General features: G+C 37.5%; 10 protein-coding genes across 18 annotated transcripts; 4 read left to right on the top strand and 6 right to left on the bottom strand.

The window, feature by feature from the left end:
- Positions 1-6215: 6215 nt before the first annotated feature.
- On the bottom strand, positions 6216-14205 carry LOC306858346 (uncharacterized protein). The gene is made up of 2 exons (XM_079398845.1): positions 13988-14205; positions 6216-12047 (listed from the first exon to the last, which is right to left on the bottom strand). Exon 2 carries the CDS (start codon positions 11984-11986, stop codon positions 6911-6913), a length of 5076 nt encoding a protein of 1691 aa, XP_079254971.1. The 5' UTR covers positions 11987-12047; positions 13988-14205; the 3' UTR covers positions 6216-6910.
- Positions 14206-18531: 4326 nt separating this feature from the next.
- Positions 18532-68769, bottom strand: LOC306858345 (tubulin--tyrosine ligase-like protein 12). Of its 2 annotated transcripts, none has more exons than XM_079398843.1 (14): positions 68596-68769; positions 68230-68375; positions 66530-66728; positions 65770-65929; positions 40402-40535; positions 40151-40227; positions 38840-38956; positions 38557-38751; positions 34819-34930; positions 28452-28603; positions 27814-27895; positions 27666-27734; positions 19389-19527; positions 18532-18739 (listed from the first exon to the last, which is right to left on the bottom strand). In XM_079398843.1, exons 1-14 carry the CDS (start codon positions 68728-68730, stop codon positions 18594-18596), a joined length of 1863 nt encoding a protein of 620 aa, XP_079254969.1. In that variant the 5' UTR covers positions 68731-68769; the 3' UTR covers positions 18532-18593. The 2 variants fall into 2 exon arrangements, with proteins under 2 accessions (XP_079254969.1, XP_079254970.1); XM_079398844.1 differs by having other exon boundaries at positions 40402-40499.
- Positions 68770-69068: 299 nt separating this feature from the next.
- LOC306858237 (patatin-like phospholipase domain-containing protein 2) lies at positions 69069-80679 on the bottom strand. Of its 2 annotated transcripts, XM_079398668.1 has the most exons (9): positions 80321-80679; positions 78541-78773; positions 77532-77597; positions 74198-74407; positions 72370-72430; positions 72076-72276; positions 70941-71073; positions 70532-70639; positions 69286-69913 (listed from the first exon to the last, which is right to left on the bottom strand). In XM_079398668.1, exons 1-9 carry the CDS (start codon positions 80505-80507, stop codon positions 69652-69654), a joined length of 1461 nt encoding a protein of 486 aa, XP_079254794.1. In that variant the 5' UTR covers positions 80508-80679; the 3' UTR covers positions 69286-69651. The 2 variants fall into 2 exon arrangements, with proteins under 2 accessions (XP_079254795.1, XP_079254794.1); XM_079398669.1 differs by lacking the exon at positions 77532-77597 and having other exon boundaries at positions 69069-69913; positions 80321-80640.
- A 330-nt stretch (positions 80680-81009) lies between these two features.
- Positions 81010-93031, top strand: LOC306858271 (sulfotransferase 4A1; the record flags this gene model as incomplete). Of its 2 annotated transcripts, none has more annotated exons than XR_013783203.1 (7): positions 81010-81377; positions 84848-84978; positions 85092-85172; positions 85757-85883; positions 85980-86074; positions 89450-90316; positions 90731-93031. XR_013783203.1 is itself a non-coding variant. In XM_079398714.1 (7 exons), the coding sequence occupies exons 1-7, from the start codon at positions 81209-81211 to the stop codon at positions 90841-90843; spliced, it is 855 nt and encodes a 284-aa protein (XP_079254840.1). In that variant the 5' UTR covers positions 81010-81208. The 2 variants fall into 2 exon arrangements, 1 of the variants encoding a protein (XP_079254840.1); XM_079398714.1 differs by having other exon boundaries at positions 89450-89588; positions 90731-90843.
- Positions 93032-118328: 25297 nt separating this feature from the next.
- Positions 118329-153363, bottom strand: LOC306858270 (metallophosphoesterase domain-containing protein 1-like). The gene is made up of 7 exons (XM_079398713.1): positions 152843-153363; positions 151444-151805; positions 150332-150513; positions 139811-140036; positions 122711-122826; positions 121402-121515; positions 118329-120012 (listed from the first exon to the last, which is right to left on the bottom strand). The coding sequence occupies exons 2-7, from the start codon at positions 151608-151610 to the stop codon at positions 119894-119896; spliced, it is 924 nt and encodes a 307-aa protein (XP_079254839.1). The 5' UTR covers positions 151611-151805; positions 152843-153363; the 3' UTR covers positions 118329-119893.
- Positions 153364-153900: 537 nt separating this feature from the next.
- Positions 153901-229387, bottom strand: LOC306858759 (signal peptide, CUB and EGF-like domain-containing protein 1). 4 transcript variants are annotated; one of them, XM_079399467.1, is made up of 23 exons: positions 229233-229364; positions 227494-227616; positions 219100-219225; positions 207875-208009; positions 188540-188665; positions 187507-187623; positions 181465-181554; positions 177093-177209; positions 167472-167594; positions 165377-165493; positions 165159-165281; positions 164962-165081; positions 162973-163083; positions 160905-161021; positions 159744-159902; positions 159442-159645; positions 159175-159336; positions 157894-158061; positions 157647-157808; positions 157367-157564; positions 157131-157283; positions 156415-156494; positions 153901-156327 (listed from the first exon to the last, which is right to left on the bottom strand). In XM_079399467.1, exons 1-23 carry the CDS (start codon positions 229318-229320, stop codon positions 156175-156177), a joined length of 3072 nt encoding a protein of 1023 aa, XP_079255593.1. In that variant the 5' UTR covers positions 229321-229364; the 3' UTR covers positions 153901-156174. The 4 variants fall into 4 exon arrangements, with proteins under 4 accessions (XP_079255593.1, XP_079255592.1, XP_079255595.1 ...); XM_079399466.1 differs by having other exon boundaries at positions 159744-159905; positions 229233-229357; XM_079399469.1 differs by lacking the exon at positions 181465-181554 and having other exon boundaries at positions 229233-229387.
- A 1410-nt stretch (positions 229388-230797) lies between these two features.
- LOC306858309 (sorting and assembly machinery component 50 homolog B-like) lies at positions 230798-239314 on the top strand. The gene is made up of 15 exons (XM_079398764.1): positions 230798-230942; positions 231117-231227; positions 231567-231668; positions 232041-232128; positions 232492-232598; positions 233250-233380; positions 233527-233614; positions 235224-235352; positions 235445-235516; positions 235674-235760; positions 235927-235997; positions 236827-236894; positions 237024-237170; positions 237673-237814; positions 238068-239314. The coding sequence occupies exons 1-15, from the start codon at positions 230922-230924 to the stop codon at positions 238111-238113; spliced, it is 1410 nt and encodes a 469-aa protein (XP_079254890.1). The 5' UTR covers positions 230798-230921; the 3' UTR covers positions 238114-239314.
- Positions 239315-248661: 9347 nt separating this feature from the next.
- LOC306858767 (mitochondrial 10-formyltetrahydrofolate dehydrogenase) lies at positions 248662-264075 on the top strand. 3 transcript variants are annotated; one of them, XM_079399480.1, is made up of 22 exons: positions 248662-248919; positions 250963-251107; positions 252559-252793; positions 253558-253723; positions 253834-253935; positions 254055-254144; positions 254359-254493; positions 254596-254721; positions 254810-254901; positions 255545-255812; positions 255884-256011; positions 256222-256372; positions 256448-256518; positions 256601-256706; positions 257613-257700; positions 260513-260606; positions 260762-260861; positions 260948-261046; positions 261139-261304; positions 262080-262185; positions 262301-262500; positions 262579-264075. In XM_079399480.1, exons 3-22 carry the CDS (start codon positions 252678-252680, stop codon positions 262632-262634), a joined length of 2460 nt encoding a protein of 819 aa, XP_079255606.1. In that variant the 5' UTR covers positions 248662-248919; positions 250963-251107; positions 252559-252677; the 3' UTR covers positions 262635-264075. The 3 variants fall into 3 exon arrangements, with proteins under 3 accessions (XP_079255606.1, XP_079255605.1, XP_079255607.1); XM_079399479.1 differs by lacking the exon at positions 248662-248919 and adding an exon at positions 249356-249578; XM_079399481.1 differs by lacking the exons at positions 248662-248919; positions 250963-251107 and adding an exon at positions 251110-251259.
- LOC306858768 (NOP protein chaperone 1-like) lies at positions 263568-265761 on the bottom strand. Its single transcript, XM_079399482.1, has 4 exons — positions 265628-265761; positions 265208-265279; positions 264999-265132; positions 263568-264899 (listed from the first exon to the last, which is right to left on the bottom strand). Exons 1-4 carry the CDS (start codon positions 265695-265697, stop codon positions 264720-264722), a joined length of 456 nt encoding a protein of 151 aa, XP_079255608.1. The 5' UTR covers positions 265698-265761; the 3' UTR covers positions 263568-264719.
- Positions 265762-266202: 441 nt separating this feature from the next.
- LOC306858818 (solute carrier family 41 member 2-like) lies at positions 266203-285796 on the top strand. Its single transcript, XM_079399565.1, has 11 exons — positions 266203-266288; positions 267464-268083; positions 268715-268822; positions 270778-270849; positions 271623-271767; positions 271942-272088; positions 275496-275643; positions 275752-275831; positions 278840-278971; positions 281165-281313; positions 284536-285796. The coding sequence occupies exons 2-11, from the start codon at positions 267586-267588 to the stop codon at positions 284719-284721; spliced, it is 1665 nt and encodes a 554-aa protein (XP_079255691.1). The 5' UTR covers positions 266203-266288; positions 267464-267585; the 3' UTR covers positions 284722-285796.
- The last annotated feature ends 2440 nt before the right edge of the window (positions 285797-288236 follow it).

Below are 288236 nucleotides of genomic sequence, written 5' to 3'. Positions count from 1 at the left end.
ATTTAATATTGATATACCCATGGCATTCCAATGTCACATCTTGTAATCACATTATTCCTGATTCCACATAATTACACAGGGCATCACTATTCAAATGAACAATAACCTTCTAGGTATTCTAAATCTTACAAATACATACTAAAATACTCTCCAGCCGACGTAAGGAAGACCCTATCTAGGATTAACCCACGCAAGGCTGCGGGTCCTGACAACATCCTGGCCGTGTTCTGAGAGACTGTGCTGCACAGCTGACAGATGTCGTAACAGATATCTTCAACACCTCGCTGAGCCAGGCAGTCATCCCCACATGTTTAAAATCCACAACAATCATACCGGTACCAAAGAAATCACCTGTGTCCTGTCTCAATGACTACCGTCCCATAGCACTGACTCCAATCATGATAAAGTGCTTTGAGAGGCTAGTCATGCATAACATCAAAACCAGCCTCCCCAACACACTCGACCCGCTCCAGTTTGCATACCGTCCAAACCGCTCTACGGACGATGCAATTTCCTCCACCCGGCTCTTACCCACCTAGAAAATAAAGACTCCTATGTTAGAATGCTGTTCATTGACTTCAGCTCGGCATTCAACACAATAATCCCACAACAGCTCATAAATAAGCTAAACCTGCTGGGCCTTAACAATTCCCTGTAACTGGATCCTGGACTTTCTAACTGGAAGACCTCAGTCAGTCCGTGTCGGCAACAACACCTCGAGCACTACAACACTGAGCACAGGTGCCCCACAAGGCTGTGTGCTTAGCCCGCTGCTCTTCACACTGCTGACCCACGACTGCACTGCCAAGTTCAGCTCCAACCACATCATCAAGTTTGCTGATGACACAACAGTGGTAGGTCTCATCAGCAACAATGATTAAACGCACTACAGAGAGGAAGTGGCACAGCTGGCTGAATGGTGTGGCACAAACAATCTGTCCCTCAATGTGGAGAAGACAAAGGAGGTTGTGATGGACTTCAGAAGAAACTCCGTTGACCACCCCCCACTGACCATCGACAGCTAGACTGTGGAGAGAGTCAGCAGCACTAAATTCCTGGGGGTGCACATCACAGAGGATCTCACCTGGACCACCAACACCATGTCACTCTCCAAAAAGGCACAACAGAGCCTACACTTTCTCCGCCGGCTGAAAAGAGCAAGTCTCCCTCCACCCATCCTCACCACATTCTACAGAGGCACCATTGAGAGTGTGCTGACCAGCTGCATCACTGTCTGGTACGGGAACTGCAGTGCTGCTGACCGCAAGACCCTCCAGCGGGCAGTGAACACGGCTGCAAAGATCATCGGTGCCCCTCTCCCCTCCATCCTGGACATCTTCCTTACACGATGCTCCAGCAAAACCAACAGCATCGTGAAGGACTCCACCCATCCCTCCCACAGTCTCTTCCAGCTCCTACCATCAGGAAGACTGTACCGGAGCATCAGAGCCCGCTCCGCCAGACTGCTCAACAGCTTTTTCCCCCAGGCTGTGAGAGCCCTGAACTCAAACCACCCCGCCCCCCTCTGAAACCCCATGCAAACCCCTACCTCCTGAAACATGGACCACCCCCCACCCCAAACCTTACCACACCAAAGAAAAACTGTATGGAACTTTAAATTTATTTTTTTTTTTTTTTTGTGCAATTCAAAGTGTGCTACACACAGGTGAGTGGGCCTGTACAAACCACCTGTAGTAACACACTCTCCTCTATGTGCACTATGGACACTTACACTTTACACTATGTGCACTATGGACACTTACACACACTGCTGCGTGTGCACAATCTCACAAAAGACTCAGCAATATATGTATGTTTACATGCTCATGCAATACAAATAATCCTGCACTGTTCCCCAACCAGCTGCTGACTCAAATGTCTCTTTGCACATGTACAGTATTTGTGAAGCATTCGTATAGTTGTATTTTTTATCCTTTTAGTTTGTATAGGGTATATATATATATATATATATATATATATATATATATATATATATATATATATATATAGTATACTTATAGTTAGATCTGTCAGTAGGTTAGTAGTGTATAGGTTTATAGTGTTTTTTACTTCATTGTTGCATGTCTGTATTTATGTAGCACCGTGGTCCTGCGAGACACGACATTTCGTTCCACTGTATGTCCCCACATGTAGCGGAATGACAATAAAGCTCGATTTGACTTGACTATTTGGTCAATCTATTAAATGGCTTATAGTTGTCTTTCTCAGAACATTAAAATGGCATTTTAAAATCAAGAAAATGATATCAGTTATTAGATTTCAGTCATGGGATTCAAAGTGTTAACAGACCCTCTTGTCAGACACTCCAATTTGTTGAATCTCAGGTTGAGGTTGGTTCTCTTTACCTCTCTCTGGTGGTCTAAAAGACGAAGTGCACCTACTGCCCATGTTATAGCAGCTGCTTTTATGTCTGGTACAACAGGTACAGTCAAGTACTAAGGGCTTCATAAGAATGACGAAGATAATGTTAAGTAAAAATAATAAACATGCTTATTTGAACTAACTGGTTTTCGATAAAAGTCAGGTTGAAAACTATCACATGATTTAAAATAAATAAATTTCAGTTTCATTTGTGCCTCAATTATTTTGTCATTTAAGTGCAATAAGCAATACGTTAAAATTAAGTATCTCACAGTAGTGGCATTTGTTCCTGTTTTTGAACCAATCAGATGCTACTAACCAGGGGTCTGCAACAGGGTTTGAAATTAACTTTTTCACTCACTAGACAATTTTGCTAATAAATGTTGAAGTTACCGGCCATTCACAACTTCTACTAGCCAAACAACAACAACATATATAAAGGCCATATCTAAAGGGCAGTTTTTTTTTCTTAACCTTATTAAATGTCATCAACCTTCATTTCATAAGTTTTTTACATTTTATTAATTTCCAGTTAATATAATAAGACATGAATCAAATTAAATCGATCTTTCCACTGCAGAAAAAATGGAAGCAGCAGAAGTCATTTATTTGCATTTACACAGTTTAATGATACTGAAATGCAACATGAATGCTTTTTCCAAAATTACAACTGCATAAATAATGCTGTGCTTTAAAATTTGTTTTTTAATATACAAATATGAAATGTTGGGGAAAATACAGTAAGCTACTTTCAGTGGTGGAAAGAGTACTGAAAAAATACACAAGTAAAAGTACCATTACCTTCCAAAAAATGTAGTTTGAGTAGAGTAAAAGTACTTGTCCAAAAAAACTACTTGAATAAAAGTAAAAGAGTAGCCTATTTAAAAGTACTCATGAGTATTGAGTAGTGAGTACTGAGCTGTGGATTTTACCCCATCATAATAAACGCTGTACACTTAAATTTATACATTTGTGACCCTGGACCACAAAAGCAGTCTTAAGTCGCTGGGGTATATTTGTAGCAATAGCCAAAAATACATTGTATGGGTCAAAATGATTGATTTTTCTTTTATGCCAAAAATCATTAGGATATTAAGTAAAGATCATGTTCCATGAAGATATTTTGTAAATTTCCAACTGTAAATATATCAAAACTTCATTTTTGATTAGTAATATGCATTGCTAAGAACTTAATTTTTTTGCTCCCTCAGATTCCAGGTTTTCAAATAGTTGTATCTCGGCCAAATATTGTCCTATTATTTGCTCAGCTTTCAGATGATGTATAGATCTCAATTTTGAAAAATTGAGTTTTGTGGTCGCATTTGAAAAAACGTTGTACATTCTGTAATTCACATTATCTTGTTTGTCATAAAGAACGAACAATATCTATCATCCAACACTTTTAATTTTGACTGCCAACTCTTTAAAACGCATCAAAACAGCACAGAAACAGTATTCAGTTGAAGAAAAGATGAAAGTTATTCTCAGTACAATTATCCCCATTTAAATCATAAAGTTTGAAAAATAGATTTAAAATCATGTGTCATGTGCCACTGAGAGCATGCTGTTGTTGCACATAAAATATTCATGTTTAGAATAGTGCAAATACAAACACCATTAGAAACTCAGCATCACACAGCATGATATGGGTTAAAATGAGAGCCCATTTCTCTCCAAAACGGAGCCAGTTTTAGCATTTTGCAATAAAGAAATAAGAATAACTAAACTTGATCATTTATATTACAATTTAAACATAAATGCACATTGTTCTAGAAGGATGGCATCATGCCATACCTTTTACATATTTACTCGAATTGTTATGTTGAAAAAACTATTTGTAAGGAAAAATGCATTAAATAGCCAAGTATTTCTGGGGAAACTTTTTCAAAGGAAAACACAAACGCACGCGGTGGTCTCGGTGGATCAGCAGCATCCACAACTCAATGGAACAAAAAGTGTTGTACTTGAAAACAGTTTTATTACATCACGGGCTGTCACAGATGCAGTATTAACGCCACGGGTCATCAATAAGGTGCAAATTGGTCCTCAATTTGAGTACACTATTTCAAACCGTTTTACAGTGTTTCCAACACACTTTTTCACAGCGCGCATCATGCGCTCAAACTCATCAAAAGTCAACAAGTTCAACAAAGACTTATCCAAGTGACTGCAGAACGCAGGCGCGCGCGAGAGAGAGAGAGAGAGAGCGCGCGCAGATCGGGGATTTACCGAACGTGGCACTTGCAGGAGTTAACACTGCACGCAATAGCCGAAACCTCACACCACATTTCAGGTCGTGTAGATAGGCAAGCATATATACAAATCATTTAGTAAGCAGAAATCCGAAATTTACCTTAACATATTAGAGGAAGATGTGGCTGAATTGATGCTTGAAGAATGCACTTCCAGCAGCTGGTGGTTAAAGTTTTCTATGCACATTGATTTGACTAAAGTCACGAGACTGATTACTATCTCTCTATCCAATCACATTAATGGATAAAAATAAAAATAAAATTAAAATAAGCATGTAACGACCACACACGGAGGAATATAGAGGAGTAAAAGTACCGATACATCCCTTACTTGAGTACATTTTAAAAGTACACAATTTTTAAACTACTCAAAGTACAATTACTGATAAAAACTACTTAATTACTGTAACGTGAGTATTTGTAATTCATTAGGCTACTTCACACCCCTGGCTACTTTTAAGTATGAAAATAAACCGCCAGTAGGTCTTAATGAGTGAGCCATTGAGTTATTTATTCAGAAGACTAATTCTTTCAAGAACGAAGCAAGCGCCTTATGAATGGGTTACTGAATCAATAACTCAAATGATTAATTCAGTAACTCTGAGATGCACGACTGTTCTGCTGTGATTATCTTTCTTTGGAACTATTTTTTTGTTAGGCTAACCAAATCAAGCAGAAATGGTCAACATTGACAATATTGTGTCTAAATTATAGAGCACTACTCGTTTGAACTCTTGCATAAAATCAATGCCAAATTTGCAATTGCATTGGTTTTCAAGGGGGGAAAATGTGTTGCTTAACTAGGCATCATATGTTATACATATAAAAAATCGCTTTGTGTTTCTTTTTTGTGCATTTATGTTAATTTGTTTTGATTTCTCAACAATATTCTCTCATACCGGCTGCGCGAGCCTCACCTGGTGCGTTGTGTAAAGGCAGATTTTCTGTTTGAACGCATTCGTTTGACTTTCTCTGGTCGTTTACTGAATTATGGTGCACTGAAAGCGAACCCGAGGGGTTAAAATAAGTAGCCTTACATAAGTGCATAATTATGCAGCAAGAAGTGATTAATTGCACTATAGTGGATAAGGAAGAAACTGACTCCGGCCACTTTATCACCTTTAAATGTCTCTGGTTACATGCAATGCTTCAAGAAAAACCACCAGGAATAAATAAACAGGTCCAGGATAAGTTGTGCTTTCTCTATGAAACGTGAATGAGGTCTAAACATGTATGAGACAAATTAAAAACACCTGTGAACTAGACAGGCATGCCCATGCCTTGTAAGGTCGTATAATATTATGGCTTCTTTGAACACTAATTTTTCATTGAAAAGAAGAAAGATGTCTTTCTATACCTCATCACAGTTGAATCATTGAGCAGGAATTGTCTTCCACCAAGAGGCATACATAGAATCCTTTGAAAAGAATTGTAATTATCATTAACTGACTTCCACACGGAGATGTTCACCTTCGAACTCTCAATCAAACGAGTTACATCCTGATCCTAAATCAACGAATGTGATTGGCCTATCCCGATCACTGATTAAAAAAGGCACACCACATGACTTCCTGTGTGTTCATTCATAGAAGTCTTTAATGAGAATACCTTACAAATGAAAGAAATAACAATAGGTGTGAAATATTATTAAAATTAAAAATAGCCGTTTTTCTATTGTATTTCAATGACACCACTATATAAAACCACTTTTGCATGCATTTTTCTACACCAATCTGTACTGTAAAAAAATAAAAAAAATAATTATTAAGTGAATAATCTTACACATCATAATTGTGTGATAAAGTGATTAAAGGGACTTGAACTTGTGGTGAATGTTTTATGAAAGCTTGAAACACAATCAGAACAAGTTATTTACAAAATGTATCAAGTGACACAATGCCTTGCCAGTAAGCTTTCCAGTCGTGTATTTGTAAATACAATATATATATATTTATATTTTACATTATGCAACAACATTCAGAAGTAATTGAAATAGTAAAAAAAATAATAAAAAAAATGCAACAACATTCAGAAGCATAGTAAAAAAATCTATACAAAGTAACATTGCAAAATGACTGCACTCAAAGACATGATTCAGTCACACAGTGTAGCATACGTCAAACAATAATGCTCTAAAAATAAACTTTATTTAGCTCAATAATAAAAAAAACATTCATGTTTTCAGTCATCAACAGAACACTACAGCTACAGCTGTTATGTGTAAACATATTTAAGTAAACATAATAAAAGCAATAATTAAGCAAATTCGACACAGGTTAGCTGCTTAGTGTTTTCCTAAGGTTTTGATGAAAAAATGGTTTTCTGTCACTACTAAATAATAGCTTGGCTCTGTGAGTCAAATGGCTTTTTAATGCACTCATATTTGACTTTAAGAGGTCCTGAGGTTTCTGTGTTTTTTTCTTCTGTGGTGATCCCCCCTGTGGTGACCTGGGAGGACAAGTCTTCTTTGTTTGTGGTATAAAGGTGCTACTCCACTGGTTGAGAACTTTTTGTTTAGCAGAAACCACATCAGTATAGTCTTTGCAATCAGAGACAGTTAAGGTAGCAGGAGCGGAAAAACGCCGTTCTGGGGAATAGTCTTTTTCTGTTTTGGACCCATATAAGTCAAATCTCACTTTCTTTGGCTCGGTTCTTTTTATTTTATTCACAGACAAAATACCATGCAGCTCTGGCGTCGTTTCTGACCCCTGGGATGGTGTGTCATTTGATTGACCGGACACTTTCTGCAGGTTTTCTCTATGGTTCATTGAGGTTCTGTTAGGATTATTTCGTCTTTGTTGCCTGTGTTCTTTGAATTTTTTCACCTTACTGCAGTTCTGACTCTCACCACTACGGCGTTTGTTTGCAGATACACCAGGGAGTTTTTTCTTTTGTGGCCGGTTCATTTTAACCACAATATCTGGAGCGAAAAGCACAGAATCATCAGAACCAGTACTAGTGCTACCAGATTTGATCTTATGCTTAGAAAACGCAGTTTTCTTTGGAAATGCTTTTCTGCATTGCGTGAGAGATTGGGGCTTGGGTACTCTAATTTTCTCAATTTTTTCATTTTTCTTCTTATTTGGTTGAATCTTGGTTAGCTCCCTCTCAGCTGACCCTTGAATTTCAGACACTGTCTTAGTCACTGATTTGACCATACTGTCACTTTTTGGCCCTGTCAGTCCTTCATCTGCTATGCAGTCCTCTGCTGAAGCAACAGTTGGCTCCTTGACCTCTAGTTTAAGACATTGTGGGCTATGATTTTGTCCCAGTTCTGATTCTCCCATACAGTCACTTTTTTTACCTATCTGTCCTTCATCTGCAATGCATGTCTTTGGTAAAACAAAGTTTGCCTCCTTGACTTTCAGTTCAAAAGATGGTGAACTACGATTTTGTCCCATTTCTGATTTTGCCATACTGTTTCTTTTTGGGCTTCTCAGTCCTTCATCAGCAATGCATTTTTCTGGAGAAGAAATTTTTGGCATCTCGACTTGTAGTTTAATAGATGGCTGACTACAATTTTGTCTCAGTTCTGACTGTATCATACTGTCACTTTTTTGTCCTTGTCCTGCAATGCATTCCTTTGTTGAAGCAACAGTTGGCTCCTTGATTTCTAGTTTAAGAGATTTCAGTTCTTCTTCTGCAACGCATGTCTCCGGTAGAGCAACATTTGGCTTCTTGTCTTTTAGTTCAACAGATAGCAGACTACAATTGTGTCCCTGTTCTGATTTTACCAAAAAGGCACTCTTTTGTCCTGCCAGTCCGTCATACGCAATGCATTCAACATTTGATGCAACAGTTGACTCCTTGCCTTCTGTTTTATGAGATGGTGGACGACAATTTTCTTCCAGTTTTGATTTGACCAGACAATCACTTTTTTGTCCTTTCAGCCCTTCATACACAATGCATTCCTTTGTTGAAGCCAAATTTGGCTCATTGACTTCCAACTTAAGACATGGCAGACTATAATTTTGACCAAATTTTTGGGGTTTAGCAGCAGAGCCCGGAAGATTGGTCTCATTTGGCTCCTCTTCTAGCTCAAAAAGTGGTGCCTGTTCCCAACACTCTTGGCAAAAAAGATCAGTCTTTGTCACATTAGTGAAACTTGATTTTGCAATTTCTTTACCACAGAGAGAGCAAGTATTTGCTTTGTTGTACTTCTGGTTATGTGCATCAAAGCACACTATAAGATCTGGGTGCTCAAAGTTGGATTGAGATTTGGTTTTGATGTTACATTCAGGTTCCTTTTCAAACTGTTGGAAAAATGTTTTAGCATCTTCTGATGATAGCACCGTGATTCCCATAAACAAGGAATCGTTGCTTGAATTTTCATCTTCCACCACACATTTGTCTGAGGAGTTACTAGGAGTGTCCATATTGTCTGGATTCTCATTATCAGAAATTACTTCCACCTGCCAGATGTTTGAGGAATTAAGAAGAACCTCCTTATTTCCAGAATTTTCTTCAGCAGAAATATCCTCTACCAGCCAGGTTTCTGAGGAGTTATTCAGAGCTTCTTTACTGACTGGATTTTCATCATCGGAAATATCTTCTACCAGCCAAGTGTCTGAGGAGTTATTCAGAGCCTCTTTATTGCCTGGATTTTCATCATCAGAAATATCTTCTACCTGCCATGTATCTATGGAGGTACAATGAGTCTCAGTAGAGAAAGACACGTCAGAGTTTTTTACACCATCTGAAACACTGTCTCCAGGGCTGAGAGACGGTGAATTTGATACATTATCAGGTGTTTGCTCGTGATCTTGTCTGAATACTTCTTTTGCATTGCTGAGGTCTGCAAGTTTCTCTGGAGATCTTTCAGCTAAAGGTGACATGTCACAGGGTTCTGTGTTAAAATTTTGGTTTTGATTGATGTCCTCTTGCTTCTTGAATGTCTCTTTCTCTCTTTCTTTTCCGAGCACTACATATGAATGCCCATTGTTTTCCGCAGTCACTTCCTCACTGTCATTTCCTGCCTTTTCTATGGAAAGATCTGTTGGACTGCATGTGTGTGGATTCACACTTTTCTCCTCGGATGAAACCTCAGGCACGTCTGTGAGGGAATTCACACCTAAACTAACTGAAGCGACAACGGTGTTATCTGAAAAAGTCTGTGATGTTGCCTTGAACACAGTTGCATCATCTAATGGTGGCTCTGAAAGCACCTTTTCAATATCAGCTGGCTGTCCATCAACATTTAACCAAGAAGACCTGAACTCCTCTGACGATGAATACATTTCATTTTTGAGAATGTCACAATGAGCTAGCTTCTTCAGGTTTTCAGTTTCGATGCTTTTAAATACCACAGACCCGTAATCCTTTGCTTGTATTATGGATAAGTGCAGTACCTCTCCAAATGATTTCAAAGGCTCCAACATATTGGAAGCTGTCCCATTCCAGTAGAGTTTCAAGATCCTTTCTAAAACGCTCTCAGAATTCTCAGGATATCTGGCCGATGACTCTGTCATCTCTAAAGACTTTGCTAAGTCCATCAGTTTCTCCAGTGTGTGCTCAATCACTGGCACACTGGACAAGTCAAATGAAGGATCACTTAAATCACAGTCACTTTGCTGCACATCATTTTGACATTCAACTGGGCTAGCAGCAGAGCATGCATCGGGGTCTGCAATGTTGCTGTCAGTTGTGTTTTCAAGGCTTTTGTTGTCTGGTGGAGCCATTTGTGAGGAGGATTCAGACAGTTTGTCATTTTCAGTTGTTTGTTCATTAGACTCTTCAACAAGTGACCAAACGCAATCAATCTTTAACGGTGGGCTTTCAGCTTTTTTTGGGCTGGTATCAGCCGTTGGTGCAGCGTTTGAGATCTGCTGGGAAATGGGTGGAACGATGGCTATGGCCTTGTGACTTTGCTGAGCTGCTTTCTGTAGTGCAAAGACCACTTCAAAACAGTCTGCTGGGTCCATACTGTACTGTATGTTGTGTTGGTTCGTTCCTTCACGTCTGTTCTCATTGCTACTTGTTTGATGGGTTACAGTTTTGGCAGATTTCACCCCAAAATCACTTTTGTCTTTGGACACTATTGTTACTTTGTTCCAACAGTCTCTCTGAATCACAGCATACTTTATTCTTTTGCTGGGTGGTTCAACTGTACACTGTGCTCTTGGTTCAGAAAAAGGTTCCTTTGAGTGAGTGTCAGTCCTTTTGGATGCACAAACCTCCGAATGGTCTGGACGAGTGTTCTGATGTGCAGTTCTTTCATCTGATTGTTCATTATCTTTTGAACACAGTAATCTATATATTATTGAGTCAGCATAAGATGACAAGTTAAAAGTTTTAGAGTGGGGCTGAAGCTGGGGTTTACTGGTCTGTGTCGTTTGAGAGGTCTGATTAACGTTACATGTCCAATTGTTTGTGCCCTGAGACTGATGTCCAGCATTTTGATTATTCTGAGGTTGGGTCGCCGATACATCTGGACTTGCGTTTGACCCAAATTCTGGCCGGTTCTGGCCAACAGGACTTTGGTTTAAATTATTGGAAGGCAATGAAATGTTGCACTGTGCTCCAGAAGGTGGTGTCGTGAAGTTGCATGAGGCACGATTGGCCTCAGTTCTGATCTGAGCTTGACTGTTAGGAATTTTTTGGGAGGCCCGAGAAGAGGATTGTGTGTGGCATCTTTGTTTTTGGCCTGAATATTGTCTAGAGAACTCTTGTTGTTGTTGATGGTGTTGATGAGCAGCCATTCTAGGAGCTTGAAATTGTTGCTGATTGTTGATGGAACAAGAGCTGCCTTTGTTGGAAATGTGGGAACTCCAACCCTTGCTGTTACCTACAGAGCTGCCATGGCCTGACTGTGGAGACCAATACATTGGAGCTTGATTATAGCCTGTGTTTCTGTAGTTCTGTGGGGAGGAATCATGCCATTGCGCGAATTGGGCATACCTATATGCGTTGGGGTTGTCAGATGGGTAGTTTTGCTGTATGTGGGTGGCTGCAAATGGGTGCTGGGGATGGATCTGGTTTGTCCGTTTCAACCAATCATATCCATTTGATTCCATTTTTGCTAATCCATTTTTTTGTTGAAAAGTAGAAGAGTCCGCACTGCCTGAGCAAGCGTTCCACTGATTTGCAGCCTCTTGTCCATTGGAATATCTTGTCTGCAATGTGGTTTGCCGTTGTGGGATGAGCTGTACCTGGAACGCACTGGGTTGGTCATTCCTGACAGCATGGTAATTAGGTGGAGACCGTTCTTGGCACTGAGGTGGAGATCGTTCTTGGTACTGAGGTGGAGACCGTTCTTGGTACTGAGGTGGAGACCGTTTTTGGTATTGTGGTGGAGACCGATCTTGGTACCTTTGGGAAGGACGCTGATTTGAACTCCATGTGTATCCCTGCATGGTAAAGGCTCCTCAGTGGCTGCTGCTGTTGCTCTTATGCTGAGTTATTCAATAAAGAGTTCTAAAAAAAATAAAAAATACAGAAATTAGGTCATATAACACTTGAAAATCGAAGAAAGAACACTGAAGTCAAATCAAGTCACATTTATTTCTATAGTGCTTTATACAATACAGATTGTGTCAAAACAGCTTCATAGTGATAAACAAGAAAATAGCAGAATCAATTACTGAGTCTTAACTGAGGATGAAGTGTCCAAGAGTAATTTGCAGAGATGTATATGAATAAGAATGTCATTATTTTTGCGTAATGATGACATTATGGCGTATCCAAAATTCCAATGTTCATTGTTCATTTCCATACTTTTATTTTCCTTTATTAATATTACTGATTTGTTCATTTTTATTTTAAATTCATATTCAACATTTATATATTAAGTTATATAAATCATTTACGTTTACATTTTGTTCATGTTTTTACTTTGTCTAATCCTCTTTAATAGTTTAACTAATACTTCTGGGTTATTGCGTGAATTTATTAGTGTTAACTTCTGTGATGTTATATATTATATCTCTTCATAGGTTTTTGTGGCATGTTTTCTTATTTGATATTCTCCCTGAATGCATCATAACCACAACAATCTATCAGATGCAGCATTGATAGGTCAAGTTGACCCAGTCACGAGATGCATGACGATGCATGACCCTTATATTATCTGATTAGAACAAGGGTATAAACAGCGTTTAGTTATCATGAGTGCTACACTTTCTGCTCTGTATCAAGGGGTCCTTTCGTTCATTGCTTTGGTGCCAAGATTCTATACGCAGATCTTATTTTACTTATTTTTTCATGCATTTAATCTTATTGGTAATAAAATGGTTAAAATAACCTTGTTACTTTGTGCCCCTTTACAGCTGTTGTTCACAGTTATTCCTGTATTGAGCTGTCTATAGTTCAGTGTTCATTTTTAGTGCAATATGAGGCTTCTGTACTTATGTCATGTGGAAGTGAAAGCACATAAAAGAAACCTTTTTAATTCCATGATATATGCAGAGACTACAAACATTCTCATCTCAACTGCATTTTAGCAATTATTGCAAAACAGCCTGTTTTAACCTGTATTCCTTCATTTATTTGAATTAATAAAATAAGGACTTATTTTTTAATTACTACCAAGTATATGGTGACAAGTAACACCAAGTAGCCTATTAGAAGCTAATGAATAAGTAGCACCAATATTTTAGGGGGGCCTATTATGATGATAAAAAAACTAATTATGTTTGAATATATTTTAAAATGTAATTTATTGCTGTGATGGTAAAGCAGGATTTTTACCAGCCATTACTCCTTTCTTGAGTAGCCTATGCGTCCAAAATAGCATGGTACTGTCTTTACCTGCAGTAGCTACAAGATTCACATTAATAAGGAACTTTTTTCATCGCTTACTGATGTATTTGCAGGTTTGGTTTCAACAAACTGTAGGTGGTGCTCTTTACTTTCACTTTTCCCATCCCGTTACTCCTAAACAATTCGGAATGAGTTTGAGTGAATTATCATTGTTTCGTTTGTTCTAAATAGCAGATTAAAAATACGGAACACAAGAGACGGTTACAACATTGTCATATTTCTCAGCTCATTTAATTAATAAGTAATTAAATTTTACTGCGGTTCATTCATGCGACGGACAACGCTGACACAGGGCGCCACTTGGTTTTCTGGGCCCCCACAAAATCTTTGGCCGTTTGCATCTAATAAACACATAACCTACTACTTATAGAATAACTTACTGGTGATTAAAGTATGCGCTAGTAGCATTTAGTAGCATAGTATCAACGTGCAAAAGTGAAATGGATGGGCAATGTAAAAAATGCATGATCAACGATGCAATAAATTTGCGCAGCGCACTAAAAACAACACATACTAGGAATTATTTTGCGCATCCTCTCTAAGTCACAGTTAAGTTTTAATATTCTTAACTCCGTATAGTTCAGTAGGCTACTCACAATTTACAATGCATCTCCGCATCGTGTCCACTTTAGCTCTCTAAACTTCTCCTGTTCAAAACAAAGATTTAATCCGCATGAGAATCCCGGAAACTCTTGGTTTTAACGCATTAAACTTGCAAAACGCGCATCCATTACAGCCATTAAAGTTTAAGGAGCGCGGATGAGACTCGAGTCGCTTCGCAATCTTCTGAAGCTGCGAGACACGCACATGCTGTGAAATGCCAGGGCATGACAAAAGAAGGGGCTGTCTTAAGACACATCCTCCGCCCACCGCTTATCACCTACCTCTAAGCAATGTAAATATCCACATGAAAGGTATTAGCTTTCTTCTTGTTTTAAATTATGTTATCTGCTCTCAACATTGTTAATAAAGCAAAGAGCGATCAATATTCATTCACATTCACTTTACTTGCCCTATAACTGATATGCAGAGCATATTATTACATTTTGTTTTGATTTTGCATAATAATTACAAGCAATATAAACATATGCATTGTTATCCAAAGAAAAAAAACTCATGTTAATAACTTCCAGATGTCAAAATGTCCGTTTGTTGATCCAGACACCGAGCTGAGATGCCTGCAGAACATCTAACAATCACACTTTTTATACAGTACCAAAGATCTCATTGCAGGTGCTCCTCTGTTTCCGTCTTGCCGAATACTCCCACCACAGTTATTCCATTAATCTCCTGGCTTGCTTTTAATGGTTATTTTTTCATGCAAGAGAGTAAACACTGAGTGAATATGAACTTGTGTAACCTTACAATATCATAGTTTTGCTTAAAAAAACTAGGCTCTAAATGTTATATATGAATAATGATAAAAATATACTATAGCATCATTAATATTTTACCACCACAAAAGTATTGTTTTGAGAGAACTTAGCTGGCAAAAATATATATTTTAACACTGACAGCCACTTTGTTAGTGCTGTATAGCTGTCCTCTGCATTAAACATCCTGTCTGTATGCTTGATTCTTTGCTCTTGCTTCCTTTTTGCAAAAAAAGCAACTGAGGCATTGAAGCACAGGGGTGTGAAAGCCACAACATCCTGCTGAGGTGGTGTCCATTTACATCATCACAACCCAGACACCACCTAACCTGACAATACAACCCCTGACGACAACAATCTAAATGTAGACGCCAATGCTGTTCTTATTGTTGTTGCAATGGCAAAATGCATCACAAAGATTCCCAAATCAGTGAACAGCACAATCGCCTAAACATTTTAGAAGTTTTCTGAACAACTCCTATAACTCTCAGCCTCATAATGAATCATATGTTCTGTATCATGTGAGCCAACATGAACCTCTAGGCAAGCATGATGACGCTGTTCAGAGGGTGACAGGAAACTACTGAGCTTGCTTTAATTTGCATAAGATATAGCAAGGGCTTTGTTTCCAGCAAATTCTCTTTCAGACAGTGTTGAATGAAGTTTTGTTTCTGTTACACATTTACACATTGATAATGCATAATCAGCTGGTTTATATACTGCAATGACAATAAACTAATAATGAAACAATTAATGCTGTCCACATCATATGTTAATATTTTAAATAAAATTCACAATTTATTAAAGAGATCAGCATCAATAGTGTGATTTTGATGTATTCGGCTCATACTAAAGTTTTTATAATGCAACCCTCTGCATTATATAGTATATGGTTTTCAGTTTATGATCTACAGAATTTACTTTACTTTTGTCATTTAGCAGACGCTTTTGTCCAAAGCGACTTACAAATAAGAAAAAGTAACTAAACTAAAAGTTACAACTCTATAAATACTATATACCCACATATGTAAGAAAATAAAGAAATTAAATAAAATCGACACATGCATATAACAACATTTCAATAATAAACATATAAATGAAAAAACTAAAATAAAAAGCGATACTTCTATCCCTTGCTTGTCCCTGTCCGGTGGAGTCGCACGGTAGAGTTGATGGTCTTTACACTCTTTACTTTTGTCATTTAGCAATTTAATTTAAACCACTTGGAAACAATGTCCTACTCATGTCTACTGTCACTATTTAGCATATATTTTACTGCTTTCTCTTGAGCACTATGCACCAATGAGCTAAATTCAGATTTGCTGAGGCCTCTTGTGATTGATTTTGAAACAAGTGCTTCGTTCCTCTTAGACATGAATGCAATACATCTCTTATACTCACTGGTTTTACTGTAGAAAGTGTTCACTCTTTCCCCCGAAAAATCTCTAAAGACAAGAATATCCAGATAATTTCAAGAGTTAATTCATCCAGCCGAGATGCCATCTAACAATCACACTTGCAACTCACACTTTTATACAGTTCTTGGCCATAGATTTCATTCTAGGTGCTCCTCCTCCTTTTTGGAATCTCCCCAATATTCCCACCACAGTTATTCCATAAATCTTCTGGTTTTTTTTAATGGTGACATTCAATCTTATTGAGGAGGTGTAATATCTCCTTGCAGCATGAGTGCATAAACATGGAGTAAAAAGTGAACTTTACTAACCTCACAAAGTCCTTGAATTGCTTACAGTGTTTCTGAAATGTTGTCAGTCAGTCACCTTTATTTATATAGCGCTTTTAACAAATTACCCTATTTCAAATTCACCATATTGATGCATTTGCAGCAGACAAGTATGCATTTTCTTTTCAGCTATTAATAGTTTAATAGAAATGTAAATTTTTAAAAGAAAGTTTGCAAAAACAGCAATGGATTTGATACATTCTGAGATGTTTTGTGATGTGCATTTGATAGAATTTTCAAATGCATTTTTTAAGCTACAAATAGCAGTGCCTTTGTTATTCGGTCTATGGATGTGTCTCTTTTCTTGCAGGCATGTCCTATGGGTGTGAATGGGGGCTGGGAACTACATTCTCCAGCGATCTGGTGTCATCACTTAAACCATCTCAAGTGACAACGAGGGGCAATTCGCACCAGTACTGGCGCCCTTTTGCCTAGCAATTGCTCTTTAATATGTTTATGACTTGCAGGATCTGCATTATTTATCACCTCATTGACGGGTATTTTACACAATGCACAGATCTGCATGTGATTAATCGTATTCGCGATTCAACTGCAAACATCAAAAACACGCAGCTAGATGTAGATGTAGCCCAAATATGTTGTTTCTATATTTAGACTTTAGCTCTGTTTTGTATGGTGGCCGAGAAGTGCAAAACAAATCACGATTCTGAAAACAAAATAACAAATTGCAAACGCAAATGCAAATCTAAAAAACTAAATAATTCAGAAAACACAACAATTCCAAAAATATTATAACAATAAGAAAACACAATGACAAATCCGAAAACAAATTAACAAATCAGAAAACACAACGACAAATCCAAAAACAAATTAACAATTCAGAAAACAAATGAACAAATCAGACAAACCGGAAGAGGTAGGTATAGTTTGAGACAGCGCCGTTGGTTTGGGAATAGAGTACTCATCGCTGATTGGACGAGACATCTTGTCAATCAAGGTGTACAGGAAGAACCAAAAGAAGAACAGCAGAGTCAAATACTGAAAGTGTCAGCTCCAGTGGCGCAGATGATAGCGTGCGTATCATTGTGATTTGGAGACGATCGACCCGGGTTCGCCCTTTTCAAATCTTGTATCGCATCGGGAAGGCATTTATTTTCAATACAAATTAAGGAAATAATCCAAAAGTTGAAAATAAAGTATCGGGTAGGGTTAGGGTAGATGTAGGGAGAGCTTTATTGTACCAATAAGGTGGCATCAATTTGAATTAAAATTATAATTTACACTCAGTACGTTATTATTGCATACTGTTTTTTTTTTTATTACAATACTGAGGTTAGCTGCTATCGCCATTTGACAGAACTATGTCAAATTTACCGTCACTCCCATAAACACTGTATTAGAAACACCCTTGCATTAGCGTTAACAAGTTTTTTTTTTTTGTATTCTGATTCAAAGGTAATATAATAGAGAGTGTTGTAAATGTACATGCATGCATATTTCAGCTATTTGCACTGTGTAAATAGCGATAGAGACTATTTAACTAAGTGCAAATACGTATTTACACTGTTAAAATAGCAGGATTTTGTGTCATGTATACTACTTGTTGCAAATAGTGCCAATTATCTGCACCTTAGTATTGTAGTAAAAAAACCAGCACGTGTGTTCACGGTGTGTGTGTTCACTGCTGTGTGTGTGCACGTTGGATGGGTTAAATGCAGAGCACAAATTCCGAGTATGGGTTACCATACTTGGCAGTATGTCACTTCACTTCACTTCACTTATGATCATGTGTTTCCTGTATGTATGGAGGCCTGCAGAAGAGTAATGTGAAATGTGTTGAACACTCCTTGAGGAAAAACTGTATAAAAGAGTGTGCAGACACAGACTCAGGAGATTCTCTACAGAGATTCTCAGGTTCATTGTCTCCGATAATAACTAAGTATCTTCTGGCATCAAAACCTCAAGACTTTGAGAGTGATTTCTCACCGAAGCGGCAGAAGCCACCACAGTGTAAGCGACCGATCACAGCTGATTAGAAAAAAAAAAAAAGACAAAAACGGTTAAAGGGGCGTTAATCATCTTTATTTGTAGTAAACATGGAGATGGTCATTTAGCGCAAGTTGGTCATAAAATCTGAGTGACAGATTCTGTCTGATCCAGGAACAGTGTTTGAAACATGTGGTCGTAAAACTTGGGATGATAACGACAGGCCCGCTCACAGTCTGGGCTATAATTCACCTCCAGTATCTGAGGCTGCATCACACGTTCTCCTGAAGGAAGAAAAAGAAAAGAAAAAAGGATGGAAGTATTGGAGATTAATGCAGTGTAACTGATGTTATTCCTTTTTTTTTTTTTTACAGGTTTGTTATGGAAGTCTGTTTCTGCAACCGAATTAGAAAATTAAAAAAAAGGTAATTGTGAATTTCTCTCACAATTTTGAGATATAAAATTCTGAGAAAAAAAAGTTAAAATTGCAAGATATAAACTCAGAATTCTAACTTTTCTTCCCTCAATTCTGTTTGCATCTCGGAATTCTGACTTTTTTCTTACATCTCACAATTATAATTTTTTTTTATTCCACGGAATTGCTCTGAATGTTTTCAGTTGGGTCTGGGTCACCATGTTTTGTTTATGCCCATTATGTTGCCTCTACACAGCAAGGGTGATTGGGGAAGAGAGAAATTTCATTTTCTTATTCACTTTATCAGCTTTTTTAATTAAAATCGCACTGTCAATTTACTGTCTGCTGATTCCACATGACATGCATCAGAGGTTAATAACGAATAACACCCTTTTACCAAATGGCTTGTTTGTTAAACTTCTCTCCTAAACAAAAATCAAAAGTTAAAAGGTATTAAATCTGAATTCATGTAGCACGGCTATTAGAGAGAGTGTGACTTGACCAACTAGGATATATACCTTCGGTCATCTGGTCCCATTTAAGCATGAGGTCAATGGCGTATATGGCTCTGGAGGAGGGGTACGCACAGACCCCATATGGAGCAGGGCGGCAGGAAGCAGCTTGGAAGAGCTCTGAAAATGCTTTAAAGATATTTGCCTGCAACAAAAACATTTAAAAGGACAACAAATAGTGGAGCATTTAGATTAGAGTGAGAGTTCTACACAGAAGCTTCTCTGTTTGTATGTGTGCGAGAAAGCAAGAACCAAAAGTGACAACTATTGGGGTCTGGGATATGTGTTTAAGCAAATGGATACTAATGGGTACTATTACGGTGACATCTGACTCAAGCAGGATCAGTGGTGTACTGTACATGTTGAGATTTAGTTTAGTTTTGTTTAATCTTTAATATGTAAATAAATTGATTATGGTTATTACAAGATTAAAATATAAAGTAATGCTTATATATATATATATATATATATATATATATATATATATATATATATATATATATATATATATATATATATATATATAGTTACTTCTTGTACATACATAACACTGCATAGGTTTTCAGTGTATTTTAGGTGAGGAGGAGGGGGGTGAAGGGGAGATAGTGTGTGTGAAGTGTGAGCTGCACTGTGTGCTGCGTCTCTGAAGTTCCTTTTACATATGCAGGAGATAGTTCAAGTGTTAATTTTCAGGAGGGCCTTTTGTTTCATCGAGGGGTCGATCAGACATACTGGCACCAGCCTTACAAGTACATTTCCCAAAACCATTTATACCAACAGCACAACACAATAGATTACCTGCAAAAATCTGTAACTGGCTCAAAATCCTAAAATCAACTTTCAAAAGAAAGCGTTTTATCAATGAATATATCAGTGAATCAATGAATGATCTAATGCTTTACATTTCCTTTCATTAGTGAAACTCAAGATTCACCTGCGCAAGTCATCAATTCAGCACATATTTGCAAATAGTGTCTGGTGAAAATGAATAGAAAACATGTGTGACAGCTAGTTCAACCATTTTGCATTTAATGACTTATGCAAGGAACCGAAACCAGAATAATATATTTTGATCAACATGACAAAAGCAATTGTCAATGTAGTAAACAGTACATATTAGTGCATAATCATCTGCATGAACGTACCAAAGCATTTTCGTTTTGTTCAAAAGAATAAGAAAATGCTTTTATGCTTTTATGATGTGCACAAGTGACTGGATGATGTGGCTGCTCAACAACTAGTTTTGATGATCTGAGAAATGTCTAAAAAACTAACACTGCCATTCAAATGTTATTTTTATATAACATTTGATATATTTTAAATATATTTTTTAAAAATGTTAGATATTTGTATTCAAATTAATCAAAATCAGTTGATCATATATGATGACTAACATTTCCTTTTTTTCTGCAGGCCTAAAATTAAGTTTTAAAGAACAGAAATGTTCTAACCTTTAGTAGTGTTGGACAAAGCATGGACAAAGGTGAGACGGCTATACATCTGTCTAACAATAGTTATCTCATGATTTGGGGAACAAGCTGATTTGCCATATAAGTGAACCAATCATATTAGAGTAGAATGATGTAATGTGACAATGTTACCTTTGCTATGAACTTTTCCTATATAAACTGCTGTATCCTTGTTGCTTGGGGGTTTCTCAGTGATTGGAATGAGGTCCTATATATATATATATATATATTCAAGGGCACTGTTTGGAGTCTGTTTGGTTAGTGCTGCGCAGAAGGTATAGTGGAACACTAGAGATCTTAGTCCCAAGTGATAGTTTTCAAAAGGGGCGAGACTTCGCCCGACTCAGTAGTGTTACCAGTAGACGTGCCAGAGTTTAAACTTTGTGTCGCTAGTAGATGTCCCCAGTTAAACTTAAGAGGCATAGTTCACCCAAAAATGAAAATTCTGTCTTTAATTACTCGCCCTTATGCCATTTGCTTTGTCAGATAACCCAATAAATATGCAATTCCCTGATCAATTCTCAGTTGGGTACAGTAATGCAAAATCAGTAATCGCGGAATCCAGTCATAAAAACGGAATTTACAGTTAGGGTTAACTACACTGGTTGAACGCTTGAATCTGATTGGCTGATGAACGTTCTAAGGTGTGCGGTTATTTTCAGGGAAATGCACGACGAATGTAGTTCCAAGCACCGCATTACATGTCCATATCTCTTCGCCAAATGATTTGCTTTATTTCAAAAGGTCCTTACAGCCTAAAACAGCAAAAGAACCAAAACACACAACGACACTGGCCAAAAAAATAAATATAGTAAAAAAAAAAAAAGGATACAATCGACAGATTATATCCATGTTTTTGCCACAAAATTACGCTTTTATTATGTACGGAAAGCACATAGCCTATCTCTCCCGCTCTCCCGAGATAAAGTGGAATAAGGCACATGGCAGATAGAGTGCAAACCAGTTAAATAAACAAAACTGTGCAGATATACTGTATATATGTATAATGAGTGTAGTGCAAAAAGAGCTTATCAGTCTGTTAAAGTGATAAGAGCTCAGAGAACAGTCTTTAATCAGACTATCAGAAGAGGTAGTTTGCAGTCAATGCTGGATGAGTGATCAGTCCAATGCTGCACAAAGTGACTGGTGCGGGTCACAGTTTGTAAGTGGAGGGGGGGGGGGGGGGGGGGTCCTGGGGATGTGGGGAGCTGGGGGGGGGGGGGGGGGCTGGGGGGTTGGATGGTCAGCGTTCAATGGTGCATGTGGTAAAAGAAGGGAGGGGGGGCAAGTTCGGGAGGGAGTTCAGCCTGTGCTGGATGGTTTACTGCCGACCCATACTGCCTGAGGTCTCCCAGTCAGGAAGACCAACAGCTAGTTGCACAGAGGGGTGTTGAGCCCCAGCTGGACCAATTTGTGTGTGAGCTGTTGAGGGATGATTGTGTTGAATGCTGAACTGAAGTCTATGAACAGCATTCTCTGACATACAAGTCTTTTTGGTCCAGATGTGTGAGGGCTGGGTGGAGGGCAGTGGCGATGGCGTCATCAGTCGAGTGGTTGCAAACTGGAAGGGGTCCGGTGAGGGGGGGGGGGGGGGGGCAGACTTGATGAGGTGCATGACTAGTCGTTCAAAGCACTTCATGAGGATAAGAGTAAGCGCGACTGGACGGTAGTCATTGAAGCAGGATGGAGATGACTTTTTCGGGACTGGAATAATGGTGGTAGCCTTGAAGTATGTGGGGACAACAGCCTGACTTAGCGAGATGTTGAAAATGTCTGTGAAGACATCGGTGAGTTCCACTGCACAGTCTCTCAGTACACGCCCAGGAATGTTGTCAGGACCCTGGGCTTTGCATGCATTGATCCTGCTGAGGGATCTCCTCACGCTGTCCGGGGACAGTGTCATCACCTGGTTGCCAGGAGGAGGTGGACTCTTCTCTACAGTGGTGCTGTTTTGTGCCTCAAAGCGAGCGAAGAAGGCATTTAGCTCATTCAGCAGGGGGATGGTGCGGTCACAGGTCTGTGGCGGGGGCTTATAGTCCGTAATGGTCTGAATCCCCTGCCACAGGCTCCGAGTGTCTCTGCTGTCGCTGAAACGATGGGCTATCCTCCTGGAGTACTGTCTCTTAGCTTCTCTCATGCCACGTGATAGATTGGCCCTAGCTGTCCTCAGGCCCACCTCATCTCCAGCTCTAAAGGCATCGTTCCGAGCCTTCAGGAGTCTGTAGACCTCCCTCGTCAGCCACGGCTTCTGGTTGGCCCGGACAGTGATGGTCTTTGTGACTGTTACATCATCAATGCACTTGGTGATGTAGGCAGTGACAGTCTCTGAGAACTCTGAGTTGTTGTATGTGGCAGCCTGCTTAAACATATTCCAGTCAGTGGTCTTGAAGAGCCTCTGATGACCCTCTGATGGCCACACTTGAATCTCTTTGTGAACTGGTTTGGTGACTTTAACGATCGGTCTGTATGTAGGCATTAGCATGACAGTGATGTGGTCTGAGGTGCCAAGATGGGGGAGGGGTAGGACCTTGTAAGCTCCTTTCTGGGTGGTGTAAACAAAGTCCAGAGTGTTGTTTCCCCGTGTTGGAAAGTCAACATGTTGATGTTGTAGAATATCAGAGACCGAATCAGACAAATTTAAGATTCGATCAGAACATAGAAACATGAGGAGCTGAAATTCCACAGAGAGGCCCCAAGAAAACAGGACAACATCATAAATTAGATTCTGGTGCCACTAGTCTGAAGCAAGCGAACTAACCAACTCTTTCACAAAACAGCTTGCAACATTGAGACAAAAGAACACTTATTGATAATTCCAATTCAGGAAGGAGACCATCAAATTTGGGGGCAAGTATTCAAGGCTGATGGTCAAAGAGATGGCCATCACATGGGTTCCACGCTGGAAGTCACAAGCTTCCTTAGACTGACTTTTCCCCCACATAGAAGACAGACCAAACCGAAATTCCTTTGTCTAAAGAACATGCCTTTGTTCTCCATAGAACTACACAAGAGACTTTTTTTTCCATATGCACATATAATCATCCTAAAAGGACATTTCTATGCAGAACCCCATACTATGTTTGTAACTCACATATTAGACTATCATGTTTTAATCAAATATTATGTATGTCTTTTTAATCATTATTGAATAGCTGAAGGATTCATATGTGTGTTTGGTATGTATGAGCTTTAAATGTTTCTTCCAATCAATTCTCTGTCAAAAGTATCAGTCTTGTTATAGAAATCATGTTCGAAAGTATACTTTGCAAGAGTGTGTAAAATTCGGAACATGTGACTAATAACATGCTGATTTATGATGGAAGGAACACCCCTAGCTAAGATAATAGCCTATCTAGTTGGTCAAGACACCAGATGGGATGTGTCCAGAAGCCGAGTTTAAAAACTCAGGACACCAAACCCTCTCTTGCGTTTTTCTCTTTCTCTTTTCTCTCTTCTCTGTTTGCTTTTGCCCCCGCTTTTTGATGCTGCTCTTTGAGCATGTTCTGGCCTACGTGCCAGCTGCTACCACAATGAGAAGTAAACCCACCTAGTCTCTTTACATTCCTTTATTCTTTTCCTTTATTTTATTTTCCGTTGCGAGTTTCGTGTACTCAGTTTAAGTTTTGCCACCACGCCTCGTCTCAGAGTTCAACTCGAGTCTGTGACTGCCTCAAAACTTCTACCAGCCACAACTCCGCATCCTCAGCCAACGCCCAACCATTGGCTTCCCAAGACGTCACTTCACGACTACTGAACTCTCAGCCAATCAGCAACCCTTTCCTGCAACGACGACGACTAAAGGAATCCCTTAGCAAAGCAAGCAAGTAACCTCCAGGTTCTAACTGAATTGGTGCAGTTAATACAAATTTTTGCCTCATTGAGAAACTCAAAGTGAGGGTTAAATAGGTGATTGATGGTTGTTCAGGTCTATGCAATTGCACATATTGCTGTAAACTTGGGATTTCACATTTTCATTCTCTTAAACTCATCCTTTCATCACTTTCTCTCTTTCTGCAATGTGTGAACGCTTGTGTTCATGTGTTAGATTAGTTTATGTCTTAGGTTTATATAAATAAAATCTTATTTATATTGAAAAGAGAAGTGTCTTGTGCTTACATGTCTTAATCTGCCGATCTTGTTTCTGTGCTATTAAATAGTGTTTTCACTATATTTTGGATTTTAATATCCAGAGTTGATGTTACGGCTTGTCCACTGAATCGCTGCTGACTCGGTGATCAGCCGTAAAACAGTGATTCTGTTCAAATTCCCTATAAAATCATAAATGATTCCCTTTGAGCTTAATTAAACTGTTTCCCTTTAAATTACATATTACTTTTACGTTACAATGTATTTTTGGGAACACACTCTTTAGGTCTGCGTGATTGAAGTCTCCAGCCAAGATGAGAAAAGCATCTGGGTGGGCTGTCTGCTGCTCACTGATGTGCTGGTACAGTTCATTCAGTGCCTCACTCCTGTTGTTGTTGAAGTTGGGAGGGATGTATACAGCAGCGAGCATTATGGCTGTATATTCTCTCGGTAAATAGAACGGCCGGCACTTAATAATTATAAACTCCACCAGGGGTGACCAGTGTTTGCAGACCACAACAGCGTCGTGGCACCACGTGTCATTTATGCAAGCACAAAGCCCGCCGCCATGGGTCTTACCTCCCTCGCTGAGAACTCTGTCTGCTCGATAGCATGATAGCTGGCTGAGCCGAATGGCGCAGTCCAGCACGCTGTTGCTGAGCCACGTTTCTGTGAAAACACAACAGTCTCTTACGGTCCTCCGAGTTGAGCGTAGTAATCGGATGTAGTCCAGTTTATTGCCCAAAGAGCGTACGTTGGCCAGTACGATGGTGGGGATAGCTGGCTTGTGTGGGTTAGCCGCTAGCCTTGCCCGGAAACCTCCGAGCTTACTCCTCTCGCGCTGCTTGTGGCGCCTCCGCTGTGGGCGAGATGCAGTAGTGGGGGACGGTGATGTTGTAGACCTCCTGAGCAGACCGAGGTCCCGCAGCTCTTCGGCATGCACAAAGTTTGTCTAAAAATGTGGTTCTGCCGGCATCGAACAGAAACTCACGACTGTATGTGCGCTTTAAAACAAATAGATGCGACGAATACGTACAAAAACACTGTGACTCACAAGATAAGAAACAATAAAACACTGTTCTGTCGGGAGAGACAGAAGCCGCAGCGTGTGCATGCACCGCCATCTTAGTAAGACTAAGATGCGGAAGAAATAATCCTACTCACAATAGTGATTGAAGTAGAAAAACCGGACGAATGCCTTGAAATCATCATTATCATCTGATCAGTGTCTTGAGGTGTGGCAACCATAGTATAAGTGGAATAATTTACTTTGGACCATTGAATTATTAGAAAAATAATGCACACCCGAGGTAATACTATGTAATACTACTACTACTACTACTACTACTACTACTACTGAAAAATAATAAAATTATTTTTAAGAAATAATCACAAAATATTTAGATTTTAATAGTAAATCCCCTTTATTTGCCAAAAATTTTAATGTTTAATTTTCATTAATTAAAATATCAATTAAATCAATGTTTTATGCCTTCATCTGATAACCAGTAACATTTAAATACACAACACAGAATTTCTGAGGGGGAAAAAAACATTTCATAAGGCTACTGTAAGAATAAATAAAAACTGTTTGTATGCGTTCAAATAATCAGACATGCTAAAACACAGAATTTGGTAACAATAAAACATAAGGTGAGAAAAAAACATTTCATACGGTGGGTGGTGATTGCGCAGTGGATAAGACACATGCCTTTGGTGTGAGAGACCCGGGTTCAAATCCACTGTGAGACACCAATGTGTCCCTGAGCAAGACACTTAACCCCCTAGTTGCTCCAGAGGCGTGCGACCTCTGACATATATAGCAATTGTAAGTCGCTTTGGATAAAAGCGTCAGCTAAATGAATAAATGTAAATGTAAATACGGCCCTAAACATGATGTAATTTTTGTTACACTTTTAATAAATTGTATAAGTTTCATGATTTTAATTAGACATGCTTTTTGATTAATACAATTTAATTTGAAGAGACTCCGAAAAAAACTGAATCCAGAAAAATTTTAACGGAAAAAAACTGAATTTAGAAAATAATAGAATGGAATTTGGGAAAAAATAAAACTGATTTCATAGGGCCCTACGATGCGGTCTATGCAGGATCAGAAAGCTCTCGGATTTCATCAAAAATACCTTTACTTGTGTTCCGAAGATTAATTAATGACAGTGAGCTATCCCTTTAAGTCAGGTGGGTAGGGAAATTTCTATCACACATATTCATATTATTACAATTTTAAATAACTGTTTTCTATTTTATTATATTTAATGATGTCATTCCTGTAATGGTAAAGCTAAATCTTGAGCAGCCATTACTCCAGTCTTCAGTGTCACATGATTCTTCACAAATCACTCATATGATGATTTGGAGCTCATTAAATATTCTTATTATTATCAATATTGAAAACAGGTGTGCTGCTTAATATTTTTGTGGAAACAAGGATACATTTTTCTGTTATGTTTAATTTATTGCATCCTCGCTGAATAAAAGTATCAATTATTTCCCGGAATGGCTAAATGCATTGAGTTTTACTGTTTAAATAAACTAAAGAATAAAGACTTGAAACCTGAGGTGAGAAGCTTTTGGAAATGTGTGCATGAATACTGATGCTATACACAGCTGAATACTTCTTGGAAAAGAGGTGAACTTAACTTCACAACATAACCATTTGCATGTGGTGTAGATGGATAGATTGAAGCTAAAGTGCATAAAGCCATACCTCAACTTGTTTCCATGGATACTGCGGATACTGGCTCTCAAACATGGGGATGAATTCATCATAGTGAATCTGACGGGAAACAAAACCATCAGTCATCTGAGATCAACTCTACAGAGCCAAGCATACAGCCAAAGCAGAGTTTTAGTACCTGTTTGAGCTGCACATCAGCGGCGTAGTTCATCACAGTGTAGTGCTTCTGATAGTCATCAAAGTGATCCAGCGAGAAAGGTCTGGAAAGAAAGACAAGCATCTTAATGCATTTACATATGCAGATGCTTGATGTAAATGCATAGAAACAAATATGACGACAATTGCCAAGTGATGTTGTTAAGTGTTGGAGAATAAGTAACTAAGAGACAAATAATACCTCTATTCTTTCATTCCTTCTCATTCAAGCTAAATTCCTGTTAGCAATAAACTTGATTTATATAACAACACATGGGCTGCGTTCCAGTTCGTTTTTTTCATGCCCTTCCCTTGCTAACCCCCCCCCCCTCCCTCTCGGTGACTCGAGGGTCTGTTCATATAAACGTCAACGGGAATTCCACCGAGGTGAAGTGCTCAGGGAGGTTTGCAAGTGTGTGTCTAAAAAAGCAAAGTGGAACGCAGCTATGGTTAGGAATCAGGATATTCATTGCTGTTATCTCCCTAACTTTTAGCTGACCTGGATTCTCACTGTTTTTAAACTATGATTAAGTATATTATTGGATGACATTATTATGACTTGTTTTGGATGAAGGGTTTTCAGGTATGCCTGAAGGATGTGGATTGTGTTTTGAGGTTTACTTGTTAGCAAAACGCAGCCAGAAGACATCATATGCATAAAGACGCAGAGGTTCCACAGACCGCAGCAGCACCATGTAGCGGATGTCAAACTTCACCATGCCCACCTCCTCTCTGTGAAACAGCACAGGGTCCTCCAAGTACTTACTCGCCACCTGAGAGATACACATACAGGTTAAGTTCTGATGGGTGCGCTTTTGCAATTTTGCGCAGACATTATAGAAGGAAAACTCTCACATAGTATTCATATTTATAAGTTTATTCGTATTTACTGTGTATTCCACTGCAAAGTTTTGTCTTCTGATGTACTAAGCTAAAAGGTCTGCTATGAGAAAATGTCACAATGACCTTGCTGAGGAAAACAGGATATCATGAGAAAGCTGGGATGATGCTATGTGACAAATGAAACAAATTCGTTTCTCATTTTTTTAACCATATACGGCAATATTATGGAGACTTCTTGTGAAAACAACGGGTCAAAAGGGTATATAATCAGAGACGCATGCTCACTTGTCTTGGTTCAGCAGGACTCACTCTTGTACTGTTTGACCTTCTTGCAAGAATAAATATTTTAAAAAGGATCGGTCCCTGACCATGTAAAATCATTGAAAAAGTTTTTTTTCCCCCCACAACAATATATACAGCAAAAACACACTTTAGATACATATATTACTGGTCACAGTAATAATGTGAATTATCATTATTTCAAACTAACCGTTCTCTTTTGAAATATTTTAATATGCAGTTTATTCTTGTGATGTCAAAGCTGAATCATTACTCCAGTCTTCAGTGTCACACGAGTCGTCAGAAATCATTCTAATGTGCTGATTTGCTGCTCAGGAAACATGATCTGATCTCACCCTGACTTCGGTCTCTCTCTTTCTTTCTCTGTATTTAAACTCAATAACTCTGGAGAGCAGGAAAAGAATGGAGACTGGGTATTCGGTCCAAACACATCTGTTTTTATACATATTTTCTGCATGCATGTATTACTCTTGGAAATCAGCCTAGAAAAAAAATTATCGAGTCAAAGATTTCTGCTTCCAGACCACATCTGCTCTTATACCATATAAAGTCGATGATGTAATGTATAATCCTTATTGGTCAAGCTATACACCACCCCCTTGAAAATGTATAAAAGTTGATGCTTGGACATCTGGGGGACTGAGAAGTGTCTGACGGTACAGAGAAATTAAGAAATAATCTAATATTATCAATGTTAAAAACAGTGGGGCTGCTTTATAATTTTGTGGAAACTGTGACTTTTTTCAGCATAGACTTGAAAAAATAGAAAGTGTGGTGACTTCCGCCTTTTCTATGAATAATCTCTCTCAAATCTTGGGGTTTCGATGCCAGAAAATAGACTTTATTAAAACAAGAAAATAAAGCCGAGAAGCCTCCTGCAGGAAAGTTCTCTCGAATGTAATCGGCATCCTCTTTAAATAGTCTTTCCTCTAGGCGTGTTCAATACATTTCATATATGGTTTCACCTTTTTAGGCTGTGTTTTCCTTACATATATTTAGAAAGGGCTCCCTATATGGTAGGGGAAAGCAGCCCCTCTTGCATTTTTACAGCTGTTACCTATTTTGAGGGTCTGCACATTACAGTCATGCAGGCCTTCGACACACACACACACACACACACACACACACACACACACACACACATATGATTATAATGGAAAAATACCGTGATACATAAATAGCTAAATTCACATTAATTATACTTGATTAATTCATCTTTTGACTAATAAAAATCTTCCACAAAAGCTCAAAAGAACAGGCTTTATTTGAAACCGAAATCTTTTGTAACATTATAAATGTCATTACTGTCATTTTCATAAATCCTTGCTGAATAAAAGTATTAATGGTCAAGTTTTTAGCATTGTCTACATATCGGTCTGATGTTTTTAATATGCTGAAAGAAAAAACATTTGGAAACTGCAGTATACCATTATTATCTCCACTGGTCATTTGTTTCTATTTGTAATGCGTTTTTGCAGCATCGAGCATTGTAGCCAATCACAGATAGATTAGACAAAAGAAATAAAATTCAATACATATATACTAAGAGGAAACTTTAATAGGAAAACATGGAAACACTGAACAATAAGGTTCGATGTGAACAAAAGAAGAGCTTTAAAATGATATGAGGAAATAGTTTAAACATGTTGGAAGAAATATAGATAGACAAACGAGTATGAAACAAAGATTGAAAAAGGTCAAATGTTTCCATCTTAACAAATGTTAAAGGGCACAAGAAAGTACAGAGGTGAGAAAACCACAAGCAAAACAATGACGTCAAAGACTACAGAGGAACAAAAAAAATTAACACGAGAAGGTGGAAACAATGTAGTCGATAAAAGATGCAGTAGTTTCTTCCTTGAGTCTGTGTGAAGGGGTTGTTCTATCTCAATGTTTTGTTTCAGTGCCTTGGGGACAGGGGCATCATGCACTCATTATTTTTGTGGATAATTTTGTGGATTGTCATGTGACAGCAGCTACAATAGTACTTATGTTTTATTTATTTTTTCCTTTTTATTCGAAACATTCCCAAATGCATTAAATATCATGAAATATCTCAATTCTCACCTTTATAGATTATGTTAGTTGATCTATAGTGGGTGATTGTCAAAGTAGCCTAATAATGTAGTCTATTAACTATGCATAAAAACCTGTGTAAGTAACAGATATGGGCGTCATGCCATAACATAGTTTTAATACGACTGACTTTATATTTAATTTGAATTTAACATTGAAAATTAATGTGAATAAAAACATTGTAAGTTAGGCTACTTATAACGCTTTCATTGTACAGAAAGAGAGCAAAGAACATTTTCACTGACAGTCTAGAGATCAAGCACTCTCAAAAAGCGGTTTACACTGTAAGACCTGGTCGAAACCAGAACACACACACACACACCTAATTTCAACACATTCCTGAAGCAAGCTCGCCCCGAACCTTCTTATCTCCTGGGACCATAAAAACCAGGATATATTGGAGAAGAACATCTGGATGTCTTTAGAGAAGAGCAACTTTAAGTGCTTGGCTGGATTTATCATAAATAAAATCGAACAAGGGCAAAGACCTTGTCATCGGGGATAACTCTGAAACAACCCATCCCTGATTTTCCTTTCCATTAGCGCAGTAATTCAAAGACCTTTTACAGCTGACTCTGAATTCCCAGATCTCCACAAAAAGTGACATTATGACCTCGCGTTATCAGCACATCCCAGGAACGCACCTTGTTGCTCCCTAACAGACAAAGAGACGCCACGCTTTGCTCAAGTATCTAAAAGAGGACAAATTATACTACTTTCTGCTATTGAAGCAATATACTCGAAAAAACACTATATACAATATATTTACAACATATATTAAGGTTGTTTTCGTGTCATTTGAAAGGCTTGTGGAACGTATTATATTGTTGTAATCTTTTGATGCATAACTTTACCTGATGACTAGTGTTCAGTTCACATGCTCGATGTGATTATTTAGAATTAAAGATTGTTTCTTCTATGGCTTAACCGTGTAATGAATACAAATGATATATGTATTTTTGTGCATGTCAAATACGTGGTGTTTGGTTTCAGATGAAAGCTGATGCCATTAATAGTAAGCTGGTGTGATTACAATACGAATGCATGATTACAATACGAATAGAAAATCTGCTGTCAATAAGTTTTTCATGTGATAAATAACTGAACAGATAAGGTATGCGCACGGAAAGAAGCTGTGCAGGGCGGGGCTCTGCCCCACAGGAAGAATCCGATTGGGTCAGTCGCCCGGGGGGCAGATCCCAAATCGGCCCGTTAAAAACAGATACCCAACTGTGTCTCAGGGTTGGTTGTTGTTGGAAATTGAAAAGAAAAGCTTAAGCTCAGCTTGCTCCTTGCTCAATGCTCTCAGTCATTTAACATCATGATTGAGCAGTAAACTGAGATCAAGACTCAAGCTTCCAAAGAACTAACATCTAAAAGCCTCAGAAACTGAAACCAACTTCCTGGGAGCATCATCAAGTCAGAACGAGGCCAACCAACCACTGAAGAGTATTCTCGTGACAACAACCTACCAAGCCGCCAATCAGCGCACAATCTTTCCTGAGCCAGGAACAACTGAACTCAACTGAAAGCGAGAAAGTTGAAGTAGAGCATTCTTGAACCGGAAAAGACTGAACTCAACCGAAAGCAAAGAAAGTAAGACAAAATCTCCTAAATTTGCTGGAAACTGGTTGTATTCATCGCTAAGAGTAAAGACAGAAAAGTTCCATGTGTGTGTGATTTCCCTCAGGTTGAAAACGAGCATTAGAACCTAAAACTCTCTTCAGATCAAAACAATTCATTGCAACGAATGTGTGTGTTTGTTTACGTCTTTTGTGTTGTGTTGTGTTGTTTAGCTTAGTATTGTGTTAGAGTAGTGAAATAAACTTTGATTCTATTAAGAAATCTCATGTCTGTTGCTATGTGATTTTCTAAGTCTTGAAATTACTCAAGACTTTGTTTTATCGTTGGCCGCGAACAAGATAAACAAAACTGTTAAGAGATAACGTGCTGATTTTAATGCTTGCTGGACAAGTCGTTAATAAGGTATCGTTAACAAGATATAAATTGGACATTCTGATTAATCTCAATTAATCATATAAATATCGAATCTTAAGAGTGATTCCCTAAAAGCTAAAGTTAGAACAATGATTCTAAAGATTACTTACAACACTGTGAAATTAATATCTTACAGATTCATACACACATCTGCACTTTGTTTCTAACGAGAGAATTCGCCAGAAAGAGATATTCAGTCAGCCAGCGAGTGAAGAAAACGCTGGCAGTTTAGCGATGACTCATCTGAACACCTCTGATTGGTCAGAGGCGTACAACAGGCAAACTTTTTGTGCTTCTTCAATAAACTTTAGTCAGGGCAGCTGCAGATTTCATTTTTGACCGGAATGGAGTACAGTGCGTTCAATTGATTGTTTTGTTGTTTAAAAGAATAGTTCACCCAGAAATGAAAATTTGCCCTCAGGCCGTCCAAGATGCAGATCAGTTTGTTTGTTCATCTGAACAGATTTGGAAAAATTCAGCATTATATCACTTACTCACCAATGGATGCTCTGCAGCGAATGGGTGCCGTCAGTATGAGAGTCCAAACAGCTGATAAAAACATTGCAACAATACACAAGTAATCCACACAACTCCAGTTCAACAATTAATGTCTTGTACTTGTAAGAAACAAATCCATTTGTTTTAAGGTATTTTAACCTTTGTTTCTGGCCGAAATATCCTAATCCATCATAACCCTCCCTTTAGTGTTTAAAACAAATGCATCAAAATCTATGAACATATTTGTTTAGAACTGTTTTGGACTGTTTCTGCTTGTAAACGGTGCTTGATTTGTGAATATTTCTCTCCTGATTCAGACTGGACAACTTTTTCACTGGAGAAAGCAATATTATTAAGAGGAGCAACAATTTTAAGTTACAAATTTCTTAATGAAGGATTTGTTTTTTTACAAACACAGATTTTCACTCCACAAGATGTTAATTGACGAACTAGAGTCGTGTGGATTATTGTGATGTTTTTATCAGATGTTTGAACTCTTATTCTGATAGAATGTTAAACTTTTCCAAATCTTTTCTGATGCAGAAACAAACTCATCTACATCTTGAATGGCCTGAGGTTGAGTACATTTTCAGCAATTTTAAATTTTGGGGTGAACTGTTCCTTTAACAACATGGCAATTTTTTCAGCTGATGAAACATCTAATATATTTGCAAAAGATTTCTGAAGAAGATATTCATATTTATTAATCAAAATATTAATTATTCCGGTATAATCAATGTAAATATAGACATGTATCATGTTAGTCTACAATTATAATCATGCATTTGCCTGTGTGTATAGAGGCTTGCAAGAGAACTGAATGTGCAGTCTTACAAAAAGACAGTATAGGGTGAAACTGCACATCCTATTTTGACAGACAAAATATATAATGAGGCCTCCTTGTTCAACTTAACATAAATTGAGGCCTCCTGTCTTCTTCATAAAAAACAGAGCCAAAAAAGGTTAAAAAATGCATTAACAATGACAACAATGTATGAAATGTATTAAACAGGTCTTGTTTGAAGTGTGCAGAGACCGACTCAATGGATTCTTAGCAGAGTCTCTCGGCTTCATTATCTCTGATAATAAAGTCTATCTTCTGGAATCAAAACCTCAAGACTTCAGGAATGATTTCTCACAGAAGTGGCAGAAACCACCACTTTCAGCAGACTTCATAAAAGAGTAGATGTGTAGACCGGATGTTTGTGAGAATTCTAAGTTGTACTTTTCATGTAATTCTGTGGGCACAGACACAGTACAGAAAGTGGGATACCTTTGGGGTGCTCTCTCGCTGTCTGATTATGTAGTCGAGGTTGTCCGTGATGTGTGTGTCCAGACCACGGGCCAGGTTCCAAGGTTTGCAGATCCAGTGGTTATCCAGTCCTCTGAAATTATCATTGACAAATAAGGCTGTCAAGCAATTACATTTTTTATCTAATTAATTACATGATGTTCCAATTAATTAATCTAATTGATCAAGTCACTGTCTTAGGCCCCATTTACACCTGGTATTAAGATCCGATCACAGGTGGATAACGCTAAATATAGGTGTGAACAGGGTCTAAAATGTTTTAAGCTTGTCCACTTTTGACCACTTCCAGAGGTAGTTGAAAATGCATTTGACCGGACTGTGCTCATAGTGTGGATGCTCATGTGGTCGAATGCATTCAAACAGACACTAAAGTCCATCTAATTTCCACTGACTGAGCTAATTCATTACGATGTTCATTTCATATCCGTTAATCCACAAAATTACAATTACGCAGCACCTGAAAGTAGTCCCCAGCTAGGTAACTAGTTATGATATAGCTGGAGACTACTTTCAGGCGCTGCGTAGTATCATTGTGCCTGCTGCACCCATGGTACGGCAGCAAAGTTCCTTGATTATTACGCCGGAATGAGAGTATAGTTCCTAGCCATATCGGCCTAGAAAATCGCAACTTTTCGTTTTCCGTCAGTCTTCGTACACGATGTAACTACAGAAGTATCAAGTTTTAAATAGGAAAATTATCGAAACTCTTTGCTCATTTTTGAGCGAGACGCTAATGGTCTAATCCGATTCAATGATTTATGCTAAACTAAGCTAAAAGTTCTACCGCCAGACCCGGAGATCAGCTGAATGGATTCAAAAACGATAAAACTCAACTGTTTAATTCTATTTCCAAAAAAAGTGGAGTGTTCCTTTAAGGTAGAATTATTTTACTCAGAAATCTTTTAAGATGATTAACTGATGATGGTTATTAAAATTTAATCTTGTTTCATTTATAATCATTTTTGTTATTAATTTGCTTATTCAAATAAGTAATAAATTGATATTCCATCTGCATTGACTCGTCTGACTGGATCTCATTTCAATCAGTAAAAAAATAAAAAGGCCTAGACGAAATGTGTTTCAGTTAAATAATTAACAAAAGGGGAAAAAATTATGGCTGCACCACACGTTTAAGGAAACAGAAGGATGAGAGCACATTTGACAAGGGCATAGTTTGGTTCTTACTGTGACTATACATAAATAAAAGTAGTCCCTTTAAAATGTCTTACTCCTATCTTTATGATCAAAAATGACAGAATATTTTTGTTGTTTTGACGAATACCATTATAATTTGTTTTATTTTATAATTGTATATAAAACTGTGTACACATGTAAAATTTAAATAATTGCTGACAACTTATAGGTGACTAATGTTTACTACACTAACTAAACTAAACTACACTATTTGTGTCTGTGTCATTCTTGTTCCCGGGTACCCGCTTTCTGTGCTCCATTGCTCAACCAGATTAGATCTTCTCAAATACTTTAACATGTCTAAAATGTAACAATATACTCCTTGTTTGCTGAACTGTTGTATAAAATCAAAATTTGCAATCATGCAGATATTTGGGGAAAAAATGCATTCTTGCTTGTGTAATATTGATAAAATATATCATATGATATAAAAACCGATACTGGGGCATTTTTGCCCTTTTATTTTGAATTTTAGGGGCATATTAACTGCATTCTAAAAGGACACATCACGCAGTCAGTCGTCCTGCATCATGTTTGTCAGCAACTGCATACAATGTAAGATGACACAATCACACCAAATTTATGTCTTAAATCAACAACCCTATTGACAAACATTATACGTTCTCTTTAGGGTTAGTAGGACTTCTAAATTGCCCAAAATGTCCAGATTTATCAGAGTTATCTTATTGACGTGCTCCTTACAGTCCTCATATATTATATATTTGCATTGTTTTGACCATTCTCTGTAGATCCCATCTTCTTGCACACCATGACTGATTGACTATTTACTGTAAGAATAAAAATCTGCTTTCAGTTCTCAGTTAAATAGCAAAGTACTGGCTGTGTGTATTGTGCATAATCCCAACCCCCCAACCCTCCGCTCCTTATCTATGTCTGGAGACATAACATATCCCCTGGTACCCTGTATCTCAGAATTACCTAGAAGTAGTGGATTATTAGATCTCCAGTCGCATCCACTTATATCCTTTCAATATATAACTTCAATGCATATTTATTCAAGTTACTGATCAGTAAATAATTAAATTTAAATGATTAAAAGATGTTTGACTTGTTAGTTAAAATAACTTTAATTCACACTAGTATTCTAACACATGGTAAACACATTTGTACTTCCCAGGACCCTCTTAACAAGCTAAGGTACCAGGGGAAAAGAAGGGTCTCAAGTAAATGTGGCCAACTAATAATTAGGCTTTTACTTTTTCTTCCTTTCAAACATTAAAGAATAAAAGTTGAATATTGCCTAAACTTCTCTCTCTGCACCGGTATCAGTCTGTTTTGAGAATAGTACCTGATAGGAATAAGAGTCTAGCTACTCAACCTTGAAGTAGATAAGTGTTTTGTCTGTGTATGTGCATTTGTGAGAATATTTTCTTCAGTAAATTTTTCTTCAATTGATTGCATCTCTGGCATCTAGTGCATACCCTCACTGAGCAATAAACCTCTGAAGAAGCTTGAACAAAACTCGTGTCTGTGCTCATTTCTTCCCATGGCTATGTATTCCCGAGTGAGAGGCAACAGAGCACCAGGCCAAAAATGCTGAAAATTATGAGACAAGTAATGGCTGCATGCTGTTGATGAAACTAGTTTTCTATCATTACCTTGAGCAACTATGAAGACGATAGAAAAACCAAAGGCAAAAGCCAGATGTTTTAGGCAATTTAAAAATCTCAGTCCAGGAAAAAGAGGATGTAAGGTCACCTAAATTATACACTACAAATAATTTTAGGCATAATACTAAAGCTTAATATTTCAGACTTCACTTAAGAGCCATCTTTTATGAGAATGTCATATTAATCAGACTGTTTTGTGTATAATGTTGCTTTGCATTCACTGATGGGAATTCCTTAATGCAGTGAAATGTCTTCTATGCATAAAAATTTGCATAGAAATTGTTAGAAAACTCTTAAACCTACCTTAAATCAACACTAAAGGTATATTTAAAGATTCTGGAACTCATTTGTAAATAATAATATACTAAAATGTTACATTTACTATAGTTAATATTATACATAATATACTATACTATATTATAATATAATTAGTAGCTATAAGAAATGGGGCAGAAAGTGAATGCAACTACCACAGTTTACAATGTCAGAATATTAAACTAGAAAAGCAGAAATAAGCAGTAGGCTGGGTACAGAGTTTATTCCAAGTTTATGTTTTATGCTCATGTTGAAATCCAAAATGTTGACAAGTACTTTCCATGTTTAGGAAGGTCAAAAGCCCATCTAACAACAATGAAGGAAGTAGATGCTGTAACTAGATCTGTCTTATGATATGCCTAGTCTGTGCAATCATGACATTTTTAATTATAAATGTGTGTGCATCTTTTTGTTCACGGCTTCCATGACTCCTAGACATTTCCCCAATAAAGTATGTTTTAACCAAGCACCTTTAGTCTGGAAAAGTTTGTGAAAAATTGCTATTGCAGTCCCTCACATGTTAATTTTTTTCCAGCACTATGATCATACAGATGCTCACCTCTCCTGTCTCTGTAGGTAATGTCTGACGAACTGTGGGAGCTCCGTCTGTAGATTAAAGGTTTTAGGGAGCCACAGAGCCCCTTGACCTCCCCTGGCTCTCCGTGCCACAGATGCCAGGCAGTCTTTAGTGGTCAGCACCGTCTCACAGGGGAACTGGTTGAGCAGGACATGAGGCCGTTCCTCACTCAGTTTTCTAAGAGTAAATGAATCAGCTGAGCAAAACAAACAAACAAAAAAACACTGAAATAAAACAAGAAGTAGCCTAAGGTAAATGTGCTCACCGATAATCTCGGATATGTGAGAAGGCCCAGATTATGTCAGCTTCTTCCTCGTTTTCGGTGAACTGGAAACGTGGATGTTTCAGATGGTCTAAAACCTGCTTCATTTCAGTGTAAACCCTGATTTGTGTAGACAGGAAATGGCAACCAAGTGAATACACACACACACAATGAATAATTTTCCACACGTTTCAATCAAAGTTTTTACCTTTTCTATTTTATATGTGCAAGCATTTAAATACATGTACTATTCAAGCTGGAATCTAAACACTTTGACAGGAATATGCATGAGCGTAAGCATTTTCCATCTGCTCTGGGGCCTCTAAAATTTGCAGGACAGCTGGCTCTACCACAGATATTCTAGGCTCCAAATATTACATAAGTAGCAAGCATTAAGCCATGAATTGCATAAACCAGAATGTGATAGCGAAAGCAACCACAGAGCAAACGTGAGCAACCACAGAGCAAACACCACATAAAAGTGTGTGTTAAGCAGTAAAGTGATTGTTGTGGTTAGGGTAAAGTGATTATTTCATGCTTCTAAATTCTGTGCTTTAAATTTTTGGTGCCATCCAGTATACTTGCTTATTCATAAGTGGAAAATCTCTGTGTTTTATCTAAATACTTGACAGCTTTGATGTTTTTTTTTTTTTTTTTTAAACCTCTCCAGCCTTGAAGGAGGAAGAATGTTTATATCTAGAAGGAGAACACAAACTGCTGACTATGACCCATGATTTACAGATATTCATTAGGGGCTGTAAATTATTGCATGCACGGACATGTTCCAGACCTTCAATTACACCTCTAAACACACACACACACACACACACACACACACACACTTACTTACTAACCCTAAGTTACTAGCACTTACTAGCATTCTTAAAGTATGCAAAAATAAAATAAAAAAATATTGAATGTTTTTGTCCAGCTGAGGTTTTGAATGTTTTGTCCAACATCCCTAAATATCACCAGGGAAGTTTAGACAGGTTTATCTAATTTTAGGGGCAATTTTGTCCTCAACACACACAGACTTTTTTAACCTTTTATAAAGAGAACATATACATTTCTGGAAATTAAGACAAACTAACAAAATTATACAAAACATCCAAATTATACAAAAAACTTGAATTATGAATGATTAAAATTACTGAAATATGAATGATAAAGGATTAAAATGTGAATAAAAAGGGTTAGATATTTGAACTTTTGACAGAATGGAAACATCTTTTTTTTTTAAAAGGTTGACTTTAGGAAGAAAAACTTTAAAGTTGCAAAGAACACAATAACTCAAACTTTAACACAATGACTTACTTCAGCACTTTTCCATCTGGTACACGGTAAGGCTGGATGTCCATAGGAAGCTTCTCTTTGTTCTCCTGCAGAATTGTCTGGAAAAGTACAGAGATGTAGAGAGAAAATGGCACTTAATGACTTTACTGAATCAAAATGTTGTCCACAAAAAGCACCCAGGCATTTTAAAACATGCCGACAACCAATAAGATTCCACATAGACAAATATTTCCAAAGCAAACAATATTTTAAGAATAATTAAATTCACTCACTTCATAGTAAAGGTCAGATGGTTCTTGGATGTCATCGCTCACGGCCTCAAGCTCATCAGGTAGCCATGGTAACAGGCGGCATCTCCTCACCAAAGAGTCTGTCTCTCCATATGCAAAATCACGTGTCACCTCATCTGATAAATGTTAAAACTCTCATTAAAAATCAAAAACATCAATTTGAATATGTAAAGCATGGGTTGTTTTTTTTGTGCACTCAACGGATGAACAGTGGGGGAAGGGAATTTAAGGGGGATATCTTCAAGGTTGTGATGGATGCAACAACATCACTATCTCTTGGGAAGGTACAAGCGGGAGGCTACATTGACCTTCAAGATAAGGTTGGAAACTGTTGTCGTTTGATCATCTTCAGGTGCAGGATCCTGGCACCACATTGATTACGAAACCTCAGAGATATTGCCAAATAAGAACTCATCATTTTCAGTAATTAAAACATGCACCTAATTGGGAGGGGGCGCAAGCCTGGCCAGTTTGCTTTCTCTCACTTGGAGGGCTGTTCTTAAACCGCACCTAATTTTAAAGTATAAAAAAGGGGTTTCTTTCAAAAAACAGTGGAAGCTCAGCCGTGGGAAAAGCGAGCATCGCCCGGCATTCTCGGACAAGTGTTGGTCTTCTACTGTGACTGAAACGGACTCCCCAGTCTTTTGAAGAGTGAAGATGATGGCATGGTTCTGAGGTTGTATATTTGTTATGACACATGGCTTTGGGGTATTAGGTTTAGTGTATGCTCAAATTAGTGTATTATTCATTCATAATTATTATCTTTTATCCATTTATTCATGATCATTCCTATATTATGCACTGGCTTATGATTATCCTTCTTTAATGTGTTTATTTTTGATTATCACTATTCTTTTATGTATTTACCTATGATAATTAGGGGGCAAGCCCAAAGGGCTGTAGCCCCTATTGTAATTGTATGTTTTATTATTAGTATTATTTTTCCCCAATGGGAGTCTATGGCAGCCCTATGAACGGAACAGAGGAAAATTATGAAATTTGGCATACTTGTAGAATAGTGATCTGACCAACTTTGGGGTCTCTAGATCCAACTCTATAGCGCCACCACCAGTTCAAAAATTCAACATTGAATTGAAACTCCTGAACCCCTTGTTGTAGAAAAATAAAACTTAGTACACCTGATTACTCTCTTCATCACATTCAATAGCTTACTGTAAGACTCCACCCATTACAGTATTTTGAAAAGTACAGTATTCTGTCGTTTTGCTACTACTCCTTGAAAATGGATTCAATTCTTCCCAAAATTGGCTCAGATGATCTTTGGACTGAGCTGAACATAACTGAACCGAATTTGACTACTCGTGAAAACAAAAGTTATGATGTTGTGAACAAGGTCGACCCAAAATTGATTCAGAAGCTGTATCTCGGCCAAACTTTGATCAATCAAAACAAAACTTGGTATGCTTCATCAACAGCATGGTCTGAGGGTTCATGCCAAAGTTGGGAACAGCGCGATAACAACAGGTCGTGAGATACCAAAAATGCACATTTTCGCTTATAACGTTTGAACAGTCAATCAGAAAATTATGATCTTTGTGTCTATGGATTCCTTGCGTCATGCCGAATCAGAAGATGTCAATTTTGCCAGGATTGGCTGAACCACGTGTCCGCCATTTTGAAATTTGACATAAATTGCAATATCTTCTGAACCATTTGACATATCTGTTCAAAAATCGGTAGGGATCATGAACACCATGCCCCGGAGGTACCACAAAAGTTTGAAGACAGCGCCACCTAGTGCTCCAGAGATATAACTATTCTAACAAAAACACATAACTTTTGAAAATGTTGTCCAAAATGTGTAATTTTTATGTCGTTTCGTTCCCTGGGTTATGCCGATTCTGACAATGTTTCATTTGTCATTTTCCATCATGGTGTCTGTCCGCCATATTGACGCAAATGAAAAACAGTGTTTTTGCTACTCTTCCTACAAATTTTGTTAAATTTTGTTCAAAATCTGATCATATAATCTTTGGACCGAGTCGCACAGAAATGACTGAACAGATTTTTGATATTCACTACAGTTCCAGAGAAATACCTCTCGGAACTTGCCCATGTCTGTGTTTGTTGACTTATACTACTAATCTTACCATTCTTTTAAGTTACATGCTAAACAATTACCATTCTGTTTATTGTGACTCTTCAGCTATTGAATTAACCATAAGCTGCATTACAATTAACTTTACTTTATGTGTTACGCTGGTTAAAATGCTAAAGAACTTTTTTGTCAGTTCAATCTCACACCAAAACCTCTCCTCGGAAGCTGGTCAAACGTGCAGAGATTGAGTGGCACACTCTGCTAAGCCACTGGCCCTCAACTTTACAGGTCGAGGGTTTGAATCCCGGTTGGCATAAGCCCAGACCGTGAGAGGTCCTGTGGCCAGAAGCGGTGCAAACATTGCTTTTGTTCCAGACGTTGGATCTTCCGTGCGTGTTTGTCTCGAATCAGAAACGTGTGTTTGTTTGTTCTCATCCTAACTTCTGTTCAATTTTGAACTTCTGAACCATTCTATTTCTGCTGTTTTTGATCTTCTCGCTCTGCACCGCGCTACAGCCCATTCACAGGCTTGGCTTCGCTGCTTGCAGCTATATTATTTTTATTGATATTAGAGTGAGTTACCTGTTGGAATGGGAAATTATGGTAGGAAGAATAGTCTTAGCCGAAGTTCAAGTGGATAGAGAGAACGTTGCGGGATATGAACTTACAGTCTGGGGAATACAGAGAGGAAAAAGTAGAGAAATAGACAAGAATAACACGCATTTTTGGAAATGGTTAGATGATGTTAGTACAGATGAAATAAGGTATTATATGGAAAGGAAACCTAAAGTGAAGCTGAAAAGTACTTTTAGAATAAGACATTGGCATATGAACGGAATTGAAATATACGAAGAGAATAGCTTTATTGAAGAACCGAACGGGAACGAAACAGTTAAATATTTTATTGAGCCGACTTACAGAACCAGCATGAATGAAGAAGTCGGTGGATGTTGGATATTTCGAACACGGGAGAATTTTGATCCGTGGAAAATAGGCCAGTGCAAACGTAGAGGAACAGTAAAGAGGAGTAAGAGAAGTAAAGAAAAGGAAAAAATTATCTCAGCTGTCAAAATAAAAAAAGAATGTTAAAGATTGGATAAAAACCAGTAGAATTCTTAACCCCGAAGGTGAATTCATTTTACTAACAGCGGCGAGAGACAGACTGGTAGGTTCCCGAAAAATGGGTTATGCAGGAGTCTAGATCTGAGACATGGATCGACTTAGTTAAATAAAACATGTCCGTGAATTTGGAAGAAAAGAATGACACTTCCCAGAGTTAAGTTTAATTTTAAAATAGGATATTGGGAAATAGATAACATAAAATGGGAAACAGACGTGTATCTAACCAAAATTGAATTAAATAAAGGGTTGAAAATGGAAAAAGACATTAAGGAGCATTATGAGAATAAAAGTTAAACTGTTGGATGAATGCGTGAGAAAAGAGCTCAGCAGAAGAAGACATGGGAAGACATTTTTATACGCAAATTTTAGTGATAAGGATGGAGAGGTGATGGATTGTAGTGATTTACTTAATGGCACAGATCATTTCACAGGGAATCGAACAACAGAGGTTTTAAGTGTAAGAAGGAAGTTATATATGAAAAAAGTAAACATTTACAGGAGAAAGGATAAAGAAGGTGTTTTCAGACAAGGCCTAGTCTTCTTTGAAGATGCAGTGTATGGTATAACAGGGTTAGAATGCGGAGAAATATTAGGAGAGTGTGCTTCTGAACACAATTCTATAACAATCAACTAAATGGGAGCGGTTTTATGTTATAAGAAAAATGGAATCATGCCGTTACCGTGGACATTTAAAAGGAGCAAAATAGCTAACAGATACGAGATGAGTTTCGGAGCAGGAGGAGTTATCAGGATAGTAGATAGAAATCTGAAGTGAAAAGTATTACACGGTCCCGCGCAGATCGCAATAAATTGCATGATACGTTACAGGCTTCGTAAAGGGGGCAAAAATGTTCCACTAACGGGACTTGATGCTATAGCAATCGATGATTTCTCTCATTTAATTCAAAGAAAGGATTGGAAAGAGAAATGGTGTAAAGGCAAGGACGACACTTATTACCTAGGTTTGGATTGGATGAAAGATAGTCTTTTTAATACAAGTATAGAAATTATAGGGGAACGAGTCAAAGGCGGACCTAGGTGGCTCGAGGCCCATGGAGAATTTGTGAGAGAGGGCATACAAGGAATCAAATAAGCAGCAAATGCAGTATTAAGTGTCGTTACGAAAGATATGTGGGCAAATTTAGATAATTTCTTAGTCAACACGAGTTGGTACGTGTTATACATAGGGTTGACTTTATTAGCAGTAATATTATTGTTCATCATTGTGAAATGTTCATGCACTGCTTTAGGTTTGCGAATGTGCTCAAAGACAATAGAGAAGAGTGACGAGTTAGCAGTGCAAGAGAAGCTGATTGACTTCCAAGATAAGAAACAGAAACGGTTTAAAAAGCGGAGAAAGTATTTCAGAAGATCCTTTGTTGTATGACAACAGTTACAAAAAGGAAAGACACCTGTTAGGGCAAAAGTAACGTATAAGAAGTAGGAGGAGTCATGTGCATATAGAAAATATAGGGTATATGCAACAGACAAAAGGCCACTCACACATTCAAGGGGGTGACTACCAATACTACAACTCCAAATTTTAAGACAAAATATAATTGAACGGAATCAAACGTTTTTTTTGAAGAACCAATTGTTCATGTTAAGACCAACAGAGATTTAAATTTAATAGGTTTGAGAAATGGCATCCAACTGGACAGATAATCAGACTACCAACGGAACAGCTGAAGTGAACGGAGAAATTCCTCCAGCAGGTTCAGAAACTGTAATTCAGGTTTGTGAAAATGGGGTACATATTTTATGGGCTATAATCCAGTAAGCAGAAATCTCTGGTGGCACACATTCGTAATTTTAGAATAATTTTGATGAAAAGAATAAGTAAAATTATTTTGGTCTGTAATTTAATTGTGGTCTCCGAAGGATGGAGCAAGATGCTGTGAAATTGACTGAAATAAATTATTTTGTTATGTGGTGTGACATGACATTAATTTTAATTAATGCAATATACCTGATAGGAATATTGATAGTTAGAAATGGAAAAGTAAGTTTATGGGGATTTTTAGGATCTATAATTTTAAGTGCTTTTTTATTAGGATGCTATTTACATAATGATTAAATTTTATTGTTGGGGATATTGATTTTGATGAGTAGATGGGAAAAAAACGAATAAGAAAATCAAACAATGTATGGAATGTTGTAAACGGGTTGCAAACAAACTCAACCAATCCATCTCTTACCTAATTTGTGGTGCAACTCGCCATGCTGAAAGAAACAGGAAGAAGCATAGACAAAAGCAAATTTGTTACGAGTGTGGGAGCTCCACAAAAAGATTGTTTTGAATTGGTTAATTACCGACGTTATTGTTCTAAGTGCATTAAAAGACCAAAATGTAATGTAATGTAATTGGTTCCTTCTGGAGCACCAATGAATGTTTTAATTTTTTTTTAAATAGTTGTGTTTGAGTGCCTCAATTGTCCTCAGTGTGAAAAGGTGGATCTCATAATCATACAGTTACTGCTGGAAAGGGTTCAAATATGCAAAAGATGCTGGAAAACTGAAGATTCTGCAGAACTTGGAGGACTTTTCGGAAAGAACAGTGCTCAGTTTAACTCTTCAGAAAAATCAAGAGACTCATGAACAACCATCACAAAACAAAAAAACAGTTGTAGATCATCCAGGTAACCACACACACAGTATTAAGAACCAAGGGTTCCCAAACTTTTGAATGGGGTTATTTTAATCATTTCAGCTATTATTTTTGTCTTGTGGACTATATGTAAACATATTTTATGGAAAATATCTTACTCAGGACAGTACTAAATAAAAAATAACATGCATTTTTTTATGACCTCTCTTATTTTGTTAAAATTATTCACATTTTCACAAATTCTGAAAGGGGTTCCCAAACTTTCGCATGCAACTGTACTTACTGTTCATGTTAATTCATACAGTTAATGTTAAAAACTGAAACCTTATTGTAAAGTATTACTAAAGTTTTATATATTGTTCTGTGTGTGTGTTTCAGAGTTGGTGGTTTGGATTAACCCTTTAATTGCTGTATCCCTTAAAACCAGACTGCCAGAGTGTTACTGTAATGCATGTGCCCGCTGGGCACCGTTTTCCTGATGCTGCCGGGGTGGCGTTGGCACTGACGGCTTGGGCCCGCCATCGCTGCTTGCAGCTATATTTATCATTATTATTGATATCAGCTGTGTGTCAACAATAAACAGTTGACCAGGGGCCTGTTTCAATAAGGAGGTTCAACCAACTCTGAGTTAAAACTTGAACTCTGAGTTGACTTACCCTGAGATGGGAAACTCTGAGTTTTCGGTTACAGAACAGCTGAAATGAGTTAGTTCAATCAGCTCTGAGTTGACTGACTCCGAGTTAAGCTCGTGCACTGCTACTATAAAAAGCCATTATCAATGGAGCGCCGAAATTACGATTCACCATGGCAACAGCTCCCGCCAAAAAGACGTCAGCGCGCATACCTCCGTCAATGCGTAACATTAATTCTTAATAACTGTCTATAACTTAATAACGGTTATAATATCTGAGGTGAAAACTGTAAATTATTGAACTAATATTCATTTTAATGGTATCTCATGGCCACAAAAAAAAAAAAGACAGAAAAAGAAACAAGAACGTGGCAGCAGCTAAAAATGAAGTATAAAAACACAAATGAATCAAGGTAAAGCTTTAAACATGAAAGGTTCATGGGTGTGGGCTAAATGACTTTACAAACATTTGACATTAAATATCATTCAGTGTCTATTTCAATGCGCTGCAGCTTTTTCCACATCGTCTAACACTCTTTTCACATAATTAAATATTCTCTAATCCAACCGGATACATTTCTTAATTAGAGTAATAAAATTAATTACTGACAAGAAGGCAGAGGGAGAACCTGGACCAGCACCACTGACAGATGAAGAGGAGATGGTCAAGTATTGGAAGACTTCTAAAATCCAAAAGTAAAAATAATAACTTTTGCTTTTGTATTAGGAAATAAAGATGACCAAAAAATTTTAATAATTTGCTTATTTAACAGCTGTAGTGGTGGTTATGGCTCGTACTACCCATCCATCTGGCATCCTTCCATTTCATACAGTAATCATGCTTGTCATCAATGCATCCAACCACACTGGAAATCCTGAAGGAAATTCTGATTATTTCAGGTTACTTCCACAGGTCACAGAAAGATGTTATCAAGTGAACATCATTTATCAGATTAGCCTCATTTAAACCCATTGCTACACCATTGACCTACAGTCCTGTGATACTCCTCTTTGACGGATTTGTGCCCAGGAAAAAAAAAAAAAAAAAAAAAATTGCCCAGAAAGCGCGTGAGAGCGATGCACACTTTACTTAAAATCTGCATATCTTATAATGTGCTCTGCATCTCTGATGTTTAAAAGAAAACTACCATTTAAAAAGGTACCGCTCAAATAAATATGCACATGAATACGGTGTAAAAAAAACATATAATAACATAAATAATAGGCTATAAAGGTATTTAGTCTTGTTTCCATGAAGGAAAAGAAAATAAAAATATTATTTTATTTTCCAAATTATCTGGCAATGGGGTAAGAAATTAAAATTAGCCTATTCTTGTTTCCGTTTGCATTAAGATTATTTTTCTTACACTCTGTAGAACAATTTTATATTTTAACAAGACTAAATATCTAAAAAAATTATTTTCATGTATAGAAAATGCATCTTAACTTAAATTTTAAATGTTTGTACTTGAAATAAGACAAAAATACTCAGTAAGAAAAGCAATTTTGCGGCGTGAATGAACGAATGAGGTATTAAAACATCGCTTACACTTTAAAAAGGTGGAGGAGACCGAAAGAAACTCTGGGTTTACCAAAGAAAACCTGCTCCCGACCAGGTTAGGTTCACAGAGTAAGTTACCACGGTAACTGACTCCGAGTATAAGTTACCTCTCTTCCAGAAACGGGCTTGACTTACTCTGCTTTCTCAGGTTTAACATACCTCCCATTCTGAAACTGAAAACCCAGAGTTTCCCTCATTTCAGGGTTAACATACTCAGAGTTTTCACTTAACCTCCTTTCTGAAACGGGCCCCTGCTTGATTAGTATGGTGTACGGACCTTTTATTGACCCCTCCTCTTGCTGATTAGCACCACACTTGTCTCACATCAGTTTTGAGAACAGAAACCATACCAAAACAGAATAAAACCACTTTATACTAATATTTAGTACCAAACATTACTACACTATATAATGCTTAAAGAATCAATAGTTAATGTACTTTCAAACAGAAACATAACTTTTACTGACATTTTTTCATATACAGGTGCTGGTCATAAAATTAGAATATCATGAAAAAGTTGATTTCAGTAATACCATTCAAAATGTGAAACTTGGGGGGACAAGGGAAGGACAAGATGTGGTAGAAAAAAAGTGTACAAGCAATAAGGATAATCGCACCCTGGAGAGGATTGTGAAACAAAACCCATTCAAAAATGTGAGGGAGATTCACAAAGAGTGGACTACAGCTGGAGTCAGTGCTTCAAGAACCACCACGCACAGACGTATGCAAGACATGGGTTTCAGCTGTCGCATTCCTTGTGTCAAGCCACTCTTGAACAAGAGACAGCGTCAGAAGCGTCTTGACTGGACTGCTGCTGAGTGGTCCAAAGTTATGTTCTCTGATGAAAGTAAATTTTGCATTTCCTTTGGAAATCAAGGTCCCAGAGTCTGGAGGAAGAGAGGAGAGGCACATAATCCACGTTGCTTCAGGTCCAGTGTAAAGTTTCCACAGTCATTGATGGTTTGGGGTGCCATGTCATCTGCTGGTGTTGGTCCATTGTGTTTTCTGAGGTCCAAGGTCAACGCAGCCGTCTACCAGGAAGTTTTAGAGCACTTCATGCTTCCTGCTGCTGACCAACTTTATGGAGATGCAGATTTCATTTTCCAACAGGACTTGGCACCTGCACACACTGCCAAAGCTACCAGTACCTGGTTTAAGGACCATGGTATCCCTGTTCTTGATTGGCCAGCAAACTCGCCTGACCTTAACCCCATAGAAAACCTATGGGGTATTGTGAAGAGGAAGATGCAATACGCCAGACCCAACAATTCAGAAGAGCTGAAGGCCACTATCAGAGCAACATGGGCTCTCATAACACCTGAGCAGTGCCACAGACTGATCGACTCCATGCCACGCCGCATTGCTGCAGTAATCCAGGCCAAAGGAGCCCCAACTAAATATTGAGTGCTGTACATGCTCATACTTTTCATGTTCATACTTTTCAGTTGGCCAGAATTTCTAAAAATCGTTTTTTTTTGCATTGGTCTTAATTGATATTCTAATTTTCTGAGATACTGAATTTGGGACTTTCATTTGTTGTCAGTTATAATCATCAAAATTAAAGGAAATAAACATTTGAAATATATCAGTCTGTGTGTAATGAATGAATCTAATATACAAGTTTCACTTTTTGAATGGTATTACTGAAATAAATCCACTTTTTCATGATATTCTAATTTTATGACCAGCACCTGTATGTGTGATGAGCCTTACATAATACTTGTTAGCCCTATAAAGCTTACTGCTTCTTGTGGTTTTGACACCCTTGATATGAGATCATGCATTACCTCATGTCTGCAGAAACATGAGGTAATGCATGATCTGATATCAAGGGTGTCAAAACCACAAGAACCTACAGTATTTGCTCAGAAAATTATCACCTCCAACTGTTCACAAGGGAACCCATTTCTGCCATGGGATAAAAAAGGGTAACTGTGACACAATCCTGACTTTCTCAAAATTCAGTTTTTTTTTCTGCCAAAGAATAAAAATTAAGAGGCAATTGCGACCTTTTCTCTCATAATTCTAACTTTTGTTTTCTCACAATGGCAAGTTTTCTCAGAATTGTGAGATATTAAAATGATGACAGAGTGGTGAGCAAGTTCAAACATAGGTCAGAGGAGCACCAAAGAAACTTTCCCTCTCTATCTTGGGCTGTAACTGTAAATTCTTAATTAGAATTCAACATTCTGCAGTTCCCAGGGCCCTGCTGGTTACTTTCTCTTTTTAACTAAATACCATAACCAGAGCATTAACAATACATTGTTTTCGTAATTCAGAATTAGCTTTATTGCCAGGTATGTTTGCACAAACGAGGAATTTGTTTTAGTGACAGTAGCTCCACAGTGCGACAGAATGACAGCAACAGGACACAGATAGTAAAATAAAAATAAATAAAAAATAAAATAAATAATGTACAAATATACAAAAATGAACAATGTGCCAAATAGCACAAACACAATATACAATATTGATTTTTATCATCAATATTCTCAACTCACTTCTTATTTTACTAAAGTATGTTATTCCTTATACAATAAACTGATCTTTGATATTTTCTCATCTGGATGTATCTGCATCTAACTATCAGGATTTTGCGATACTATTATAAAGATCTCATTGATTTACTATTACAAACTATTATATCTTACTTTGCGGCCATTATCATATATGTCAGGCTTCAGAGAGTTAAGGACTTATCAGGATCAAATGACTAATTATCACTAACTGCTGCGTGATAATTAGCCAGGCGGTAAATGACTTGCGAGATGGTGTGAACGATAGCCTTTGTTTTCTGTGGGGTGTAAGGCTTAGAGCCCTAAAGACTGCAAATTGTCTTTCAAATGATAACGGTCCTGTTAACATCTGATATTAACACCTGTCTTGGGTTGCCACTTGAATATTTGACCACTAGACCTAATGGAGCATCTTTGATCTGTCTTTTATCATCATGCACAGACAAAAAAAAAGCTCATTTCCATGGGGGGTGCAGCCTGTGGTTTAATCCCCTTTGTTCCCTGTGGAGCATTAAGGGCAGATAGATAAAAATCTATTTGATCTTGTCATTCAAGGCATGAAAAGAATGAGGTGTAGTATCTGTTCTTTAAAGCATGCAGTGATTAAACAGTTATCTGCCTGTTGAAGACGTAAAAAAAAAAAAAAAAAGACTTGACAAAAGTGATCAAAAGGAGACTGTTTTCTTATTCATTGTATTGTTTAAAAACAACCCGATTTATCATTCCTGCATAAACTTATCACTGAAAGCCGGTAATGTAAACTAACCTTTAAAAGTGTGGGGTCATATTCTTTAAAAAATTAATTATTATTTTTTTAAATTGAGAATGCATTAAATTGATCAAAAACGTAAAATGCAAAGTTATTTATAATTAATAGAAAATTTCTATTTCAAACTAATTTCTAACATTCTATTCAAAGAATCCTGAAAAATATATCACTGCTTCCACAAAAATCATAGTTGTTTACACTGATAATAATGATAATATTTTAAAACATACAAGAAAACAGCTATTTTAAATGGTAATAACATTCCATAATATTTCGATTTTGATTGTATATTTTAAACAAATACATGCAGCCATGGTGATCACTAAGAAAAAAAATTAAATCAACTCCACACTTTTGAACAGTACTGTACAGGACCTTACATAAAATCATGAGGTGGTGAGATTTTCAGAACTATATCAAAGTAAAGCAAGTAGTACAATTTCACAAGAGGCCCAATTCCACCTTCCAGGACCATAAAATAAAAGATCCTGTCAATGTGGAACCAGCAAATCTGATTTAACTTGTTACTCCTTCATGGACTATTGTATGAGTTGTGAAAGCCCCATCCGGCACTGCCTTTAAGCAGTTAACCCAAGATAAATTGGCCAGATGATGTCACATTCCAGCTATCACATGAAGAATCATGACTGAAGACAAATGCGGGAGACTGCCCTCCCAAGACTTAAAACAGAGCTACAAAACAGACTCCCTTTTGACCTCTTCCTTAAACACAAGACTGAAATCCTCTTCAAACCACTTTTGAAATGGCACAGAGACTGCCTTTAAAAAACAGGATACATCAGATCATTCCAAAACGAAATATCACTCTGTTGCATAATTCAATATTATATCTGTAACCACCATGTTTGCCTATTATGAATCCTAACCAGTCTAGTCTCACTTCTTTTGTTTTCCATTTAGAGTTTCATATAAGTTTTCATTCCGATATGGAATATTATATTTATTCAGAATGTAATCACAATCACAAAATCAACATACACTGCCATGCGAAAGTATTCATACCCTTTCATTTTTTTCACTTTTCAATTATGTTATGTTGCTGCCTTATGTTAAACTGCTTTAAATTACTTTTTTTCCACATCAATCTACACTCCATACACCATACTGACAAAGCAAAAAACTATTTTCACAACTGGTCAAGGTCTGTCAGGTTGGATGGGGGCAGATGCACATTTTCAGGTTTCTCCAGAAATATTTAACTGGGTTTAATCCCAGGCTCTGGGAACACAGGCTGTGTTCTTAGGGTCATTGTCCTGTTGGAAGGTGAGCCTTCTGCCCAGTCTGAGGTTCTGAATGCTCTGGACTAGGTTTTCATTAAGGCTATCGCAATAGTTTGGTGCATTGAGCTTTTTTCTACTCTGAGGAGTCCCTCAGTCCCTGCCACTGAAAAACAGCCACACAGCATGAGGCTGCTACCAGCACACCTTACTTTTGAGATGGTACTCTGCAGGTGATAAGCAGAGCTGGTTTCCTTCAAACATAATGCTTAGAATTGAGGTTCATCAGACCAGAGAATCTTGTTTCTCAGAGTCTGAGGGTCCTTTAGGTGCTTTTTTCAAGCGTGTTTTGATGTGTCCTCACTGAGGAGAGGATTGAGTTTGCAGTGAGCTGTAGTGATGTTTGTCCTTCTGTAGGTTTTAAGAGTTTTATTAATCAAAATATAAATTAATCAAGTGTAACCAATGTGAACATAGCCATTTATGTATCAAGTTATTCTATTATAAAATTGTATTCGTAGAGGCCTGCAGAAGAATGGAATGTGCTGAGGTATGGTGTAAGATAAAGCTGCACATCTTGTTTTGACATGATAGGGTCTCCTCCTTTAATGTAATGTAAATTGGGGCCTATTATCTGCTCCAGGAAGCAGATGGAGGCACAGCCAAAAGAAGATAAACAATGACGTAGGAAATGTATGCAGGCCTCTGACACACACAGGCATATATACATACATAAATGGCTAAATTCACATTAATTATACTTGATTAATTCATATTTTGACTAATAAAAATCTTCTACACCATCAGCTTCTTGGTCACCACTATAACCAAAGGCCTTCTCCATCAGTTGCTCAGTTTGGCCAGGAGGCCAGCTTATTGTGTAATTCAGTAGTAAAATACAGACATGTTATTATCTTATTAATATTACTATTAATAATATTAAGTATTGAATAATGTGTTAAAGTAGCATAGATTGTGGGTTCATCGTGAGTTCACATGGTAGTTCATTGTGAGTTTACATGATGCCAGGTGCAGGGAAGGCCACCAGACATCAAAGAGGATAAAATGGCCTCCAGACAAGGGGAGGCCCTATATTTAAAAAGGGCCAATATTCCACCATTAGATAACGGATCAAAAGGCGTGCAAAATATTGGTGGCGAGCCAAAAAATTATATATGGCAAGTAAAAAAAATAGAAATAGAAAGAACCAAGGTCGATGACAGTGGATGTGGCGGCTTCTCTCTCGGCTTTGTTACTTTGTAATAAAGTCTTCCTTTGACACATGAAACTCTGCTGTTTGAGCCTTTCTGACTGCACTGACTGCGATCCAGACCAGCAACAACCGCGGCGGGCCACAACAAGCTCTAGAAGAGTCCTGGTTGTTTCAAACTTCCTCCATTAAGGGTAACAGAGACTACATGATTCTGTGAACCTTCAATGAAGCAGAATTTTTTATGAACTCTTCCCCAGATGTGTGGCTTGACGCAAACCTGTTTCTGAGCTCTACAGACTGTTCTTTTGACCTCAGGGCTTGGTTTTTGCTCTGATATGCATTATCAGCTCTTAGACCCTTTATTCAGATGTGTATGCCTTTCCAGATCATATCCATTCAATTGACTTTGCCACAGGTTAACTTCACTTGAAGTGTAGTAACGTACAAGCAATAGGAATGCTCCTGAGCTAAATTTCAACTGTGCCAGATAAGGGTATGAATACTTATGCAATGGAATCATTTTAGTTTTTTATTTTTAATAAATTTTGCAAAGATGTTAAAAACCTGTTTTTTGCTTTACAATTATGGTGTATGGAGTTTAGATTGTTCCCTAGAATATCATTATATGCTTAAACATTAAGATTTGTGTTCATAGAAATTGCTAAAGTAGATGCATATACACACACACACACACACACACACAAGTTTGTTGAGACAAATCTGACTGGTTGAGAACCGCAAGATATTGCACTGGTATCGCTACAGGAACGCCCTTTCACAATGTTGTATCACTCTGCTTGTTCTAGCCAGGTCTACGTTTTGTTGATATAGTGTCATGGCGGACGCCCAAATCTACTATAATTAAAAAATAATACTGTTTTGTGTCACGGAATGCAGTTTTAAGGATTTTTTAGGCAAGAATGTGCTTGCTTGGACTCAAAAGATGCGGTTTGTTAATAAAGATAAGGTCTATTTGAAAATTTGCTTCAACGTTTTCGGAAACAGGATCTCCAGCAGTTCAGTGCTCATTATACCTGCAGAGAGTGCCTCACCGCGGCCAGGTCTTCAGGAATTTACCACTGGCTATAAGATCTCTATACTGGTTAAACACGACATATAATTCATGTCGAGTAAATCTAACGGCCAGTCTTTGATCTCAAACTATTATTTGTTCCAGAGCAAATAGTTTTGGCAAAAGTTTATCATGTTTATGTAAATTCAATGCGGTATAATCGCAGTGCCTTTGCTTACGGTTGACTGAATTGCCTAGCAACTTTTATGATGGCTGTTGTTGTTTATTAAATATGATTATTCAATTATTAGTATTTTATATAAATAATAATAGTATTCAATAGTGTTTAGTACTGAGACATGGTGCGTGTGTTCGTGATTGTGATTTTAGTTACATTGTTCCCGACAACAGACTGTTTTTATGAGTCAGCACTGTAGTAAAGACTTTTACTTTGAAAAATAAACACTTGATGCAGCAAACAAATGCACTGAGGAGCGCTGTCATCAGAAAGCAATGAAAGGATATTGACATTAAGACAAAGATACCGCTTTCCTCAGTGGACATTTAAACTTAATTGTAAGTAACGTTAGGAGAATGAGATGCCTGTATCAGATGCAGGTATTCACAGTCACCCAGTCCATCTCTCTCTCATAATGCTTATTTTACATAATACAGCAAGCTTTTACTACAGTAATACAATAAGTTTTCAATGAAGCAACTCAAAGTTCCTTTGTTACTAGTTCTAAAGTGACGTTTTGGAATTAGTAACGGAGGTTTGGGCTCAGCTGTTAAACTGTTAACTTTAGATTAATATCCATGGAGGAAGAAAGTATTTCTGCACAAAAGAGGGCTTTTAAAGATACTCCGTTGTTGTTTCTAGATTATTTACACTCGTGCCATTGAACTGTTGTGTAAACGCAATATCACACTCATAGATGTGTGAAAAAAAGAAAGCAGAGTATGGAAAAATATTTGTGTTTCCAGACTTTTGCCCCCATTTGGTTTATTTAAAATAGAAAATTAAGAATTTAATGAAAATAAATTTATCGTACAAGAAGTGAGGTTTCATGGCAGCTGTTTAGTGATTCTTTAGTGATCATCAAATGAAGCAATGAATTCATTGTGCGCTCTCATTATGCAAAATGCAGGTTATAAGCATTTTGGGTTTAGCACCATATTAAATTTCCTCAAGAATCTTTGCAAGAATAAAAATAAAGAGACCTAAGGCCTTAAAAGATGGCATATTGCCCCCAATGAAAGCCAAATCTTAAACACTTTTTACAGTACCAGTCTTTTTTTTCCTTCAACTTGGCAAATTTTATGCCATCAGCCCATTTCGTGTCAAAGTTTCTCCACCACCACAGAGGATGAGTTAAATTGGACATTGATATTAGAAATAGGCCTTGATATTAGAGGTACTACCATAAGAAAAGCTAAGGAAATAGGTTATGTAAAACTAGAAATTGTAATGCGTTAGCATGCAAAACATTACCATGCACATGTGAATAGTTTCTTGAGGGCACACAAAAAAGTTTCTTGTGTGCATGTAAAAATCAGCATTTTTATTTATTTTAGGTTATTTTAAGAAAATCAATGAAAAACCCTGAGAATTTTTTTTATTTTACAGATAACTACTATATACCAAATATAAAGCTGAAAATAATGCTGTATGAACCATTTATGTTAAAGGGTTACTCCACCCCAAAATGAAAATTGTCATTAATCATCTTATCCCCATGTTGTTCCAAACCCGTAAAAGCTTTGTTTTGTCCTCGGAACACAATTTAAGATATTTCGGATGAAAACTGGGAGGCTTGTGACTGTCCCATTGACTGCATAGTAAATAACATTGTCAAGGCCCAGAAAAGTATGAAAAGCATCGTCAGAATAGTCCATCTGCCATCAGTGGTTCAATCTGAATTTAATGAAGCGACGAGAACACTTTTTCTGCGCAAAGAAAACAAAACAATGACTTTATTCAACAATTCGTCTCCTCTGGTTCCACATAGCACCATTTTGGAGAATATCCGCTGGACACAAGCAGCATACGCTCAGTCCTTGTGCAAGACTGCCCTTGTGTAACTTCATCTCACTATATGCACATCACTGATACACCTGGACACAACTGCACAAAAACGGAAACCAAAGACACACACACACTCACACATATACTCAAGCACACATCTTACTTGTCACTATTCCTCATAATATTTATATAGGCTAATGTTTGACCGCTGAAAACTTTGATTGGATGCCTAGGACATTCTGTATGTTATTGCATGAATCTGTGTTGTATAAACATGACCCATCTTCCTTATTAAATTTGACAATATTGTGGCCGTACGTTCGCTTTCTGCATCTGCTTAATCATTCTCCCAGGATCCCATGCTGCTGCTCTACATCAAAAGGGGTTGACTCCCTGGTTCACATCTGATAACTGATAGCACTGAGACTACAAATAGTCTGAAAATGAATCTAACACGGCCTTAATCATGAAATGCTAGTTCGCAATAATCTCTCATCACTCTGTGCACCTGGCACAAAGCAGACAGCTGAAGACGCAGTCTGCACTCCATTAAGAAAATAAGTATGTTAAAGCTTGTTATCAGAGTAGTCAAGGACAGGCCATATGCACTCTGGAAAAACATCATCTAGCTGAAAACACACAGGAAGTTTTGTAACGAGCTCTGGAGTTGGGACAAAAAACTTTTTCTTTTTTCTTTTCATGTAGCAGTTCAATGAGAGAATGAATCGATTGAGTGTGCATGAGAGTTGTCTGACCGATTCAGATGATTCTGACTCCATGTGTGATTCAGAATAATTCGACAAGTTTGACTCAAGTTTGATTCATTAAAAGAAAGAAAAAAAAAAAAAAAGTTGAATTGTGTGTTATACACACTATAGCCCCTTTCACACAGAGATCCCGGAAAATACACAGGTAATGTGTTCCGGGAATCATCCCGGGATCGTTTGATTTTGGTTCATTCACACTACCAGTGATTTTCCGGAACCTGTGCGTGCGTTCACACACAACCCGCAAAGATCCCGTAAAGACACGTGACGTGACGTATAATGCACCGCGCACCATTTCACTAAACTGGCGAACAATTTCAGCTTCAACGCAGATAGTGAGGAGCTCCCTGATCGCTGCTTCATTCCAGTTTACACATTTTTCATTGTGTGAACTTTGATCTGCCTTCAAAACACCCGGTAAAAGAGTCGCATGATAACGCGCGTCATCAGCCTTTTTGGCATTGGTTCTGGCTTTTGATCACACAGAGCTCGTTCCGGGACTGAACCCGGCAAAGTTACTAGGTCCCCAACTTGGGATCGATCCCGGAATTAATCCCCGGACGGATTTGCATTCACACAGAAGGCACTCCGGCAATTTTCCGGGACCAACGTGCAGTGTGAAAGGGGCTTGTGTGTCATAAATATAAAATGTATTTTGGAAAAGACATTTATATTGAAGGAGTGGAATCCCGGATCCACTATAGTCTTCATATATATATACACATACATATACATACATATATACACATATATACATACACACACACACACACATATACACACACACACACACACACACACATACACATATATACATATATATATATTTTTTTTTTAATTGACTGAATAAAGCTACGAGTTACCATATACTAGTAGTAGACAGACACTGAAATGTATCCTGTTACTGGAATGTGCTTTTTCCTTGTTCTTGAGAAGCAAGTCTCTCCATATGTTGAACTTCTGTTTTCTCCTCAGGTTCACGGTGATTGCCCAGGTCACTGAGGCCATCAGGGCCTCTCATCTACATGACCGATGTGTACTCAGAACATTATTGGTATTGAGAAATGTGCACAGTCCTATGTCACCAGACTATTTGCCTATTCTTCTCGGTACGAAGACCGCAATGGAAATACATACATAAAAAAAAAAAAAAAAAAAAAAAAAAAAAAAAAAAAAAAAAAAAAAAGTTCCTGGGTCAAATTTTTCCAGGTACTTTTGGTGGAAAATCAGCTTAGGTTGTTTTCTATGTCTGTATGTTAAAGAATAAGCTGAATATGGTACGAGTTTCTCTCCTTTTCTCTCTCTGAGAAGCTGCACTCATTGTCTGTGTGTTTTGGGAACACTATCTGATATGCTACTCAACTTTGAAATAAATAAGTGCTTGTTATCTGTCTGTGCAAAACCAGTCTCCAGGGAAATTCGTAAACGGCACACAGGAGGGAACACATATTTTCCATAACCCTGATGTCTGGGTGGCAGATATACAGCTGGGGAGAGACACGTTGTGTGCAATGTTCCCTCTAAGCTGTGCGTGTGTGCACCAATGGCGTAAAGAAATATTATACTGCAGCAGCTGCGCACAAGCAACGAGTTGGGAAAGCCATTTGATTGTTTTCTAGTAAATGCGAAATAATTGCAATTCTCGGCCAAACCACTATAGAGTAGGAGTTGCTATAGAGTTAGAACCAGTAAATGTGGTTTACAGGTTTCATAAGGGCTTTTCACACTTGAAATTGTTATAAATGGAAATCTGTAATCACATTTCACACTGCGCATACTATACCTGGGGTTAACTGTTAATCCTGGGTATTCATTAACAGTCGTTTCACACTGTACATTCCTAAACCTTGGGTTAACGTTTTTCTTTGCATACAGGCAACCCGTTTACACGGCTTTTTCCACGTCTTTCCGGTTATTAAAAAAACAAAAGTCGCCGTGTAGTTCTTTAGCCGTTTTTAGCCTCATGAGACGCACAAAGGAAAGAAAACAAAGACTAAAATACACAATAAAAAGAAAACACGGAGCAAAGTATGTTAATATTTCTTGGAATTTCTTTTAAGTGAATAATACAGTCTCCTCTTCACTCCAGTTCACACGCTTTCCATCTTTTGACATTTCTTACTTTTCTCTCACCGGCTGCTGTTTACACAACGCGTGTTTCCTGTTACTGACGTGCCACGAGCCTCGCTGCTCAATTTCTGATTGGCTGTCTGTTGCCAAGCGTCCAGCAGCAACGTGCAAACACCGCATCGTTTCACACTGAACAAACTTAGCTCCGGAGCAGGGTTTCATAACCCCGGGTAAAAAGCGGTACTAACACAGCTTTCAAATTACAGGTGTGTAACGTTTCTCTACCCGTGGTTAAAAGCGGTGTTTAGAATGACGATAACCCGGGGTTAAGCGCAGTGTGAAAAGCCCAATAGAAAGGGAATGACGTGCGCCAAACGAGGTGCTGTAGAAATCGAATACTTTCTTTAATGGTTGCAGATGAACTAGCTCAACACGAGAGCTAACGCAAACGCAATAACATGTGAAATAAAACGGCATCACATTTTAAAGAAGAGTGGCTTGATTAAGTGGTGGAAATATCGGATGATGGGCACAGAATGGTAACAAAACTGGTACAAAAACAATGAAAAAGGTATGCAAGTGTGGTGAATCGACCTTTGAGAATTTGCATATTCAGATACATCTTATGTATTTTGAAATGTTTTAATTATTTCTTATAAGTTATTTCAATATATTAACTATGATTAATAAAATTACTTTTTATAATTATGCATCTAATCCACTATTAGGATTCTCTGTTTTTGAAATATTAATGAGAGGATGTTTAACACACATTGAGCTTAAGGACTCTTGCTATCTGACAGGTTTTATATTTATCAGAAGAGCTGTCTGAGTTTAGCACATTGGCCTTTTGTACATTTAATTGCATATCTGATCTTGGAAGGGTATAAGAAGAGAATGTACTGCACCCCTTTTTACTTTTCCTTTCATTCTCCTCTCTACTTCTCTATCTTTTTGGCTTCACTGTTCGGGTGCACCTCAAACTTAAGATCTTTTATGAAGGTTTTTATTCTCTTCATAATGTTGTTATTCATTCCAGATGAGCTTTATTAATTCTAAAATCAATTCTAGATTTATTTTAATTTTTCAGACTGTTCTAGATATGTTCGGTTTGACTTATAATGGGTCTTAACTAAACTTGTAATAACAGTTAATTTGTAGGATGCTGTCATTGCATATGATTATTAAAAATGTAATGTTTCATTTTCAAGTTGTTTTATAGTTCTCCTTTTTGGAACTTTTAAATAAATTTGCATATTCCTTCAACCCAACCGTCTGACGTGAATTCGATTTTGCATCACAGTGTCATCAGCTAGCGGGGCAGACAATCACCATTAAAAACTGTAACAATAGTTTAGAAGAGAATATTGCAGTAGTATGCATTCATTATAGCCGTGTACTCTGTATGCATAATATGGCACTTTTCTTATATGATGTAAACACTTTCTGGGTAACTAGGCCTCTTTCATTTACAATTGTGCTTGCAGAGATCTTGTTTGGATATTATCTTTGGGGTCTGTATAGGGAGAAAAGCATGGAACATAAGGTTTATTCAATACCTATTTGAGTCAAATACAATAACCTAAGGATGGTAAAATGGTAATAAACAGTTGAAACAAGCTCAGCTGATACAACTTTCATTTCATGTTTAAATTCATGTTGGATGTCGAAAATCTGGATGGGGATGCACCTAAAGCATTAGACAAGCCTTTTAAAAAAAGGCATTAAACCATGGTACTGCTGCAAAAATATTGAATAAAATGTTGAATGAATGTAAAATATGTTTTCTTTGTTCGGTTAAGAAACTTGGATCCCTGTATTGCATGTTTGCACCATCTCAAGTTCTGACAAGATCCACTCGGATGATAACTCTGGGAAACTCATTTTAAATGTAGGTTTGTCAAAAAGAAAGAATAATCTACTTGATTTTGAGAAAAAGTTTGAAAACTAGCTTACATGTGTGTGCTGACCTTCCTGAATGGTGTCATAGTGTGTGTGTGTGTGTGTGTGTGTATCTGTTTGGAGTTTTGGAATATGGCCTTCTCTATTTTTGTGTAAAAAAACACAGCAACAAACATATGTCAACATGATTCTTTTGTAATTTCATGTTTTGTCCTTACATTTATTAGGAATGTAATTGAAATTGAATCTTTGTAGAAATAAGAAAAAAGTGAAATCATATAGATCTGAGGCATGTGAACCCTTAACTTAAAGAATTACCACAATTAATCAATTCTATAGTTTTAATACATATTGTATATTAGGTTAACAGTTGAGATATTTTCTAAAATTATTATTAAAAATGTATCCCTGAAGCTATTTTTAATGATTTGACCTGTTTGAGCATACATACCTAGTTCAATATGTCTAGTTTAGTTATATTTTTGTAACAATGTTTTTGTCATCGTACCTCATACTGACCAAGGTAAAAGGCTGGTTGAATCTTTGCAGAAAGAAGAAACTTTTAAAGAAATTGATTAATACAAATTATACTTAAGATCAGTCAGAATATTTCTACAATAGGATTGAAGTGGTAGGGAACACCGTTTATTTAAAATTTAAAGCAATATTGCACTAATACAATATTTCAATAAATGTAGCACATTCAAAATGTTCACTCAGGAAAAAAAGTGAATTGACTAGCATAACATCTGGTCTGTATCTCCTCCCTCACCCCTCCCATCTCTCTGTGAGGGTTTGAAGCAGTCAGACCTTCAGTTTCACAATGGACAAGCTAAGGGTCTGTGAGTTTTTGTTTGATTCAACTTCAACTAAATGCATTGTGTAAGGATCTACCTCTTAGTGCTCTGAAAAATGTAAGGCCTGTTTTTTCTTTCACATTTATTGTTACCTAAAACTATAGTAAATGTTTTGCTGTGTTTTAGAGTCATGTTTATTTTTATATTGTGTTATATATTATAGAACTTTGTCGAAACAAGAACACACACACACACACACACATCTATTAACAGGACAGCACATTCCGGAGAAATTTGCTCTTTTCACTATCTGTGGCCGTAAAATTAATTAACAACCAGCACCGCGCCCAAGCATCCTGCTCTGCTCTACTTAACGTCTCACGAGACCCCTAAAATAAAGGATGTATGTGTGGAAAAATCTGGAATGTATTTAAAACAGGACTTCCCGGTTGTTTCTTATCACTTAAGCATAATTCAACCAGAAACAGGACGAAGACCTTGGCATCTGGAAAGGCTCGAGCACAGACCCTCCCTGATATCTCCTGACCATTAACGCATAAATTCAATGATGTAATCGACCAGGAGAGATGGTTTTACAACCAACGTTCGAGCTAATGAAATCTCCAGATCTCCACAAACGTGATAACGTGGCCCAATACTTTTGGAAATACAGTGTGTGTGTAAAGGATGGGTTGTTTTTGTTTTTTTTATGTGCGCTCAACGGATGAAGAGTGTGGGAATGGAATTTAAGGGGGATAATAACATAATAACATCACTGTCTCTTGGGAAGGTACAGAGAGTCTATTGCATTGACCTTCAAGATAAGGTTGGATACTGTTGACGCTTGAGCAGGACTAGGTGCAGAATTCAGACACCACATTGATTACAAAATCTAAGAGATATTGTTAAATAATAACTCATCTTTTTCTGTAATTAAAACTAAGTGCACCCAATTGGGAGGGGGCGCAAGCCTGGCCAGTTTGCCTTCTCTCTCACTTGGAGGGTTGTTCTTAAACCGCACCTAATTTTAAAGTATACAAAAGGGGTTTCTTTCAGAAACAGTTCAGAAACACATCTCCCGGCATTCTCAAACAAGTGTTGGTCTTCTACTGTGACTGAAACGGGCTCCCCAGTCTTTTAAAGAGTGAAGATGATGGCACGGTTCTGAGGTTGTATATTGCTCTATTACTTGGCTTGGGGTTTAGTTTTAGTGTATGCTCGAATGTGTGCATTATTCATTCATGATTATTAACTTTTATCCATTTACTCATGATCATTCTTATATTATGCACTGGTTTATGATTATTCTTCTTTAATGCGTTTATTTTTGATTATCATTGTTCTTTTATGCATTTACCTATGATCATTATCATTATTATTGATATCAGCTGTGTGTCAACAATAAACAGTTGTACTGCTTGATTAGTATGGTGTACAGACCTTTTATTGGCACCTCCTCTTGCTGATTAGCACCACATTTGTCTGACATCAGTTTTGAAAACAGAAACCATACTAAAACAATGTATTAAGATATTGCTTGGTTTTCTACGTTTTGACCAATCAAAATCCTTTTAATGATGTATTTAGTGAGCTCTGTTAGAGTATAATTGAAGCTGACTCCTGCTGATGAAACTGCAACCTTTTTTTATTCAGTAATTTTTTCTTAATTTGATTGCATCTCTGACTCCTGGTCTTCCTTCATCAAATCAGGGGCCTCATGTATAAACGTTTTCCAAGCACATATCTGGATTTATAAAAAAATAAACGGCGTAAATATGTGCGCATCGTACGGATGCTCTTGACTGTGCGTATGCACTCTTTTTCCTGGAGTAATGAAGTAAACAATGATTTTAAGTTTGTTTTCATTTTGATATACACGTTTACATTAAATATTCCACTCTCATCAATGGAGATAAGCACTGAAATTACATAAAGTCATTACACAAAATTACAAAATTATATGAATTTAGATATATTTGTAGTTGATACACTTAATCACTTTTCCTGTGGCATGCAATGTTTTAATGACAGCGATGAGTGCCATAATAATTCATGTATTTAAACTAAACTGTGGATTTCATGTTATGAGAATTTTTTTAGCGAGAACAATGATCAATGATGCACACTTTCTTCGATGTTATGGCAGACACTGCTGGATTCGGTGGTCGAACTGTCCATTGTCCGGTTTGAATAATAGCCGGTAAAGGACGGTAAGATTTGCGTGTTTCCTTTTTAAAATACTTTGTCAGTGACGCGCGAGTCCGACAATTGTATTTACACTGCAATAAATGGCTTACCTGTTTCTACTAAAAATAGCTAAAAGATGTTCACCTTTTCAGCAAAACTACATCAATTTTATTTGATTCGAGTTGTTTAAAACAATTGAAATACTATTTGGAAAGTGTAAATAATGAGGTGAAGTAAATTCTAAAATAGGCTATTTATCTGATAACTAAACAGTTTTGATTTTATGGATATTTTGATATATTCTAAAACATTCTGGATGATTTTGGCAATAAAAATTAATGTGGCATTTAGTCCGTATCTCATATTTCCTTAACGTCTTGTACCTTTGACAGTGTTAAACATGGTGTCACATGGATGGAAATACGCATGGAAATGATATGCAGATGAGGTTATGCATCGTAAAACTAGGCGTTGTAAGCTCCATATATGGTGATTTCCGGGAGGAGACGGGGTGGAGATGCATGTACGCACAATCTTCCCCTGACTGGGGTTTATAAAGGGATTTTTGCTTATGTTTTGGCGTACGTGTGCTTTTATAAATTTGAAAACTTTTATGCGTATGCAAAAACTAGCTTTTGTGCGTACGTACACTTTTAGGATTAAATCTACGAAGAGTTTTATACATGAGGCCCCTGGTCCTTGGGTTTTAACTTTAAATTCTCCTACAATATATTCTGGGTAGTGTATTCAGGGTGTCCTTGTTTGATATCTGTCCTTTCACAACATTACATTTATATTAAAAAGTTCCTGAAAGTTGTGATGCACTGAAAATGACTTTTTGCTTTGTTACGCATATTTTTGTGTATGCATACCTCCATTCTCCAGGTCTTGTAGTGGCCACAGCACTGAGTAAGCGATCTGTTGTGGAGCGTAGAACAGAGGAGCCATACAGCAAGTCGGCTGGGAAGAATGCTGAACCCGAGATCCAAATTCATCCATGATGTACCACACAGGCACCTTTTCTTCTGCAGACTGCAACATCGTCATTATCAACAAATCAAGTCCAGCAGCAACATGATATCTCAGAATGCACACTGGCAGATTAAACAAACTCAAGGATGTTTACTTTTTTACAACTCAAGGATGGTTAAATTTACTGAAAATATACTCTTACCACAAGATGTAGATGAGTTTCTTCATCAGAACAGATTTGGAGAAATTTAACATTACATCACTTGCTTTGCTGTAAATATGGACTGCCATATTTCTGTCCTAGTATGGATGACTTTTTCACTGGAGAAAGCAATATTATGGATAAAAGACTCTGTATTTTAGACTGAAGCAATTTTAGACTTTCTCACTTCACAAGACATTAATTGATGGACTGAAGTTGTGTGGATTACATGTGAATTATTGTGATGTTTTATCAGCTGTTTGGACTCATTTTGACGGCACCCATTCACTGCAGAGGATCCATTGGTAAGCAAGTGATGTAATGCTAAAATTCTCCACACGTTCTGATGAAAAAACTAACTCATTTACATATCGGGTGGTCTGACAGTGAGTAAATTTTCAACAAATATCAATTTTGAGGTGAATTACTCATTTAATAGAATTTTCTCCTTCTCTTACCCCCTGGGAAAGCTGATAGGTTTGGTTATATTTCCACATGTTGTCCAGGACCAGATCCACGATGTCCGGATCAGGTGCCTCTCCGTGAAAAGGCAAACTCATCAGACCGGCCATTCGGATCAGCAGTCCAGGAATCTCCAGCAGCTGCTGCCGGGCGCATTCCACCCTATATGTCCAGGCGTGATCTACAAGAAACACACTACAAACCAAAAGAGAGAAAAATGCATTTTCAAAATCAACAAAACCAAAAGTTCCTGATGCTCAAACAGTTGAGCATGATGCTAGCAAATGCAAAGCCATGGGTTTTAGTAAACTGAATAGTAAATAAAATTATAAAAATAACAATAACAGCAATTTAAGATGTTTATTTCCAGAAAATAAAAAGTGTTGTCTAACACTCTGATTATGCGAAAAGTATCTTATCTTAACTATTAGGGAAAGTTAGAGCCTAGTTACAGTCTCCAGCCTTCAACCTTAAGGAAGAAATGAAGTAGTTATGTTGTCGTCTTTATTACAGGATAGGGCTAGGTGATCTAGCTAAAAAGTTTGACAACATTTTTCATTTGCTCTCAAAAAACTTAAAAAGGTTCTTTCTTGCACCCATGAGAACGACAGTAGTATCATTGTTAGGTACATACAAATTTTTTGCTGAATGAAAAAACATTTTACACAAATGGAACATTTATAAAGGTACCAACATAAAACTAAATTAAAATAGTATGAGAATTAGCCTATTTTTAATAAAGTGTAAAAAGTTTACTGATCTTACTTTTTTTTTTAAATGAATAGCTCACCCAAACGATGTCAGATGAGTTTCTATTACATTAATGAGAAAATCATCTGTTAACCACATACATTTATTTTAGTGCATATGTGTTTCCTCTTTATCTGCAGTCCCCAGGAAGGATCTTCAATGTACCTTGACCTTGATATATATATATAGTGACTCTGTATTTTTCTTCCCTCTCCCCTCTTTGTCTGTGCTCCCCTCCCTTTACCACTCTCTTTGTTCCCCCCTCCCGTACGTGTTTTTCCTCTTCACTTTATGTCTTACTCCCTCCTCCCATCGGTGCTCTCGTTCTCTCTTCTGTTTGACTGTATCTCTCTTATCCTCACATATATCAATTTTATAGGGAGTTCAAATGTTCAATTGAGGATGAGGGCCTTCTAGCTTGGAGGTGACTGAGTTTAGTCTGTACTATCGACACTCGTCCAAGTGTATCCCTAATATGTCCAAAACTTCCTGAATATATTTCCATTTTTTATAATGTATATTTCTTGGCTTGTGTACAACATATGTCATCTTTTATCTTATTGGTTAGAGGGTTATTGGTTATATTTCCTACCGTAAATATATCAAAATCGATAAGAATTGCTAAGAACTTCATTTACTTCATTTGGCCAACTTTAAAGGTGATTTTCTCAATATTTAGATTTTTTTGCACCCTCAGATTCCAGATTTTCAAATAGTTGCATCTCGGCCAAATATTGTCCTATCCTAACAAACCATACATCAATGAAAATATTATTCATTCAGCTTTCAGATGATGTATAAATCTCAATTTCGAATGACTGGTTTTGTGGTCCAGGGTCACATATACATCAGATATTTTTCCTTAAACCCTTTTATCACAAATCTCTTAACATGCTTCCAATAAGATCACTGGACTGCCTCTCTAATGGCTCACTGCTGCCCTCACCTGGTGGGATCAGCAGCCTCCAGGCCATTTTCTCTGGTCACAATCACTTGATAAATCAGCTCGTCTCCAGGATTGACTGTCCGTTCATTCTCCTCATCCTCTTCTTCCACCTGCATGATCCCAAACACCTCACCAGCATCAAATACCTAAAAGAGAAAAGAAGTGGATAAACGTATCTGTCCATACCAACAGTTCAATCAGCACTGGAGTACCTGGTTTTATACAAAGAACTCCAATTCTAGTATTTTGAAGACTTCTGGTTATTATTTAAGGAAAACAAATATATTAACGTTAATGAACATTTCAAATGTCACACAAGATTATTTCCAGACACTGTCAAACTAGGACTGCTGGCTGTGTATTTACCTCACTGGCAAGCTTTAAATGCAGACTCTTCCAGTAAAGCGGAGGGATTCTCGCAGCCTTTAAAGCAGGACTGTGCTGAGAGAGGAAGAGCTGATACTCTTCATCCTCTTCTCCGTTCACATTACCGTTCTGCATCTTTGCTAGTTTTCTTTCTGACAACTCACACGTGAACCGTGCAGCGGTGCATTATGGGAAACAAGTTTAAAGGGCCAGAGCGTATATAAATAAAATAGTTTGCAAAGCGATCAAAACAATGGGAGACAATGTATTACTCTTTCAAGTTACTCTGAATTATACTGTGAATGTAGCCTACTTAGAGCCATTATTCTAACGTAAGTAACTTTCTATATAAATTAGGTTACATAAATTAATTATCTAAAAATATTCAATACAATGTAGAAAACAAACAGCCTAGAAATAAGACCAAAACCACAATAATATTACTTTAGAAAGTGAAATAAAAAGTTGTAATTAACTATAATTGTGCACATTCTTAGTTTATTCCACAGCATATCAAAAGCTTTCCATGCAAACATATCATTACTGAATTATATTTGTCTTCTAACACTTTGTCTTCTCTTGTTATAGAAAATATAAAAACATTTTATCATGTACTACTGTGTTTTAGAATTTTCATTACCAAGAAAGATTTGGTATTTGCCAAGAAAGACCAGCAAGGGGCTGTTATATGAAAGCAAATGCAAGATGCATGGCCTCAGACTCTTTATTTGATTGTACACCTCTGTGGTATGGACTTGTATGGCTCGAGGTCTCAGAGAGAAGTATTAGCACCAACTGCAAAGTAAACTCTGACATACAAACAGCGTCAATTATCAGCAAAACACAAGGTAGCCTACAGGCTAACACAACAGATCAAACACATCTTTGGTTCTGAATGGAGAAGAAAGGCACTTTTGGATAATGTCCAAAATGTTACAGGAGGAGTGTTTGACATGTCATGTATATTTACTCTCGATGCTGGATTCCAGAGTCTCTCCCACTGCCCAAATTTGCAGCATGACACGACCATAGCAGTCAGGCTGAGCATATATTGTTCTAAGCTGAAAAGGTCCTGCATTGGTCCATTTGCTTCTCTGAGTCAACAAAAAAGCACATCTGCCTAGGGGAGGCGCTTGTGTCTTTGATGGGACTGTCCCGTGGGTCGACAGAGGAAGCTGTATTGAAGTCACCCGGAAAAGTCCAGTTGTAACTATCAAGGTTGCTAGCAGAATGAGGTATGTGTCCATTGTAGTTTGAGACAGACATTTGTAAATCTACCATTGGTGGTTCACTCACACATCTTCTCAAAGGGGCACCACTGCAAAATAAACAAGAAGACATTCATGACATTGTGGAAAAACATTGATCTGTTATTGCTTATTAGACTCTAGGTATGACTTACCTTTCACATATCTATGCCAATCAATAAATTAATGTACCTGGAATTATTCAAATTTGAGATTGCTGTGTTTTGAGGTGCCATCAGAATAGACATAAAAAAAAATCTGTGGATTATTGAGATGTTTTTATATAATATAATATATAATAAAAAAAACTTGATACATGTACTATGTTAGACTAATATAGTACTACTTGCACATTACTGTTCTTTGGTTGGTTTTGATTGCTTCTATTGTCATCATTTGTAAGTCACTTCGGGACTGCTGAATGACTAAATGTAAAAGTGTCTGCTAAATGACTAAATGTAAATGTTTTTATCAGCTGTTTGGACTCTTATTCTGACGGCACCCATTCACTGCAAAGGATCCAATGGTGAGCAAGTGACGTAATGCTAAACTTCCCCAAATCTGTTCTGATGAAGAAACAAACTCAACTTGGATGGCCTGAGTGAGAGTAGATTTTCAGCATATTTTAATTTTTAGTTTACTACTCCTTTAATAGTTGCCTTGAATAATAAATAAATGAGGGATCTTACCTGCTTGTCTCTGACACTGCACCTTTCCATGCCTGCCTATAAACACCGCCTGCTACCTCAGCAAGCCAGCGCACATCTGCAGGGACTTCTGGGATCCATTCCAAAAACCTTTCAAACACAGCCGAAATTAAAAACTTGCGTGGATCCAACATTTGTGACATTCACTCAAATATTTACAGCTGTGTTGCTTAATATTGCAAACGTAATTAATTTTTTGATATAATTTTTTGCTTGATAGAAAGTTCAAACGAACAGCATTTATTTGAAATATCACTATTTTTGTAACATTACAAATATCTTAACTGTCACTTTTGATCAATTTAATGCAACCTTGCTGAACAGAATGATTTAAAGTTACATTTAAAAATATTACTGACTTTTGAATGGTAGTGTATTAAAAAATATTGACCTCTGAGCTGCCGAGTACGCTGATTCCACTGGCAGCGTGTACGGCATCAGCATGTAGGACGCCACACGTAACGGTAGGAAACCAGTCACTTGTGCCAGCAGACCCTGCTTTTCTCTGCAGGCATCGCAAAAAACTGCAAACACATGCACATAATACAGTAAGAAGTAATGCTGTCAAACAATTAATCGCGATTAATCGCATCAAAAAGAAATGGTTTTGTTTACATAATATATGAGTGTGTACTGTGTATATTTATTATGTATATATAAATACAGACGCATGTATATATTTAAGAAAAATGTTTTTATATTAAATATATTTATATATAATATACATTATATGAATATAAATATATGTAAATATTTTCAAAATATATACTGTATGTGTGTGTATTTATATATATGTAATAAATATACACAGTACACACACATATATTATGTAAACAAAAACTTTCATTTTGGATGCGATTAATTGTGATTAATCTTTTGACAGCACTAGTATGAAGTTAACAGAGTCACATTATACAGTACATTCTTAAACTTTAAAAGTACATTTAAGTATAAAGGTCTTGCACTGAGTCCGAAATTTTCATATGAGTTTTTTTTAGTGCTGTCAAGCGATTAATCGCGATTAATCGCATCCAAAATGAAAGTTTTTATTTACAAAATATATCTGTGTGTACTTTGTATATTTATTATGTATATATAAATACACACACATACACTATATATATTGAAAATATTTACATGTTTTTACATTTATATTCATATAATTTATATTATATTTAATATATAAATGTAACACATTTTTCTTAAAATATAAAATGCATGGGTATATACTTATATATACATAATAAATATACAAAGCACACACACATATATTATGTACACAAAAACTTTTCTTTTGGATGTGATTAATTGCGATTAATCGCGTAACAGCATTAGTTTTTTTTCCGTATTTGTCATCCTTTCCTATCAAAATGCTTTTTACGGGTGCGAAAATGCTGAAAATCAAACCTGATCCAAAATTTTATGATGGATGAAAGTTTCGACACAACGTGAGGTTGTATTTATTTTTTTGATGTGCGAAAGTTTCAGACTCATTGTGCAAACACCCTCTACCTTTCTTACTCTACCTTTCTTAATGGGTGTTGGCAGGTTATTGACAAGCTGTTCATCCAACCACCAGTGGTGTTTTCTCAAGAGGCGGAGTCTCCGCAGCACCCACTCTTTTGTGGTTTCCGTCACGACTGGATTCCTATTGCCTGGGCAGCAGCAGGTGGGCGTGGTCTGAATCAATGCCACATCTGCTCTTGGACACGCCGCCTGTAGCAAATCTATAAAGAGACATCACTGTTATCTTCTAAACTGCAGCACATATCAAGTTTGGCATAACACATAAATGAACATTAGAGATAAAGAGCACTCACTGTTTTCCTGGAGAAATCGGAGGGAGTCTTTATACCCGCTTTGACACATTTCTGCCAGCACCTGCCAATCACATGCACAGACATTTCATTGTGTGATAGATATGATTTAATTAGATATGTCAATTTCTTATTATGCTATATTATCACCACATCTTAGATTCAATCTTTTTGTCAACTTGTTTTCTTTCAATTAGCACAGGTTTGTGTGTCTTTTTGGAACTGATTGCTCACAAGCCTCATTGATCTGAGCTTATGCACTTAGTTTAAGTAAAAAAAAAAAAAAGCAGTATTTGTGGATAATTTTGCCAGTGTTTACTCAAAAACTGAGGTGCAAGCTCTGATCAGTAAGACCTATTATTGTAACGTAACGTGCACCAGGGAAGGCAGGAAACGGGGAGTTCCGTGAAAATAAGCTTTAATAACTCAAAGGTTCCAATAAACAAAGTTCTCAACACCAACATAACGTTAACGAAACTTTACTTAACTTTACTAAGACTCGACGAAGGTTAGAACAAAACTGAATGCTTATAAAGGAACAGGAACAAAGGAGTAAACGAGATAATTAAGGTGAATAGGATTAACTAAACAATCATTAACTAAACAAGGACAGGAACTACCAAATAAGGGCAAAAGAGAACTGAAAGGAAACTGACACGTAACAATTATATGACTGGACAAAAAATTAAAACACATCATGAGGGTTAAATGAGGCTTAGATAATTATGAAAATGAGTGATTCCAATTAAATACTGTAGGTCAAACACTATAGGGATTTTCTTACTATACTTAACTCATTTAAAATCAAACAGAAATGAAAGAAATTATCACAAGTTAAAAGATGGAAGTTACTCTTTATGATTCTTTCATTGTTACTCCACATTATATTCATATTTCTGTTTTATTTTACTCATATACTCAAGTATTATTCATTTATTCTGTTTTATTACTGTTAATTTCATTTATACTCGTATTCAATTGACGTAGTATTTTCTTTTAAGATTTGACATATAAAGGTACATCTTGTTATGATTAAAAGATGTTTACAGGATGATGGAAAAGTATTCTCAGCATTTTTTTATGCAAGGATGTTTTGCTAAAGGTGTCTTCTCATTTTTCTTAGTACTAAGTGTTCTTTTTCAAGAGCTGGTATTTGCAAAGTGCAAAATGATATTTGAAGAATGCAAAGATCTGCTGTTTCTGCTCAAAAGGTGAAAAACCACAGCCCCGTCTTTATTTTTATCTGATCTTATCTATTGCCTATTGAAGTCATGTCAACATGACCAAGTTAATTTAGGAGGAGAAAAACATTTGGCAAGACATATGTAGTGACACAATGAATAAATTCCTTTGATCAAACATAAATTTCTTGTTTTGCTGTAACAGGATGTAAGTCTATATATATTTCCAACTGACTTTTCAGGCAGCAGCTTCTTTGCTTCTGCTCACATCACATGCTCAAAAGGCCTGTGTCTTTTGACTTCTGAAGATCATTACACTTAGATTGTATTGCTCTCTTAGAAATTTTAGCAGAATATACTCAGTTTGGATTTTATATTCATTTTTACACTTTTTCTTTAATTTTAATTTTTTCAGTATGATTATGATCTGTAATTGTTATCATTTATAATTTTGTCTTCAATAAATGTTTTCAATAAAATACAATTTTACCAAAAGACTTAATCTGCCTGGTTCTCTCCGTGCATCAGAGGGCTTAAGGACAGACCAGCATTTAACAGCATGTTTTTTAAAGGCTGAATACAGTGATTGTGTAACTGCGCTGCAGCGCATGCACACCATGTGAATGTGTGTGTGTGTTTGGTGTTCTTACTTTAGGCTCTGGGGGAAACAATGCTTTGCTCAGTCTGTACATGTTGTCTAGATTCACTTGTATGCTGGTGTTTGTGAAACGCAGTTCGTGGAAGCTGGTGGAACTGTCTTTTGGACAGATGTCACTCTCTCCTGAGAATGGAGAAACGGTGATGGTGTTCTTCAGCTCGGACTGGGGCAGATTATCACTGATCCCACCATCCACATAACGCTGATGAGAGATGTGTAAAAAAAAAAAAAATGTATATCAAAGAATATATGTATTCTTTTATACGGTGCCTTCCATAAGTATTGGAACAGTAAAGACAAAATTGCTCTGTTGGCTGTGGAGTCAAGACATTTGCAAATATGATTAAAAGATAAATGAGAGAAAACTACAGAATGTCACATTTTATTATTAGCCGTTTCAACACACGTTTTACCAAATAAAAAGAACAGCACTTTTAGAGTTCATCCCACTCATTGATGTGAGCATAAGTATTGGGACCGTTGAACATAAGTGTAACAGAAGTGGCTGGACACAGATGGTAAGTATAATTGACAAATGCTTTATTGCACAGACGAGTCAAATGGAGAGATAGGCAGGAGGATAAACGGGTGAGTATGACTGTCCTTAGAAATCTTCTTGAATAATGGAGCGGAGAATTAACTGATAGTCTTGTCTTACAGGAATGCGGGAGAACAGGAGACACGTTGACGAGGCACACTTCTCAGGGAGCAGAGACGAGGGAAAACCAGGAGAATTGGATGACTGTGGAGGAACACGCAATAAGTAACACAGGTGAGTATCTTCAAGATCTGTACAGAGTCCTCTTTGCATGTACAAGACCAGACGAATGTGCTGATTGAGGTGTGTGCCTTTGTACTGGTTGGTGATGAGGTGATTGGATGCGTGACAGGTGCCGGTAATCAGAACTCAGGTGATAGTGATCGTTGTGCTTGAGTGGCGGTGGAGCCTGACCGTTCTGTGACAATAAGGCAGATATAAAAGCTATTATTTAGTTGCAGATCCCTTGCGCACAATCACAGCAGTGAGTCTGTGACCCATAGACATCACCAGACTCTCATCCTTTGAAATACTTTTCCCAGCCTTTAATGCAGCCAATTCCAATTGTTGCTTGTTTTGGGGAGTTTCTGCCTTTACTCTCCTCTTCAGCTGGAGAAATTCATGTTCAATCGGATTTAAATCTGGAGATTGACTTGGGCAATCTAAGACTTTCCATTTCTTTGCCCTTATAAACTCCTTGACTGAACTGGCAGGGTGTTTTAGGTCATTGTCCTGATGCAATATGAAGCACTTCCCAATGAATCTGGTGGCATTTTCTTGAATATTGGTGGGCAAGATGGTTTTGTACCCTTCCAAATTCATTCTGCTACTGTCATCATACATTAAGTCATCAGTAAAGTTGAGAGGGCCTGTTCCAGAGACAGCCATGCATGCCCATGCCAGGACACCACCTCCACCATGCTTTACAGATGAGACTGTATGCTTAGGATTATTTGCAGTTCCCTTTATTTTCTCCACATTTTTGCTTTCCCATCACTTAGATAAAGGTTCATCTTAGATAAAGGTTCATCTTTGTCACATCGGTCCATGAACACAGTTCCAAAACTCTTCTGGCTCACCTTTGAGCTTTTTTGCAAACTCTAATCTTGCCTTTCTATTTTTGGTGCTGGGCAGAGGTTTGCATCTCGCTGTGTAGCATCTGTAATTCTGTGTCAAAGTCTCCTGAGGACAGAGCATCACCCCAGCTTTCTGGAAGTTGTTGGTGATTTTACAGACACGTCTTTTAGGGTTCATTTTCACAGCTTTTATGATTTGTCTGTCATCAACTACTGTTGTTTTCTCAGCTGATCACTTAGAAAGACCTGTGAGGCAACTGTTCCAATACTGATGCTCACATCAGATAGAGGGATGAAACTCTAAAAGTGCTGAACGTCTTAGCTGGTAAAACATGTATGTGTTGAATCACCCAATAATAAAATGTGACATTCTGTAGTTTTGTCTCATATTCATCTTTTAATCATATTTTTAAATGACTCCACAGCCAACAGAGCAATTTTGTCTTTACTGTTCCAATACTTTTGGAGGGCACATATAGGCTTTTTATATAGTTGTACACATTTTTTTCTAAATTACAAATAGAAATATTTATAATATTAAAATAAGAAATATCACATGCAGTCTCTATTAATGTCATAAACCGAATATATAATGTTTATTATAATATAATATATATAATATAATATTCATTTTATTTGCTTAAAAGTATTTTAGCATAGTATGTCAAGATTACCACAAACTTTTCTTTCACCTCTCTTTTACTGTTCTTTTCAAGTTTGACTAACAGAACAATAAAATAATAAATGTAAATTGTAGAACCACTATTTTTATTTTTAATAACAGAACTTTAAGACCCACCTTTTTCATTAGCAATATTTAAATATTAAATGTATAATATTTAAAAATATATAAAGACACATCCAGCCTTCCTAATGATTAAATGCTAGTTATCCAGATAGCAGTAGTTTCATGATCCCTGATGGGAAATGTGTTGTTTGTAATGAGCCAATTGGGATTTGCAGGCTATTGCAAGAGTCAATGGGGCTCAGTTGAGGGTGGGCTGATCAGGACTGACCAGCAGTAAGGTGGTGGTGTGATCAGACCAAAAGACTTGCATAACAGCCTTTATTTGTCCTTTTAATAGGTCAACTTCACAGCTAAACTTTACTCAATGAACCACTTTAGTCACAGCCTAACCTACTTAAAGTTTTGATAGATTCATTAATATGGGTTTAAATTTTCAATGCAAGTCATGATAAGTAACTGGCATGTGTATGAATAAAGTATCATCTGTATTACCTAATAAAGTTGAGGAATGTAATGAAACAATTATTCCCTATAGTAACCAAATAATGAACACTACTGGGCTGTAAGTGTTAATACAAACAGAGCTGAACCTATTGTTGGTTTGACCTCTCAACTATTTCTGTGCATTGAAGTCTCCTCCCCTTTCTAAAGAACAAGTACACAATGTACAGACTGTGGGGTTGAGGGTGGGTTCATTCAGACACACTGAGTAACAGCTCAACAAGAAAATCTTGATCAAAACAATAAGCGCATTTAATTCTCTTATTGAGGCCAGTGTTAGTTCACTTTGCCCCAGTAACTGAATTCTTTGAAGTAAGTGCAATGAACTCTTGTTGCAATGTCCTAATTTTCCCATGTGAAATGATACAACTTTCCTGCCGTGTCACCTCATACAGTGCCTCATGGATTGGCTCAAGTTAAAAAATGACGTCATACCATTAAAGTTATGAACTTTATTACTTACCACGCCACGGAAGGCAGGAGGAATTAAACCACAATATACAGGAATAAAACAGCTGCAAATAAGAGCCTAGGAATGAAAAGAAAACAGAAAGCGAAAATAGAGAGAGAAAGACAGAAGCAAAACAAAGATAAAGACACTGTGTTTGTCATGAATCTGGTCCATGCATTTCCGGTTAATCACCACCAGAGGTCACCCACTCACCGCATGGACTCTTGCACTTCACTACAATCCCCATCATTCATTGCACTGACCACACACACAGCTGTTTTCACTGATTACACAGCTGATCTCGTTACAGTGTTCTAGTATTATTTATATACTATTACAGTATTTATATTATTCTGAATTAGCTTTTTTTTTTTTATTGACTTTAATTTTAAATTTTAGTTGTGTATTTCTTTTGTATTTTTTCAGTTTTTTTTTTAAATATGTAGCTTTCATTTTTTTTTATTTTATAAATTTTTAGTTTAGCTTCTAATTTTCAGGATTTTAATTTGAGCTTTTCAAGGTTTTTTTTTTTTCTGCTTTATTTCAATTATTTTATTTTATTTATTTATATATATATATATATATATATATATATAATTATATTATTATTATTTTTTCAATTGATTATTTCTAATGTATATATTAGTTATAGCTATTTTAAATTCCAAACGTAAAAAAAATGCAATTTTGCACTGATTTTGAGGGAAACCTGATTCTGCGGATTTAAACATGGTAGAATGTGTTAAATAGAGCTCCTATTGATAGCTATAACTACAATATTTAATAATTTAAATGCAAGGGGATTCGGCTGATGATTCTTGGGAACTCCTTCAATAAAATGTTACAATCTCATTTTTATGGAGAATTTATCATAAGATTAAGTTAATTAGTGTGATGTCATGTTTATGGCCCCATTAAATAATTTTCATGTAGATAAAAGTATATAAACGTGGGTTATCAGAATAATATAAAGTGGTGACAGAAAATCAAATTCTGAGTTGTTCCAAGGTAAAGCTCTAACCTGGATGAGTTCATCTTTGGAGCTGAAGTCTGACACCAGAACGTTTTGGCCGTCCATGACGCGTGTGAGGGACACACACAGTCGACCAGAGGCCAGCGAGTGTGCATCAGATGGCAGGTCACGATACAGGCCTCCGCGTATCACCTTGACTATGTTGAATGTTGGGTGCAAAGGGCCCAGATTACGCTTCCGTGCCTCCTTGGCAACATTAATGACATCTTCACAACATTTCTCTGCATCAGTGGAAAGAAACAGACACAAACGATGAATTAAGCAATACACAGGCAAGATGAAAAGGAAGTCAACATAAGATGAACAAAAAATAACTGTAATGCAGATATATTGAAAATTATTTTTTCATCTTTAATCTTGACAATACACACAATCTCTGAACCTGTAATAAACCAAAGGTTGATTAGAGACTGAATCGGCTTTCTAGTTCAGATGTTACATGAAAGTGAAAGAATGAAGTCATGCAGATATCACACAGACATGCACAAACAGCGCAGTTTACAGTTCTTGGTTGGGTACTGCAACAAGAAAACCCATAGTTTGTCATTTAACTGACACTTTCGTACAAAGTGACCCACTCTACGCTTTCTACACTTTCCACTTGTCTTCCTCTGAGTCTTGCTTAAATACACAATTGAAACAGCTCTTGGAGTACAAACACAAAGGATCAGCTACACTGTAAAAAAAAAAAAAGAAGCTGAGCCAACTTAAAAGTTTAAGGCAACCAGCTTCAGCAGATTTTTGAGTTCTCAACTCATTTTTTAGGAAATTTCACAACTTTTTGTTGTATAAACTTAAAACAAGAAGTTGAGAAAACTCAAAAATCTGCTGAAGCTGGTTGCCTTAAACTTTTTTCCCCCTTTTTTTTTTACAGTGTATTAAATGAAATGCTGTAATAAAATTCAGATAGCAGTTCAAATATTTTGGGCTTGAAACAAAGTGACATGAGGTCATGAAATAAATAAGTAAAAATAAATGCTAAATCATACTAAAATGGCTAAAACTAAAAGAATATAAACAAACAATATAAACAAATAAACAAACAAACATGAAAAAAGCATGTAACAAAATTACTGAATCTTAAATTGAAACCAGAATGAAAACTAAAAATATAAACCTAAAAGCAGATTCAAATCAATAAATGAAAATTGATAAATAAAATAGATTATATTTGTTACACACCTTTCCTACTCATAATGAATAAATACTATAATAGCATAGAAATAATACTAAAATAATACCGCCTCAACAAAAACAATGGTGTTCACAGGCACATAAACTTGATCATTTGAGCGGTTTGCTTAAATTGTTAAATGAATATTTTACATTTTATTATAATTTTGTATGCTTTTTATCCGAATAATAAATAGTTGACTATGAAACAATAGTACAATTTTCTGTACGTAGGCTATTATACGTGTATATTTTACAAAGTAAATATTTATATGTGTGAATGTGTGTCTGTGTGCATTTTGTTATTAACCATCTTTTGAGTATCTGAGAAAAAAAATGCAAGAATAATAAAAATATCTGCAAGCTACACATAAAAATATTAGTCATAAAACACTGGTGAGTTTCTATTTAACCACCACCCTACATATACCGGCTGTAGTTACTTTCCAATATTAACTTGAAGCAGAATCCAGAAATCCCCTTATCAGCAGAAACTGCAGAAGACTCAAAAAACCTAGATGTCTACTCAAAACCAGCCTTACTGAGCACCATCTAATCAGGGGTTTGAAACACAACAGTGTTGTGATCTTCATACCTAAGCATGCCTCGGTAGTGAGCACGGATGCAGTGAGAGCCCCTGCGGAGGCTCCGTAGATCTTAGTGGCCCCGCGGATCAGATAAGACGCATGCTCCAGAAGACAGCTCGCGACACCGATGTGATAGACGCCTAAAAAGCCGCATCCAGCGAACGAGAGATTCCAGCCTCCCTTTAAATCAAACATGGCTGCGGCAAAGTCTCAGGCTGCTCCTGCTCGCGCTGTAACTAATGTCATATCTTCTGTAAAGGTGTTTGCATATCTTTGTGCAGAAGGAGTGGTTGTTACTGTTGTGTGGTGTTTTGCTCTTGGAGCCAATAGAAAACTTGCCCCAGCCCAGTAGAAATAGAAACTCTGTTAACAAATTCCTAAACAGGCGGGGCTTATATATGCTGTTATGTATACAGTTCAACCTTGTCACGTGCTTGGTGCTACTTTTCTCAAGATTCATCGGGACAGCCCAATCACAATCGTTTAATTTGACGACATTTACTTATCAATTAACATTTAAATGCCATATCATGGCTATGAGAAAGCAGACGAACGTGATAAACAGATTATAGCATTAATGCAAGACTGGATTCGTCTTCCTCCCTCAGCAACCACATTTTATAGTTTTACTTTTAGAAACGTGTTGTTTATTTACATAAGCGATGAACATCCGGCCTGCTCGAGGAACCGCCCAGAAGACTGGTGCTGATGCTGAGAGAATCCCATTACATCATCTCTCCTCCTTCTGATTGGCTGACGGTCAAGGCGCACGCAAAGCGGCACGTCTTCTTTGCCAAACAATCGGAGGCTGCTGGATATCAAATGCGTCCTCTTCTCCCCTAATCTTTTAAAAAATCAATCCCTTCAAGCCTTTCGTGTTGTTATCGTTTGAAAGGATGGCGGAAAGCGAGGTGGACACGCCGAGCACCCCGATTGAATACGAGAGCAAATACTTCGAATATCATGGAGTTCGACTCCCTCCTTTCTGCAGGGGCAAGATGGACGAAATCGCCAACTTTTCGTTAAGAAGTAGCGACATATGGATCGTTACATACCCCAAATCAGGTATCAAAACGCACACGTCAGAATACAGCTTACATGCATTTCTTTCATAGAGGATGCCGTTATTTAAGGCGTTTACCAAAATAAAGGGTCATCTGAGATCTTTAGCATCACTGCACGTCACTTTTGTTTTGCATATTTATTTGTATACAGTATGATTTAGAGTGTGCTAAAGCATGCTTTAGATTGCTTGTTAATATAATAAATAAAAAAACGAAATATATTAATGCATATTTATATTGTTTAGTAAAATAGCACTTTCTAAATTATAGACAAATAAATACATGTTTACCTTTATGGATGATTCATCAACAGCCTGGATGACATTGGCAATATTATTAATAAAAAAAGAGGCATTTTCAAAATATTATGAAACCAGCCTGGCCCACCTAATCATGTCCGGACCTTCCTGAGAGTCTTGTATCTGAGCCAGGCCTGCTGTATGAAATAGATGAGTTTGATGAAAATATTAAGGTGAAAAGTTGCTTATTTTAGAGATTGTGTGATCTTTGGATGATAAGAATGAAAAATCAGAACTATTGTGTGTTGATGTGAAATTAAAAACAAAGCAAGGTGAAATCTTTGCGGTGCCCACACATGTTCATTCACTGCAGGGGCGCTGTTTCCTATTAGGATGTATCACTCTCTCCCACGCATGCTTGTTGCTATGTCGATTTACTTGTGTAATAAGTCAGATGAAAACAAATGAATATTTACAGATTCCTGCAATGAAAAAAGCTAATTAGACTGGAAAGTTCAGATGTATTACAGAGTTGTCTTATTGCTTTCACATGAGAAGCCAAAAAGAAAACAGTAACACTTTATAATAAGGTTCCATTACTTTAGTGCATATTAACTAAAATGAACAAATAATGAGCAGTTCACTTTGTTAAAGGAATAGTTCACCCAAAATGAAAATTTGCTTTACTCACCCTAAGGCCATTCAACATGTAGATGTAGATTCCCAGATTTGGAGAAATTGAGCATTCCATCACTTATTGACCAATGATTCCTCTGCAGTGAATGGGTGCCGTCAGAATGAGAGTCCAAACAGCTAATAAAAACATCACAATAATCCACACGACTCCAGTCCACCAATTAACATCTTGTGAAGCGAAAAGCTGCATGTTTGTAAGAAACAAACTTCAAACTGTTGCTTCCAACTGAAATTCAAGTTCTTTATGCATAATATTGCTTTCTCCAGTACAAAAGTCAGAAATATGCACAGATCAGCAGTTCTAAACAAATATTTTGGGAGATGTGAGAGGGCAACAGGAGATAGACTTTTTCACTAGAGGAAGTGTTATTGTGGATTATGGATTTGTATTTTGGCCAGAAGCAATAGGCTAAAATTTAAACACCTTAATGATGGATTTGTACATTCTGACAACTCGCATTCTGACGGCACCCATTCACTGCAGAGGATCCATTGGTGAGCAATTAATGTAATGTTAAATTTCTCCAAATCTGTTCTGATGACGAAACAAACTCATCTACATCTTGAATAACAGCAAATTTTCATTTTTGGGTGATCTGACCTGTTCCTTTTAATGTACGTTAATAAAAATACAATTGTTAATTTTTGCTTCATTTCCGCTCAGGCCTTTAAATAATGAAAACAAACATTTTTAATTTTAGTAATGTATTAGTATATGTTGAAATAACATTGATTAAGCTTAATAAATGCTTTATAATTATTTCTCATTGTTAATGTTAACTAATGTTAACAAATGGAACCTTACTGTAAAGTTTTACTAAGAAAACCACCATAAGTCTAAACAACATTAGTACAGTCAAAGGATGGCTAAATGGATGCAGCTGTTATATAACATGATACAGATACCAGTGTGCAGTTATAAAGAGATGAACCGAGGGATCGACAGACAGCAGGATAGTAAGAATGATAGCGTGAGGGTCTGAAATTGCTTGGCTTTGCAGAGGATGTTGTGTCGCACCAGCATCTGTGTAATTGAGTTCGGAGCGCCGAGGGAAGGCCGAGCTCTGCTGAGTGTTACACACTGAAATGTGTGTCTCCAGCAGGCCGTGATGGATGACAGGTCAATAGAGTCACACGTTGCACTGCCAGTCGAATCTGCGGAGTAAACAGACATTGCCTTGTTGATAGTTGTGATGGGAATAGCAGAGTCAAACATGATATGCTTCTTGATATTTCTCAGGCTCCATTTTGTCCACATTAAATATTTTCATAATTTTAAACTGTCTGAACAAATGTATTTCAATCAATTTTGATATTCCCCAAATATAATGCTTGGAAATTTATAAATTAACAGTGTAAATAAAAACTATCAATCAGGGAAATTTTGCTAGTGCACAAATTGTGTTTGCAAGATAGCTTTTCACTTTATGTGGCTTTATTTTGTTTTGCAGTCCAGTAGTGGCCAGAGGGTCATGTGACCCTGATGGTGTTTTTTTCTTGAAAACTGATTTAAAATCAAACGTCATCATCGTACCGAAAGATAAAACCTCCTTGTATTTGTTGTTATGCCCTTAAGATTTTAATTTGTTCCAGATCTTTAAAGTAGCTAACACAAGACTGTTTCTGTGCAGCAAATTATTCAATCTTTAAGGTAGAGCCCTAGTTGGGTTGTTTTTGTATGGATATTTCTATGTATGTTGTTCATGTTAAAGTTAGCACGCGTGTTTAATTTCTGTTTATGTATGCTCCCAAGCTAGCCGAGAGTAAACAAAACTGCTGAATGAGAGTGAAAGAGGCCCTTTATGATCATTTCAAGGTCATTCTTGTAATTTTATATTTGTTTTGTACTCTTGAAATCTCCTTGAAATGGGCCAAAAATAAGAAGTGAAAGGGGACACTGATATGCCTCCAGAGTCATTACAAAAAAAAAAAATAAGAAAATAACATCAGTGTAATTGATATAAGCTTTTGTATTAATGTGAACAGTCTACAAACTTGCATTTTTCATACTTTACAGAGGATCCAAATAAGACTTGTTGGGGTTTAAAGGCTCCTTTGTCAAATGTTTAATGCTAGTCATGTGTTTAAACCAGCTGTGTCCCTTCCAGAATTACTTTTACAATTAATTTGTCAAGGCTAATCATTTAGCACATTTTTCTTGAAATGTGACAAAACATCATTTTATAAATGTCAGAACAAACTTTAGAAAAATCAGTTAAAACAAATCAATATTATTTGAAAGGAAAATCGATATGATTTCTGTGGGAGATCCTTTAGATGTTTTCAGTGCATTCCACCATTAATTCCTGCATGTAAGGATACTGTTGATGCCTTAGATTTACACGTGTCAGGGAACACTGTGAAGAAACTGAAAAAACAAACAGAAAACACTTCACCAAATAATGATTTGAAACCATTGAGGTTGCAGGTCAGGCTATATTCAGGTAAATGCAGTTAAGTGTAGCTGGCAAAGTCATAATTTTACCATCAATAATTCATCCAAAACAACTTAGCTTTCTTCCTCTCATGCACGTAGGTACGAGCTTGTTACAGGAGGTGGTGTATCTGGTGAGTCAGGGTGCGGACCCAGATGAGATCGGGCTCATGAATATTGATGAGCAGCTTCCTGTGTTGGAATATCCACAGCCGGGTTTGGAGATCATCCAGGTGTTTACTCTCTCACACGCACATATTTACTGAACCAATGGCCTTCAGCATGGGAATGACATTTATTTTTTTCCCCTAACCTCTTGGACTGATAAAGTTTTGTGTTTCTGTAGGAACTGACATCGCCTCGTCTGATCAAAAGCCACCTGCCGCATCGTTTCCTGCCCACAGCGATGCACAATGGAGAAGGGAAGGTCAAACACAATTAACATATTAATCATGACTTCCAATTGATGAAATTGATTTCCATTAAATTGATCAAAATTGACAGTAGAGACATTCATAATCTTACAAAAGATTTCCATTTCAAATAAATGCTGTTCTTTGAACTTTCTTTTCATCAAAGAAAAAACATGTATTACAGTTTCCACAAAAATATTGATAATAACAAGAACGATTTCTTGAGCACCATGAAGGATCATGTGACACTGAAGATTGGAGTAATGGCTGATGAAAATGTTTAAACATTTATTATATATATTTAAATATAATCTTGTTACTAGTTTTATCTACTTTTGGAGCTGTGGTGTGCCAACTTTGCTTTTCCTGCTTGAAATATATTAAAATAGAAAACATTTATTTTAAACAGTAGTAATATTTCACAATATTACTATTTTTGATCAAATAAATACAGCCTTAGTGAGCATAAGAATAGTTAATAATCAAAAATATTTAATTTTTTTTCCACTATGCTTAACATGTGAACAGATCTATGAAAAGAGTATAATTTGTGGTATGAATATGCCTTTACACAAACATATCAATCCATGTCCTCTAGGTGATCTATATGGCCAGGAACCCTAAAGACCTGGTGGTGTCCTACTACCAGTTTCATCGCTCTTTACGAACCATGAGCTACCGGGGAACGTTCCAGGAGTTCTGCAGGCGATTTATGAACGACAAGTGTGAGTGAGACACATTTGACACAAAACTGATATATTTGCTCCGTGTACTTCTTGTCTCATTCTTGTTTTTTGTGTCTTGTTTATGTGTCCTTGTAGTGGGATACGGCTCCTGGTTTGAGCATGTTCAGGAGTTCTGGGAGCATCGCATGGACTCTAATGTTCTCTTCTTGAAATATGAGGATATGTACAAGGTACTGACACACACACACTTTCTCCTCCTGCTTATTTTATGGCTATGTTTGAAATAGTATACTACATTATACACTACATATTATACATGCAGCGTCCATTGTTTCTATTATTCACAGTATGGAGTTTTACCCTTTTTGTTTTTTCAAAATCTAACTAAAATTGTGCTTTTTTCGAGCAATTGATTTGTAAGCATTTATTGCTTATATCAGTGTTAATTTATGAACATTTTAATTCATATTTTGAATGAGCATTATTTTTTATTTTTTTATTTATATTTTTAATCTTAGTTCATTTTAGTGATTCTGCTATGTTCTTTTGTCACTTTTATTGTTTTAAAAATATTTCCGTTATGCTTTTATTACATTTTATTTCATTTTTAGAACTTTTGGTACTTTAAAAAAATGTACTTATTTTAATTAGTTGCCAAGGCAATATTTCTAATATTTGTTTTTTATATTTTTAATCTAGTGCTGAGCAACGATTGATCGCGATTAATTGCATCCAAAATAAAACATTTTGTGTACATAATATATGTGTGTGTATTGTGTATATATAAAGACACACACCTACAGTATACACTCACCTAAAGGATTATTAGGAACACCTGTTCAATTTCTCATTAATGCAATTATCTAATCAACCAATCACATGGCAGTTGCTTCAATGCATTTAGGGGTGTGGTCCTGGTCAAGACAATCTCCTGAACTCCAAACTGAATGTCAGAATGGGAAAGAAAGGTGATTTAAGCAATTTTGAGCGTGGCATGGTTGTTGGTGCCAGACGGGCCAGTCTGAGTATTTCACAATCTGCTCAGTTACTGGGATTTTCACGCACAAACATTTCTAGGGTTTACAAAGAATGGTGTGAAAAGGGGAAAACATCCAGTATGCGGCAGTCCTGTGGGCGAAAATGCCTTGTTGATGCTAGAGGTCAGAGGAGAATGGGCCGACTGATTCAAGCTGATATAGAGCAACTTTGACTGAAATAACCACTCGTTACAACCGAGGTATGCAGCAAAGCATTTGTGAAGCCACAACACGCACAACCTTGAGGCGGATGGGCTACAACAGCAGAAGACCCCACCGGGTACCACTCATCTCCACTACAAATAGGAAAAAGAGGTTACAATTTGCACAAGCTCAACAAAATTGGACGGTTGAAGACTGGAAAAATGTTGCCTGGTCTGATGAGTCTCGATTTCTGTTGAGACATTCAGATGGTAGAGTCAGAATTTGGCGTAAACAGAATGAGAACATGGATCCATCATGCCTTGTTATGTGCAGGCTGGTGGTGGTGGTGTAATGGTGTGGGGGATGTTTTCTTGGCACACTTTAGGCCCCTTAGTGCCAATTGGGCATCGTTTAAATGCCACGGCCTACCTGAGCATTGTTTCTGACCATGTCCATCCCTTTATGTTCACCATGTACCCATCCTCTGATGGCTACTTCCAGCAGGATAATGCACCATGTCACAAAGCTCGAATCATTTCTAATTGGTTTCTTGAACATGACAATGAGTTCACTGTACTAAAATGGCCCCCACAGTCACCAGATCTCAACCCAATAGAGCATCTTTGGGATGTGGTGGAACGGGAGCTTCGTGCCCTGGATGTGCATCCCACAAATCTCCATCAACTGCAAGATGCTATCCTATCAATATGGGCCAACATTTCTAAAGAATGCTTTCAGCACCTTGTTGAATCAATGCCACGTAGAATTAAGGCAGTTCTGAAGGTGAAAGGGGGTCAAACACAGTATTAGTATGGTGTTCCTAATAATCCCTTAGGTGAGTGTATATTTTGAAAATATTTACATGTATATATTTGTATTTATATAATTTATATTATATATAAATATATTTAATATATAAACATAACATTTTTGTTAAATATATACATGCATGCATTAATCACGATCAATTGTTGCTCAGCACTATTTTAATCTAAAATTATATATAATATTTCAGCATTACTTTAAGTACTAAGAATATTTTTTTAGTTTTACATAAAAATGTCTCTTTTTAAACCTCCACACATCTACTATTTGACCATGTAGTATCAGTACAATCACCCATAATCACTCTTAGCACATTTCATTCTCACAAACAGCTGTATTCATGTCTTAAGGGCAACAGTTCCTAGAAATTGTGATAGCAGTGTTATGTATGCATAATAGAGGAGAATCACTGATTGTCAGTCTGCTTAAGCGTGTTGATTCCATATCTTTATGGAGTAATGTGATTAGTAGATCTCAGGGTCCAGCAGGAAAGCACAAATAGAGACATACTGCATGTGACAGAGGCATAACCTCTGATGTAATAGACTAATGTATAGAGAGAAAACATATAGATAGTACACCTTGTTCCAGTAGTCTGTAATTCATTAAACAGCCTGTCTATATGCTGGACATAAACAATATTATATATATATATATATATATATATATATATATATATATATATTTTTTTTTTTTTATATATATATATATATATATTTATTTTTTTTTAATATATATATATATATATATATATATATATTCTTTTTTTATATATCATATTTGATATAATATCCTTCATGTTCAGCATGTAGACAGGCTGTTTAATGAACTACAGTCTACTGGAACATATTAAAATGTAATAATATACTATATAGCTACTATACTATACTAGAATATAATATAACATAATATAATACATAAAAATAACAATTCTTATTCCTTTTTTTTTTTTTTTTTTTTTACAAAACTTTAATTCCTTAATTCTCAGTTTAAACAAAGTTAAATAAATATAAAGTAAACATTTGATTCTTAAATGTAAAAAAATTAAGCAATAATAACTCAATTGTTCCAATGTTCCAAACTTTAATTAGCAACACTTATTTATTTACTAAAATAAAAAAATAATAAAATGTGAATTTTCTTAATTTTGTTTGTATGAACTTATTTATATACAGTTATTACTTTAACTCAAAAATTGTCAAATCAAGTATTAAATATATTCAGCAATCTTATTAATTTATTTTTACTTTTATTAATTGAAATGATTAATTTAATGAAACTATTATTTAAACAGGGTATATCAGTGCAACTAATCTGACAATAAAATAAACAGATGCACATACTTGAATTGGTCGCTTTGCATAATGTACAGTTAGCAATTTCCATTATTTCTGGATACAGAGCATCTGGTAGAAGAAAGTCACCTGCACCTCAAGGTCCCTGAAATCATTTAAAAACTGAAGTTAATTACGTATGCTAATTATGTTTTCATGTATTCATCTATGTAAGACCAAGGCATGCGTCATGATTACATAACCAAAAGATTGTAATTCTCTCTCTCTCCACCTTTCCTGCCACCCGTAATTTCCCTCTCTGGAGGATCTGGGGACCCTGGTGGAGCAGCTGGCTCGCTTTCTGGGCATCTCGTGTGATAAAGCCCAGCTGGAGAGCATGGTGGAGAGCTGTAACCAACTCATCGAGCAGTGCTGCAACTCTGAGGCCTTGTCCATCTGTCGGGGTAAGAGAGAAGACCGGAAAAAAGGGGGAAAAAATCACTTTTAATATATCATAACTCAAAGTGCATTACAAAATAGCAAAAAAACACTTGAAACTAGGAAGAAAAATAATAGCGGTCTGTCATTGCATGTCCTGTTCTCTGAGCTAACATGACCCGAAGCACACTGACCCTATACCTTATGTAGCCTATCATTAGAGGAATTATAAAAAACGGATTCACAGAGATTTCTTCTTGGGCAAGGAAGGAAGGACACATGCAGTGATAAATGCAGGCCAAAAGTGAGAGTGAATTTTAATATATTTCACATGCATGTATAAAATCTAGCCCCTTGTATGACTGACGGCTCAACAATTAATCTTATGTGCTTTATCGGTCATACAAAGGAAGGATTGTTGGGCAGTGCCATCATGTGGTGAATATGTGTGGTGCATCTTTATTTCTATGGAAATTTATTTTGCTGTTTTATGTCTTTGTGTTGTTATTTGCTTTATTATTCAGTAAACATTATGAAAAAACTTTTTGCAATTTATTTTAGATTATTTTATCATTTGCACTTTAGTTCGGTTTTGTTGTTGTTTTCTTGTGTCTTGTTCATTTTTCTTTTAGTGCATGGATTCTTGGCTTGGCATGACGCTGAAAAAACTCACTACATACAGTAGGGATTTATTATACTATAAGTGTACATGAAGATATACTGTGAACATGAAGATGGAAAAAGTGTGAGAAAGGTGAGTCTGGGTGAGGTCAAGTCTTTAAGGAACGGTCTGGGTTTGATTGTCAAAAAATTGTATTAAAATAAAATAAAATTATACTGGGCTGGGCCACTGTTCTGGAGGGTATACACTTCAACTAAAACGTTATTAGGTAAAATTTTAGCTGTAAATATGTCTACATTTATATACATTTAATACTATTTGGATGTGTCATATTGATGTAATTCCTATAAGTGGTATCCTTGGTTGTATCATAAAATTAGCATTATGTGCATGATATTTTCAGGATGTTAAAAGACTGAATGACATTTTTCACACTCAGTGCTTTTTAAAAATACAACTAAGAGATGAATTCTTCTCTTTGCTAAAACAAATTATGCCACAAATGCTTTCAAAAGAGTTTAACTGGTCTGAAATCTTCTGCTTCAGGTCGTGTTGGGCTTTGGAAGGACATTTTCACTGTGTCCATGAATGAAAAGTTCGATGCTGTTTACCGACAGAAGATGGCAAAGTCTGACCTGACCTTTGACTTTATCCTGTGAGAGAGCGACACTGGACTATCTGTTAACTGCTCAAGAACAAACCAGCCAACCAATCAGTTCACCCGCTGTGCTTAATGTCACCTGATGGACATTCCCCATGCAGATTTGATCTCTCCATCCCCATCTCCATCTCTTGCTCATCAATGCTTTCATTATTTCCTCAAAAGTTACTTCTTAGTACAAATACGTGGTCAGTACTAAGAGGCCTTTTTTCATGTGTGTATTTGTATAAACAGTGCATCAGCAGTGCTAGTCCGAAGTGTAAGCACACTGCTTGTTGCGTTTGCACATTGTACAGAGCTATTCCATATCCCAAAGGCGCGTATGAAAAGTGTATTTATTAAAAATCAGAAATGAAAAATGATTTAAACTATATTCTATATGCTAAAACCCTTACGACAAACTCTCAGAGAAAATCATTGTCGTCTCTCAGGAGGATTCTTGAAATCATTGGCTAATACATGCACCAAATATGCAGTCATCCAATCACAGTTCAGGTCGGGAAAACCTGAGCCTCATGATGAATGCTGATTGGCTCCTGGCCAAAAGATCTTAAAGTGTGTGTGGAATGTCATTTCGCTTCTTCTAGTGGCTTCTAGATGCTTTGACTTACATTCCAGTAGAGCTATTCATTGATACCATAGATATGTAACTTTATTTTACATTTACTCACATGTGCATACATAAATTTTGAGTGTATCATGTCTACATATTTGCATAAGTGAGAAGTATTAGTCACATCTCTGTGTAAAGGAATGGGAAAGAGAGCATTTTATATCAGTAACATTCACATCATAATATAATGAATCATAAATATTAAGACCAGATATGAGTTTGTATTTCATCATTATCATGTCTTGGTAAAAAGCATAAAAGATGCATAAGGTGAAGTCAAATACCAGCACTTATACAAAGTGACTTATAACCTCACATATCCAGAAATTGCTGTGTTTAGAACGGAATACTAGCATATTACATAGTGTACTATGTTTAAAAATAGAATGTTCAGCATTGAATATGCATTATGCCACTAACTAAATTTGTAATAATCTACACTGTCACATGACCTCATTAGATGTGTGTTTAATTCAGAGAGTGGCAGTCGTGTCAGAAATTTAAATGGGTATTTTGAATTTTTGATCAAATTTTGTGTGGCAGTCTGATCAAATAATGAGACAATAAGATATTACATCTGGTTAATTTGTGAAACTGAGGATTAGTTGATTGCATTGCATTGTGGGATTGAGTTTTCTGTGCATTGCGCACTAATACAATGAAAAGGTACTCTGTAAAAAAAATTCAAGTAGTTATGTTTTACAAGAAAATACTATTTCAGTCTTTCTGCTTAAAAAGTTTTTTTAATTAAAAGTTACTTTTAAGTTACTTGCCAGTTCTTTGTAAATAATTGACAAATTTACTTGCAATTTCTGAGTAAAAAGTGATTCTACATCCATATTTTTCAGTGTAGTATGTAACCCAATAATTAATACAGAAAATGTACATACTGTGTACTGTAGAAATAATAAGTGTAGTATATAGGCTATGCTATTTATTAATCATTTTTCATAATTTTTTTTAATTATTGTGAAAATAGTATGAATACACTGAAAAAAAATTGATATAGAAATTATTTTCACTCAGAAGTTGCTAATAAATTTCATAACATTACAAAGAAAAGGCAAGTAACACATTGAATTAAATGTGAAATTTTGAATTAGTATTGTCTTGTAAAACATTTTTTTTTTTTTAACAGTGTAGTATGCTAGTATGCTATTCCGGATTAAGGCAATCACTTGATTCAGGAAGAGAACTTCTGTTCAGACATGTGAGAGAGGCTGTGATGACAAAGCTCTGAAACCTCACGTCCAATCAGGAGGCTGCGTCATCACAGTCACTTAATTCGTTCCTCTACACCATTTTCTCTTTCTTCACGCTCACTATCATGCCTCTTTTCAGTAACTGCTTCTTGTCTCTGGACACATTAGCCTGTTGCTCTGAATGTCTTTACTATGTGGGACTCACAGAAACTCACAGGCTACTACCAACATGTATTAGTACTGCTTACGTACATGGTCAGCCTGCACTGATTTAGTCCTGCTATGCTGTTTTATGTAACTCAACACACTGGTTTCTTTTCAGCCTTGCTTGCTGGTTTATTAATAAAGTGACATCTTTAGGCCTTGAGGTTCAGTTTGTCTACTGTGTGTTAATGCTATTTAGTTACTGGATGATGATAACGATGTTTATTAATTGATTCTTCTTCTTTCTTCTTGCCTTAGAGCGTAAATACAACGTATCAGAATTAAAACGGCGGCTAATACAGCGGCTTAAATCTAAGATGCTGGATTAAGAACAGTTGGAAACTGAAGCATGCTGAGTACAAAGAGGTTTCTGAACAATCACAGATGGCACCAAAGGACAAGCAAAGTTCCTATGGCAACAAATCAGTGCCTCTGATATACGTGTGTCCTTTAATCTGCCAGTCAAATATTAAAAATGAGATCAGTGTAATCAGTGCAACTTTGTATTTTAATGTTACAGTATAGCATGGTCTCGTGGAATTGTGTTGTTAAAGAAATAGTACACCCAAAAATGAAAATTTGCTGAAAATGTACTCACCCTCGGGCCATCCAAGATGAGATGATAAAGATAATGTTTTTATCAGCTGTTGGGACTCTCATTCTGACGGCATCCATTCACTGCAGAGGATCCATTGGCGAGAAAGTGATGTAATGCCACCAAATCTGTTCAGATAAAGAAACAAACTCATCTAAATCTTAGATGTCCAGAGAGCAAGTACACGTTCAGCAAATTTGCATGTTTGGTGAACTATTTCACCCCCAAATTAATGAATAAATCAAAAGTTGCAAGACAAAAGTTACAAAAGTAAAGAAAAACAGATAAAAAAGAGCATTTAATAATTGTGCATTTAATACTCAATCTTTAAAAAACAATGCTTAAATTGAATTCATTTTGTGAATTCTGTAATGAACTACTAACATGAGTTCAAATGATATACGTACAGGTGATATAAAGAAGGTTCTATCTTAAAACATATAAAGAAATCACAGCATATATTAGCAAAAGAGTGCAATGCTCTTCCACTAATCACTAATAATTAATGATCATAAGTGTCACATACTTTAGAGCCACTAGAGGGCAATGCAGTCCATGGGAGAGCCTGCTTTAAATCTTATCATTTATCCTTTGAGTCATTCTATTAAACAGGTGTTTGGTAAAGTTGTTGGTGACACCGTATCAGACAAATAATGTGTTTACTGTTAATAAACTGCATTGTACCATCTCAGGCTAAATTAATGTTGAGATAGGCCTACAGCAGAGATGAAAGAGAAGACAGTTTCACAGTTTCATTTGGCATTACAAGCCTCAAAATGCAAATTATGTCTTTGAAAGCTAAAATAATTCATTGTTATACAGTTATCACAGTTAACAGTTATAAGATACTTAAGATAACTTGTCCTGTGGGAGTACTTGAAATGTTGATTAAATCATTGTGACTTTTTACATTTATTTATTATATATGATCAGTTTAAATAAAATAAGATGATAAAATAAATGAATAAACCAATCACTGACATATGCAGACAATCACACAGCGAATTGCATGTTTCTGAAACCAAAATTTGCCCTACTCATTTTTACACTGCATTGTGATTGCTTTGTACTTCCCCTCAGTTTTTCCGGTTCTCCCATTGGAGTCATGTGGAATACCTGAGAACGTGTGGGATCCAGGACTTCTTTCCCAACAGAATCTGCACGTGTCTGTATAATTGTCAGTATGTAACTCTGGAATACATACTGGTTGTATGAATAACTCACAGGCACTGACAGCCCTGGGCTTTCGGGGTTAAAATTGTGAATATTCTTCTTTTTTTTTGTCCTGAAGGAGAAGCTTTACAGACTTTTCGACAAGTTCTACTGCAACTGAAAGTGCAACTAAGGAAGTCAGAGAGAGAGAGAGAGAGAGAGAGAGAGAGAGAGATGTAACACAGCTGTGATATTCTGTTTGCTGTGTCAGTCTGTATAAGCGCCCCTGGCTGCCCACTGCGGCTCTCTCCCCATCTCTTTCGTCAGTCATGAAACACTAGTTGAGTTATCACTGTCAGAAAGTTAGTTGCTGCAATATTGTTCTCTTGAGTCATGCTCTGAGAAAACTGCCTGTATTTACAGGGCTCAACAGCAAGGATGGTCCGATGACCCAGGGCTTGTGATGAAACCATCACTTGCTGTATCTTGCAAACATTTCCTGTGATATTTTGAACATTGTTATACTGTGAATTCTGCTGATATAAAAATATCATCTAACTGGATAAGGTTACATAAGGTTCCTGTAGCTATTATTGCAAAAATTGCAAATATAATGACCATTTGATGTAACAATGTTGCTTGTTTGATGCAAAGCAGCTCAAGTTGCTTTTTAACAATTTGGTAAGAATATGGTGAAATGATTTACAAGTGTATTGCAGTCAATGGACCTGAAACTACTGTACTACATTGTTGTGCAAATATATTTACTGACACCTTTGGAATGTGTCAGCCAATCAGAATCAAGAGTTCTACAATGATGTGAAATATTACATCTGCCTTCTTCCTGTCCCCAGAAACCATCACCACTCTAAACATACACACACACACACACACACACACACATTCCCCATGTCTCCACAGTGGCCTTATTTTTTTGTTGATTAATGTCCATTTATTTTTATTATTTTTTTATTGTTTTCTGTTATATAACATCCAGCTCTGGCTTCCTGGCTTATTCTGACTCAAAGTCCTTTTTAATCTCTGTATTGAAATGGGGCTACTAGCACACCTACACACGTATGCGTAATTGCTCCATTCATTCCTTATGAAAGATTTGGAAACACAAACAAGGCCACATACTGGGCTTCTCCCCAAGAGAAACTCTTGAGAACAAAGAGAACAATCAGACAGGGTCCAGAATTATACATATGCATGCAAACATTGCAATAAAACTTAATAGTACCCATGTAATATCTGCTGACATAGTTGCTGCTTAATTATATAAGTTTAAACATGCATTATTCTAGTAGCAATATAGGACATGAACATAATCTTCAATCACAACTGATGGCTCAGCTAGAAACCAGACTGAGCAACTATAAACACTATAAACTATTAAAAAAAAAACTATAAACACCCACTCGCCTTAATCCATTTAGTCATATCTGATAGTAAATCATGAATCTAATATTAAGCACAATATATGAGACAATGGCTCATGGCCTGTGCCATATGTAAGGAAAAGAAAGTTAACTAAAATGTGAAAGCAACACATTTTGGGCAATTAAATTCTAAAAAAAGATTATGCCAATAAACAGCTTTTTCTGAATATAGCTTTTCATCTTAAAAATATTACTGCAAGCCTTTATGGCCTTACATATAAAGCCACTTTACCTGCAGGCCAATTGATTAACTATTAAATCGTCCTCTACTTGAATTGGTCCTGCAAGATAAACAATTAATTTTTCCTCCCTAAATTGATCTTAAGCAAACCGTGGCAGACAGAATGAAGATTATAAGTTAATTGTTCATTTAAGAACAATCTGGACTGGTTATAAGCCCACTTATGTTGAACACATGCACAACAACATACCCATGTTTTCCTACTGAGAGTGACTTTTCCTTCCAATAAATTCCAACTGGGCTAAAGCGTATTGCAGAACATTGGTCCCCCCTAAGGTTTCAAAGACAGAGTAGAAATATTTCCAATTATGCAGGTTCAGGTGTGCAATAATTTCCCTTCTCCAACTGCACTAGGCAAAATGTAAGTGCGAGCACAGAGCGTGTTTATGCGAGATGCATCAGTGTCACGTCAAGTGTGCGTTTGTGTGATTCCGCCACGGCTCTGCTGCACGGTCATAATTGTCTTCCCGTTCATCTTTGTTCCGTCTGGCCGCCTCCATCTGACAGTTTGACTGCTCGCTTCAGTCTGCCTCTCCATACTGATATCCTCCATAATATCAGCCCTCCTCCCTCGTATGAGGGAAGTTGGGGAAAGTTTACTTTACGGGCCCGTATCCTCCTCGCTAACGTTAACAGCTGCTGCGCTCCTGACAATTTGATGCGTCTTATTGGAGGCGCTTTGCGCTTCGGGGAATGACATGCCAATGGCGTCTTGTTTCAGCCTTTATTATTGTTTCTTTTATTTTTATAGCTCTCTCACATGCTGTCGGGCACTCTATGAAGAGATTGAGAGCTGGGTGCACTTCTCCACTGATCAATTATTTAACATGCAAGTCATTGCTATAGATGAGAAAAGAACACGTACATGAATAATCGCAGGGAGAGATGGTGGAAGAAAAAGAGAGGGAGCCAGGGAGTTTATGGTACACAGAGAGAAAAAGACTGACTGCAGAGCAGTGGATCTCAAGCGGTGAATCACGACCCCAAAATATGTTCTGGGCTGCTGATAGCAAGGAAAAACAATGCTAAATAAAATTAATCAAAACCAACTTACAATGTAAGCATGCATGGTTAAGAGAGAAATATAAATAGGAGGAGAAAATGCTTCGCATTAGTCTTCATAGATTCGATTCCCTGTGAATGCATGAACAATTACGGCAAATGCATAAATGTAAATCTTTTGTTGTCAAAGATTGTTAACTTTACAGTAGTTTGGCACAAAGTATGTCAAAGCAATGTCAATGTCATGGGTTCAATTACCAGAGATTGCATGCACTGATAAAATGTAGACTTTGAGTGCAATATAAGTCATTTTAGATAAAACCATCTGCCAAATTCATAAATGGAAATACTACTGCACTTGAAAGAAGTTCATGGCAATATGGACAGGTTGCATGACAGATGGCAATATGGACAGGTTGCATGACATCTACATCCTTAAATAAAATAATCAAAACTACAAGGTAAAGAAAATATCACCCAATCTACAATACAGGTTCACCTGCAACAAGAATAAAGATGGTTTGTGCAATACAGTATAGACATGCATAGTTAAGAGAGCAATATAAACAGAAGAAAATGTTTTCCATTAGCCTGCTAGCACCACCAAGGTCATGAGTTCGATTCCCTGCATGAACTGATACAAATGTATGGCAACTGCATAGACCTAAATCTTATGTTGAGGTCACAAGTTGTGCAACTCTGCAATAGTTTGGCACAAAGTATTCCTGTAGCTCAAACAGTTAAGGAGTATGGTGCTAATAACACTAAAGTCACTAAAGTGTCGACATATAGTGCAACTGTGCTCACAGCGGCCCAAGTTAGAGTCCCGCCTCGAGGTCCTCTGCTGATCCTGCTCCCCTCTCTCAGCCACTTTCCTGTCATTTCTCCACTCGCAAAACAAAAGGCACAAAAACCAATAAACATAACTTTTAAATACGCGATGCCTACATTCTTAAATAAAATGATCAAAACTACAAGATAAAGAAAGTATCAACCATACTACAATATAGTTTCACTTGCAACAAGAAGGTTTGTGCAGATAAAAAGATAATTTTGTTTACTTTTGTACGATAAACAATTTTGGACCCGCTTTGGCTCGCCTCTTAACGTCCAATCTGGGTCCTGAAGCAAACCCTGTAGAGAAGTGGCGTACTATAGTAAAATGAGTGTTAATGTATTGTCTTGTCAGTCCTGGTGCATCATTGAATGGGAGAGAGGCTTCAGTCAGTGCCAGAACTGCCATCTGCCGAAGTCCTCTGTGAATGCGCTAGTGTTAAGAGCCCAGCCCGGGCTCCATTAGCCACACACACACACACACACACACACACAGAGGATACGTGTTAATGAAAAACTATGCGCTCTATTATAGGACCCACTCTGACTGACTCTTAAGGGACTTGCGGTGGATTAGAGCATTTTCAGGATGTAGGGCACTTCATGGGAGACTGTGCTTTGATTATGCATGACTGAAATAGGTGTCTGTGTGCGTGTGGCATGCTTTGCTTACTGTGCAGTGTGTGTTTTTGAGGTTGAAAGTCCTGTCCCTGGAGTGACCCTCCAACGTGAATTCCCATGTGAGGCTGCTTTTGGAGTTAACTTGACTTCCTTTCTACTTTTGTCAGCTCTAGGACTGCACAAAATACACAGCAAGAAATGCTTTTAAAAGAAGTCAGATAAGAAAGTGCACTCAGTCATCTTACATACAGACATCTTGCGACGTGGATGAAGCATCAGGCAAATGACAAATGACATTGTAGAAAAGTGCTGTTTGCAGTCAGCCATGACTTATTTATTCTGTGAGTGAAAGTGTCCTGTAATAAAGGTTATTGAGATGAAGTGATTATTTAGCTGGTCACGTGATCTCAACATTTATCCAATGAGGCGACTCGCTCCTTGTAAAATAAAAGAGTTCCTTTAGGCAACGATTTTTCAGAAGTACTATTTATTTTTATAAATATAACTTTTAAATGAGAAAAAAGTGTAGCTTTAAGTAAAAAAGGTTTTATGAGCAATATTAAATTAAAAAACATAATTACTTTATACTGACTGACCTGTTTCTGACCCCAGAACAGTTTATAAATATCATATAAATGTGTGACAATACAGTCTCATTTTGAACAATTTAATCTCCATGGAAAAGGTTCAATTGTACAATTGGGGAAATAATTTCCAGCAAATTATAAATTAATTTTGGAATAAAAGAGCGTGACTTGATTATCAAATGCCATTTTTGTGTCATGATATTTTTGTTCAAGGGCTAAATGTATTCATTTGCATCAGGCAGAGTGAGCCAGCAAGCGTAGGTGGTTTAAAATAATGCATTCCTACTTTTTTTTTCTTGCTTTGTTCATGTTCCCGATATTAAGTAGGTTGTTTGTTTTCCGCATAATGAAATTGAGGAATTTACTAAATTAAATCAGAGAAGGCAAATTAGACCTACAGAGACACCCATTCTCCCTTTCACCACCTTACACTCGTTCTGTATCTCTGTTTATCCATTTTGCACTTTTTTTCACAATCAGTCTTTGAACCCCTTGTTCATTCTCTTTCTTTGTTCTTTTTTCATTTCTTTCCAAACAGCCTCCTCCCTCTTCTTCAGAGTTTGTGTCTCTGTAACACCTCCCTCCTCTCCACCGCCATCACATTTGCAGTATGAGCAATAAAACAGACAATTGCACATATACATTTACCTAGATAACTAAATGGGGATATTCAGTAGACTTTTATTGTATTTATTGAAAGCTATTAGACTTTTATTGTATTATCTAAACATAGCTTTTGATTAAAAATCATGCTATAAATTTCAAAATCTATATTTGATCAAATCATGAATTATTAAAATGAAATATTATATTGTGCTTGTTTTTTTTATCCCCAAAGTCCATGTGCAAAAGTTACCTTTGCTGTCTACCAAAAACGGATCCAGTGTATGTGGTGATTATTGTTAGAAGAAGTGTTGTGATGCTTAGAACAGCTGTTCAGACTAATGACTGATGTGCTTAAACACATACACACACTCAAGTGATGAAGCACTTTGTCACAGATGCTTCCTCCTCCACGCTGGCATCAGTTATCAATATTCTATTAGGACTGCAGTCCTCCACCTCAGAGACAGAGTTACATCAGCACAGCACACTGTAGTTGTATGATATCCATACTGTGTGTCAAACACCCACTATAATTGTTCTCATTCTCTGATTTCCCTCCTCTGGCTCTTCTGGGCTTTTCACACTTCAAACTGTTCAAAGTCCAAATGAAAATGACCCCATTTACTTTCCTGTTGTGAACTATTTTTGCTTACAATGCTTCTGAAACAACTTTCATTCCTTTTCTTTCCTTTTTTCGTCACCAAATCTTTTTCAACCCCTACTCTTCATATGAAAACCACTTTTCACCATCCAATCAAATCAAGAGAGACATCAAGTCCCACCTTTTTTTCCTCACTGAATATCCCATTTTTCACTTGGGAAATTAGTAGCATAGCAGAAGAACAATTTGTGAATGCAGTTTAATTTTGACTTTTACCCAGGGTACACTGTCATTTACCTACATTTATTTTTCAAACTTTTCATACCCTAGGCAAGTAAAACATCAAGTTTAAAATACTGCCCAAAAGACATTAACATAACATACAGTTTTACAACAAAACATATCAACAACATAACACATAACACATAACACAACCCAACATTACATAACACACAGTTTAACAACAACAAAACATAAAAACAACATAAAAACATAACGTAACAACATGACATACAGCTTAACAACAACATAGCATACCATAACATACAGTTTAACAACAAAACATAACATAACAACATAAAACATAAAAAATAAAGCATAACAAGAACATACCATACCATACCATACCATAACATAACATAACATAACATAACATAACATAACATAACATAACATAACATAACATAACATAACATAACATAACATAACATAACATAACATAACATAACATATGTTTAGAAAAGAATAGACAAGGAAAAAGAAAGTGATGATCTATTAGAGGTGGTGCAGGCTGCAAATACGCACATTTTGTCACAGAGGCCATGTACCCTAGTTCCTGTTTAATTATGGATGTCTAATTGGCACATGGTGACACTGGCGATAACACTCATGAAAATGTTTTGATGTCTGGTGGTCCTCTGGCCATTCACATGCACGCGCGCACGCACACACACACACGCACACACGCACACACACACACACACACACACACACACACACACACGCACGCTGTAAGCATGGCCAGATGCCAGGCTCAAAATGAAGCCAGTCAGTGGACGACCACTTAATGGAAAGCTGGCTCTGACAAGAGGGAACGAGCGAGAGGGAGAAAGCTAAAGGGAACATGCAACGGGAACGACAAGAGGATAAAATAAGATAGATGAATAGAAATGAGATGAGATCTCTATCTTTCAGCTCATTAATTGTTCAAGATATCCGCTCCTTTCTCCTTTGTGATTTTAACACACTTCTAATTAGCTCTTAATTTGGGAAGTTTAAGCCTTGTGAACTATATATATATAGTAAAGAAATCCCACCTCATTTGATTTTTTCTTTTTTTTTATTATCTCTCTTTCTAAACTGGCTGCAGTCTCATGTTTCCTCACCCCAGACTGAATCATAAAGCTAACTTAATGTAATTGTACTTGTTCTGCTTGTCGGATATCAAAACAATTTTTATTACAAAAAAACAACAATTTTTTTCCCCCACTTTTCAAGCTGTTTTGCTTCTAATTACATAAGTTTGTATTCAAAAAGGTATAGTGAAAACAAAAGACATACAAGACAATAAAATAGATCTTCTTCCTCAGGCAAAGTCTGCGTAGATGTGAAACCGAGTGATAACGCAGTCATCCGATCGCACAATCTGAGAACGAATGAGACCTCATTTTGTCTCCTCTGAGCCGCTAACCAGGAGTTTGGGTGGCTAGTGGCAGCTGAAAGCACATCTGGGAGGTGACTCTCATTTTCAGAGCTTGATTTGGCAGCGGACCTAATAAGAGTTCAATTAAAGCAGAAGTTCTTTGGGCGACAGCAGGATGTGATTACCCAGGAGTCAGTGAGGTATATATAGTAGCTGTTCCTCTTTCCGTGAACGGCTGCCTTTCTCGTGCCAGGACCTGAGGGATGATGAGGGAGGTCCATTTGCACGAGGCATTATGACTGACTCCGTTCCCTCCGCTAAAAAGCTGCCAGGTTTCACAGTCCAACTGCAGGTGTCGAGCTAATGCACACCCCTGAAGCTGAAAAGTACCATCACACAGTCATTATCTCGGGGAATTCACTAAGAATGAACAGATAGCTTCTGTTAGCATCGCTTTATTTACTTGTTTTAGAATAGTTCACTAGTTAGGTTTTGCAAACTCTTTTTCTGTGACCTCCGGGGGGACAGAATGGGGTGATATGGGGTCTGCAAAAAGTATATTGTATTATTGTCTATTGTAATCGTTTTTAACACACACACACACACACACAGAGGGAGATACATAGATAGATAGATAGTTTATCTTCCCTGTATCCATCTCTCCACCCTAGTAAGTATTTCTGTGATAGAGTTATACTCATGTCCATGATTATCCTGCTCGTTCACAGTGCTTTGGGGAACAGACTCGACGCAGTAAGATCAAGGCGTACACATCAATTGCAGTGTATAGCTGTGAGATGAAAGGCAGGGTACGGGTGCAGAAGTTCAGCTGGCCTGAGGCAGTTTCACGAGCTCCCGCCCATGTGGCTTTTTAACTTTGCAGATTGGAGCTAACCTAAAGACAGTGACCGGGGCTCTCTGCCTGTTCACCTAGAACAAATACGGACACGTCCTTCAGCATGAGCTGCTGAGGAGAATAGGGAATCGCTGTTTAAAGAGAGCAGCGGCAGGTTTGAGAGGTAGATGGGAGGAAGAGAAAGAAATGGAGGGAGAAATAGTTTAATGAATCCAGCAGCTCTTATATTTCTGTTCTGCAGGTCCAGGCATTAGGAAGCGATCGCAACTTGATTGCGACCAATCAGAGATCAGGTACCAGGGTGATTATGACAGAAAATGGGAAGTGACAGAAAAATCCTCCTTTCTATCAAGGACTTTTTTCCCCCAAACTTTGTGCCTGGCAGTCAAATTTCCTCATCAGGTTTCTGATGAGACTCATGGGCATACGCACTGACAGGTTCATTTCTACAGCGTCTAATTGCTTTCAGCTTTCGCTCAGCCAGGTCCCTCATTAGTGTGCATTTAGCACACATACAGTAAACCCAAGCAGCCTGCTTCACACCTATACCCGACTTGTAAAAATGATACCACGCCACTCATATTTTCAACTCCTTTAGCTCAAATATTTAGTTTACCACAAAACACTATTTTGTATAAGAGTAGCTATGGATAAATATGTTAAAGCTATAATAGTACTTGTGATGTGGCAATCAACTAGTTGATTATGAGATGGTTTACACAAAAATGGCAATTCTGTCATCATTTAACCCTCATTTTATTACAATATCCATATGTAACATGAAAGGAGAAATTTTGAATGATTGTACTGGTCATTTATCCTGTGGAATTACAATGAATGGATTTTAAAACTTCAAATTCACTATTATTATACTGAACAAAATAGCAAATAAATGATAACTTATTTTGGGGTCATTTCAAGGATACAGATTTTACACTGAACATCAAAGAGTGAAAACACTTTTTTAAAAATAATGTATAAAATAAATGATAAATACAAATAAAACATTTAATATATGTTATATTTATTATAGATAAATATTATTTATTTATTGCATGGGTCTAACAATATGCAAATTAGCATGCTTTTTTTGTATAATATGCATGTTTTATTTATATACATTTGAATATATTTATTACTCACCTAAAAATAGGCTAAATTAACCATGCCAAAAATTAATGCCAAATATTGCACTAGCATCATTAGCCACATTGCCAAGTTATATCACAGATTTATTTGTGGCAAAACATCATAGTTTTATTGGACACACAGTCTTAAACAACAAAACATACAGGAAGAGCTGTTCTCTTTTAAAAGTTGATATGATTACTTATTTGTCCATTTAGCATTGTTTTCTCCCTGCTAGGTGACCCATTTTCTGCTTAATTATGTCCTCTTTGCAGTAGGTCTTCAGTGAGTATTCCGACCTGAACTGACTAAACCTTTAGACTGAACTATATTTGAGACAGTGGGAGGTTCTGCTGTGAAAGGCAGCAGTGAAATAAAAAGATATGTCAGTGATAAGAGCAAAAGAAGGCAGAGCTTCTGCTTGAGTGACGGGTGATATAATTCAGCGAGATGAACCTGAACATGACTAACGGAGAGGAAAGACTCCAAGATGGGAAGTCAGATAATGTCTTCACCCAGACTCTCTCTCTCTCTCTCTCACACACACACACACACACACAAAATAACTGACTGTGTGAGTTTCTTCATATAGACTTCAGTCATAAAAAATGGTGTCTTAGGAGTTTAAAAAAAAAAAAGACTGTCACAAAAATGAGTTTTTAACAATCATGGTGTAGTGAACAACGGTCAAGATGGGAAGACTCCTTTCCATACAACGTGTGGAAAGTTATATTCTGATGTTATCAGGCTCCGTGGAAAACAAAGGATGCCTTTTGTTTTAAGGACAAGGATGTCAGCATTTCATGGATCAAAGACTGGTCTTTCACTGATCGCAGTACTTCATTCTTGAGACCTAAGTGTGAACAATCACTCGCTACCTCAGACTGACCAAACCGGTTTTACCTTGTGGAAAGGGGGGTTAACAATATCATACTGTAACGCTCACCCAGGAAATGCTTTGTTCTCCCTTACTCTTATCAAAGTATGAACGATTACAAATTCCCCTCACAGTTTTGCCATGTGGCCAAAGCCACAAAAGGGAAAACAAATCTTTATATGCATTCACACAAAAGGGACACAAAATTGACTAAACCTTCCTCATATCAATTTACAGAACTTTATATACTTAATGAGTGCTGTGTGTGATACAACCAGGTATGCAACATTACCTGTCAATGTATATACTGTATATATGAATGTGGGGATCAGTGCTCAGCATTACCCATTGAAAGTGAAAGTGAAAGTGACATGACATACAGCCAAGTATGGTGATCCATACTCAGAATTCGTGCTCTGCATTTAACCCATCCAATGTGCACACACACAGCAGTGAACACACACACACCGTGAACACACACCCGGAGCAGTGGGCAGCCATTTATGCTGCGGCGCCCGGGGAGCAGTTGGGGCTTCGGTGCCTTGCTCAAGGGCACCTCAGTCGTGGTATTGAGGGTGGAGAGAGCGCTGGACATTCACTCCCCCCACCTACAATCCCTGCCGGCCCGAGACTCGAACCCGCAACCTTTGGATTACGAGTCCGACTCTCTAACCATTAGGCCACAACTTCCAAACACAAACACCAAACACCAGACCAAACGCAATTGGTGTTTGGTCTTCATATTTTCAGCACAATGTGTAGGTTAATCTGGAATTGGTTTGGATAGTGAATAATGCTTAGCAAAAACTTTTAAGACATTGTTGCAAATGTGGACTTTAAGCTATGCAAATAGACCTCATGCCAGACAGAGGCCATACCATGGCCACCTTTGAAAAATCAGCCAATCATGATGCTGGATCTGAAAGGTGCCAACTTGCAACTTCTTTTTTATTCAACAGTCTTCCAAGATTGTTCTTTATTGTCAAGGTGTAATTCCTTGGCTGGTGCCCCGTAAAATAGTATGACCAAGACTTAATATTAATATTAATGTTTAAGCCCAAAGCCATTACACTGGTGGTGCTAATTAAATCTAAAATCACTGAATTTAGTGGTGCCCCATGTTAGGCTATCTAACATCTGAATTATCACTACAATGGATCTGTGGCTTATGGCTTGTAGGCAAACTACATTTATACATTTAAACAATCATCATCATCTGTCTCTGCATATTGGAATCATTATGAAATCAAAATGGACCCTATTTTTTTTTTTTTTAATGGACACTCCTGGTCTTATAATGAATGGGTATTTGGTGCATATTATTCTAATCTGAAATAATTTTTTCAGTTAATGTTCTGTTTCTCCCTGGTTCTATTTTTTTCAGCCCCGATCACGTCTACTCCCAATGGATAAATAAAAATGTTCCCCATTGAATATCCAGTTTTGACTAGAAATATGTGCTATTTTGGAAATAAAATAGGTTGCAAATTGTTTTGTTTGCTTCTAAACAAGAGTCTGTTTTTGCACATGCACATTTTAACAGAAAAACACAAGGTAAACGTAATGACAGGTTTCCTTTTCTTGAAAGTGCTCAGAAACGTTTCAGAAAAATCACAATTTAACAAGAAATAAGTGACTTTTATGTGTACTAAGCTATCTAACACTTAAACTTGGCTTTGGGTACTAAGAATATTGATGGACCTTTTGATAAACAGCTTGTGATGTTCCTAATCTGTATAGATAAATGCATTTGCTGAATGATTAAATGTAAAATATTAATTATTTTAAATTGAATGCAATTCTTTATTCTGCCTTTCCATTTCCTCAACTACAGGATGTCATAAAGTCTAAATACAGTGTCTTCAGGTGTTCACTTAAACTCCACAAACACTGTTCAGGGGAGGCGTGTCAAACATCGCTTCAGGGAACTCAGAGCTGTCCGAGGGCAATTGAGTTGATTGTGTGGGCCACGAGAGAATCTCATTAGAACAAACACACTGTTTATTCAATTCCTTTTTTTTTACCCCACTCGATTACTCTGTTCCCGCCGTTAGCCACCATCTGGGGCCCCCCCTCACCGCGGTCCCTGCTTTTAGAGGACAGAGGGGTGGAAATTGGCACTAAGTGAAGAGATGGCATGCGCGCAACAGAGGGAACAATTTTAATTAAAATGTTTGCCCAGAAAATAATCTCCCGAGTAGCCTTGTTAATTATGACTAATGCCTGTAAAGGTAGCACACGCAAAATGCACGGCGTGTGGGGGTGTTCACCATGGAAACGCGCACGGACGTCGTTTTATCCCCCCTCAAACGGAAGTGGGGCATCTCTCCTCCTCCTTTTGTTCCTCACTGAAGCAGCTTGTTTGGCCACCCGGTGATGTGACTTTGTTGTTAATTGGGTCATTGCCTTTACTGCAGCGCACTGACTCTCCAACCCTGATGTGAAATCCCAGGTGGGCTGTAGCGCAACACAAACATACACTCATATACACACACTGTCCATATGTGTGCTTGCCTGTATACACACGTACACATCAGTGCATTATCAAAGGAGAAATTAATAGAGGAGAATTAGAGGAGGTAAATGCTGATTAGAAGCTGAAATATGAATTCACGCTCGCTGAACTCAGACGTCTGCTGGTGAATATGTTATGTGGTTTATGGAGCCTCGTGTCGCATCTCGCGATGACATGTGGAGAACACCGCTGGCCTTTGATGGTTTTATTTTATTTGGAAGGCACACAATCTAGTTAAACAATTTTTTTCCCATTAACCACCAGTGGACAGTTGACCCTGTGCTCTCTAATGCACCTTTTGAATATGTTTGGGGAATGTTTTTGATGTAATGGGCCAGCAATTTACAAGAAAGCAACCGAAATTCATTCATTATCAATTAGAGTTGGAGTCGCCTGATAGGAGTCGACCGGATGCTATAGTCGAATAAGAACATTTACCGGCACCCAAAAGAAGTGTGAACTGGCAACCTCTCACAAAGTAATTGCTGTCAGCATTAATGCCCTTTAATTCTGAGGTTGAGGTCACCTTATAAATTCACCACCACATAACATGTTAGTGCAGCTGTTAGTGAAGTTTGTGTGTGTTAAACTACAGTGCAATCCATCAAATGCACTTTACTGACTGACTAATTCAAATAAACTAAATCACAATCATGCAACTGAAACATTGAAAGTCACAATCTTTTCAAAATAATGTTTCAATTATGAGATAAGGACATTATGACACTGCAACTAATGGGAAAAGTCACCATGTAAAATAAAAATGCTGTAATTGTGGAAAAAAATGCAATTGTGATAACTAGTTACTAGAAACAGTCAAAATTACCATATGAGAGTAGATGAGAGATCTTACTAAATTTTTGTGACAAGAAAAAAAAGGCTAAAACATCAGATTTTCCTATTAGGGTGAACTATCTTTAATGTACCTTGTTTGGATGGGAGTGATAACAGGTAATTGTGGAACAGTTTAAAATAATAATTAAAGTTGCACTGCTAGACAGACTTCACAATTATAAGACATACTGTAAAGTTGCAAATGTAAAAAAAAAAAAAAAATCATAAGAGAGGAGGACACAACTGTGAGGTATAAAGTGACCATTAAAATAGTCACATTGAGTCATAATTGTGAGAAAAAAAGCTAAATTAGGAGAAATAGTTATGGCTAAGTCAAAATTATTTTTTTTTACTCACACACCACTTAGTACAGTGAGAATTTAATGAGAGATTTGATGAGGGTAGGTGAGAGATCTTATTCAATTCCTATGCCACACAAACAACATGAGACTTTCCATCTTCTTCTACATGAGTAACATTTAGAGGTCAAATTTGCTGCAAAACATAACTGGAAGCCATTTCACTGGAAATTAAAGCATCTAAAAAGATAAAATGATAAATCTACGACATTTGTTTGTCTGTTTTTGGCGGTACGTCGACTCAGAGTCTTTCTCCTAATCTTTTATCTCTGTCTCAAAATCACAAATCCTAACGGAAATCCACAACCCCTTCCTCCAAAGCACCTCAAATATTTATTCAGTGGTTTGATGTTTCCTCGCTTTTATGAAATAATCAAAAATGTTTTAAAAAGCATGCACCGCCTTTCTCAGAGACAGTCCTCTATCGCGGGCAGGCACTCCTTCTGTCTTTATGGTCTGTAAAGGAAAGAGGGGGGGAAAGTGTCTTGTCTTAATAATAAAGCCAGTGAGCTGCAGATCAAACAGCGGTTTGGTGTTACAGCAGATCGTAATGAACCTCGGCAGCAGGTCTGGAATCAGACAGAGCTGCATGCAAACACTGGGGAGAAGAGCGCAGGGCGCTAAGACGTGCTCTGATTCCTGATACTCCTGCCTCTGTGTGTGTGTGTGTGTGTGTGTGTGTAAAATTTACAAGCCGTTCCTAACAGTGGTGCACAAGAGATCTGCATAGTTATGAGTTAAAGACAGAGAGCTGTGCTTATTCATCATATAGATACAGACACGGGGGTCATCATTAGAGACAAAGAGAGAATTCAACACAGATGGTCTTAAGGACATTTAGTAGGCATCAGCCCATTTTTGGCATTATTTTTCTATATATAATATTATATAGATTGTGTTTAATATCACTTCCTTCACCAAGACCATCATATGCCAGCATGAAGTTCAAAATAAAGTCACAAGGTCACATATAATAGGTCACATTGCAAGATATAAAACCATTTTGAGAGCAATTCTGAAAAATAAAGCCTTAGAGATTAAAATGGTAATTGTCAACATGAAGTCATGCGATGTGCTTTATGCTGGTTTAGTAACGGTCAAGCAAGAAAATCAGCAAATATGTGCTGCTTGACCAGATTTTATGAATAGCTTGGGTTTGCTGGTTTACCAGCTTGACAAAAACTACCTATTGTGACTTCTTCAGAAGCTAGAAAACAGGTGAATCAGCATGTTTTTTGTCTTATTCAAAGGGACAGTTCGCCCAAAAATGAAAGTTCTGTCATCATTTACTCACCCTCAAGTTGCTCCTATCTTGTTTGAGTTTCCAACAGTTGATGGTCCCCATTGACTTCCATAGTGGAAGAAAACTGTAAAAAAAAAAGAGGTTTGTCCTCCAGACAATCACCACCTGAAAGTGTCTCTGAACCACGGTACATTAGGAAGGTACATTAATGGAACTTAAAATCTTCAAAGAGCTTTAAAGAGTGAGGCAAAGTGTATGCTTGGATTTATTGGCAGATTCTTTTCTTTTTAAGTGCATTAATACAGGACAGAAAAAGTCTGGATTTGGGCCCCGGTTATTAGCTTTTATAGGCTGTGTTCAGTGTCTCTGGGAAATCATAAACACATCTCCAAGGCTAATGGATCAGTTTGATTTCTGAAGTAGTACATTATTGGCTTAAGAAGCATTTCACCATTTGTGAAATTTCTGGACATCTCTGCACTGCAAAATAAATAAATAACTCATCTTTACTTTTTTTCAGTAGAAAAATCTAAATACCATTATGCATTTACATAAGAAGCAAAACTGCCAAACGGTATTAAAAAAAAAAAAATGTATTATGTCATCATTCACTCAACCACAAGTCAATCCAAACCAGTATGACTTTTTCTTCTGCGGAAAACAAAAACCTGATATAAAAAAAAAACTTCTTCATTCAAACTATCCCCAAAAATGTATTTTGTCTTGTTCTATCTTTTCATTTGAAGCATAAAATGCAGTAATTGCATTTCCTTTCCAGCCATTTTTTTAATACTTTTGCACATTTGTCAAAAGATAAATTTGGAAAGAGATGCTGACCAAAATCCAACAACAAATATGCCAAAGCAACTTTCACAGAAAAAGCAAACTTAATGCTGCATAATATGCAACACCCAATCAGATGCAGTTTGAATAAAAGTACACAATAGTATATTACACATACATAAGGTTAACTGCAGGATCAGGAGAGAAGGGTCTTGTGCACTGGGATTCAGAGGTTGCTAAGCCTCCCATTGCTATCTTCCTGCAGAGCTATGCAGGTGTGAATAGCCTAATATCAACATTCAGGGCACTCATTTTGCCTCTATAATGTGCGAGGCTCTCTGGAGAGCGCACACACATCCTGAAAAGCATCCCATTTCTTGCTTCATGAGTCATTGGAGAAATTATTCGCTGCACAAATATAGCTTACATGTTCTTCGTATCTCATTAGAGCAAACAAAAGAACAGAAACACTGAATAATTTTGATTTCTAGATGTTCCAGCTAATTATATTCTTTGGAGGCTGCCTGCAAGCAGCAGGACATCGTTTTAATTTGTATCCGCTAAAAACCCTATTAAAAGGAAGCCAGCCAAAAAGTTCTCTATGTTCACAGCACTTGTTTTTTTGTTTTCCAGATTGGAAAAGTGAAGCAAGGTAATTAAATGTAAAGTGGGCAGCAGTACTAGTTTTTATATCATCTGTTGTCTTCAAAAGCCAAACACAAACAAAACTCCCCTTTAGAAGTGCATCCTTAAATTTGCTGCTCTCGCTTTGTAAACAAACCAATTACAGCAATACGCAAAGTAAATATTGGTTATATTTTAAATGTAATATGTGAGATATTCAGAGATAATATATTCAGAGGAATCACTGTAGGCATTACTCTGCATGGGCTACAGTACTGACTAACAAACATGAATTCTTGGAGCGATTCATTAAAGGCCCTTTCAAGCTTTCAGTTAATAAAAATACTACAACGATGGGTCGTGATCCAAAAATGAGAGTCAGTTCTGTTCTGATATATTGATTCAGTTTTAGTATTTGATGTCCAATGTAAAATCTGGGTCCTGAAACAACACCAGATGATAACCAACGATCTAAATGAGGAAAATAATCTTAACATTTTTGGGATCATTCCAAGTTCTCATATCTAAAATGAATATTTCTTTCATCTTTTAAAACGGGACTTATCAGCCTTTTAAAATCACCACGGAATTTAGCGTAACATTCTTGACACAGAGCTGAAGATATCTTTGATATGCAGAGTTATAAAAACATGCAAAGAAATGTGTCTTCCACGCAAATATTCATATTAATGCTCATCTGTGCAACTGGAAGCTGTGTGTCTGGTGATGGTGGGAGATCAGATCTCTTATTCAAAGTAGAGGAGAACCAAACCAGACCAAAACTCAACGCACACACACGCACACAAATCAATCCAACCAGAACATGTTTAGAGTCATGCATTTTGTCAATCTCTCTGCATGCTAATCTGATGATGGATTACATGTTGGAGAATGTGATGGATTTTGGCAGACCATCTTCACTGCTTTCCACTTCACGGACAGAGAATCTGAACAAGACTTGTAAGACAGTTTGAAGTTTGTCACCAAGGCAACCAATGCACAGCACCTGCTGGAATTCAAACCTGGCACCAGTGCCAACATCTACACAATAACATTAGCCAGTCCTATGGAATGACAGGAATATATATTGCATCTAAAAAATGCATGTGTGTACATGTTTAGAAGAGCAACGGATGAAGTACGAAGATAAAGTGTAAATGTCAAATAGACTCATTCGGATTCGATACAATAAGTTTTCCCTGAGCGTGTATCAAACCTGTTACATCAATATCTCATTTCAGAATCTCAGAACAGATGGCTTGACATGGCCAAGATCTGTCTGCTTTCCTTCATATTCTGTCATCAGTGCGCCTGTAGTAGCACTTCTACATTAACGTCTCCATAACCGTACTTTCACTGCTATCAGATTCTCAGTCTCTCCACAGATTTATTACATCATGATCATAATAATGCAGATCGGTTTGATGTCATTGTGATGAATGACTTGAAAAACATGTTTTTCAACATGCACATCTACACAGTCAAACCAAAAATTATTCAGACACTAGATATAATTTTTGATATCTTTTTACTAGTGGGCGCAGGACACTATAGTTCATTTATGTAAGTGAGGACAGCAAAATAAAGTAAACTGTAACATATTATACCCAAAAAGTCTTTATACCAGTAAAACTGATAAGAATTCCTTCCAATTCTGTGATTCAGTCCATTTACCTGCACTTTAGAGAAACGGATAATGTTTTAGAAGGTAAATAATGAATGTGTAATGAAATCCTTACTAGGCAGTTCAAGTTCAAGATATTCATGAATTGTAAAATCAATGTTGGATAATGTCATACTAAATCATCATTACTATGACCTCGTCCTACGGGCATGATGTCATCGGTTTCTCTCTAACCAGAGGCATGCGATTCAGCAGTCCAGGGCACAGAATAAAATGAATCAATTATGAACAATTCATATTGTTACTTAGTAGATCAAGGACCCCGGTGCACCTGTAAAATGATTATAGTACTTCACATTTCAGAGTCATTTTTTGAATTGTTCAGATATATCTATTCATTCTTTTCATCCTAGACTATGAGACCTTGGAGGGAAAGCCAAATAACTGTCTCCCATTTTACAGACATTGTCAAATCTCTCAATAGCTTTATAAAGAGACAGCGAGAAAAAAACGTTTGAAGAGAGGAAAGAAAGCTGACTGACTTTCTCATCTTCTAGATCACTTCGTTCTTGCTAGACTGTAAAAAATGACTGTTTAAAAGTTGTAAAAAAAATAAAATAAAAGAGGATTTTTGGAGTATGTTTAAAGATGCTGTAATATGTTTTTACTCTGGTGCATAAAACATCAAAATACCATTACATTTTTGCAGATATTTAGGAAACATGTTTCTCTGAAAAACAATGCTACAGCCAGTTATTCTAGTGTGAAACGTGTTCCATGTCAGAATGTCTGTTTTTGTTTTGGTCTGTGTGATTCTGCCCACTGCCAGTTTGCCCAATAGTATTTTGACACCCCTGGTTGCCAGTTGGTGGAAAACACAGCGAATTGCAGCCATGGAAGCCAGCAAATGAACTGGGTCAGAGATCATAGATTCTACCCAGAACTAAAAAGCATTAATCCAAAAATCTCTATGACCAGAGACATATTACACCACGGATAAATCAACTCAGTAGCTTACAGTGTCAACTGAACTTGTTCCTCTTGTGTGTGCTAATCTGGCAACCCACTTGATCATTGAGTCAATTGAGCAACATTTTGAACTTGGACTGCAGTACCCATTTTTACCTTTAACAAGAAAACACTCTCAAAATTTCAAAGTTTAATGTGTTACTTGCCTTTTTTTTTTGTAATTATTTATGAAATTTACTAGCAATTTCTGGGTGAAAATTGTTTCTACAACATTTTTTTTTTCTTTGGAGACCAGATCAGCAAAAACTCAGTACGGGGTGCAGTGTAATCTAGCAAAAATTATACATTCATCTATCTATCTATCTTCATTATTCTCTGCTTTGTGTGATTGTGCCCACCTAATATAATGAAGAAAATATCATTCTAAAAATATGTAATGCCATAGACTCAAACAGAGGTCTTGATATGGGTAACATCCAACATCAAGAGGTGAAGAGATGGCTTTGGTACAGGACACTTTGGACATCATCAAAACAGCATTAGTTTAATGGTGTTTCTAGTCTGTTGATAATGGTGCAAATGCCCTGTATGTTGGTAAGAAAAGAGAGCGGGCACCAGATTGGGTAAGAACTCAGCAGGGACCTCCCACCCCGAGGCTCTATTCCGACACTTTCCTGATGACAGAATTGGGAGTTTTCGTCATTTTTGGCATGGAGAAAGAACCATCGCAGAACAAAAGAGTGAGGGGGTGTGCTGGTTTTGCGTGACTCCCCACGGAGTAAATCCTTGACGCCCTAAGCCATACTAAAAGTGAGCGGGAGAGGCTAAACCTGGCAACCCAAGCTAAATTTGGCATCTTAACATTTCTTAGCCTATTTGTGCTGCATTGTTCTGTATTATGACCAAATGACTAAATGTTGTTGTAAGTTACAAAAGATAAATAAGACTTATTTATTCCAAGAGTTAGCCATTTGTATTCTGCACGCAATAAAATGACTACTATTGTTCTTCGACCATATCAATGCCCCCTGAGGTGCTTGTCGTGATGATGTTTCATATGTTAATGAAGCCAGACAGAACAATGCATCTTGACCTCGCAAATAATAAATCAACTTTATGACTTATAGTTCTTCATGTAGGTTACAGTTAAAAATAAAAAGAAAGAAAATACATTAACATTCAAAGTTTAGGGTCAGCAATGTTATTTTTTAAAGTCTGTGAAAACAACAATGTTGTGAAATAATATTACAATTTAAATGATTGTTTTCTAACATATTTTAAAATGTAATTTATCCTGTGATGGTTAGGTTCTAATATGCTGATTCGGTGCTCAAAGGACAATTTCTCATTATTATCAGTTGAAAACTGCTTAATATTTTTGTGTAAATGGTGGTAATTTAGTTTTTTAGGATTTTGTGATAAATAGAAAGTTCAAAAGAACCGGATGTTTGTTAAATAGAAATCTTTTGTAATATTATAAATGTCTCCACTGTTACTTTTGATGAATTTCATGCATCCTTGCTGAATAAATGTATTACATTCTTTCAAAAGAAAAAATCATGAAGCTCAACGAAGCTTAAAAGTTATGGTCAGATTTATATAGACAAAAATATTAGAAGCATGTTCAGAGATTTTTTTAATGCAATCCAGCTGAGATCAAAGAAGCAGTATTATCTCTAATTTTGGAAAGAGTGTGATTCAAGTGTAATGAAACTAAGGGAATCCATAACTTCAGAAGGGTGCTGCATACTTCATACTGCATTAGGTTTAAGACCCAGCGTAGTGCTGGATCTAAATATTAAATATACACATATAAATATTCATTTCACAACGAATAGTCTCCTATAGTCTTACTTCAAGGGAAAGACTGCTTTGTTTGAAGCACTATGTAGATCAGTATGGTTGATAAAGAAGTATACAGTCTAAAAATGACCATGAATATTCGATTATAGATTCATATTTATTTTAATGTAAAATAATAAAGAAAATATTTTACCTCACTGTAAGATTGTCAGTATTTTTAAATAAATATTTAATATGTAATTCAGGGTTTTTTATGTTTTTCACCATTGCAAGTTAATTTAAATAGTTTTAAATACTGTGGTGTGAATGTGATAAACTTTTTTATTTATTTAAATGAATAATATTTTAAGATTATTTTATATAGAGCATAGCATATGTTACACTTTAGGACCTCCCAAAAGTGGACATCGACCATATGCAATAAAAAGTATATAAACGGCAGTATATTCTCCTGCATACTTAATTGTAATAAGTAGTGAAAATTATTCAGGTCTAAAAGATATTCTTCCCGGAGGACATTTTTTTAGTCATTAAGGATGACACAGTAGCAAATAACAGCATTCATTTTCCAGATTTTAAAAGGTTTCTTTATAGAATAAGTCAACCAACTTCTGCTTCAGGATACGAGTAATTCAAAGATGATGAAAATTAAACATCTTTGTCACAACAAACATTGTTCATAAATAAGCAGCATATGACAGTAATCAGCATGCATTGTTGCGGCTAATTGTTTTGTGTTTTCTTTTTTCCAGCGGCAGTTGCATACGCATTTGTTCCACCCGTATTCCTTCGACTGGCATCAAGTATTTTCAGCGCGAGCCAGACGGCACGCCCCGGGATGTTTAACAGCGCTAAAATGCACTACACCAGGCCTTTTGTTCAGCTTTAAGAGCTTGAAACGGCTGACAAGAACATGTCGAAGATGTATTTGCGAGTTTATAAGAGACGGAGGGAGGGAGAGAGAGAGACAGACAGTAGAGGACATTGTTGTGTAAAGCACACAAGTCGACAGAGAGATAGATGTTGATGGTGTGTACTAAAGAGGATGCAGTGGATGGCACATGAGTAGATGTAAAGGGGGGGGGGTCTAAGAAAAAGGAGAGTAATAGGGAATATGTAGGTAAAAAAGTGCCCAGAGATGGGAAGGATAACAGAGAACAGAGTCTTTAATGGCATAGTAAAAGCCAGCCTGCAATAAATTACCTTCCATCACGCAGGATTACTCATGTAATTATTTGAATGAGGGATTTCATTAGGATGTGGAGAGGTGTGAAAGAAGGAAGGCCGAAGTGATACAAGACCGAGGACAATTTTTACCTAGTTTAAAAAAAAGTTTTAGCCACATGCAGATAATTGATATGAAATTACAAGTCCTTTGATTAGGACTAAAAAGTGAGAGTGTAATAATGTGGATTCTTCTCATCTCAAAGGCAGATAGAGGAAAAAAATACAGAAGTGAAAGGGAGATATACCTTAGTGATGGGGATAAGTTTTAATTTAAGAGGTCGATGGAGTTTAAATTTCAGTTGTGTGAATAATCTGCAGAAAGTGTGCACGTCCACCCAGTTAGTTACAGATGAAGGACACCATCCAGAACACTGAAAATTACCCTTATATTTACATTAAAGCTCTAAATTGAACACTGCAGACAGCAATGTTTTAAGCTCTAGATCATCATCAGGCAAAACCCTATTTATATAACAACAGGCAATGACATCATCAGATTACCTGCGTTCAGGAAGTCACATGATGTCATATTTTCATCTTTTGCGTACACGCTACAACCCCTAGTTTTTAATTTTGTGTTGAGGCATACACAATATATTGGTAAACAGTTCATTTTTTTAAATTAATCGGTATTGATCAATATTGTATATGTAATAGTCCTTTCTCATATTTTGACATTTTTATTATGTAAGTGTCAGATGTTGGCAAAGGTAAAGTTATTCTTTATACAATTTTCAGAATCTACAGTACAATGATGTGATAAATTCACTTGTGTCTTTTAAAATAATTGATTTTTCTGTAAGAGTTTTAATTTATATATACAAAATAGTCCATAATTTCAATATTAGCCATTTATAAATCATTGGCCATGACAAGAATAACGAAAATTTGACTGATTGGTCAAAATGTTATTTTCAGTGTATTCCTAATTTATGTATCTTGGAATATATAAAATAGTATGTGGCTTTTTACTGGTATTAAGTAATATTGATGTTGAAAAATAACCCCATTTTCTTTATTTATGTTTATAAATCATGTAACTTCCTGTGGGCAGATAATCCAATGATGTCATTACCTGTCTATATCATTTTATTTCACATTGAAGGCCCTGAAGCTGAAACACTGAAGTCGTTCAATACAATATTGAAGCATTAATATCAGTGTGTAGACATTTACTCTTTTATTTTTCTTCTGTAAATGATCTCTTCCAGAACAGTTTTGACAGAGAATTAATCTCTGGATTTATTCAACACCATAACTCTTTAGATGGTGAAATTAAGTGACGAAAAACAAAAGAATCTCCCAAATTGTATCTTTATCATTGAAATTTCACAACACACTGAATTAACAATGCACAGAATCTGTTTGGAAATTCAGAACAGCATGCTGGGGAAAAAAATAACTGGAACACAGCAGTAAACATGACGACAACGTCTTCAAAGAAAAGGCCTCATATGGGCACGAATGAATGAAGAAAGAAAAAAAGAGGAAAGCCACAAGAGAGTGCGAAGCACCTCTGACCGAATGCAAACAAGTGTACAAACAGCAAAAAAACCTTAAAAATAAAGATGAGACAGAAATCCGTCTCCAGACATCAGCTCATCCTTCCTAGTTGGCGTTTCCGATATTTTTTTATTTTTATCTCTTCGATCTCTCAGTGCTCTGATTCGTTCTTTTCCTCGGGCTGTGAAAGAGGAGCAATTGATCGCGTTTGTACACACAGGTGCCCACAGACGCACGCACACACACGCAGAGCGATAATTCGTTCAATTTGTTCATTTTTATTCATCCATTTATATGGAGGAGATGAAAACCCTCTGCACATCTAACAGAAGCGTCATATTAGGCCTAATGCCACACAGTTAATGCTGAAGAGCTGTAAAACACATGGGAATAAATTATCGCCAGGAGGAATGTTAATAAATTATAGTGGGGAGCATGTGGATCAAAGTGCAACATATTCTTGTTATGCAAAAGCGCACTTTGCTGTGCATGACAAGGCTTTGATATTCGGAGGAGGGACGTTAACGGCGGCGCTTTAGAAGAACTTTTAAATATTTGACCTTAAACACTTCAAACTACTGTAAAAGTCCACACTGCTTTAGTAAAGGACCATTTGCTTGAAAACACACTCACAGTTTTACACGTTTACAGTAAATCGAACAATAAAGAAGGCATGAAAATGTGGAGAACACTGGAAAATATTTTTGTTTCTTTTTCACCATCAATAGTTTTAAATGTTACATTCCCATTTCATCTCCCAGTGAAACCCAACATGGCCCCAAGTTCAAAAGAGCAACATATAACAACAGAGCAGATAGGAAAAAGTAGGATGAGAGACTGAGACCCAGAGAAAGAGAGAGAGAGAGAAAGATAGAAATGCCAAAGACCCTGAACAAACTTGTTTGCACCATAGCGCAGTGTTTCCTCTGGGCACATCCTGTAACTTTCAAGAGTGGATCCAGAGCAAAAGAAAAAAAAAATTTCCAAGTCAGATGTCCATTGAGGCTACAAGGTTACAAAGTTCCTTAAATAAGTGCCAGCCAATGAGAAGAAAGCTTGACTTTCCTTCATCTCGAGCACTGATTGGCTTCCATGCCTTTAAGTACATGCGATTGTCACGCTGATTCAAGTGCAACGCAAGAGTCAAATTCAGAAAGCAGTTCAAACGTCCATATCAGTGAGGCAGAATGCCACTCTTTTGTGTCTGAGAGTGTCACACGTCATAAAAATGGATGGAAATATCCTTGGGAATATCCAAATTAACATCTCTCGTCCGCTCTATATACACTACGCAGCATCCGTACACACTCAAAAAGGAACCCTGATTGAAAGAAGGGGGCAGTGGGTGGGTCCCAGTTCAATCATGAGCTCCTGGGATTAGGCAAGTCGAAAACGATGGGCAGGTTCATAGGCTGGAAGTTTACTGTGCACGCCGAAGCATTAATGAACGTGGTGGTTCCATCGTTCATCATACCGTAACCTAGCTCACACAAACACAAAGATATTACAACTGGTTAAGTTGAATACTGTCATGCATGTGATGTTTTGGTGAAAAAACGTTGACATGCTGTTAAAAGGTGAATAAAAATGATATTAAAGGACTATTTCACCCCAACATGAAAATTTCTCAGGCCATCCAAGTAGATGAGTTTGTTGGATTTGGAGAACTTTAGCTCACTTGCTCATTAATGAATCTTTTGCAATAAATGGGTGCCGTCAAGATGACGGTTCAAACAGCTGATAAAAACATCACATTAATCCACACGACTCCAGTCCATCAATTAATCAATTAATACCATGTGAAGAGAAAAGCCGCGTTTTTTAACATTCAACCGTCACTTCTGGCCAAAATAACATAATCCAGAGTCCATAATCCATAATAATGCTTCCTCCAGTGAAAAAGTCCATCCCTTGTTGTTCTCTGACATCAAAATCCACAGACATATTCGTTTAGAACTCTTTTGCACTCTATTTGCATGTAAACGGTGCTTGATCTGTGCATATTTATCTCCTGATTCAGACAAGACAACTTTTTCACTGGAGAAAGTGTTATTATGGATTACGGACTAGCATTTTGGCCAGAAGCGATGGTTTAAAGTTAAAACACCTTAATGATGGATTTGTTTCTTACAAACACAAAGCTTTTCACTTCACAAGCTGTTAATTGGTGGTCTGGATTCGTATGGATTAATTGTGGATTCTGACAGCACCCATTCTCTGCAGAGGATCCTTTGGTGAGCAAGTGATGTAATGTTAAATTTCTCTGAAAAAATCAGAGAAAATCTCTTCTGATGAAGAAACAAACTCACATTTTGGATGGCTTGAGGGTGTGAATTTTCAGCAAATTTTAGTTTTCAACTATTCCTTTAATAAGGTCAAAAACATGGTAAATGGTAAGTTCAAATAATCATGCTGTGTTTATGAGGGATGAATACTTTTAAGATTTTATCTGCTACGAAATTGCAAACAGCAAACGTGACAAATAACAGCAAGCAAACGGCTGTGTAGAGATGTTTCTGCACATTTCTGTGCTATAACATATACATGGCACAGAGTCAAACACAGACATGCAAAGCACAAAACACAAGCTTGCACACACATAAAATGCAATCAAATCACTAAGATGAGAATACTTTATTAAAAGCATTTTGAGTGTGTGTGCCAAATAAACTGAATATGAATGTGATCTAGTTTTTGCTATAGAGCTGTCAGAAGGCAAAGCAGCATGGGACAGACTCTGCCCTGCTAACCCCAAAACAGGCAGATTGACGTGGCAGCATGAACAAATATGTTTGAGATCACAGAGCTGTGTGCATTTCATGCATGTGATTTATAGACAATTGCGAAAGTTATAATTTCATGTGATTACCTTCATGAATGTGTCCAAATACATGTAGTTTGGGCTGAACTCTCCTCTGGACAGTGTTCAATAGCTCCATACAGCCAACACGCTGCATCTTCCTAGGCACCCAGTCCAAAAAACCTACAAAAAAAATATTATAATGACCAATATGAACATCATAAGGCAAAGAAAAAGATGCAGAATATGCAGAAATATATGATGTTACAACAGACAGTTTGGTTAATTTATGCTTCTGGAGTTACATGCTGAACAAATGCCAGATGTACCAAGTTAGGGAAGATATTTATAATAAATTTAAAGACTGTAGCTCTGATTCCACTTAGTGTTTCATATTCTGAATCATGTTTTAGTAATTTTAATGACGAAATAATGGGATTTTTTTTTTTTTTACAAAGTCACCATAACAGAACATCTTGACATCTTGCATGTGTTAATTTAGGAACCCAACGAGGGTGAAGTCTTGACTCACTGAATTTTAACTAGATGATGTGATTGGACGCTCTAGGAAGGATACCAAGCAACTTATGCGTGAACTAATTAATATTCATGAGCCAAGCCTTAGCCATAGTGGGATTAGTAATTCACATCCTGGATTTTGATGTTCCTTTCACAATGAATTTGCGTGAGTCTAAAAATGTTTACACATCCAGAAGTTTGGTTACAGATTTCAAATCAGTTCTTGATTTCCAAACCTACATTAAGTATAGAGCAAGTACAATGATTTCAAGATCTCAGTAAAGTGCTGTTTACACAGGATATGTTCTTATATCCATCTGCACTGTTTTTTAATTATTTTTATATTCAAATGAAAATTGACTTGTTAAAAGACTTCTTGTTACATATGAACAAACTGAATCCAAAATGATCATTACGTTGAATTTACAATTGTAGTCTGACGTCAACACATACATAATGCACAGACTCGCTGTGAGACATCATTTGGGGCTAATTTGCCACACTATGATAAACACTCACATTTGCACAAATGTATAGTGAGACACGTCTTTACCACGAGAATTACACATTGTCACAATCTCAAAGCCCAAAAGCTTAGTGTTTTAAACCGCAGCTGTCTTTATGCACAAACTTCCATTCTCGGTACATATGACTGTGTGTGTGAAGGTTTTATTATGTGCGAAGGGATTTGCTGCACTGCGAACAGCGTCTCAGTGTTGCATGCTTTAGCAGCCTGCTGTAGCAACTCCATCTGCCAAAGCCTCAGAGCAAAAGAGTGTGCGTGTGTGTGAGGATGAAGACAACATAATGGGGAATAACCATTACCGCATGCTTTGTGTGTGTGTGATTTAGGTCTCACCCAGAGGAGGGCAGTGTGTGAGAAGAATATCCGTGGAATCTGGGATCTGATTCCACTTGTCCAGCAGTGCTTGTCCTCTTGGTAGATTAAAAGCCCAGCCGTAGTACCATGGCTGCCTGAAAACATACATAAAGGAAGGAAAAAACACAGTTAAGGCCTACTGATGTGACCGTGAACATTACTGCCAATATCTTTCCCCTGTGCTTCACTGATCTTTTACCCAGACTGCTCTACCGCTGATGAAAACAAGATGACATTTCCATTAGGATCTGTATATGGAGTATCTGTGAGAGATCTTGTCTTTGATGATAAAATAACAGAAAAATCACAAATAGCAATCGCTTTGATCTGACATCTTTCTCATATCTTTTATAAAATGTAACAGAAAAAAAGTTTAAATAGGAATGGAAAAGTCACAGGTTTAAGGCCAGCTTAAATTGTGTCTTTTTCGTTCCCCACCTCCCATCATTTACTGTCATCCTTCTACATAACTGTCCAAAAAAGCAGGGGCGTAAAGATGATTTGAAAAGCTTGGCTCATGAATATTAATCAGGTGATGTAACATTTGCCCAGTAGTCCAAATTGAGCGTAAAGGCTGGTAAGTGGGCGCAACACATAGGAGGATTAACATTTGTGCATTTGTTCAATCCACGGCACATGGAATCGATTGGCAGAGATTTCTACTTGGTCTTAACGTCACATGAACAAAACAGAAAACTATTCAAATTAATTTTTGTTTATATATAAAGTTTATATAATGATATTATTATATAATAAATATTAATATAATTGTATTTTGTTATATTAGTAACTTTAGTAATTTTGTTATATTAGTAACAAAGTAAATTGTTATATTAGTTAGAATAGGGAAGACTATTCACTATTAACTAGTTGCTTTTTAGTATGCATATTACTAACATATTGACTCAGACTGTTTATTAGTACTTATGAAGCACATATTAATTAATGACCATATTTTAGATCCCTTAACCCTACCCAATACCTAAACATAACTACTATAACAACTACCTAACCTTACTAACTATCAATAAGCAGCTAATAGGAGTTTATTGAGGGAAAACTCTTACTTAATAGTGAAACCGTGTTCCTTCATTTAAAGTGTGACTTATATTTTATCACATTTTTATCAAATAGGGAAAGCGGATAGAAAACGAGAAATGGGGGAGGAACAGAAAAACAAGAAACAGGTAGAGACAGACAGTATGTAAGGATAGAGAGGGGGTTGATGTTTTTGCCTATGCCCCATCACTTTGATTGCAGATGCACCAAGCTTGAGTGACGGTATAGAAATTAACATGTCACTAACAATCTGTCCCCAGATCCATCTTCCTCTGCTGTGGCGGATTTGCACATTTATGTGTGCGAGTATGTTGAAAGACTCTCTCTCTCTATGTGTGTGTGTGTGTCAGTTTACACATGAAGGTTCCCTTGCCTTTACGTGGATTTTGTCATTTATAGAGAGCAGTCACTTGAAACGTTTACTTTTATAGCTGGCTGACGCATCAGTGTCCTGTGCTGCAAACACGCGCACACACACACACACAGCCTTTGAGGAGCGATCCAGATCGGCCCTGGGTTCCATCATCTCAAGAAGGTCAAGAGGTAAGAAGGGACTCATGGGAAAGCAAATGCTATTTTCATTTGATTTCATCTGATTATTATTCAAATCACTTCTATCATCAGAATCTAAACATTTATGATCAAACATCCGAAGGGCCACGGACACAGTCTGATTAATTCACATCTCTAATCTTAAAACATTTAAAATGGCCTTTGCATATTGATGGTGCTATTTAAATATTCATTTTCATCTTTACACGGACGTCTCAATTACACTGGATCTAGAAAGGACTCATTATTGGTGTCCCAAACAGATTTTTCTAACAGAGCAGAGAGAGGTTAATAAACAGAAAGAAAATGAGAGAGAGGGTTGTGTGTGAACACAGACAGAAAGGGAGACGCTGTGAAAACGGCCTTAAAATGTCTTAAAAATACAAGTAATTATGTAATTCAGGAATTCTGATTTAGTTTAATGGAGATTTTATTAAGCTAGAAGATCAGAATAATAAGTGAAATTCCTTCAAATGGGACAAGGAATGACTAGTGTACTTGATGTACTAAACCATCTGTGTATTCATCAGATGTTTTTTCATTCGTCAAGGTGAATAGAAAGCAAAGACAGCTGTTTGCTTTCATGCCTTTACTCCCATGATGCCACATCAGCACAAAAGTAAAAAAAAAAGTCACTGACGGATCAGTAAAGTTTGTGCTAACAGACCTGCTTACACTCGCACTCTGTTTCAAACCCTTCTTACAGCCTACCAATCAGCTGCCTTCTAAAGCGACATCTTGACTGTCATGGATTTGAAACACTCTACTGTGTTCTCACAATCTAATTTTAATTTTCCTATGGCCTTTCCAGGCTTTCTGGAAATATTTTCATAGCGATTTTAAAGATGCATTCTAATGAAGAAATACTTCTGAACGGAGCATACCTAGAAAACAAATTATATTAACAATATACTTCCCACAACATTTCCATGACCTTTTAAGATTTTATTAATTTTCATGACTTTTTCAACCCTGAAAAATATTTTTGATAGGTTATAGAGGACTGTGGGAACTGACATTTTTTTAAATAATAAAAATAGTCTATTTTTATCAATACTTTTCAAATACTTTTTTATTTTTTAGTAATAAACATTTCCCTTACTGCATCCACTTAGCTTGTCACCACATTAATCCGGATACATTTAAAAATGTTATTTTCATTTCAAAATGTCAATACTAGCGCATTTAAGTTTTTAAGTTTTCCAAAAGTTGCTCATCCACATTGAAAAGTCTTACAATGTTTAAATCAACTTGTTGCTTGTGCATAAAACATCATAAAAGCTCACTGAGATGATACAGAGAGAGACACATAAACAGACATAATATTCCATCACATCAACGCAAGCATATATATATATATATATATATATATAGACACACATATATATGGGTACAATTAATATGCATCACATGACTAAAAATGTCATCGTTGTCATACCTCCATTTTTCATAGTCTATACTGAAAAACGAATTTACCCACTTGGGAAAGTGTCTTCAAAAAGCTCTGTTATCACTGGACAAAAACGCCATCTCAGTGTGGATAAAAGGCCATAACACAGGAAAAAAAATGGATAGACTGATTAATGTGGACATACATGTAGCTGCAATGCATTCTGGAACTGAGGTATATCTTACTAGATGGCTTAAAGGGATACTTCATCCACAAATTTAAATTCTGTAATCATTTACTCACCCTCAAGTTGTTTTTCTTCTGTTGAATAAAACAATAAGATATTTTGAAGAATGTTGGTAACCAAACAGGGTCCACTGACTTCCATAGTATGGAAAAAAAAAAATCAATGTGGAAGTCAATAGGGACTAGTTTATTTATCAACATTGTACATTTTACAAAACATCTTCTTTTATGTTCCGCAGATGAAAATCATACAAGTTTGGAACAACTTGAGAACTTGTATATGATGACAGAATTTCCATTTTTGGGTGAACTAACCCCTTAAGTTGTCCACTTTGTGAAACAGTTTTCACGATGCCTTAAAATGCTGCCTTCACAGGCAGCTCACTAGATTTGGGAACATTGCAATGCATACCTACACACAAACACACACAAGCTAACTGCAAATGAAGAGAGCTTTTGTTCCTCACCTGTGGCTGCTGTAATTACAGATGTTGGTGGTATCCTGACCCTAATTACAGAGGAGGTGTACACATTGTTCTGTGTGTGTGCATATTTAGTGTATGTGCATGGCACACTAGCAGATATGCAAGTGAATAATTAGAAATGTGACGTTTCTGACACTGACCCAGATGTGTGTACGGAGAAGAGGAGGTTGGGAATCTACAGGGATAAGCCTTTACATCTCTAAAGAGTTAAGAGGCAATATCAGACAGCCTCTTTACCGTGCACACACACACATAACCTCATTAAGAGAGCCTGTTTCAATTAATAGCTTGCGGGTCACAACAGTCCACTGAGATTTACCGGCACATAAGAAGTGCTGTCAACATCACACAAGTGCTCACTTACACACTTGTACTATGAATGAACTATAATAAAACTTTTCCTGGCATGAAAACATGCTATTTCTGAATGAAATGGCTGTTTAAACAAGAACAAGTAAATAAAAAGAAAACAAAAACATTAATTGGTAATATCTCAAATTACTATATCATAGAGAATAAAAAAATTAAGAAATATAAATTCGCACAAAAATCCATGCAGGTTGGGACTTTATCCATTAGTTGTTAATTAAAATAAAAGTATTACCAATTAATGTGTTTTTATTTAATGTGTTTATTTTATTTTATCTTAGAATCAGTTGTTGAATAAAATAAAAAAATAGTAATATCTTAAGTGATTGTACCATGGAGATCCAACATGAATCTATAAAATTATATATGCATATGAACTGTTGACAGTAAGACAAGTCACATGCATTTGAAAATAAACTGTGAATGTTAAATTTCATGACTTTAAAGATTCAACTTTTACAAGAGGGTTAAAGCACAGCACGCTGTCGACATGTACAAATATTGAACAAAAAGCACTGTATAGGGAAATATTTGAAACTAGTTAACCTCACCAATCAACTATCAACTAAACTATATTGTGACCCATTTCTAAGACTTAAGCCAGTGTTGTATATTTGGCGCTGTGTGCTGTGTTTTATAGTTGTGTATTTGGGCAGTGTTGCATATTCAGCACAGTGTAGCTTTATTTTTCAGGCCGTGTTGTATATTTAGCACAGTGTGCTGTGCTGTATTGTGCTGAACTGCAGGGCCGGTTGGACTTTGATGTTCAATCTGAGAGAAGCAAGCGGTCCATTCACACGGGGCTCCAGTCTGAGCAGCACAGCAGGAGAGACACACTCCACAAAACCAGAGAAAGAGAGAGAGAGAAACCCTGGAAGGCAGAGTATATCAGTCTCTGACAATAAAGGGATTAGACCAGGCTTAAGCCGATAGGAGTGTGTGGGTCTGTTTATGTTTCTGTCAGACATAGCTGCACATGCTCTGCACAACTTCACTGTTTGCCTGAGTCCCCCACTCTGTCTCTGTCTGGCTCTGGGTTAAAACGTGGTAAATATGGGACATTTGGTGCCCAGCATGACTTATGCAACATTCAGCATGTAAAAGGGAAACTAAGACTACTGACCACGACCGACACACACACACACACACACACACACACGTTCAGAAACACACATGCATCTACAGATACAAACACAATGGAGCGTGTTTACATTCAGTAATTAATAATGCAGAATTTGCTAAATAAAATATATATTTGATTATAAAGACCCCCCCCCCCCCCCCAAAAAAAAGGAAATATATATCCATAAGAAAAACAATCGAGGTCAGCTGTTGAATAAAAAAAAAAAATAAGGTATTACCAATTCATCAAAAATTGTTATAAATTTAAAATTGAAATAAAATTGTTTATTAGCATGTAAAAATAAAATAAAAAAATTAATTACCACTTAATGTGTTTTTGTTTTATCAGAGAATCAGAAACAAAGAAATCCACACATTTAAGAAAACCAATGCAGGCTAGTTGTTGAATAGAATAAAAAAAATATTAAATGAATAAATAAATGCATGGATTAATTCAGTACAATAAGACAGGTCACTCCCATTAGAAAATAAAGTCAATTTTAAATGTCATGCTGACATTAAATATTTCATATTATTTTATATATATATATAAATAATTTATTTATATTTTTAATAAATAATTATTTTAATACATTTTATAAATATTACATATATTAATAGTTTAACTTAATAATAAATAATAATAATAACAACAATAATAAATAAATAAACCTAAAATAAATGACAGAATTATAGTAATATTATTGACAGAAGAGAAAGAGCAGGACATGAATCGAATGAACACCACAGCTCAATGTGTCGGAGGATGTGTGTTAACACCAGGCCATGGCTTCTGCCGACAATTAAGCATTAATGATAGTCTTAAGTATAAATTGAGGGGTGGATAATGAATTTGGACCCTGGGTAAATGTTTCTGCTCCACTGCATCCGATCCGGACAGTCCGAGAACCAGCAGTAACAAACCCTTCTGTGCAATGAGACATCTGCCCACACAGCCTGACACATCTCTCAAACTTATACACACGCACACACACGTACTGGCCTGGGCACACAGCAGACTTCAGAACAGCTGTGTGGACTCACACTCATCAACAGGAACATTCACAGCACTGATTAACATAACGAGCCAAGAGCAGGGACTCACAGAAGTGTTTGATAGCTGATGCAGGGCTTTAAAGGAACGGATCACGCAAAAACGAAAATTCTGCCATCATTTACTCACCCTTATGTCGTTCCAAACCTGTACGACTCTCTTATAGCATGCTGAATATAAAAGGAGAATCTCATTAGCACATTAGCATATTCAGATTTGGCGTGGCGCAATTGGCTACGAGACACACAATGAGAACCAATGGAGTTTGACATTATTCACGTCAAATCTGACACTACGTGCCAAATTTGAATGAGCGCAAATTCCTTTTGTCTTCCACGGAAGAAAGAACGTCGTACAGGTTTTGAAATACACGAAGATGAGTAAATAATGACTGAATGCATGGACTTACTAAAGGAAAGGCCTTTTGAAGCATTCTTAAAAGCAGTTCTTAAACGTCTGTGGTTGCATGAATAAAGACCTCTGCGTCTGCAAAGCTACATTCGGTATTCCTTTTGAAAAATCAAGCTTAATAAATGCTTACTGCAAGAAAAAAAAGCCTCAATGGACAACATCTGCAGAGAAGCTCTCGTCTTGCTACTGTGTGTAGGTGTATGCGTGTCCGCAGAAAAGACGAAGATGCTCAACGATCGTGAGCAATACTAAATTAAACTTCTCTTTTATACCATGAAAGACAAGCAAGAGGTCTCAAACTTCCTGAAACAGTCCCTGTGGCCCTTCACAAAGATGAAGAAGAGCAGAATAGATGAGAGAAACAAAAACGAGGAGTCGAAGAGATGACAAAATTTAATCGAGTGGAAGAAAAGCAAAGAATAAGAAATTAGTTTTTCTCTTAAACACAAAAACAAAGGCTCACACTGTCTTGGTTTTGTCTTTGGAATACTTGATTCTGATTGGTCAGTTCAGTATTCTTCTGTCAAATATTGTTCTGAGAGCCGCTAAACTGACTACATTCTTCCCACAAAGCTATGCTAGTCTCTCACGTCACTCTGCGATCAATGTCTGCTCACATATTTGAATAAATTCAACTTAAATCAGTACTTCACCAGATTTATTTATCTATTTAACAAGTAGCTATGTAGTAAGTAGGATAAGGTAATAACCTTTACGACCCCCCAAAACAATGTGTGACTATATGATAATATGTGAAGGCCCTCCTCTCTAAGCTGATATTCTTCTGTCATAAAAATAAACAAAAAAAGCCCCAAATAAATATGATGTTTTTTCTGTTTTTGTACTTTTGATCTGCTTTTTGAAGGGGTTTTTTTTCAAAGCAAAAAATGCATTATCACATTCCTGAACACTTGCCTTCAACATTTCAGTTTCGATTATAAGCAAGTGCATAAATATTGGGTATATGTCGAATGTCACCTGACCAAACCCGGAAAACAAGTCTCATTGCATCCACAGAAAGTGTTAAAAGCCGTATTAATTAATGATGATATCTATGGACTTTTAAAGTAGTCAGTTAAACTAGTTAGTTGTTTTTATTGTTGCCATTTTATTAAATTTTAATAGCCAAATGGTAGTGACAACAATAAAAATCATTATTAAACAGAATGGGGAAGTCGTGGCCTAATGGTTAGAGATTCGGACTCGTAATCCAAAGGTTGCGGGTTCGAGTCTCGGGCCGGCAGGGATTGTAGGTGGGGGGAGTGAATGTCCAGCGCTCTCTCCACCCTCAATACCACGACTGAGGTGCCCTTGAGCAAGGCACCGAACCCCCAACTGCTCCCCGGGCGCCGCAGCATAAAAATGGCTGCCCACTGCTCCAGGTGTGTGTTCACGGTGTGTGTGTGTTCACTGCTGTGTGTGTGTGCACTTTGGATGGGATAAATGCAGAGCACGAATTCCGAGTATGGGTCACCATACTTGGCCGTATGTCACTTCACTTTGAATAACCTTTTTAAAAGCATTGCAAACATCTTTACTGAAGTTTTTGACAAAATTAAAGACATACTGTACAGTATCCTAGAGCAAAAAAATTTAATAAAAAAATCTGAATATTTGCGCAATATGCCTTTAAACTACAAAGCACACGTTGTATGAAGATACTTCACTGAACGATTACTTCTGTTTCTTCCGTCGGGTCCCTTGGCTTTGTCTCTCGTTCTTCTTCCGGGAGGATTTTAGGAGCGCTGAGAGATACGTGCGACTCAAACAGACACCACGCATGCAGCGCTAATGAGCTCCCTCTGGAAGCCCTCAAACACTCTGTCATACGTTATAATTGCGTTGGTAATACGTTCGGTTATGTGTTAGCATTTTGTACATGGTGTCGGAGCGGACAGAGAGGAAAGAGCAGGAGAGAAATGGAGAGAATTTGAAAAAGAATGACAGTTAACAGGGAAACATCAAGGCTGTGTGTGTGTGTTTGAGAGAGCGAGATGAGCTTTCGCCAGACCTCTCTAGCCTGAACTGTGAGGAGCAGGTGCAGGACAACAGCACCAATGTGTGTGTGTGTGTATGTAAATGAGTGTGAACGTGTGTCAATGGCTATGAGTGTGTGTGTTAGAGATGAGACTGTCATATGGAGCGGATTGGAGCGATGCAAAGCTATTGCCTTCTGGGGAATGAACACACACACACAAGGTGAACTGGTCAGGTCATAGAAACTTACTCCTGCTGTGTTAATGCGCTTTGTGTTGGCTTACCTGCATGGCCTTTCAGCTCAGCTGAGAGACGCAGTTTACACACTGATGCAATTTCAACTCGATTTTCTGTCTCAGCTTGCCCATCTGAAACTTTCAGTGGCATCTTAGCTTTTTTCAGAACAAATGCAATGCATTTAAAAAATGTTATTTATAAAAAAAAATTTAATACAACTGCAGTGGAATGCAATGCAATACAATGCAAGGCAATGCAATTCAATGCAAACACACACACACTTACATTTTTTAAATTATATTTAATCCATATACATGTCAATATATTATGGATATAAAAATATATAGATTTCTAAAATATATTAAAATATTGTATTGTAGGCCTTTCTAGTATACTATACTATAATATATTATATAATCTCAATTTATAAACAGTGCTAAAGAAAACATATTGAAGAAAAATGCCAGCATAAAAAAAAATAATAATAATAAAAAAAATAATAATATAAACACAAATGGACAGCAAACAGTTTTTTTTAGAAAAAAAATGCCCTCAACAAAAGGTAAAAAAGAAAAAGAAAGATTTTTTTTCCCAATACAACAGCAATGATTTTAGTTTTTACATGAGGATCATAAAAAATAAATGGTTTTGTAGGCACCCTTTTACCCCAGATAATCATATTTGTGCAATTGTGCATCTGTGTAAGGGAATGGAATAAAATGCCTCCATCTCTAATTGGTGGCAAAAATACTAGCCACACAAGTTTTGCCACATGGTACCGCATTTCATTCCTCCACAGCTGTGCGGAGAAAATAAATATCCAGTTCAGAATCGAGAGCAAGAGAGGTGTAATGAGCAGGAAGGGAGTTAACATGTAGAAAGTGAGGTAGCGTAGCAGAGGAAGCGCAGAAGTGCTTGTCTGGGATTGTGACGGTGCTGCTAAAAATCAGCGGCTAATTCCGCCTGTGTAACTGCTGGACATTTTTTTCCTCCCTCTTCCCTCTCTTTCCCACAGAGTGATAGTTGCCGTAGCAACCGTGGCAAATCTTCCTTTTCTCAAACAGATGTCCCATTTAGTTGGAAATTAGAATGTGTAAAAACCCAGGAGACTCAAATTATTTCCAAGTTCTCCGGGAGGAGGGAGACGGAGAAGAAAAGAGGAGCGCGGAAAAGAAAGGAGTGGTGAGGGAAGGAGAGAAAAAGAGGAAAAGGGAGGGAGAGGGTTACATATCCTCCTCCTCAGGAAGTGTGAAAGTGTGTTGATTAGCCATCGCTGTGGGGCAGCTAATTCTGACGCCTGACCACACGCCACAGCCAGCACTGAAGAGGCAGCAGCCGGAAAAAGACACGAGAGAGGGAGGACAAGATGAATGCAGGATGGGTACCGACCATTGTATGGTCCGTCTTTTGCTTAATACGGTGTATAATTTATTCTTTGGATCATCTTTTTTTTCAATTTATGTCACAGTCGGATGCAGAACGCGACTGATAAAGTGGGTGACGTTATGGAGAAGGACAGAGATAAGCTGAATTAGCTTGTCTGTTTTGCAGGTAAACAGATTCAGCGTTTATGAGAATGTAAAGAAATTTCCTGGAGCTGCACACACTCACATATGTGTGAAGACTCAAGCGCGGTGTGAGAGAGGAGTTTTGCCTTGGAGACCAATTTACAGGTAACATCCAGCCAAGACACGAAGCCCCACAGTCAGTTGCTTTTAATAAAAAAGTTTATTTTTCTATCATGTTTCCAGCAGAATGACTGACACATGGAAATCGGACTGAAAATAGTGGAGTGCTGGAGTATTTGGTCCGCACCTTGAAGGCCCTTGATTCATGTCAAGATTCCCCAATGGAGCAAAGCATTAAGCTACAAGATAACCCTTGAGCCAATCCTCAATGTTTAGCTTTTTCCTTTCTTTTTTCTTCCGCAAAAAATTGTTTGTTGCTGATGTTTTAAAGCATAGCCAATAATTATGCATAATTTGCTGTTATCAGGGTCAGATATTAAAAAGGCTTTGAGTCAATACAGATTGTGTCAAAGCACTTAACAGTATCAAATTGGAGGATAGAGTGTCAGTAATAACAATATAAATCTATAATATATTATAATATTTTATTCTAGGCCTATCTAGTTACAGGTTTTAACACTATAGCAAATATTTAAATTTTTAATTCATATACATTTATATTTTTAATTCATATAAAGACTAATGGACAACAAACTGTTTTACATTATAGAAAAAAAAGTCCTCATAAAGGTTAGAAGTTGTTACAAAAAATAACTTTTTGGTACAACAAACTGAGTAACAATAATATGGTCCATTTTTTAATATTATATATTATTTTTTAATTATATATATATATATATATATATATATATATATATATATATATATATATATAATTTCTGACACTGAACATAACTATTATGTTGGTGGTGATGTTAGAAAAAATTATAATAATAAAATAATAAATAAATAGAATAAATAAATACATACACCCAGGACTATAGCCTTTCTAATGAATTAATTCCATCAAATTACATGACTGGACAACAAACTGGTCTTAAAAAAAAATAGTAAGGTAATATATGGAAGTTTTAAAAAAAAATCTAATTTCTTACACTGACAAGTACAATTACATTTGCATTTGTGTCTTGAAAATAAAACAGCTGTTTGAAGCTGAAATAAATTTGACCTTTCTCCTATTCTTGTACTATACTATCTTGCTACCAAGCAGCCTCATAAAAGACTATAATGCCCATGCCTGAAGCCCAAGACATGAATCATGTGAAAAAGCATTAAAAAAAAACAAGATCTTCCCAACTAGCTGGAAAGAGACAAGGTCAAATAACTTCTCAGTGTTTAGAGCAGCTAACTCAAGTGTGTGAGTGTGAGGGGTCTACATGACAGGACTAGGCCGCTCTCACACCCCCCTCTCCCTCAGGCATCTCAGATGTTAATTGAGGAGGTCCTCCTGTGGCCAGCCCTACATAGCCGAAGCGGTGAGCTCTTTTCCCCTTGGGGAGACACGACTGATACTGTACTAATCTCTCCTCTCTTCTCAAATCACTCTCCACATCAGCTGCCACTTTAATTAATTCACACAGACATGCCGACAAGGTCAAGCAGTTAAACGCTCTGTTTTATATATATCCACCACCACACTGGCCTCTTCCTCTCCATCATTAGGCTTAGTTCCTCCTCTTTTCCTTTTTAATCGCTCGCTTCGTCCAAATGAAGGGCCGTTCATTAGCGTCTCGTGCCGTGTCCCCTTCATCAGTGAAGAGGAGTCATCAAACACAAGGGAGCCAGGTACACCAAAACAGAAGAGAAGAGAAAAACGCACATCCTCTCTGTCTTTCGCTTTACTTTCTTTTTTGTTTTTTGTTTTGATGAGCTTCTTTAATTGGGCCACTACAGAGGCGAAGCAAATCCTCAATAATTAAAAAATCTAATTACGGAGTCTTTTGCATCTCTGGCATTAATTATTCCTCGTGGAGTCACTGGATAGCGAACATTTCTCCTATTTTCATTTCACTTTTACAAGCCGGGAAAAAAGTCTGTTTGCTTCTTTATGCTTTATCCCCTCCTCTTTTCGTTCTCTTCTCCTCCTCTTTGCAACTTTCTCAGGAGGACAAATGTTTTAATTGATCAATTGGTCATTGATCTTAAATAACATAATTAAAACTGCTTAAACATGTTAAATCTCACATGCATACAAACATATGGGATGAGCAGTATGACCAAAACAACTTCATATCATGAAGTCATCAAGAAAACTTGCTATGTAAAAATATTTTTTTAATTTAATAACATTTTAAATAAAACTATAAACAGTTTATATACTACAAAATTCATATATCACACTACTTTTTCTGTAATCTATTGAATTAAATACTAAAAGCTATTTTAAACACTAACTTTGTAATCCATAAAGGCTAAACGCTATAGCATCTCTAATGACTGAAACATGTCTACAATACCAGCATTGGTCACATGCCGTCATGCAAACCTACACATATATGTTAGCAATATTCAAGAATATTGTCGGTGATCATCTGTCTTTGCTTATAGATGCCCTGCTGTGCTATATAACAGCATAAGAAGCCCCCTGCTGCCCCTCAGAGCAAGAGAACGAGACAACTAGAAAGTGATTGACAAAACTGTTTTACTTAATCTCCTTTGCTTTTAATGATGTAGTCTGCAATTCAGAAAAACTGACAGCAAAGTAACGACCTAGCGGGTAGCACCACTTCTTCTCTTTTGTCATTTGCAAATCCTGTTCCTTCCCTTTTACCCATCATTTTATGTTGTCACTACACTTTCTCGGTTAAAGCTAAAATAATAATAAAATAAAATAGCACATTAACATAAATATAAAATCAATATAGATAAAACAGAATTTTTTTTTAATGAAAATTAGAGCACAGATTTGTGACATGGTTTAGATATCAGTTTGAACTCTAGAGGAGACATGAGATTGCTATAGTCTTTTTTTCTCTGGAGAAAAAAGTCTTACACTCACAATCTTAAAGAGAGCTCATTTACAGTTTTTTTTTTTCCTGTGGGTATTCCAGCAGTGTTACGAATTAATTTTACAGTATAAATTCTTTTCCAGTATGAATTAAATTCCAGTCACTTCCATTCCATTCCCTCCCTCTTCTAGCTTGTACTATTCTGGAAACTTTGTATTGCTAGAACTTTTTGTGTTATTGCTTGCCTCCTTAAGATGAATCACTTGGATAAAAGCGTCTGCTAAATGTCATTTTTAAATGAATATGCATCCAAAAAATGCATGCAATAATAAATGTTGTGCAAAATAGTAAAGCATGCCACACTGCAGGATACTGCTGACGTCATGTCAGCTTCCTAAATAAAACAGCAAAAAGTCCAAAAATGCCACTTTTGGCTTTGCACACTGTGCATAAACAAAGGCAAACCATCACAATCTTATTTACCACCAAAAGTCTTTTAATTTCAATGCAACTTCATTTTAATTTTAATCTGCACTTTTCCCAATTACCTTCTACCTGCTCTTTTACTGCCGGTGCATAAACATTCAGCTAGCAGCTTTCCACGGACGGTAACCCCCCGCAGGGCACACAGGATGTGTTTGTGTTCACCAAGCATCATCGTGACTTGTCACCGTGTCTGTGAGTAACCGTCCATATGAGCGCATACGCAGGAGATGTGGGAAAGTTTAAGCTGTGTGTGCGCGAGTGTGTTTAGCTCAGAGCGATATGTGCTGTGGGTCCTACACATTGTTTGTGCTTCACGCTCTCTGAAAGGGACAGCCATTCTTAATACTACATCCACTCACACTGGCTCACACACACATGCACACAAATAGGAACAAACACACCACGTGTCTCTGCATTTGCAGATCTGCGGATGACAAATGACTTGTAAACTTGCATTAGCGTCAGCAGAACAGAAAAACACGCCACATGTTTCCCCCATGCAGTTCTTTTCATTCCAGAATCACCGCATGACAAATAGTCAGGATTTAGGAAAGAATGCAACGTGCCAAGATCTCATTTAGCCCAGCAGAGAGAGCGCGTGTGCGTGAAAGCATGCAGATTACGAGTAAGGATGGGTCCAACAACCGGCTAGTTGATTAGAGAGGTCGACTAGTCTCAGACGTTTTCTTATTTATTATTATACTTTTTCTATTTTAGTAGAGGTACTTAATTTAGCGTTTCATCTGCAGGGTACCACCCTGGGTTTAATACACTGCTGCTACAGCCATATATATATGCAGATGGACGTCTTTGGCCATTGCCATCAAGACTCATGTTGTTTTTCTAACATCTTGCGCCATGAGCTCTGTTTTTAAGACAGTGTCAAGTTTCAAATTATTTATATTTTATAATAATAATAATAAATATTAGTAGTATTACCCTACCTCTAAAACAAACTTTTTGAACTTTTTCAAATAAAAAATGTATAAAATTAATTATTAGTAATTAAAATTACTATAACAATAATAACTGTTATATATATATATATATATATATATATATAAAATTTATATTAATAATAATTACTAATTACTGTTATACTTTAAAATTATATTAAAATATATCTTTCTTTCTTTTACATTTATTACTTTTAATATGAACAAATTACAAATAGAGACAGATCCTAAAACACTTTTACTTTGAAAGAAATTATTTAGCCCATTTATTAAGCATGCGTCCAAAATGCCCAAACTGTGTTTGAACTGCTCTCAGCGACTCTACAAACCCACTGTCAGAAACCATATGTGCAAAAATGTACTTATACCATTAGAATCAAATCTGCGAGTATTGTACAATTACGGTTACAAAAGCTTAACCGAGGCAGTACTCTCAAAATGTACTGAACTTCTGAGTATTTGGATGAACAACATACTGTAAGCTCTGTTCCAAAACCTACAGCCTACATAGCCAGTTGCCTTCTAAAGTGACATTTTAATTGAAATGGAACCTCATAAGTGACTGACTTGGAATACTATTATTATATTAGGAATACCTTAGAATTTTTTTTCCCAATTCATTCTGGGATTGTTTTTGCTGTGAAGGATACATGTGATGATGAGAATCTGGCCAAAACGAGGTATCAAATAAGTTGCCTACTATTTGGAACAGCCTTGACACTTAATGCATCTTAAAATACAGCCTCAATAGACAGCTTTGGGAACAGAACAATAAATGAAGAAGCCAAAAAGTTGGAGATGAAGTAATAAGGAGATGGACGACTCTACTGAGCGATGCAGTGCTGCACAGATCATAGACAGCCATCGCCCGCAGCAACACAGGCGACAGACCACTCTGCCCCAGTGTGGCGTAACGTCTTCGGTGACAGGAGGACAGAAATTAATGTAGCACTAGATGGACTGACACAGAGGGAGATGATGATAAAAGACAGGGAGAAGCTCACAGACGCACTTTCTGTCCGTCTTCCCCTATGGCGGAATGCTATTACCAGATCTCAGCGGTTTTATTAGGTCCGTATGGTGTAAACACACATACACACAAGCACGCTGGCACGAGATGAGGATTTCTGTCAGGACATATCGGAGTGGATTAGTATTAGATGGTTTTAATCTAGCTCGTGAGTTCATGACTGTTGTAAACACCATCAGCTTGACAAGCCACACACACATAAATAAACGCTTATTTATCAACTTTTATGTTGTAAGAGCTTACTGTGATATTTGCAGAAGCTGCCTGTCAGTGAATACACCTTAGATGGGCTCCACACACACACACACACACTCACTTTACACCTCTCACACATAGCTATAAAATGAGAACATAATATCGATTTCTATTGTTGGTTGTTCACTAACAAACCAAACCCTAACCCCAAAAAGAAAACTATTTTGTAATAAAAATGCTATTTATTTAAAAATAAATTGATAGCTACTTTAAAATAATAATAGTAATAATAAACATAATAATTTAATCATTTAAAACACTACACTACCTCAAAAAATAAATAAACTTAAAACAAACACAAATAATTAATTAATTAATTTATTTATTATAAATAATGTTAATAATATTACAAATTATTATAAAATATTATTAATAAAAATAATCAGTGATAATAAATTCTTAATATTTATAATACTAATTATTAGTATTCTTTCTAATTATTATTAAAATATCTATTTTGATGAATTATCTTTCACATTTATGGCTTTTAATATAAACATGTTAAAATACAATTACTAAAGACACACTTTTAGTTATAAAAGAAAGCATAATTTAGACCATAATTTAGACCCTAATTTAGACCGACACCTCCGTGTGGTTTCATTGCATTTTACTATTCTCGAAAATTCATTTTTTGCTTAGAAAATACACCCACACACACTGTTGTGCAGGCCAAAGTCATTTCGAAAACAATTACCTGGCATGCAGTTACAAAACATCTGTGTTTATACATAGAACTCAGGGTCTACAAGTCACACAAACACCCACACTTATTAACACACACTGGCACTGAGGTAAATCACAGGACATGGAGGGGTGGCAAAAGAAGAGTTAACAAAAGAGATAGACAAAATGTGGGAAGAAGGAGCAAAAAATGAGGAAGACTTGAGGGGGAAGGGACAACACAACAACATATGGCGACAAACATGGTGACAGGAAGACTTGAGAAAGCGTGCGAGAGAGAGAGACTCACCACGGTGAGCCGTATATGCGGAAGCCCCTGACGGTAACATCAGAGTCCTGCAGGTAGATGCAGTTGGTGAGCAGGGACTGAACATTCTCGTAGTTCTCCGGCTTGAGTTTGGAGGCCGAAGGAAAGTAGTAGAAATCCTGTTTTATCAGGTCCGCCATAAACTCCTGATCGAACGTCAGCTCGTGGTTCCCAGCTATAACGATTTTTATCTCGTAAGGTAGAGTACCTGAGGAAAGCGAAAACAGCTATCATGATAAAGTGCCTAGATTAAAAGAGTATCATTGGTTATTTTTCAAATATTTGCAATGTTAAGTAAATGCACATCTCCCACACTTTTTACTAGCAAATTTCTATAACTACCCAAGTCATTGTGGTGATAAGGCCTTTTATGAATCATTTTATAGACAATGCACTCAAAAAAGCTATGTGAATAGCTAGCATAACTAGAAAATTCAATATACACAGCAATTTTATTACACCGCGTATGGTTCAAAAACGCAACCATACCAGCTTTAAATAATTTTGCACCAGTGAGACAAAATCTGCAGACTTTTTGCATTTTCTACACTGAATTTTGAGGAAACATCTGCAAAAAAATAAATACCTGTTTAACCAAAAGTGACCAAATAAAATACCTGTTTAACTAAAACAGAGTTTAGAGATCCTTCAATTTTAATGGTAGCTGAAAGCATAATCAAATTAACCAAAATATTTAATAAATGAACACATAAGGGGAAGGGGGATGTATAGCGTTGTGAATGACAGGCGGATGAATACTGTGGAAATCTGCGCTGCTTTCTGCAGACACAGATGCCGAGTGGGCCTGCCAATAAGGTGGGCTACACCATTCTCCTTGAGGTATTAAGTTGGTTGAGTTTGTGTTTTTCCGTTTGCAATAAATCAAGACTCTTAAACAACTTGTTTTCGGCTTTTCTCTGAAACAATGGAAATTAAAATGGCACTTCATAATTCTGACATCAATAAACGCACAGATATTATTACTCCTTGTTCCATCTTCGTCTCCATCTTTTCACGGTTCTATAAAATTTTCACTGCACCAGGGAGCGAACCTGTCCACGCCTGACAAACACAAAGACAGTCTGTCCCCACAAATCTCCTCTCTCCAAATCGCTCTCCCCGCAGCCCTGTGGATCTGAGGCGAAATCACGCCAAACATCTGGAAATGTTCCCTTTATTTGAAAAGTGTCATAAAAGAGATGAGATGCGTCAGAAAGTGTAAGGTTTGAGGTGTGACGGAGAGTTCAGTCAGCCTGTGTTTTGACAATTACGCAGCCAAGCGCGTCCCTGAAAAGCGGCAATTAAATTGTGGGCGGGAAGGATGTGGGGGGTGCTGGTTTTGAGGACCTACAAAAAAAAAAAATGACAGAGCGCACACACACACGGTCCCTCGCACATGCTTATGCTCAAAACGTGTGACTTAACAGCAATTTGCCTGACACTTAACACATGCACAATGCTCCACGGCACCTCTAAAAATCTGCGGCCATAAGCACAATTTTACCATCACTGGGAGATGATCGTAAAGGTAAGACATGGGCAAAATTTGAGAGTTTTATGTGTGTATGGCAGATGCTTCACAAGAATCAGCACAGGAGTTTTGGAGATTTAAAGCCTCCTTCCAGAGGCAAAGATCTGATGTCTTTTATGGTTGCTCAACACTTTTGTAATACACGTAATAAAGAACTACCTTCCAGCTCAATCGTTTGCTTTACCGTGATATGATTTGATTTCCAAGCAGATTTAAGAGAGTTCATATCTTCTAATGCATGTCAAATCCATAATTCAACATCAATTTCTCAGAGAGCTGTCAATACACCCTCTATATTGCACAGCTCTATGGAATACTTCATTCTGATTGGTCTTAGCATTTTGTTGCACCCGGCAACAGATTTGCTGCATGCTTTCTTAGTTTTAAATATCTTGTATCACTATGCAGTCTGTTTCTGCTAGTATAATAAATATTTAATATATATTAGGCAAATATCCATGTGAAAAGTGGAACAATGTACAGTTAGCTGTTTATTTTTGCAAAAGAAATCCCTTCAGAGTCACACTAGATCCATTACATCAGGGTCCCGATCACACTGTCAGGGTTTATTTTGTGACTATACATTGTACTTTACCTCAATGGTTCTCAACTGATTTTGGTTTAAAACCCAGATATTATATTCAAAATGATCTAGCATGTAAAAAATAAAAAAATAAAATAGAGGTTAATTAGATACACAGCCTGTCAACAAAAAGATACAAGGATGGGATTTTAAAAGTTGATAAGCCTGTTTATCTTGTCATCTTAATTATTCACTCTTATATGCTTAGTTGCATTGTGCAGTATTATTTTTATTTAGCATTGCTTTTCCCTGCCATCCGCAACCCTGTTTTTTGGGATCACGATCCACCAGTTCTCCTTCTGCTCATCAATATTCTCACCACATAAAGTCATTTGTTAACGTGCATCTTCGCATCCAAAAAGAGATAAGTATTCCATATTGTGTTTATGTTGTGCACCATCGGTTTCACATACATGTGTAGGCACTGCAAAAGTGTGAAAATCTCCCAGTGCATATGTTCATCTCCGTGCACTCATTGCCTTTCTTTTCTCTCCTTCTTGTGCTCCCTTTCTCTCTCATATAGATTCCACAAACAGCCCGACTCCTTCAAAGGCAGAATTACAGAGAGAATCACCATTTTACAATGGAGTCATTCTCTTAGAAACACAAAGCATAAAAAAAAGTCTTTGGAAGCAATCAATCACACAAATACAAAACGCCAGCAAGAGGGAGGATGGAAAAGACGAGCCCAAAGCTTTTGTGATGAGAAGGAGCGGGAAACGGGAAAGAAAAAAGCATGCCGATTTCAGCCCAAAACGCCTAATCCGGACACACGGACGAATGTGTGCTGCTTGTTGTTATTAGTTTCTATCTTCTTGGGCCCTTTGTCTTTGATTTCAAAAGCACTTTCAAGGTGGCAATAGCTTAAATTTCACTGTGAATCTGACAGACAGCTTCTGTTCTTTTCACTTCAAAAAGAGCGCAATTAAAGCGGATGAATGCAGGCCCGTGCGTGTTCACACAGACACATACATGCAGTGAGAATAGCATGTTCAACAACTCAGACACACACACACACACACACACACACAAGCACTTGTCATACAAAATGTGTCATTCTTAAACATGTCTTGTGAGCTGCAACATTGACATATTTGTGTGTGGTGTGGACCATTAGAATCAGGGTTTTAGAGGTGCATAAGCCCAGAGGAAGTGTCCGGATTTGAGTGCTATTGTCATTTCTGTTCTGGTGGGTGGTCTTTGGACTTTGATGGAGCAAATCCTCCAACCTCCAAAATTCAGAGCTCATTCAAGAGGATTATGGTGCTGTCTCGAGCTGTGTGTGTGATGCTGCAGACATTCCGCGAGACGTTTGCCACCTACATGATACGTGCACTTTCTTGTAAGTTGGCTGGCTGAGAAAGCATCAGCCAACAACATCACTGTGCATTTAACACATATGCCACAAATGAAATTTAATCATGGCATATTGTGAAAAAAAGGAAAATCACAGAGCTTGAGAGTACATGACATTTTGTCATATTTAGCCAAAAGACTGTCAAAGACTGTTAAAACTGTCATGTTGCATTTGCAGTGCATTCACTATAGATAAATAATTAATGTCACTACAATACATCAAAAGGAAAATATGAAAATACCAGCCTCTCTTTATAAAGTTTCTCTGTTTATCACAGCGTTCATCATTCGATATTCATATTTTGAGTTTTTAACAGATTTTTTAAACTTCCTATACATCCAAAAGTGAAAACACTGGTGCTGATTGATTAAATGTTTTGTTTAGTTTGTTTATCCTAATTCAGGATTGTTTTAACAAAAGAACAAACTGTAGATAATATCAGAATCAAAAACTGTGACGGTGCTGATTGGTTGATTTTATATGAATACAGCTTTCTGACTACAAGTGCATTACAGGCCCATTCATTTTTTTTCCACTATCATTTTAAATTCATGCTTTTAAGATGTTTATGTCTATGTAAACGCCCTCTTCACATGTGAAATGGGTAGCAATGCTTTGCTGTGTGAGCTGTGGGTTTTTTGGTTTGCACCATCCCATACTTCAATAACAGCTACTTTGCAAAGTATCAACAGATTCATAAAAAAATCTGTGAAATGTGCCACTTGAAGTGCAAAGTTCAAATGTGGGCGGTCATGTATTTGTCTATTTGAAGTTAATGAAGTACAGAACGAAAATAGTTTTTTTAAGCTTAGTTTCAATAGATGGGCTTTTTGGACTGAGTTCTGAAAAACAGAGTTCATGTTTTCATAGTGCATCAAACACTTTTATTTTAAAGGATCAAGGGAGATTTGATTTCTCATGATATGACCCCTTTTAAAGCATATTTGTGACACCTGATTTATTTGGTACATGCTTCTCACTTGTTTCAACCTTTGGGTTTGCCCTATTCCCTCTTTTTAGATCTTTTTTCAGTCCATAATCCCGGCTCAACAGAAAACATTGATGCTTTGAAGAAGTGGAGTGAAGAATCTTTCTGCCAACGTGCACAAACACAAACAGTGTAGGTGTTCTTTGTGTTTCTTCATGTGCCCATGTGAAATGTAAACATACAGTATTATAAGAAGAACACACACACACACACACACACACACACACACACACACACACACACACACAGCATCCACCCTTGCATAAGCATTCAGTCTCAAACACAAACTCACACACAGGTGGCAGGGCACAAGGTGAGAACATAAACTGGATATAAAACTACATGTCTGAATATAACTGTACATAAAACAACAGGGATGCAGAATTGAAAATTACAATTTTCTCTTTAAATACTCTTTTTTTTCTGTCCAGAATGCTTTTACTTTATGAGAAAAAGTAAATTTCTCTTTTCTTGTTTTTACATTAGAAAATTTTAGTCTGCTCCTAATCATACTTCAAAATACCTGAAGAATGAGTTTTGTAGTGGTCACTATGAATTGTAATTTCATAAAGAGAAATACATCTTTCAAAATTTCTCCTTTGTTTTCCAATAAAAGCGCACAGTTAAATAATGACAGAAATGTAATTTTTGGGCTAGATATTCTATTACTTTTTATATTAATATTCCATGTAAAAAGCAAGAAAAGCATTTAAGAAAAAGATAAGATGTTACAGTACTAAACAAATGATATGCTGTACACACACAGGTCCATAGACCAAAAGCATTCAACCACAAAACTACACAAAGATTTCATCATTGTCTGAGATTGTTTTACACTTTAAGAGAAAACCCGTAAAGGAGTGTCAAGCTTAATAATCCACAGCTAAACCTTCAGCTGAGTAAACCCATGGGAGGGTGAAAAAAAACACAAAAAAAGAGAGCTGTAGAGCTTGAAGGGAGAAAAAGGGAGAGCACATTAAAGTTTCATGACGGTTTTCTCTCCAGATACAGACCAGAGAGGGAGAACGGAGGGAAAACTCCAAAGTTGAGAGGAGAGAGAGGGAAAAGAAAAGGAGTGAGAAAGGTGTAAACTTTTCTCCCAAGATTCTTCCACCCCACACACTCGAACACACGTCTCACACAGCCCACGCAGCTGTCACATCACCATTGGGCTAATCTATTATTCATAATGTGGACAGGACAGAACAAGATGGGAGAACTCCTGAACCTTCCTGACCTGAGAGAAAGAAAAATATATTATCCATTTCAACCCTGGTCTGCACATATTGACTTACACACAGAAAAAGTGTATAAGAAACAATGCAAGAACAGAATCATACTCAAAATTCAGCCTTGGTTTAAATTCTCTTAAACTTACAGAAATTCCTGTGAAAAACCTTTGAGTGCTCAAACAAGCTAACTTAATCTGAAATTGGACTGAAAGTCCACTACTACTGAAGTCTGTGCTGACATAACTTACTAAAACTATTGATGGTTTTCTTCAGCAAAACACCCTGCCAGTCCAGCAGATTTCAGCCATGTCTATGATCTTCAGAAAGGTTGTAGTATCACTTGTGATTACTGGGAATTCCTGTCAGATCTTTCCTTTTACGCAGTTCTTGAAAGATCCAAGAAATGATCCTGCAGCATGTTCTCCGGTCGGTGTAAGCCCGAAGGATACAAGAGGAAGAGTTTTCTTGCACTAGTACAGTTGTTGAGCAGGCAAAAACAAATGATTCAAGACCGATAAACACAAACGGAGACCTGTGAATAGGGCTGTCGCGGTGAAGGAATTTCCCTTGTGGTAATTTTGAGTGGCTCAATAGCGCGGTATGCATTATTACCACACACAAACACACACACACACACATATTCACATACACACATATATATATATATATATATAACTGTGTGTATGTGTTAAGATGTAACGAGGTCATATTTAGAAACCAATGAAACCGAAACTAATGCCGATTTCACACTGCACGATTTTCAAACTCGTCGGATCGCCGTTGTTTTCACACTGCATGACTATCTGGGGTAGCATTCAGTCGCTGCTGTTTTCACATTGCACGATGGATCGGCGACAGGGGGTTTACATTGCACGATTACACAATAGGAAGAATCGCAGACAACTCTGTCTGATCCGCAAACTACGTTTCACAGCAATGCATCGATGTTAAGACAGATTTCGTTTTCCTTGGACATGACAACCCGTTTTCACAAATATACATGACTCGGCCTGAAGGACAGACACAGGCACAGTTATTATATGCGAGTTCGGGCTTCTTTTTTTGTAACGTTGCGGTAAAAAATGTTTTTGTAAAGTTGCAGTTATTTGGGCTTATTTTAAAAAATATGGTTGCTTGTTAGGGAAATCTGACAAGCAACTTCGTTTCTTTATTTATGTTCGCCGTATTCTCCAATACATAGATTGACACTCTGTCTGCTGGCAGTTAATAGCCAACCAGTTCAATAATTAGTGCCGTAGCGTAATTTGCCAAATGTTCCGCCCCCTCATTGGAGAAAAATCACATTCAAAAAAGCAGACGCGTGACACTGTAATCCAAACGATGATAGAAGTAGATCGTAGAGGAGTGGGATGACTTTCTTTTAGCCTAATTGTTACAATGTTTTTGTAATGTAGTAATTATCACGGGCTGTAATAAAAAACAAGTAGTCATATCCTAATACTGAGTAAATACATTTGGTTCGAATAGCCTGGTATGGCAAGATGTCTTAAAATGTATTTCTTTTTTTAACATTTAAACTTAGACCACATTATTAGATTACCTTTTAACTTCATGAATACACATAAATGACAGCTTAATGATTTTTAAAAATCTTTTTAATAATATTATATAATATTACATTTTTTAATATAATATGTAATATAATTTAATATAATATTTTTGTGGCATTTTGTTTTTTTAAGTAATTTATTTGATAGTTATGTATACATTATTTTATTTTAAATGTAAGAAAAACCTGTTTTTGACCTCAAAATAAAGTACTTTCTCTCGGCATATGACTGTGGGGACGAACAGTTTTGTGGTGCTTGGAATTCTTTAAAATTAATTAAAAAAAATATTGCCACATTGATGGCTCAAGAAGGTGTAATTGTTCAAATAACACATTGTTTCATTTTAAAATATATATAAAAAAATTGTAACCAAGTGTTTTTCCAAGTGTAATATTTATGTAAAGGCTAGGGACAGAAAAATGGACATTTCCATAGAATGACCTCTATACATTTTAGGCTATAAATATGTGGCATGTTACAGCCCCCCTTTGAAGCTCTTGTGTTTTTCTCCTTTTCCATCTCTCCAATCCTATTCTGCTCACAGGTGATTGGAGACGAGTTTTGTTCCCACTTTTGTTGCAGTTTGCTAATTTTTGTAAAATAGCTTCTGGTTTTGCTTTTCAGATAAAAGAGTGGTTTCAGTGTAATATGTTGCAGGCTCATTTATTGGTAATAAATTATTGATAATAAATAATATTGATTATAATAAATCATCAAAAAAAAATATTGGGCTTGTTTTTGAAGCTGCAGTTGCTTATTTGCCTCGTGAGAGTTGGCAACTGGACGCAGGTAATCGCACGCGATCAGTCGATCTCTCTCTCATTCGCTGTTTGTTTAGGCTTGTTAAGTGCAAATTTACTGAGCCTCTGTACAAATCAGCATGGTACACATTGTTATCATTACTAATATGCAGTACACATGCACGAAGTGTAAAACGAGAAGGGCGTGACCTTAAGAAAAAGAAAACAGAAATATTGCGGTTGCTGCGGTTGTTGCATTCCTCTGCGGTTATGCTCGTCAATAGCGTGGTATTGCAATATTGCGGTTATCGCGGCAACCCTACCTGTGAAGATATAGATTTGCTTTAAATGCGCTTCGACACTTCTGCTACACATTCATATATTAGCAGCACTGTTAATTCATGAACATCTGTACTTCCTAACGGTTTCTTCATTCTAGTTCAAATTAACTGGTTGGGCAGACATACAGGCAAATGAGACAACGCTGTAATCATTTCTCACATGAGTGAAAAATAAGCATTTTTGTCATCTTGTCAAAAGACAAAAACACTCTTTTCATAAATAATAAAAAATTTAAAAGTACATTATGTAAATGACCACTAACTTAAGAATGGACATCTACAGGTCACAAGAGTGGTCAAATGGTCAAAAGGCTGCAGCGACAATATAATCATGAGCAGTAGCGTATGTCAATTAATAAATGTAATAAATCATATATATGAATTATTACTTAGGAAAGCCTATAATTGAAGATAAAAAAACACATTATTTTGGCAGATTACAACAAGTGGCAAATTATTAATTTCCATATTACTGATCATAAATCCACAGCAATCTATTCTGCAATGTTTTTGTGTATGTAAACACACACAAGGTAGACATCTTTGATTGCTGTGACACATCTTACTGTTTATTTCCAGTGTCTCACACCATGAGTGCCATTTTATTATAGCATCCAGCTGTGCTAAAACACACAATATAGTAACAACTATGACACATAACACCAGTTTACTAAGCTATTCCAGTTTTACCCTACCTGATAACTAGAGTTTAGACTACACTACGTTCCACTACAATACACAAATTCATGCACTTCCTGACCTTCTCAGAGTTGCTTTATTGCACGCTGTATTCACCATGCCTACTTTGAGGTCTAAGGTGATAAGTACCCCAACTGGCTAAAATATTAAAGCTGACAAGTTCAAGCAGTCTCGAAGAACCCAGACAAAAAGAGAGGGAACAGATTTTGCAAAAACATTACAGTGTGGAAGCAAAAAATATAACTATAAGTAAAAAGGCCATGAGACTAGGTTAGAGTTAAGAGCATCACTATATGAGGAGGTCCGTGTGAGACTGTGTGTTTTTGCACACACTTTAAAGTATTGTGAGGTAAAAAGTAAATCATATCTCTAAGGATTGTTGCTGGATAAAGAAAGGATGCATGTGCGCTGCGAGTTTTCTCAGATACACAGGAGCAAAGATACAGAGATGAGAAAAAGAACCACGTTATAAATATTTATACAGAGACAAACGCGAGAACAAAAGCGAGAACTTCCTTTTTGGCACAGGGACGGTGTGCCAGAAAGAAAGAGAGAGGCAGGACAGCAGAGAATCAATAGCGGGAAAGAAGATGAGACACACGAGCGGGAGTCTTAATCTGACTGGTGTCTCCTGCACCCCGCTGACTAACCTCCATCCACCCATCCAGATCTCCTGCTTTCTATTCCCTCTCCTGAAACAACACCAGTCATCCTTCTGATCCTCCTTATTACTGAGCCAGCCTCATCTTTTTGGACATGCACATGTGTACATAGCAGTTAAAAAAAGTATCATGACAATGAGCTCTACATAAACCTCCATATTCTCCTTGTGATAAAAGGACTTTTATCAAAGGCTGTTTTTTTCAGGATTATTCAGTTTTATTGCCTATCAAGATATTAAATGATAAAATTAACAATAACAATTTATATAAAAAAAAGGCTTTTGAGTTTATACATTAGGCAGGTTTATGAACAATATCACTGACATGTAAATATATCTATTGTAGCTGACATCAAAAAGCTATGAAGGTTCAGAATTAGCTGTTTTGCATCTCAGTTACAATAAATAGTCTTTTTTGGACGGGTGCTGTATGTTTTCACAGTACATAATTCATTATTTCACAAATCTAGGCTTCTGCAGATTTTGAACATGCAACATTCACAGATCTACACACATCCCACATTTCTTGCATGTTCATTTAATACTTTGGCTAATATGATTACACTTTTTGATATGAATAATACTGCAGCTCTCTCGGCTCTGTTTAATGTGTTTTATCATATTTAAATACAACAAATCAGTGCAGAAAATGCTTTAAAAAGTATGAAGATTTAGCCCTATCACACTTTTTAGAGATGCAATGATCCCATAAATGTATTGTGTAGATTTTTTTGATCTGATCTTAATTTAAGTCGCTGACAAAAGCATTAAGGAAGAGAACAAAAAGAAAACATTCTCACCAAGCCAGTCGTTAAACTTCTTGACTTCGCTGGGCAGGCCGAGCTCTGTGAAGTCTCCAGTGTGCAGTAAGACGTCACCGTACGGCATCTGAATAGTGTCAGTGCGCGAGTGAGTATCAGAGATACAGACAAACCGCGTGTAGCCTGGGGGCTTGGGGGTGTCGTGGGGTAACGGATCTACCCTGTGGAGAGACAGAGGGAGAGAAAGAGTTGTGGGAATACATAAGGTTATATATTGTTCTCTCACGGCTTCGCAGTTGTATTTGCAGAAATGGGTTTCTGAGGGACATGGCAGAGTTTTGAATAAGAATGGCCCACTTTAGAGCATCTCCTACTAGGTCGACCACACAGACTCTACCGACGACACACACACAGGTACAAACTCACAGACATTCACACACACACACACATTTGCAAATATATAGTTGTGACCTGTTTTCCTTTGTAAATTAGCATGAATAAAAATAAACAAATAAGAGAAACAATGAAACATGGCCCGTTAGGGGGAAAAAATCTAATCATGGACAACAGCATGTGAAAAATTACATATTTTCAAAAGCGCTTAGTTAGTTCCCTGAACGCTTGATCAAGTCAGGTCACTTATTTATACAGCACTTTATACAATACAGATGCAAAGTTCTTCAAATATGAGATAAATTCAAATTATGTTGTAAAGCAGCTCTACAAAAGACAATAGTGTCATTATTCAGCTAGTCATTAGTCAAAAAAATCTCTTTTAAAGAAGCCCTGAATCATTAAAAAAACTTTAGCTCACCTGAACCCAATTGGGTGTTTTCATATTGAATTTTTACAGGATTTTAAAATCGCAACGCTCATGGCGTAAGATGCGTAAAAAACAGCATAAATTTTGATGCAATAACCAAACAAATGTTCATGGCTGTAGCAACAGTGTTTTAAAGGTGATGAACATCCCCTGAGAGAATTTTAACATGCAAACTGTCAGCTAATGCAAAGCATGCTGTCACAATGCAAATTAAAGTGCTGCTGCTGCTAAAAATCTAAACTGAAGAAAAAAAAAAATGCATAAGCATTTTGGACAACTAGTCAACCATATATGATCCATACAAATTGTGCATGTGTGACTTTCTTACATGTGGACGTGAGGCGGCTGGAAGCGACCCTGGTTGATGTTGTAGAAGGTGAAGGCTTGAGTCGGGTTAGCGCTGTATTCGTCCACCTCTACCACTCCTCTTCCGCTTCTCTGAGACTGTTGCTGCTGTCGTCGGGCTGCCATGATTTCGGAAAGTGTGAAAGCCATGGCAACACACACACTATGGGTTTCTCTCTCACACACGCGCACTTGTCCGGTGGTGCTTGTTTAAAGGGCCTCCACAGGGGTGAGATGGTCTTGTGCAAGTGGGAACGGTCCAGGACCGTATTCAGTGGTTGGCCCACCGTACAGCTCCGTTGCTGGGACTGTGAGCCTGCATGCTTCCCCTCAATCACAATACACCTGAGGAAAAAATGTATGAGATACAAGATAAAAGGAGATATGAGCGGTGACAGCGGCATATTATCAAAACCCACAATCAGACGTGCGGTTGACGGCGGTATGTCCTACTCTCCTGTGTGTTAGTGCCAAGATTTTACACAAAGCCATGGTAACCATTCTGTCACGAATTCTATGTCTAACAATAGAGTTCCCTGCACTTTCAAGACGGCAAAAAAAAAGATGCGACACAACAGAGACAATTGTTTGGGAAGAAAGAGGACACAAAAGCCCTCTAAAAGAAAGGGGAGCTAAAATGTTATTCTGAACTGAAATAACAAGGAGGGAAGAAGCTGAAAGCTTTCTACTCCATTCCTTGAGAAATACACGAGTGCTCAAACCATTTAGAAACACCTACAAAATTTTATGATATGAATTTTTTTTTTTCTACATAAAAAATGGATGATGGCTAAGCAAACGGTGTAAAACTATGTGGGACAGCGGCTTTGAATAATAATAGCAGTAGTGAAAACTAAACAAAAATAACACATTACTCTTACAAAAAAGTAATGTGGTAATCCCATGGTAAACTATAGGAATCTAGATGTTAAAAGAATGATACAAACCATGTGTAGTATTTTGCATTTTTACTTTAACTATGAAGAATATCATGTTATCAACATACAAAATGTCAAAAAACACGGTATTATCACTGTATCATGTACAAAAATTAATACCTGCTGGCATTTTTGCGAGTATAACATGGTTCACAAAAAGAGTCTAAATGAACTAGTGTAATTGGCTTGACCATATGATAACTTGCTTTTCACTTTTCAAATTTTACAAGGTGTCCTTGCCGTTAAGGAATTTGTTTAGATCACAAGAAATAAACCCATCAATAAAATAAATCAATCAAGCGCGTTCAGGGATTGACTGTATCTATGGCAACTGTCTCCGCTTTCCAAACAGACGAGCATCATTTATAAAAGCGCACTCTTATACATATTCATGCATATTTAAAAGATATGCGGTGCTGATTTACATACCAGAAATATACTTACCTATTCAAACTCAAGAGTCTGACGCCGATATGTTTTCGGAGACGTGCGGGTAACGACGTCTAATAAACAGCCGAGAAGAGCTCCGTTGTTTGCAGAGGCTCGCGCTGGTTTGTTTGAACTGAAGTCGCGTGGTGCCCCGGTATGTTTCTCGCGGTCAGAGACACTCCCCCTCGGCTGCTCTGGAGCTTTCTCTCCTCCTCTTGCGAATCCTACTATGGCCAAGAGCTTGCAGTCATATAGCTTCATTAATAATAATCATAAAAAAGCCTCTCGCTGTTGATAATAGAACCGGTTTTGTTGTTGATGTAAAGAATCCAAATTATTTGCGCCATTTCCGGACGCATTAATATTATATTCAATAATTATCTATATTAATTTAACAAAATCCATGTTATTATGATATTTTATAGTTTTGTACACAATTAATTGGACGTTTTATATCGTTTTATACACCTTAAACGTTAAAGCGCGCTCAAACAGAAATCTTTCCTCAGCGGAATCAGAACCAACGTCTCCCATTCAACCAATCAGATGGGCGTCTACTGTGTTAACGTCACGTACGTAATTAATATTCATGAGACAATCCTTTCCTGTAGTAGGATGTGTTAAATCAGTAGTTTCAGTCAGAGAGGATGGCTTAATATTTTATATGCCATGTATATCTATAACTTATCTGTGCTGTCTAATTAAAGATGGTATTTTTGTCTGACCTTGACTTGCATGTAAGTAGCAATAGCTTTTTAAAACTTAATCATAAAGTCTTGACCTGTCTGGTAATTATGAAAATACGAATATTAACCTTTTTACTTTACAAATGAGTTCAAATATTCTGAAAACGCAAAGAGAAAATCAGTAAAAATGAATTCGAAATTGCTTGCGAAATCTTGGTGCACACTGCCTCTTTGTGGGGAGACGTCTGCATTATATTTTAGGATATATATTAACACAAGAGGGCGACAAATCACTCACAATGGTGTTAGGTGACACTGGGGTCATTTTTCCTAACTATATAAACAACAAATGTTTCAAATAAAAGGTCAGCACAAGACACACAGCATACGATTCGAATGATTTATTAATAAAGTGAGGTCTTAATAGTTCCCATTCTCTTCTACACATCTTCTGGGGTTGATTTCACACTGCAGAACAATTCATTCTTCTGTAATGCGGTTATTTATCATGATGGGAAGCATACTATCAAGCACAGCCTTCCAGAACAGTCCTGTACATGTTAGACTGTCACCTTCCCCAGTATACTGTATCCTTCTACTGTAAATATTGACTTAAAAAAACCTAACATTTGTACATCATTTACACATCTGTATTCATAAAGCTTACAATTCAGGCCAGCAGCAGTCTTGAGTCACTCTCTTGAGGAGCAAAGTACTTATATCTGTGTGTGAAGCCACGGAGGTGTGTGTATTAGCTGATTTTACATGTCAAACATTCATCGTCTTTTTTTCTAATGGCAACAGTTCCTCAAATAACCACATGCCTTTGTTTTAGTAATCAAATGAGACTATAACAGGTGATTAACAAAAAAAAGAAAAATATCAAAGACGACCTGCGGTTACCTCACAAATCAGAAATCACTGTGATAGCATAATAATACGGATTAGGTAATGCATTTGTGTGTGCATGCATGAAGGTATGTTTATTTATGTTCGATGCAAGAGTGAATGTGTTTCCCTGTCCATATGTGGATATTAGAAATACAAGCATGAATAAGTGCTCATATTGCAAAGCAGCTTTAGAATGATCACTCCGTCTCTTCCTCCCAAACTGGAATATATGCAAAACAACAGAATACTGTAAAATGACAGTTAATATTATCTGTAAGACTTTATGGCACATTTAGATGTTTGTGGTTTGATTTTTATTTTTCTACCTCTTCTCTCACTCTACAGTCCATAGACTTGCAAAAAAGATCACTATATCAGTTTTCACAAAATGGGCAAATATTAAATAAAACTGTACCAGAACTACACATAGACACTCACACTATCATTTTTTGTTTGCTTGCTTTCCTATAAGCGCATTCTGCTGATTTATGAGGGGAAATGATCGGATCTCTGGATTTTTTCAGCCAGCCAACATTCACATACTTAAGGTATGCCATCTGTTCAACAAACAGTCTCTGATTTTCATCCACAGTTCAACAAGAAGAGCAAAATAATGTGTCTTTGTGCACAGCACAAAGGTGATATGTTATTACTATGTAATAGATGTATTATAACTATGTAATAGACCATAAAACTCGTAATCCAAATGAAATTATTTGTTGTTCTGAATCATAACTCTCCCATTCCCATGAGATTATGACACAACCAGCTCAAACTAAAATCTGACTTGCCAAAAATCGCCATATTTACAATTTCTCCAAATGTTCCATGCACTATAATAGCCAGGTTAATGACAAACTCGTTGCATCATGTGAAATTAAAACACATGATAGAAGCAATCTTATACTCGTCAGGCTAGGCACAGACCTAATGAAACATTATGGTACTTCAACACTTTTTTTTTATATTAAACTGCACAAAAGCCTTATTATGCGATGATTATTATGAAATCTGTTTCTGTTTTCAGGAGAGAGAGATGGGTGAGAATATCTTTCTGCATCCTGTAGAGGGGAAGTTTGGACTTTTCATGTTTCTACAACCAAAGTAAAACATCTCTATACAACAAAAACATTAAGAAAAACTTAGATTCCTTATTCTCTACAATATACATTTCAAGTGCAATTGAAGCTCCAAATACTAGTTAAACAACGTACACATAACTCTAACTCTCGTACCAACAGGTAGTCTTTGTCTTTTATCTTGTTTTTTTTTTTTTCTTTCATTTATCTGGCATTGTCTTTCATGTTGTGGTCAGAGCAGAAAGCGATTCCTTTCTCACACAGTTTGAAAAAAAAGACTTTAAGTGCACTAGGATGTTAAAACCCCTTGTGCACATTAGGGGCATGAAAATAACCTTTTCAAAACAAGAATATATGTGTGTCTGTATGTGTCCCAATACGCCATAAGCTTGCACATAATTTTTGTCCACGCGCACACACAGACACACACACACATATATATATATATACATACATACATATACAAATATATACTGTAGCTATCAAACATCCAAAGAGGGCTTTTGCAAAATCAAGCACATAAATATTAGCAAACAAAAAACAAAAAGGGACAAATAGACAAATCTCAGACAGGAAGAAGGCCAAACGTCTTTATCTTCTTGCAGTAGTGAGGCCTTCTGGGAGCTAGTGGAGAAAAGACAGGAAGAGAGATGGGGATAGAGCCGGGGTCGTGGAAGAAATGTTCGGGTTTCTATTTATACGGCCGTAGAAACCTGGAGACTTTGGAGCGTAGCAGTTTGATAAAGGAACGTGGGAACATCTCCTTTGATTCCTGCACGGTGTATTTAAAGTAGTTATGAGGGTGAGCCAGCACATCAAACAAAGCTTTAATCAGCTTCTTATCCTGAAAACACAGAAACAGAGAATTAAAAGTGGTAGATAAAGTTAAGTTTGTCTACAGTTGCTTGCTGTAGTGAAATCATAAGCTCACTTTTAATATCTCCTGGTGGTTTTCTGAGGCGTAAAGTCGACCATCTCGAACAATGTCCTCTATAAGTTGCTGGTAGTCTTCTGTAATGACAAACACATTGCTTTCCTCAACAAAAACTGAAGAATGTGGTAGTTATTATTATTTTTTTTTTTTACAATTTATTCTAAATAACTCAAATAGCTCCTTTCTATTTTAATATATTTAAAAATAATAAAAAATATTTTTATGCAATTTATTCCTGTGATGGTAAGGCTGAATTTTCAGCATCATAACTCCAGTCTTCAGTGCCACATGACCCCTCAGAAATCATATTAATATGCTGATTTGCTGCTCAATAAACATTTCTGATCATCATCATTGTTAAAATGAAGTTGTGCTGCTTAATATTTCTGTGGACACCATGATAAACCCCCCCCAGGAATCCAGGAGAAAAAAAAATTAAAAAGTGAACATAAAATAAAAAAATTAATTAAGCACTTATTTGAAATCTTTTGTAACATTATAAATGTCTTAAAAGTAACTTTTGAGCAATTTAATGCATTCTTACTGAATAAAGGTATTATTTTTTGTTTTTTTAATCTGACCTCAAACTTTTGAATTGTGTATTAATTATAGACACTGACTAAATCTACTGTGCCATTCATTTCTAATCTAACCTTACTGTATGTGAATGTATGGGCCTAAATGTATATTGTTATGTTCAGACTTTATCTTACCATCATAAGTGACATATGGAACCTGAAATCCCTTTCCACTGTTTCCCTCATTAGATTTGAACTCGATCCAAAGCTTGCGTGAGCGGGAGGTGAAGGCGATTGGTCGCTCATAAGTTTGGCATGTCTCATAAGTTGTAATGGAAGTGGGCTGGGCTAAAAAGAGAGGGGAGGAGCTCAATAACGTGGATTCTTGCTGCAATAATTAACCAGCATCCAAAACGACAGGTAAACCATACCACTCTTCCTCATGACAAGAACATCCCCGCACTCATCCTCAATAGGGAGGAAGATTTCTGGTACAACAATAAGGATGCGCCTCTTGTTCGGAGGGTTAATGGTCCAGACACAGTTCACATTAGATGGATAGTCACCAGGATAGTTGGGAGATTCGATGTAGCCCATGAAATCTCCCAGCTCACCACCACAAAGCTGATCTGCAAGGGATAAAACAGACAGAGCCTTGAATTCCCTGCTTATTATGTCATCTGTGAGTGTATTTGCAAGTATCTGACTTACTTTTACAGTGAGATACATTGTTAGCGCCGTCAAAATCTGTAGTGGTGTTTCCAGGGCAGGTGATGCAGTAGTTCTGTCCCGACTCAGACTGGTAGGTACCAGCCGGACACCGGATGCACCGGTGCGTGGTGGCATTATAATAATGCCCGAGAGCACAATGAACTGGAAATATAGGAGAAGAAGAGAGAACGCAAAATATATAAGAAATAAGCACGCTTAAGTGTTTACCAGGAGTTTCCCAGCATACCTTTGGCTTCACAGTCTCTAAAGGACGTGCTGCCCGTGTGTTTAGTCATGAGTCCTCCTCCACAAGGGAAACACAACACACGGCCCGGCTCAGGCTGGAAGGTTCCCAGCGCGCAAGGCTGACATGGACGGAAACCATCAGCAGAGAACTGACCGGCAGGACACTGGCCTACAACCAGAGAAAGAATTAAGCAACATTTTAAACATTTAATAAATAAAAACAGAACTTACAATACTGTTCAAAAGTTGATAGGGGTTTTAAAAAATGTTTTTGAACGAAGACTCTTATGTTCACTAAGGCTGCATTTATTTAAAAAAAAATATATATATTGTGATACAGCATTACAATTGAAAATAGTGTTTTCATTTTAAAATGCAATTTATTCCTGTGAGTTTTCAGCATCATTACTCCAGTCTGTTACATGATTCTTCAGTAATCATTCTAATATGCTGATTTGCTGCTCAAAAAACATGTCTCATTATCATCAATGTTGAAAAAGGTTGTGCTGCTTAATTTTTTTGGGGAAAACTGTCATACATTTGTTTCAGGATTCTTTGATGCCCCCATGCTGAATAAAAGCTTTTTTCTTTAAAAACAAAATATTTAATTGAAATAAGATATATGATAATAGGGGACAGTTCAACCACAAAGGAAAACAACATAAATGTCAGTCTGGTAATTATCAAAAAACAAAACAAGCTGTCTAGACTACTTTTATGGTGCTTTTTGGTCCCTTTTCACCGCTTCACAGACCCTGTTCCTATTCACTACCACTGTATAGAAATGCACAGCCTGGATATTTAGCTAATTCAGCAGATAAACGGAAAAGTGGTTCATGATGTTCATCAGTTATGTATCATGGAATTTTAATTCCACGAAGGGGGAGCTAAAAACAAAGAGACCTCAATCAATAGTCAATTGAACTGAAGTACTGAAGTATTATGAGCATTATGTGCGCTGCAGCACGTATGAGAATCACCTAAAAATGGATTAGAATTGGGTTGTGGTTGTGCTTAAGCAGCTCAAATGGTCAAATTGAGCTTCTACCAATTGATCCAGACTTTCCTCAGTCTGGATCATTAGAAATCTCACATTTGCATGATAATGAGCAATTCTGGGATTTTCAATTCTGGCTATATTGACCCCGAATTTCAAAATGTATTGATTAATTTAAAAAAAGGGGATGGTCTCGGATCAACCAGTTCCAATAATCAATACGTGTTTCATTACCATCACAAAGCTATTCATTGATTGAGTATTTGATAACGTATCCACACACACCTCCACACTCGGAGACGTTCTTGGCCCCTGCGATGCCCTGTCCCTCGGTGCTGGGGCAGGGCTCGCAGGACAGCTGGCCCTCTCTATCCTGATAGGTTCCTGGTGGACATATCATGCACTGTTCCTGTTCTCCGCTGTAGAACGTTCCCACACCGCAGCTGACTGGGATACACATGAACACACAGAAGCACACCCAGACACACAGACTTATGAAACTGTCTTCAGTACACCAGATCAGAAAACCAAAGCGTTTCCCAGAATGCTCACCACACTTCCCGTCGGTGAGGACTTGTCCTATACTGCAGGTCTCCTCTCCCTCTGTCTGCCGCACGGCACGCTGGGCCACCTCGTACGCCGTGCCGGAAAACTGAATGTAAAACTGCTGCTTACTGATGGACTTCCTTAGTGTGCGCATGGCATTCTGCAGCCTCTGTTTGGTCTTCTCACGCACACAGTCCACATTACATGATTCTGACACATATATAAAGATGAAAACACTCACATTTACATTCTAAAATCACAGATGGTACCACATGGAAACTACTGTACACACATGAAGGCAATGTTACCTGAGGCTTCCTCTTCTTTCATTTCCATCTCAAACTCCGCTGTGATGTGGGAGACTTCCTTGGATGGAGACTTGCGGCCACGACGGCGCTTTTTGGACGAGTCGCACTTCAGATTCACAAATGTCACCTGACAGTCATCTGTGCAGGGGAACTGACCAGCTGCTGAAAGAAAAGGAAAGATAGAAGGAGAAGAAAAATGAAGAGGAAACAAGAAAAGGAGAAGCAAAAAAAAAAGGAAATGAAAACGAAAAAAGGAAGAGAGGATGTGGGATAGGAAAAAAAAAAAAAAAATAGGAGACAGAAAATGGAAATGGGTAAAAAGGTGAAAGGAAAAAAGGAGATGAGAAAGAAAGAGAAAAGGTAATGAAAAAAGAAGAGAAGGGAAATGGTGAAGGGAAAAAGCAAACAAAATAGGAAGAAGAAATGTGAAATGGAGAAGAAAAAAGTAATGAGATAGTAAACAGGAAGAGGAAATAGAAAAAAAATTAAAAGAAACAGAAGAGAAAAAAGAAATCGGAAGAAAAAAGAAGAGAAAGGGAAAAGTTGAAAAGGAGAAGATAATAGGTAATGGGAGCATGAAGAGAAAAAGGGAGTGAGAAACAAGGAAGAAGAACAATAGGAAAAAGGAGAAGAAAATGTAAAGGAAAAGAAACAGGAAAAGGCAGGAAAGAAAAAAGATTTAAGGAAGCAGGACAATTGCAAGGAAAGGATAAAGGACAATGTAGAAGAGGAAAAAAGGAAAGAAAGTAGGAATCAGAAAACAAAAATGGGAAGAGGAAAGGAAAAGGAAGAGGAGATGTGAAAAGAAAATGTAAAGGAAACAGGAAAAGAAGGAAAAAATAGAAGACAAAATATACATAAAACAGGAAAATTGAAAGGAAAGGAAATAGGACAAAAGAAAGAGAGAAAAGGGAAAGAAAACAGGAGAAAGGAAATGAGAAAGGAATAGGAATATCAAAAAAGAAAGAAACAGGAAAAATATTAAAGTATCAGGAAAGAGAAGAGGAAGAAAACAGGAAACAAGAAGAAAAAGGAAAATGTAAAAGAAAAGAAGAAAAAGGAAAGGAAACGGGACAAATGAGAATAGAAAGAATGCATTTAGTATTTATCATGTTATGAATTTTTTTTTAAATGTGCAGTGTTTGGCATATTATTTCTCACCCTGCAGGCCCTGCTTTCCCATATCCCTGTGTTTCTCCTTATTGCGGGGTCTCAGGTGGCACTTGGCGTCTTTGATCTTGAAGCGTGCTTTCTGCTTCACAGGCTGGGCCAGCGTCTCTGATGGACAGGAAATCGGCAAAGTCTCACTTTCACTTGCACGGTTTGGATAATAATCATGGAAAACAACAAAATATGAGGCCTTTTAGAAATCCAACTTTCAAACACACTAAATCTGTCCTGTGGGCTGAGCGGCCCATTCCAAAGTATTAAAACTGTGAGTATCTAGTTTAGCACAACAAGTCTGAAGTCAGTGAGAGAATGAAGGGAGAACAAAGGGTCAGGAGTTGAAGTGAGAACACACTGCGGTTGAGAACTTCAGCTGGTCTTCTAGAACCACATCGAGCGTGTGGCGGTTTTGGACGTGGTGGTAGGAGTTTGGTAGTGAACCTTTAAGCGATGTTTTTTTTTTTCTAGAATGTGTGAATCGAGCGTGAACCGTCTGTTTACTCGTTCTCCCCGGGCCCCGTGTGTAGAGGCCCTCAGGAGCTGCTGTGGTAGAATCCCATCTGTGTATTTCAAATCTGTCAGCATGTAGATGTGCAGCCAGCACAGTCATTTACTCAGGTTCACAGCATTCCTATGTATGCCGTCCAAAACAAGAAACAGTGTGTGTGTGTGTGTGTGTGTATGCGAGAGTATTTCTAAGCAGTCTGTCTGTGCGTTGTGTTGCTGTCCAAAATCTACACAACGAACCACATGGGGAATGTCGAGAGCTGGGAAAGAGAGAGTACTGGGGATAATAGTAGCGTGTTTGTGACCTCAGCAGGGTTGAATGATAGAACCTGTCCTAATTCTCCTCGCAGATCTGCATTTGAGCCCTTTTTTAGTGATCCAGTGCCTGTCATGCAATCATGTAATGGAGTGGAACAGGTCATGCCACATGACTTGTTTACAGTTGTCCTGTCTGATCTCTGCTGGAGGGGCCAAAAACAGCAGATAGGTATTCTGGGCCAAGGCAAAGGCATGTGAACCTCTGCACTGCCATTGTACTGAGTGAGCAGAGAGGCTGAGATGCGAGGCACATTAAAATTACGGTTCACGGAAAGGAATGAAATGGAAAGGAAACAAGAAAATAGATAAGAGGAGATAAGATGAAGAAGAGATGAAGAAAAGAGAAAGACCTGAGCCTCTTAGAAAAAAAGAAATGAGAGGAAATAGGACAAAAATAGAAAGAAAAAAGAAGAGATAAAAGAAAGGAAACAGGAAATGGGGTAAGAGATAAGGAAAAGGAAAAGAAACAAGAAAAAGTAGAGGAGATGGGAAAGGAAAGTGGAAAAGAGGAAATGAATGAGAAAAAGGAAAGGGGGAGAGGAAATGAAAGGAAAAGGAAAGATGAAGGGAACGAAAGAAAAATAAACAGGAAATGGAAACAAGAAAATAGAGAAGAGGAAAAAAGGAAAGAGAAAAAAAGGTGATGAATGGGAAGAGACAGAAAAAGCAAAAGAGAAAAAGATCAGAAAGAAAAATTAAAGGAAATGGAAAAACAGGACTGGGAAAAGAAAAGGAAAAGAAAACAGGAAAAAGAACAAGAGAAACAGGAAAAAAAGTTGATAAGGGAAGCAATGTAATGGAAAGAAACAAAGGAAGAACAGAAAAAAATAAAGGAAACAAGAAGCAGTAGAAGAAGAAAACAAGAGGAAAGAGAAAAGGAAAAAAGGAAATTAAAAAAAAGAGTTGGGAAGAAATGAAATGGTAAAATAAATAAGAGAAAGAAAATGAGAGCGAAGAGAAAAAAGAATGGAAGGAAACATGAGAAGCATGTGTTTGGTCTTATGAGTGTTTCTATGAATCGAATGATGTAGTGCACTATATATTTTGCAGGGCATACTATACTTTACAGTGCATGCTAGCTTTATAATGCATGCTAGACTACTGTTTGTAGTGCATACTTGACTGTAGTACTGTACATGCATGTTTATGAGAGAGAATGTAGCCTTTGTCTCAGAGCTGAGCAGACAAACCACAGTTTAGCAAATGAGTACAGGATGTAGACAGATGTAAGATGTACCTGTGCAGGTTTGCAGGGAGCTACTGCTGGAAGTAGTGACGTTCCTCTTCACTGGAACTTTACCTGGCTGGACAGGTACACCGCAGCTCAGAGTGTAACTGTTCTCAGAGTCTAAAACACACACACACACACACAGAGAGAGAGAGAAAAAAGCTTTTAAACAGATGCTCCAGGTCCAGGTGCTGCATGCACCTGAGTAATGTTTTGTAGTGTGTGTGTATGATGTATGTGTGTGTGTGTGTGTGTGTGTGTGTGTGTGTGTGTGTGTGGAGAGGGTTGGCTGTCAGGATGACAGAGTACTGGGAAGTTGTCTAGAGAATCATTGGCCTGACTTTGGCCTTGCCACAAATCGTCCAATGGCAGGCTGAATATTTCTGTTGGCGTGAGGCTACAGACCCCGGGTGAACAGAATTAAAAGAGGATTTATACAGCTTTAGTGCTCACTGTGTGAACCCGGGGAGATCATTAACACACACGTACAGAAAATCCAAGAGTCATAAACACACATACACTCACAAAGATAAATAATCATATACTCAGATTCACATGCATCTTATTTAAAGATGAAATTTAGATTTTATTCTTTCGATTTATTCTACTTCAGATTAGTGCATATTTATTTTTGTGGTGCATAATAGACTAATAGTGCATATTAGCTTTTATAATGTACACTACTTTCCACGTGTACTGCATTGTTGATTTCAACATAAAATTTTTATCATACAATTATATTTTTAGTACTTTTATGCTAATAACAAGAAAAATACAATTTACAATTAACAATTTACTTAAATTATTCAACATTCTCTGTAAATTTATTTTAAGGAAGCTATTTTGAATATTTATTTTTTGTGGTGCATACTAGATTTCATTCTGCACATGAACTTTTATGATGTATACTGCTTTTTGAAGTACATCCACTGCATTGGAAATTTTTAGCATAGAATTCAGTAGATCTGTGCTTTAAAAAGAGAAAGAAAGAAAGAAAGAAAGAAAGAAAGAAAGAAAGAAAGAAAGAAAGAAAGAAAGAAAGAAAGAAAGAAAGAAAGAAAGAAAGAAAAATTTACCAATAGGGTTAAAAGAAAAATGAATAAATATTCTAAATATTTTAAGATTGTTAGGATATTTTGAATACTTATTTTAACATGGTTTATAGTTAGCTGTTATAATGCACACACATTTTTTCTTGTTTTCTACTAAAAAAGGGTTGAAATTCATTAAACAATTAGAATTACATTTATTTTTTCCAATGGCAAATTAATTTTTTTCTTTTTTTTTCTTGTTTTAAGCATAAACATGTTAAAAAAGTTACTTCTGGGTGTTAATATGTTTATGCACATTCCTCTAAACTTATGGTCCTTGCATAAAATTAGTCAGAGACACGTTTTGGGCATCTAACACCTTAATACCTTTACCAAATCAGTCCACTGAGATGATAGATGTACTAATGAAATATTGCCTCAACATTCCTTTCTAGTCACTTTCTCTCAGAATGTCAAAAATCACATTCACATGAGTCCTCTGGTCAAGCCAGCTGTACGTATTTTGCCCTTTATGGTTTGTTTGGTCATCTAACATTTATAGTTATGACAGTTCAATATCTGTATCATGAGAATCTTAATTCTCATACAGTTCTTAATTTCTGGCTAGTTTTTGCTCATTCCATCAGACTCTTCATCATCCCTTATTAATGATTCAGATTTGCTTTGTTTAGTGCATTAAATATGCATCATGGTTGAAACAAAGATGGACCCTATGGCACGTGATATAAGGTTTAACCCCACTAGAGGGCAGCAGAGGGCAACGACTGTTTGCACCATAATCATAAATGGAGTGCTTAATCTAAATAAATAATTTCCTATCAGCTGTACGACATTTGCATTTTTCATGTTTAACAAATCAAACTGCACTTAATGTATACGAAAACAACAAAGAGTCACATGCTGTTCAACTAACTTCCACAGAAATCCCAAAAAGTGAGGTACCAACCTGCCAGGAAAAGTGCGTTTGACGGACAGGACAGTGAACACACCTCCCCTCCACCTGTCTTGGTGCAGCTGAGCTGAGCACGAGGTGTCGGCTTTCCATTCGGGAGGCATTTTACCGCCTCTGAGGGACAAGTGGGGTGTGTTACCACAGCAAACATTATGGGATATTTTGAGACGAAGAACGAAGGGAGGACTCACCAACACAGTCTTTCTTGTTCCAGTGGAGCTTTTGACCAGGAGGACACACACACTCATAACTGCCCGGTGTGTTAACGCAGCCGTATTCACAGCTCCCATTATTAATGCTGCACTCGTCAATATCTGTCACACACAGATGTTAGTTGCATATCAGAATGTGATTTTTTCATATTTAAAAAAGTGAGAACCATTGGCTGGTTTTGAGATTGTGAACTCACCACCGCAGTGCGTGAAGCCATACAGACTGTAACCTTTGTGACACACACACTCAAAGCTTCCCGGGTAGTTGATGCAGATGTGGTCACATGCCCTCTCAAAGGAACACTCGTCAATATCTGCAGAGAACAAACAAAGAACACAACGCCATTAAAGCAAATCACATGTGTGTAATAATTTCCTGGCTTGCAGGAAAAATGACCACCAAAAATGCTGATTTCATCAGGATGCTTGGATACTCACCATCAGTATCCTAAAAGACAAAAAACAGCCCACCCTTTTGACTTTTTAAGGGGGGGGTTACATCCAAAGCCACAATCGCAACCATTTATAATTCCAAACATAAGTAATTTTTGGCATGCATAAATTGCACATCATGAGTGATACCTCATGTGAACTTTTACTTTTCTAAAGCCGCATTGACACTGCAGGACTTGAGCTCAATTCCAATTTGCTGAGTATATCTGATTTTCAGCTTACATCTTTTAAAAGTGACCCACATCCAATATCTGTACTTCCACTATACACTTGGTGAAACAACCCAGTGTAGACATACTGACCTAGGAACAGGGTTGCCAGGTCTGTGACAAAAAACAAGCCCAATTGCTAATCAAAAAATTAGCCCAGTCATGTTTTTTTTTTCAGTTTTCTCCTCTGTCGGGGCTCTCCTCCCTTAAAATCACATTCCGGGGAGGATATCACTTTAACCCACAAACCAAAAAACTGCGGTAACAGTGAATAGGAACATTTTGCATGAAAACCATTGACTTGGCAACAAGTGTCAATCACTATCGTCTTTTTTTTCCAATGGGGTACGACTCATTAACAGGGGAATATTCAATATGTCCACTTACATGGCAGACACAAATGCATATTCATATCCAATTCATATCTGATTTATTTCCACAAATGAATGAGGCCTGAAACCTATCTGAGAAGATAGATAGATTGTCTGGCATGAAGAGAATAGAAAAGCAAATAATTCAAAACTAAAGTGTAGCTATAAAAATAAAGCAAGGATAGCATACAAAAAGAGATCAGAATGACAAAAAGAACGACAGATAGATCATCTTAGTAGGGCTGGCACAGCCAAAACATAGCGCTTCACCAACACACCCTTCAATAAAAACACATACACACCCCACACAATGATAGCCAGGAATAGGGTGGTGAGGTGTTTTGGTTTAGCTTAATAAAATAATTTCTGTTTGTACTCCCACTCGTGCTCCGACATGCTTACAGGAATCCGCCACCATTCACCTCTGGTAAACTCAACTAAACACACACACCTCATACGACGCAAAACGCCTGCAAGCATCCCAACCAAACAACAGCTAGTCCATGAGGTGCTTCTGATGGGACAGTGTGTGTAGACAGCTTCTGTATCCACATGCCGACCAATGTAAGTATCAGTAGATTTAAAATACTAGTCCACCCAAAATTGGAATTCTTCAAATGAAAATTGAGATATTTTGCAGAAAGTTAATGCTGCCCTTTTCCATACAAAAACAGCAGGCAGTAAACGGTGAGCACCCAGCCCTGAATTAAAAAAAAAGCGTACTTGTACTACTTTCCAAATCTTTGGAAATCTTTAAGTTGTACGATGGCTTTGTGGGATAAACAGACAGATATTTAAGTCTTTATTCAAACAAATGTCAAGCTGTTGTTGTGCAAGTACGAGTGCAATTTGAGAACTACAGCGAAAAGAGAGATGTTTAGCAAATTAAAACCTACATAAATTAATAAATAAATCATCAATATATATTTTTAGACAAGTAAGATACTTTAATACGTTTATTGTTATTTTTGGAGCTTTAAGTTGTTGTTTGCATAAGAGCAGCCTGAACATTGTTAAACATCTTTTGATTGATACTTGAGCTTGAAGTTGTATAACTAAGTATAAGAGCAGTCTGAACATTCTGCTAAATATCTCCTTGTTTGTTCCATAGAAGAAAGCAAGCCATATGGCAGACTTTTTAACTTGGGGTCAACGATCCCTTTAAGACGAATCATAAAGTGTCACCCATGAACGTCTAAAACATTAATTTGTACATCCATCCAGAAAGCAGAAACAATGTAGTGTGAAAAGTGACTCACCTTGACAGGTGCGTTCGTTAGTCAGGAGTTTGTGTCCTTTCTGACAGCTGCACTCAAAACTGCCCACTGTGTTCCGGCAGAAATGATCACAACCTCCGTTATTCTCCAAACATTCATCAATGTCTGCAAAGAAGAGAGAGAGATAATGATAATAATGGTGAAAAACACTGATACGGGGGTGTAAAACCAGTACAAGTATTCTCATAAACTGCTTTTTGGATATATAAACAGTTTTCCTAAACAGGCAGCCACATACACAACATCATCTTAAATATATCAGCCAGTGCTGGCACACCATCCACAAACCCAATAAAAGCTAATCCCATCAACAAATGTGTAGGAAACTGTGTGTATGTGTGTGTGTGTGTGTGTGTGTGTGTGTGCGTGGAGTTTGGGGTTTCCTCTGCAGTTATTTCAGTAGCTGCAGCAAACACACTAATATTAACTGAACTGAGTTGGGACAGAAAGTTTCCACCAAGCTTAAGACCACAGATAAACATGCTAACTGAACATGGGGCGGCACCGTTACACAAGGCGGGTAACATGCATCAATTTACACAAAACAACAAACATTCCTAATCATTATGGTTTCATTTTACTCAGATTCACATTTTAATATTAAGTAATTACATTTAAACTAAATACATTACCATTTAAAAGTTTGGGATCAGAGCAATCTTTTTTTAAATGAAAGAAAGAAATAATAAATTCTGCAAGCATGCATTAAATTGATCAAATGTGATCGTGAAAACTTAATATACATTGATAATGCCAATTATACTACTACTACTACTGCTTCTTAAATAACAATTCAGCCTATTAGAATGATTCCTAAAGGACCATGACAATGAACACGAGTAATCCCTGCTAATAACTCCGCTTTGCCATAACAAAAATAAATGATATTTTAAAATACGTTAAAATACAGAACAAAAGTTATTTTAAAATTGTAATAAAATTACACAATATTACTGTTTGTTACTGTATGTTCGTCAAATAAATGCAGCCTTGGTGAGCACTTTTGAACTGTATAACCAAAGACCAGCATTTGATTTATATGATTATATTCTTCCAGTTTCAGTGTCCATCACTCAAACTGGAGCTGTGAGCACAATTTACCCTGCTGGCTTTAAAATACACAATCTCATCCATTTTACAGCGCCCGAATCATTCATCTCTACAGCTCTATTTCTCCAGAAGACAGATTAACAGAAAGAGAGCAGTAAGACAGGAGAATAACCTCGCTAAAAGTTTGTCTTTTGACTAATGTGTTAAATGTTGAGATGATGGAAATTACATGACCAACAGCTCAGGGCCTCCTAAGTTAAGATAATATTGATATAAACTGAACAAAATTCTAAACGCAACACTTTTGTTTTTGCCCCCATTTTTCATGAGCTGAACTCAAAGATCTAAGGCTTTTTCTATGTAAACAAAAGGCATATTTCTCTCAAATATCGTTCACAAATCTGTCTAAATCTGTGTTAATGAGCACTTCTCCTTTGCCGAGATAATCTATCCACCTCACAGGTGTGGCATATCAAGATGTTGATTAGACAGCATGATTATTGCACAGGTGTGCCTTAGGCTGGCCTCAATAAAAGGCCACTCTAAAATGTGCAGTTTTATCACACAGCACAATGCCACAGATGTCGCAAGTTTTGAGGGAGCGTGCAATTGGCATGCTGACTGCAGGAATGTCCACCAGAGCTGTTGCCCATGAATTGAATGTTCATTTCTCTACCATAAGCCGTCTCTAAAGGCATTTCAGAGAATTTGGCAGTATATCCAACCGTCCTCACAACCGCAGACCACGTGTAACCAGCTGCTGCAACAATCGGTTTGCATAACCAAAGAATTTCTGCACAAACTGTCATAAACCATCTCAGGGAAGCTCATCTGCATGCTTGTCGTCTTCATCGGGGTCTCGACCTGACTGCAGTTTGTCATCGTAACCGACTTAAATGGGCAAATGCTCACATTCAATGGTGTCTGGCACTTTGGAGTGTTGTTCTCTTCACGGATGAATCCCAGTTTTCACTGTACAGGGCAGATGGCAGACAGCGTGTATGCCGTCGTGTGGGTGAGCAGTTTGCTGATGTCAACATTGTGGATCGAGTGGCCCACGGTGATGGTGGGGTTATGGTATGGGCAGGCATATGTTATGGACAACGAACACACGTGCATTTTATTGATGGCATTTTGAATGCACAGAGATACCGTGACGAGATCCTGAGGCCCATTGTTGTGCCATTCATCCACGAATATCATGTTGCAGCATGATAATTCACGGCCCCATGTTGCAAGGATCTGTACACAATTCCTGGAAGCTGAAAACATCCCAGTTCTTGCATGGCCAGCGTACTTACCGGACAAGTCACCTATTGAGCATGTTTGGGATGCTCTGGATCGGCGTATACGACAGCGTGGTCCAGTTCCTGCCAATATCCAGCAACTTTGCACAGCCATTGAAGAGGAGTGGATAACCTGATCAACTCTATGCGAAGGAGATGTGTTGCAATGTGTGAGGAAAATGGTGGTCACACCAGATACTGACTGGTTTTCAGAATACCCAGCAGAATAATCAGCATCTTGATATGCCACACCTGTGAGGTGGATGGATTATCTCGGCAAAGGAGCAGTGCTCATTAACACAGATTTAGACAGATTTGTGAACAATATCTGAGAGAAATAGGCCTTTTGTGTACATATGAAAAGTCTTACATCTTTGAGTTCAGCTCGTGAAAAATGGGGGCAAAAACCAAAGTGTTGCGTTTATAATTTTGTTCAGTGTAAATATTAAAAATAATACTTAATACAGTCTGCTTTTCTTGTCTGTGTGTCTTGACATATTAAACGTCCTCAGGGTTCAATGGTTCAGATGTCGGCAGCATCAGAAGACTCAAGCTGGCTGATAAAAGCAAGTGTGAGCCTGTGCCGTGAAGTCAGTCTCTCTCTGTGACCTAGAGGAATTGCTTTATCATCTCTGTCAGCTTATTTCCTGTCTACCTGTCAGTTAAAGATGTAAAGTTCAGTCATTTGCTCTATATTTCCATTATAAGCTTGGTGGAGAGCACAGACATGGAAATACATGGCACATTACTTGTGATACATGGTTGAATATTTTTGTATTTGTGTAAAATCTTTTAGGCAACGCACAAAGCTAAAATAATAACAAAATAAAATAAAAAAGTTAACCAGGACTAATCAGTCTATGTCCTACCAACCTGTTCTACAGTCGTATTAATATATCATCAGAATCTCAACATTGAAAAGATGTCGTCTAGGAGCTTGATAACTATTATAACATCACGCTGATTCATTAACAGAGTAAAAACATTATAGCGTAAATGACATAATGGAATATTTAACAGTGATTTAGCATTCACACTTCCCTAATACACACTCACACACACATGCACTTTATTCCAATGGCTCCTTAGCGCAGGCAGGGGGCTAATGATATTCCACATAATGAAGTTTAATGAGACTAAATAAGCTTTGAGTTTAAGCAAACATTGGACATTTTTCCCATCTGCAAATGATAAACAACTGCAGGGGTGAAGAGCGAGAGGCTGCGAGGATTCATCTACATTGATTTTCGATCGGAAACGAGGAGAGCAAACACACACGGCACTCAGAAACGTCCTAAAAAACAAGTGCTACGCTAACCTGATCTGATTCGAAAGCAAGCAAGCAAGCTTGCAAGAAGAATGTGGAATCCCCATGAGCTTGTCTGTACTCAGGGATTTGTGTAGCCTTACCAAATATTTAGAGAAAAAAGCAATTAAAATTAATACATTTGTGGAATCATGAACCTCTACAAATAAGTTGGGACAGAGTTTTCAACAAAAGGAGCATTTTTGCAGATCGTTTTCAGGCTGCTCACCTCAGGCTAGCTAATCTCTGAGAAATGCGCCGTTGAGCGCGCCAGTGTATTTTTTGGAGATGTAAATGGCCTGTTTTATTTGCTTTGTTCATAAACGGATTTTGCCATGTAATAACACAGGCGCTGCTTGTCCAGAGCCGCCAGGAAAAACCAGCGTGATTTCGCCCCCGACACTAAAACTTTTTGGAGCGCGCGGGGGTCCGTCGGGGCCGGTGTCATCCGAGGTGATGCCGACTGGCTGCTATTGTGTGGATTACTGGGCTCGGGCGTGTATTAATACAAATGGATCCTCTGTGCCAGATCCTCACTGTCCCGGTTAGAGAGAGAACAGGAGAACTGATGGAGAAAACAGGCGTGCTGTATGACCCTTACCAGCTCTAGTCTTTACATAGTGCTGATCGGTGAGTGTGAGGACAGGTGAGCTTTCTGAAAAGACCCCAACAGCATAAGATCTGGTCAGAACAACACTGCATATGTATCAAACATCACTTACTTAGACAGGAGGACATCAATCACAGACCAGCATCTTTGCAAAAGGGTGTACAGAAAATACAGACAAATAGCTAAATGTACGCATTTAATTTAATTTAATTTAAATTGAATATCTTATTCTATAACACACACACACACACACACACACACATATATATTATATATTTTTATTATTATTTTTTTTTTTGTGTGTGTTTTTTGTTTTTTGAGGGGTTTTTTTTAGTTTTCAGGCAATTCCAAAGTTAAAAAGAACAGACCGTTTCAAAAATCTTACTCGGAAAAGAAAGTAGAATATTCAGTTCTGCTCACAATTAATGTATCTAATTAATTTGCTTCTGAGTTCCTCAAACAAAACTGAATATCTTTTTAATTCTGAATGTCTATTTAAATTCTATAATAATAATAATAATAATAATAATACAAATAATATTAACACTACTACTACTAATAATAATAATAACAATATAAGCAGAATTATTGTTATTATTGATATTATATAATTTGTATACTTATTTTATTATATAATAATATTGCATTTTAATTATTATTAAAAATTTTATATTTTATTTTGATTAATTATAAAAATATAAGAAGTGTTATTAATATTGCTATTGTCATTTCTATATGAATTATTATACTTGTATTATACAATAATAATAATATATGGTGTCATTCAAAAACTAATATATTTTAAAGTTTATGTTTTATTGCTCACATATCAGTGTACATTATTTTAAGGGGTAAAATAATCTTTGTAATAATCTTAATCTGGACGACATCACATGGGAAACATGGAAAAGTAATGTTAATCATATGAAAACAGCTATTTTAGGTATTGTTTTAGACTGCTTTTGCGGTCTAAACTCTGGCTAGTTTACAGAGTAATTAAATGAGACTCAAAGTTAAAATGATAAATGACAATGATGGATTCAGACAGACTAGCACAGTTATTTTCTAGTCTAGCAGCAGAACAGCAATAACCAGCATGGTTGACTAAAGCTAAACTCTCCTTTCAAACCATTTCAGCCCCAAACACGCAAGTATGCAGGCCAGCGGAGACGTGCCTGGGGTACCATCAGCCGGACCGAGGAAACACACATACATAAGAGAGCACATGCACACAAGACAAACTGTTCATTCCCATAATTCATTTTCCCCCCGATGACACTGTACACACACACCTTCTAATCAAACATCTGGAAACTGTTCGCAGTCATTTCAATCACTCTCCCTATCCTCCCTCGCTCTCCCTCTCGCTCACTATCTTCCCGTGTGCGTCTGTCAGCACGCTGGCCGGGCTCTCCTGTCTGTCATCGCCAACCAAGGGCCTTTTATCAAATTCAGGCATTTAAACATGCCCTAAATAGTTTATATTGAAATGATTATGTTACAGAGACAAGATGGGGCAGCTCCCTGCGAGACCACTCAGTGAGGAGGGGAAAGAAAGTGTGAGAGAAATAAAGTGAAGACGACAGCGGAAAAATAAGGAAAGGTCACTCGTAGACATTTACACGCACCCACACACACACTCATTATAGCAGCGTGATCTCTGTGTGATGCACTTTTCTGTTTAGTCTGTGGTTAACGTTGGTATATGCGCAGAGTCGCCTGGGTTATTATATAAATGCCACTTGTGTCTTTTCTGTTATGCGCAACATTTACATCCCAATTACATATGAGGGCTGAACACCTATCATTATTGTGCTTTCATCTGTCCAGGATTCCACAGACTTAAATCTAACCCACTTACCATCAGCTAAATAAATGCTAAAGATGTAACATTTGGTCATTTACTCTATATTGCTGTTATAATATATATGGAAATACATGGGATATTCTATGTGATACATGGTTGTATATCCCTGTATGAATACCTTCAGGCAACACAGACAGACAGCTTGATTCACTCTACAGTAGATAGGTTAAAAAAGTAAACAATACTTTTTTTTAATAAATATTATAAAAATATTATAGTATTATATAAAATATTTTTTTATATTAAGAGTAAGATTTAAAAATATAAATTTTTATAAAAAAACAAGTGTTATTCATTTATTTATTTTTTAACTTGATACAAAGTTGTATATTCCTAATACCTTTAGGCAACACAGCTTGATTCACTCTAGATTAAATAAAATATAAATATATATATATCATTTAAAAAAAGACCATTTTCAAAATTAAAATAGTTAAATAAGTAAAATATTATAAATAATTACATTTAAATAAAATACAACAAATATTTTATTTTAGTTTATATTTAAAATGTTTACATTTCTACATAATTTTCCAAATATTTTTTATAAATTAGATCTTTTTTTAAACTATTAAAATATTTAGAAATATAGAAATATAAAACAATAAAACTAAATTGCCCACAATGATGTGGGGAGCCCTGTTTAAAATTGGGCAATCATTATTGAACTTTGAGCCTGTTATGGGTCCTGTACCTCCAGTCATTCAGCTTTAAGTCAGAGGCATCAGAGCATCAACTCATATGTTGATACAGACGATCAGTTGCTACCTAACTGAACAAAGACGTCAAGAGTGTCAAATTTAACATTCACAGCCAGAGTCCATTGTAACATCCTTTAGGTGGATCTCGGCCCTGTTTTTGCACCCTTGTTCTTATTTACTAAAGAGCTTGATAACATGCTATTTTTTACAGGGTTCACTAACAGGCAGTAATAAGCGGTCACTGGCAAAGCACACCTGTGATAGTTGACCCAAAAGTATGTGTGTGAGTGCTTGAGTGTGTGTGTGATAAATGGTGTGTCAGTGAGTAGATCTAAGGCCTTGTACTGGATTTATGAAGGCAGACCCTCAGGCGGGCCTAATTATCAGGGCAGGTCACAGCCGAACCAGACCAACATCCATCTTATAGTACACAGAGATACACAAAACACCTCACGGTAACACAATACACCTATCTAATGCCATCACATTCAAACTCACAAAAAAGTACACATTGTTGAGTCACAAGATAAAAAAGATCTCAATGAAGTTAATTTCTATTAACTCTAAAAAGCTGACGAAATGAAATTATCCATGCTGAAAAAAACCCAGTCTAAAATGGTACACTGGTCTCCCAGTCTGGTCTGTCAGATGGTATTAAAAGGTTTCTGCCAATTAACAGCTTGTCCAGGTTGGGACACCATTTTAAACCAGCATAAAATCATGCAAACCAGCTTGAGATGGTTTAAGTGTTGTTCCCAGCAGATATGTAGATTTACAGTATTTGTTTTTACATCTTTACCATATATTTCTACATAATTACATACATTTATAGTATTTCTACAGTACAGTAAAATATTGACTCATCTTGCACTGAGAGACAATTTTTTGTCCAATCAAAGAGCATAACACAATACATTAATGCAATTATTAAAACTCACAAAAAAAGTACATTGAATGTTGCAAGATAAAACGGCTGGAAAATTTTTAAGACCCCATAAAATTGAAGTTTTGTGGCATTAAGTTAATTTCTATGTGCCTTTAAGGGATAGTTTAGCCAAAAATGAAAATGATCTCATGATTTACTCACCATCAAGCCATCCAAGGTGTATATGACTTTCTTCTTTCTGACGATTACAATCTAAGTTATATTAAAAATGTCCTTTATAATGGCAGTGAATGGCTGTTGTTTTTTGAGGTCCAATAAAGTGCACCCATCCATCATAAAAAGTACTCCGTATATATTGGTACTTCTAATATGTGACAAAACACCGGTCACATATTAGAAGTACAAAGCGAGCATTTGTAAAGAAAAATGTCAGAGGATTTCAATATAAGACAAGAGGAGACTGGTTTTCCTTTGCTGTAAACAAAACTTGGTTCTTGTTGATGGATGCACTTTATTGGACTTAACAGCCATCCACTGCCATTATAAAGGTTGGAAGAGCCAGGACATTTTTTAATATAACTCTTGACTGTATTTGTCTGAAAAAAACAAATCATACATAACTAGGATGGCCTGAGGGTGAGTAAATCCTGGGGTAATTTTCATTTTTGGGTGAACTATACCTTTAAAGGCCTAAAAGTTGACAAAACTAACCTTTTCATGTTGATAAAAACAGTTTAAACATAAATCCTTGACAATTGGCTGGTTTTAAAAGGGTTTCAGCCACTTAACTGCCATCCTAAACCATCTTAAAAACATGCAAACCATCTTAGGCTGGATTAACTAGAAGCTCCCAGCAGAGAGAGAGAGAGAGAGAGAGAGAGATACACACATTTACATTTCTAGATTTACAGTATTTCTACTGTACGGTAAAATACTGATGCATCTTGCACTTGCACAATCCCCCCCCCTCCCCCTCCCCCAATTAAACACTTGCTTTCAGTAGCAAATCATTCTAGTGGCTGTGATGCAAACACCTAGAACCTCTTGATTATTTACAAAAAAGGGTCTCGCCCAAACTTCCTGTTTCAACAGGAAATACATCAGGATTCAAAAGAAAGGTCTTTAAAGGCCTTCTAACCTCAGGATGGCGCTATGATTGTGTGTTTATATGTGTGTGTGGTTTTGTATGACAGCCTCACTAATCAAACAGCGGTTGGTTTGCAGAGGCGTCTCACTGTATGGCACAGACGGGGCTGTTTTACGCACATACGTGCTACATTCTCTTCCTTCTTGAAGAAACGTGACCACGCCTCATCACTACAGCAACCACTCAGGAAAATGAAAAGGAAAAAGCAGCCAATTTCAGACACATAAAGAGATACTTGTTCGCCATCACCAATTTAGGTAGAACAGGAAGCGATTCATTTTGAAGTGTGCCGGTCTCTTGGACCATAGTATGGTCAGTGAGTTCTTGAGTGTGTTTGTTTAGAGAGAACCCACCATCATCCCATGCCAAGATCGCTCCGCTGTAGTTTTACTTTGAAACCCCTGGTCATTGACGTCAAAGCTGGAATTTCGGAAGAAGAAATGCTTCGCAGCCAAAGCAACAACAACACGGTCATCACCGACCCATTCCACACGACAGGACAAACGGACGTAAAACCAGTTGGTCTTGGCTTGGGATCACACACCCTCACACATCCGCCAATACCTGACCATTTTGAGCAAAAGAATTCATCTAATAACGTGCCTCCAATTTAATCTGAGCCTTGCAGTCTAAATACAGGAAATCTCAAATTGTTCCCTGACATTCAGAAGCACACGCAGGGAGGAAATCAGGACATGCTCCTTGCAACTTTAAACACAAGTCGCACAAACAACACGCATCTACACTGACCTTTGCAGGTCTTGCCGTCGGGTTGAAGGGTGAAACCCACCGGACAACTGCAGCGCACCCCGGTGGCCGTGTCCTTGCAGGTGCGATCACAACCGCCGTTGTTCACCGCACAGGTCTCTGGGTAAACAAACACACAGGATGGGACAGGCAGAGGAAGTAAGGGAGCATAAACACAATTAGAAATCACTTTTCAACAGTTGCTGACAGCATTAGACACGGTTAACTAAGAACTAAGTGAGGATATGCAGTTGTTTTGATAGCTAGGCTTGACCGCAACTATTTTTTTTCTGGAAGGGTGCATGTAAAAAATGAATCCCAATGGGTGCAGCTGGTGGTTTATTAGGAATCATGAAACTAATACAGCGCTTGAACTTAGAAGATGACAAGGTTCGTGACAGACATAAAACACATACTGCATGAAATCAGAACCGTCCCTCAGCCCTCCTAAAGCCAAAGATAAAGACTTCCTTGGCAGCTTGGTCAATCAAAATGTGAAATAAAAAACAAACAAAAAAGGAAAGAGTTGTGCTTTTTTCCTGAGGTTAAAGTTAACAGAGGGGAAATCAGAAAACGACAGCGTTTGGGTTGAGGGTGGAAAGCAGAGGGTTAGTCTTGTCACATGAATGACTGTGGAGAGAAAGTCAAAATAAGCAGTTATACTGAGAAAAACATTGTGTTTTACTCAAATTTGTTTTACTTATATATGAAATGTAATCTATTAATCTTAATATGCAACTAAGTTTCCAGCTGCTAACTTGTCTTATAATGTGATGTCATCACACAATCGTGTTCATATGAAACATTATCATTTTATGCAAAAAAACAGCCACATGTTTGCATGAGAGTTGTCAGTAGCTTCACCCACTTTGAAATCTTACTGGTCCAAACTCACTCCACATTACACAGCAGATGTGTTCTGATTGGACCAGATTTTATGCCCATAATCACACCTGGTTAGCACACAGTGCAAGGCTACAGACTACAACAAAGTCTGATTTTCCAGGTCAGAAGATTTACTGTCAGGTTGACAGCCAACATGTCCATTTGAGATCTTTGCTTTAAGCCATTATGTTTGCTTTTTGTTGACCACACAGTCCAAGACAAAGACCCACAGGAAATTTGGCTGATGACACAAAGGAGTCAAGGTGTAGAAGATCTCCATCCAAAACAGGATGTTTTTTAAAAAAAATTCTACGAGATGGGGGAGTGGATGAAGCAGCTTTCTGTTAATGATTTATTAAGCATGTCAAAAGACCCTGTTATTAGAGTCTAATGCTATGGGCAAGTCAACTGCTCCAACAACAGCTGGACCATCTTTTGCCCAGGGACATGTACATAGGACACGCAAACAACGCTTGATTAAGTTAGCTGTGAATGTCTGAATGATGTGGCTAACTCTAAATGGGCGTGGTCTTCAGATTTATGAATTTGTGTATATATATATATATATATATATATATATATATATATTTATGAATTTGTGTATGTGTATATATATATATATATATATATATATATATATATATATATATATATATATATATATATATATATATATATATATATACGAAAGATGAAGATTCCTCAGCCATCATGTTCTTGTTCGCCGCTCCTGTTGGCGAATGGCCAGATAAAACAAGTCCACAGACGACTGGAGAGAATTTGACTGAACGTCCCACTGCTGAAAAGCAGCCCTTCTTTGGGAGGTGGAGGAAACCACACAGGCCTTCCTCACATCGAGGGCTTCATTGCCTACAACAACTTTCAGATGAGGTGGTAAATCCGGGCTGCGCACCATCTTGAACGGTCGGTATCGAGACACAGCTGCCGAGAGGTGCGTGACATTTATTTGGATCACGCTCCAGAGGTCAACCCATCAGAATCAGCCCCTTTCCACATTTGCCTGACACATGGCAGTTTATTTAGATCAAATACCTTCAATTCCCCCCTGCTGCTAAGTGACCACCTTTTAAAAACACCTCTTTGTGTTCGGTGTCTCACTTTCTCTTCTTCTCCTCTCCAGTCTCTGGGTTTCCCATCATGCCTGGGTACAATAGCAGCTTTCTCTCTGACACCGACTTTCCAGTTTAATTTGTCAGGATCGGTCACATCCTGGTGCTGTTGGCCCCAGCTGTGACAGGAGGGCAGGATGAAGCGGGAACGCCGAGTGTCAAATCTAGCGTTCTCCTGTGGCTCCTGTGTGATAGAACACACACACACTTGCACAAACACTCACATGCAAAGCCAAGCTATTCGTGTGAATCTGTCATAACGGGCCCATTTGTGTATCATGAAACTTGGAATATGATCTTAGACGAGTGAAATGATGAGGTCAGTAAGTTGGACGGTGATGACATCACATGTGACTAGTCGACAAGTTCTCAAAACTCTTCACAACCTTTTCACAACTCTTAACTATGCATTAAAAATAATGAAAATTTTGTTAGACTATATATATATATATATATATATATATATATATATATATATATATATATATGAAAATAACTCCAGGCCATCCATAAAACATTCCTAAGCATAGGATTTTGAAAAGGAACAGAAACACATTACAGGGAAGAAAATAATTAAATATCAGCTCAAAGGGCAAATGAGGGAGAGAAGCAAAACCTTTAGTCTTTCTTCAATGTAGCTACAGTAGTACAGGGAGGAGAAAGTAATGTCATAAACCAAAGACACTATTTCAGGAATTATCAAAGAAAGAAGGAAGGTGATAAAGGGTGAAAGAGAGAAACTTCTGCATCATCAGGTTCCTGGTTGTACCTAGAATTGTCAAAAGCAATCAATGAGAGATGTATGAACCAAAAACTGGACTGAATGTAATTTGGTTAAATCATTGTATTTTTTTATTTTTACATTATAATAAAAAAAATGCCACTTATATGATGAATCTATCTTATATATTTTTACTTTCAAAAACAAATGAGCCCTCTACTACCTTCTAGTTAAAAAAAAAGTGTCTGGTCTGTCTTCCCAAATACTTTACAAGCAGTTTGTCTGCCATACAAAGGCAGATCTGTTGTCTGTCTGACAACATCTTGGCCTTGGTTCATGAATTCAAGGACAAATGGCTAAATGGCTGATATATTTCAGAGGTTTGAGTCTGTGTGAGTTATCTTCTCTCTCTTAGGAGAGCTAACTGTAGCAGATGGACTGGAAACTAAAACTTTATTCTGCATTTCTGTTCGGCACCCCTGGAAACGATCATTCTTCTATTAAGGACGCATTACAGTCAACATGAAACCAAAGTTGACTTATTTACTTAATGTGAGCAATTCATCAATGCACAGTATTATTGTTAGAAATAAGCATCCAATAGAATAACTTTCTTTGGCTGTATGACTTTCTTTTTCTGTTAAGGGGTCATGAATTACACTATTATACAGATAAAATTCATTTTTCCATTGGCAGCCAATCTGAAGTAGTGGTGTATCACACTTTTTTTCATATAAATGACAAAACATTCTGCATTTATTGGTGCATTTTGGTATTTAACATCCATTTTTCATGACCAATCAGTGCTCAATTGATAAAATCAAACCCTACATTTTTCTAATTGAAGCTCGATTCAATTAGAAAAGCGCAAGTATGAAAGTAAAATGGGTTTGGCATTTCATGTTGACTTTAAAACAGGGAGAGCATGGAGAATAGAAACATTCTTAATGGTGAACAAATTTACAGACGCTAAGTTTATGGACCGCAGAAGACAGAGGGTAAATGCGGGCAGATGATAAATGCCAATGTTTAATTTTTAAGAACACATACTATTAATAGAGCGTAAAAAATTATGTCAGGCATCTTCTGCTGCGGATCACCACTGCCCACAGCATCCTATGATGTGGAACGGTCTGAACCAACTCTCATGTCATTCTTCTTCCATAAAAGGATTATCCTGCCATTATTTGTTCAGTATTCAGCCCACAAATTTTCCTACAGTTCAACTAATCCCTGTCTAAAACTGGCCTAATGTTGAAGTCATACAGTGAAACGTTCAACTGGAAAAGCGAGGATTGGTTTACTATCCAGTGTAGAACAATCCAGTGTCGTTTTTGTTGCCGTCTTTGGAAACGGGAGTGGATGGAAGCAGTCAGTTGTTAGTCAAGTTGTTTTGTCAAAGAGAAGAGGCGACGGCGTCGAAGACGGTTTGAGGAGAGTGCAAAAAGAACCTTGTCATGTTTGAAGGGACATTTCTCTAATTTGTAGCAGGGTCAGACACAGAAATATCGAACGAGTGACCTCGGGGGAGGGGCAAAGGAAAGCAAAGCAACTCAAACAAACTAAAGGACAGAAAGAAACGAGGGGGTAGAAGCACAAGCGCCATGGCAACACATAGAAAGAGGAAGAAAAGAGTTACCCATAAGTAGACGACGTTTCACCCGCTTGTCCACATCAGCTACTGACGTGGTATTGAATTCAGAGCTCTCAATTGCAGCCTCATCTTTCTCTAAAACACAAGTGACAGGGGACAAACAGGGAGGAGTAGGTTAATGAGAAGCCCAATGTCCATCGCCCGCACAGACAGCCCCGCTACAGGCTAACCCGCCTCTGGCGACACGCCCCCGCTGACGTGGACGTAGACGCCGGGATGCGGGCTGCCTGACCATCTTGGCGTTTGAGCCCAAACCAAAGCCAAGAGGCGTAAAGCCATGAAGAAGCGCAAATAACCCTGTTAGAGTGTTAATCACATGAACAAATAAAAGAATAACAAGATCTCCCGAAATGAGGGAAAAAATGAACATTGGAAATGTGGGAGGAGCTTAACAAAAGGGGGACAGGGATTGGACGGGAGGGGCTGAGACTGACAGTAAGATGCTGTTTCCGTTGTAGTTCGTCTTCCATATCAAACGGCCACTTGTTTACCTCAGCAACAGAGAGGACGAGCAGTGGAGAAGGGAGAGAGAGAGATAGAGATACAGAAACAGAAGGGGAAGGATGGATACAAGTCAAAAGACAAACTGCATGATCATGAGATGACGACAAAACAGGACACAGAAAGGACACACTCAGTGACAGAGGAGGAGCTGAAAGGAGGATGACATGAGAAGGATGGAGATCTCATGGTGGGGCATGCCGAGAGGTGGATGAATGAAAGAGTCTGGGGCAGCGCTGGTTGCCTGTTTGTCTATGGAACACATATTACAACTGGCTTTGACAGTTGAGTCAATGCAGAAAACCACTTTCCGAGTGTAGGGAATGGCCAGGCACGTGTCATGAGGACGATAATGGCTTCCGAGCATGCAGATACAAGCACAGGATTGGTGTTAGAGTTTAAGGGGGCGGGGTTCTGGACTGCAGGGAGCCAATCCTGAATGGGTGGAGGTAAGAAGGGCCAATCAGCATGTGGACGTCTGCCTTAAAGGGACAGTTCACCCCAAAATCACAGTTCTTTCATTATTTCCCTGTTCCAAAACCAGTCTGACTTTCTATTTTTGGTAGAACCCAATAGTAGATACTAAGCAGAATGTTTGCACTGCTCTTTTCTGTTAAACGAAAGGGGACAGAGGCTGTCAAGCTCTTAAAAAAGCACCATAAATGCAGCCCGTCTGACAATATTTGTAGGTTCCTGAAGTTTTTTTTTTTTGCTGAAAATCATCTTATTTTTGTTTGCATAGATTCAAATATGGTGCATTAAGATGTTTCCAGCCAGGTTTAATGTCAAAGACATACATCTTGATGTGCCATATTTGAATGTACGAGTTCAAAGTTTTTGATGCATGTGATAACTTTGTGTAAGGAACAAACCAAATTTTAAATATTTATTTGCTGAAAGTCATCTTATTTCCAATGGCATAAATTCAAAAATGATGCATCGAAATTGAGACCTGTGTTTGTTTGTTGTTTTTGAAGCTTGACAGCATTTGTCCCCATTTACTGTAATTGTACGCAAGAAAAGCAGCATGATCATTCTTCCTCTTTTTTCCACATCTTCTATTGCATTGCACAGAAGAAATTAAAGGTTTGGAACAACGTGAGGAAGAGTAAATGTCTTTGGGTGAACACTCCCTTTAAGAACAGGCACTGAAAGTCTGTTTGTCCTCCTGTCTTCAGTCACAGACTGGAGGACACTAGAATAATGTGGGTGTGCATGTTTATAGAAATCTGTCTGTATTATTTGTGTGTTTATGATTTGCGTGTGTACAGACTTGGCTCAGACTGGCCCCATTTAGAGGACTCCACCAATCAGAGGTTGGAGTGAGTGCGATGTCACAGAAAAAATAATTAAATAAGCAAAGACAAATAATCAATAATCACTACCTCTAATGTGACTACAGTAACCATAAAAAGTACAGTGGGGTTACTATGTTTTTTTAGCAATAAAGAAGGGAAAACAACAGAATAGAAAGAAATTTCACACGGACAAAACCATGCAGGCGAATGACAGCTCGTGCGTTAGTGTGAGAGGACAGGAAGTGAGCCAATAAGAAGAAAGCGAGAGTGCAGAGAGAAGGAAAACATGCAACTGGCATGAGGAGAGAGCTCTAAATGCTCTAAATGAAAAAAAGAGTGACAGATGAAAGTGGAGTGGAGGCCAGTTTTGCATTGTTTAGTGACTCTTTTTATTCAAGGTTGCAGATGGGGTTGGTTCATGCTTGTTGTGGGAGGGGGTCAAGGACGAGGAGATGCCATTGGCTGGCTGATTTCAGAGGGTCAGGCAGGGGGCGGGACTGGTGTACAGATTGGCTGGTCAGAGGGGATGTTGTTTTCTGATTGGTGGGGGCGCTACAGTTGATCAGGCTGCAATTGAGAGGTGCGTTTAACCCGATTTACCCTTTCTTTCTTGCATTCGTTAGTAGATTTGCTTATAAACCTCTTTATTCCAGTAAGAATCACCCTTTAAATTGCAGACAAGACAGGCAATCAGTAACTTTCACCAGAGAGGCAGGAGGAAGAGCAGGGAGCCCATGAGACACGGCACACACGGGAGCGAAAGGGGATCCTAAAGGAGCGCTAAACACAGGGAAAGACCAGACCCACACAGCACAGCTAAACACACAGACCACAGCAAGGGTCCAGAGAGACAGAGAGAGGTAGAGGAGGAGGAGGAAGAAAGGAGGAGAGGGGAGACAGGGATGGGGTGGGAGCAGTCTCTACACTCCTCTTCTGGTCCCTGCGGCCATTTGGTGTCACTCCGTGGAGGCTGGAAAGGAAAAGTTGATTGAGTTTGATGGGAGAGAGCTTGCTCCGGGCTCTAAGCTGCCAGAGAGAGAAGAACCAATCCAGTGTACGGCAATCAGCAGGTACAACAAAACACAATTCTGTGCTTATGATCCTGTGGCCAATGGAAGTGTGTGTGTCTACAACCATAAAAAAGTAGCTGCTTAACAGATTCATATTCATTGCTAAAAGCTAAATATTTAAAGCCATAGTTCACTCAGAAGTCAATATTCAGTCATTTTCTCACCCTCATGTCATTGCAAACCTGATTGACTGACTGACTTTCTTCAGAAAACTAAAGATATTTAGAAAAATCTCATTTTTTTCCACACACTCTCAGAAAAAAAGGTACAAAAGCTGTCACTGAGGTGGCGATACTCTTGTAGATAATATGTAGAAGGGGTCCAAAACAGAAGTGGACCCTATTTACTTTTAAATATATATATATAAAAAAAGTTCTTTAAAATATATTATTTTATTCTTTCCCTTTAAACTTGGAACCATCCCTTTAAACTGTGCACATTTTCTTTCATTAAAATATTTGTTTACAACAAAATATTAAATAGTAGAAGAAAAGTATGTACAACCACAAGAGATTAAGTCAAAACAATTGCTTAATAAAAGCTGTTTTACTTGTCACTTTATTAGTCACCTTACGAGGGTCGCCATTTTGAGATCACACAACGAGCCAAATAGTACTATTTTATCTCTGTAACCATTATATTATTGGACAATTTAGCTTGTGGAAAACTCAATCATGCCTAATTAGAAAGTTAATCAATCATGCCTAATTGTGCATTTGCATCCATGCCACTAAGTTCAAGATGACTGACAAACAGTACTGGCACAACTTAAAGTGCACCTTTAAATACAATTTTAATGTCACTAAAGATCTTGGAATATCTGAGTGTGAAGATCTGATTGGTCACACAACTGTGCGGTAAAAGACATGTAAATGTGTTTCCTGTGTGCTTCTGATGACTGATGACCCTTCACTTGCTCACAAGCCCATTTGAGCCTAATAAACCCACCTGCCAACTACAAAGTCTCAGTCTCCTCATTACAATGTTTTAGTCCCAGCTCATGAGCACACACACTGTCTGGAAGGTTTTATGCTTATGCACACCTTGAGTAATGATAACGACTGATCTAAATGTTAAACTTGGGGCGTATGTGGTCTCGTAACAGGAAGAAACTTTTATCAGCTAATGATGTGGTAGCTGGACTTCAGTTTAAGCAAGTTCATTGAGGAGACCGCAAAGACTTGTGAGAGCCAAATGACATAAAAGATGCTCTTTGGAACTCATGCACACACGCTGGCACAACAAGTCATAAAAGCCGGTCAAACATCGCAGAGGACATGCGTCTTTCCGAATTTCAAAAGAAAGACAGAACTGAAAAAGAAAGAAAACCCCTTGTCCTCTTCATTTCTGAAGTATTACCCATGGATGCAGCCGCACTCGCATGGCGTATAAAGTTTTCCCTTTCTGCAAATATGGCAGAACTCCATGGGCCGACTAGTTGGCTTTTCCACCATTATCAGGATGATGAATGTGTTTTGCACACAGAGAGTTCAGCGATGAAATTTCCATCATCAAGCTCATCTTCCCAAACCGACTCAAGTACACACATCTCTCTCTCACCCAACCCACCCTTACGTACTTTCGCTAGAGCAAAAATACATCAGAAGTCTCATTTTCTGCTCTAATAGTCGCATAGAGCTGTGTGTGTGAGACAATGAGAGCATGAAAGCCAGACGAGAAGATGAATGACCAAATTAGCGGTGTCGCTCCCTGAGTGTCAAAACTAATGGGCTTTTCCATCATTGAATTAGCCGCTAACTGCTAAAGCAAGGGTTGGAAATCACTGCCATTCAGATTTGATGCTCTCATGAATGCTACATGGGCTGGGATTTTCAGATGCAGATTAACAGGAAACATGAGGTCAATCTCTAAGTTTTCTCTTCTCGTCATCGTTACTAACGACGAACCTGTCAAGTCATATTTAAATGTATGCACATTAAATTGGATTGTTTTTGTGTCAAAAGTGTTTTTGGTCATTTTAGTAGCTTTATTAGACAAAATAGTTACACTTCTCTTATATATTATAAAAGTGAATGAAACAGGGGCTGTGAAGCTACAAAAAAAGTATATGTTCCATCTGCACTGATATAAAAATTTTGTCTGATACTGATGAGCCAATATATTTATTTGGTTATGTATGTGTTACGAATATATGAATATATATATATTCAATTGTTTTACAGTAAATTATACAAGTAAATGTAGGCATTATAAGATTATAATCTACAGTGCAAAAATGAATAGTCCTTCTGAAATAAACATATATAAAGGTGGGGTATGTAATTTTTCAAAAACGCTTAACGAGTACCAAAACAAACGTGTAGCCAATCAGCAGTAAAGGGCGTGTCTTCTCATGACGTGGAGGAGAAAGCGTTCAGTGCACAGGACGGACATTAGCCGAGCGGAGCGACGACAGAAAGATAGAGATGGCGGATAAAAAACAAGAGAGGAAAAAGCCTGCGGAACGATAAGGCAAGAAGTAGGACCTGTGTAAATATCGGATCAGCTTTCCAGCACTGGAGAGAACTCAAGGAGAGGAAGGCCTGCGATCGGACGCTGAGGTTGCTTTGTTTCTTCTCGATAGGTTAGTAACACCGTGTCTGCACCGGAGGCGCCGCACCGCAACAGCTGAAGTCTGCCTACACTGGACATGATAAAGCGAGATAAAAAGTCATACGGGTTTGGCATATTATGAGGGTGAGTAAATGATGGCAGAATTTTCATCTTTGGGTGAACTATGCCTTTGCTTTATGACTGGAGAACGCTACAATGCATATGTTAATAGAGTCTCGAACCACAAGGAAGCAGTTCGTTCCTGGATGCCACATGGACTGGGATGTGGGGTGCTCGTCTTTGAGACGTGAGGCCAGACTTTGGGGTTAGCCGTATCCTATTCATTCTCTCACCGCAGCGTACTGGGACCCTCAGTGCGGAAACTGTGATATGGACCATTCGGCCGGCCTACAAAAACTCCTTCAACAAACATTCTGTCCAATCTGTCAGAAACAGCCTTGCACTCATAACCCTGGTAAAGCTCACTCACCTCACTCTCTCCCCTGTGCTCATTGTGTAAATACGACGAGGCCAAGGTTTCCATGAAGAACTTTGCTAGAAGAGCTAAACGGCAGTGTGTGTGTGTATGAGAGAGAGCGACTTACCAATGCAGGTCTTGCTGTCCGAATGCAGGGCATATTTCTGATGACATCCACACACGGGCCCCACGTCGGTGTCATCACATGTGTGTTGGCAACCACCATTTCCATAGTTACATGTCACTGGTAACACACAAGAACTGTGAGGAGGGCTAAAAAGAAAAATGTACTGCCATGGACACCCTTTTAATCAAGGTACATATTTAATCATGTATATAATCTTGTATATTTAGGATAGAAAAACAAACTTATGTCCAGTAACATGTCCAGTATCTTTTATTAATGTCAAAGGGCTTTGGCTGAACAAAGAGACTGACCAGATATTTCACATCTAACACATTGTGCAATACTTGGACGAATAAGAATTTCAAGGACTTTGGTCCACGGTTTTCCCACTAGCATTAAAAATAGAATTGTAGATGAAAGTTCTCCAGATGTTCAGGCCAGAGCCACAGCTCTATAACTAATATGTCCTTGACAGAGCAGTGGCTGAGGTGGTTTGTTTAAGGAGACATCAGTATTAGAGGACAGACTAAAATCAATCCGTAAACCTGTTGTTTAGCTTTGATCCACCAGCCGTTTTCCTTTGAAATGTATATTGAGAAGCCAACTTGTGGATGAAAGGAAAAATTAAGGGATTTTTCATACCACTTGAAAAGAATCGTTAACTTGGATGAGATCAATACATACATGATGACATTATAATTTGTAGCCAAATCAATTAATAATTACGTGGTCATTTTAAATCAAGTAATTTTTCCCTTTTATTAAAGGTTTTATACCTGAAATAAATACAATAAAAAATACTACTAATTAATACACTAAAATTAAATATTATAAAATAAATATAACTTATAATATATATACACAGTATATACACAGTACTAATTTCTCAATTGAATTTAATGTGTACTTTTATTTGAAAAAATATATATTCTGGCCAGGGATTACATAATTTAAGTATGACATTTTTAGGATTCTGAGAGAGGGAACAGATTGATATTTGTAAGATCAGTAATTTCGGTAAGTTGATACATACATTTGCAGTCACGCTGATTTTCAGCTAGCTCAAATCCTGGGCGGCACTCACAGGCCACACCACCTTTGGGAGTCTCTCTGCAGATATGGGCACAGCCATGGTCCTTATTCATACAGTTCATCCCATCTGCCGAAAGAAAGACAGAGAGAGAAACCTGAGTTACAGTCGTGTAATCTTCCCATTACAAACACTCCTCTGACAGGCTCCTGGAGATGAGCGTGTGATTTTTATGAGTGGTGTAAATTAGTTGAATGTTTCTGCCACAGGACCTTTTTTCACACGCAGAACAACACTGACACTGGCTGACCCGTGGAAACACACACAAAGACTCTCTCCACGGACAACATGCTCAGCAAACAACTACACTCCTTTTTTCTTCTTTCATTTTTCCCTATTTTCTTGTGAGATCGCAAAATCTCTCCTCCTGTTTCACCCACAGGAACAATTCACCCATGAATGAAAATTCTGTCATCATTTACTCACCATCATATTGTTCCAAACCCTTATGACTTCATTTCTTCCAGAGAAGACAAAAAGAGAAATTACGAAGAACATACTGGTTGATTTTTTTCCAAGCATTATTGGCTTTGTAATTTTATTTATTATTAAATTATGTATTATAATATATATAAAAAAAATTATATGTATTACTATATATATATATATATATATATATATATATATATATATATATATATATATATATATATAGTAATAATACAGTGCCATTCAAAAGTTTGTGATCAGTATTTTTTAGAAGTTCCTTCTGCTCATCAAGGCTGCATTTATTTGATCAAAAATAGAAAAGCAACTGTAAATTTGTGAAATATTATTGCAATTTAAAATAACAGTTATCGATTTGAATATACTTTAAGCATATAAGAATGATTTCTGAAGGATCATGCGACACTGAAGACTGGAGTAATAGCTGATGAAAATTCGGCGCTGCATCCCAGAAATGATTTCTATTTTAAAGCATATTCAAATAGGAAACCAATTTCACAACATTACTGTTCTTTCTGTATTTTTGATCAAATAAACACAGCCTTGAATAGACTCCATTAAAAATCTTACTGATCCATTGATCCCATATGGCATGTGTGTATGTTTAGATATATACAAATTGACAATTTTAAATTCAGAAAAGGCCTGAAATTTCAATTAGCTTTTTCTTTCCCTTCCCGTTATCTAATATAGCATCTCACCGTCCTGAGCGAATCCTCCAAGTTTCCTAAACAAAACGATAACATAAAAGCCCTGAATAAAAGACACAGACAAGGGATGACAGAGAGGAACTGTTGGGCTTCTCTAATGGACATCCTCCTCATCTTCAGGCCAAACAATGAGAAAAGAATGTGTGTGTACACAAAAGCAAGTCTCTGTGGAAACATGGCAGGTCCTTGCATCTCTGCCCCCTCTGTAGCCTCTTCAGAAGCGCTAAGTGCTCTCAGGACAGAGCCTAAAGTGGGCTGCTTTTCTGTCGGCGTTCTGGAGGACACCTTGATGTGTCCAATTAACGTGGACTTTGGAGAGGTTGTCAAACCTTTAAACAACAAAGAGATCTGCCACATTTCTCACCCAAGAGAGTGTGAATGTGTGCTACTATGAAGCATTTTTACTATGAAACCATTACTTTAGGCCTGCGACTAGCAGACTAATACTACCATGAGACTTCATTGGGTTTGGTGGTGTTTTAACTGGAAGTGTTGGAGATCAAATAAGACCTTCGGCTCAGCTAAAGTTTTAAACATACCACACGGCAGTCACATTAACACAGACAGGAAGGAAAACTAAATATTGACCCCTTTCACCTTAGATTGTCATTCCTCCATCTGTGTATATCCACAGTAGTGTGCTAGAAAATGTGAGAAAAGGCAATTACAGGAAATTTTAAGTGAGTGCTTGAGAGAAAAAGACAGCCGGCTCATGCACATACGTGTTTAATATCAGTATACACTTCTCCGTGTGTCCATGTGCTCTGTTCCCCGTAAACCCACCACTTAAAAGAAGTGCTCTAAAAGCCCCAAATGCAATGTCAAAAGGGAAGTCACCTTTTAAAGTCTAACGTATAATAATTTATACACCAATTACAGTACAGCTCACTCAGCGTTTCTTCTGGCCCGAAGAAACGGTCTCAGATGTCCATAGATGGACAGAATAGGATGGAATCTGTCTTTGTAGCTCTGAACATCAATGTAATGTTGATAAATTTGAAATAAAAGACCTCTGAAGACGGCCTCCACATCCAACAACTCTTTATAAGGGTGGAAATCTTTTGTTTTAGCAGGTGAGGCTAACACAGAAATATTTAGGAGGAGTCCATGTGATTTGGCTGGCTTGTTAGATGCATTCAAGGTGTCAATGTAAAATAAAATTGTATAATCTTTAGAAATAAAAAATTCAGAACTTTCTGACACAAAAACAAATATGAAAACCTGCTAAACTTTGTGCTGTTTCTGGCAGTGTGTAGCACCTACAGCTCTGCTGATTCTTCCGAAATATCTAAAACCCTGCTTAATATCATGTTTGGAGGGATAAATCTTTTCTGTCATTTTAAGTAACAAATGAACTATAAAAATCAGTTGCCTATACATAAGCATACACACAAAAATATCCACAGGCCCTCTTTTTCCCATCTCTTGTAAATTCCATTTTAATTTAAATCTGTCAGACTTTCAATCTCTCTTCAAATGCACAATGCTATAGGTACTAAGCCATGAATTTCAATGAGGCTCTTTTTTCACCAGCAACCATTGATGTCCTTCAACTGAAAACAGCCTTTTCCAAAAACCCTCCCCAATCTCTTCTTCAAACACAAGCTTTCTTAACAGCTCGTCACAAGTTCTGTCTCTCTCTCTCACACACACACACACACACACACACACACACACAAGCTTATTAATTACGGTTAACATTAAAGTGGACCTTTTTCTGGAACGTTCCCCGGCTAACCCAGTGACCCTTAATGATGTCACAGTGACTGGAGAAAGAGACAGTATTCCAGTGTCTATGTGTGATTCTATACTCTCTCTACTCATGTCTTTTCCTGAATCTGAAGGTTTATAAAGACCTGGTGACTTTAGTGTGATCATACACTAACACGCACTTTAAGCCTCTATCCTGACACGGTGCAGCTGTTTTCTTCAGTGGGGAAAGAGTCAGACAGCAAAAGAGAGAGAAAGAGAATCTGAAGGAAAAAAAAAAAAAAAACACAGCTGGACTTGGATCAGGACAAATCTAATCCTGCACACCTCTAACAAACAGCGATGGACTCGAGCTAAAAATACAACCAATGATCAGTACCTGCAATTGCAACCCACAGCACATAATTCCCCACTATAGTAACTACCACGTATATTTGATATTTTATTAAGTTCTGAATATAATAGTTTTTTTTTTTATACATGTACATACATACATACATACATATACACACACACACACATATATATACACATATACACATATATATACACATATATACATATATATATACATATATATATATATATATATACACACATACACATATACATATATTCACATATATACACATACACACACACATATAGATTACACATACAGGTGCATCTAAAAAAAATCCAATATCGTGAAAAACTTTTTTTTTTAACTTATTTCAGAAAGTGAAACCTTCATATACATTATATTGCCAAAAGTATTGGGTCACCCCCTTCTAATGAACATGTTTGACTACTTTAGTAATTTCTATGAGTACAAATCTTAATGTTTAAGCAAATAATGATATTCTAGGGAATTGTGTGCTTCTAATTTTATAGCAACAGTTTGGACAGGACCCTTTTCTATTCGAACATGACAGTGCCTCTGTGTATAAGGCACGGTTCAAAAAGACATGATTGATTCAGTCAGTGTGGAAGAACTTGACTGGTCTGCAGAAAGCCAAGTCCTGATCCCAGCTGAACACCTCTGGTGTGATTTTAAATGCAGACCTCATCACCGAACACCAATGACTTGTACAGACACTATAAGGACACCCCCTTCTTTAGAACAGAAAACGGCACTAATAAAACTGTGGCAACAAAGATGGAAACATAATTCATGTATTTAAAAATTGTATTTCCATTTCTGTTGCAACAGTTTTGGACGTGTCTAAAATGACAGTACCCTTATGTACAATCATTGGTGTTTGGTGATGAGTTTTTGGCTCAAGGTATGCATATAAAGTCACACCAGAGGTGTTCAGCTGGGATCAGGACTTGGCTTTCTGCAGACCAGTCAAGTTCTTCTACACTGACTGAATCAATCATGTCTTTTTGAACCGTGCCTTATACACAGAGGCACTGTCATGTTAGAATATATATAAGGGTCCTGTCCAAACTGTTGCTATAAAATTAGAAGCACACAATTCCGTAGAATATCATTATATATGTTTAAACATTAAGATATGTACTCATAGAAATTACTAAAGTAGTCAAACATGTTAATTAGAAGGGGGTGACCCAATATTTTTGGCAATATAGTGTATATTTTATATTCATAACATGTAAAAGTAAGACATTTCAAAAGTTTTTTTGTTTTAATTTTGATGATTAGAGCTTACAGCTCATGAAAGTCAAAACTTATTATCTCAATATATTAGAATATTTATATTTGAGTTTCATTAAACGACCATCTCTACAATATAAATTCAGGGTATCTCTTGTTCTTTGAAACCACAATAATGGGGAAGACTGCTGACTTGGCAATGGTCCAGAAGACAATCATTGACGCCCTCCACAAAGAGGGTAAGTCACAGAAGGTCATTACTGAAAGGAATGGCTGTTCAAAAAGTGCTGTATCAAAGCATATTAAAAGCAAAGTTGACTGGAAGAAATTAGGTAGGAAAAGGTGCACAAGCAACAGGGATGACCGCAAGCTTGAGAATACTGTCAAGCAAAGCTGATTCAAACACTTGGGAGAGTTTCACAAGGAGTGGATTGAAGCTGGAGTCAGTGCATCAAGAGTCACCAAGTTCAGAAGTCTTCAGGAAAAAGGTCTACCAAGCCACTTCTGAAACAGAAACATCGTCAGAAGCATCTTACCTGGGCTAAGGAGAAAAAGAACTGGATTGTTGCTCAGTGGTCCAAAGTCCTCTTTTTAGATAAATTAAAATTTTGCATTTCATTTGGAAATCAATGTCTGGAGTCTGGAGGAAGACTGGAGAGGCACAGAACCCAAGCTGCTTGAAGTCCAGTTTGAAGTTTCCACAGTCAGTGACGATTTGGGGTGCCATGACGTCTGCTGGTGTTGGTCCATGGTGTTTTATCAAGTCCAGAGTCAATGCAGCCGTCTACCAGGAGATTTTGGAGCACTTTATGCTGACAAGCTTTATGGAGATGCTGATTTGCTTTTCCAGCAGGACTTTAGCACCTGCCCACAGTGCCAAAACTACTTCCAAGTGGTTTGCTGACCATGATATTACTGTGCTTGATTGGCCAGCCAACATGCTTGACCTGAACCCCATAGGGTTATATCTATGGTATATTTTCAAGAGAAAGATGAGAAACAGTCGATCCAACAATACAGACGAGCTGAAGGCTCAATAGTGCCTCAGCAGTGCCACAGGCTGATCGCTTCCATGCCATTCCTCACTGATGCTGAAGGTTGTGCTAAAGGAGTCCTGACAAAGTATTGAGTGTATAAAAGAACACACTTTAAAGAACTTGAACTTTTCTGCTTTGCAAATCCTTTTTTTGATTGATCTTAGGAAATATTCTAATATTTTGAGATACTGGATTTTGACTTTTATGAGCTGTAAGCTCTAATCATCAAAATTAAAACAAAAAACTTTTGAAATGTCTTAATTTACACAAGAAAGAAAGAAACTCGTAATCTTGAGCGCAAATGTTGAAAAACTAACTTGGAAGTTTTTAGAATTGCGTGGAAAAACAGTATGTCCAGCTATAGACAGGCTCTAAAAGCTGCCAGGGCAGAGCATATCCGCAAACTCAAAGATAATAACCAAAACAATCCAAGGTTTTTATTTAGCACAGTGGCTAGATTAACAAATAAACAGACGCCACCCGATCTAAATATTCCCATATTTAAACAGACCCATTTCAAATCTTCCGTTTATGTCTAAAATTTTAGAAAAAGTTGTGTCTGCTCAATTGTGCTGCTCCTTGCAAAAAAAAAGATCTCTATGAAGAATTTCAGTCAGGTTTCAGGCCTCACCATGGTACAGAAACTGCACTTGTTAAAATTACAAATGACTTGCCTCTTGCTTCAGACCAAGGCTGCATCTCATTGCTAGAATTACTTGATCTTAGTGCTGCGTTCGACACTATAGACCATGACACACTCATAGATCGATTACAAAACTATACTGGTATAAGGGCAAGCTTTAAGATGGTTTAGATCCTACCTGTCCGATCGCTACCACTTTGTTCGTTTAAATGGGGAGTCATCTCAATACAGTCACCAGTAAAGTATGGAGTACCACAAGGATCTGTCCTAGGTCCTCTGCTATTTTCAATATACATGTTGCCTCTTGGTAATATTATTAGAAAATACGGGATTAGTTTTCATTGTTATGCTGATAATACTCAACTATATATCTCAACAAGACCAGATGAAACTTCTCAACTATATAAGCTAATAGATTGTGTAAAAAATGGAAAAGATTGGATGACCAATAATTTCCTCCTATTAAATTCAGATAAGACAGAGATATTACTTATTGGACCAAAAAACATTACACAGAATCTCTTGGATTACAATTTAAAACTAGACGGATGCACTGTTACGTCCTCTAAAGTCAAAAATCTGGGTGTTATATTAGACAGCAACTTGTCTTTTGAAAATCATATTTCCCATGTTACAAAAACAGCATTCTTCCATCTTAGAAACATTGCCAAGCTTGGAAACATGCTACCTGTTTCTGATGCAGAGAAGCTAGTTCATGCATTCATGACCTCTAGACTGGACTATTGTAATGCACTGCTAGCTGGTTGTCCTGCATCTTCAATAAACAAGATACAGATAGTCCAAAATGCAGCGGCTAGAGTTCTTACCAGGTCAAGAAAATATGATCATATTACTCCAATTTTACATTTTCTGCACTGGCTACCTATTAAGTTCCGTATCATTTACAAAATATTATTACTTACCTATAAGGCCCTAAATGGTTTAGCTCCTGCGTACCTAACTTGTCTTCTACCACGCTACAATCCAACCCGCTCTCTAAGGTCGCAAAACTCTGGACGTTTGGTAGTACCTAGGATAGCAAAGTCCACTAAAGGAGGTAGAGCTTTTTCACATTTGGCTCCCAAACTCTGGAATAGCCTTCCTGATAACGTTCGGGGTTCAGACACACTCTCTCTGTTTAAATCTAGATTAAAGACACATCTCTTTAGCCAAGCATTCACATAATTCATCTTATAATAATTCATCTGCTGCATTGTGCTTCACTGAAACCTGGCTGAGTGAAAACATCCCGGATAACATGCTTCATTTGCCGGGATATCAGCTGTTCAGATCAGACCGCATCACGGCGCTAACGGGGAAAACGAGAGGTGGTGGACTATGTTTCTACATAAATGAAGGTTGGTGTTCAGATGTAACAACTCTGAAGAAGATGTGTTCTCCTAATTTGGAGGCCTTCTTCATAAACTGTAAGCCGTTCTATTCACCCCGCGAGTTTTCATCCTTCATTCTCGTGAATGTGTACGTGCCTCCAGACGCGTGCGTGAGCACCGCGATGCAACAGCTGGCTGAACAAATATCTGAAACAGAGCAAAGGTACCCGGACTCTTTTTTAATCATTCTTGGAGATTTTAATAAAGCAAATCTCTCCCGCGAACTGCCAAAATACAGACAGCACATTACATGTCCCACCAGAGACAGTAATATATTGGATCATTGTTACACAATAATTAAAGATGCATATCACTCTGTCCCACGGGCAGCTCTGGGGCTCTCTGATCACTGTTTGGTTCATCTCATACCGACCTATAGGCAAAAACTCAGATCTTCTAAGCCTGTACTAAGAACTGTTAAGAGATGGACTAATGAAGCAGAGCAAGATTTAAAAGCTTGTTTTGACCTCACTGATTGGAGTGTTTTTGAAGCCGCTGCCACCGATCTGGATGAACTCACAGAGACTGTAACATCATATATCAGTTTCTGTGAGGATATATGCATCCCCACCAGGACATTCTTATCATTCAATAATGATAAACCGTGGTTTACTGGGAAACTCAAACAACTTCGTCAGGCCAAAGAGGACGCTTACAGAAGTGGGGATAAAATCTTGTATAACCAGGCCAGGAACAGACTAACAAAGGAGATCAGAGTGGCTAAAAAGAACTACTCTGAGAAGTTGAAAAAAGAACTTTCAGCCAACGATCCGGCGTCGGTATGGACTGGTCTGAGGAACATCACCATGTACAAGACACCACCCCCACAGTCTGTGGAGAATCAACAACTGGCTGACGATCTCAATGTGTTCTACTGCAGATTTGAAAAGGCCAGACTGACACCCAGCACCCGCTCTGATCTGCACTTCACACATTCACCTTCCCCCCCTGCAACCCCCCTTACTCCCTCCCCCACCATTCTACCTGCGTTTAAAGTCTGTGTAGAGGATGTGAACCGGGTCTTCAGAAAACAGAAATCTAGGAAAGCTTCAGGACCAGACGGTATTTCACCTGCCTGTCTAAAAGTCTGTGCTGACCAATTGGCCCCCATCTTTACACAAATCTTCAACAGATCTCTGGAGCTGTGTGAAGTTCCCTGCTGCTTCAAACGCTCCACCATCATTCCCGTCCCCAAAAAGCCCAAAATCACTGGACTTAATGACTACAGACCTGTCGCACTCACGTCTGTGGTCATGAAGTCACTTGAGAGACTGGTCCTGGCCTACCTGAAGGACATCACTAGACCCTTGCTGGATCCTCTTCAGTTTGCCTATAGAGCAAACAGGTCTGTGGATGACGCTGTCAATATGGGACTGCATTACATCCTGCAACACCTCGACAAACCTGGGAATTATGCAAGGATCTTATTTGTGGACTTCAGCTCGGCCTTCAATACCATCATACCTGACCTTCTCTCAGACAAACTGAGACAGCTCTCTGTGCCCTCCTCCATCTGTCAGTGGATCACCAGCTTCCTGACAGACAGGCAGCAGCTAGTGAGGCTGGGCAAACTCACATCCAGGACTCTCACCATCAGCACTGGCGCCCCTCAGGGTTGCGTTCTCTCCCCACTGCTCTTCTCTCTCTACACGAATGACTGCACATCAAAGGACCCCTCTGTCAAGCTCCTGAAGTTTGCGGACGACACTACAGTCATAGGCCTCATCAAGGACGGTGACGAGTCTGCTTACAGACAGGAAGTTGAGCAGCTGGCTGTCTGGTGCAGTCTTAACAACCTGGAGCTGAACACGCTCAAAACTGTGGAGATGATAGTGGACTTCAGGAGAAACCCCCCTGCTCTCCCCCCACTCACCATCATGAACAGCACTGTGACTTCAGTAGAGTCATTCAGATTCCTGGGCACCACCATCTCTCAGGACCTGAAGTGGGACAATCACATTGACTCTATTGCGAAAAAGGCCCAGCAGAGGCTGTATTTCCTCCGCCAGCTAAGGAAGTTCAACCTGCCTCAGGAGCTGCTGAAACAGTTCTACTCTGCAATCATCGAGTCTGTCCTATGTTCTTCTATAACTGTTTGGTTTGGTTCAGCTACCAAAACAGACATCAGAAGACTACAACGGACAGTTAGGACTGCTGAGAGAATTATCGGTGCCCCTCTGCCCAGCCTCCAAGAACTTTACACCTCCAGAGTGAGGAAAAGGGCTAAGAAAGTCACTCTGGACCCCTCACACCCAGCTCACTCTCTCTTTGTACTGTTGCCCTCTGGCCGGCGCTACAGATCACTGAGCACCAGAACAGCCAGACACAAGAACAGTTTTTTCCCCCAGGCCGTATCCCACCTGAACAACACATAACACACCCCGGTACTGTACATCTGTAAATAACCCATCAAACCTTCATCTGTACATAGGACACATGCACATTCACAGTTCTGTCTATGGTCATGTCTCTTTTCTGTATATTTGTATTTTTATTACTATTGTTATTCTTAATTATTGTATATTCTCTTCATTAGTGTTCTTTATCACCTTAATTATATGTTGTCTGCACTATGTTTGTACTTTCTGTACTGGAAGCTCCTAACACCAAGACAAATTCCTTGTGTGTGCAAACACACTTGGCAATAAAGCTCTTTCTGATTCTGATTCTGATTCTGATAATCTTGTACTGCAGTTATACCTGATCAAATGTACATTATTATTATTCTTTAGCTTGGGTTGAACAAATAATTTTTGCTTAGATGGAACAGCAGCTACGCTAATTATGTCTCTATTTGTTTCTCTGTTTCTGCCACAGGAGTAACTAGAAATTACAGAAGCTTCAGTCTGGATCCAATCCTTAATTGATCTGAGATGACCGAACACCTGAGAAAAGATAATGCCAACCCCTCAGAGGACCTCAGAGGATGCCAACCCTCAGACAACGTGCAGAATTACCAAATTTTTCCAGAAGTTAAATATATTAAGGTTCTGCAATATATAAATATCTTGTGGAAACTTAAATTCCTGTAGAGCTGCTTTGCAACGATTTGTATCATAAAAAGTGCTATACATATAAACTTGAACTTGAAACTTGAACATGTAATGAAGCTAAAATATATATGAAAGTTTCACTTTTTGAAATAAGTTACAAAAAAATTCAGTTTTTCACGATATTCGAATTTTTTGAGATGCACCTGTGTATAAATATATATACATATATAGTCTGTACACAAAGCTATCATGTGACTTTATAAGACTTAGAGTGTACTACAATGGACTTTTTTTTTTGCTACTTTTATGGTGCTTTTGCACTTTTTTTGAAGACAAAATTTGAAAAAAATAAAAAATAAAAAATCTGACAGAATTCTCCTTTTGGGGTGAGAAGTCCCTTTAAATTAACCTTAAATGAACCAGCCTGAGAATATTTTCTTCCTTTAAATCTAAGTATATTTGCTTTGCATATTTAAACAGGTTTCGACAGCTGGCCCTCAAGTCAAGGGAAAAGTTACGATGCTCCTTATAGCCAGTCCATCCCTCCTACCAACATGACTCTACCTGCAACAGTCAAAGTACATCGCTCTGGAAAAAAACTGTTAGGGAAAAGACAGAGAAAACTATAAAAACAGAGCAAAAGAGGAAATGCAGAAGCTTATGAAGGTTACTTCACCTCAAAAGCTAATATTTAAATCACAGTATTTATAACCAGCGGAAGAAAGTGGGCAAGACCTTCAGTGCCCACTTGCTGTCAGCACCTCAGAGTATGTGTGCATGTGTTTGTAAGCAAGTGTGTGTGTTTGGTACAGTTCAATCAAAGTTCTCCCACCCTAAATCTGGCACAAGTTTCGACCATGAGAGGACTGAAATAGTTCTCAACACACCACTCAAAACACTTCACATAAAGAGTTCTAAATCATTCACCATTTCATGTAAAAAAACAAAACAAAAAAAAACACAGCATCACTAGGACTACAAGCACAACTATGCTCGTGCCCTTTGACCTCTGCCGTGACCCTGCAGGATTCCACCATCAGAGCAGGATGTTTGCTGGCGACTCGGGACAAGAGCGGGTGGCAGTTTTTGAGTGAAAGGTTTAAAACACTTACATGCACACACACACACACACACTCAACAGCTTTCTTCCCAAGACCATTCCGTATTTTCCCTTCATAAAAAAAAAAACCCTTCATTTAAAAACTGCATGTTGTGTTTACTTGTGTTATCTTTGATTAATATTTAAATTTGTTTGATGATCTGAAACATTAAAGTGTGACAAACATGCAAAAAAATTAAAAATCAGGAGGGGGGCGAACACTTTTTCACACCACTGTATGTGATCAAAAATACAGAGAAACAGCATCATTGTGAAATATAATTACAATTTAAAATAACCGTTTTCTATTTTAATAGTATATTTTATGTTGAAAACAGCTGTGTTGCTTAAAGGGGTCATGACATGTTTTTTTTTCTTGAGGTTTACTTATGTTTATTGCACACAAAAAATAAAAATAAATGTGGAAAAAAAAAGATTTTTAACACTCATTCTGACCCTCTGTCTAAAGCGACCTGTTTTAAAGGGATAGTTCACTCAAAAATGACAATTCTGTCATCATTTACTCACCCTCAAGTAGTTCCAAACCTGTATGAATTTCTTTGTTCTGTCGAACACAAAAGAAGATATTTTGAAGGAAGTTTGTAACCAGGCTGTTTTGGGGCACCACTGACTTCCATTGTAAGAAAAAAAAATACTATGGAAGTCAATGGTGCCCCAGAACTGCTCTGTTTCCCACATTCTTCAGAATATCTTCCTTTGTGTTCAGCAGAACAAAGACATTCATACAGGTTTGGAACTACTTGAGGGTGAGTAAATGATGACAGAATTTTCATTTTTGGGTGAACTATCCCTTTAAGGGGCTTGTCAGTAATCGGCCACTGTTATGATTGGCTAACGTCATTGCATAGGAAACAGTATCAATGCCTCCTCACTATTGCATGTGAGTGTTTTGACAACATGATCAAAATAAAAACGTCATTTTCAAAGAAAGCATAATTAAATCATTTACTTATGGTTTATGAGGCAGCTGCAGTCAAATCTAGAACCGCTTCATCTTTCAACAAATGTTTCTTTGTGAACTCATGACACTGTGCCTCATTTACAAAACAAAACGCTCCGAACAAACCTCTGACACGATCCAGGATGCCATTAAAAATAAACTATCCAATTAGAAATACTATCCTATTAAAAATAATGGGAAATTTGGTTTGTCATGTCATGACCCCTTTAATATCTTTCTGGTAACCATGATACATTTTTATTTTCATGCTTTTTTTAAATGAAGAGAAGGTTCAAAATAACTATTTATTTTGTGAATTTCTGAATAAAAAAAATATTGAAATATATACATTTTACTGACACCAAACATCTATTGCATAGTCTATCTGCAAGGGTATTTGTGCAGATGTGATAATATGTCTCTATCAGGGTATGGAAGGTGTGAAAAGGACTGCACTGTGTGTGTGTGTGTGTGTGTGTGTGTGTGGTCGTATTCCTCTCATATGCCCATAAATCATCAGATCAGCCTGCATTTCTCCGCCAGTGTCTGAACAGTAGGGGTGGCGCTGGGGTGAGCCAACGCATTAATGATTTTTCTCAGACAGAGAGAAAAAGAGAAACACGTAGATAGACCTGAAGCTTGTCATGTCATATAATGCATAGGCAGGAACATCACTTATGTGTATGAATTGTATGTATAGTGCTTTTTTGTCAATTTGGGAGCTTGACAGATGTGGCCACTATATATACAAGTCAGTTTTAAAATTTATCTTCTTGTTTCAGATGAAAAATAACAGAATGCAGGTTTGGAATGACACAGGGGCAAGTAAATAATTGCAGGATTTTTAGGTGAAATATTCCTTTAAATATTTGGGAAAGTTTCTGATTCATTCACACTACACTGCCAAACCAATTGGTTACCTCTACCATTCCGAGTCCGATGAAGCCGACGGGCTGTTGGCAGGGCACAAAAAAAGTAAAGTCCTAATTTACAACCCACCAAGAGTGCCAGGATTTCAGCGGTTGAGAAGAATAAGGTTATTATTTTCACAACATGTGGGGACATCTTGTGCCATATTTAAAATCCCATTAGGAGCCAGGGATTCATTTTCAAACTGGACCGCTCGGGTCAGCAGAACATGCAACAGCAGCATAGTCAGATCTTAAGGAAATTCATGTAATGTCAGATAAAGTTTGACTATAGGTCCGAAATGGTATTCAACAGAGTATTGAAAAAAAAATATATATATATATATATATATATACACACACACTGGTAATACATGTCCTTATAGATGCATAAATATTCATCTTCAGCCTGCTCTCCATTACAGAGAGAAAAAAAATGCAAGCAAATGAGGGGGACTGATACTGCAATAAAAATAATCTACAATCTGTTTCTATCCAGAGCGGGAATAGAGATGACAGAAAGTGAAGGGTTTACATTCACTAAGTTAGGCTGTTCTGACTCCATCAGTGGCACTAGGCCATCTGGAGCAGAAACTCAGTTTATAACTGTGTAAACTAGAGGGATCCAAAAAAAACGAGGAATGTTTGAGACACAACTATAAAAAAGAATAATGAAAGAAAATAAATAAATAAATAGTGGAAACACGTCCCTGACAACTCACAGCTATCAGGCTTTATCATTTCCTTCTGTGTGTTTACTTGTATACATGTGTCTTACTATTTCAACTCGCTGCGATACACAGATGGATAGACAGATTGATGGATGGATAGAGTGAGGGATGGATCGATATACACAGACAGATAGGAAGATAGATAGACAGACAGACAGAATCTATCTATCCATCCCTCAATCTGTCTATCTTTCTATCTGTCTATTCATCCATCAGTCCGTTTCTATATCTATCATCCCTCAATTTGTCTATCTATATTTCTTTCTGTTCATCCATGTGTCTATCCATCCCTATCCGTCTGTCTTTTCATCCCTCAACCTGTCTTTCCACCTCTGTCTGTCTATCCATCACTACAGACAGATAAACAGACAGACAGAATATGCTTATTGCATATGATTATTCATTTATGCATATTCATAAATAGACCACAACAACTGCTTTAAACCACATTCTTTCATAAACTATGTGAGGTGTTGTAGAAGTGGACATACAGTAAAACAGTGACCCACGCAGGTCAATAGAACTGACAGAAGCCTTAGTCAAAAGAACATGGCCTCTTATAGAGCTCTAGTTTTCCACAGCAGACAGACGGCGCCAATGTCACACGCACACACACACACACTTATATCGCACTGCGCTAGACTCAGGCCAGTAGGACGCACTGGTGAGTGAAGAATTGTAAACACACAACACCACACATCTCTCTCTCACACACTCTCACACACATATACATAAGTCTTAGGCACGAGCCAATGGGCTATACTGGTGACAGACGAACTGAAAACAAGAAACACACACACATTCACACACACAGATTCCCAAACACACACTATTGATGAGTGAGGGTGATGAAGGAAGATGAGAGGTTCATTTAGGGTGAGATTAAACGTGTGAAAGCTTGCCTGTTTGTAATCAGTGTGTCTGACTGTGAGACCAAGGCAGATGAGGAAGACTGTACGAGGGCTTAAAGGTGCAGTGTGTCATTTCTGCACCACTAACGGCACCAAACGAAATTGCAAATGATGGATGAAAGCTGTTGTTTCTATTCAACATTATAAACTCAATTATATTATTCATTTATTTGTGTTATGCAATTTAAATAACCATTTTATGTCATTTTATATTGTTTTTAAATAATGTAAAATTATTAACAAATTATATCTTGGTGTTTCCATTCAGTTTCTGCGATATCACAAAATTTGCCTAACAATATGTAGGTGGAAACCTGGATATTGTCTGCATATTTTCTTGATCTGATAAAGGCTAATCTGATTGGCTGACTTTATGCCTTTACAGTTAACAGCCTTTTGTGATTGTGCGAGTACCTCAAGTTTTATTATTTTAGGATTATTGTCTTGTGTAAATTATTTAAAGATTTGTATGTCAAATATCTTACATTTAAATAGTACTAAAACAAATTAATAAAAAAAAAAACATTTAAAAAAAGTGATTAAAAAGCATGAATTTCAAGGATAATCATTGGCTCTTTTTATTATTTATTTTAAGGTTCTTTTTGAACCTAAACTAATCTAACTGTATTCCTCATACAATTAGTAAATGTAAAAGGTGGCCAGTCTTTCCAGTGGAGAGTTTCTGATTTCTCTTCGGTTTACAGTGGATATATAGAGCTGTGTCTGCGTGTGTGTGTGTGTGTGTGTGTGTGTGTGTGTAGCGTGCAGAACCATCCAGGACTGCCACAGCACATCAGTTAGCTGTCCACAAAAACAACCCTTTACCTTGTTTACAGACAAGTACACAAATGTACCACGCACTCACATAAAAAAACAGACATGCTACTACAGTATTTACCAAAGTTTTGTTTTTGAAGTAAAAATACTACTTGCAGGAGAAGAGATTCACCAAAAGAGTTATGGGCTTCCCAAAAAGCAAATATGGAGCTTCTCTATCCCACTTCTTATATTGTATATTTTTCTGCCCAGCTCCTGACTGGCTCTATCATTCTCCTCCATCTCCAATCTTCTCCCATATATATATATATATATATATTCTGAACAAAGCCTTAAAACTAGGAGAGGATGAAAAGAAGGGGGTCGTACACTCCTCTCCACATTCCACACATGATTGTGAGAGACATCAAAGATGCGATTACGAAGCAACCCACTCTCATTCATGACTATGTGTGCGAATTGTTTAGATTTGCGTAGTGTGTGGGAATGCATCCGCCTCGACGTGGAGAAGCATCATTAGTTAAATCTGACAGGCGGAATGAGAAAGCACAAGAGGGTCGCATGATCTGCACATGCACACGTCATGAAGTCACACGTCACAACTGACTTTACCAAGCACCGAATGCACCATGCACACACAAAGACATGCCCGCTGGCCGCCTGCGCGTTCATGCCTTCAACTTCAACCTCCGACCTTCAACTCTGTCCAGGGTTCAAGACAAGTACAGAAGTGAGATGTTGCTGAATTGGCTGTTCTGAAGCCACAGTGAGAATTATAGAGCACACATGGACACATGACAAGAATATGGCCCATATAGCCCAATAGGACATGACAATCTTTCACCAGCGAGTAATATTATCAATAACTTTGATGTTTAGTATGGAATTACATTTGTGCTACACGCATTGGACATTACTTTTCATACAGATGTCACAAACAGTCCAAAAATAGTGTTTATTATAATAATAAAACACTGAACTGCCAGGGCCGTCGCCAGAAAATCTTCAGTGGGGGGGCATTTCATTTTCATAGGGGGGCACACTTTATGATCTCAGAAACAGACATTCACCAAAACAATAACAACCTGTATTATTACTTAAATTGATCAAGTTCTATATTAAAACATATTTAAAAAGATAGTCTGTCGATAATCTGTCTACTTTTGTGTTATTATGTTATATTATGACTTTTATTTAGGCTATGTTAGAATCACCGCTCAAATCACCAGAGTTTAGTTCTGTACACTCGCGAATCTTCTCTTTGTAAGTATGTAAATGGACTATGTAAATGGAGATTCACTTAACTTTGTGAGATCGTGATGAACTAGATGGGTGACAGCTTTTTAATTGTTAAAAGGGGAGCTTTCTATGTCATATTATCCATTCAGAATTTGAATATAAGTTTTATTTATCATGCTGCTAAGCATGACAATAGCAATATAAAATCTGATTCACGATCGCATGCGCAGCTGAGCAAAGGGAGATTTTTTTAAAGGAATTTAAGGGTTTTAGGCTATGATTTAAAGTTAAGACACTATCTTGTATGATTTATCTATACATCATGCTACACTATATGCTACGCTAAAACGATTATATATTTTTTTAGCTATCTGTAGGCTTATAACAGTGAATTTGTATTTTAAAATGGGAATACAATGAATTTATGACAATGTTTTATATATTTTACATTTTTTTATACAAGTTAACAGTGGAAAGTTCTTTAAGAGCACCTGTAATGCAATAAATTAGCAAAAAAAAATTCGAGCCATTTGTAAAACATTTGCTGCATGGATTAAAAAAAAAAAATCTGCTATAGCCTAGACTCACATCAGACAAAATTACATAAGAGAGAAAAAACTGAAGTTGTCAACAAATCATTTAAATGTTACGGTATTTAGAACAAAGGAACATAAAAATCAGAAAATGGAGCTATAAAATTATACTATAAATTTATATATACAAATCAAAATAAAACAAATTATAGCCTAATGGCATTCATTATAAAGAACATATAAAAGTCTTACCAAAACTAATGTATTTAAAGAGAAACTGAATGCGGCACGAATACAAATGTTTCCCACAAGAGGCTCCGGCGCGATTGCTTGGATTGACTTTTATTTGTGTAGGCCTACACTCACAATAAAAACAAAACATTGTGCTTTTGTAAAATAAATAAAACAAATAAGGTGAGCTTTCAGTCCTCTCGGTTTCCTTGAACTTGCACGGACCCAAAAATAAAACGAAACTACAGACAATTTATTTTATTCCTTTTATATAGGCTTATGTTGTTTTATTATGCTTTTTTATGTATTATGCGCTGCAGGTGCATGAGGTGACTGTGTGAATCCTTATGTGCTGCTATTTGCGCGCCCGTCCGCTACACCACTGTGCTATTAGCTTCCTAATAAGTTACCGTTGTAGAGATTAGTGGTTCGAGCTAAATGCTGCTGAATATATTATTTTCTTCCTGCCCCCTAATGCCCCCCCTTGGCGACAGGCCTGTGAACTGCACATCTTAAAATGCATGATAATATAATATACCTACAATATATTCCTTGAAAAAGATTTATTATGCATTATCTTAAAGCGTGTATAATTTCATTTTTATAATAAGTTAATTAATTTTATTTTTAATTATATTTTTATTACAATTATTTCAATAATAATAATAGTGCTGTCAAACAATTAATCGCGATTAATCGCATACAAAATAAACGTTTTTGTTTGCATAGTATGTGTGTGTTGTGTATATTTATTATGTATATATAAATACACACACAGTGTATATATTTTGAAAATATGTACATGTATTTACTTACATGTCTATATTTATACTCATATAATTTATATTATATATAAATATATTTAATATACAAACATAACATTTTTCTGAAATATATACAAGCATATGCGTGTATTGATATATACAAAATAAATATACACAGTACACATACATATATCATGTAAACAAAATATTTTATTTTGTATGCGATTAATCACGATTAATCATTTGACAGCAGTAAATAATAATAATACAATTTTAACGATGATTCAAATTATTTAATAAGAAGAGACCAACATCTTAAGTTAACATTCGTTTTTGTTATCGTCTTTTCATTAAATTCAGTAAATGACAAATTTATTAAGAGAAGCAGTTGGATTTTTATGCATTTATACCTTAACTTGTAGCTTAAAACTTAATAATAATATAATTCGATCAGTACTCCAAAAGTTAGATTTAATTACATAACGGTGTAGGAATTTAGACCAACATGGCAAAACTACAAAAACAAGCTAACAATGAAATGACTGGCTCATCTAAGAAGGACAAAAATACAGTATTAACAGGATGAGACTCACCATCTGATCGGTGGATACAGGTGTGCTGGTTGTCACTCAGGAAGAAGCCATTTTTGCACTGGCACTCGTAGCTGCCCATGGTGTTCACACAGATCTGCTGACAGCCGCCGTTGTTGTCCAGACATTCATCCACATCTAAAGAGACACAAACACACACGGTCATTACAAAGCACACAAACAAAGTCATTCAAGCACAAGGATCTTGGAAAAACCACCATGCTTTGTCTCTCTGCGTAACCAAAGCCGGCTCAGATCAGGTATTTGCAACCGTGTTTGTTTATCCGGAGCTGATTTTCCTTGATTTCCTCTCGGATACTATCGGTTACTGAAGAATGCAGCTACTGAAGAATGTTAATTAAATGAGTAGTTTGATATTCGAGATTCCAAACACATCTACCAGACAAATAAACCAGAAAACAGACATCAAATCATTCCAGCATAAATAAGAAATTTAAAGCAATATCTGACATCCAGACCCAGTAGTGGCTAAATCGTTACTTTTTAAATACTCTGGCTAAACTAAAATCTGTTTGGATGAGAGTATCTTGTAAGTCCAATCTGTATGCGTGTTTGCCCATAGCTTTGTCTTTGACAGCTCTATAAATGGCATTGTGGGTATGTTGGTTTGAGTAACAGCGTGACACTGGAGACCAGTAACACACATGGGTGAGTTTTATGCAGCCTTAACACAGCAACCTGCCTCTGTGGAGTCAGCAGCCCATAACTCTCTCTCAGGGGTGCTATTATGTCTCGGAGTAACACCACTGCCACTCTTCTGTCACTCTTCACTACTGAATGTTTATGACAACATAGTTTCCCACCTCAGGCTAGACGTTACAGGTCCGTAATCACCATAGATACTTGACGACCACTAAAGGGGATCATGTTTGGAATTCACATTGTTGCTGTAATTTCAATAGACAACATGCACATGCTGGTCGTATTACTCCAGCATTTTGTTAAACAAAAAGCAAAGCAAAGCAAAACAAAAGCAAACAAAACCAAATTAATCAACAAACCCAAATCAACTCCCCCCCTCAAAAAAAAGACCAAATCAAACCAAACACAACAAATATTTAATAAAAAAAACAAAGCAAAAACCAAACAAAATCAATTGAAGCAAAACAAATTAGGCAAAACAAACCCAAACAAAAACAAGCAAAACCAAACGAAACAAAAAGCAAAAACAACAAACAAAAAGGCAAAAATCAAATGAAACCAAACAAAAAAAAAAAAAAAAAAAATCCCCAAACAAAATCAAACTAAAACAAACCCAAATCAACCCCCTCCCCCAAACAAAGTCCAAATGAAACCAAACAAAACACAGCAAAACAAATTAAATTAAACAAAAACAACAAACCCCAAACAAACCAAAAAGGAACAAAATGAAAAAACAAAACCAAATAAAATAAAACAAAACAAACAAAAGGCAAAACCCAAATGAAACCAAACAGAACTAAAACAAAACAAAACAAACATTTAGAATTTATATATAATTTGAATAGACAACAGTAAATTCTGGTAGCGTACTCATAATATTAAAATTACTAGTAAATGTCAAAACACAACATTATTTGAGCCAAAAATACTTATGTAAAAATACTTATAACTGTGTTTTATTTTTAACTATTGAGCTTCCACGTTGTCACACAGTCATTAATAATGCCACTTCCATAAAGGATGCATGCCCTAAATCCTACTTTAAGAGGGGAAATGATAGAGCAGAACAATACTGAACAACAAGTGAAGAACAAAGACAACTTCTGCATATTTTTATAAGATGCATTGTAGAAAAAAACTATAGTAATAGCTTCAATAAATGTTACATTTAGAAAGAATATAGAAAATTGCAGAAAACGTACCCCTGAGCTATGGATCCTGAGGCTAAGGTTGGAGCCTTTACTTCCACTATCATATCTATCATGGATAAAACAGTTCCATTAAAGAAAGTCTCTATCACAAACACAGATAAGCCTTGGATGACTGTTCAAATTAAAGATCTGATAACTGCGATGCTCCAAGCCAAAACAATGGTTTAAGTCAGTGAAGAACTTAATGGGGATGGAAGGAGATAAGAGTGACATGGTGTCTCAGGATCAAAACATCATGTAACGTGAGTGTGACACACTGGCTAGGCACTTTGCTTCTGTGTGGAATTATGCGAGCCACATTTCTTTGTCTGAGGAAGAATTCACCTGCAAGTTGTCAAATTGTAGTGTACCTGCTCTGAGTATTGGACAAGTTAAGACTAGACTCCGTGAATGCAGCCAAGGCTGCTGGTCCCGACTGCGTTCCTCCTTGGGTGCTAAAGACTTTTCATGAAGAGTTGGCACCGGTGTTATGTGACATCTTCAATACATGTATCTAGCATAACATCTTTCCAAAGCAATGGAAGGAGGCTATAGTCAAAGCAAAGCCTAGTTTTCCAGCAGATTTCCAGCTGTGTTGGAAAAGTGTTTGAAGGAATCCTCAGAGATGCCATTCTGGAGGATACAGTTACTAAGATTGAACCATCACAACACGGCTTTATGAGGAACAGATCAACTGACACTGCCCTGATTCAAATTCTGCAGCACTGGAATGAAGCACTTAACAGCTCTCCCAAAATAGGTATACATGCTGTTTTTGTTGACTTCACTCAAGCTTTTGACACAATTGAACATAGTCGACTGCTACGTTCCTTAGCTGACTTGCATGTCAGACGACCCCTTTGGCTTACTGTAAGGAGCTATCTGAGTAACAGAGAGCAGAGGGTGAAGTGGGGCTCCTGTGTGTCTAACTCCTTTACAGTTCCAGCTGGTGTACCTAGGTGTAAAACTAAACGTCATGAACTCTCCTTTATTCCCCGTGCTCTAGAAAATTGTTATATGGATAACTTATGGGTCCCTGATTAGGATGCCTTTTCTGTGAATCTGTGTTATTCATATATGTGTATGTATATACTGTATATGTATGTATGCATGTATATATATGTATATTAGTATTTATTTTTATTTTATTTTTTATTATGCTTGTATATCAGCTATCTTTTATTTGTTTCATATTAAGTAATGATTGTCTTGGGGAATGTGTATTTTTGACACATTTCAGCGTTTTGTACTACAATATCCTGTCATGTCAAACTTTAAATAATACTAAACTAAACTAAATAATTGTTTGACATTTATGAATAGATACATGGCAAATTATTTGTAAGTATGTTTCCATCTGTCTTGTTTTAGTATAATCCGGTTCTATTGTTTTCAAGCCACTTACAAAACTCGCATTGAATGTTATAAACTGGAAGGCTGAATGAGCATCAATGCTTCTGTAAATGAGGTGCAGAAACAACACACCAGTTTCCTCCACTGGGTGAATATTCAGTGCTGCACTCAAACACACTAAAGTCACTGTTGTGTATAGATAGAGACTGCAGTGACTGTTTCCACACCGAGTCACATTTACATGTCTTTTGATAACGGCACTGTGTGACAGCTAATGTGGACATGTGTTTATGATTACTGCCCTGTCTGTTTGGAGTTCGTTGAGAGGCAGCAAATTTTACAAGCTCTTTATTTGTGTGCGTAAAGACCTTTACAGCCGTTAGCGCCTTCACTATCATCTCCCGTCTAGCTTAGGAGCTAAGACTGCTGGGCTAAAGGAGACTAACTGTCTAATGAACTCGGGCTTTTGTGTCCTGAGTGGATCTTGCTGGTTTGTACACTTTATTTGTGCTAACTTCTTTTGCTGAAGTCTGAACTTGCTATTTATTCTCTATTTTCTTTGAATAAATTACAATAATATGCATCAGCTGAAAGACGTATGAATGTAGGACATACAAGTAATCTCATCCACAACATGCAGACACAACCACAGTTTAATTTGGTCACAGTGGTTTATTATGTGGCTCCTGGCTTTACCTGGGGACATAACTCTTATTTTAGCATCTGCAGGGCGTCTCGTTAACGCAGCCAAGACAGCAAGGCCTTTACTGTCCTATTATCTACTGTACCCATCGATAGAGGGGGTCTTTATGCCCTCGTCCACAGAGGCATGCCTGTCTGCCCCAGGAACCGAAAGCTTTTCGTACTACACGGCAGGGTTTAAAAATCTGAGATTACTTGTGAAAATGCTTCTATTTTGCATTGATTTAATATAAAAAGAATCTCAAAGTCAGAGATTGAAATAGCTGTCATCAAATACTTCTATTTATATAATTCAAAGTATATTTTATTATGTTATAACCTACACTGCCATTCTAAAATTTAGTCAGTAAGATTTTTAATCTCACCCATAATGCATTTATTTGAGTGTTCAAAACAGTTGTGCTACTTAATATTTTTGTGGAAATCATTTTCATTTTCAGGATTATTTGATAAATAGAAAGAACTGCACTTTTTTGAAACATAAATCTTTTGCAATATTATAAATGTCTTCACTGTCACTTTTTGGTCAATTTTAATGCATCCTTACAGAATAAAAGTATTAATTCCTTACTGACCCCAAACTTTTCAACAGTGTTGTATGATGACACCTGTGTAATTTGTGTCTGCATTTCCAAAGGATTTTTAGGAGAAGTATATGAGACACACCAAATAATAATTATAAAAATGATAACCGAAACACAACCAAAAACTCCACGTCTCCTAAGCTATAAAAGAGCAAACTTTTAGCAATAAAATTTTCCTTTGGGAAAGTGTTGCCATGTAACACCCTAAATACACAAACTTTTCGTAATTACATTTTACCCCAAGCACATTCTAAATAATTATCGATCTTCATTTACAAGTGTTTAAAGACTTTATGAAACTTTGTGGTTGATACCTTGAGCCTTCCAAAATAAATGCCATGTTGCTATTTTGTAGGTTGTCCCCTCTTTCTTTCCACTTTCCCTTTACTATTTTTCTTTCCTCCCTGAAATGCATTTCTTATCCTGAGAATAATGCCATCACTTATGAGGCCACCCAGATCACAAGCTTTTATCTCTTTATTGCCACATGTAACAATCCAGACGTGGTGGCTTGCTTCTCATTTGTCAGTTCACGGACGCAAATAATATTTGATAGGAGGGTTTGGAGAAGACATGCTGGCTGTCTCAGTCTCGAGTGACTCTATAGCTGCAAGCGTGTTGTGCGCCGTGTTTAATGTGGGAATGGAAACAGATATCATCAGTGTGACAGCCCTCTCTTGCTTTAAAAGGGGGGAAAAAATAACATTTCAGCTGTCATCTCTCAATTAAGGCCCTCTCTGCCAAAATTTAAACAAGAGCCTTGGCATCCCGGTCTGCGAGTTTAAACTAGAATGCTTTTGTTTTGTTTGATTGCTCTTGTGTAAACTTTAATTTGGAGGAGATCTAAGATGACATGACACAACAGGGAGAAAAAAAAAGGGAGAGAGAGAAGATGAAGTAGGAGGAAACCGAGAGAAATTCAGGGCAGAATAAAAGAGAAGGCATAAGAATCAAAGACTAAGAGGAGAGGCCTGAACTGAAGTGAGTTGAAGAGAAACAAACGGAATGGAACAGAACAAAAACACTAGAAGTTCAGCATTAAACAGGACTATACAAAATGTAACAGAAAAGATAAGAACAGAAAAAAGTGAAGTAACGTGAATAGGAAAATAAACCCCTTTCACACAGAGATTCGGGGAAAATACACTCATAATGTGTTGGTTCATTCACACTGCCAGTCTGGAATCTGTGCATGCGTTTAAACACATCCTGTAAAGATCCTGTAAAGACACGTGATATCAGGATACGATATGTTGTGATCATACACAAGCGCATCGCATACTTTTCCACTAAGCTGACGAACGATCTCAGCTTCAGTGCGAGGAGGCAATGTTACTAGGTCACCATCCCAGGATCAATCCCGGGATGTGTTTGTGTTCACACAGAAGGCACTCTAGCAATTTTTGGGCAATTTTCTGGGATCAACACTGTGTGAAAGGGGCTAAAGTGAAGTGAATAGAACTAAAGGGAGAAGAAGTGATCTGAAAAAAAAAAGAAAAGTGTCAAGTGAACCGACAACTGAACAGAACTGGACAGGAGTGAAGTGAAGTGAAGTGAAAAGAATCTTAAGAGAAAAGAAGCAATGTGAAGTGAACAAAACAGAGGTGACATTAGAACAGAACAGAAGTGAAGCGAACAAAATAAAATAAAAAATAAAGCAAAAAAAAAAAATAAAAAATAGGTGAAATGAACTTAAAAGAAGTGACCAGAAGAGAATGGAGATGGAGAAGTGAACAGAAAAATAGTGACGCGACAAACAGAACAGACCAAAACAGAAGCGAAGAGAAATAATTCAACAGAAGTGTACAGAAGTGAAGTGAAGCAAACAGAACAAAAAAGTGAAATTAACTCAAAAGAAGCTAACAGAAGAGAAGTGCAGAACAGAAACAAAGAGAAGCAACACAAACAGAACAGAACAAACTCATGTGAACAAAGTGACAAACAGAACAAAATAGAAGTAAAGTGAAATCAATTCAACAGAACAGAAGTAAAGCAAAATAAAGCAAACGTAATAGAACAAAATAGACATGAAATAAACTCGAGAAGAGAAGAGAAGAGAAGAGAAGAGAAGAGAAGAGAAGAGAAGAGAAGAGAAGAGAAGAGAAGAGAAGAGAAGAGAAGAGAAGAGAAGAGAAGAGAAGAGAAGAGAACCCAAGTTAAACTGAATTGAAGTAAACAACAGAATGGTACTGAGATTTCTCTTGTTTAAAGTGACCTCAGTTACAGCATCGCCTCTGTTGTAATTGTAACGACATGAGTCTTCTTCTCCCATTCTGTTGGAGCGAGAAGGGAAAAGCAGCCAAAAGATAAATAAACAGCAGCAGCAGCGCAGGCATTCATAAAAAAAAAAAAACAGCCAAATGATCAACACATTGAGTCCAGCTGCCTGCACGGAGAGAAAAAACAAATAAGAATGGAAATGAAAAAAGACAGAGGAACTGCAGTAAATTGCTCTTTGATCAGCTCCCCATTAGCCAAGCTTAAATCAATTAAAGCTTTAACTTGTTAACATGTGGAGATCTAAAATGACTTCCTACACAAGATCAGCCAGGCAAACAAGCCACAGCACTGATTTCCGTACCATTTTAAAGGGCTCGAGATTTGGTTAGCGCTCAGTAGGTTTGTTTGAACACACTCCGTGAGTGTGTGCGTGACGTGTGTGTGCTTATGCAGAACATAATCAGTGGCACAAGCCACACTAAGGCAAGTATCACTATTGCTCATCCCGTGTGCTTTACTCTTGCTTGGGTGGGTTGGGTATTTGTGGAATGGATTTAAAACGGAGCTGAATACTACTTTTATTGGTAGCTGAGGAAATATACAAAGCCGTACAGTGAATACAAGCCAGACAATTTCTGATAATTTGTTGCTGAAATATGATGCTTAGCCCTATAAACAATGTCATTTTAAATGGATATGATTTATGGAAGGCCATTTACATATCCACATAAAAAAAACTACTCAAATGCAGTTTACGCAATTATGATTTTATTATTATAAATAATTTAATACCTTTATGTTTCATGCTTGCAACATGCTAACAAGCAATATTTTGAATATTTTGACAATCACCTGCAACACCCATGTGATGGAGATTTTTGCATGGACCAATCAGATTTCCATCAGAAAATGTAAAAAATCTAGTTAAAAGAAGTCATTAACTATCTTGGAAAAGGATAAGCAATACATACTAAGACAAAATGAAACAGAAAGAGAATGTCAAAAGCACAAAAAAGAGATTACAGGAAAAGGTCATCATAAACATGATTTATTTAACCTTTCAAGAAAGTCAATAGTTCTAGTGGTTTCACTTCCATCTGACCTTGCCATAATGTGCACAGATGCCAATGAGGGTGCTATGAGAACACATCATATGACGTTAAAGCGTCAATGAGAATGAATAAGGTTTCGAAAGAGCAAACAAACACACACACAGATGATGTGTGAATGAGAAGCATCAGCACTAAGCAGACAGGAGAGAGTAACAGGAAACATGACCAAGCTCCATATGACGACATCTCTTTGACCAAGGAAATGTTTCATCTACCGAAAGACAATTTTAGCCCTTGTATAAAAACAGAGACTTATTGGAATCATTTTATGTGGTAATAAACTTTATGCCACAAATGCTATATTGAACCTCTCGAATGAAGATTAAAGTGACTCAAAAAAAAAGACAGCATGCAAGGCAAAGAAGAGGACAGGGAAAGAAAAACCTCTAAAATTATTGGCTTTTTCTGTGTCAATCTATTTCTAGGTAGAGGTGGAGGAGAGGGCAGAGACAAAGAATGACAGAACCAGATTAAATCCAGGAGAGAAGACAACGGAAATAAATGAAGAGAAATGTAGCGAGTCAGACACAGAAAACTGGAAGTGGAGGGAAAGACATAACAAGAGCAGCAGAAGGAGGGGGTTTCGAACAGGAGAGCCCCCTTAGTGCTGCTGATGGCCCTCTACGGCCTTGTTTTAGTTCCCAGAGCCATCATTTAGACTTGTATTTGAGACATTCCACAATAAAGATGTCAAATAGAAGGCAAGTCTATCGCCTCTAGGGAAACAGCCTGGAGTTACTCCAAAGAGACCCACAGTCAAGATAACCAAGAAAATACAGAGAGCTGGAGAGTGCAAAGACAGGACGGGAGAAAGAGAGAGAGATTTTAAGGAGGGGGATAAAAAGAAAAGTTCGAGAAAGTGAAAAATGAAGGGCTGATTTTGGAAGAAAGTAGTATAGAGATAGATTACCATTCAGTATTATCACAGTTTTTAGACATTGTATTGTAGTAATACCTTGGTTTTATAGGCATGGTTCCATGGTTGTACCATAGCATTCAAATAAATAACTTAAGAGCACCTTGCTTGTTTTAGGCCCAATAGTTCAATATTGGGAAGTTTCTACCTATGAAAGCATTTAGTTCAACAAGTAGTTTTGATCAGAATAACATGGATACATTAGACTGCTTTAACAAAGACAGACTTTATTAGCGCTACTGCGATAAAATTAAGAGCAAATGTTCGCAACATTGTCTCAACCAATGGCGCGATTTAGGGGTGGGACTGTTTGTTTGGTCCAGCAATGGAGGACAATGGAGGTAGTGCAAACATTCATTACTTTCTCAGTTGTTTGGTGCTTCTAGTGGTACAGAAATGACCAACAGTCTCATGATAATTTGCAAGCATTTCAGTAAATTGGTTGCGATTATTTTTATTAATTTGTACAATCTCATTCATATGTTACATATAATCTGCTCTCATCCCTCTAAAGGGCTATGTCTTGGGGTGGACCTTCATTTGACATTTCACTGATTTCACAAGCTACACTAGGTGGGGTAAGGGGTGGATATTCATGGTGACGATTTACTTACAAATTGTACATTTTCGTACCAGTCAGATCATAAAAATTCATATGATATTGGCAACTACAAGTGGAGTTACACTGTTAAAAAAAATCCTTAAAACTATCAGTGAAAAACCGGCAGCTGTGGTTGCCAGGATTTTACCGTAAAAATATGGTAGCAATGTTTTAACTTTAAAACTTCTCTTAAGTTTTTAGTTAAATACCGTAATTTCATTAAAACGGTATACTACTGTATAATTACATGTAATGGCCAATACACCATATAGTAGGGGAACCTACCTTTACCGTTAACCATTTAACAGGTTTTTACTGTAGCATTTTACAGTCTTTAAACGTTAAATTCACAGTCATTTTTTACAGTGTAGGGATGGACCTTTATGGTGACGTTTTACCTAAAAATTATATGTTTTCATATCAGTCAGATCGTATAGATTCACATGATATTGCCAATTAGGGGTGGGGTTAGGGATGGACCTTTATGGTGACGTTTTACCTGCAAATTGTATGTTTTTGTGCCAATCAGACCATATAAGATTAGCTGAAATCGTTAGTTACGGGTGGGGTTTGGGGGGATCTTCACAGGGACAATTTACATTTTCATACCAGTCAGATCGTGCAAATTCATACAAATGAACTCTAGTTAGGGGTGAACCATCATGGTGAAGGTTTATCTACAAATCATACGTTTTTATACCACTTGGAGCGTACAAATCCATATGAAATTGCCATCTATAGGGACGGGGTCATGGTTTACCTACAAATCATACAGTCAGATCGCACAAAATCGCCAAATATGGTTGACCAGTCAGATCGTACAAATTCTTTCAGAATTTCCAACTAGTGCAGTGTTTACAAATTTTCCCAAGATTGGATTGGAAATGACACACTTCACCTTTAAGTACTTTATGATATCTAAGTAATTACTATGGTTTTAGCAATCTGATGTCACCATTGTGCCACCTCAGTTGTTTTGAAAGGGACACAAATTAGGGAAAACCTTATAAAGGAATCGTGCAAATTGATGTAGCAAGACGGAGGAGGTGCTAAAGGTCTCTGAAGGTCTGAGCCCTGATGTCCTGCTCTGGGATCCATCATCATTACAGCAGCTAATGAAAAATGATGACCTCAGCACCCTGAAACTCGGCTCGGCGCACATATTTGCTTTGGAGAGCAGAGAGGAGATGAGATTAGAGCAGCTCAAGTTGTTCATCCAGCTGCTCAGACGCACACCAGCGCTGTCCTCTCTTTCTTTATCTCTTGCGACATTGATGTTTGGACTGTAATACGTAGTCACCGTGACACCATAAAGCCACCACACTTTAGGTTGATAAGTCGCTTTCGACCAAAGACACATCTGCACTCACTTAGAGGGGTAACGCAGACAGACTCGCTACAAAAAAAACACACTTTTTAACAAATTCCTGAATCCCCACAGCAATCCAGCAAAACCATGAGACCCGGCCCTAACTCTCTGGGTCATGGAATTTCATCTTTGAACTATTTCAAGAAATACGAGATGGCAAGTTATTAATTTTCTCTCAGCCTTTTCTTCCCCTACTTCCATTTTTATCCGCTAACATAAACATCGGACCTGACTGCCAATTTCTGTGAATTGGACGCGATTGCGCCACTGGTGACATTTGGGTGACATTTTTAAGAGATGAAAATAATCGCGAGGTTCCTGTTGGCGTGCTCCTGTCACAACAGGCTAGCCTTTTCCGAGGCGCTGCGTGGAGATCACTGAGGCAGATTTGTTTACGTTTGTGAAGGGGGGTCGTTACAGAGGTCGTTAGCCGGGCAAAGAGATGACAAGGGACTAGCTCATCTGTAAGTCCATCAGGAGAGGCAACTGAGTGCGTATATTTTTTTCTAGCATCTTACCGAGACAGTTGTGCCCATCATCTGCCAGCATGAATCCGTCGTAGCATGTGCACCTGTAGTTCCCGGGGATATTGATGCAGTCGTGAACACATCCACCATTGTAGTCATTTTCACACTCGTCCATATCTGAAAAAGACAACATAATGAACCCATTGAGTCAGTACAGATCAGACAAATACACCCAAATATAAAATCCAGCAATTGTTTTTTTTTGCACAAACGGTGTGGATGAGTTACACATTGAAGTTTAATACACAAGTTAAGGGTTGTTCAAACACCAAACGAATACAAAAAATTTGAATCCTGTTATTGATACAAAGCAGAGGTTAAATAAGGAGGTTTAAGAAGAGCTGGCTTATGAAACAAGTTTTCATTGCTGCTATGAGTTTGTACAGGAGACAGACGCAAGTATAGGGACACTAAAATAAACACAATATTTCGAATGCATTGAAATCAGATAGACAGCAAGTGTCTGTTCTCTGCCAGATGATGATCACGGGTATCTGTTTTGTGTTTTGCGCTACCTCGGAGTGTGTGATTTAATAAACCTGGCTTGTGCTCTTGGAGACATACAGCACAAACTAAAAATATCCACGTTATTTTCCACAAAAAAAAACAAACTCAAAACCCACATTGTGCAACTGCGGCTATGAGGACAGTGAGAACTGTGTTTAAGAACGTTTTCTTTTTCTTTTTCTACATCTACTCAAAACCGAAAATCTATTCAGACAGTAAAATATTGAGTGTACAGTAACATACTAGTGCACATACTCATGCCACAAACACAAATCACACACACATGCAGATATACACCAAAATTATAGAGGCATAAATACTTCACTAGTATTTTATTCGTTGTTTGTTTCTTTTTTCTATCAAAGTGTCGGTTTTGGCTTATTGTGAAGAAAAGGACCATCACATTAGACAAACATGGAGCCAACTCATCATGAAAACATCCATAAACACTCTGGAGCAAACAAAAAGTTCATGTTTCACTACCGTTTTATCTAGTGAACATGCTCCCAAAGAGCACTTCATCTACACAAAGAGGGAAAAATTTGAGAAAAGAGAGACAGATAGATGGAGGGAGACCCCTGAAGGTAAATGAGATGGAAGAATGACAGATTCAAAAGGTTAAAGTTTAGATCTCACCATATGAAAGCCACTTTAAAATAACACAGTGAGTCTCATACAAACATTTTCATGAAATATTCCACACAATTATAAGTGACTGAGACTCGCTGTGTCCGTCAGTAGCATTATAAAGGCAAAACATCCAAGAACAGTAAGAAGCCCAGTGTGATTTGAAGTGATAATGTTTTTAGGTGTCTGTGTGTGTTGCGGCCGTTTGCAAGGCTAACAAGGTGTATATAGTGCCAGTGAAGGTGTGAGGGGGACGGGCTTGTTGAAGAGGTGGACAGCTAGTTAGCTTCAAGCTGACATACTTCCTGCCTCGGAGCTGTTGTTGATATGACCCGGCAGTGAGCCGACAGTTCGGGCTGATGCTTGCTGCGGTTTCTGCCATCAACACACGCAGATCTCTAATCGAAGGAGAAGTGTTTACGCTCAACATCCCATCAAGCAGATTAAGCACCTCCGCTAACACCTCAGCAGGGGTGGAGCCCGCGGGAGGCAACACCTCAACACCCCTATGGTCCAACACAACATGTTCAAATCCTAACTGCTGAAAAACTTGCCATGCAGAGGGCAAAGAACGAGGGGGTTCTGCAAAAAAGCACGTTTTGATTGACTAGGACAAACGATGACGCCTCGCTAATGTGACCGAGCAGAAATCAGTAATGAAGTACAAAACTTATATAAACTGAAGCATGTGCCCTCTTAGATTTTTGGAACCACTTTCCATTGATTCATAATGAATTTGCACCTTAATTTAAATTTAAAAAAAAGTGTTGGTCTTAATAGAGAAATCAAACACTCAGTCAATACATCCAAGAGAAGAATTGCATCTACTTTTTTCAACATTTAGATTTAACTCATATTAGGTTTAACTCTTCATATGTACTGCATAAGAGGAAGTGTTTCTCTCAGGTCCTGTAACTTTTTAATCACTATTTCATTGTCAAAGGTCCTGTGACCTTTCTTAAAGTACATAGTACAAGTAATATTGCAAAACCATAAAAAGTGCATGTTCACCACTGACCAAGCGTTTGCGTTTGTTAATATATTTAATGTTTTTGAAGTGAGTCTTACTCAGAAATATAGTAAACAGTAATATTGTGAAATTATGTGATGCCAAAGCTGAATTTTCAGCATCATAACTCCAGTCTTCAGTGTCACATGATCCTTCAGAAATCATTTTAATATGCTGATTTGCTGCTCAAGAATTTCAGGATTATTTTATGAATATAAATTTCAAAAGAACAGCGTTTTTTCAATAGAAATGTTTTGTAACATTATAATAGTCTTTACTGTTACTTTAATGAATTTTTGCTGAATAAAAGTATGAATTTCTTTAAAATATGTTACTGACCAAATTATAGAGTATAATAATACTTACAAAAGAATTTAAAATGCTGTTCAAAAAACGTTTTAGATCAATTATATCATGTCACTCCACATGACACTGCTTGAAATTTCAGGTCAACTACATGATGATTTTAAGATTTTTAGTGTGTGGTGGCACATAAAGCAGCAAAGAGACTGAAGTGTCCTGTGAGGGGAGGGTCAGAGATGAAGGGTGGGCACACTCAGACAGCCAATCGGAGCATCGGCAGCTCTGTGACGAGTCCGCAGACACCAGGCAGACAATGGCCTAGTAATGGGTCGACACCTCCATCTCTCATTCCATTTATCTGTCTCCTCCTAACCACCCCCCATTCCCTTTCCTAACGTTTTCTCATTGAAACATATGAACACACAACTACACACACACTCCGACTCAGAGACTAGGGCACTTCTTCAGCGGCGACAATTACCTGACCTCTTTCACAGACAGAGATAAATAAAGGAATGGAGGGAAAAAGAAAAATAAGAACGAGGCGGACAAGACAATTCTCTCCCAGGTAAACTCACTGACCTGATGCGGAGTCATGTTAAGGCTTTGTTTAATCTCTCCACCCCTGCAAATAAACCCTTGCATCATGGGGGATTTGAGATCTGTGTGGACTCCCTTATGAGCTCCCCCACTGATGAATCTCATCACTTAATCAATTTGCATAATCAATAAAACCCAAAATGGTAAGGAATAAGGCGCTATATCAAGACTACGTCATTGCATGTTATACAATTCTCCCTTTTGAGTTTAAAGCATGTAATTTGTTTCCTTTCTGATAATCCCACCCCCAACTCATGCCATTGGTTAAGCCAATGTTGCTGTGTCATGCTGGTCGGGATGCTCAAACAAATAGAGCAATGTTTTGATAGCACCACAGAGCCACAGTGTTTACATTTTTCAGGGGAATCAACCTATAAATGGCTTACTTATAGTTGTCTCTTGATATTAAACTGGACAGAAACACTGAAAAAGTGTAACACTTCTGCTGTAAGAGCATTTTAATTGCATTATGGCATCTGCTGTAGGAAATCCCATCAAATGCATTTTAAAGCATGCATTTAAATGATGTCCACCACCCCTCAAAAAACATCAGCTACATAATGTAAAGCAGGTTTACAAATCACAACTCACATATCACTTGACTTTACACTGACAGAAACAAGCAAATACACATTCCTCTGTTCCCATTTCATCGGCTCACACATTTTTCTGTTTCATCGGCTTTGTTTCTGGCACAATTCAAATCCAAATCTTTCAGCAGTGACAGCCATGGCATCATTCATGATAATACAGAGAAGTTGCAGCTACACATTCACAATTACAAGCAGATGCACCTCGAAACAACTCAAAAACGTGTTTTGTTGCCCATGTATAACTTCTCACCATCTAAAGCCATATTTATTTGGAATTACTAAAAACCACGATAAAGATTGATCTTATTGGCAATCAGGAAACTCCATCTGATTCACATTGGTGTAGAGGAGAAACAACTGAGATGTTAAATCATTAGTTCATTACATTACAGTGCATTACATCACTTGCTCACCAGTGGTTCCTCTGCAGTGAATGAGTGCCGTCAAAATGAGAGTCCAAACCGCTGATGAAAACATCACAATATTCCACAAATTATCCATATGACTCCAGTCCATCAATTAACAGCTTGTGAAATGAAAAGCTGCATGATTGTAAGAAACAAATCCATATTCAAAACATTTTTAACTTCAAACTAAAGAAACAAACTCATCTACATATTAGATGGCTTGAGTGCGTACATTTTCAGCAAACTTTAGGCAGAGATGTTCACAAGTCTTTAACTTGGAGTCTGAGTCAAGTCTGAAGTCTTTGACCTGGAGTCCAAGTCAAGTTTGAAATCTTTATTGCTGGAGTCTGAGTCAAGTCTCGAGTCTTTGGTCACGAGTCCGAGTCAAGTCTCAAGTCATTTAATGGCTTGCTAAAAAATCCCATTCAGAATCCTCATGTATTGAAATCTTCCTATTTATGAAGCTGTTTTGTAGGCTATAGACAAAATATATGATCTATGATCTGCTTTGTAAAAAAACAAAGTAGTTCCAAACCTGTAGTTCCTCAAGTAGTTCCAAACCTGTATGAATTTCTTTGTTCTGCCGAACACAAAGGAAGATATTTTGAAGAAAGTTTGTAACCAGGCTGTTTTGAGGCACCATTGACTTCCATTGTAAGAAACAAAAACCACTATGGAAGTCAATGGTGCCCCAGAACTGCTCTGTTTCCCACATTCTTCAGAATGTCTTCCTTTGTGTTCAGCAGAACAAAGACATTCATAAATGTTTGGAACTACTTGAGGGTGAGTAAATGATGACAGAATTTTCATTTTTGGGTGAACTATCCCTTTAAGATGTAAGGTTAATATACATCCAGCCTGTTACTTATGTTTTAATCAATTACAGTGTTTCAGTTTTTCTGTCATCAAATTCTGTAAAAGAGTCTGATCTACCATGAAACAAGAGGAAATAGCCTGTGACACAGATATTATAAAATCATACAAATAAAGTATTTCTTTATGATATAAGTCAGAGGACAAAAACCAAAAAAAAGTCATTTTTACATGTATTGTATTTATACATTTAGATACATGTGAGGCCATGTGACAGAAAAAAAATACTGTTCAGGGTTTTCCTCCTGAATATATATACTATTTTAATATTTTACTTAAAAGCATTATCTACTAAAAACAATGTAGCTACAATAATCAAAACGTTCTCATCTTCACCAGAAAAGAAAGATAACTAGCAGTTTCAAAGTTTAAGTTCTATCCTAGCCATCTAACAACAATTTCCTCAATTATAATTACATGACTCTTAGCGCTTGTTATGTGATCCGCTCCGCTGTTTTGATGTGCTGCTCGCTTAAAATGGTGCTGCTGTTACGGCTCGCGGTCCGGATGGATGCCGGGGTGCAGATGCGGTCCGCCTTTTGAATATCAGTTAACCTATATAAGTATTTCAGGATAAAAGACTCAAGTTGCTTTTAAAATATTCACGAGTCGTTTTCCTCGAGTCGAGTCAAGTCTTAAGTCTATAAAAATATGACTCGAGTCCGAGTCACTAACTCGAGTGCCCATCTCTGACTTTAGTAAACGATTGCTTTAAGGTGCTTTAGGAGAAACATCTGAGACAATGGTCATACATGAATGAAATGTAGCTGAGATCGCCTTTGAAAGAGCAGCCTCTAAGCAATACAAATATACTCTGAGTTGCATCTTGGTAAATATGAGCACAGGCTGAGATATTTTCCTTGACATGATGGATTGCTATGATCATTTCCTAGAAAAAGCATCTAACAAGCAGAAGACTTCAGATAAAAGTCTCCATTTAGCCTCTTTGTTGTATACAAGAAACTTACAAGATATTAAAATGATGGGTCAAGAACAGTTTTGGCAAGGTTACTTTGGAGATGTAAAAGGTTACATATTACAAGTTACCTTATTTAAAATAAGTAGAGTAACCATTTCAATTACTTTATTAAAGTAATGCAACTGATTACATTTGATTACATTTCTAATGGATGTTTTCAACTGTTTATCAGTTAATCAACTCTCAGACAGGTTGTAGCCTAAAGCTTTCAGCAGCAATGTCGAGTGATGTAACTGACAGACGTGGTGCATTGCGAACCAATAAAAAGCATTAGAATAGCATTGCTTTACTAAAAGGCCTTTAAATGGCAGGAGGTATCATGCATATAAAAAACAGGCAAAGCAACAAATTATTAATATTAATAATAATATATTAATATTATTAAACATATCCAAGCTTTTTACAGAAAATATCCAGAAGTAATCATTAATCATTTTTTTCTCAGTATCTGTAATGGATTAAAGTTACATTTATTGGTTATGAATCTCCACATGCTCAACAGACTTTACCAGCTACAAATGCACTGACGCGTAGACAGACAACATGACTGCATTCTTAATTTTCTTCAAAGCCAAACATGCAGGGCTTTAATTAAAGGGTAGGTATGGGGGGTGTTAATGGGCTTTTTGCTTCAGACAAAACAGCCCCCCCACTTCCCACAATACACCACATTACACTGTGGACGGAATGTCCGCTCAGACAGCATTAGAGCCAAAAAAGAGAGGAGACGCACACATGCACGCATAGTTAACATGCTAAGAGCAAAGCGGCCCACCGGTTGGATTCAGTGTAACTGACAGCCTCATTGCCCTGAGACCGTAGACTGCGGTTTAAAGGTGGGAGGAAAAGGCTTCTGTAAAGTCCAGAACATTCCCCTTGTTTCCTTAGAGAAATAAAAAGATGTTGTTCTAGCCCACGCTGTCTGGCCTCAGACAGGAATATCAAGCGGTAACTGAGCAGCAGTCTAGAGCAATGCCGTTTCACATCCACCTAATTCATTAATGCAATTGAGAATGGGTGTCGGGTGTCATAATAGGTGGAGAGCACATTTCATGCTTTTCCTGAAACACAAGCTCCACACATGTGGGTGAAATGCAAAATGAACAATCTAGAATCCACAGATGAAGAATGCAGAGTACAATAGGAAACAGAAGAGAGATAGAGTTACATGACGGTTTGTCTGCTGTAAAAGTGTCCATCAGGTTCAGTCCACCTCTCTGATACTCAAACTCATTTACGCCCATGTAGCTTGTACCATCAGTCGCACCAGCTATAAGTCAGGGAAATGTGTGTATGTTTGGACAACTGGATGAATACAAATTCTTCCTGGGTTCACTTAACCTGGGTCTATAAAACAACTTCTGATTTGGGTAATGAACTATTACTGAAATGGCAAAATTACATCACTTATGTATTTTTTCTAGCAATCATCAATAATTGTTATTCATGTACCTGCTTATTTGAGTTTAAAATATTAATTTTAAAATAATGGTTAAATAGAATTTTCATTTAAATTTTTATGCTGATAATACATTTTGAAATGAAAAATATTGCTTTAGAAAAATGCATATTTATATAAATTGTAATATAATGACAACATATAATTTGTAATGAAAGACAAAAATGCATACTGTATATCAACTTTTCTAACATAGCACCAATAAATAACTGAATGAATATAGTTTCAATTGTGGTAATTCAATGCCAAAAATATTAATTTAGAGAAAACACGTGTTGCATGTCAACTTTTTATCTAATAACACCAATCTTTAATTTTTTAAGAAAAATATTAAATTAGAAAAATGCATATTGTATATCAATTTTTATAACAATGCAATCTACAACTTCTAATAAAAAAATTGATTAGAAATATACATACTGTATATCATTTTTTGTAAGTACATTCTCAGCAAATTTTTATGTTTGCATGAACAATTATGTTAAGGAGATTTTATTTGTGATTTTCTTTTCTAATTTATAGTCAATATAATTCAGCAATTAAGGTGTTTTAGCATCTGAGACTATGGTCATACATAAAGAAAACAGCTGAGATCTCTGAGATTGGCATCTTGGCAAATATGAGCACAGGTACAGATCTTTTCAGCACTTTCTTCCAACATTTATCAGAGTATGCATGTCCACTACCTGCATAATAGATCTATGTGAGTGTATAAAGAAGTAACGTGATGATCATTTGTCTGTGAGTGTTTCACTGAGTGTGTGAGTGTGATCCGGTCTGATCGTGTGTATGTTGGCTCCAGCTGTGCTGTGCTCTCAAGCATAACGGGAGAGGGAAGTGTAAAGACTGGAGCAGGGTTTGCCCTCCCAGCACCTCTCACCCTCACATTGCACTTCCTCCTCACTAATTAAGACCCACAGCGGGAGCTAGAGAACAGCTGGATGACCTGACTGAGAGTGTGTGTGTGAGAGATGGGCAGACAGGGACAGAATGAGCGAAACAGAGGGAGAGAGATCTGTCTGCCTCACCTTCACAGTGCTTGCCATCTCCCTTGTAACCAGTCTTGCAGATGCACTTGAAGGACTTTGGAGTGTTTTGGCAGAGAGCATCGATGTGACAGTCGTCTGTGGATTCGGAGCACTCGTCGGCATCTGTGGAGTAATCACATGGGCAAAGACTTAGCTAAATGCTTGTTACACATCCCAGATCTGAAAAGATTACAGTGCCACATTAGACAGAAAGTGACACTATTTTTGGTCTGATAGATAACTGAACATTTCCAGGCAGCCGAGTGAGAATGAAAGATATGAGCTAAATGTCAGTTTCTAAAAACATTACAACATTTCTATTTAAATGTGATAAGCTTTTAAAACTTTTTGTTTATCGCTATCTTTTACAAACCGAACACATTAAAGCAGAAGAGCAAGAATGAGTTCCAGAATCACCTAAATTGAAGTGTAACACATCAATGTACCTAAAGACAAACTAGTCAAACTGAATTACATAAACATCATCTTTTATGAAAAATCAATGTTTTTACTTGTCTCTGACAGGAGGTTTGGGGTATGGTACTTTATTCTTTGTCACTGATTTGAGAGCAGTTTGCTTTGTCTTATGAGGCTCTTATTGCTGGTTTAGACAGGTGAAGCTTAACAAAACAAAAGAGACAAAAATGATCAAATTTACTCAGACAGGACAAAAGCAGTCTGGAAAGAAAACGTTGAGCTTTTCAGCCAAGAAAAACCAATAGAGTGTCCAACAAAGTGATATATTGATTCACCTAAAAAGCAGAAATGATGCTCATTCACGCTCCAAATACAGAAGTGAATGAATGAATGAATGAATAAGCAGACTCCTGGAAAGCTCATATGGGTTAAAGGGTCCTTTTGAAGAGGTAAATGAGGTGGTTTGGTTGGATATTGATGTGTAGCCTCACCAGTGCCACACCACTGGCCCCTCAACCTCTGCTCTGGCTTTTTATCATTTGTAAGATCTAAATCGAGTGTTTCTTTAAACTTTATGCAAACAGAGCACTGTGCGCTCTTTTCATCTAACATCCAAACCATAAATACACACGGAGAAAGAAAATCACAGTACTGTTTGTGCATTTCAGAATTTAATGTCATAAAATAATGTCTATTTAAAAATCTTCAAAACAAAAAGTCGACTATACGCAATCGTCAAACTCATTTGGAGAGGAGTTAGGATATTCATCTCTCTGTTTATTAGAAAAAGCATGCGTTCGACCTAAAATACAAAGATGAAAATATAAAACACCATTAAATCTCCAGTAGTGCGTCGTGGTTAAAAAGACCCGACAATCTGTTTGTCTCATTATTGACTTTTCCAGGCATTCATTATGGAGAGACACAATGCGTATTGATGGTAGTGGAGGAGTGAGGGGTCGATAAGCCCCCCGAACCGACCCCATCAAGGCGACTCATGTTCCTATAGACCCCAAGGGAGTCCGAAGAGACCCCGGCAAAAGCTCGCCTTAAGGTATATCACGCGTAAAACAAGACGGACGCGTTCAAATACGCATATACTGTATGTCAGTTACGAGAGGGCAACATTTTAAACAAAGTATAACTAAATTATTATTCTAGATTAATGCAATTTCAGGTTTAATAATAGGCTACAAAATGTAATGCAATTACATGGAAATCATATGCAAAGTCATGCAACTTCTAGCCAATATCAGGTGTTAAAAGTTTCACCAAATAAATGATGTGAAAGGTACAGGGAAAAAACAGAGAGGAACACTTACCTGCGGCTCCAACATTTCCCATGACATCTACAAAATTTATGAGGAGGAAAAACAAACAGACGTCCCAGGAGAAGCAGGCAGGACCCATGGTTAGAGGCTGTGAGTGAAAGGACCTCTCCAGTTGTGCGTTTCTTTGATAAGAAGCGTTTCTGCTGCTGCTGGCAGAAAGAGCACGAAAGCTCGAGCCTCGAGACGCCTGCTGATTGGTCTGCGCACATTTGAGGAGGAGATGGGAGGTGGTGGAAGGAAGGGGGCAGAGAGAGAGAGAGAAAGAGAGAGTGTCTAGATAGATAGATAGATAGATAGATAGATAGATAGATAGATAGATAGATAGATAGATAGATAGATAGATAGATAGATAGATAGATAGAAGAACAATAACATTAAGCAATAAAAAGGGTTAAAAAAAAAACATAAGTAGTCTATATTAAGGAAATACATTATTTTATACACACGATGCCATTATATAAAATCTAGATTTTGCAATAATTCACAGTTCTGCTTTAGTGTGTTCCATCCCTGTCAAGAGTAAAATTATATGCTTAAATTGCGCGAATGACCGCTTGCTTTCAAACTCATACAGTAAATACAAACGTTCCTGATATCTATAGCATATATTGCAATAAAATGTTAAATTGACATTTAAAAAAAACTGGAAGTGCGTCTCAGTTTGGATTAATATAATCATCATAGAATGATAAAAGTTGTAGTTTTTAGCTCTCCCAACTTTGCTTCTGTAAGCAGCGACTTGTTAAAGTCATGTTAATCAATAAAATACCAAACACTAGAGGTTATACTGCCCTCTCCCGGAGAAATGGAAGGACAACTTTCCAAAAAGCACTGTGCCTTGTTAATAATGGATAACGGTTTTAAAATATAATTGTATAAAGACTGCATTTTGCATTTAAAAATAGCAATTTCTAGAGTTAATAGAAAAACTAAAACAAATATTTCCTCATTTCTGTGACTTTTAACGATTATTGTTTAAAGATAAGATTATTACACTAATTACATTATTTTTCCAGGCCTGTAAATCACAAATTTAAATCAGTAATATTTCCATGACCATAAAAGCCCTGTAAACACCTAAAATGATTAGCATTTTCACATACTTTAGTATATCAAGGTAGGACACTAAAAAGGTATCACAGAACATATCCAAAAAAAAACTGGTAATACCATTGTGCCTTTTAAAGTGAGAAATAATAGTTATGACTGTTACATGATCCGAGTAAGTTACACCAAAACTAAATATTTGACGCATTATTAGCAAAACACCTGTCTTTGATGATAATGAGTTTACTAATCAAACTGCCGTAGTCCTCCTAGCTGTGACATAACTGTCTCCCAGAGGGTCTGACAGACGCACTCCATACATATTCCATAAACTTCCACATTTGTTTTTTTTCTTAATCAAATCCTGTGTCTAAAACGCCGAGTTTATTCTACCCAAACAAAGTAAATTCCTGAACGCGCGCAACGTACAGCGGCGCACGTAACAAGGACCCGCCCACTATATACGACGTCATATCATTCTAGCCAATCGCCGTCCATTTTCACCTAGCAGTTGCGTGTCATGGCGTCCTCCTTGAAGGGGGTTGGGTTCACTGCTTCATAATAGTGCGATATTTTACATTCCCACGATCAGCTGAGCGGCATCAGTACCTTTAGGATAATATTGCTGTAGCAATGGGGACTGTGCACGCACGGGTAAAAATGTTTTCCTACAGACTCGGCGTGAAATATGCTTGTTTTGTCTGTGACCTCTTGTGTTCAGGTGTATTGTATTATCACAGAAAGCTATCCAATGCGTCTTTATACAAGTGCCACTGGATATGGCTGTATTTGTGGGTAAAAATAAAACTGGTCATGTTTGTTTTGTAGAGTATGGATTCTTACCCCATGCATGGGCGAGACTTGGGCGTCAACCCAGATGATTTGGAAGTGATGGAGGCGGTGCAAGAAACTAAACAAGAGGTTTTAGAAAATAAAGATGTAAGTTAAGCTAGTACTGAGTTCTTTTTATAATCTTTTATACTGATAAAATTGGATATGCACCATGTAAATGTCATGGTGCATGAATTTGGTGATCATGAATATACCACTTTTCACATCAGACTATACCAACCTAAGGAAAAGTACAATAAAACAGTGATAGTATCTGATGGTAATACTACAATAGAATTTTTCAGTATACAGTAGTACTGAAATTCATGTATTTGCATGAAGTACTTCCAATAATACTATGGTACATGTCCAAAAACATGGTATTAGTGTGGTACTATGTCTAAAATCTGCAGTCGCACACTGACATCTCTGACTGTTCTCATTTAGGTTGTTGTACAGCATGTCAACATTGAAGGGCTGGGCAGAACTAAAGAGGATTACTTGGGCTATGAAATCTCTGATGTCTTCACTGCCAGGAACCTGGTTGAAGTAAGTGAGCTGTCAAGGTCAAAGTGTTTGTTAGGACTAGTTAAGTTATTATGAGTGGTGATAGACCAAAATTGTCCAGTTCGGCTGATGAACAGAAGGGTTTTATTCCAACTCGTAAATTTGACGACCGCCTTGTCACTGGATATTGCACATTTTCTGACATTTTATAATTTGGACAAAGTTTGGATGTAGCTTACCTTTGAATAAAAGTATCTGATAAATGTAAAATATTTACTAAACACGTCTTATGCCTGTCATTAAATTGTATGAAACATATCAGCATTATATTGGCCATAAATATTAGCCATTCAAAAACCCATATCGCTCTATCACTAATTATGAAATGAGGTAACAAGCTTAGTGTTTCCACAGGTGATGAGAAAATCGCACGATGCCAGACAGAGGTTGCTCCGTCTAGGCTTATTCAAAGAAGTGGAGGTGGTGATTGACATTTCAGAAGGTACTACATCCAAAACACCTTCATGCTTGTTTCAGTAGACCATTCAGTGGAAAGTGTCCAGTTTTTCTGGACTGAGCTTTTGCATTCCCCTCAGAGCGGCTGTCTAGCCCTGACTTTCAACATACTAACCTACATCAGTTCATTTACATACTCATAAAGAAGAGCAATAGGTCTAAAGGTCAGCCTTTTTATAGTCAGTATTAGATCTGTAGCAAATACTGTATATAGGAGAGACAAGTTTAGAAATTCAACCTGGATTCAAAACAAAGATATTTGCAGGATTTTTCTATTCATTTCATAGAGTATGCATTAACATTCAGCTATGGTGTTGTTTGTACAATGTCTTTTTGATCTCCTCTTTAGGAGCAGACGCGCTGCCAAATGGACTCGATGTTACATTTGAGGTGACTGAGCTTAAACGACTTACTGGTAGTTATAATACCATGGTTGGAAACAATGAAGGCAGTATGGTAAGAACCATAATACACACATATATTGCTTTGCATCCTACCCTTGCCGTGTTGCCTTGCCAACTAACTAAATAATTTTTAGTTGCAGTAATAAAATTACTAAAACTAAAAATGAAAGCTGGAAATATAAGACTAAAAGCTCATTTAAAATGTGAAAAATAGTATTATAATAGTATAAACATAATACTAAAACAGCTCTGGTTAGGACACAGTTACTCTCAAATGAGATCTCCTTTCAGACTATAAAAAATTAAGATGAATATAATATTTAATAATAAATAAATGCAAGTATATGAAGAGATGCTGCCTTGACAACTGAAAATAATGTAACAACTCAAATAAAATAAGCTGAAATAGTAAACTTACTAAAACTTAAATAAAATAAATTAAAGCCAAAATAAATATAATTCATCATTAAATAATAATAATAATAATTTTAGTATTTCAACTTAAACTTAATTAATTTAATTTCAGTTAGTTGGCAAGACTGTTTAAAATAAATTAATAATAATAACAATATGAATAGTATTAGAATAACATTTTTTAGTCAGTATGGAGTATTGTTTTATTATCAACAACTCTCGGTTTTCTGTGTAGTTTCTACATAATGTGTAAATTTGTTACTGCATTTGTGTGTTTGTTCCTCTAAAGGTCTTGGGCATTAAACTTCCAAACATGTTAGGCCGAGGAGAGAAGCTCACCTTTCAATTTTCCTATGGAACTAAGGAGACGTCATACGGCTTGTCCTTCTTTAAACCACAGTCGGGATTTTATGAACGCAAGTATGATTTCTGCAAACAACATTAAACTTTAAAGGTGAAGTGTGTAATTTTTTTCAATGTTGAAATGCAATTACACCCTTCAGTTTTAACTATAAACATAACAGTGATGTTGAATAGATGTTTAACAACTTCTTTGCTTTGTGTAGCTTCACTCTAAACTTGTACAAAGTCACCGGGCAGTTCCCGTGGAGCTCTCTAAAGGAGACGGACAGGGGAGTTTCTACAGAGCTCAATGTAAGAAATTAACAAAAACTAAAAAGTTGCTGAAAATGTACTCACCCTCAGACCATCAAAGATGTAGATGTAGATTTGTTTTTTCATCACAACAGATTTGGAATAATTTAGCATTGCATCACTTGCTCACCAGTGGATCCTCTGCAGTGAATGGGTGCCGTCAGAACGAGAGTCCAAACAGCTGATAAAAACATCACAGTAATCCACACGACTCCAGTCCATCAATTAACAGCTTGTGAAGTGAAAAGCTGTGTGTTTGTAAGAAACAAATCTATCATTACGTTGTTTTAACTTTAAACCGTCGCTTCTGGCCAAATTGCATAAAAGTTCATAATACATAATAAGGCTTTCTCCAGTGAAAAAGTCTTTTCTCTGTTGTCCTTTCGCATTAAAATCCACCAATATATTCAGAATTTTTCTGAACTACACTATGTTGCCAAAAGTATTGGGTCACCCCCTTCTAATGAACATGTTTGACTACTTTAGTAATTTCTATGAGTACAAATCTTAATGTTTAAGCATATAATGATATTCTAGGGAATTGTGTGCTTCTAATTTTATTGCAACGGTTTGGACAGGACCCTTTTCTATTCTAACATGACAGTGCCTCTGTGTATAAGGCACGGTTCAAAAAGACATGATTGATTCAGTCAATGTGGAAGAACTTGACTGGTCTGCAGAAAGCCAAGTCCTGATCCCAGCTGAACACCTCTGGTGTGACTTTATATGCAGACCTTGAGCCAAAAACTCATCACCAAACACCAATGATTGTACAGACACTATAAGGACACCCCCTTCTTTAGAACAGAAAAAGGCACTAACAAAACTGTGGCAACAAAGATGGAAACATAATTCATGTATTTAAAAATTGTATTCCCATCTCTGTTGCAACAGTTTTGGACGTGTCTAAAATGACAGTACCCTTATGTACAATCATTGGTGTTTGGTGATGAGTTTTTGGCTCAAGGTCTGCATATAAAGTCACACCAGAGGTGTTCAGCTGGGATCAGGACTTGGCTTTCTGCAGACCAGTCAAGTTCTTCCACACTGACTGAATCAATCATGTCTTTTTGAACCGTGCCTTATACACAGAGGCACTGTCATGTTAGAATAGAAAAGGGTCCTGTCCAAACTGTTGCTATAAAATTAGAAGCACACAATTCCCTAGAATATCATTATATGCTTAAACATTAAGATTTGTACTCATAGAAATTACTAAAGTAGTCAAACATGTTCATTAGAAGGGGGTGACCCAATACTTTTGGCAATATAGTGTATTTTGTCTTGTAAATAGGGCTTAAGCTGTGCATATTTCTCTCCTGAATCAGACAAGATTGCATTTTCACTGGACAATGCATTTTTCACTTCACGAGATGTTAATTGTTGGCCCGGATTTGTGTGGATTACTTGTGGTTTATTGTGAAGTTTTTATCAGCTGTTTGGACGGCACCCATTCACTGCAGAGGATCCATTGGTGAGCAAGTGATATGATGCTAAATTTCTCCAAATCTTGGATGGCCTGAGGGTGAGTACATTTTCAGGAAATTTTCATTTTTGGGTGAACTGTTTCTTCAGTAATTAAAGATATAATGCAGCATGTGTCTTACAGTTCCCTCTGTGGATGACTGATCACACTCTGAAATGGGAGGGCGTGTGGCGTGAACTGGGATGTCTGGCCCGCAGCGCCTCCTTTGCTGTGAGAGAGGAGAGCGGCCACACTCTTAAATCCGCCCTGTCTGTAAGCTGCTCCCCGCTGCCTTAATCCCAAGTGTTTTGGCTCCCTGGTTTTAGACTAATGACTGATTTCACGGATTTCTTGTCTCACACTAGCACACCATGATAATAGACACCAGGAACTCTGCCATCTTGCCCCGAAGAGGTGCCTTACTGCGGATCAGCCAGGTGTGTGGACTTGAACGTCAGCCCAGAACATATCAGTAGCTGTTTTGTGTTTCTTCGCCTACCATTACTTTTGCCTCATAATGTCCATCATTGATTAAAACTGGAGAAGGTTTAGCGTCACTGTTAAACAATACTTGTGTTTGCTCTGTTGGTTTAGGAGCTGGCAGGATACACCGGTGGAGATGCCAGCTTTCTCAAAGAAGACGTTGAGCTGCAGCTTAACAAACCATTTATCTGGGGATCGGTGAGTAGTCTTGTTTGATATATGATGTTATAGATTTTTCTGGTTTTGACATTGTCTGTCATGCTTTAACTGCCTTGGAAAGACAGAAGTTGCTATAAAAGTCAGTTTTAAAGGACATTTGTGGTATTTAGACATTAATATTAAGTGTATTGATTTTCTCTTATAGGTGCTATCTGCATCTTTATGGGGAGGGATGATCTATCCTCTTGGGGGTCAGACTACCTCCATTGCTGACAGGTCTGCATTTGTTTGTTTGCTTTTCGATGGATGCTCTGTTTGTTCAAAGGTTTTATAATTATACACACTTATAATTATATCTCATGACGTGTTCTAGTCATTTTGACCCAGAAAATGCTAGTTAGTGTTACCACCAAGTAAGACTAAAACTTACTTTGCTCACACAGGGTACAGCAACTTTTCAAAAATGTTTTAATAATTTTTTATACTTTCCCCATCTTCTTACACTTGTGGTGTTCCTGGTCAAAAATAAAAAAAAAGCTTATAAATCTCTCATTATGCTATCAGCAAATCTGGTATTCAAGTCTTTTATCAACTTGTTTTCTTTCACTTCACACAGGTTTTGTATTTCTTTTTGCATTGATTGTAAGCCTCATTGATCTGAGCTCATGCACTTCAGTTTTTGAGTGAACATTGGCAATATTATCCACAAATAATGTTTTTTTTTTACTCAAAAAAAAAAAAGAAATATAAAATCTGCTAATCAAAAGAAAAGTCGATGAAAATATTAATTCCAAGATTTGATGATAATAATGCCTAATACGAGATTTATAAGCATTTGTAATACCAAATTAGGTAATGGATTATAAAGGTTTAATAAAAGTCATCTTGTATCAGCATAGTTCTAAAGAAACATTTTATAATGATAAAATCACTCTGTGCTCAATTAAAAAGCCATTCACTGAACTCATGTAAGCAATTTTGCGGATTTAGATATGAATTAGATGCTCTCATCCCTTCAATCTTTGCCTTCTTAAAAACGCGTTAACCAGCCTGAACGTGTTTGTAGCATTTTATAATTTGCCTTGTGGATGTGTTTTTATGTTAGGTTCTACCTGGGCGGCCCAACCAGTGTGAGAGGTTTTGGCATGTACAGCATAGGCCCTCAGAGTGAAGGTAAAAGTGTATTAAAAAAATTAGAATATATTGCATATACATTTTTGTGCCTTTATAATTTTGTAAAAATTTTTCTTAATGATAGTTTTCTTATATGATTATTTCTGATTGTAAATCTTACCTGATCAGGTGATTATCTGGGTGGGGAAGCGTTCTGGGCTGGTGGGCTTCACCTGTATACGCCCCTCCCCTTCCGCTCAAACAAACGCAGCCTGGCTGACCTCTTCAGAACACACTTCTTCCTTAATGCTGGAAACCTTTGCAACCTCAACTACGGTCAGTAGTCATTTATCAAAACTTGTCATTTGTTAGTCTAGAAAAAAATGATTAGTTTTAATTGAGGAAATGCAGTTTATTGTTATTTAAAACTAAAATTCAGTTACTTGAAATAAAATAAACATTAAACCAAAATAAATTATGCAATTTCTCATTTTAGTTGAACTTTATAATAATTAATTTCAATTATTATAACTAAAAATTACAACAAAATTACAGAAATTTGGAAAATAGAAAACAAAAACTAAAATAATATCTCTGATACTAAAATAACACTAGTCTCTAGCTCTGGACTGAATTTATGCAATGAATCCTTTTGTCCACATGGTGATACTGTAGTTCCAGTGAAACTAGTGTGACACTTTCAATTTAGAGACTACAGTGGGCTGGATATTATGAAAACTATTTGTGGTATAAATCAAAGACATTTTGCATGTTTAAATTAGCCTGTTCTTTCATTTATAGTAGTATTAGCTTGACATTATGCATGGTGTTTGTGTAGGAGAGGGACCACACGCACATCTGAAGAAGCTAGCAGAGTGTATCCGCTGGTCTTACGGTGCAGGAATAATTCTACGACTGGGAAACATTGCTAGGCTTGAACTCAATTACTGCTTCCCCATGGGTGTTCAAAGCGGAGACAGGTACAAATACACATTCACAGTGAATCACTGGCAAAAGAAAGGCCGTTTTGAACTGTTAATAAAGATTAGCACTTTTATTTTGTTGCCAAACCACTCATTTTCCACCTTTACTCTGATGTTTTGAATTAAACAATGATGGCCTTGTCAAAAAACTGTGTTTGTTCTGCTTTCAATTGACTTATCAAATAGTTTTTTTGCAAAGCAATGTAATCAACGATTTGAATCCTAAATGATTTTTTTTGTTCCTTGACAGGATATGTGACGGTGTGCAGTTTGGAGCAGGCATCCGTTTCCTGTGATCTCGTAAAACTGCCGTCCTACTGTTAAAACAGGGATTTGTGGGGTAGCGATTTTTAGATTTTGAACTGAGGGATCCCTCCTGCATGCACACTCTTGAGGATGCACCTAGTTTTTGTACCTGTAAGACAAAAATACTTAGTTTTCCTGCATCCCTCTCACTGTTTGAATAGGAGTCCAGGGTTATTGAACAACAATGAAACCTTGTCCAGTGTGCAAGGAAACTGCAGGTGCTAAAATAGTTAGGCTTTTACAGTTTTTTCCAATGAGGAGAGTTTTAGAGATTATAGATGATGAAGCTGATAAACCAGAGATTTAATTCAAATCCACACCTCCGTCCACTCAAATATGTGCTATAATATAAGCAGTCCCTGCTATTGCGATGAATCCCTTGGATGAATTCTGATTATTAAATGATGCATTTATCATGTAGCCATTTGACATGAACAAAGCACCTTTTTTCCTTTTAAATCTGATTATTTAATGTTTCAGTCAGTTGTCTCCTCTAATGCCAAACTAGGTAAATGAATTGATTCAAACTGACCTCACTGAATTAGTAGTGAATCGAGTTTTTTCCAGCCATAAGTCCCCTTTGTGAGATCCACCAGCAGTGCTTTATTATTAGGACACTTTTTATTATTGTCTGAACTTAAAATATGTTTATTGTGCACAAAAATAAACCTTTTGGTTCCCTGATGTATTTGTTCTTATTTTGTGATCATATAAAAGGTTGAAATTTAATTGTCAAGCACATACTTTTACATGGCAGTGGTATAATCGAGAGAAAATTACAGGATCATACAGAATGAAGGATAAAACATATGAGATTGAAAAACAAAAATGTCAGTAGCTCATATTGAACTACCTTTTCATCTTGTTAAAAAACTATTTTTTTCTGTCTGTCAAAGGTAACTAGCAGATCATGAACAGCTTGATATCTGTCATGGAAAAGTAAACAGAAATATGTCCAAACTATTTGCAGGATCCGTCCTGAGCCAAATAACTGACCTTGAGGTAAGGACCAAACACACACACCCTGTTTTAACAGATAACTTACAACAATACACTCTGATATGTTCTTGGATGAAGAGTTTTGTTATTTCAAATATCATTTTATTTTGCCCTTCCACAAATTAAGGCCTTATAAAGTCTTAAATCAGAGCAGAAAATATTAAATTAATTGCATTATGTTGCTTACATTGCAAAAAAAAAAAAAGGTATATATTTTTGCTATACACATCTACAACATACATAAATCAAGATGCATTTACTTAAGATGCAAGACATGAAATGAAAATGAAGACATGAAATCTTGTTTTTTGGGAAACTGAACAAAATTAAGTGGGTTTATGCATAAAACAAGAACAAAATCTGTCAAAGGGGTATGAAAACGTTCCTCTTTGAATCAAGTTGATATTTTAATCATAAACTCCACTCATTTGAATCATTTTCACAGAAAACGACATTTTATCTTACATGTAATTTTGCTTCTGATGTAAATGTATCTTGATTTAAGACTTGTGCAATTTTAATAAATTATAAGGTGAATTAAAAAGTAATGGAGATTGATTGGAAGCTTTACTCTTAAAGTTTTTAGCGTTGCTGCTAATACAATTCATTGTGTGCTCCCTAGACATGTACATTTAGAGAACATATGTGACCAGTCTTAAGTAGCAGAGATATATTTGTAGCAATAGCCAACAATACATGATTGCATGGGTCAAAACTATCTATTTTTCGTTTATGCCAAAACTAATTCAATAAGTAAAGATAATTTTCCATGAAGATATTTTGTAAATTTCCTACCGTAAATATATCAAAACTCAATTTGTGATTAGTAATATGTATATGCATTGCTAAAGAGTTAATTTGGACAACTTTAAAGGCAATTTTCTCAATATATTTAGTTTTTTTGCACCCTCAAATTCGAGATGGTCAAATAGATGTATCTCGGCCAAATACATCAATACATCAATGGAAAGCTTATTTAGTCAGCTTTCAGATGATATATAAATCGCTCTCGGTTACTCACGTAACCTCGGTTCCCCGAAATGAGGGAACGAGACATTGCTTTGGGAAATACATTTTCCTCGAATATTACTGAAGCCTTATTGAATCACGCCAGTGAAACTGGCCAATGGCGTTCAAGCGCGCGAAATATGAGGGGGCTCGTCACTATATAAAGCAGCGCTTGTACGTCATCCATTCAGAATCTTTGACTGAAGCAACTAAGCATTGTAAGATCCTGAGCTCGGTGACACGGCAATAAGAGCAATGTCTCGTTCCCTCATTTCGGGGAACCGAGGTTACGTGAGTAACCGAGAGCGTTCCCCTTCAATTCGGTCACTCAACATTGCTTTGGGAACGTATAAAATCCCGCCGTGTCACAGCGATGGAGCCAAGCTCGACTAAGTATGTCAAGTTTCACATTCGGAGCCGTAATGAGAACGGCAATGATATTGGCGCTCTTAGTAAACACAGCTCAGGTCTACAGGACCTAGTCGAAACCATGTAAAGTCAGGGGCGCGGCAGCTAGACGATGCCGCGTCACATCAGGGGCGGAGTTAACTCCGGTGAAACAAAGAATGTGAAATGGCGGCGGCTTCGGCGCTTTCACAAATAGATTAGTTGAAATTGTTTAATTTCAATGAAATCATGTTATAATGCACAGCCGTACCGGTATGATGGTGACCAAGTCCTAGAAGACGTGGTGAACTATATCATAATACTGTGATAAACTGATAGGGACAGCATTGAATTGGTGGTGCGTCTATACAGGGTGTATACGACCTAGTCGAAACCATTGGTACACATCTCAGATCATGGCTGAGTAAGCGCGTGCGCTGCTCGCACTGACAGCACATGCGAGGCAAGCGACGACACATCTAGGTTATAAAACCTCGCGAAAGTGCTGGGTGACGACCAGCCTGCCGCCGTACAAATGTCCTGAATAGATATGCCATTTGCCCAGGATGATGCGAGGCCACGGGTTGAGTGGGCACGAACCCCTATCGGACATTCCACACCTTTAGAGCTGTAAGCCAAAGCAATTGCGTCGACGATCCAGTGTGACAGCCTTTGCTTGGACACAGGCAGTCCTTTTGTACGTCCACCGAAACATACGAATAGCTGCTCCGAGAGTCTGAACTGTCTAGAGCGCTCGATATAAGTACGCACCGCTCGTACAGGGCACAGCAGTGTATTAAGCGGCTCTGTCCCGGTTGGTGTTTCGGGGCGGAAAGCAGATAGTGATATGACCTGCGCTTTAAATGGAGTCGAAAGCACTTTAGGCACATAACCTTTTCTAGGCTTCAAGGTGAGCCTGCAATCACCTGGCCCGAATTCAATACACGAGTCGTCAATTGAAAGTGCTTGTAGGTCTCCAACTCGCTTAACAGAGGCCAGCGCGAGCAGGAGCGCTGTCTTGAGAGAGAGCGCTCGCAAGCTCGCTGATTGTATGGGCTCGAACGGGTGTCCCGTGAGAGCGTCAAGCACTAGCGCCAAGTCCCAAGTGGGTAGAGTAGAAGGGCGAGGAGGGTTCAGCCTTCTTGCTCCTTTTAAAGACCGTATGATCAGGTCATTTCTGCCGATCGGGCGATTTTCGATGTGCGCGTGAAAGGCTGTTATAGCGGCCACATACACTTTCAATGTGGATGGCATACGACCGCTATCAAATCGCTCTTGAAGGAAGACAAGGATTATTGATATTGGGCAGCTGATTGGGTCTTCGCCCCGCGATACGCACCAACTTGAAAAAACTCTCCATTTATGTGCGTAGAGACGCCTTGTGGAGGGAGCCCTAGCCTCAGATATAGTGTTCAGCACGCGCTGAGGAAGCGCATCTGTTACTGGCAAGCTCCGTCGAGCGGCCAGACATGAAGGCTCCATGACTCCGGATTTGGGTGCCAAATCGTCCCTTGTGCTTGAGAGAGAAGGTCCCTCTTCAGTGGGATAGTCCACGGGGGGGCTACCAGCATCTCCACCAGCTCTGGGAACCACGGCTGATTGGGCCATTTCGGTGCCACTAGCAGAACAGATTCCTTTTCCTCTCTGATTTTGCAAAGCACGCGAGGCAGAAGTTTCACTGGAGGAAAGGCATACTTGCGTACTTTCGGCCAGCTGTGAGCTAGTGCATCCACTCCCAGGGGAGAGTGTGTCAGTGAATAAAACAGCGGGCAGTGAGTGTTCTCCGCTGATGCGAAGAGATCCACCTCCGCCCTGCCGAATACACTCCAAATCATTTTGACTGTCAAAGGGTGTAATCTCCACTCCCCGTGGATTATCCCGCCCCTCGACAGTAAATCCGCGCCGTAGTTCAGGCGTCCGGGGACATGTACTGCCCGGATGGAGAGGAGGTGTCGATCTGCCCACAGAAGGAGGTCTCTCGCCAGTTGCAGCAGTGGTCGTGAGTTCACACCGCCTTGGTGATTTATAAACGCTACCACTGTCATGCTGTCCGTCCTGATGAGAATGTGACGGTGAAGAATGTCTGGGAGAAAGCACTCGAGCGCTAGGTGTACAGCACGGAGCTCCAGACAGTTTATGTGCCATGACTTCTCCGTTTCTGACCACGTCCCGAAGGCTGGTCTGCCATCGCATACGGCTCCCCAACCCGTACTCGATGCATCTGTCGTGACATTCTTTCTCCTGATCACTTGGCCAATACGAACACCCCGGCGATATAGAGTCATATCGCGCCAAGGGTTCAGCGTATGCAAACAGTCGCGCGTCACTTTGATGCGCAAGGTGCCCGTGCGCCATGCGTTCTGTGGCACCCGGCTCTTTAACCAGAGCTGAAGCGGACGCATATGTAGGAGCCCTAGATTGCACACTGTCGAGGCGGCAGCCATCTGGCCGAGCGTCCTCTGAAAGCATTTCAGCGGGGGAGAACGCCCTAGTTTGAAGACTGCGAGAGAACTGATCAGTTTTCGTGAGCGCTCCTCCGACAGACGCGCTCGCATTTACTGCTTGAGTTCAGCTCTACTCCTAAAAAGGAGATGTTCTGGCTCGGTACTAGCATGCTCTTTTGCATATTTACAGTCAGTCCTAAGCTCTGAACGTGAGCGAGGAGTCTGAGTTTGTCGCTGAGCAGCGCGCTCTCTGACTGGGCTAACACTAGCCAGTCGTCGAGATAGCTTAGGATGCGCATTCCGCTCTGCTTCAGAGGAGAGAGAGCAGCATTCATGCATTTCGTAAACGTACGAGGGGCCAGACATAAGCCAAAGGGCAGGACCGTGAATTGGTACGCTATCCCTTCGAATGGAAATCTCAGGAAGCGCCTGTGACGGGGGGCTACCTGAATGTGAAAATAAGCATCCTTTAAATCCACGGAGATACACCAATCTCCCGTTCTGATATGTGAGAGGATTTGTCTCAGCGTAATCATTTTGAACGAGCGCTTTGAAAGATTAGGACGCGATTCAGCGGTCTCAGGTCCAAGATTGGGCGGAGCCCGCCGTCTTTCTTTGGCACCAGAAAATAACGACTGTAGAAGCCGCTCTCGCGGTCTGTGAGGGGGACTGCCTCTACAGCGCGCTTTGCGAGAAGGTTGTGAATTTCCTCTCGCAGAACTGAGACATTCTGCTCCCGTACAGTGGACATTAACACACCGTTGAAACGGGGCGGTCTGCGGAAGAACTGAAGCGTGTAGCCGTTCTTGATTGATTTCATAACCCACTCTGATACCCCTGGCAGTGCCTGCCACGCTTCTGTGAACTGTGACAGCGGGCGAGGCGGACTGCACACCGTGAGGGATAACTCGCCGTTGGGGGGCGGGGAGTTTAATACCACACGAGTGTGAGAGTGAGTGATGGGGGAGAGGGGAGTGAGAGGAGGAAAATTGCCCTGATATCCCTTACGAAACAAAAATATATTGCAATATACTAGAATTTATATTGCAATACATTAGAAAATATATTTCAATGTATCAGAAACTTCCTCATATATTTGAAAATATATAGCAATATATGAATGGACAACCTATTGCTATATATTGATTCATATATTAAAATACATTGATATACAAACAAAACTGTATTACATTATTGCATGTATGTTTATTGAAACAAAGTATTTTTTTTTATGAGTTAAGCAAGCTCATGCATAGGTTTACAGAGAGGTTTACAGAACCGTTTAATAACGTAACTTAACTAGGCTGGAGTAAAACACAACCCTCCTTTTCCAGTATTTCCTTGTTCTTGATGGAATCTCATATTCTGAACCATCAATGTCGGTACCACTTTGCTGCTTGCGCGATCCGTTGTGCGCATGCGCAGATGATAATCCTGTTTACGACACTGCACGATCCCACGCTTGTGCACCTTTGCACCGCGCGAACATATTGCGCATGCGCATAACCGATCGTGCCGCCGAGTCTGTGCGTACGTGCCTCAGCGGTGAGAGGAGAAAAAAAAAGATGAAGTTTGCGCTAGTGAGCTGGTCAAAGGGGAAGGATAAAGATGCTCTCAGTATAGTCCCCGTAAATTGGATCGTAGACTTGTCCTGAAAACTCTAAAAAGGAGTATCTTATCGAGTGCCGCAGCATCGGTGGCAAGAGGCCTACTAATGGGTGGCCGGTTGAAACAGGACACATTTTGCAGTTGGCAGGCAAGTACAGTGCTTTTTTTATATATATTTTTTTACTTGGTTAGTCGTGGAACATTATTGATAGCAATTATCCTGTTGAGGTTTTTGCATTATTGGCCAAGTAACTTTCGCTGTAGGCTATTAGCTTCGGGACAGTGACGAGCTAGCTAACGGCCGTCACGTGAGTCCCGCTTCATTTGAACTTTTAGTTAGCTAAGGGCCATTAGTCACATGAGTATGAATTTTTATTTAGAAGTGAAACATTAAACACTTACTTTAAAAGTCCTAAATTGAAGATTGTCAGCTAAGATTTGGGTTAATAAGAATACTTAACTGTCAACATTGTCAGCCAATAACATTGTACAGTGAAAATCAGTTTAGCGGCTGTACATGGCAGCAAAATTTAACATGTTAAAATGAACAGACTAAACTTGTATAAAAGCAGGGGCAAAACAATACAAAAAACTGTAAAAACATCAAAATGGCAGTTAAAGGCTCCAAAAAATGAGCGGAGGTGTATTTTGTTTTTTACATGTTATGTATTTACAACTTGTTTGGAGTCCTGTTGTGGTAAATTCGGTGGGCCATATTTTCCAGAAATTCCATCACTCTTAGCAGCTGTGAGGACCCTCATTTCGGACAAGATCACAGAGAGCTCAAGCAATGGAGGTGAAAGCGAATATGAAGCCAGTGTTTCTCTACCATCACCTCCTCAACCCACATCTCCCAAACCAACATCAGTAAGTACATTTTTGTAATGGTCAATTAAAAACATAAAACATTCTGTCACTGGTGATTTTCTTTGTTTTTATTCTGGTTTGTCTTTCCTTCTTACAATTAATTAGGTGCCACTAGGGAATGATGACTCCTCCAGAGTGTCTGCCCATTGTTGGGAGACTGCAAAAGCACAACCTACAGCGAAAGGAATGGCCCGCACCCTCCTGCTGGGCCTGTTCAGCATTGATGTCCTACTGAAGTCCAACCTGACGGGAGGGGTCAACAAGGTCGATCCATCTGCAGAGAGACGCCAGCCTCTGGACCCCAAGAAGCTTACAGCTTTACTCAGTAAGACAATAAGAATTTATTTTTAATGGATTCATATATTTTGCAAAGTTATTGTAAATGGTAAAGGGTAACAAACACTTTAGGACTGAAATGTACACAACTAATAGCGAAACAGATGGACGAATAAAAAGCTTTAACAGCTTTGATATTCTTTTAGATATAAAGCCATTTCTCTATCTAGTCAGAATACATCTGAATACAAACATTTTTTAGCATTAAAATAGATCCCCTGTAGCAGCTTTCAAATCCCAGCACCAGCACCAATTCACCTCCCATAGGCATGCTTGGCTACGGCAAAGTACAGTTGCTTTCACTGACCACAATACTTCCTGGAAAACAAAGTGGATACAGTAGTATAACCTCCTCGCTCTAAAAGCCCCTTGGAGAACCTTCCTAACTCCTTCCTTGGTTCCTTGAGAAGCCAATTCTGATTTCAGACTGAACTATTTACAGGTAACCCACTGAAGAGCGAGGACTAGGCACATAAGAACAATTTTACCAGTATTAGGATCCACCTCATCTTTTGCAACAATCAGAGGCTAACATGGATGTCTTTCTTATTTTCTTTTCTTTTACAGATGCAGTTGTTCAGCAACACCCAGGGGCGAAGATTCCAGACATACGAACGGCCATAAACAAAAGGATCTGTGAGTTAAGACACCAGGAGAAGAAAAAGTCCATGGACAACTGAAGGACTGGCCAAGGCTGTCTTGATAAGTTAGCATGTGGGATCCATAACACTGCACTAAAGGATTGTTGTCCAGTTTTTGTCCACTGAGGGATTGTTCTGTTTTTGTTGCACTGAAGACTGTTTTATTTTATTACAATGAAGAACAGTTGTCCTTTAGGAAATGTTTTATTAATTCTTTTAAGTATTTTTGTTCATTTATAGTTGTTGTTGCCATCTATTGGATCACATAAAAATATAACATGTTTAAAAGAAGAAAAAAAAAGATTTTATAGCCTGGAACTAATTATGATATGGCATATATGGCACATCCCTACCAGCAAACCAGCTTGCCGTTTGCCGAGCACATTATGTACATTATGTGTACATAAGCTTCAGATGGAACCATGGTGACATGCCTTTCATTCTGTTTGTTCTCAGGTCACTGTCCCTTCAGCTGCTGCTTTTGAAATAAACCTCATTCAGTTAATGTGAACTATATTGATGTCTTATTCAATCTATTATATTTTAAAATATATGACAGACATTGTACATTAGATAATTTCATATTTACCATGTATACAATATATAATATAATAATTATATATAATATATTATGTAATATAAATCAATATATTTTTCAACATATTTAAGACATATGTTCCCATATAAATCTGATTATATTATCGTGTACATTGAGGTATATTATCTCATATATATTTACATATATATACAATGCCTCTTCCAATATATAATTTCATATAATGTGGGATATATTTCAATATACATAACAATATATTAAATAGTATAATAATATGTATTTATTCAATATATGAAAACGGCAATAATTGCAGTATTGTCCCATATATTGCAATATATTATATATATGTAAGTTATATATCATATGATATATTGCTGTGTAAATTTCACAATATATGGAGACACATTAAATATATTGTCACGTAATATATTGAGAAATATATTTTTGTTGCGTAAGGGATTGAGGTGATTTTTGTATTTTTTTGACTTTATTGCACTGCACTGTGGAACAGTCAAAACACAAACATGACAATCGTTCTCGCCGCCCGCCACAGGCAAGGGGGGCGTGGTGAACACACACAGCGGAGCGAGCAGACTTTCTCAGTGGCTCGTCTTCGGCGCTGAGTGTAGCTTTCCTCCTCCGAGACAACATCAGGAACGCGGCTTTAATTCCGTAGCCGGTGGCCTGCTGTCTCTGACAGGGCGGGGTCTCTGGCCCTTCGAGCCCTGGCGGCGCTTCGGCCAAGGTTGTCTCGGCCTCACCGCCGGCTCATGCTCGCGCCGAACCGCAGTAGGAGGGGCGAACGGTCTTCCCGCGCGCTGCGCTGAGGATGAGCGGGAACGCGCAGGAGGGATCGCGCCAGCGCGCTTTGGTAAGAAGTGGCTAATGGCCTTCGATTGCTTCTGCGCTTCAACGAAGCGCTCCGTGAACGTCTCCACCGCCGCTCCAAAGAGACCTGAGGGATTCACGGGAGCGTCCAGGAGAGCCGTCTTCTCTGACTCTTTCAACTCGGTCAGAGTCAGCCACAGGTGACGATCCAGCGCCACAAGGTTCCCCATATTGCGGCCGATCGCTCGAGCTGTCACCTTCGTCGCTCTGAGGGCCAGATCTGTGGCGCGTCGGAGCTCTTTGAAGACTTCAGGGTCCGGACTCCGGGCCACCTTCATCCAGGGACCCACGACTTCGCTATCTCGTCGTGCACCTCCGGGAAAAAGGGGCCGGGTCTCCGCGGGGTGTCCTTTCGGCCGCGGTCCGACTGGAGGAACCGCTCGTCCAGACGGCTTCTGGCCGGCTCGGTAGGAGGCGCCCACTCCAGACCGAGCTCATCAACCGCCTTGGTCAGGACGCGTAGGAGCTCAACATCACTGTGATGGAGGTCCCCAGCGTCACTGCCGGGCGCAGTGTAATCCAGTGGGCTGTTGCACCACTCCTCTCTCGCAGACGCTGCCACCGAGATGGCATCATCCTCCTCCATGGCTCCGAAAGACACCACATCTTGCGCGCTGGGGGAGGGGCGGAGATCAGCGGCCATGAAGCGCACTGGGAGGGGACCTGCAGCAGGGGGGTGAGAAGCGTGTGGGCACTGAGCCGGCACGGTCTCGTCACCCGACCCGGACAGATCCGCATTAGAAACTCGCGGCACTTTACTCCTTGGCTCAGAGGAAGAGCGCGGCAGAGCTAGTTGGGCGAGTTCATCGCCTTGGACGATGGCCACACGGAGCCTGAGAGTCCGGAGACTCATATCTCCGCAGTGGGGGCAGTCCGACCCCCCAAGCGCCGCCTCTGCGTGGGCGCGACCCAGGCAGAAGACGCACGATTCGTGGCCATCAGAGGGTTCGATTGGCTCTACACAGGAGAGGCAATCGCGAGAGGTCATCATTGTTCGTCCGAAGCTCACTTACCGGAACACAGCAGGGGAAGAAGGCGTGTCCGCTGCAGCGTGTAGATCAGGTGAGTGGTAGATTCTTTGACAGGCTTCTTGCTGAAGGAAAAAATTCTGAATGGATGACGTACAAGCGCTGCTTTATATAGTGACGAGCCCCCTCATATTTCGCGCGCTTGAACGCCATTGGCCAGTTTCACTGGCGTGATTCAATAAAGCTTCAGTAATATTCGAGGAAAATGTATTTCCCAAAGCAATGTTGAGTGACCGAATTGAAGGGGAACTCAATTTTGAGAAATTGACCCTGGTTTTGTGGTCCTTGGTCACATATTGACTGCTTAAATTTTCTTTACTTGGTTTTAAAAAGTCTTACATTTACCGTCATGAGCCCCTCACACATATCCGTTATGTTATTATAATAATATCATTGATTAATAACTGGGGGTACGCTCCTACGGTTACGCGCATCTGTCTAAATAAATAGTCGCCGTTACGTATGTCCCGGGAGCGCGCACGCACTGAACTCGCGTCGCGTCGGTTCAGTCTGGTTCCGCTACCACACTGACCATTACAGTCATTTAGCGAACCGCAGGTGTGAGATTACAGTACCGCATGTTCCCAGCCCACCACCCCGGACTTCAAACGTAACCTTTCTTTAAGTGTTTATAATATTTTCACCATGTTGTGGACGGCGAACACGATCATAAGGAAATTCTCCTCGAGCTCTGTGAGTAATCGCATCTTCAGCGTTGGTGATTTTGCCATAGATATGAATGAATGCAAACGTGAAAATGTGCTGTATTGATGGCAGATAAGATAAAATAAGATATTAAATGTTGGTGAACTCTTAAATAACATTATAATACAGGGTTTACACATGCAGTTATTGTAAGCGTGCTGTCAGATGATATTTAACCCAGTGTCTTCATGCAATGTTGTAGGTGCTATACTACATATGCACACTATATGCATGTTAATTAGATATAGGGTTCTATATAGTTAAACCGGTTTGGGATTTAATGTTTGCCACGTTGCTTCGTCGGATTACTTCCACTGGACAGATCCGTGGAGAGTTGCATCAGCAGGGGGGCGAGAATATGAAGGCAGATCATATTACTAATGTCACTATTACTAGAACACAAACTAGAACTTAAGATCACATGTGCACTGATAGATAAACATTTTGCATGCATGATCTTGCTATGACAAGCCATAATAAACTTCACTACATGTTTGCTGTGTAAGCAATGCTTGAGCTGGTTATGTCTCATAGCAGCTCTTTAATTTTAGCCCCATTGTGCAGCACAGTTTCAAAGTATTTTATTGGCCATGATTATTTTGCATACAACATTGCCAAAGCATCATATGTACACACACAAAACAAAGATTAAAACTTAGGTGTTTAAAAAAATTAATAATAATAATAACAATACAAAATAGAACTGATTATAGTGAAATGAAATAGACAATGTTGTGCTCATTTTAGTCTGTAAAGCTATTTAAAAAATACAAAAAAATGCAATTCATGCAGACAATGGAGATTTCTGAATTAAAATCATTGGATAGATTTAAAAACAAAAACTTTAAAAGGCTTGGTATAAATTAATTGGCATAATATCGTATTGATTAAAACAATAATAACAACAATAATAGTAAAATGTATTATTTGTATTTTAAAACAATTTGTCCTCATTTTGATCATTATCTGAATTAAAAGTCATTTGAAAGATTGTACAATTGTGTATGTGTATTTATTGAATATTTACTGAATTTCTTATTTACTCAAACAAGAATAAATAACAAAAAAATAATATACATTATTTATGTTTTAAAACCATATGTCTTCCTTTTAATCATTTTTGACTTTGAGATTTTGTCATTGTCCCATAATACACTGAACACTAAATCAGCTGGTAAATATGAAAATATATAATATGTAAATATCACAGCAATGGTTGGTTTCAGAGAACAAAGGGTCATGTTATGTAATTGGATTTATAAACTGATTATGTTTCATATTTTAATCTGGGTGACACTTTACAGTGAATCATATAGCTTTGTCTGGTGAGCTTGTTTAAAATGTTTAAACATTATAATACTGTTTCTCACAGGCTTACTACCAAAATAAGCTGAAGCTGGCCCTGATTGGCCAGAGCTTGTTTGGACAGGAAGTGTACACAAACCTCCGCAAGCAGGGCCATAAAGTGGTGGGCGTATTCACAGTTCCTGATAAGGACGGCAAGGCGGACCCCCTGGGTGAGTGTCAGATGGGTGGGATAGAGTGGAGCACAGACCGTTTTTTTTACTGTAATGGTGTAATGGGGCTGGGAAGTGTCACAGAAAGGCAAGTGAGAGATGGAGAACAGGAAAATGAGAAACTTTTGAACGTCTCTAATCAAATTTATCAGGTTTGTAGATAACATTAAGGCTGTCATTGTTGTAATGAATGCTTAGAGGAAGCAAGGTCATCCAACTTCAGTCACAATGCTGCATGCCTGAGCAGCACATTGGCTCACAGCTCAACTGTGTGTGAGTGTTTATGTTTGCGTGAGGCACAGGAACAGTTCAGTGTTGGTCAGAGAAGAAGTACATCCAGCATAATGACCACACTGTTTTGGTGAAAGTGGTGTGAAGCCGTGTGAGCTGAAAAGTCCACCAGTGATCAGAGCATTTGTGATGTATGTGAGAACAAAGAGGAGGCACGATCATTCTTACAAGAATTTGAATGAATTACAGACGGTAAAGGGCTTCATTCATTACATCAGTATATCGTTGCCCAATGTTGAGTGTCCCAATTTTTTTTAACTCTTATTTAATATTTAAAATATATTTAATTATCTAATAACATTTAATAATGAAAATAAAAATTATTATGCATTAATAATTTAATTAGAAATTGCATGCATATTGATAAGTATTACAATATCATTATTACACAAAAATTATTAATGCATAATAATTTGTAATTATAATTATAACATATTATTATAGGTGTGTGTGTGTGTGTGTAAATAATATATATATATATATATATATATATATATATATATATATATATATATATATATATACACATACACACACATTTATTTATTTTTATTATTATTTTTTATCTTTAAAAATATTTTAAACAATGTTCATAACCAAACAATTGATGGTGGTAGCCATTTACTTCCATAGTGTGGAAAAAAATACTATGGAAGTCAATGGCCACCATCAACTGTTTGGTTACCAACATTCTTCAAAATATCTTTTGTGTTCATCAGAAGAAAGAAACTCATACAGGTTTGGAACTTAGTAAATGATGACAGAATTTTCATTTTTGGGTGAACTAGAAATGGATGAAACCATTTTGTATTCTATTTGTTTTCTTTTTATTTATTATACAATTAACAAAAAGCAAAAAAAGGCCTCTAGCACTCTGAATTGTTACTTTTTGATTAATCTCCAACAAATCATGATTACATAATGTGCTGATTACCATTTTAATGACTGTATTGAGGTGGTGAACAGTGCCCTTGAAGTTGATACAGTGGTAATACTCGGCCTGCACTAACAGTTTATTACTGATACATTTATAGATTCAGATATAAAAGACAAGGTCAGTTACTTAAGTATGTATATTGATTGGTAAGTTCAGTAAAGTCTGAATATGCCAGGTGTGACCTTATATAACTTCTCAGAATCAATCTCTCTCTGACCTTCAGCGGTGGTGGCGGAGAAGGACGGGACGCCGGTGTTTAAGTTCCCACGGTGGCGGGTGAAGGGTAAGCCCATCCCAGAGGTGGTGGAGGCGTACAAAGCGGTGGGCGCTGAGTTGAACGTCATGCCCTTCTGCTCCCAGTTCATCCCCATGAATGTGATTGACTTCCCCAAACACGGCTCCATCATTTATCACCCCTCCATCCTGCCTAGACACAGAGGAGCCTCTGCCATTAACTGGTGAGATTTTACCAAAGTGTAATTCTTTATAGCTACACTAAAAATGAAAATATGGTGAAAATTTACTCACCCTCAGGACAGGTAATCCAAGATGTACTCGAGTTTGTTTCTTCATTGGAAGAGATTTGGAAAAATTTAGTATTACATCTCTTGCTCACAAATGGATCCTCTGCAGTGAATGGGTGCCGTCAGAGTCCAAACAATACACAAGTAATCCATGCGACACCAGTCCATCAACTAACATGTGCAAAGCTGCATGCTTGTAATAAACAAATCCATCAAGATGTGTTTAACTTTAGGCTGTTGCTTCCAGCTAAAGTATGAATCCTCTCTTTATAATATTGCTTTCTCCAGTGAAAAACTCATCTTGTCTGAATCAGGAGAAAAATATGGACAGATTAAGCACCGTTTACCAGCAAAACAGTCCAAAACAATTAGTTGGTAGATTTTGATGTGAAGCTTTATTATAGATTATGGATGCATGGATTTGTTTCTTACAAACATGCAGCTTTTCACTTCACAAGACTTTATTGCTGGACTGGAGTCATGTGGATTACTTTTGGATTATTGTGATGTGCTGTTTGGACTCATTCTGTCGGCACCCATTTACTGCAGAGGATCCATTGGTGAGCAAGTGATGCTCTGATGAAGTAACAAACTCATCCACATCTTGGATGGCTGGAGGGTGAGTAGATTTTTAGAAAATTGTCATTTTTGGATGGACTATTCCTTTAAATGAAATGGATTTAAATGTGTGTGTGCAGGACACTAATCGAGGGTGATAGGAAAGCGGGGTTTAGTATATTCTGGGCTGATGATGGTTTAGACACCGGCCCCATCCTGCTCCAAAAAGAATGTCCAGTAGAGCCCAACGACACAGTGGACGCACTTTATAACCGCTTTCTGTTTCCAGAGGGCATCAAGGCTATGGTAATTATTAAGAACATTTTCAAAAACACTTTTCATGCAAACTAAATATTAGATTTTGACTCCTGTGAGGTTCATGAATCTGAGTTGACTTCCAAATTGTGTTCAAACAGGTAGAAGCTGTACAGCTCATTGCAGACGGCAAAGCTCCAAAGATCCCTCAGTCTGAAGAAGGAGCCAGCTATGAGGGAATCCAAAAGAAATCCAATGCTAAGGTGAGACACAGAGACAGTTATGTTAATTGGTCCAAATTAAGCGTAGGGTTTTCAAAGGTAAGCAAAGAAAGTCCAGGAGGTGAACATCATTTTATCTGTCTTTGCCTCTCTTTCTCCAGGTGAATATGGCTCAGCCAGCAGAGGTCATCCATAACTGGATCCGTGGTCATGATAAAGTTCCGGGTGCCTGGGTAGTCATTGATGGAAAGGTGCATTTTCTAAACACATAGTTCGTTTGAATCTTGATCGAAATGGGACATAACAAAAAGATACTTCATATTTGGTATCAAAAACTAATTTTAGACAAACTCAAGACTGACTAATTCTGATGGTCCTGCTGTAAGATGTTAAGTGGGTGATGTCTTTACTTTATAGTAATGTGTGTGTTTGTTTGTGTGTGTGTGTGTGTGTTCTGTTGTGTAGCCAGTAACTCTGTACAGCTCATCAATGCTGAGTGGGTCAGTGCCTGCAGGTCAGCCAATCGAGGTGGAAGGGGCGTCTCAGCCTGGACTTATTGCCAAATCTGGGCTTATTCTGTTTGGGTCTGATGGAAAAGCGGTTAGCTTCTGCTCTTTTATTTCCTTAGCTTCTAGGCTTTTAATGCATTAAATCTGTGCTACAAATTCATAATAACTGCTTTATTACAATATCACTGTGCAGCTCCAGGTGAAGAACTTGCAGTTTGAGGATGGAAAGATGATTCCTGCATCCAAATACTTCTCATCAGATGAGGCTGCCAGTTTGGACCTCACAGACGACGAGAAGAAAATGGCAGAGGAAATCAGGGTGTGTGTATGTTTATGTCTCTCAGAAATGTAATGCAGTATATATTCAAGCAATTATGTCATTTTAATGTTATTTTCTACTTGTCTAGGCGATCTGGAAAGGTATTCTGAGTAATGTAGCAGTTATTGACGACACAACCGATTTCTTTAAGTCTGGAGCTGCTTCTATGGATGTAGTCAGGTGGGTCTGACCATCATTTATTTATCTTGTTTATTTTATTTATTTCTATCATTTCTATATTTTAAATTAGCTTTTATTTTTTAGTAATTATTTTTATATATTTCTATTTATTTTATTTTTTGTATTCATTTATTGGATTTATTTTTAATCTTTATTTCTATTTCTTTATTCTTATCTTTAAATATTTTTTTGTATTTAAGCTTAATTTTATTATTAGTTTCTATGCAATATTTCTAATTATTGTTTAATTTTTTCATATTATATTTGTATTTTATTTCAGCTTTATTTCAATGACTGACATTTAATAATTTTGTAAAATTTTTCATTTTAGTTAACAATAATAACACTGAAACTAAGAGGCAAAAAATATTCATATTGATGTCACAACCATGATAAAATTAACATGATATACCATGTATACGTGTCGATATTGATTCAGTATTTATCATGCAGAAGTATTTTGAGTTTCATTCACAGGTTAGCCAATCACAACAGAGTCTTATTAAAGTAATATTAAAGTCAAAAACAGCTTGTTTAATTGTAAGATGGTGGAATATGATCATGAAAACTAAATTATTTTTTTGAAGGAGACCTTTATGAACATTATAAGTGGATACTGCGTTATTGTGATTGTTTGGTTTAGATTGGTGGAGGAGGTGAAGCAGAAATGTGGAGGAGTTCAGCTTCAGAATGAGGACGTCTACATGGCCACCACCTTCCAGAGCTTCATCCAGATGTTCGTCCGCCGCCTGCGCGGAGAAGACCAGGAGGAGGAGCTGGTCATCGACTACGTGACAAAAGATGTCAATAACATGACAGTGAAGATGCCATATCAGTGTTTCATTAACGGCAACTTCGAAGATGCCGAAGATGGAAAGACATACAACACTGTGAACCCAACAGATGGCTCGGTATGTTCAGTCATCTCAAACACACACATAAACTCACTTGGGGCATGACTAATGGTTGTGTTGTGTTTCAGGTGATCTGTAAGGTGTCCTTTGCATCCGTGGCGGATGTGGACAGAGCGGTTAGTGCAGCCAAAGAGGCCTTCGACAACGGACCTTGGGGAAAGATGAACCCACGTGACCGTGGACGGCTGCTCTACAGGTAAGATGTGTTAGAGAGTTTTGTTGACTTTATTGAGCAACTGGGCCAATATTTGGCATAGATATGAAAAGCTAAACTCATTTGCAAAACAAATAGGAATACAGTGCGATCATTTGACCTAGAATTGATTTCTCAGAGAACAGAGAACTACCTGTCGGGCATACTTTATTTGCAACAAAATGGGAACTTTTTGACTTCTTTTGTGTGTAGTTTGGCTGACCTGATGGAGGAACACCAGGAGGAGTTGGCAACTATTGAGACGATTGATTCTGGTGCCGTTTATACTCTGGCCTTGAAAACACACGTTGGCATGTCCATTCAGACGTTTAGATACTTTGCTGGCTGGTGTGACAAGATCCAGGTGTGTGTGTGTGTTCACTCAGGCCTTCATTTTATAGTTTCCTGTCACTGACGCATCATGTCCTGTTCCTCACAGGGCTCAACGATACCCATCAATCAGGCCAGACCCAATCGCAACCTCACCTTTACAAAGAAAGAGCCTCTGGGGTGAGTGATTGTAAATGAGTGTGTGAGTGTATGCAAATTTGATTAGCATAAATGTGTAAGATGGTGTTTGTTTGTGTCTTAGTGTGTGTGCCATAGTGATTCCTTGGAATTACCCACTTATGATGTTGGCATGGAAGAGTGCTGCCTGTCTGGCGGCGGGAAACACGCTCGTCTTGAAACCTGCTCAGGTAAAACACACAAACACAAAAAATATATATATATATATATATATATATATATATATATATATATATATATATATATATATATATATATATATATATATATATATGTGTATATATAATTAATATTATTATTGATTATAAAAATATACACTATACAATAAAAGCTAAATATTATGTGAAATATTAATTGAAAACAAATATTCTCAATTCTTTCTGCATGCTCCCCTACTATATTTTAACAAAGTAAAAATACTATTACATAAATTAATAACAATTGAATTATAAAAAAAATACAATATACACAAAATACTTTTTTGAACAAAATAAATTCTGCTTATTAGCTAGACTAGCCTATGTTCTTATTTCTTTTTATATTCTCTCTATATTATCCCACTAACTGAACTGATATTTGCTATTAGTTTATATTTATTTTTATATCAATATATATTTGATATAAATTAATATGTATGCTATATTTTAATAATTAAAGTAAAAATACTATTAAATAAATTAATAAGAATTAAATTATAAAAATTATATAATATACAAAAAATAAACAAAATATGATTTATTTTCTGAAAAACAGAACATTGGATACAAATTATATTCCTAATTCTTTTGATATTTTCTCAATATTTTCCCATTAACCACAGTGAAATTTGCTGATTTTATGTTTATATTTATATATATTTATAGTAATATATAGATTTTATCTGATAAAATATAAATTAATACATATACTATATTTTACTATACTATATTTAAGTACAAATACTATTAATAAAATAACAACTGAATTATATAAAATTAAAATATACAATACAGAAACAATAAACAAAATTTGATTTATTTATTGTCTAAAAAACACAAACTACTGGAACTAGACTTAAATTCTCTTGATTTTTCCAGGTAACCCCACTAACCGCGCTGAAGTTTGCTGAGTTGACAGTCAAAGCTGGCATTCCCAAAGGAGTGATCAACATTGTTCCAGGATCAGGTATCAGGATTCGACTCATCTTTCGAGTTGTATAAACAAATAGATCTCATTCACAGTAATGTACTTACAATGAAAATCTATGGGTTTCATTCTAGAAGGTTCAAAAGCAGAAATGTCCAGCTTGTCTGTTTGTTAAAGCACATGTACAGTGCCCTCCATAAGTATTGGAACAGTAAAGACAAAATTGCTCTGTTGGCTGTGGAGTCAAGACATTTGCAAATATGATTAAAAGATGAATATGAGACAAAACTACAGAATGTCACATTTTATTATTAGCCGTTTCAACACATACATGTTTTACCAAATAAAAAGAACAGCACTTTTAGAGTCCATCCCACTCATTGATGTGATCATAAGTATTGGGACAGTTGAACATAAGGCAGATATAAAAGATTAAAAGCTATTATTTAGTTGCAGATCCCTTGCGCACAATCACAGCAGTGAGTCTGTGACCCATAGACATCACCAGACTCTTGGTCTCATCCTTTGAAAGACTTTTCCCAGCCTTTAATTGGATTGGATTGGATTGGATTGGATTCAATTTATTGTCATTGCACATGTAGGTACAAGGCAACGAAATGCAATAGAGAAGAAGAAATACAGCATAACATGAGGAAAGGGAGGAGAAAAAAAGTGTCCTCGCACTGCGTTCTTGGAAGAGAACGCAGCGCGAGAACAGACAAAAAACCTCAGCATAAAGCACAGTCAACACAGGAACATAACTTGCATAGTAATCCTAGTTCAGACGAAACAGCCATCCGGCCAGCCGCCATTACAGCGCAAACCCACGGACCCGTTAACGCCTGACAGGATGAAGCGACGAAGGCGTGGGATGGGGTTAGGGAGGTGTATGAGTGTGTGTATGTGTAAGTTCGTGTGAGTTCGTATGCCTTGAAATCCGTTTCGCCAACACTCCAAACCAGTCGACTCAGTTCACAGGTTGTGATGCGACATAGCAATTGCCATGGAAACGTCCTTGGACAGAGCACAAGCGCCCGACAATAACAAGGTGTTTTTGGGAGGAGGGAATGGAAGAAAGAGCGTCTCCCTGCAGTATTCACCGGAGAGTTGATACCAGAGCGGCCTTGCCAAGCCGTTCTGTTGTGGGAAGCCGGAAAGAGATAAGATTGTTTTGTCTTAGTGCGAACAGCTGTCTTCCAGTTTCACAGCTAATTCTCATTGTCCATTCTGATCTCCATGTCCGTCGATTTTTCTATCCAAAGCCGAGAGCTTAGCCGTGATTGAATCCATATTGCGGTTAATCGCCTCAGTCTCCGAGGCGACCGCTCTGCCTACAGCCTCAATCATGACGGGCAGCCGTGAGAGGTTTTGGACAGCCAGTCCCGTCTCCTTAATTTTCTGATAATTTAGGGCAACGCCTAATCCAAATAGCAGAAACCCAGTTATCATTGTTCCGAATAAGAAGATGTCTTCAATGTCCTCCACGGAGAGAGCCGCCAGACACACGATCCGCCATCTCTCCCATGCGTCCATCGTGTAGCCAGCAGCAAACGTCCCAGCGGGACATTCCGGTTCTCCAGATCCCGCTTTCCTAGTCGAGAAGATGGTGTCAATTGCATTTAGAGACCAGTTGATCAGATCCATAATTTCGGTTTTGCAAATAGTGCAGCGAGAGTCTCTTAAGAGGACAGGACAATACAAGAGAGCAAGCAGGGAAGTTCAGGAGGGAGGGAGGGAAGAAAAATGCGACCGCCTTCGAACAGAGCCAAACGAGTAATGCAGCCAATTCCAATTGTTGCTTGTTTTGGGGAGTTTCTGCCTTTACTCTCCTCTCCAGCTGGTGAAATTCATGTTCAATCGGATTTAAATCTGGAGATTGACTTGGACAATCTAAGACTTTCCATTTCTTTGCCCTTATAAACTCCTTGACTGAACTGGCAGGGTGTTTTGGGTCATTGTCCTGATGCAATATGAAGCACTTCCCAATGAATCTGGTGGCATTTTCATGAATATTTGTAGGCAAGATGGTTTTGTACCCTTCCAAATTCATTCTGCTACTGTCATCATACATTAAGTCATCAGTAAAGTTGAGAGGTTCAGAGGCAGCCATGCATGCCCATGCCATGACAACACCTCCACCATGCTTTACAGATTAGGCTGTATGCTTGAGATCATTTGCAGTTCCCTTTTTGTCTCCACATTTTTGCTTTCACATCACTTAGATAAAGGTTCATCTTTGTTTTTGCAAACTCTAATCTTGCCTTTCTATTTTTGGTGCTGGTCAGAGGTTTGCATCTCGTGTGTAGCATCTGTAATTCTGTGTCAAAGTCTCCTGAGGACAGTAGATTGTCAGAGCATCACCCCAGCTTTCTGGAAGTTGTTGGTGATTTTACAGACACGTCTTTTAGGGTTCATTTTCACAGCATTTATGATTTGTCTGTCATCAGCTACAGGACACAGCTGATCACTTAGAAAGACCTGTGAGGCAACTGTTCCAATACTTATGCTCACATCAGATAGAGGGATGAAACTCTAAAAGTGCTGAACGTCTTAGCTGGTAAAACATCTATGTGTTGAATCACCCAATAAAATGTGACATTCTGTAGTTTTGTCTCATATTCATCTTTTAATCATATTTGTAAATGTCTTGACTCCACAGCCAGCAAAGCAATTTTGTCTTTACAGTTCCAATACTTTTGGAGGGCACTGTATATTCCATACAAGAAAAGTGTTATTTAAGCTGTGAAGTTTTAAAGGATCATGTTGTCACTGAGATAAGATCAGTGTTATTTATCGCTTAACTTTCTTACTCCCTGTGATGACTGACATTTCGGTCATCTCTTTCTCTCAGGTGGTCTGGTCGGGCAGAGGATGTCCGATCACCCTGATATCCGTAAGCTGGGTTTCACCGGCTCTACTCCCATAGGCAAACAAATCATGAAAAGGTGAGTCCCATTCATGTAATTTAACTAAAGTCAGCACTATAGTTGATTACTCTATTACTCAAATATGTCATGTACAATGACAGTCAATCATTCAAACTCTTATACAGTGCTTCGAAAGAGCCTCCAGCTGATGATTTCTGTTGTTTATGTTGCAGTTGCGCAGTCAGTAACTTGAAGAAGGTTTCTCTGGAGCTGGGCGGTAAATCTCCCCTCATCATCTTCAGCGACTGCGACATGGACAAAGCAGTGAGAATGGTGAGAGAAGACAACTAGTGTCAAATGTTACAGATGCACGATCATCATCGTCTTGAGCTTACTGTGTGTTTGTGTGGATGTTGCAGGGCATGAGCTCTGTTTACTTTAACAAGGGAGAAAACTGTATTGCTGCAGGCCGGCTGTTTGTTGAGGAGTCCATTCATGACGAGTACATCAGGAGAGTGGTATGTGTTTCCTTTGAACATATTGATTGTATATTAAAGCCTGCGACCTGCTTCTAGATGATGACACACTGGTGGGTTTTTTTTGTGCTCAGGTTGAGGAAATCAAGAAGATGAAGATTGGAGATCCTTTGGATCGCTCCACAGATCACGGACCTCAGAACCACAAGGCTCACCTGGACAAGCTGGTGGAGTACTGTGAGCTCGGCGTGAAGGAGGGGGCGACGCTTGTGTATGGCGGGAGACAGGTGGACAGACCAGGTGAGACCTCCAATCTAACCAGACACCCATGATTTAAAAGGGTTTGTGAACGTAAATTTGTTTTGTGAATGTTTTTGAATGCAAATAAGGCAATTTTGGTAATGTATAATCATACAGTATATGCATTATTCCCAGTGTTATTTTAGAATCATTTAGATGCTATAATATTATTTCTTAATATTTTGAATTGGCTTTTATTTTTAGATTTTAAGTTGTACTGATTTTATGTGTTTTGTCATTTTTATTAGTTTTTTATATATATTTCTATTTTTTATATATTTTAAGTTTTAGTTTTATCAATATTAGTACTTTAATTTAGTTCAAGTATTGTAATTTAATTACAATTTAAGTTTTAGTAATTTTATGTGATTTTGTCATATAAGTTTTTAAAAATTTGTATATTACTTATATTTAGCTTTATTTTTTATTTTAGGTTTAGTTTTTAGTAATTTTAAGTAACTTTTTTCAGTTAGCTGCCAAGGCACCATTTCTCTTTTTTTTTAAAAGTTTTTTCATTTTAAATTCATTTTAATAGTTTTAGTCATTTTATTGGATTTTGTTATTTTTATTAGGGTTTTTTTTTTTCAGTTTTAGTGTTTTAAGTATTTAAATTTATTTATTTCAGGCAGCATTTCTAATTTTCTTTTAATTTTTCTAAGTTTCATCTAATAATAATGTTTTATTTCAACTTTATTTCAGTTACCAAAAATAATTTTGAGTAGTTTTAGTTAATTTAATTATTCCATTTCTCATTTCTGCCCATTTATGCTTACAGGCTTTTTTATGGAGCCCACAGTCTTCACAGATGTAGAGGACCACATGTTCATCGCCAAAGAGGAATCATTTGGCCCTGTTATGGTGGTATCCAAATTCAAAGATGGGTAAGCTGGCTTTTGGGACCTTAGTAGGACTTTCTGTGGCAGTCAGACCTGCAAGATGATCCAAGGCAAGAGTTCATTAGAACAGCATCTAATATGGTTTTTTGATGCTCATCAGTGATGTAGATGGAGTTCTGAGCAGAGCCAATAACACAGAGTTCGGCCTGGCCTCTGGAGTCTTCACCCGTGACATCAACAAGGCAATGTATGTGAGCGAGAGACTGGAGGCGGGAACCGTGTTCGTCAACACCTACAACAAAACCGATGTGGCGGCTCCCTTTGGAGGCTTCAAACAATCTGGGTTTGGGAAAGACCTTGGTAAGAGTGAACAAAACTCACTGTATCATTTCTCTGTATCATTTAAAACCAGATTTATGAACATGCATGTGTATACAGGTGAAGAAGCCCTGCATGAGTACCTGCGGACTAAAGCGGTGACAGTGGAGTATTGAATGAAACCGTGGTGGAAAAGACTGCATGGCCCGTGACTGCAGCTTGAAGTGGCAGCTCTTGAAGCAGGTTTGATAGGAAAAGCATTTCCTGCCATGACTACACTGATGTGCCTACGTTTTTTATCACCCTTTTTTCTGGAAATGAGTGGGAAAAATGCTGACTCGCCAGTTTACACTGGCTAACAATGTTTTAAAATGGAAAAAATGGCAAAAGACCTCCAAGTGGACCTAAGGACACAGAATCAGCCACAAATCAGATCAAGCATTGTTTTTAACTAGTAAAAACTGAGGTATCATACTGAGGTAAAGTGAATTATCAGACTGAGTCAGTTTCAGGAAGTAACCACAACACTATAGTGTTCTTGAGCGTTACCGAATCATGTTTCCAGAGATAAATAATTTGTCTTTTCACGCTGAACGTGAAACTGCTGCATGATGCTTTTGCCGTGATGCTGAAACCAAGTAAGCAAAAAAAATGTCCTGTCGCTCATATCACAACTGGTTCGGACAAAACTGCTTATTTACACAACTGTTCAAAAGTTTGAGGTCAGTAAAATTTTCTGTTTTTGAAAGAGGTCTCACCAAGGCTGCATGTATTTGATCAAAAATACAGTAAAAACAGTAATATTGTGAAACATCTATACTGTCATATACGGTCACATTTCATCATTTTAATGCATCCTTGCATAAAAGTATTATCAAAAACAAAACCTGACCCCAAATTTTAAATGGTGGTGTTCGTGGCCTCAGAATGTTTCAGTTTTTTAAGCTATTCAGCCAATTGCACATACACGCAGTCTTTAGTTTTACATATATAGTCTTATATTTAAAAGCCTGTTGCATCACTGCCACTTTATGAAATCTGTATTACCATATTTGTACATCCCAAGGGTTTTAATTATGCATAACATTTTCACATCACTCATTTTTATTAGCATAACTGTATATATTTTATTAGATGATATGACAACTTGTCTTATTTTATATATTTAATTTTGCATTCCAGACAGATGATTGGAAAGGGAAATTATATAAACACTATTCTTTTTAAAAGGAAGTTATTTATTTTGTTCAAAAATATTGGACATTCTTGATGGGAAAATATGTAATAGTAGCTTACTCTTGAACTCAATGCAATGTGAAGTATTCTGACACATTCTTGTTAAAATGACTGAAAATATCTGTTGCCGAATGTTCGCTGAAGATTCATGATGCTTTTGTTATGCATGAACACTTCGAGCAATGACATGCATTTGACAAAAGATGAAATGTTATCATGTGCAGATGTTAATATGAGAGTATTTTAGGTTCTGTATAAGCTGCCAGTCACACTGGAAGTGTCATATTGCCAAACAGTCATTACACACAACAGTATTTCAACTTTATAGCAACCACAGACAAAATGCCAGGAAACCATTTTTACAATAAATAATGTAAATTGAAAAAAAACTTTGTTTTTCTTGATTGAAACATTGAACTTTAATAGTTAATGCCAGAAAACAATCCATTTTTCAAGTATGCTCAACTGAAATAACACAAGAGTTACTTTTAGTCTCCCCAAAAATAAAAATGTGAAAATGTACTCACCATCTCATATGAGTTTGTTTCTTCATCAGAAAAGATTTGGAGGAATTTAGCATCAAATCACTCGCTCACCAATGGATCCTCTGCAGTGAATGGGTGCCGTCAGAATGAGAGTTGTTAAAATCATCACGATAATCCACAAGTGATCCAAATGACTCCAATGCATCAATCAATCTCTTGTGAAGCAAAAAAGTTGCATGTTTGTAATAAACCAATCCATCATTAAGACAGTGAGCAAGTGATGTAATGCTACATTTCTCCAAATTTGAAACATTTTCAGTTTTTGGTGAACTATTCCTTTAATCACCTTTTGGATAAAAAAAATCTTCAAAGAACATGAAATGTCAGTCCGCCAGCTCACCAGGAAATAAAATCACTGGTCTGTGCTCATTCCAAACAACAACAAACTTGGAAGGGTTATATATTTCTTTAATAGGCACAGAAGTGGCCTGGCGTGAGTCCAGCCCTCTCCCAGAGTTCCAGTTGGCAGTATGTGTTCTCTCACTCGGCCTCTTTCCCTATCACCTGGATGTTGGCCTTTCTCTTTCTGTCACCTGGAAGTTTGAGTGTCTTTGCAGTGACAGTGTGCACCTCGTCCTCTGAGCTGTCTTCCTCTGATGATGATGATGATTCATCCTCTTCACTGCTGTCTGAATCATCCAGTTCAACCAGAGCCACGTCCTGCAAGGCAAACACATCTTTTTAATATAGAAAAAGTGAAATACTGTTTTATTTAGACATGTTATGATAAACTACAGCTGGTGGTGAGACCAGACGCACCATCTCAATGATTTTCTCTGCGTCCTCCACACTCTCAATGTCAAAGAAACCAGCAGGAGCCTCATCTATCTGTTGTCTTAGAGACTCATTGGCTTGGGCGATTTGGGGAAGGAAACTTTGCAGTCTGTCCAAGACTAGCACAACAATACACTCTTATAATAGCAATTATGCATTAAAGGTAACCCAACAGATGACATGAACATACTCACCACTACTTCTGGGGACCTTTTCTGTCTGCACTGAAGCACTTTTAGACTTCAGCAGAAGTTTCTCATGGATTCCTGGAGATATCAAAGTTAATTCATTTAAGATTAAGTGTTCCCAAAATTATATTCGGTTACAATGCAAATAAGAAGTAACAACAAAGCACATAAATGCCTACATTATGATTTGAGAGTAGTTCTTCTCAACTGGTCAAATGTTCATTTAGAAACATTATTTTTATTTCACATGTTAATTGACTTCTAGTGAGTTTTATCAAACGAAATTGTATTTCCACCACACACAAAGTACATCAAGATCATGATTAGAGCTTAGAGTTATCCGAATTGATCTGTTAGAAACTCAAGTTAATTTCCTCTAAACCTGGAATGGAGTCTTTATTTTTTCTTTTTCAAAGAATGTCTCACCTTTTCCGTTGCCACAGGCCAACAAGTCTCTAGAAGAGGTTTTCTTGATATTGTTTTCTGTTTGAGCCATAGTTAGTTCCTCACATGTACAAAGGTATTTTTACACGACATAATAACTTCCGTGCTGTAGAGTCGAGCCACCGTTGGCGCCCTCTAGAGTTTTGGATGTACTGCAAGAATCGATAAGAAAATAAAATAATGTTAACATTTTAGTGTAGAACCTCAAGTCACTAATAGTATAAAATGAATAATATTTAATAGTAGAAAAAATAAGATTTTTTCTTCTTATCTCATATTTATCTCTTCTTTTTTATTGTTAAGTTATGTTGTGAGATTGCTAAAAAAAAAACTTAAATATCGTTTAATTAGCTGACATTATTGTTTTTTCATAGTTCAGAAATGTATGTTGTCATGCTTGTTTGACGACATTCTTGTCTGACAATGTATTTGGACAAAGATGATACAGTTTTTAAATTAAAGACACTAATGAATAGCCACAAAAAAATCTAAGCATATGTGCTTCAACCACATATTTTTTTCGACTGTAAAAAACGTGATCTTTTATTTTGAAATGCGTGCTCGCTCCCGCGACGGTGATGAGCTCCGGTCCCGCGATCAGGGAAGAAGCAGAAACTCGTCTCGACGGAACTAAAATATCACGGTACATATAGTCCTTTATTATCTTTTTACCCTTCAGAGAGGTTGATTAAATAAAATAAAGCGTTGGTTTCGTTTGACAGGCTTCGGAGTTTAAATGATTCATTATTAATGTTTACCATCAGGCAGCTGGAGAGTATTTTAGGATGTTTTGGGGGGATTCCAATGCACAAGTTATCTACATAAAGGTTTAGAGATACAATTAAGTATTTTTGATAACCATAAACCATAAAAACTTAACAAATCAGGCATATTTAAGTAGTTTGTCCAACTGAAAATGCAACCTGTCCCCTTCCTGCCTCCTCCTTAGATGTATAATATATTCGTACATCTCAAATAATATTCAGTCAAATATATGATTATTTACTTACAGGCATAATGATGTGTTGTTCTGAACATATGATGCATTTGTTCACTTCCTTTATGTTTTCTAAGTTCTCTGAACTAGTATTGTTTGTTTACAAACATTTTCCATGTAATGTGTGTTGTTTATTGTTTTGGCTGTGTGATAATTTTGAAATACACTATTACATATATTATTATTACATACATATACACTAAATACGTTTTATTTATTACTTTTACAACAAATTTCTGATGGTTAATTTTAATAAGAACATTTCATAATGATCAGACTCCATCAGACAATTAATTTGTGTTTTTTTCCAATGCACATCTAATAATTATAGAAACTCGTTTCTGTTATGGGATAAAAATAAAGGTAATTGCAACTTTTTATCTCACAATTCAGACATTTTTCATGCAATTCTAAGTTTATATCTCACACTTGTGAGATAGAAATTCAGAATTGTGAGATATAAACTAAGAATTGTTTAAAAGTCAGAATTCTGAGGCAATTGCGAATTTTTATCTTGAAATTTATTTATTTATTGCATTTATTTCTTTTAATTGATTTGATTTTTTTTGCAGTTGTCAGATACATTTTTTATACGTTTCCATAAATATTATTACTGAAGCGGTTCAGAAGTTACTTCCAAGTATGGTAAACTGATATTTAAGTAAATAAAGTTAAGACTGTGTACTAAACGCTATGACTGCCAATTCAGCATCTAGATCAAATAACTGCTGCGGACAGACTAAAAGAAAGCCAATAATGATAGTGTGACCTCGAATGTGACACTTTTGTTGATGAATTCCCTCTGTGCTTCTTTTTATCAGGTCACTGCGATATTGTCAGAGCTTCTTCAAGGCTGTTATGGATGCCACCTGCTGTTTCTGCTGATCTGCTGCTCTTCTCAAAGTCCAGAGGGCCATGAGCCCAATTAGTTTCTGTCTGCAGTATGAGCCTCCGAACCATAGGGGGCGATGTGCTCAGCTCCCTGGGCCCTAGTCTGGCAGCTCAGGCTGGAGGAGCCTGGAGCTCCATCTCTTTCAGACCCATACCCTCCTTGCTTCAGACCATGGTACCTGCTGGTTACACCGCTCTACAGGAGGAACGGCTGGCCATGGTGGACCTCGGCACACCAAAGCCAGAGACCCTCAAGAACGGGTTCCACCGCGAGCCCCGCCGCCACTCGGACCGCAGCAACCGAACGTCCATCAGCCTGTCTGAGGCCGGAGATGGACGCTATGCAGAGACGGAGCCCATGCTGCCTGATGGCAGGCTTTCGGGAGAAGAGGCCGATGAGGAAAAGGAGAGCGAAGAGGAAGGGCAGCAGCAACCAACTAGAAATATGCCCAAAGAGTCACCCCTCGCCATGGCATTGCAGATACTGGTGCCCTTCCTTCTAGCTGGGTTCGGGACGGTTTCGGCCGGAGTCGTACTGGATATAGTACAGGTGAGTTTTGAAACTTTAAAGACAGCATTTACTCACCTTTGTTGTTTCCAACCCTGTTTGTCTTTCTTCCTTTTGCAAAACTAAAAAGAAGGTATTTTGAAGATGATTTTGTCCAAAATCACACTGGACCCCATTGACTTTCATTTTATGAACAAAAAAATAAGTTTTCAAAATATCTTATTTTGTGTTTCAGAAAAAGGGTGGACTGTCCCTTTAAGTATTAAACTTTGACGTAATTCGACTTGATTTTTGCCTGGCAGATAATAAAACAAAAAAACAGTCAATTGTTTCTCAATTTTTTTTGCCCTGACTAAAGTATTTATGGATCATTTTTGGAGACCCTCCTGTCTAAGCTGTACCTCTGGAACTTCTGTTGTCATAAAAATAAATAAACTCAAAAATATTATGTCTGTTTAACGTTGAATTCATTTTTTTATTATTTCTATTTTTAATTAATTAATTTATTTGAGCATTTTAAGTAAGATTATGTTAATATAACTAAATTTAAATAAGCTGTCTTTATTTTTGGGGGGCCCCACTGAAAGTTTGTTGAGGACCCCTAGTAGGCCCTGGTCCCCTGGTTGAGAACCACTCCATAGACCTAATAGAAGTCTCTCTTCTTCTTTTTCAGCATTGGGAAGCATTTAAAAACATAACAGAGATCTTCATCCTGGTTCCGGCTCTTTTGGGTTTGAAAGGAAACCTAGAGATGACTCTTGCTTCCAGGCTTTCCACAGCGGTTAGTATCTTAACTAACTTACAACTCTTTGCACATAATTGCATCATGCTTTAGTTCACGTTAGGTGTGCCTGTAATTTGATTAGAAGTGACTGTCGGCTCTCATAAGAAGTGCTCCACTGACACTAAGGTGCTTTGTGATGAGATCTTGGCCTGCTTTGTGCATGCTCTCACCTGTCAGGACCTGACGATTCATGCTAGTGCCCAACTGCCCATCTCCACAGAGATGGAGTAAAGGCCTGGTAGTAAAAACCATATATCAATGATAGAGTCATTAGCAAGCCTGTTATTATAGTTATAACTCAATAAGTATTTCCAACCCCCATGTGTCTGAGTAAGAAAAACATGTAGGTTTTCAAGACAACATGTAATCTTTACTGTCTTTATGCCTGATTTTACTGTGCACAATATTTTAAAGAAAAAGTTTGTTTTATAATCTTTTACTATATATTTATACTTCTTACACCTCACTAGCGTATTTTCTGTCGATGTAACCAATAATGTCATTACCTCGTCAACCACAGCAACTGAACATATTCTGAAGTGTTTAAATAGTTAATAATTTAATAAATAAATAAAGTGAAAATTTATTAAATATTATCTAGAAATATATAATTTATGTGCAAATGGTATACACTTATACATTTAAATTTTATTTATTTATTATTATTTTATTTTATTTTTTTATTTGCTGCAGTGCAACATGAATTTTGGGGGCATTTTTGTCCCTTTCAGTGGCATTTCTGGCATGAGCAACATCAGCACCTTAATTTCTGACGCTTGTAAAAATGTGTTCCAAATGCTGTTTCGTGTCGTCTTTAAAAGCATATTGTGCATTTAAACTTTTCCATAGTTAAAGTCTCAGATGTGTTTGTAATTTTACATAATCTAGTTTAGTAACATTCTCTCCCACTCTCCTCTTCTGCCCTTTCCTCTTGGCGCTGGAGTCTCGGCTGTGATTTTATTTTATTTTTTGGTAGCTAGTGTTTTTTTTTGGGGGGGGGGGGGGGGGTCAGTCTGGGACTTTAGAGCTCAGAGGGGTTTCGGCTCATGCCGTTTAGCGTCTAGTGTTCTCGTGGCAAATCTGTCGTCCCCCCTCGAGGTGAAAGAATAAACAAACCCTGGTGGTGTGGACCGAGGGGAGGAGGGGGTGAAAGTACAGGCCTTCTGTTCACCCTCATGCAGCTGGGGGAAAAAAAGAAAAACACACACTGAGTCTATTGCCTTCAGACGGCTCTCTCCTAAACGCTGCTCTTTCACATTTACATTTGTTTCCTGTATTTTCTTAAGCACACACACACACTGGCTCATCGGTTGTGGAGTCGGCCTCGGCCATCTTGTTACTCTGTGGTCTGAGATCCATTCCAAACCCAAAATATTATTAACCTTTCCTCAGATGTCGCTTTTCGTTTCAGTGTAAAACATCCAATTCCAAAACCCACCTCTTAGAAGTAATTTGGTCACATACTATTTTTTTTTTTATTCCTTTTTGATGGTTTCCTTATTTTAGCTTTTAGGTCCCAAATCAAAAGATTAAAAGAAAACAATATATTTTATATAATATTTTAAGCCTCTTTTTACATTTTCTGCATTATGCTCTTTCCTTCTCTTTTTTTATTAATATAATATAAATTAATGTAATTAATTACATAAAATTCAGTACAACTTATATTACCATGATGTATAAATATTTGTTTGCATTACACTAATTTAAAAATTGTCATTGCGCAATATCTTAATTGTCCTAAATAAAGTTGCTTTTATTTTTGGGAGAACATGTTTGAAATATTTATCATTTATCAATGTTTTGTCAAGTTTTACCTTTGCTTTTTAGTTAGGAAGTGCTAGAAAATGTGCATACAAGATATGTGTCACATTCTAGTGACCACAGTAGAGGTTACTGAATGTAATACTAATGAGAGGGAAAAAATTGTTCATCAATTTTGTTGTCTTTAGGTGAATGTGGGGAAAATGGACTCACCCATTGAGAAGTGGAATCTTATTATTGGGAATTTGGCGCTGAAACAGGTAAGAACTTTCAGTAGGCTTTACAGTACAGACCGTAAACAAGCAAACGCCATCAGGAACTCAGAAAATGTAAATACGCTCACACCTTCTTTTGCATTAGCATTTTTACCTGGAAAAGGAACAATGATCTTATCAAGATTACGGGTTTCTATATTTACACAGACGCTTATACAAAGACAAAGTGAAATGCCTATTTAATAAGTAATTAAAGATCAAATAAAAAATAAATATAATCTATAATTGTAATATTTACATATAATTTATTTATATATAACTTATATTATTATTATTATTATTGTAATATTTTTTTAAATATATAAAAATGAGAAAGAAATTAAAAACTAAATTAAACATAAAATATATATTTATACATTTAATAAAATAAAAAGTGTATATATACGTATATAATTTATTATATTCTATATATATAACTTATTATATTCTATATTATATAATATATATTCAGTGCCCTCCATAAGTATTGGAACAGTAAAGCCAAAATTGCTCTGTTGGCTGTGGAGTCAAGACATTTAGAAATATGATTAAAAGATGAATATGAGACAAAACTACAGAATGTCACATATTCATATTTTGTCTCATATTCATCTTTTAATCATATTTGCAATTGTCTTGACTCCACCACCAACAGAGCAATTTTGTCTTCACAGTTCCAATGCTTATATATACACTGTGTGTGTGTGTGTGTGTGTGTGTGTCTGTGTGTTTTATAAATGAAACCCATTGTTACCTCTGTCTGTCTCTCTCTTTCTCAGGTGCAGGCTACAGTAATAGGGTTCCTGGCAGCAGTAGTGGCCGTTGTACTGGGTTGGATTCCTGAAGGAAAGTTCCAGATCAGTCATGCCGTGTTGCTGTGTTCCAGTAGTGTCGCCACAGCCTTCATAGCATCTCTGCTGCAGGGTCTGTACTACAGATTAACCTCTTAATACTCTTACATGTATTAACTAAAGCGGTTCTTTTCACAACAAATAATGGCCACTTTTTTTTTTTTACTGAAATCTGACATTAGTCATGTTTCATGTTATGAATGTCCAGTTCCAAGTGAGTAAGGTGAACAATGTCTCTTCTCTTCAGGTATAATAATGGTGGGTGTGATTGTGGGCTCTAAGAAGACGGGCATCAACCCTGATAATGTAGCCACACCCATCGCTGCCAGTTTTGGTGACCTGATCACACTGGCCATCCTGGCATGGATCAGCCAGGGCCTCTACAACTGCCTAGGTGAGAAGGATGTGTGTAAAAGTAAGGGCTCTGTTCCAAACCCTAGTGTGCTGCCTACCTAGATGGCATTTTTAGGCATCATATGCACACTCAAATTCAAAGTATGCTTGTACATAGTAAGTACGGACAACCTCAAATGAGTCACATTATGAGCTTCCATTTCGGTAAGGATGCTGCCTTCGAAGAAAGCCACCTATGTAGACAGCAGACAGCGAGGCAGCTCACTAGGAACTGTAACGGAGACAGAAAGAGATGTATTTTTTGCAGAGAATAGATAGTAGGTCAGAGTTTGATAAATCTGTGGTAGTTTCTCTCCAGCAGATCAGAGATACTTTCAGTTGTCTACCACAAGAGGGCGCAAGAATCCGTCACTTTGGATCTAGCTTTGCGTGAATTATATTTAGATGCATTTGTCATATCTGAAGAATAGTATATGGAAAATCTGAACATACTTCAGTCTTTATCTGTCATATTAAAGTGTGATCAGTAATATATCTTAAACGTAGCAGCACATTTCACAGTCTCACACTCTATTGCAGGTGTCAGCAGATGTGAGGTGTGTAAGTTACAGTTAATGGGGCAGTGGGGTTGATATGTTTTATGGGTAGGGTCACGCTGCTAATGAGTCTGGCTCAGGACAATGAGACCGTTGTGACACAGTGCATGACCTCGTTGGGTCTGCAGATTCACATTCTCATGAAATACACACACACAGGACTCAGTATGTATCGCTCTCTCTCTATTTTTGTGTGTGTGTGTGTGTGTGCGTGCGTGTGCGTGCGTGTGTGTGTGTGAGTGTTTATAATATATCTATGCAGAGAGAGAGTATTTTAATATCATGAAAATATTATATATTAAATGTTCCATTTTTGACAGTTCCCATTTTCACTTTAATACCTAGTTTTAATTTGTGAAATGAGAGAAAATGTTTCTCGATAATTAAATGTTAATGTAATATTATTAAATTATATTTAAACTAACAAAGTACAAAAAAAAATCATTTAGAAATGAACTAATTTGTCAGTTCTTCTTAGTTCTTATACTGTAACACTTGAAAAGATTATATATAATTTTTTTTTTTTTTAAATATGGGTGATCACTTTAAATTTGGTTTTCAACATGGTTCTTTATGTTTGTGGCAACGTTTTCAAACATTTGGCCCTAACAAGCATAGCCAAATATCCAGTGTCTCTCTCACACACAAACACTATATCTAAAAAGTGTGAAAGTTACACGTGGGCCAGCCTGAGCAGCGTTCTGGAGTGTTTATGCTGAGTTTAATGGGGCTTCGGTCCATGGTGACTCAGTGTGATAAGCTCCAGACTGAGCTCCGTGCTCCTTTTTTAGTCTTTCCTTTTCTGAGAGAGGTGAAGTGAGGTGAGGGCAAGGCAAATGGCACCACCGTGCCACGCCAAAACCATATCAGCCATGCCAACCAGCCGAGAAGAGAGGCTTCTGCCATCATTAGCGCACACCGCTGCCCTGTCTCACACTAAATATAGTCACACAGATGTTGCCTCTATGTTTGCTATTTAAAGATTTAGGCTGTTTGTGTGATGAAGAGTATTTAGCAAAAAGGGAAACCTCTTTTGCATCAAATCTTTTGATGCAGACAGTGTTTTGATTAATTTTTTAAGAAGATAATTTTTTTCACTCAATCTGCTCAAATCCAATTAGAGCCGTCAGTACGGCTGCATTTGCACAGCAGCAGAATATGATTGTCAGTCCTGATCGGGGGGACATGTAGAGATAAACATGAACATTTTTGAGCAATGCCGCAAAACAAATTGGGAATCAAATCAATCATAGGTTTTGAGTTGATAAAAAAAAAAAAAAAAGTGCTACGTGAAAATGAATCAAACTCCAGAGACTATGTAAATGTTTGAGAGTTGCTCACGAGACCAAAAAGAATCATGAATGTAATGCCATAATCTTTAGGAACCGAATATTAGGAAAGCAAATGCAAACTCTATAAAATTTATTGTGATATCCACAATGTTACTTAGTTTTGTATTGCCAGCAAAATCATTGTAAAAAATGATTTTAAATAAATTCTCAAAATATTACATAACCCCACATAGAAGTCATAACAAGTGTGAGTTCAATTTATGTATTCTGAACGGAACCGCAGCTGACAACATGATTTCTATCATCAACAAGATGTCAGTCATGGTTATTTTTTCCTGTCAGTCTCCCGTTATGGCTGTCAATCCATCTCAGGTTTTGAAAAATGGTAGAAAATGGGTTGTAGTGTGCACTCCTGTTGAGTTTTCACTACCATCTTTTATACTAAAATTACAATAAAAACGGTAAAACTGTCAAATAATATTACAACTAAAATGAAGTTTTTTGTTTTATTGCATTTTAAAATGTAATTTATTCCTGTATTGGCAAAACTGAATTTTCTGCAGCCATTACTCCATCCTTCAGTGTCACATGATTCTACAGAAATCATTTTAATATGCTGATTTGTGCTCAAGAAACATTTCTTATTAAAAAAAAGTAGTAGTAGTGACGTATTGTCAAGTATGGTGACCCATACTCGAAATTGGTGCTCTGCGTTTAACCCATCCAAGTGCACACACACAGCAGTGAGTAGTGAACAAATGCACACACACACACACCGTGAACACACACCCGGAGCAGTGGGCAGCCATGCTGCAGCGCCCGGGGAGCAGTTGGGGGTTCGGTGCCTTGCTCAAGGGCACCTCAGTCGTGGTATTGAGGGTGGAGAGAGCGCTGGACATTCCCTCCCCCCACCTACAATTCCTGCCGGCCGGGGGCTCGAACTCGCAACCTTTCGATTACGAGTCCGACTCTCTAACCATTAGGCCACGACTTCCCCCAATAAAGGGGAGAGCGCGAACGCAGTCCCCCACTACCATAAATTATGCAGTCGAGATTCCCACATTTGGGGAATTCGCAGGGGTCAGCATAACCGGAGTGCAATGGCCAAGCCTCGCCCTGGGTGAACCGCCTTCTTGATCATGGTGTCTCCCCTGCCAGGTATTATCAGTGTTAAAAGTGTTTCTGCTTAGTATTTTTGTGTAACCATAATAGTTTTTTTCCAGGATTCTTTGAATAAAAAGTTCAAAAGAACTGAAATATTAATATTTTGTTACATTATAAAGGACTTTACTGTCACTTTTGGTCAGTTTAATGCAGCTTCACTGAATAAAAGTATAAATTTATTTCAAAAAGAAAAATATTTTAGTGATGGAAATCTTTTACATGGTATTGTATAACATTTTTGGCCACGTAACTGAAAGCATGAAAGCAGCGGGAGTGTCCCAAAATGCGAATTTAGCATAATAATTCAATGATAAAAAATGATTTATATGTAAAATGTTTCTTCTGTGAGGTGAATCTGTCTTCACTGAGGTGTTTCTCTCTGTCTGTTTGATCAGACTCTCACCCATATGTGTCGTCTCTGGTGTGTGCCTTCTTCATGTCTCTGACTCCTCTGTGGATGGTCATCTCTTCCAAACACCCTGCCAGCCGTCAGCTGCTCTACTCGGGCTGGGAGCCCGTTATCACTGCCATGTTCATCAGCAGGTGTGATACACACATACACACACCTCACACACCTGGCCACAGATTCGCACACCCATTGAAAAAGCACCTTCATTTGCCCCTCTAACACACTACATGTCCCTATTTCAGTATTGGAGGACTCATCCTGGACAAAACTGTGTCTGATCCCAACCTGGCTGGGATTGTGGTTTACACGCCTGTTATCAACGGTGAGATTTGTTATTCTATACAAAAATATCCTATAGAGCTTGTTCTGTTTGTCTTCCTTTGAAATCTGCGAATAGTACACCACTTGTCAATACTGGAGAATAATTCTTGACGTTTTGTCCAATACTCTGCATAATAGGCCAAACTACATCAATATCTCCATTTTTACCTGTCTTACTTGTCATATTTTTCTTTTGAAAGGTTTAAGCTTTTAAAACCTTAATTTGTAGACCTTTATTCCTAACGCCCCCATGTCCACGGCACACATTGCTGCTCTCAGCTGATATTTCAGTCCCCTTTCAGACTGTTATTACCTCAAAGAAACGTCTCTGCAATAACCGCCCTCTTTTAAAGTCACGCAAGAATCCTTGTGACAGACATAGCCACTTTTGTGATTTTAATGAGCGTTTCCATATTGAGAAAAAGCCAAAGGATGGAATAAAGCTGAAATGGAGTTGGATGAGATTGAGCTGTAGGGTGAAGTCATTAATTGCGGTAGTTGAGCTTTGCGTGGTAACAGGAGAGTAAGCCAGGTCCATGGAACCTCCACAAAGAGCCATACGATTTTTAATTAAAGCACACTAATGAGAGACATTTACGCTGTCTGCAGCCTGTCTATGTTCTCCCGCCCAGACCACCAAACAGCTGTTTGAATCTCTGCATGTGTGTGTGCGTGAAAGAAGACAGAAGTTTATATCAGAATATCTCAAAATCAAAGGTTTTATTCTCAGTTCTAAGAGAGACGTAGAACTGAGTAGAGAAGGAATTACTGAGGAACTCTAAACAAGAGGAAAGAATGAGATGGGATGAGAAACAGAAGCTTCTGGGGTTTGTCTGGCCAAACAGGAAGCGAGTCAGAGAAGGTAGTTTAAATGATTGCAATATACACATGCTCATGTGCCACTTATACGTAAATAGAGCAAAGTCAAACCTCTCTTATCGCCCCCAGTACAAGGATGGGTCACAGTGGTCGAATGGTTGCCCAACAAACCAATTAGTGTGGTTTATCTAGATTTTTTTGTACATCTTTTTTTAGTATTAAGGTTTTTAGTGGCACTGCTTTAATTAGCATGCTGTGCTTTAGCTGTAAGACATGTATGATAAAACTCAGCATCTATCTATACAATCAGACAGAAATTTTTGGCTATTACAATGAATTTCATGCATTTTTTTTTTTTTTTGATAGTCTCTATGCAAACATTGCATTTTAAAACTGTATGTTAAGTTTAATGTAGTTCTGTTTTTGAACAGAACAATGTTTTACAAACATTTCCTTCAGGACTTGTCTGATGGGATTCAAATAAACCTGTACTCAGCCTAAAAATTAAAAAATGCCTTATTATAAACAGATTAAAAATAATAATTTTTGCACATCCCAATCCAGACACTGAATTTACCGAAAACCAATTGGGCCCATAATAGAGCCCTGCTGCACACCCAGCCAAAGTCTCATCAGATCTGTGACCCAGATTAAGGCATCCATATATGTTAATCCCGCTGCTTGGACAGAAATTAGGTTGCATATCATCTCCATTTCCTGTTGGCAGACATAGCTAAAATAAGTATCAGATTAATTGGACCTTATTGCTTCAGAAAAGGTAAAAAATTCCCATACACTCCTTTCTCATGGCCTCATATCCATATCCAAATCCATATCCAAAATGTCATGTTGTTACTTGTTTGTGAGAAATTGAAGAAATTTTAGACCTGGCCAGTTAATCTGAACTGCAGATACTTGCCCACACACTCCTCCATACAGATGGCGTCTCTCCAGCACTGCCACAGGGGCGTGGCACAGTGTGGCATAATTGTAACCTCTGCATTAAACATAAACGTGGCCTTGTTGGGGCTAAATGTGCAGAAGCCTGAGCTGTGCTAAAAGATAATCGTTCTCCCTCAAGTCTGCTCTTTAACGATGGGAAATGATATTGCCATTGTGGGCATGAATGCACTACTGTATGTGAGAAATTGATTTACTGTTTTATTGTAATTCAGATGACCAATTTCCTGTTTGGCTGTGAACTGAATGTATATATTTTTAAATACTTTCCATTCGTCTTGACTGCCCACTCTCAGTTAATAAACATTTTGAGCTGAAAGAACCATTTCTGGCTGTCTTTCCTGGAATGGCAAATTGGGCAACAGCTTTTTAAGGCAATTCCCAAATCCCCAACAGTTGGTTGATGAATTTGACTTTGTGTCTTTCTTTTCTGTTATTTTCTTTCTGTTTTATTATATTCTATTCGTCTAGCTTCATTTTTTTGTGTTCTATTCTATTTAATCTTCTATTATGTTTCATTCATTTAGTCCTTATGCTTTTCTACTCTATTCTACTCTGTGCAGTTGTAGTCTGTGCAGTTGTATTGTGTGTTGTTCTCTTCTGTTTGATTTATGTTTTATTCTGTTCACAAATATCCATTGTATTTGATTCTATTTTATTCCATTGTTTAGTTCTATTTCAAAAGCAGATGTTTTAGTTCAGCAGAGTGACAAACCAGATGGTGTAAAAAGAGGAGAGAATGTGTATGTTCAGTCAGTCTCTGTGTTGTCCATTCTGTTCTGTCCTCTGTCTCCTGTCTTTCTCTCTCTCTCTTTCTTTTTCTCTCTCACTTGCTTGTCTTCCCCTAGAACTGTTGGGCGTGACATCGTTACTGCGGCTCTGAACACCACTCTACTTTAGTCGGGAGAGAGAGAGAGAGAGAGAGAGAGCGAGAGGGGAAGGGCTGTGCGTGTTGGTGTGTGATAGAAAGAAAGAGAGAGATAAAGAGGCGGGGGACAAAGGCAGAGTTAGTACTGGTGACTCATGGCTGCCAGTCTAACAGTGGAAAAAAAATAAAGCCTGTATACATGGATTTCACTGCAGAAGCTTCACTGACATCAGTTATTTGCAGATTTACTTTGTCTCAAACGTGTTTAAAACGGGCAACTGTTTTTTCCCCTCATTTTTGATTTTGTCCTTGTACTCTCAGTATATATTTGTCTGATTTGTGTACTATTATATTCATTGTAGGTATCGGAGGAAACCTGGTGGCCATCCAGTCCAGTCGGATATCCACCTACCTGCACTTTCACAGCACCCCTGGAGAGGTTCCTGACGAGGCCAAGGGTTGCTACTACCCCTGCCGCACCTTCTGTGGCACAGGTAACCCCGACCATTGCCCCAGTGTGCTTTAAATTACACCAACGTGTGCCCTAGACACATTCTAGTGCATAAATAGATCAAAAAAATTTTGAAATATATAGCCACGTTTGACCCTGTACACTTTTAGAAATTAAACTCTTTAATGCTAGTTTATTTCATTTTTTTCCATGAGCCATCTCCATCAGTGAATATACATCACAAGAGAATTCTGAATTAACTTGAGCAGATATCATTTCCAGTACATAACAATATACCATTCATTCTGTGGTGGAAATTAAATTCAAAACCTTTTTGTAAATAAAATGAACGCATTTTATGAATCCTAAATACACAAAATTAAATAATAGTCACATTTTCTGAATAATTAAACTATTTAAACTATTAAAATCTCAATTTAATCATACACTCTTCCCTGATACAATTGTCTCTTTGGTAAACAAGCACACTAACTTTATTAGAGGTAAAATTCCTGGTGGTGGTGGAAATTGTTCCATAACTGGCAAAAATGTGGGGATGTTGTATTTTTTTATGTAAAAAATTATATTTTTAAATGCATTTTAAATACATTTGTATGTAATTAATTTTCACACTATGATTTTAGCTTTTATTTTATTGACTGGCAAAGTAGATACATTTCATATTGAAGACATAGGATCAAGGCATGACGTGGCTCAAATTTACACCTTCTGCATGAACACCGCAGCTCAATACGAGTGAAGCATGTGTGCTAAAGGGCTCCAAACCGCTCATGTAATTTTTAAATCCTCATAACATCCTTTAAGGCCTACAAATTTAAGGAGAGTGACTTAAACACACTTTGAAGGCAGTTTTTGTTTTCATAGCCTATATTAAAGAGAGCAAGAACAAGTAACCAGTGTTTAGAGCAACATCCCTTACCAGGGCTTGCAAGTGTGTATACATTAGCTTTAATGGAGTGTGTGTAACAGTGGTTTGTGTATAACGATCCATCTCAGAGAAAAGCAGAGAACGCTTCCTATAAACAACAGAGGCTGCGGATGGCATGTTGATGTCAAAGCTTTGATGCAGGGCTCTTTCTTAGAGAAACAAGAGGACTCTGGGGACAGAGTCCAGATGCCCGAGTACATGAGGGGCACGGTGCCCACTGCAAACTTAGCAGTGCCATCTGGAAAGATGGGCATAAATCTTCCTCCTTCATGAGTGCACGATGTTATACTGCGGGGGCTGACAGGATGCTAATGGAGCGAGAAGTGTAGTGTTTGTGAATGAGATGTTTACTGTATGCATATTCACTTAGAATATATAGAATAAATCAAATATGAACAGCTACACACGTGCACAGACCGCACGTGGAGGGTTGTTTGTGTCTGTGATGTTTCAGGTGTCTTAATGCTGGATGCTTTAAGATGACAGATTTCACCTTTGGATATCATTGTGGAAAATATCATTCCGCTCGCTTATCCACCATTGTTATGTTAGACAGGAAAGTTATTTTGGTAAAAGATTACAAAAAATGTTTTTGAAGTAATATTACGGAAAAGCTAAAGTGTATTAAAATAATTTTCATTAATTGAAATTAACCTGAAGTAATAAAATTAAATAATTACAAATTAAAAAAGAGGAAATGTTGCCTTATCAACTAACTGAAATAATTTAGTCTTAATTGAGTTTAAATTGTTTTAAATTGTTCTTGATAAAGTTACTAATACTAAAATAAAAACTGAAATAAAACTAAATATAATTTTTTTAAAACTAATAAAAATGACAAAAGCAGATAAAATGAATAAACCTTCAACTAAAATTAAAACTGAGAATATAAAAAATAAAAGCTAATTCAAAATATGAATAAATACAATAAAAGTATATAAATAATACAAAAATTATCAATTAATTCTAATGATATATAATTAATTTAACTGTACTGCATGAAGATAAGAAAATAATAATAATTTAAATATATTTATATAGTATTTAATTTATAATATTCTATTATTTTATTTTATATCTGGGCGGGGCTAAAGAAGCGATGATGTAGAAGTAGGTGTTGATCTGCAGAGGCTGACGTCATACTGAGATGAAATATGAATCAAACCATTTTGGCAGCTTGATTTCAATAAAAGCTGTTTTTAGATTAATGAGGAAGTTTTAATTTTTTACCATTGTTGTTATTCAGATTTTATGTATTGCTTTAAAAAATTACACTTTCTTTTTCAGGGGCCAATCACAGGTCAGCACAAGTACTGCTGTTACTGGTCGTCCCTGGTCATTTGATCTTCCTGTACACCATTGATCTGATGGAAAGGGGTCACACCTCACTGACGCCCGTCTTCATGGTCGTGTATTTGGCTGCTGCTCTTTTCCAGGTGAGCGTGACAAAAATTGGGCCTTCTAACCAAGCGTCAAGGCACTGACATCTTCACATGAATGTTTACAGGCTGTGCGGTGCAGTTATTTCCATGCTGTTTAGAGAACCTGTCATCACTGTATCTTTTTATTAAATCTGACACCTATTTGAGGCTCAGCTGTAAGCACTGTTTCCTATAGCAGACGAAAATGTCAGCCTATAATCATAAAACCAGACACCCGTTTTACGATACAGGTCTGGGGAATCTATTTCATCTTCAGTGTAATCGCGATGAATGTGCCGCCAGCAGCCCACATGTAACAATGCTACAACATGCATTTTTTTCCCATCATAAACCTACAAGCCTTTTAGAAAATCCCCAGAGCTTTTAGACGCCCCATTTCCCCTCTGAATGAAGCAGCGATGACATTAGCGATAGCGAGCAGGTGTTGTTTGGGTGTGTATGTATCTGTGAGTGTTTGGTTATTCCAAAAGGGTGTTTTCATAAATTGTTTGGATCTCAATTAAGATCGATTACCCTCAGAGAACCTCAGTAAGTGCATTCAGCGGTTGGCATGCGGCGGCGTGTTGCGAGTGGATTGCGTGGTATTTTTAGGAAGTTTGTGTGTATGTGTACATTGTACGTGAACGCCCTTGCTAACCTAAACACACACACGTCTTTGAGATCCAAAGCCTCACTGCTTCACTTCAGAAGGATCTTGAGGAGAGAGAGAGAGACAGGTAAAATGAGTGGGGCCATTAATTGGTTTATTCTGCTGCTTAGATATTTATTTTGTGCATCTAGAAATATTTGTTCATAAATCATCAAATTCTAACTCTTTCTCATGTTTCTCAAAACTTCTCAATTGTATAAATTGATTGTAGTATATTTTCATTTTAGAAACCATTTATTTAATTATAATTAAACAAAAAAACCGCTTAATACTATAACTATAAAACAACTATACAAATATGTTTAAATAACTAATAATAATTAATTAATTATAAAACAGTATATTGAGATTATAAAATATATATTTATATAATATTTTATACTATTTTATTGTATTATGAACAATTTAATCACAAAAACACTTATATGGTTAAATTATGCTTCTCAGAACAAAATCTTTCGAACAGAAGTTCACCATTATTAGCCTGCTCTAGCTACAGCTTGGCTTGTTGAACATATGTGATGGTGCTCTGAAAGTGCCCCCCTGACCTCTGACCTTTATGCGTCTTTAAATACAAGGCATCTATAGAATTCCAGAAAAAAACCGAGTCTGCTTTAGAGGAAGAAATTTCAGGGTTAAATGAAGTTCCCAGTACATAGCTGTTAAGTATTTGTGGTGACGCTGTGCAGAGGGGTCTAAATTGGATATTCACATGCCTCTCCTGGGACATTTTTTTCCGATGAGGCAATCAAGTGCCTTTTTTAACAATATGAGTATTTACTATTACTTTTTATCATTTGAATATATCCTTGCTGCATAAAAGTATTAAGTACCAACATTTGACCAACATTGGAAATTCCATTTCCATCACTCTGGAGTAATGACAGATGACAGTTCAGCTTTACATCACAGAATAAATGACGTTTTAAAGCATATTGAATTAGAAAACTGTTATTTTGAATTGAAATAATATTTCAGAATATTTCTGTTTTTATCAAATAAATGCAGCTGTGATGAGCATAAGAAATTTCTAAGGAAAAAAGAAACTAAGATCCTAAAATTTTGAACAGTAGTTGTTTTCAAGCGCTTGTTGAACTGTTTGCTAGTTTTATGACAAAATTGCGTACTTTCAAACATGAAACAGCTGTAATATGTCATATTGCAAACTAAATTGTATCGGTTCACATTCCATTTACTAGTAACCTTTTTTCTGCTGCCACTGTGAACCTAAAAAAGGACACCTAACCTTTGCTTCCAGCGGTTTATGAGTTCGCTAAATCTGACACAACCTTCCTTAAGGGATCCTCAAATAGAGTTTAGCGACTCATTATATATACTCTGTCTGTCCTGATTATAATTTGCTTTATATAAAACTACAGGGGTGTTATACATCCTCATTTAGATGGCTAAGTAAACGTGTGTGTGTGTGTGTGAGTGGACGCATGAAAGCCATGCAGCATCTCTGACTGCTTTCTCTGTCCTTGTGAGTGATGGAAAAATGTGTCTGTGTGTTTGCGCAGGGTGGAACTACAAGGCTAATCTTGTCGGGCCTCAACAGCTTGTGTACATTAGCAAACCATCACTTTCCTCGGCTACTCGGAAGGCCTCTGGCATTCTCTTCCTAACAGTTTAATCGTTAATTAATAGAACACTAATAAAAAGCAAAAGGGAAAGAAAACGCAAGGCGAAATCTCCCACAGAAAGGTCGATGTTCTCGCACATGGAAACACGCAAGGTTAATTATTGAAATAATGTCACAAAACTCATCTTGCCTGGCAGGCACAATTAATAGCCTTTAAAATGGCCATTTATTTCCTGCTACCTAAATTGAAGTTTAAAATCTGCAGCAGAGAGCGAATCGCTTTTTAACCATCTCGTGCTGACCTTAATATGACGGGTATAAATGAACGCCGCCCGGTCGGATAACCAGAGCGTCAGACCTCCAAATAGAGTTTCACACCGACCTGTCAGTCTGATTAATGGACAGGCCTCGTTTGTATTTCACTTAAATGAAAATCCTTCACTCACACATGCACGGAAATGCGGGGCGGCTGGCGAAAAGCCTTCAGGAATTGCTGCAGTCCATCTTTTTAACTTCTAGTTGAATGCAAGATGAAGATTTGAAATGTTACATCTCCATTAAGCAAACAAACTGGCATCCACTGGGCCGTTCTGATCCAAAAGAGCATTTTAATAGTCTGCGATGTTCAGCGAAGACAAACACGGGGCTAATTTGCTGGTGTTTAATGAGCTGCGCTAGATGAAAAGCCTTATGATGTTTAGATCTGAAGCCGCTTCGGATATTTGTCTTAAATGTGAATGCCGCTTTTCAAAGAATGGGATCTTGTTTCATTTCCGAGGCGAGCTTTTCAAAGAAGCTCCATAAACAAAAACATTGTGTTGCTTCTAGAATAACTCCATCCATCTCTTTCTGGTTTAGAGCTTCCTGAGTGTGTGATTGTGTGGGAAAGTTCATCCAAAGGTACAGCGGAAGGGGCCGTGGTTTTATGCAAGAGCGCATTTTCAGTATTCAACACGTTTTTATGTGCGTTTTCTTTCCATCCTAGGTGTTCTTGTTGCTTTGCATTTCGGACTGGATGGTGCACTCCATGTGGAAAAGCGGGAAAGATCCGGACAGTTTCTCTATCCCATACCTGACAGCGCTGGGCGACCTGTTGGGAACCGCCTTCCTGGCTCTCAGCTTCCACTTTTTGTGGATCATCGGGGACCAGGACAGTGATGTGGGTGACTAAGGTCTTTCTTTGCCCTTTGACCCGCAGATCAAATTATTCTTTACTTGCTGTCCTCACTTATTGCCTTGAATGGCTGCTTGTCGGATCGGGCATGTGGCATAAAAACAAACTTCTTAAAGTGCCAAATGATTTATTAGCTGCCTTGAAAGATTCGAAAGGCGGCAAAGCTTCTCCATCATCTCAAACAGGGTGATTTCTGGTGCATCTGATGTCGGGTGGTACGAAAAGCTTCTTTAATGCTCACTTTATCAGCACTATAGCAGCGGAAGGACCAAATGCAAACCCTAAAAACAAGAATATGTATGGTGATTGTGCGTTATTTATTTGTCTTTGTCTTTCTTTACTTATTTACCCATGTTGCTTTGTCCTCTCTTTTGAGATGTGAGACCAGTTCCTCATGTCTGTCCAATCGAGTCAGACCTTATTACAACTATAGCCGCTCAGTTTTACTCAACCAGTGCCAGATCAATTCATATAAACCTCTGTAATGCAGTTTGAGAGTTAAAGTATTGCTTAATAGCGTAGAATGATGAACTAATATATCAGCTTTGAGAAAAGGGAATAGACTTTCAACTGTTCGTTTAAAGAGAAACACAACGGCCTGAGTATCGATTGGAAATGTCAGACTTTCTTTTTCGGTCTCCAAATACGTCCGTGTTTAATGGTCATGTATGCAACCAAATGGGGTGAATGTGCAACATAGACGCTCTAAATGAAGTCAAGTGTAGATTGTTACTAAGGTGCCATGAACAGCACTTTTCTATGGAAAAAAAATACTTTTCTTTCTTGCCATGCTTTTTTGATACTCGAAATGTTTAATAAAGGTTTAATAAAAAAAAATATGTCCAATATCCTTCAGTCTGATGTTTATTTTTTTCATCCTTTGGACTCCTGAGGCCCTAATTTAATTCTGTCGACTGTAATTACCTGTATATGATGTCTTTCCATCTGTAGGGATGCAGCGAAACCTCTCTTATCGGTTTAGAAACCTCTTGTGCTTTTATGAGAAAGTCTTATGTACATTTTAGCAGAAGGTATTCGCTTGATGTGTGAGAACAATAAAGCGTGAACCATGAAAGGTTTTTATTTGATTACAAAGAGCACTGCCAAAAAAATACATCAGGCACTTCATAGAGTGCTCCTAAAATGTGCGCTTTACTCCATCTGTCAGCAGTTTTGTCAAACTGAGCTTTTAAAACTCGTTATCCAAGCTCAGTTTTGTCACTTGATTTGCAGTTTGGTGGCCTGCTGTTATTTTATTCACACATTAGCTTATTTATTTTATTACCTTTTACAAAGCTCATTATTGGCTATTAAATGCGACTAGATTACACATGCTTTCCAGACGTCACTTATCACTCAACGGTTTTGACATGTCTAGTATATTATTGTCAACAGTCTAAAACAAAAGGCCTCTGTGTGAGTGTTTGGGAGTCTAGACAGGCCATGTTAATGATGGTTGTTGAACTCCCCTGTCTTCAGGGTTTAATGGGGTTATTTGAGCAGTGTGGTGGATTGGGGGCCCTGAAATTTGAGCCTGCTAATAAACGGCCCCCAAATCGAGCCTGAGGGACCATGCTGTTGCATATTAGCACTCTATTAAAACAGACCCAATCCCCCAATGCAGCCCACAGCCTCTGTACCGTGATCCCTCATGTTCACCACTAACAACAAACAGGTCATCAAGCCAATTTACTGCTCTTGTGGAGCTAATCAGAGGAATGACTTTCAAAACCGACTTTGATTTTCAAGGGTTTTTGTTGTTTCCTGCTGGAAAATTCAAGGTTTTACATGGTCTCTAGTTGGGTTTTGACCTGGTAGACAACCTTGGGCTAGCAAAAACCAGCTTCCCTGTTCCAATAACCAGCTTTCTTAAAGAGACAGTTCACTTTAAATGAAAATTCTGGCATCATTTACTCACCCTGATTTTCTTATTCTGTAGAGCTTAATATGAGGAAATGTAATGAGGATTGGGATCAAGGATTTTGGACCATAAAGCACCATAAGAATAATCCGTATAACTCGTGCACTATGCTCAAAGTCATATGTGAGAAGCAAAAGTAGAAATTCAAACTTGACATCCTAGATTCCTATTCAGTTTTATTATATTTTAGATTGTTTTTCCTTTAAGCTGGTATGACCTGATTTTTACAGCAGGCAATTTTACTGTTGTATATTACATAACCTTGTCTTTTCTGACAGTATAAGCAGCACTGAACTATGGTAATAAAGTCAGACTCAAGTCGACACAACGCCCACTTTTCCATTACAACCTTTGCCATCCTAATCATCGAGTGCATCTTAAAGATGGGATATGGAGTCATCCCCTGGCACGAGCATGAGAGATGAAAGTTAAATATAAGCCAAAATGGTGGTTTAGACCAAAGGACTTCATCCAACAACTCCACTTCAATCAGTTGTGAGGGCCGCTCGACTTTACAGCATGCTCTTTGCTCACTGTGGTCACGTTTATTTCTCCATTTGGACTATTTATTGAACATTTTCATTTTATCCAGCACCATTTTTGACCTGAAATAGTTTTGAAATGTGGCATGCCAGTGCAGGGATATTTTAAAGGGATAGTTCACCAAAAAATGTTACAGAATATGTTATTATTTGATCACTCTCATGTCGGTCCAAACCTGTACGAGTTCCTTTCATATGTGGAGTTCAAAAGTTGATATTTTAAAAAATGCATCTTTTGTTCATACAATGAAAGTCAATGGGGTTCAGCTTGGTTTGAGACGAAAAACAACTGAAATATCCTCAAAATCATCTTTTGTGTTCTTCATAAGAAAACAAGTCAAAGAGGATTGGATCGAAATGAGGGTGTGTGAATGATGCCAGAATTTGTATTTTTTGGGGGTGAAATGTCATGACTTTAATTTAAACATGTTTTGAAAATGTTCGCTTCATCCTCTTCCTCTTTATCATCAGCATTTGCTAAATTCAGCCATGAGAGAGAAAGATGTCAGCAAAAGCTGTAATTCTCTGTCATGCTTAGATGCCAACAGAGCAGTTTGTGCCGTTCAGGTGTGAAATTCCTCCTCGCCTGAAGCTGAAGCCAAAGGGTTGAAGAAGTTCAACTGTTGTGCAAATGGATTACTATGGATTAATCAAGTATACAGCACTGAGAAACACTTCTCGGGGAAATGGATGGACTGAAAATCTTCTCAGCTGTGATTGAACCACAACCAATTTCATCCTTGGGAATTAAGGAACACTTCAGTCAAAATATCTTGCGAGTTGGGTTTTAGATCTTGGCGATTATACCAAATTATAGTAGTTTTCAGTTACGCCTGCATATTAGCAGTAAACAGCATAGCGGTCCCTAAGGGAACAACATATAACTTCCCACAAACATTATCATTTCATAAGTTAGATAATGACAGAGAACTGCTGCCAGCTCGACCCTGCACGTTCACTGAGAAAACCCAAACCCTATCGCAGTGCCAAGTTTGATGTGGCTGAAAGACCTAATTCAGAGGATGAACTTCACCCTAGCGGTACATGAA

Source organism: Barbus barbus (genome assembly GCF_936440315.1).
Source record: "Barbus barbus genome assembly, chromosome: 39".
NCBI classification, from domain to species: domain Eukaryota; kingdom Metazoa; phylum Chordata; class Actinopteri; order Cypriniformes; family Cyprinidae; genus Barbus; species Barbus barbus.
This window is presented reverse-complemented; position numbering and strand designations above follow the sequence as displayed.

What these genes read in the sequence shown, in the direction of transcription:
- LOC306858346 (XM_079398845.1), bottom strand. Translation starts at nt 11,986, where the DNA reads ATGCAGGGATACACATGGAGTTCAAATCAGCGTCCTTCCCAAAGGTAC.
- LOC306858768 (XM_079399482.1), bottom strand. Translation starts at nt 265,697, where the DNA reads ATGGCTCAAACAGAAAACAATATCAAGAAAACCTCTTCTAGAGACTTG. An exon ending in GGCCTGTGGCAACGGAAAAG is followed by an intron (nt 265,280 to 265,627) that starts GTGAGACATTCT and finishes TGATATCTCCAG; the next exon opens with GAATCCATGAGAAACTTCTG. An exon ending in CAGAGAAAATCATTGAGATG is followed by an intron (nt 264,900 to 264,998) that starts GTGCGTCTGGTC and finishes TTTGCCTTGCAG; the next exon opens with GACGTGGCTCTGGTTGAACT.
- LOC306858309 (XM_079398764.1), top strand. Translation starts at nt 230,922, where the DNA reads ATGGGGACTGTGCACGCACGG. An exon ending in GAAACAATGAAGGCAGTATG is followed by an intron (nt 232,599 to 233,249) that starts GTAAGAACCATA and finishes GTTCCTCTAAAG; the next exon opens with GTCTTGGGCATTAAACTTCC. An exon ending in CCTTTGCAACCTCAACTACG is followed by an intron (nt 237,171 to 237,672) that starts GTCAGTAGTCAT and finishes GTGTTTGTGTAG; the next exon opens with GAGAGGGACCACACGCACAT.
- LOC306858270 (XM_079398713.1), bottom strand. Translation starts at nt 151,610, where the DNA reads ATGGCTTTCACACTTTCCGAAATCATGGCAGCCCGACGACAGCAGCAA. An exon ending in CAGCCGCCTCACGTCCACAT is followed by an intron (nt 150,514 to 151,443) that starts GTAAGAAAGTCA and finishes GTCTCTCCACAG; the next exon opens with GGTAGATCCGTTACCCCACG. An exon ending in GAAGTTTAACGACTGGCTTG is followed by an intron (nt 140,037 to 150,331) that starts GTGAGAATGTTT and finishes CGCTTTCCTCAG; the next exon opens with GTACTCTACCTTACGAGATA.
- LOC306858759 (XM_079399466.1), bottom strand. Translation starts at nt 229,320, where the DNA reads ATGGGTCCTGCCTGCTTCTCCTGGGACGTCTGTTTGTTTTTCCTCCTC. An exon ending in CTGTATCCACCGATCAGATG is followed by an intron (nt 188,666 to 207,874) that starts GTGAGTCTCATC and finishes TTCTTTCGGCAG; the next exon opens with ATGGGATGAACTGTATGAAT. An exon ending in GAAAGAAGAGGAAGCCTCAG is followed by an intron (nt 159,646 to 159,743) that starts GTAACATTGCCT and finishes TATATGTGTCAG; the next exon opens with AATCATGTAATGTGGACTGT.
- LOC306858345 (XM_079398843.1), bottom strand. Translation starts at nt 68,730, where the DNA reads ATGCAGAACGGTAATGTGAACGGAGAAGAGGATGAAGAGTATCAGCTC. An exon ending in CCTATCAGCTTTCCCAGGGG is followed by an intron (nt 65,930 to 66,529) that starts GTAAGAGAAGGA and finishes ACGATGTTGCAG; the next exon opens with TCTGCAGAAGAAAAGGTGCC. An exon ending in CATCTGACCTTTACTATGAA is followed by an intron (nt 40,228 to 40,401) that starts GTGAGTGAATTT and finishes GTACTTTTCCAG; the next exon opens with ACAATTCTGCAGGAGAACAA.
- LOC306858237 (XM_079398668.1), bottom strand. Translation starts at nt 80,507, where the DNA reads ATGTTTGATTTAAAGGGAGGCTGGAATCTCTCGTTCGCTGGATGCGGC. An exon ending in CTCCTGCCTTCCGTGGCGTG is followed by an intron (nt 74,408 to 77,531) that starts GTAAGTAATAAA and finishes ATCTCTCATCAG; the next exon opens with CGTTATGTGGATGGTGGGAT. An exon ending in GCCAACACCCATTAAGAAAG is followed by an intron (nt 71,074 to 72,075) that starts GTAGAGTAAGAA and finishes ATGTGTTTGCAG; the next exon opens with TTTTTTGCGATGCCTGCAGA.
- LOC306858818 (XM_079399565.1), top strand. Translation starts at nt 267,586, where the DNA reads ATGAGCCTCCGAACCATAGGGGGCGATGTGCTCAGCTCCCTGGGCCCT. An exon ending in CATAGCATCTCTGCTGCAGG is followed by an intron (nt 271,768 to 271,941) that starts GTCTGTACTACA and finishes TCTTCTCTTCAG; the next exon opens with GTATAATAATGGTGGGTGTG. An exon ending in GGGCCTCTACAACTGCCTAG is followed by an intron (nt 272,089 to 275,495) that starts GTGAGAAGGATG and finishes CTGTTTGATCAG; the next exon opens with ACTCTCACCCATATGTGTCG.
- LOC306858767 (XM_079399479.1), top strand. Translation starts at nt 249,531, where the DNA reads ATGTTGTGGACGGCGAACACGATCATAAGGAAATTCTCCTCGAGCTCT. An exon ending in GCTTCTATGGATGTAGTCAG is followed by an intron (nt 254,902 to 255,544) that starts GTGGGTCTGACC and finishes TGTTTGGTTTAG; the next exon opens with ATTGGTGGAGGAGGTGAAGC. An exon ending in CAACATTGTTCCAGGATCAG is followed by an intron (nt 257,701 to 260,512) that starts GTATCAGGATTC and finishes TCTTTCTCTCAG; the next exon opens with GTGGTCTGGTCGGGCAGAGG.